The 288,358-nt window shown below is 39.5% G+C and overlaps 2 protein-coding genes and 1 long non-coding RNA gene across 3 annotated transcripts; 2 read left to right on the top strand and 1 right to left on the bottom strand.

The window, feature by feature from the left end:
- Positions 1-17,342: 17,342 nt before the first annotated feature.
- Positions 17,343-47,942, top strand: SPTLC1 (serine palmitoyltransferase long chain base subunit 1). Its single transcript, XM_064642715.1, has 15 exons — positions 17,343-17,443; positions 19,657-19,764; positions 24,915-25,009; positions 28,519-28,612; positions 29,083-29,155; positions 33,585-33,717; positions 35,296-35,425; positions 37,393-37,482; positions 38,193-38,300; positions 39,057-39,152; positions 39,449-39,545; positions 40,937-40,991; positions 42,600-42,717; positions 43,550-43,623; positions 44,117-47,942. The coding sequence occupies exons 1-15, from the start codon at positions 17,384-17,386 to the stop codon at positions 44,208-44,210; spliced, it is 1,425 nt and encodes a 474-aa protein (XP_064498785.1). The 5' UTR covers positions 17,343-17,383; the 3' UTR covers positions 44,211-47,942.
- Positions 47,943-65,823: 17,881 nt separating this feature from the next.
- Positions 65,824-213,306, top strand: ROR2 (receptor tyrosine kinase like orphan receptor 2). Its single transcript, XM_064643213.1, has 9 exons — positions 65,824-66,076; positions 169,174-169,251; positions 179,931-180,218; positions 181,285-181,315; positions 200,978-201,105; positions 204,224-204,538; positions 206,251-206,496; positions 208,109-208,311; positions 209,983-213,306. The coding sequence occupies exons 1-9, from the start codon at positions 65,983-65,985 to the stop codon at positions 211,423-211,425; spliced, it is 2,826 nt and encodes a 941-aa protein (XP_064499283.1). The 5' UTR covers positions 65,824-65,982; the 3' UTR covers positions 211,426-213,306.
- A 39,691-nt stretch (positions 213,307-252,997) lies between these two features.
- LOC135406685 (uncharacterized) lies at positions 252,998-275,418 on the bottom strand. Its single transcript, XR_010426413.1, has 3 exons — positions 275,221-275,418; positions 268,367-268,475; positions 252,998-254,008 (listed from the first exon to the last, which is right to left on the bottom strand). It is a non-coding gene; the product is annotated as an uncharacterized LOC135406685 (long non-coding RNA).
- Positions 275,419-288,358: the final 12,940 nt, after the last annotated feature.

Here is a 288,358-nt window from a genome sequence, read left to right on the forward strand (position 1 = left end):
CACAGCAGACAACAAGTTCTATTTTCCTGGGCAATATGCAAATCTGCCTTCTGTTCCCAGTCGTCTTGTTCTCCAGTAGCAAGTGAATATCCCAAAGGCAAAAATAGTAAGAATATCATTGATAATATGGATGCAGTGCAGCAGCATGTTAAGAATATCTGAGTTACGTAAGCTTTTATGACTGAAGTTTTCTGAGGACATGCATTTGAATTCCTTTTCCCAGTCATGTTTTACACTTCTCGGTTTAATTTGGTTTTCTGTGGTAGCTTCAGCCAAAATGCAGAACAAGCATATGGGTGAGAAAGTGCAAGAACATGTTCATCCATTTTTTGAGTTTAACAAGATTAAGTGAAATAAATGCTTCCCTCAATCCCCTCATAGAAGGGATCTGTCACAGAACTCACAGAGGGGATTAAAATTTAACCTGAAATTTTTGTGGTTCTTCATATTCAAGCCACCCCTCACAAAGAGCTAGACCCTCTGTACTTCTTAGGATCTATCAGGTAGTGCTAACTTAGACCATAGGAGACTTAAAAGATTCTCTGCCTGTAATACAGATATTTTTTCAAATCTTCAGAACTCCAGTGCTGCCTTTTATCAGCAGTACACGTGCTTGAGTTGACAGAACATAACAAAGAAATTTGAGTAGAAAAAAATTCACTGTTGAAGTTCTTCAAGCACCCTGCAGTGTGTGGTCACAGGATATTATATGCTGGGCTCCTAGCCCAACTAGCAAACTGCACATGAAGAATGTGTACTCTATAGAATAATGAAAGAGATACACCACGTTGGCCCATGAAACTTTGCTGTCACACTGGCCATGTTGGTTTATGATTTGTTCAGCAGCACTTTTTCCCCATGCTGTGCTAGTGAAGCAAGAAAAATACCTGGAAGTATTTCAATATATATATTTATATATAAAATATGTATAAAATATGTATCCAAATATATATCAATACAGTATCTCAAAATATATACAAATTATATATCAAAAGAACACAATTTTTAATATCTATTGACTGTCCTCAATTGAGGGATGCAACAGGTGTGAGGATATTTGCTCCACACCAAAATCTGGTCTTACACCTATTTTATCAAAGAACTAACACAACTACTGATTTTAACAGAATTATCCCTCAGATATTACAGTTTTGTGGTGTATTTCGACAACAAACAGGGTTTCTGAGCTTCCCTTTTCTGCTTTTGCAAAGTTTTTTTTTTCCTTTTAGATAGTCAGAAAGCTTAAATACACACTCTGAAAGCCCCCCTGCCCCACCATAGATACTTTGCAATAAGTCAGTAGCTGAGAGGTGTTTCCATGTTGCTTCTAAATACAGCAGCTTAATGGAATGTGAGATTAAAAAAAAGAAGCTGATTTAAGGGAGTGAAACATTTAAGAATTAGACACAAAATGATTTCAGCTGTTCAGTTTCCATCAGTTCATACAACATTTACCGGGATAGTATACTTAAAACAGTATGAATTAATGTTTTGCTCTTTCCTGAATTTCAGGTTAACATGAAGACAACTCCAGTTCTGTTAAAGTCATCAAACACACATAATTTTTAATCATTACAGTTTCTCAAAGACACAATTTAGAATAATCAGAGAGGAATCTAAAGTCCCATTGAGAAGAAGAAATTAATATGTGCCTATTACCAAGTTCTATCTACACAATGCTATTCCCAGCCTTTTGACATCTCTGGTGAGGATACATTACTCTATATAGTGCAAATCTGCTCTCTAGTGGCAAAAATTACCACACTAATTTTATAGAAAAATCCTTAGTTAATACTAACGTAATTAAGTCAATTCATTGTTATTTTGCAAGAGTGGGTAATAAGAAAAAATAATTATTGAAATAAATATTTGAGAAACTGAAATTGAGAGTACGTAATTCTGTTTAGATCTAATAATTCTAGTTAATTTTTTTGTCAGTACCAGATCAATATCTCTTAATATGGCTTAAGATACATTTGAGGTAGGGTGGGTAAGCATAAGAAGAAATTTAACAGAATAAAAAGGCTAATTTACTGCTGGTGTGAATGGTGCATGAGTTTAGCAGGTTTGAATCAGGAAACTTGAAAGCTGGTAAGACTTGAATGTCAACTGTCAATGTACGTGCACGTTATTACTTGTTTAGGAAGATTTCTTCCCCTTCAAGCTAGCAAGTAACCATAGAAATAGGAGATAATCAGACCATTTTAATAATTTCCCAGTTACGTCTTTACTTGCAGAAGTTTTCTGGAGTGACTTCAAGAAAGACTGAGGAGAAATATTGCACAACTGAATTTATGGAGTCTGCTCATTTCACTGTGGAGACTTGTACATTTTATTATTAGCTCCTGAAATCATAATTGTGTTTAGAGTAGGCTGGGTAGCACAAGCCTTTCTAGCTTTTCATCTACTTCATTCTTCAGTTTAGTAATTCACATATAAATGTGTTCTTACTTAGGCACACTGGTAGATTAAACTGCAGAAGAAAAGCTAAATTGGCCATGACTTCCACATGTCAGTACTTGGTTGAAATACACACCTGGCTTGAGGAACAAACTGCCAGTTTCCAGTCCAGGAAGTAAAGTCTGTCCAAAACTGGCAATTTTACTGTGCAGAAGTTCAGCAGCAGCTGGGTGTGTATTTTTGACTAAGGGTGTACAGAAAAGAGGGTGATGACCAGTTCTGCCATAGCCTCCAACATACTTGACACTTGAGAGCATATTGCCAGAACAAAATTGAATTTTATGAGCCATTAAGAAGAAATAGTTGGAGCTCTCCTTATACCAATGTGTTTGTATGATATTTGGTGGGCTTCTTACATGTTCAATAGAGGAAAGGATTAAGAAGAGTAGAAAAAGAGTGGGTCAACACACGAAGTGAGACTACACTTCGTGACAATCAGAGCCTTCTTAGAGTACACTGACTTTCTTAATTGCCATCCTTTAAATGTGGGAAGATAAGGCAAACCAACATCTTTCGGAAACTCTCTTTTTTAGTCACTGCAGCAAAAGGTTTATATCAGCTGAATCCCTGACTCTCAATTTTCAAAAGAAAAACTCATTCAGATGTGTAAAGGCACACAGATGCATAACCCGTGCACCTGTCTGTCAAGAACACCTATAAATAGCTAATCCTTTAGCACTTTCTCCCTGCTCTGTTTCTGCACTGCAGTAGTGCACAATAGTCCTTGGATGTACAGTGCCTCTCCTCACACTGTAGCTCGGCAAGAACCTATCTAAGAGGTTCTTAGACAGGCAAGCCCTGCCCCAAACAGACAGTAATCTAAGGCACCAACGTGACAACAGCTGAACATAATTAACAGAGTGAGGGAGACAGACAGATTGATCTGCATAACAGAAGCCATCCCAGCTCAGCAGCTGCCTAACTAACAAAAACATGCTATGCTGGAAGAGTGCAGAGGATGATTTCCCTGGGGGTTTAGAGGGGACAACAAGGTTGCTTTGTATTTTTTAAAAAAACTTGCATTTTGCAGAGCTTGCAGATTCCTGCTATGACCAGGTTGCTGTACAAAGCCAAACAAAATTCTGTGCAAAGTAGACACGGGTATTTGTGTTCAGAAAAAAAAAGTAGCTATGGCAAACTGGTGCCTGGGGAAGCAAGCTGTTCAACTCTGCAAGAGCAGGACACCTTCTAGTTCTGTTCCAGATGTATCTTAGGTGGGCACTGTACAAGCATCTGTTGGTATTTCTACCCACAGGGTTATTTTATAGCATGAAAAAAATACCTGCAGGACTAAATTCATGGCTCAACATGACTACAATTTGAGTGATGGCTCAACATCACCACAATGACAAGGTATATCACTTCAATCTAAATTGAGAAACACTTACATCAGGACTGATGTTAAATTCAAAGACACAAACTTTTAAGAAAATCTGCGACTTGAGTTTTTAGGAAAATCTGAAGATTATTTCCTATGGAGTCACTACTACAAAACAGTTCAGAAAACTTACGGTTGAGGTGGTAAGGAAACATGCATCTGCTGTTCCCTGGTTGATCTGTGTACATAGACATGGTAAGTGTACCAGGAAACCTCTTGTTGTGCCCTGGTAAGGCGATAACATAGCTCAGTTCTGAGATACACATCACCTTTTTTAATTAACCAAGAATTTCCACCCCTACTCAGTCTCTGACAATAGAAGATTACTCCTTTACATTGTTCCTTTTGCATAATGTTGTTTAAAAGCACTTGCACAACGACAAAAGATTTGTATTAAGCATAAAAGACTGTCCCTTCCTAAACCAGTCCAAAGTCAATATGCTTTTAAATCACAGCCTCACATGTGTACTATCCAATAACTGTAAGATTAATACTGATATAACCTGATGGTTTAGGAAGCATTGGGACTTTAAAGGACTTGAAAAAATAGAGGCAAAGCAGTGCTACTCACAGCATGACTAACCACAGAAATTGCTCAAAACATCCTTGGCTAATGTTTTGCAGGATGTTAAAGAGAAAAGTAATTAGTCAGCTGGAAGACACACATATATGCAAACTAAGCTTTTTATGTTGGGAGCAAGCTGTCATAAGACACTTGTATTAATCATATTTATTGTAATAATTTGTATTATTAGATGAGTGTTGAGCATCAAAAAGTAGAAACACTAAACAGTGGAGAAGGCAGGGAAGGCCTCATGGTTAAGAGAACATGCCTTACAGCAGGACACTCAGGAATTAGTTACTAGCCACAGGAAGAATGTAGGACAGAATGTCAGATACAGGAATGATTTTTTTTTTTCCCCAGTGTCAGCATTTAATTCTTTCTGGCTTGATCTTCCTCCCTCAATTAGTTCTTTTTAATTTTTAAACTTTTATAGAGAAATTGCTCAAGAGCATAATACAATTGGCAGTTTGAGCAAGGACAAAAGATAATGGTTTGGTGGACATTTGTTTCTTTAGGACATTCATGTTTACTGGCTTATAAGAAAATATAAACCATGTTTCATAAGAATAGAAAACTGTCTTGACTGTCTAACCCCAAAACCAGGGCCCAGAATTAAATTAACAGCTTGGTTTTCCTTTTGGACCTCACATATTGCCAAAAATGAAATCTGGCAACTGCAATTTTTTTCCTCACCAAATAAAATTTTTACTAATTCCTTGACTAGAACACTGATCAATAGTTCTAAAAGCGAAGACATTCGATCTCTCCTACTCCTGAAAAAAACACAAAATCCTTCCCCCCAAAAAAATCAGCAATGAAAACCAAGAAAAACCATTAGTTTATACTAAATTTAAGTGTGTTAAACAGCCATCAAATGTTTGTGGGCCAACTGCCATGACTTGAATAATAAGAAGCAGGTAATTAATTATTCTTCACATGTTAAGCTCCCCCTTCAACAGCCTATTTCCCTACAATCTCAGCATAAAGTTTTCTGCAACATCAGTGTGTCTTTCCATTTCAGCACCTTGCAACCCCCCTCAGAAATCACCTAGAGAAGACCACCTTTCTGTTGCCTGTGTGTTCTCACTCAGCACCTATTCACACGGTGTCTGAAATTCTGCTAGAGCTCAAAACAGCGTAGATGTTGTTTGTACTTTCGTCCTTCCCCCAGGGAGGAAATGTGCTGTAAAGAGTTCTGTTTTCAAGAGGATTTGCTTCTGTTGTCGGAGTGCGGGGTTTTTTTTGCGGCACACAAAATGTGAAAATTTAACTTATCAGAGCTTCGGCCCAAAAGAAGGTAAATTCGTTCAGATTCAGCCGGACAAACGTCACCGAGTCAGCAATGTTCCCTTTTGTGGGTGGCAGAGCACACCTCAAGAGTCTCCTGAGTGCAACTGCAGCGTTACCTTGTGCGAGGGAGATGGTCCGATCCCCGCCCACGGGAGTGTCAGAGATGAAACCCCGGTACCTGGAGTTTCATGGGGAAATACAGACACACATTAAACTCAGCATTACAGGTACTTGCTGCAAGGCACCAAGCAGTGACACGTTCAAACTCCGAGCATTATTAAGGTTAAGATCTATGTATAGTGTTTATGGCAGCCTAATTTTGTGGTGTATTCCATCCGAGGTCTCTGCCCCTCCAAACTGCCTCAAACCAAGACAACAGGAAATACTCTTACTAATAAGAAACTCACTTCCTTAGCCCCCTCAAAGAGTAAACACCATAAAAATAGAGAAATGTACGTTTGAAAGAAGCTTTACCATCTTCTAACGATAGACGCTGCGGTACAGATTTTCCAAATGCAAACCTAACATAACTGTGTCTTAGGAAAATTACATAACTACAAATAGACAAGATGTTGGGAATAAATAGTAAATAATTTTTCCAGGGAAATATCACTGTGCCCTCACCTAAAATTCTCCTGACAATCACTGTGACATACTTTCCACACTGAACAGATTTTTTTAAAATTTTGTCGGTATTACCTGTTGCCTTTTACTCGTTGTATTTTTTAGGTACTGGCTCCACTGTTGACCAATACTGCACTTTAAAAACATACTTTATATATACCACATACTTTAAAAACAATATAGTTGCAATAGCCTCTCTTTTATTTTTACTTTCCTACAACATTATTGTATGAACTCTAGGGTCAGGCTCCTTCAGTGCACTTGCCTCTCGCTGGCAGCAGATGTCCCCTTGTGCTCAGCACTTGCATTTGTAAAAAAGGCTGGCAGTTGCAAAACGGCATGAACAGTTTTCATCTGCTGAACAGCACAGTATTTTTATTTCACAACCAAAAAAACCCCAGCAAAACTGACAAAAAACAAACAAACAAACCCGAAAACAAATAAACTTGAAAAAGAGAGGATGGTTATTCTTAGGTAACTTTACCAATTTACCACAAAAATCATGAGTCGTTCCATAAAAGACACTCTGGGATTTCTTGACTGGTGTTTAAACACAGTTCTTCTCTGACACAGAACTTGATCTTTTGTAGTTGCACACTTAAATATCCATCCTCAGATCCTGGTTTTGGCAGGTCAGGGGTCCAAATCAGAAAGCAAGTACAACAACTGAAAAATTTTGGATTTTATACCATTTATTTAACGGCGCATTTTTGAGGGTAGCTAAATCAGTTTCCGAGTGTGCACTTCTTCATAAGATTAAGATCATGGTACTGGATACTAGAACACTACAGCTCTTCTATGTTATTGGGAGCAAGAGTAATCCTCTTGAGTCAGTGACTGCAGACAGTCGGTGTCAGCTGCCACAGCTACCACAGTGGGGTTACAGAAATTTACAGTACTCATGAAGAATTGCTTTGTCGGCAAGATCTCAGGATCTACCCAATAATGATATTCTCTCAAATGTACCTGCAATGTACTTTTGCAGCCTTTTGCAGACAAAAATCTGGTACAGAAGTTTTGCTTAAATTTCTCTGTGAGGCAGTGTGGTTAAGGCAGGGGAAAAGGCCTTGTTTCTGTAGCTAGCCACATATGTCCAATTTTGGTTAAAATATTTAACAGAAAAATGACTCGTAAAATGTACTGTAATTTTCCAAATGTTTTTTACACATTTGTCTCTCCATATGGAATAAAAAAATGTGTCTGAGAATTCGGGTGCCACAATTCCAAATTCTTATTGTCTCGCTCACTTCCTGATGAGATCCATACACATTTATAAAAGCCCTGAAACATGAAATGACTGTAAAAACTCCTGTTGCATAAACCACTCATTTCACGATAAGACTATTGGACAATTAAACAATGCATGATTCTTGTTTCACCAGCTGTGCTTGGGGCAGAAACAAACACAGGTAATGTTACAGCATCACAAAACTGAACACAGAATTTCCAGGCACTACTTAAGGACAAACGCTGCAGAATATACCCAACGGTTTCCTTTTCTTTCTACATAAATACAGACAAAATTCAAAGAAGCACACCAAGACTTTTTACCTTCTAGGTGCAAAAGGAACTTAGATTTGCTTAGAAGTACCTCTAAATGTTCTCAATGGTTTTCTGTTTTTGGCAAAAAGTGAATGTGTTATAATTGGAAAAACACAGCAAACCTACCAGGACAGAAAGTAATTGGATTACTTTATTTCTTGGGTTTGATAGCAAACACCAGAGCTGGTAAATTTCATCAGCTTCTTTGTATGGAAATTTAGCAAAAAGTATCTCTTTTCAGGAATGAAGCATTTATCAGACTTTTCTCCAGATTTCTTTGCCTCCCCCAAAGAATCAAGTACTTGTATTTGCATCAGTCAGTGGTCTCTGTTATTGGTACTAGATTGAGAAAGTAAGCTCTCATCTCACATTTTTCTCTATTTGGTAAATGCCCTGACAGCGAACATATTTGTCCTTTCTTGTTCCCTGGACAAATAATTATCTCTGGGGAGTTGTTCCATTTTGTTACTATGTTTAAGCAAAGACCAATTGCCTATAAGCTGTTTTTTTTGTCCTACACATTAATGCCATCATTTTAAATAATCACTCAGAATATAACTCAGCAGTATAGAAATTAAAGACACAAAGAAGAAATAGCAACTGAAAACTAGCTTGCTTGTTTTTAAAACCAAAAAGGCACAAGCTAGGCAAGTATGTTTTTAAAACCAAAAAGGCACAAGCCCACTGCATTTCTCAGAAGACCATTCTAAGACACCAGATGTCCTATTTTTAATGTGAATTTTTAAGTGAAACAAGAGTATAAATGAGAATTTATATTAAAAATATCCCACTATTATAACTACAGAATTGAAGCAATTGCCACCAAGAGAACAGAAAAAACCTATTAGGGTGTTCAGGAATAGTTAGAATATTCAGATGGATCACAACCTAAGTTGTGCCAGGTTTTGTACTTGAAACTGCGCACTAGCTTCAGCTGCTGACGTAAATAATTGCATACAGCAGACTGTTTTCCAATGCAAATATCTTACAGAAGTGAAGCTTCAAAATAAATGTTTTGCAATGAGTACACTGTGAAATTCTGCAAAGCTTCAAAAAGAAACTTACTCTTTTCTCTGACTTCAGCAGACTTTCACTTAGATTTTCAGAGGTGTCAGAGAGATGAGATTCTGTCTTTCAAAAGGTACCAACATTCACCCATTAACAAGGACTGCATTGTTGCCCCAGTTCACTGTTTATTGTTCAGGTCTCTCTGGAAAGTATATGTCAAAAACTACTTTGTGGGGAAAGTGTGTGAAGGGGTTCTCAGTCACTTTATTCCGTAACATTATCGTTTTATCCAGCTTATTTTATCTTTTAGATGTTAACTTCTTACCACTACGTAATTTTGTGAAACGTGTGGAGAACACAGTTTGTACTCCACTAATTGGCTATGAAACAGCAAAAGAACGGTGTTTTCACTCAGGCCTTACTCGGGTAAAATCATATGGTTTAAAAGCCAGGTAAGAATTTCAGAGCTTGCAAGAGCATTGCTCCGTCAATGCAAAAATGTTTTCAGCAAAAATGTTTTCAGCCACATCTGGTCTGAATTCTTAGCAGTTACGTTGCAACTCTCTGGGTAGCAAATATATGCAAGGTGTTGCCTGTCAGACTTGACTAGCTCTGCCAACACATGCACACACGTTTTACCTATAACCACAAAATATTTCAGCTAGCGTTCTGGTATGCATCACGTGGATCTGCAATCAATACAGTGCCTTTGTGTGCTTCAGTAGATTGGTAACGAATGACGAGCTGGCAAAGGACTACTTTGTATTTTTCTGGATGAAATTTAGTTGCTTCTTTTACATGCAATTTTACATATGTACCTTCAAGGGAGCAAACTCCATGGTGAAAACTGTGCATTAAAAAGCTGGATTTACCATAACTTTTCAAACTTCTCTCTGCTGTTATAAGACCACCTGAAGTCTCCTGTTTCTAAAATCAAATTTGCTAGTAAGAGTTTTACAATCCCACACTTCAGACTGCGCTATTACCATTAAAGTGCAGAGCCACCTAAACAGCAAAGGAAAGAGAAAAAGAGAAAAAGTCCCACCCTCTTAGAAGGTGTCACAGAATCTGTGAATGCATTAGTAATCAATGCTTGCTGCAATCAGCACAACGGTGTCACCAAGAGCACAATATCCCGCAGACCTTAGTGATGAAACCCAACCACTAAGGGGTTGTGTTCTTGTAGACAGCTCAACCTGCTCTCAAAGCTCCTGGAAATGGTTTGTTAAGATTTACAGCTTGATTAAAACTTGAAACAAACATTCAGACCGAGGTGGTTAAGACAGGACTTTAATGCCCCACAGTGTTATGTGGATGTGAGAAGCTACCAGAAATTGAGCCATGTGAACCACAATGAAGGCATGGTCAAAAGATGCTTTTGCTTTCACCAAAATCTGCAACTATCTGGCATCATTCCATTCTTTCTAAAGCCAACAAAAATAGCCACTGCACAGAGCACAGCTTCCTCCCACTTTTGATCTGAGTTCTGCAATGTTGTAGGTCTCAAAAAGTTCAATAGTTCTGTTCTATTTTTCACTACAAAGATTTGTTGTATTAACTGTGAGAGAATAAGAAGGCTAAATCTGCTGCTAATCTTTAAATATGATCTGCTACGGGAAGGGATTTAACATGTATTGAAATTTAGGACTAGGAACTGGGTCTGTGATACCTGATCCAAAGTCACTCATTAAGGCTGGTGCTGGAAGACAGGTATCTATTGCATTTCTTTGTATCAAAAGCACAAAATTGTCACTTGAATCTGTAAAAATGCAGCTTTAAATCCAGTACACACTGTTCCCATAAGATTCACTACATGTGAACCACTCTCTAAGACTGATTTTGGGAAACATTTAGAATCACAGTCCAGTACAGGAGTTTGTCTCTGATATGGATACAGTCTTTCACAGGCTCTGCTTAAGATCTCTTTTAAAACTGAAGCAGGAGGTTATCATGTTTGTGTAGTGGCATATTCATCTGCCTGTTCTTTGCAGGCAAATGAAATCTACAGTCAGAGTGCAGCATTTTCAAAAAAATTAATGATCTTACTTCAAAAGATATCTGTATCTGACTAGAATAACCACGTTCTCAATTCGTCTGACTTTTTTTATAGATCCTTTTTTGAGGCATCTAGTTGCAACTATGTGAAGGCTGCCTACATCACAATTCCATGCTTCTCAGTACTGCGATGTGTAAGGCTCTGTGCCTCAGAAAAACCTGCAAATAATGGCTCCACTGTTTCTTGTCGCAAAAGAATTCATTAGAGATCCCATTTTTATATAAGACAGTCAGTGGATAACAGCACTATAAAAGTGGAGGAGTTTGTACAAACCAGTGTGATCTGCATGTAACCACACAGAGGTTAAAGTTCTATTCAGGTTGCACTAGTGGACAGCCTTTTACCTAGTCAGAGCATCACAAGATGCTCCTTTGAAACTTCTACCTCCAAATAGAGAGTATGGAAAACACTGATGACAAGAGAGCTTCTAAGATGTGAGATTGGAGTCCAAATTTTGAGGTAAATAAATGTAAGTGACCCAGGGTTGATATCCCCTTGCCTCTCTTCTAGTTTCATTCTCAGGAGAGGAGGCCTCCATGGTGATAGCTAAAGGAAATATGGAATGTGAACCTTTGGAGCCAAACCTCATGAGCTTCTGTTGGACACCTTACTGATGGTTAGAATTTGTGCCAATTGCATTTTTCTCATCTTGCAGGTCTCAAGCTCTACCTTGCCTATGGCAAATGTCATGTGTGTTATCTAAAATTCATTTCAGATTAGTCCGTTGAACCATTTTTTTTTTTAAATTTTCACATGAAAGTTACTTTTCAGCCTTGAAAAGTTAGCCTGGTGCAGACACATAATTTTATGATGCATCACTCTGGATATAGACTTGAATCTAGTCAGTTTGGACAATTTCCCCGGGATGAGTTGGTAGCATTTGACAACATACTGCGTTATTTATTTTGACTGAATTACTCTCTTACTGAAGTGATCTTGCTGACCTCATTGTGGTCAAGCTGCTTTAACTCCATCAGAATGACTTTGGGTACAAGTCTGCTCATAGTGTCTGCCGTGTTTCTAATTCAGATATGCTGAGGGAAACAGCAATTAGTCAATCCAGTGTGAGCAAAAAGTGGGACAAGAGGAAGTGAACACAGCTTTGAAACTGTTCTATTTAATACAGTGCTTGTGTTTCTAAAATGAAAGAGATTTAAACTGTCACGATTTGGACTAAATAATGTGCTGTTTGGACTAAGGTTTTGGAATAAAAGGTGGACAGCAGATCAGTTGCATATTGAGGCGGGTGAGTGAAACAGGTGAGCCGCACATCTACATTCTTCTGCAGCACAGACAACCAACCCAGCTAAAAGTTCTAGGTGCAAATCCCCAATCTGAATATGTCTGAATTCGTGAATCAGAGATACGTGGGATACAAAATCTAGCTCTGCAACAGCAATATTGCAACACCACGCATGGGTAACTGGTTCTCTACAAGGCAAATATTCCCATTTAAACAGTGTCTGTTCTGTCAGCAGTCCTCGCATCCTGAGCTGAGCTGAGCAGCTCTTACAAGTTTCTAATACAAGTTTTCTTTAGTCATCACAGAACTGGGCCTATTTGTTGTCAGTTCCATTTTAAGATGCTTAGCTCTGCAACATATTAGAAACTTAAGTGCTTAGTCCAGTGCTGGCAAACAAGCACTGAAAAGAGGTATAGGCAGGAGACAGACTGCTATGCCTATATCCATCCCTCTGACAAGTTAGCTTTTCATTCCAAAAGTCCACCTTTGGCTGAACACTTCTAAAAGAAGAATCTGGCCACTCTTACATAGTTACAGTAGTCATTAACTCCAAACAGGTGAGGTTAAATTTGGTCCCTATTGTATTCCAGGAAAACATCACAGCATTTCTACTTTATGTCACTTTGCCACTTCAGTTGTTCAAGGTGCCATGGCATAGTTTGGGATAGCTAGAATGTACCAGTGCTTTGACCACTAGGTACTCTTACTCTTTCACAAACCTTGTGTCAAAGGTTGAGATCTCCAGATGTTTCCCAGGCAGATCCGAGACAGGTTTCTGCTGGTGAAGTTAATTTAAAGCTAATTCTCTACAGAACTTGGATTAAGCACATTTCCAAGATGCAGTGGTGCGCAGAATGAGATAGTACTAAATTTATCCTTGCTTGCCTTGTGCACAATTACTCCTCCACATATGAGGTAACTTACAGAACTTGACATTCCAGTTCTTCTTGGCATTTACACAGTACTCTTGCAACATCCTTCTGATTCCCACTAGAAGTTAAGACACAATTTCTGAGCTTAATACTCAACTTTCAAATTACTTTTGACATTTTCTCTGCTTGCTGCCAGTATCATCTTAGTGGAGCATCAAGTTTCAAAACCTAAAAAAACCTAACTAGTACTACTCTGCTATTGTCTTTTTGTCCTTGCCATCATAGAATTGCTTTCCCAACTCTTTTTTTCTTTCATAATTTTTTTGAGGGTAGCCACAGAGCCAACATGTTACAACTAGGCACACTAAAACCACAGTAATATAAATTAAGCTTTCACCACCCAGAATGTGTAAGAATGGTTGCAAACATTCTAATTATGCCCCTAATCTCCCAGGCTGTCATCTTCCTTCTGTGTGTGTAGCTGGAGGAGGCAGGGGAGAAGTGAATGACCCCCAGGAACCATTCCCACCAGTTCCCACATTTCTCTTCCTACCATGTGCATACCTCCAACACGGCACCACAACTAGGATGGCAGGATGTGCTGCCATCCCCTCACAGTTATATGGCACTTCCTAATACCATTCTCCCCCCTTTTTAGTCAATACCAGGCCAATAGAAACTCCTGTGATCTGTCTCATACTTGACAAATCAAAAATGAAGAAGTCAGAGAAAGAACTAATAGAGAAAAGAGATCAGAAGATAACTGGCACTGGCTACGTGTGTGATATTTAGGAAAAATATAAAATTCCTGATAGCCACATCAAGTCCCATGTTTCTGCTTCTGGAGTGACCAGAGAACTATGACAGATAACTGTCATGCCACTGTTGACCCAGGGGAACTGAGCTGGGAATTCAAGGCAGGGTGTGGGAAATGAGTGGGTTGGTGAGGAAGGTCCAGAATAAGAGCAGTTACGGAATACTGAGCAAATGGAGGACACGGGGAGAAGACAAAATTTGAAACACACAGACCAGGAATTTCCATAGGGCACTATTTCAAAAGCTTTTGTCAGGACTTTAATTTCACAGAAAGACTCAAGGTGTTTTTCCTCTCCCCTTTCTTCCCAGTCACAAACTGCCATCACAAAGAAATTCTTCTTTCACCTCACTCTCTTATTACTGTCAGAAGTAAAGCACCCTTAAGCAATTAGCAGCAGTTGCACTGTGTTGAAACAATGAAACTGCTGAACAATAGGGATAAGCTCATTATTATGAGAGGGCCAGTCCTATGATGATCCAGGCCAGGAACTCTGAATTCACTGCCAGAAGAATTACTGGTTAGTACGTTATTAACTTCACTGCATTTCACTCTGGAAACAATTCACCCAGTGTTAAACAAAATCAACTTCTCAGTCTCCCAATCATACACATATATGTCCAACATTGAAAGTCAGAATCAGATGGTGAGATGAGATGTAACTCAATCTGCTGCCTACCAACACAACTAGTGTGGCCCACTCTTCTGGGGGCAATTTGGGACTGCATACCAGACACATTCTTTGAGGCTGGTAGTAGCAGCCATCTCCCAAGAGTCCAAGACTGCAGCATGACACAATGGCCATAGAAGTACTTAAGAGTGAACACAACAGTCTTCATGCAGATAAAAACCAAAAGAGACATTTATTGTCTGACTTGACTTTTCAGATAGCCTTAAGCCACATTTTTCTCTTTATTGTGTAGAGCTTGGAATTCAACAAATGTATCATTATGTTCAGAAACTCAGGGAAATTAACTACTATTAATTTCAGCTAGTGTGAAAGTCAAGTTCACTGATTTTAACTATCTGCTACTGTAAAATTGTAACTTGCTGTTTTTCTGCAGTTAGCAACAGCCACAGGGTTTTTGCTATCATCTGTTTGGTCAACTATTGGCTTGGGTTTCTCTCCTCTAATCATGGTGAAGACTAGTGAGTGAAGCCCCAAGGGGTACACCTCCATTGTGCTCTCCCAGAAGACCATGAGAAACCCTCCACAGTTGTTTAGCTTCAGCGAAACAGTTCTCAAGCATCTCCTTCAACAGCTACCTCACTTCCTAAGCAGTCTTTACAGCCCCCACTCCTCTCTACTGCCTTTTTAAGCAGTCGCTCAAGTTCTGCACCGGGGACTCAGTCATTCCCCCACATCCAGGTGCATCCGTGCAAGGTCTTCAACATTAATCTTTTCCTTCATGGCATTTGTCTTTCCCCAACAATCTTTGGCTTTTAAAGGCCATTCACTTTGGCAAGACTCTTAAAGTAGTAATTTGGACTCTTATTTGAATTTATTCATTATTTCCACTGTACTCAGGTTTTTCTTTTGCTGTTCTGTCGTTAGGCAACTATCTGAGCAATTGCTCCTTCCAGCAATGAAGTCACCAGCTACAGGAACAGAGGTGGCAAGTGTATCATGTGTCGATGAGGTACTAAATCACAAGCTCTGCCCCTCACCCCTGTTCCAGCCTAGAACAGCACGGGGCTGTGTGGAGAAAGCAACACCAAGCCAACTCCAGCACGGTCAGCAAACAGGACTGGGTTTGAAATGCTGTGAGGAAGTATACACAAACACATCCACATTTATCTTCTTAAGCAAGTCCAACTCATAGCTAATTTAATTTACTCAGCACTAACGGATGCATCAATGTATGCAAGTATCTAAAGAGGGGGATGCCAAGAGGATGGAGCCAGGCTTTTCTCAGTGGACAAGGGGCAAACAGGCAGAAATGGATGCACTGGAAATTCCACTTGAACATGAGGAAGAACTTCTTTCCTGTGTAGGTGACCAAGCATTGGAATAGATTGCTTGGAGAGGGTGTGGAGTCTCCCTCGCTGGAGATATTCAGGAACAGTCTGTATGCAATCCTGTGCACTGTGGTCTGGGATGACCCTGCTTGGGCACCAAGGTTGGACCAGATGATCCACTGTGGTCCCTTCTAACTTGAAGGGATCCTCCACATTCTGTGATTCCACGATTTTGCTGAGATCATGCCAGTCTGGCCTCACTTCCTGACCACAGGGCCGCCAGAGAAAACAGTGGCTTGGAGTGATGACAGCGCAGGAGGCAGACAATGCCAAAAAAAGGCACCTCTCCCACAGCACACTCCTGGAAAAGCTGGCAGCCCATGCCTTGGACAGGGGCACTCTTGCTGGGTTAGGAACTGGCTGGAGGGCCGGGCCCAGAGAGTGGTGGTGAACGGACCTGCATCCAGTTGGGATCCAGTCACTAGTGGTGTCCCCCAGGGATCAGTGTTGGGCCCAGTCCTGTTTAATACCTTTACTGATGATCTGGATGAGGGGATTGAGTCCATCATCAGCAAATTTGCAGATGACACCAAGCTGGGGGGAGTGTGGATCAGCTGGAAGGCAGGAGGGCTCTGCAGAGAGACCTGGACAGGCTGGAGAGTTGGGCTGATTCCAAGGGGATGAGGTTCAACCAGGCCAAGTGCCGGGTCCAGCACTTTGGCCACAACAACCCCCGGCAGCCCCACGGGCTGGGACAGAGTGGCTGGAGAGCAGCCAGGCAGGAAGGGACCTGGGTGTTTGGATTGACAGGAAGCTGAACAGGAGCCAGAGTGTGCCCAGGGGGACAAGAAGGCCAATGGATCCTGGCCTGGATCAGGAACAGTGTGGCCAACAGGTCCAGGGAAGTGATTCTTCTCCTGGACTCAGCGCTGGTGAGGCCACCCCTGGAGTGCTGTGTCCAGTTCTGGGCCCTCAGTTCAGGAAGGACATTGAGGGGCTGGAACAGGTGCAGAGAAGAGCAACAAGGCTGGGGAAGGGTCTGGAGCACAAGTGTTGTGAGGAGAGGCTGAGGGAGCTGGGGTTGCTCAGCCTGGAGGAGGCTCAGGGGAGACCTCATCACTCTCTGCAACTCCCTGACAGGAGGGGGGAGCCAGGTGGGGGTTGGTCTCTTCTCCCAGGAACCAGCAGTAGGACAAGAGGGCTCGGTCTTAAGCTGTGCCAGGGGAGGTTTAGGTTGGATATTAAGAAGAAATTTTTTCCAGAGAGAGTGCTCAGCCATTGCAATGGGCTGGCCAGGGAGGGGGTGGAGTCACCGCCCCGGGAGGTGTTGAAGGTGAGACTGGATGTGGCATCAGTGCCAGGGTCTGGTAACCGCGGCAGGGTTGGACCAAGGGTTGTACTTGATGGTGTCGGAGGTCTTTTCCAGCCCGGCCGATTCCACGATTCCACGATTCCATGGTTCTACAACTCCAAAACCCGCACTCCCGTGAGGGGCCGCAGGGGGCGCTGCCGCTGCCGCGCCGGGCCCGCCCCTGTCGCGCGGGGGCGGTGGCGGAAGCGGCGGGCGCGGCCATGGCGGCGGCGGCGGGGCAGCAGTGGGTGCTCGTGGAGATGGTGCAGGCCTTCTACGAGGTGCGGGCCCGGCGGGGCGGCCTGAGGGCGGCCTGGGGCTCAGGGGGCGGGCAGGTGTCGCCGGCGCTGGTACGCCGCGCTCGGCGGCGGGGGGGGTGCTGGGTCTGGGGTCGCGGGCGAGGGCGCTGCGCGGGTTGCGAGCGGGCGTGTGGGCACCGCGCTTGTGTGTGGGAAAGACAGACGCGCGTCCCGTTTCTCCGCGTTTATAAATTCATTTCAGATTGGTCCGTTGGACCGGTTTTTCACGTGAAAAATTTCACATGAAAGTTACTTTTCAGCCTCGAAAAAGTCAGCCTGATGCAGACACTTGATTTTATGAAGCATCGCTCTGCGTATAGATTTGGACGTATAGATTTGCATACAGATATAGTTTGGACATTTGCACATAGGTATAGTTCGGACAATTTCCCTGGGACGAGCTGGTAGCATTTGACAACATACTGCGTTATTTATTTTGACTGAATTACTCTCTTGCTGAAGTGATCTTGCTGACCTCATTGTGGTCAAGCTGCTTTAACTCCATCAGAATACTTTGGGTACAAGTCTGCTCATAGTGTCTGCCGTGTTTCTAATTCAAATATGCCGAGGGAAACAGCAATTAGTCAATCCAGTGTGAGCAAAAAGTGGGACAAGAGGAAGTGAACACAGCTTTGAAACTGTTCTATATAATACAGTACTTGTGTTTCTAAAATGAAAGAGATTTAAACTGTCACGATTTGGACTAAATGATGTGCTGTTTGGACTAAGGTTATAAAGTGACATTGAAGGCATATGCCAGAGCATTAAAGTGTTCAGGTTCACAGTGTTTTTTTGAGTATGGGGTCAGGGTTTGTAACGTAACAAGTGAGGTTCACAAAGCAAGAAACAGCGTTTAAGTGCTTAGGCTTGAGTTCCTTCCTGAGGGGGATCAGCAGTGTTTGTTAGTACCCAGGCTTTGTTAGTGATAATAAAAAGGATGTCCTGGTGATAGGCAGTGTTCTTGTATCCCTTCCTTTGGCTAAGGGTGAGAATTTATGCAAGGATTTGCAGTCCAAATATAGAAGTGCTTAGCTAATGAAGCAGGTAGCATGCTCTAGTGCACTGAATTCAGGATAATTGTAGGCACTGAAAAGCACAGGGGCCTCTGTGTTAGTGTACTATCTGTTCTTTAGATATTTAGGTTTACCTATGTATTCTCAATGTTTGGTAAACTGAAAAGTACTGTGCAAAAGATAGATTTGTTATTTTCAGTTTGATATGCCTTAGGACTCCTTAGTGGTTTTAAAAACTTGTGTTAAGTTTCCTTTAATTTCTGGATGGGTGGTATGTTCCACTTATTTTGTTGGCAGGTCAGATCCCACCAGAAAGTGTTGATTTGTGGGATCTCTTCCCCTGACTTGAAGTGAGAGCGTGTTCGTTTGTGTGCACTTTGAGTCTTTTAAAAATAGCAGGCAGGAGCCTTTCTGAAATTGAATAACTAAACTCATCATTAATACTAGGTGTCCAGTGCTGATGCTGTAACTCCACGTCTGATTTAAATTAGCTGTACTGTCAGAGGAAACTGACTTTCCTCCCTCCAAACACCCAAAGAGGCTAAATTTAACTGGGATCAACTCTGTGTTCTGGTTTGCTTTAGGTATTCCCAAACATTATGTCCGCACAAGAGAGTAAATGACACAAGGACGGAACTACTTGTGTACCTGATCAAAGTGCCTGTGAAACTGACAGAAGTTGGCTGTAAGGCTAGGCTTAGCTTTCTTGGTAAATAATAGTAGCTGTCCCTGCTGGTGGACTGTAGGTTAAAAGAATGGAGGGTTGAAGTGACTGTGTATAGATGACACAGACCCTCAGGCTCTTGGGATACTTCTGCTTGTTTTGAAAGCTTTCTGCCTTCACAGGTACTGACTGGTGCAACCTGTATGACTTAACTGCCTTTACCCTCAATATTCAAATTACGTGGATGTGTGGAACTGAAATCCATCGGTTTAGTGTGTGCTTTGTTTATGAACAGCAGACTAAATCCATTCAAACTCAAGTTAACAGCTATGAGTAGTAGCTGCAGCGCAATCCACTTTTATATAGCTACAATTTTTACTGATTTAGAAACACTTATGAGCTGATGATCAGCCTTGGGTTGTTTTCTGAGTGTACTAGGAGAGACAAAACTGTTGCATTGTGTCACACTGCTTCAAATAGAATTCTGTGTAGACTTGTTCTTGTGCTTTTGTTTTCAGGCCCCTGCTTACCATCTCATTTTAGAAGGAATTCTAATTCTATGGATAATCAGACTTCTATTCTCCAAGACATATAAGCTTCAAGAGCGATCCGATCTAACACTTAAGGTATGGTGGGAAAACATTTTTCTTTAGAGAAACTGTTTATAGCTATTGATATATTTGGCTGCATTACAAGTGATGCTGCTTTTTTAGAATTTCAAAGGGTGAGCTTACTTTGGACTCAGAAACTTGCTTAAACGCTTCAGTTTGTGCTTTTAAAGTAGCACTGTGTTTGAGAGTCTGAGAACTAAAAAAAGAGCTGATGTGACAGTGACTGCTAACCTATGGAGAGCTGGCATTAGCTCTAAGCAGTGGATGGCTTTATTTTAAAAATGGAAGCTTTGCAAAATGAACTGTAAGAGCATAGAGGGTAGGAAAATGATCAATCTGTATATGTGGGGTCTGTGAGTAACAACACTGAGAGTTTACAGTGGATTCCACAAAACTTTGTAGTGTAGCAACAACTTTCTTCTTTTGCAGCGTAGTTGCCTCAAAAAAAGAATACAGAGGAGGAATGAACACAAGGGGAACTCCTGTGCAGTGAAACATAGAGTGTTCGGATCATCTAGGAAGATGTGCTGTGGTTTTAAAGTAGCCTCTAACTGTCCATCCAGAAACTAGTGTAGTTCATTTAGTAGAGTTTCCCTCCATCAGATGGTTTTGATCTCTGCTATTTTGAAGGATAACTTTTTTTTCTTTTAAAGATCCGTTCTCTTTCAGTAGATAGTGGGAAAAGGCTCTTTGTGACTCTTGCGTAACTGGTGACCTGGGAAATCTGAAACCTATATTTTCCTTACAAAGTAAGGATTTCACTCAGGTACCTCTCTGTGTATCTTGGATGTTATCATCCAGTTTCATGCTGTCATATTCATTTGTGACCGACCATTTTGCTGAAATTGAGGTATTTAAGAAAGTGCTCAGAGAAATCTCTAATAGTGGTATGTGGGGATGAAGTGGTGTGTGTCATTTTAACGGGGGACAACGAGCAGTTGGGAGATTGCACATGTAGCTGGTCTGCTGCAGCTCAGTGGAAGCAAGGGTTTGGAAGGGGATCAGGAGAGGGAAAAACATTTGGAAATTGTTTTATGCTTAAATAACCCTACTTTTGCAGGATGACAGTATTAAAGTTCACTGAGAGGACAGCAGTTAACAGGCTTTCTGAAAAACAGAAGCATGCAAATACATTATTGCTGTGATCCTTCTGATGAGGTTTATACAAAATTTACTTAGGTTGAAGGGTGAAAAGGAATGTGAATACTAGCAAAAAGCCAAAGTGATTGAAAATTTAATTGTACGCAGGCTAGATATGTTGATTAACATTGGAAGGTACAGAAGAAAGTTGCAGAATGCTGTGAGCTGTGTTGCATCAGAGGGTTTGACTTGAGGTGTTAAAGACACCTCTAACTTTTTGTTACCTTTATTTTGATGGCAAAACAATGTCATGGGTGAATGCTCTTTGATTTGATGGTTTGTTCAGGCTACCTAATGATGAAGGAGATGCAAGTTAGTCTAGCTGGCTTTACCATTGACTTCCAAAGCTGGAAGTAGTTTTTTCCATAGGAAGAACTGTATTTGAAGGGGAATGTCTTGTCTACAGATAAGTTTGTTGAAAGTAAGCATAAAAGCAACAGTGAAGTGAGACTGTGAATATATCTTCTACATATCTACATAGCTGGAGGAGTTAAGCAAGCTGATACATCAGAGGCATGGAGTGGTTCCGTTTCTTTTTCTACCATGTACATAATTGCTGTGAAAAGAGGTAATTTATTTTGTGTGGGGGAATAGCTGTGGAGAACATGCAGAGATATGCCTCCTCCTTAGTCTTCACTAAAAATCCACATATAATTGACACCAGTCTGTGTTGTGGGTTAACCCCAGTTGGCAGCTGAGCACTGCACAGCTGCTCACACGGGAAAGGAAGAGTAAAAGCAAGAAAACTTGTGAGTAAATATAAAATTATTTAATAAACAAAGGAAAAGTGGAAGAAGAGAGAAATAAGACAAGTGACGTGAAGACGATCACGCAACACCTCCCATGGATGCACCAGTACCAGCCAGTTCCCAAGGAAAAGGTGGCTTTCTTCCCTAAAACTCCTCTCTTTTTTTTCTGCATGATGTCATATAGTATGAAATATATGTTTGGTTAGTTCAGGTTGTCTGCCTGATTGTGTCCCCTCCCAGTCTCTTGTGGGCGTCCTCCAGTCTATTCGCTGTGGGGGCAGAGTGAGAAACAGGTGTAGCACTGTGCAAAGACTGTTCAGCAAGTGCTACAACTTTAGTGTGTTACCAGCATTGTTTTGGTCGCAGGTGTAAAACACGTGTGTCTTACAAACATATGAGCTGCTACGAAGAAAATCACCACCATCGCAGCCAGACCCAGTGTGGTCTGTTTCATACAGTGCAGGATCCCACACAGCCAGACTTCTCTGTGTGTGTTGATCTGCATATGCCAGCTGTTCACCAAGGAGACTGCTCATTTGCCTTCTGGCTTGTTCTAGTCTGGGTCATGCTGTGGTGCCCAGACTTCACCACATGAGAAAGCCACTGGAGGAGATAGGCCAGCTCAGCTGGTAGAGCTTATGCTGCCTTTACACCAACTATTCATGTAATGGTACTTGAAGTTTCTCTGTGAATTATTGTTGGGGTTCCTGCCAGAGCAGAGCTGGCTCTGTGTAATAAATATTAATGCAGAAAACCACTATTGCACAGCCATCCTAATGTGATGTGTTATACCAGTCTGTCCTGGGGAACTAGAATGGTATATTGTGCAACGTAGTGCACTTAGAGTCACACTTGTAAAACAGTGAAGAAATCCACCATGAATGTGGCTTCTGGGTTCAGTCGAATGTGTAGCAAGAGTACAATGAAATCCAGTGCAGAAATCAGCTTTCCACTGATTGACTGTCATCCTCTGGTGACAGTGTTTGTAGGTATTCCTACTGGTTCTCTTTCAAAATAAGATGTCTCAAAGCATAGACTAAAAAGGTGGAGTACTTCTCTGATAGTGTAAATTCCTTATAGTTTGGCATTTTGAGAAGCATAAATAAATCTGTGACCAGACAGGGTGCTAGACAGAGATTCTTATGGGCTTTTCACACAAAGTAAAATGTGTAGAAAGTGTCAAGGTGACGGTGAGATGGAGCAGGCTGTGAGAGTTTGCATGGTATCATTTAACCATGCATAAAAGGAAGGTGCCCTACAGATTTACATGTATTTTACTCTGTAGTAGATGATACTGAGCTTTTCTCTCAAAATCTCTGAAATTCTACTGGGAGTCACATCTCGCTATTTGTAAATGGGGTGAAGAGTTGTTTTCTTCAGTTTTAGTATTTCTACTGCAGTAGTAGCATGGAAAGTGTTTTATTTAAGTGGTATTAGTCTGGAGGCTGGAAAGTTCCTGTTAGAGGCAAATGTTTAATGCAAGGCTGAGAAATATGTAGGCCACAAGAGCTCTGTCTTGCAGGAAAAGCATTCACAGACTAACCAGATGTTGTTCTGCAGGGGAGAGCAGATGTTCTTGTAAAGGTTTTTAGTAATTTTGAACCAAGACTCCCTATGTAGGTAAAGTTTCTCTTGTATATGAGCATAGTTTGAAAGTGAGAAATTTCTAACTAGCATGACCATTATTTGTGCCAAGTTATGCCATGATGATACATGGGTCTATAAATACTGTGAAATTGAAGACCTGTTATTTGAGGATCAGTAAATAAAAATATTATTAATCTTTGGATATTAACACAGGTGTGTGGGTGACATTCTTTCAGAACATTAGTGCTAGCTAAGAACTATCTTCATGAACAAAATTGCTACCTCTTCTTAAGAACATGGGTCACAAAGCAACTTTTTTAATAATTTGTGTTGAACCTGTTTATGCCTAAGTATTTCTCTTACCCAGGGTATCTGGCAATTAAAAAGTAAAACCCACAACCAACAAAATACAACTACCCAAAGCCATTTGGTATGTATGTGTGGGCAACCCTGTGTATTTAATAAGTGTATTTAAAGTGTTTTTATGTATATACATAAATGTATGCAAGATTAGGCATGTGTAGGATTAGGCTTTAGAGAGCCAGAAAGTCCAGAGATCAAGAGATAATCGGGCTGGAAAAGTCATACCCAGGGGATCACAGCAGGGCACCAACATTGCTGTGGCCACACTCCTTCTAATCTGAGACACTCATGGGGACTTCAGTCTCAGCACCAATTACAGTTTGGGTTAGGGTTCAGAGAGCCAGAAACTAATTGTATTGTTAAATGTAGTTTTCTTTCCTCCTTTTTTTTTTTTCCTGCATATCTTTATTTGATTTTGTACTGCTTTGAAAAATGTATTTGTGAAAAAAAAAAATGAAAAAGGAAAAAAATTGCTGTGGTGTTTTTAAAAATCGATTGCAGAATTTATGTTTTGATAGTGAAATAAGCAGCTTTAAATAAGCAGCCTTTTTGAAACAGAGAAATACAAATTGATTCTAGTCATGCCCTTCAAAGTTAATGTGTTTACAATATGTTGTCAGGTACTGGTTGCTGTACTAGTAAGTAATCCTCTGTGAAAGTTCTGCTTTTGTCATATTAACGATGATTTTGGTGCTTTGCCTGAGTGGTGGCTGTTTTATGGGGAAGAAGTGCACTAGTTCTGCTGGTTCACTGTATGTCCTTTGGAATCATATAACTGATTTAGCACTTTGAAAACTAATGTGCACTCAGTATTCCTTCATGGCTAGGTGGGGGGATATGTGGTATAGTAGTTGTTGTTATCTTTTCTTGTGCATTTGTCAGTTTTTCTCTGATGTATCCTGCTCACATATTTGTTACTTTGCTAAGTATTTTAATGCCACTGTTGTTGAAACAGCACTGTTGAGGACTTGAGAATGTAAAGTGAGGCAACTTATATTCAATTTTTATGTAATTTGTATTCAATTACATAAACTGTAGAGGAGGATTTTCATAATTAACAGATTGTAATTAATTAAAATTTGGCAGAGACACCAAATTAGTATCTCATCTCTTTGTTATCATGTAAGATCTTTAATGCACAGGCACAACTGATCTGTTTCTTTGCATCTAACATCCTGAGATTATATCAATTCTAAGTGTCTCAGAAAAGTGACATGGACTAACATACGTGATTTCTAATACAATTGTTATCAACTGTTTATTAGTGCATAATGTATTTTTTAGTGGAATATTCTTTTTCAACAGTATTTTTATTCTCCTGATCAGGAAAAAGAAGAATTGATTGAAGAATGGCAGCCAGAGCCTCTTGTACCTCCTGTGCCAAAAGATCACCCAGCTCTCAATTACAACATTGTTTCAGGGTAAATGTAACCAAAATACATTCTGTATTTTTATTTCAACTCAAATACTTGATGTCCATATTTTTAAGTGTATTACTTACTAAGCATCTCCATATCCTTAAAACCTTTCATAAATTAATTGCATTTTTAGAAAGCATGTCACTGAAAAGATGGTCTTGGTTTTGCAACATTGTGGAGATTAAGATATCACTAAGAAAATCTTTCCTACTTTTAAGTTTTATCATTAATTTTTTTTTTCAATATTGGGGGTGGGGGAGGAATATTGTATCTTTGCCTCCTTTGGGGGTCTGTATTGTTTGGTAGTAATTAGTTTCATTTTTTCTGGATATGTGGACTTAGACCTCCAAAAATGTTGCCACCTTCTCATGTCATCGCAAATCACTTCAGAAGAAACTGATTTTGTATCTAGCCACTTGGCACTTCTTGAAAAGTTGCTCCTCTTTGGACAGAATCAGAATTGGATATGCTGCATTGTAAAGCTGTTTTGTGAGGAATTTATGGCTCAGCATTACTTTCTTGTGTGTTACATGGCTTTTAAAATGTGTGCTGACATAGGAGAGAGTCACAGTATTTCAGAAATTGCTCTGACTTTTCCTCTTACAAGTTTCAGATTTGTGTGTTAGTAACTTTTACTGGATAAGCACTCATAATATCCTTCCAGAGATACTAATAATTTGAAATAATTTAGTGACAGAGCACAATTATTTGCTGTCATAGTAAGCTTCATTTTGATGGTTCTGCCACCACAGAGAAGTCTGCCATAGAAAAAGGCTCTCTCATAATCAACTGTGATGTGAACAATCCTTCTGTTATTGTTCAAAATTTTGAAACAAGCAGTTCTGTGGAGCAGTTAAAAGGAGTTGTTGGATGTTTAAAAAAACCTGAACAAATATATCTTCTAGAATGATTCAGAAAATGTTTGATTTCTTTAGAACTTTCCAGTGCTAACAGCTAGGAAATACATTGTGATGGAATATTAATGTCTTCTGGCTGTTAAACTTAATAGTGGCTGTGGGGAAAACTTGACATTTGTTTTATAATATTTTTCACTGCCAACTAACTGCTTTCCCACAAGTTGCTCAACAGCAATAAGACTGTAACTTTGAGTATGAGCTTATCCCATGTTTCAGAATTAATACAGAAAGAAAAGTTGTCTGCATCCTGATTTCAGCTCAAGAGCATTTCCCTTTTTTAACTAGTATTTTAGGGGTTCCTGTTTGTGCTATTGAGGTAGTCTTTCCGTGATGTCCATGTCTTAATGTTTGTTGTGAATAGTGAGCTATAGAGTTCCTAATCATAAACTGGTTGTTTGGGAAGGGACCTTTAAAGATCATGGCATCAGAACCTCCTTGCCACGGGCAGGGACACCTTCCACTAAACCAGGTTGCTCATCCGCTCCAGGAGTGGGGCATCCACAGATTTTCTGGCCAACCCGTTCCAGTTCCTCACCACCCTCACTAATCCCAAGTAATATTACATATTTACAGTAATATGTGGATAGGGCTTATAAAAGCTCATAACCACTCTGGAAAAAACTAAATATTTAAAAAATTTTGACTCTGCTTTTGTGGGGGTGGCATACTTCCTCCCCTCTCAGTATGCAGAGCAGTCTGTGCCCTGTGATAATAATGCTCCTTTCTGCTGAACACTTGCATAATCCCAGTAAGGTTGCCAAATGATGAGCAAAGCCAAAGATGCAGAGACTTGTCCAAACTAAAAAAGTAATCCGTCTGGAATTGAAATAATTTAGATGAAGAAGGTACCCATGACGGGTCGGTCACGGTCCAGAAATTAGTTACTTCTTGTAGGAGACTTTCTGTGAACTAATCTATGCAAGATAGCTTAGTTGTACAAGATCTCATTCAGAAAATGTAAATCTATTTCCTAAGACAGTAAACCTGCAAAATTTTCGTGCTGATTCTTGTTCTGCTTTAAAATAAGACACTTCATTAGTGCCTTCTTAACTTTATTGTTTTCTGCGACTGATTTTTCAATACATGCAACATGTAAGCGAGAGGTCCAAGAACAGTTGGCATGCTTTCAGTCCTTAAAAGACAGTTTCTGAAGGATTTGCTTGCAAGTTCTTTGAATATAGCTTGAAATTATATTTTCATTTACAGTTTCAGCTAGATCACTCCGTATCTCATAACTGTTGTCCCTAACCATAACTAATGAATCGTGTTATAGTAGGAAAAGGGAGTTACATGAAAAGATAAAGAAATTAAGTGTTTTAGTATCTTTATTTCGCAAAGACATTGTTTTTGACATTGCAAAGCAGGTTTTAGGATGCCGTCAGCATCCATGTTTTGGTTATAATTATTCACTGAAATAAACTTTTCCGTTAGTGTTTTCTGCCTAATCATAGGTGTTCCTTTAGAAGTTTGGGTAAAATTCTGATAGCAAAGTGTGGCCCTGTTTTCATGAGGGCTGCAGCTTTGTAAGGGCCAAGTTGTTGGTGAATATTAGTGTTTGTTAGGCTTGAGAGGTGGAGCTATGAGGCAAATTGTTGTAAATTTACCAGATTTGATAGTATGTTGGGAATATATTGAATCTCGTGTTAGTGCCAAAACGCATAGGTATAGGTCTGCTCTTGTGGGTATCTGTGAACCTAAGTAGTTGTTTCACTTGCTAGGACATCCAGACTTTGGTACAGCTCCTTGATTGGCTAGACAGGCAAACAGATCCAGGTGTATTCTCAGTGGCAGTCAGTTCCCCAAGACATTTTGCTGCACATTTCTATGATGCTACTGCTGTGCAGAATATGCACTGCAGTAATGCAGGACAGCTCCTTTGTGGGGACAGGGTCAGCATTCAAAAGACGCTCAGCACGTGCACGGTGTTAGTAGAAAGCTTTCCAAATCTGTTCTATAAGCTTTTGCTATTGCTTAGTTGAAGCAACTGATGTGCTTAATTTTTTTAAAGTCAACAGATATAGACCAAAATCATAGCGGTTCTTTGAAGTTCACACAGTTCAGTGTTTTTCTTAATTTGCAGCTAATAGCTTGAACTCACAAGTTTATTTGCTTTGCATACCAAATGTACCCATTGAAATATTGTGAGCCACCAGATTTGGAGCAGTTATGCATGTGCATTTGACATTTGAGCAGCCCTGTTTAATTTTGATTGAGAAAATTGCTCAGTGCTAGTTTGTAGTATTCCTTCTTGCAAATAGTTATGACTGTGCTTTTAAAGAAGAAGCTTTATTTATCTCCTCGGGATTCATCTTTCTATGAATTAAATTTTCAACAAGGAATTACTAATTATGTCAGGAACATAGTAGCAGTTTATTAAATTACAGGAATAGTGGTTTTGCTGAGTATAGTAGGATATTTGTGACTTGACACTGAACTTAAATATTGATTGGCAGCTGCAAGGGAAGAAGTGGAAAGAGAGCCTTGAAAAACCTGTGTGCCTTCTATTGTTGAAAACCAAAACTCTGTGCTGTTTGACTTTTTATGAAAATGGCAACTGTTCATTCATAACAATAGGCCTGTAATTTTTTTTTTCAGTCCTCCCACCCATATAATCACTGTTAATGGGAAGGAATGTATAAACTTTGCATCATTTAACTTTCTTGGACTTTTGGATAATGAAAAGGTTAAGGTGAGTTCTTTCAGTTATTTTATTTGTGTGATTATTCCTCTTCTACTTTGTCTGTTATCTTGACAATAAGAATAACTTCAGAAAACGTGAACTTTGTCAAGAACATACACTTCTAAAGCAGCAAGGAAGGTTATAAACCTTGTAATTTTGTGCTATTTAAGTTTGTATTTTTTGCTAAAGTTTAATCCTGGTGTACTGCTGCATACTAGCTGATTATCAAGTTAGATTAGTATTTAATGTCGTTATGTAATAGAATAAAATGAATGATGCTTAAACACTTGTCTAAAGTAGCTTTGATGTGAAATTAATTCATAGAAATCAGTACGTTATTATCCTTTATGTAAAGCAGGTCATGTTATGTCATACAAAAACTGGTCTGTGTACAGTGGTGTAAAATTGACAGTGCGAAGCATAAAGGAGAGTTAGAAAGTTAGTGCAGGAATATTTCATGTAATTCTTTCCTGTTAAAGAGTGCAGCCCAGGCATCTCTGAAGAAATACGGTGTTGGCACTTGTGGACCTAGAGGATTCTATGGTACTTTTGGTGAGTAACTTTCTTTGATCTGCCTTTAAGGGTCAGACTAGTTTGGTAAGTCAGCCAAAATAGTCCTGTATATAAGCAAAAAGTTATTTCTGCTGCTTTGAGAAACAGTTATCCTCTAACACACATTTTACTGTAATTGTTGAGAATTGGTAGCATTTATTGTTCCTAGCTTTGTTTCTTATTATTTTATCTTTTTTCCTACTCTTTCTGATGCTGGTCTTGGAGGAGAATTGCAAATGGTATGATCTGTTTTGGTTCTGGTCACTGTAGTAGAAAGAATAAGTAGAAAGAATTAATAATGCATGGTGTATGTAAGTAAAAGTGTAAATTAAAGTTTCTAAGCAGACCACAAGAGGGCAGTCTGATTTCTGTGATAAAGATTGCTAGTTATGTTTATCTAATGCTGTAATTGAAGTTTTTCATTACTGATAACTTTAGTGTTGTAATTGAGAGATTTCATGACATGGCAGGTGTTACTAAGGTAGGGTGTTTTTTCATTCTTTTTAAGAAGTAGGAAGTTGTTAAATATCAGGCTCTGGAAATAATTCTTTACAGGCATTTATATTTTGCATGTAAACCAAAGAGTAATATATGAATAGCTGCAGTTGCAGGCTGAAACCATCAACTCATCTTGTGAACTTTCCAATCTCTTCCCAGAGGCAATGGAATTCAAAGTGTGTCTGAGTACTCAAACTATTTCAGAGTTAGCTTCCTGTAGCCTTGACTCAAGTTCCAGACTAACTTTTCTTGGTTAATCAAGGTAGTCCTTTAGTTGATCAACCGGTGCTGTACTTAATTTGATTTGGAAGAAGTCTGTATTTCAGAACAGGGCTGAGTTTTTGGTATCAATCTTACAGATGAGGTTCATTAACCTAGAACTGTGGTTCATTTCTGAGGAACATGCTGGTAGCCCATTGATTAGTAGAGAGAGAACTTTTAGGAAACCAGATTACCTCACCGATGGTAGTTTAGCAGTGGTCTGTTGAAATTCACACAGGCTTTCCGTCCCTCCCTGCCCCTGAAAAAACCAGACCACTGAAATGCTCAGCAAAACTTGTGGACTAAAGCCTCCCACCTTTTGAGTCCAAGCTGATTTTAAATTTTGTGAAGTCTTTTGCTTTGTTTCTTTCTAGTAATTGTTTGAAACACACTGATTAAAAGTTGACTTTCTCTAGTAAAAGAGATTCTTTGGCTTGTTTCCTGCCCTCTTTGGAAATTTAATCCTCAGATGCAAACTGGATAGCTTTTGCTATTCATTGGCTTATGAAATTTTGGGTAAGTGCTTCATTTCACAAAGCAGGGGCTCTAAGCTGTATGACATCTCTAGAGAAGTGATGTTATACTGACCTCCTTGAGATAACTTTTACAGATAAAGTAATGGAGACTTGATTTTAAACGGAAGACAAACTCCTGATGTACTTGTTCAGTGCCAAATTGTCTTCCCATTTTCACCTGTCATGAAACATTTGAGTATTGCAGGATTATGAATCTCTGAGAAGAAGCACTTGCATCTTGCATCATTAATGTTGTATGCCTTAAACTTTTCACTCAATTTTTTGTTTGTTGTGACTTTGGTAAATAAGTCTTTTTCTGTGCAGAACTACACACAGTTTCCTCTCACTTAACTATGTAGAATTTAATTGATAATTGTCAATTGTTATTGCTCAGGCTTCTCTCCTCTTAGGTGCTGATATGTCCTATCAGTATTAGAGATCTCTTTATTTGAAATGTAGATATCGTGGTATAATTTATTTTGAATGGAGACTTGATTCTTCATATCTATGGCAGTTTGAAGATATAGATTTAGTCCCCATTACGACATTTTTACTTTGTGTTGTATCCCTGAAAAATGGATCCGTGCCTTCATCCCGTAATGATCTTGAAATACTTGTGTATTCACACAATGAAGACTGAATACTTGTGTGTGTTTTCTCCATAATGACAGGTGAAGGGTGTATCACTTGTTTGGTGGTGGGGTTTTTTTTAGGCTATTGTTGGTTGCCTATCAGCCACAAGATTGGTACTACTTAGAAGATTAGGTCTACCTGTTGGATAAAATATATAAAAGATAATGTAGGATTCGGTCTCACTTCTGCTTTTGACTTGCCTGTGAGCACATGGTAGGCACTAAACTGGCACAGTCTTATCTCTGTCCAAATGTAGTTTAGGTGGTGTTTGCAGTTTTCAGTCAAGCTAGGCTAATCCAAGTGATGTAACCAGACTAAAGCAAAACATTGCTATAAAAATAAGAGAGTCAGATAGTATTCTGTTTTTATCATAGTGCCTTAACACCTTCCAATCTCACAGTTACATAAAGCATTCTTTCCCTTATGTAGTGATGCACAAAATGTGTGTCATTTTGAACTTAACTGTTCTTGCCCTTGGCAGAATTCACTTAGGCTTGTAAACCTTCTTTCTGCTACACAAACCTGAATGTATTTGTTAGATGTTATGGCTGACAATATTTCTTTTGCCCACTGTTTCTACCTAGACATTGCTTAGTTAGTGGTGCTTGTTGCCCAGTGAGAAGGATGCAAGTTCTGAATTTGAACTGTGATGGTCTTGTTATCTTTTTCAGTTTTTTAGTTAAATTATGTAAGTAGTCTTTTACACTCCAACAAAACATTTTTTCCCCTTAGGTATCAGTAGCTGACCACTCAAAAGTAGTAGTTGAGTCCTTGTTTCCCTTAATTTGTTATTCTGTACTGACAGAGCTTGAAGAAATATTTTTGGCTGAATGTTATTTATATTGCATGTTTTAAGTGCCATGTGGCCAGTCTGTTTTTTTATTTTTTGGTTATTACTGATCTTTCTTGGGCTTTTTGTTCAATAACTGAATCAAAGGTCATCCCTCATGTTTTGAAACCTCACTGAAGATTCTTTCATTGATCCTGAAGTCCATGTAACAATGAAGAAAAAGACATAAAGATTCTGAAAAAGGACTACTTAAAATCTCAATCAGAAAGAATATGAGCTAAATCCAACCAGCATCCTTCCTTCCAAAAGGCTTTTTAGAAGAAAGGCTATTCTGATTTTCTCTGAGTGCTTGGTATATCTAATGTGGCTGGATCAAAGTGATAGGGTGCAAAAGAAAACTTCCAAATAATGAGTGATTAAGCTGCTTTCATTTAAAACCAGTGGGAAAACCAAATAAAAGAATTCTTTTCCATTCCATTTTTTGATGCTCAGGTGAACATTAGGGAAGGATTGTTGGAGATTTATAGTTTGCAGGCTATGGATAAAATTGCTCTCGACTGTGATTGGGAAGCTGTTGTTTGAAGAAACACCTTTTGCTTTTATTTGTATAAATATATAAATGAGATGGATGTGTCCTCTTCGGGAAAGGTTATGCTAGATATGTTTACTGTGGCAAAGTTGAGATTTTTACGATATCTTTTCTTTCTACACCCTTGCTGTTGGTGTCTGGCTGGAAAGAGCAACATTGACATAACCATGCCCCACAGACTCTTGAAGGAATCTATACATAACTGATGTTGCCTGACTAGATTTTAGTTTCAGTGAACTTTCAGTAATAATTGCAAAAAGGTAACATTGGGCCAGTAGGGATCTTTCAAGTCACACGGTAACTTTTTATTTCCAGTTGATAAAAGGCATAATTGTCTTGACTATTGCTAGCAGAAGCAGGTAATGAATGGCAAGAGAGTTAGACAGCAGAAATAACAGTTCGTCTGATACAGGTTATTTTGCTTAGGCAGAATACTTATTGCTGTGGTTACCTTTCTGCAGCAACAGTTCACTCACCAGGTGGTATTTATATACCACATTTATATACCCTTTTTCATATTTGATTTCTAACATGGGTCACTTTGACCAAATGGGAAATGCTTGTGTGTATAATCGCGTCAATTTATCTTAAGGGTAAGGAATCTCTGGCTTGGAGATGTGACCTTTTCAATTGACTGAAGTGCATTCAGGAGGTGGTTTGTGATTTGCAGTCTGACAAGAGCAGTTTTCTGTTACAGTGATAGCTGTGCTTGTGCAGTGGAAGCATCAGCTTGGAAGAACCGACAGTCTGCCAACAGGACCTCGTTAATTGCTATAAATTACATAATTTCTGTCTGACTGTAGTAACTGTGCTCTCTAGTCACAGCCCAGGAACTCTCCATAATTTGCTTGTGGTCTAATCACAAGTAGATTTTAATTACCATTGCGTGAGAACATCAGAGAAACGTGTTGCATAAATATTTTCAGATCTGTCAAAGCTTGTGATTAATATCAGGTTACTTGTCAGTTTAACTGAGGATGGATTGGTTGCAACTGGGTTTTGGGAAGTTACTTATTTTAATACTCTTCCTGCAAATAAAAGTTGTGTTTCCCTCAGTTAGATAATTGATAAAAGCAATGGTAGTCTTTCTGACGTAAAAACAAGTTAGCTATCTAAGATCTTTTCAATTTTTCTCTCAAATAGATGTGCACTTAGAATTAGAAGAACGGCTTGCAAAATTCATGAGGACTGAGGAAGCTATTATATACTCGTATGGATTTGCAACAATTGCCAGTGCTATTCCTGCATATTCAAAGAGAGGGGACATTGTGTTTGTGTAAGTGTTGTTTTTTACTTGGGAAATCCCAGGTTAAGGAGTTTTCCTTTCAATTTTTCACGATTGCTAATCATATTAAGTTGCACATTTAAAAATATTGCTGGTTTTGATCAAGTATATCAAGCTAAAATATATTTTCTTTGCCAAATACTTGAAATCAGCTACTACTTTGATCATGAACGTGCAGACCTGGGCACTCATCTGAAGAAAAAGCAAAATAGCGTGTGCATTCAAGAACTAACATAATTCTAATACCTAATTTTCTTCTTAATAAACTGTACAGTCATACTGATGTTCTGTTTACTGCTGGCTTTTCACCTTTTTTTCCAGGACAGTTGTTCCCCTCGTGCCTATTTGCAGTGGATTTAGTTGGATAACTGTTGGTACATGTTAAAATAACACAAAGAGAGCTATGCAGGGTCAAATAAAGGATTCAGCAAGCCCAGTATGAATCTGGTCCCTGAGAGCAGCCAGTGATAATTTGTCTGGGGAAGAGTGAAAAGCCAGGAAAAAAAATGTAGCAGTACTCACCTTTCTGGGCAAAAGAAGAGGGCTTAGATTTAGTTAAGAGTTAATGGATTTTCCTTAAGCTTTCTGATTCTTTTAGTACTTAGATCTTTAATATCCACAATGTTTCTATGACATGCAATTTCACAGTTCTAACTTGACCGTTCTATGAAAAATATGAAGGAATACCTATTTTGAATACAATACGTACTAATTTCAATTGATGCATTTGATTTTTAAGCAGGGAATTGATGCATTTTCTCCGTGGGATTAGCGAGTGAGTGGCTTTGTGGGGCTTAGCTGCCTGTTGTGGTTAAGCCACAACACACTGATACTTTTGTATTTGTCTGCCAAAAAATCTTTCTTTGGTGCTCTCTTTTCTAAGTATAAAGTTTGCAGCCTGTCTGACTTCTCTACAGAAGTTCTTTCATTAATTTAATCACGCTTTTTGGCCGTCTTTGGTTAGTGATCGTATATTGGTTATATATTTGATCAGTGATTTTGAGACAAATGACCACGACTGTGACACTACTCAAGGATGCCAGTGTATCCTGGATTTAGTTATCTCATACTGTGAAATTGCATATCCCATCATACTTGGAAGTTTGCTGTTCCAGCTCTTAAAAATGGCAGATTGTTCTCTGAACGTGGAGAAATTATTCCCAAAGGACATTAAAAATGAGGTTTTGAATATTGCTATGAATGTAAAAGGCACATCTTTGAGCTTTTTTTCCTAAGACCCAGGGCAAACAGAGTCAGAAGTTTCTGGAGTGATTACCATGGTATTATTCCCGGTGCATGAAACGTTGTGCTGAAACTGCTGTGACATGCAAACAAAAGGACCAGTGTACACATCAAGAAAAAAACCTGTTGGCTTGCTTTTAGTTGCTGTAGTGCGTAGGGAAATTGAGAAACTTTGGAAATAAATTTTCAAAATGTAAATAAAATATGAGGTGCTTTTAAAAAAAAAATCTTGCTTTTATCTACAAGTATCTGCTCAAAAGCAGGACAGCTTCCTTTGAATAATTGTTAAACCGAGTGCAAACTTAGAGGGGTTTGCTGTATTTACAGAGATGAAGCTGCCTGCTTTGCTATTCAGAAGGGATTACAAGCATCTCGTAGTAACATCAAGTTGTTTAAGCATAATGATATGGCTGACCTTGAACGACTGTTGAAAGAACAAGAGACTGAAGATCAAAAGGTACCATTCCTTTGAAGAAATATTTGTACTCTTCTGTGCCACCTCCCCCACGTTTTTTTACTGGGTCGTGTAATTGAGTGGATGCAGTGCTTATATAGGCAGTTACTCAGTTTTCATAAATCTCTACTGTACAGTTAATGTTGCTTATGTAATTAAGATAATTTTAAAATATATGTGTATTAAGTTGTATTTGTCTGCCTAACGACTAGAAATGAGCTCACGGGAATTAGTAGCAGGGGGATATCTTTATGGACAGGTGACTGAAGTGACATATTGTTCAATTTTTTTTTAAAATCCTATTGCAGAGATTTTTAGGTCTCTGAGAAATTTGTGTAACTGCATTTTTAAACGCAGATTGGACGTGGCACTGAGTGCCATGATCTAGTAAATGGACTGGATTTGGACCAAGGGTTGGACTCGATGATCTCAGAGGTCTTTTGCAACCCAATCGATTCTATGATTCTATGATGTACCTAATAAATTATGCAAGTTAATTATGACTTGAAATGCCACATCATAAAATCAACACAAAAATGGCTAGTCCTAACCCTTTAATTTATAGAATCAACATAGTTGATTTTTTTTCTTGGTTTTCCCCTGTCTTGCATTCGACTCTTGAGATATTCTCTCTCTTGAAAAATTTGAGTCAGTTTGATGTCTTGCTTCTCATTCTGACAGTAGTGCTAAAGGGTGTCCAAAAACTGTTACTAAGATCAGGATCAGCAAGTACAGAGAACTTGGTTAAACGAGTTTTAAAAGAATGAACTGAGTAGCTATCATGATTATATGGTTTGTTCAAGGAATGCTGGCAAGTTACAGGCAATTGGAAGAAAGCTGGTTCTGGGGTAACATGCAGAAAAAGTAAAGTAGATAAAGTGTCAATCAGCTTAACATCTGTGTAAATCAGTAATGGATCTGATTAATAGCAAATTTATAGATAACATACGAGTTAACATACCTTCATGGAAAATACATTCTGTCAGATAATCTTTACATGAGTTTTTAGATGTGGCTGTCAGACTAATTTGTGTAACACATTTGGTTTGTTGGAGCAGAGTGCTTTGAATTAGCTACATGGTTAAAGTTTCTTAATGTAATTAGCTGAATGTGAACATAAAGTTGGTGGGCAAGAGCTTAATACAGACCATGTGTGTATAATTAAGACGTTCTGAGTAGAGAAGGGTAGATCATACCACTGGAGTTGGTACAGCTTGTGGAGTGCACTGTGACTAGTTTATGCCTGTCACTCAGAAAAGTCAAATAGATGTTTGCTGAATCAACTTTTTACAAGAACTGAAAAATATAAGAAGCATGAATTGATATCCTTGATCAGAAAATATCAATAAGGTTTAAAGTAAGTAATAGAGGAACGGCATTTTAAGACTGCGAAGCTCAAGTTATGCCCCTGAAGTTTAAGCAGAAACAAGTGCAAGGTATTTTTATGGCATGCATTGTTCAGAGAGCAGACAAGGACTTTGTAACTTGAGTGTTATGAATACTTTTGCATTGTGTTTTATGAAGTCACTATTTTTAAGAAGTTCGTGCTGCATGATGAATCCTGGTGCTCAAACCACTTGTTGAAAAGTCTTCTAAAGGCTTAGACTAATGCTCAGTATATGAGAGCAAAATTTGTAGTATTTGTTCTCCAGGTGCATTGTTTGTGTTTTATGCATAAAGTTCAAATGGATTGGTTATGATTTCTTGCAAAACAAGGCATCTTAAATCTTGTCTATCAGTCAAAAGCTTTAAAATTATTATAAAATAAATAAAATAAAAATAAAAAGTAGTCCAATGAGGCATTTCAACTATTGTTAGAGATGAAAAATTAAATTTAGTTTAAACTGAAGTAAGAGCTTCTTTGAAAAGGAGACCATTCCCTTAAAAAAAACCCCTTCCCTATCGAAAACTTCAGAGCTTTGCTTGTTGGTAACAATTGATATGAACTGAAACCGTGTCTTTCTCTGAAGAATCCTCGCAAGGCCCGTGTAACCCGAAGGTTTATTGTAGTTGAAGGACTGTATATGAACACAGGAGACATTTGCCCTCTTCCAGAGTTGGTAAGTGGTTTTAATTTGCCTTTTGAACTACATATGAAATGGTAATGAAGTAGTGGTATTGTGTAATTAAGCCTACAGTGAAAAGCTCTGCATGCAGTTTTTTTGTTTACCTTCCTGCTTTCTCATATGTTCATGAAAGGGTGATCTCAAATCTTACCTTGTTTTGAAACTTCTTATTAGGATCTGAAGCTGTTGAGTCTTAGAAATTAATATCTGGTTATAGTCCTAGTTTTTAACCTGTAAAATATAATGTATTTTCAGCTACACTATATGATACTGAATCATAAACTAGGTTATTTAAAAAAAAGTTTCAAAGAAACCTTCACACAACTTCACACACACAGAAACAGTGACTCCAAGGAAAATGTTTACTATTCAGCATAAAACAGCTTTTTATTCAGGCTCTATTCTAGTAGATAATGGAAGAAATGCTATGAAAACGTATCATCTTGAAAGTACCTGATAATCTATTAAAAAAAATCACAGTTTCTTTTTATGTGAACATTCATGAAATTTGTTCTAGCATTACATGGTGGAATAATTTTGAAGGCTTTTAAAATGTACTAATGACAGAACACAGCTCTAAAACTGACATTTGTTCAGTATTCAGAATACTGTCTTTTTCTTTCTTTGCCTTTCCTCCCCCACGCATTTTGTTACCAGATTCTGATGGACTTGTCTTATATTTTGAACAATTTTCTTTGTTTTAGATAAAGTTGAAGTATAAGTACAAAGTTAGAATATTTTTGGAGGAGAGCCTTTCCTTTGGAGTCCTTGGAGAACATGGAAGAGGAATTACTGAACACTTTGGAATAAATGTATGTGCTTTTTTTGTTGTGAACGAGAGATTTGCACAGGAGCAAATTATGCAATTGTTTTCTAATACCTATGGCATTAACAGTGTTTAGGACTGTACTCTCTCTGTCCTGTTATTTTCACTTAAAGTGTCTTACTACCAAATATGGAAAAGAAAAAATTAATTTAGAAAAGGAAACAGCCGGTATTACTGTGATGCTTGCCAACTACCATCTGATTAATTGACTTCTATGTTAAATTAATTTCTGATTAACTGACTTTTTTCTTAACTTCACTTATAGACACAGTCTTTCAGAGCCTGGCAAAAAAAAAGTATTTGCAGCTCTGAAGTGAAAAAAAGCGGTTGTGCCTCTGAGGTTCAAAGTCTGTTTTCAGTATCACATTCTACCTCCTACTGACTTCAGTGGCACTACTTATATTTTTAAAGGACACTGTCACACTGAATGCTTTGTGGAATCGTCACCAGTATCTAAATAATTTGTTTTATCTGTTTGTGTTCTTCACATTGCAACACCTGGGAAAGAGAGAGCCTACGGAAATTATTTACAGATTCAGAAATCTCAGTTTCTAGAGTCCTTTCTGTATTGTTTAAAATTATTATTTCAGTTGTAGCTTAATTTTCTTATGTGATAGTTTGGTGAATCTTCTCTAGTATTCATGATAATATGAAACAAGATATATTTTTAATAGATTTAACTTATAAATAGTCTTCATGTAATCCAAAGTATCTCTAAATAACTTGTTGGTTTAACTGACAGATCGATGATATAGATCTTATTAGTGCAAACATGGAAAATTCACTGGCTTCTATTGGAGGATTTTGCTGTGGAAGATCTTTTATTATTGACCATCAGGTAAGCCAGGTCTCATTTTAATTGGTGTGGCATGATTACTTACTTAGAAATGAGATTTAGTTACTAATATCAATTTGCAAGGAGTATTATGAATAGGTGATTATGCAGTATTTGGTTCCATGCGGAAACTAGCTGGTTCTATGAAATACTGTAGATGAATTGGAGACCTGCTTTTAAGTCCTTCCATGTACTGATAGGTGTGGAGGGGAGAGTTTGTTTATATGTATACGAATGAACTTTTAAAACATTGCCTGTACTGCTACACAAAAATTTGATTATTTTTTTTAACCCCACAGAGACTGTCTGGTCAAGGCTACTGCTTTTCTGCATCCCTACCTCCTTTGTTAGCTGCTGCTGCTATTGAGGCTCTGAATATTATGGAAGATAATCCAGGTACTTAATTCAGGAAGATATGTTACCTCAGTCTTTCTTCACCCAGAACTAATAGCTCGTACTTCTCCCTACTTTGATTCCTCACCTTTTTACTCTGAAACCCTCTCTATTTTTCAGCTAATTAATTTTACATGCATGGTTTTTTCTTCTTGTTATTTCCCACTCTGCTTTTCTCTTCAGTGTTTCTTCCCCTTTCTTTCTTAGAGCTGAAAATGTTAGCCGAGACTGGAGGACAGAGATGTTTTTTACAAAGCAAATAAGAAACTTTTATTCTGCTTTTATTTATGCTTTTTCCTTGAAAACAGTTTCCTTCAAGACAAATGGAGGAAGAGAAGGTTAGACAGAAACAAATGGAAATATATTTCCTCAGGACTGAACAACCATTTCCTTCTCACTTGCACTGCATAATTGGTTTTTTTATCTTTTTCAAGTAATCATTCAGGCAAGAATCTCAGCGATGACCATGGTGCAAGCTGCCTGCAGTTTTGGCAGGACCAAATACAGGGCATTTGGATAAAGTTGTCAGGCAGGAGATTCTGCTGTAGGAGTCGAGAGAATTGCCCTTGTTGGTAGAATCACAGAATGATTTGGGTTGGAAGGAGCCTTAAAGATCATCTAGTTCCAGTGAGAGCGCTGAATCCTGGAATCAGGATCAGATCACTGCTAGACCACCAGAGAAAGACTTTTTTTTTTTGGTGGGGCGTGGAGGGGCTGAGAGGCATATTAGGACAAAATTGGCCAAATTATGTGTATTTGTTTTTAACCTTCATTTGCATCAACAGGTTGGAGAACAGCTGCAGAGGTGAAGTATTTAATTTGTCACAAATAAATCAAAATTATTGGGTAGCCCATGCCCAGTGCTCTGAAGTGAAGTCAAGAAAAAATTAAAGTAAGTTACAGGACTGCTAGTTGTAGTGGAGGGTCAGCCTTCACCAAGGAAAGGAGCCAAGGTTTGCAGATCTAGGAGTCAGTTTTCTCTTTAAGAATCTGCAGTGAGCTGGGGAAAGGATAAAGGATCAATGAGCAGAGTCTGCATGGCAATAGATATTTTACAGGTATTCCTATGTTGGACCTGCTGTTTGAATCCCATTACTGAGTGTTTGTGTTATCCCTTCCATATGACCATGAACCAGTGCAGCTGGAGAAATGAGGTAAAGGGAAGCAGTGCATTTGTCAGGTCTTAAAAGCTTCTTATTTCCTGGCAGAAGTGGAAATCAGAAACATTAAGAAGAGTAGTGAAGACTCTTAGTAGTTCAATAGATATGCATATTTTAGTTTTATTCCAAATGCTATTTTTGAAATCTTAGACTTAGAGAAACATGAGTTAGAAATGGGATATCTAAGTCTTTCCTTTTTCTTCCTTTTTTTTTTTTTTTTTTGTGTGTGTGTAGACATTTTTCAGACTCTCCGGGCTAAATGCGAACACATTCACAAAGCTTTACAGGGGTAAGTGTGGGGTTTGGGGCTTTTTTGGCTTTTATTTGGCTATACCTTTATAATGCCAACTTTAAAGAACTCTTTTTACACAAATCTGTTTCTTAGAGATGCTTAGGGATATGTACACAAAATTATGTATGTATTAGGGGAAGAAAATCATCCTTTCCCAACTGTTTCTCTTATCCTACTAAAAAGAATCCAAGTTTTTAAAATCCCTTACAGGTTTTGAAATAAGATTATACTTTAATGCTAGTGAGGAAGTTTGCAAGCTCTTACACATTTAAATCCTTAGGAAAGTGTAAAAGCACTCAATGATACAAAGTGTTGATAAACGTTTTGAAAATTGTCTAAGGAAAAGCATTTGGGATGAATCTTAGCAGATACTCTTTCAGACATCTCAATGCACCCTTCACTCACCTTTAATATAATATTTTTCTTACATATGAGATTTGAATGTTAAATAGTAATAGAAGTACCCACTGTTCTGGAATTTGGAAATTGCCAGAATTTATCTGAAAAATAAGGTTTAAAATTTCCTAACACTATGCTGTTTTTTTTAAAAGAGGGCTACGCTGAATAATTACCTTTTTTTTCCTGACAGGTGTTGGTACTAAAAACAATACAGCAATTACTGTGACTATTCAAGGCCTGTTTAATGTGCAGTAATTGTGCACTTGTATTTTACAAATCTTTTTTTCAACAATTTTTTGTTACATATTACAGAAATCAATAGCATTTAAAAAAAATCATACAAAATCTCTAATGTGTGATTGATTATATTAGTTTCTTTGGAATGATCCTACCATCAAGTAAGCCCGATCTTCTTAAAATGTGTGTTAGGCAAGCTCATCAAAGACTGGAAATCAGAATTAGAGCCGATGGTTCATATGCATTTATATGACCAGTTTATTTAGGAGACGAGAGGTCTTGCTTGGATATTGGAGGGGAATAACTCAGTCCTGAATGTGTGTAATGTGTCCAGGCAATGACAGTCAAATGTCAGTCATTCAGTCAAATTCTAGGAACCCAATTAACAACTGTCCCTACGTACAGATGAGGGAACAATTCTAGTCATATAACTAGTTTCAGAGGAGCTTCTGGCTAAGTGCCAGATGATGTTGTAAAGATTTTCTACAGGAAATAATTTTAAATCAGAAATCTTACCAAAAAAGTAAACCTTGTTCCTTCTTATCCCTTAAGTGAATAAAAAAGATTTATTATTTATTATTATTTATTTTCTTTATGTAAACTCCAGAGACTTGACCTAGCTAGCTGCGTTTTTTGTCAGCAACATACAGGCCTAACATGAGCATTTCTCCTACATCTTCATAAGGATACTTTAAGAATTTCTGAATTATTAATCCTTTTTGCAAAAGGAGGAGTCACTGTTGTTGCACAAATTTACTGAAACTCCTTAGGAAAGACATTTGCTTGATAAGTTTTGTTGTCTTTATGTATTGCAAGCTAAAACGCACATATGCTTTGTCTACATTAGTATTAGTAAAGTGAAATATCCATCTTTTCTCACTCAACACCTAATAAGGGGAAACACCAGCTAGGACTTCAACACGTGTCTTTTGAGTAGGATGTGCATCAAAGGCTTTTTGTTTGTTTCAGGATTTCTGGCTTAAAAGTGGTGGGAGAATGTTTTTCTCCAGCATTGCACTTACAGTTGGAGGAGAGCTGTGGATCTCGAGAAAATGATGTGAAGTTACTCAAAAGAGTTGTGGATTATGTAAGTGTCCCTGTGACAATTAAAATACATCATTTCCTTTGAATGTTAATAATGAGTGAAGGGTAGAGAGGCTTGTTGGGTAACTTGTTGAAATATGTTGCAGAAATGCTGCAGGAAATTAGGGTCTTTGCTGATTATAGGGCTGTATTATAGATCATCTTCTAACCATTTCTTGCTGTAGATACTTAGTTCTGTAGCACTGGATTAAAAAATATATATTATTAGACCTTTTACTTCAGGAAATAGTTATTTCCCATTATGTACTGGAAAACTTGAATTTGCATATAAAACTGCTTCTTAGACAACTTTTATAATGTTTATAAGAGTTCAGGTGGTGTATTTTAACCATTTGAGGTCAAACTTTGTTTCTTTGAGTCCATGAACTTACTTTCTTTTTTTCTGTGAAGAATCTCATGTTCTTTTTCAATACACATAGGTTCTCTTTCTCCCACATGAAGGAGATAAAGGTTGATGGAGAAGTTTTATATATCAGGTGGTGGGTAAACAAGACTACATAACAGAAGGAAATCCTGAAGATGATTTCCTTGAAAATGTGCTTAAATATGATTTAATTGCCTGCTTAATACGGCATGTTTGCCTGGTTACTTGAAGATGAAAACTAAAGACACTACACCTTTACCTGTTTTATGTGCTAATGCAGTATTGAAATTAGAGATGATTTTGTACAACCTTCCAGACCTCTGTCTGGGAAAGAACTTCCAGTTATCCTGGCACCAGATTAGTAAAAGTTAGTGATAGGTATTTGGTGACCACAGGGATATGCCATCAGAACTTCCCAGGCTGAGAACTGCTGTATTTTCTTTTTCTGTAGTGCATGAACAGTGGTGTTGCATTAACGCAGGCTTGCTATCTGGAGAAGGAAGAAAAATGCCTTCCTCCACCCAGGTTAGTGAAAGTCAATGTGCTACTTCATTTTATTGGGTATGACTCTACCTCTTTTCATACAATGATGGGGTTTTGTTTGGCAGACTGCTTTGAATAGTTGGTCCTCTGAAAAATGGGAAGGGCTCTGTCTTGAGGTGTATTTTCAGTGATGTTCCAGGCTGCTCATACCATGAAGTAACTGTATCAAAACTACCTGAATCTCAGTGGACAGCATGTAGCCTTGTTAGCAGGCACATTTCCCTGAGCTGCACATCTGCAGGCAAAAAGGATAACAGATTTCTGTGGTGTGTATGGTGGGGCCCGGGAGGGGTGGACAAAAAAGGTAGTCTGACCACTTCTGTTTAGTCATATGTCTTGTTTCTGGTTGAATTTGAATTCATAATTATTTCCCTAGAGATGGTGATCTTAATGTGTTGAAATTAGCACAAGATAATTCTAAAGCTGAAGGCTAGGAGTGAAGTTTACTGTGTGTGTTCTGGTTTTCCTTTTCTAGTATTCGAGTTGTGATAACAGTGGAACAAACAGAACAAGAACTGGACAAAGCTGCATCACTTCTTAAGGAAGCGGCACAGTCTGTGTTGAATTAGATTGCTGCTTTGGATTCCTCTTTCCCCAAATTATTGGGATAAGTGTTTCACACTGCATAGGCAACTTCCAGATTCTTCCACTGATGGCATTGAAACACGACTAACAAAATTGTTCCAGAGTAGTACAAATCCAGTGAGGGGAAAAACGCTGAATTTTGGAATTGGTGAATGACACTGTGTTCTTCCAATTCAAACTCTACTGTTTACTGTCATTTCTTAAAAGGGGATATCACTGTTGCATTTATGACTCTTTTGTAACTGTAATCTAAGAAGTTTTAAATTTATTTCTTCAGACTCTTAAACATTTTCAAAAATGTGTATGGACATTTTGTTTCCCCCCAAACCAAATAAAATGTATTGTTTTTTGTGCATTTTCTCAGAACATAGGAACTTCAGATAAGTTGCAAGGAATTATCCCTTCTTGCCTCCCAAATGAAAATAGACTGTTCCTAACACTGCCAAAAGGAAGAAAATAACACATGAGGATATAATTTTGTGCTATATTATATCATTTATTATTGAGTTACAATAATAACTCAATATTGAGTTAAAGACAGAGGAACTTTAATTCTTTTTTGTTTATATATCTTTCTTTAACCATTTTTTGGAAGCCAGGTTTTAAGAATGCCTGGCCAGAGAATTCCATTATCTAAATAGTAAATTCATATTAAATACTATTTGCTTCCTGCATTCCATATGTAATTATATGCGTGTTTGATACTATGGGTTAAGTTTTTCATATTATTAACTTTAAAATGTCTAAACTCAAACCTCTGAATTGTGAAACTGGTGTAATTCCGATGTAGCATGTTCCAGTTAGGGGATCTTTGCACCAGTCTTGAAGAGGGGTCATAGGCAACATGAAAAAGGAACCAAGATTTTGAAACAGCAACTAAATACTAGCTTGTCAAACTACTTTGATATGTGCTAAGTTTTATGTCCAAACAGGTATATCTTAGAAGGGAAGACTCACAGCTACTAAGAGGTTAGATGGTGCAAATGCTACTGAAACACAACTCAATCCATGCACATAAAATTCCCAAGTAATTTGACAGTAATATTTGGAGGCTGTGCTGTCAGGATTTTCAGTAAGTACAGATGGACATTACATATACGAACACATTACATCAATAAGGAAACTGGTAAGGAAGGATGTACCTTTTTATAAAACAAAAAACAGCTTTGTATTTCAGGAACTTGCTCTAAGAATGCTTGTCTAAAAATTTTGTATTCTGCCTAATCTGTGTTGTTTTGTACTTATGTGCCTTTTTGGTTGCTGCTACAAGGACTGCGGGACTGTTTTTGAGAAACACCATTGTTAAATAAAAAGTTAATCATGTTTGATTCAGATTTTTACTTAATTAGATTTTGTAGCATGATTGACCATATATTATTGAATATTCTATATCAGATAAGCATAGACTACATTGCCTCCTTCAGTTCACAGTGACTGTTTCTGTGCTGGCTTTCAAAACTTTCAGCTGTGTACATTCAGATACAACAGCTAAAGTTGTGTTGGGGCACTTTTGTGGTTGTTGCTTGACTATTTTGAAATAGTCAAATCATTATCTGTGCATGTAGAAAAGCCTTCATCCCAATGTGAAAGGGTACTCCTATTTCACTGACATTTATGTTTTTCTCTGTTACTGTGAATAAAAGCCTGTGAGAAGCTGACAATGTAAAAGAGAAAAAAAAATGGGTGGAATGAAGCTGATTCCCATTTTACAGACTGGAACTGAAGTGCAGAACAGTCCAACCTCAAGACCCTCAGAGACTGAGAGAAGTGGAAATTCAAAGTTATCACTATACTTTAAGCTCGTGAGCCATTTTTGATTTGATAGATGAAACCTTCATATTCGAGTAAACTCAAGCCTTTGATGTATAAGCTTGGAACAAGTGAGGTACTTTGATTCCAGTGCAGCATAATAAATGGTTTTGGAGTTAAGGTAAACCTGGAGAGGTAAGCAAATCACCATTTAGCATTGAAATCCTAGGCTGCAGAATCTATATTCACTTTTCACATTTTGTTTTGGATTGTCTGCAAATGGGGTGGACTATTTTGTTGCACTTAGAGAACTAGAATTAACTTTTAGATACATGGATTCATGTTATTATTTTTGTTCTTGGTCTTTGCTTTAAAATGAAGTGATGACAACTGTAGTAGCAGGAAGCAGAGTGAAATTTCTATCAGTTTCAAAGCTGTAACTAAGTGGTTCTGATGAAATAAAAAGTGTTGCTAAGAGATGCCATGATCTGATTCATTTGACAAACACATGCTCACCATTAAAAAACATTGATAAAACTGCCTTTGTCCATTTTTGTTGTTTACCAGTGAAAAGAAAAGTTTAGATCACATTGAAGTGAACACCTCATGGTTGATAATACTTAAAGTACTGTTATGACGTGTGTTTAACTGACAGGTTATATGCATGGTCTGTGTGAGAAATTAAGACACTTACTAGATGTTACTGGTGGGGAGGGATATCCCTGCACAGTTGAAGCATGTCTGGCCCTCTTGGTTTTGACTTTTTTGATAAATGTCTCTGACATGGCAAGCAGATGAAGGAAAGGATGGCTCTGGGGAAAAGAGTTGGTGGGGGTTAGGGAGACAGCAGGTGATTCTGGTTAAACTTCTGACATTTAAAAATCAGAAGGCTGTTAAGGTGCTTAACTTCTCAGTGCTCTAGGCTGATAAATATATGAACAAGCCTTTGTTAGTTGCTTTGTAGTTATGTTTGGATGAAGTGGGATTTTTCCATCCATTTCTTCAGATGTAGGCATGAGAGTGGGGTCAAGTGGAAAGCTATTCCACAAGATGCTGAAAGATGAATCAAACACAAGGGCTGTATCCCAAACTTCAAAGTACCTATTGAAAATAAATATTGGGATGCCAAATTTTATTTCAATTAATTTATGTCTTTTGCTTTGCCAAGTATTTGGAACAGAGTTTCAGCTAAGTGGGTAATAAATCCGGTATTATAAAATAAATAGTGATCAAAAATAAGTGTTGTTAATTTTTTTTATTGACTATTCATATCTGGTAGCTGAGAAAGAATGCATTTTAACTGTACAAAAGTTGACCATTTACTGAAATTTTCCTGATGAAAGCAGTTTTTTGCAATATTTGGAGACTGGGGTGGACTGGAAAGAATTTATACTTTGAAGGTATTTTAGCCAGAAGAAAGATGTCTACGTGATGTGTGTATATTTTCCTACTTTATATATATAATGTATATATATTCTTACTTTAAAGATATCTGTTTTCCTTAAATATTTAAAGTAATTGATTGCTATATGTGTAGGTTCATGATTTTTTATAGGGAAAAATACAGATGCCTTTTCTGTTTGTTATAGTAATCATTGTTTTTGGACAGGAGGTGAAATGCATAAGGAGAGTATTAAGAAAGAAAGAGGCGTATGGCTGAATAACTTTGATTTTATTTTTTTTTCACTTTTGAAATACGATCCCAGTCAATGCACAGAATGGTGTACTGTCTCCCTTCTGTCATTCCATCTGGACTTTATTAATAATTTTAAACAGGGTTGTGGAGTGTTGGCATTCACTGGCCTATGAAGCTGCTACCGCGAAAGTGTCTTGCATCTTAAGATGGCTGGAGAAATGTACATGAGCTGGAAATGCTGCTTAAACAGAGGAAATATTTACAACTAACACAAAGCATTTGTACATTAAACTGTTTCACTGTCCTAATAAAAGGAAGTGTCTGGATAACATTTCTTCTTGTGTTTTTATGTTCTTTGGCAGTTTTTGTGGTAATAAGATAATGGACTTACTCTGTCTTGCTCTTGATGGATTTTCCAGATTTTAGTTTCTTGTCCAGTGTGTACTAGGTCATTGCAAAATATGTGTAGTAGAAGTCACATAAACTAATAAATCTGCTGAAGTGTACCTACAAGGGAAGGACAGTTCTCTACATGACCAGTTTCTAATACTTAGGTTGCACACACTTATTGAAAACTGCTGTTGGAAACTAGACACTGGGCCAGATACAGTTTTGTTGTGACTCAGTGTAGAATTTCTGATGTATCAATGAGCTGGGGTCCAAAGGAAATATGCCCCAGCTTTGAGACAACTTTACAGAAGAAAGTACTGCAGTTTTCTCTACCATATCTTATGGATAAGTTTTCTCTGTTTGCCACTGCTATTAAAGGTGTTACCACCTGACTTTGCATGCTGTTTGGATAACTGAGCTGTGTTTTCCGACAGGGTATTCAGAGTTGGCAAAATCCTGTAAGTACTGGAGTAGAAGGAAAAGCTTAAATAGAATTGGAAATGCATAATCCATTGGTTAGCTTACATTTTATGCAGGCCAGAAATAAGTGGTTGTCTCACTATTCAGCAGTTGTCATACTGCGCTCCTGTTCTGGTTCCCACAATTCAAGGAAGACAAGAACAGATTGGAGAATGTCCAGAGGAGGGTCACAGAGATGACCAAGGTACTGGAGAACCTGCCCTGTGCAGGAAGACTGAAGGATTCACCTGTATTCTGCCTGAGATTTTCAAAATGTGGCTGGACAGGGTGCTGGATCATTTCATTTAGGCTGCCTTTCCCAAAAATGTTGGACCAGATGATCTTTTGAGGTCCCTTCCAACCTGGGCTGTTTGGTGATTTTGTAGTTCTGTGATTATAACTCAGAACGTGGAAATAATTTTCCACACTTGGACTAATCGAAGTTGGGTTTCATTTGGTGCAAGCCCTTTGTTGGTTACCACTGTCACAGTAGGTGTTGAGAGAGTGGAAGAGGAAGAATTTAAACTCCATGCATTACTATAAGAACAAGTTAGGCTGATGATTGGGAAGATAAGAAAGGTGATGAAACACCAGCACTTCATGATAACCTGAGTGGTGGCTTTGAATTCCTGTCGTCATTTTTAGGGTTTGGACTCTTTCTGTTCTTTAACATAAGAAGATAATGAAATGGCTGTTCTCTACAGTTAATTGATGAAAGATCAAATATGGATTTTTTTGTTTTAACTTTGTCCAGGATGATATTTTTTAATAGGCTACCTTCAGTTGTGTTTATTTTGTTTGTACTGAGCAAAGTTTTGCCTTGGTGTCAGTAGTGAATGTGAACTTTAAAGAATCTAAACAGACTATGATACCCTTTACCTTTGTATGCAGCCTTTAAGTTTAAAATATATGAGTATTTAGGGGGCCTTTAAAGTAGCTGATAATATACTCAATGGTAATGAAATTCCTATCTATGTTCAGATGGAATATTTTATTGGTAAAATATTCCTTTTGAAAACAGCTAGGCAAAAAACACCCCCCCACACACAACCTCCTAACAGTTTTGAGCAGGGCTGAGGGGTGGCATCCAATGGTAAGGTTTGGAAAAGTTTTGGCCACTGCAAGCCTTAAAATGAAAAAAAAAAACCAAAAAAAACAACTAGAACTTCAGCATATGTGTACTGCTTTGGCTAAAGAGATTCCTTGTGCAGCCAGCAGGGCAGAAGAAAGGTTTAGTAAGCTAACTCAGGGGTGAAGGGGTTTCTGTTTCTGTTTTGAGGAGACCAGTGGAAGAGAAGGACATAATGTACCCATGAAGGCTACATGAATTCACACAGAAATACTTAAATTAACAAACTTGTTTTCTTGGCTGCTGAATAATAATAATGTTGATGTCTCCCTTTGGGCACACTCAAATGTCTAAGCAATGTGCTCAACAGCTAGTATAGAAATTTTGTTGTGGTCAGCTAAAATGACTCATTTTTATAAATCCTGCCTCTACCTGAAATCTCTCAGCTATACAGAGATGAGTGGAATAGAAATATAGGTTATTACATTGAACTGATATTTGTTATCTTTCCCATAGTATAGGCAAATAGGAAAAGTGCTCTGCAGCAGAGAGAATATGTTTTTGTGTGAAAGGAAAATACTTCAGCACTTCTGGTAGGTAAAAATAAATAGAAATGGATATTTCTGTGAGATGGGAGAGAAAATGCACCTTTTTTCCCCCCCTCTCACTTGTATATCAGGTTTTTCTTATACCAATAAAGACACATAATATGAATGACACCCTATGCAAAAACATCCTTAGCACTGAAGCACATGTAGTTAAACTTCACCTGCAAGTTAAAAAGCAACTGCTTTTTGAAGACATATGCATAGGTGTGTTTTGTTTAGGGATCTGCAAAAAAAAGCACATAATCTTCCATAATATCAACAGCTGAAATTTGTGATTTTGGAGCTTGGCTTCAGGGGTGTAGGTTTGCCAGAGAAATCTTCAGCAAGTGATTACAGTGATCCAGCAGGCTGTCAGTTCAGTCATACAGGGAAAGAGAAACTTTTAACAATAGTAATGAGATCACAGGTTGTTTTCTTTGTATTTGCGATCCCTTAAAAGTGTAGGTATTTTGTTTAAATTTTGAAAATAAACCAGTCTATTTAACATTAGCTTTTAATTTTTGTTAAAGCTACTAATAAATACCAAGTCTTATCATTAGCATGAGAGAATCCCTAGAACAATACAAGGGAGCATTATGATGTTCTGAGAGTTAGACTTTACTGTTCTTTTATGTATGAGCACATGAAATGTGATAATGGAAATCATTTGACTCATACAGATTCTGATCCTGGACCAGTTTCTGTCTAGGATAAAAGTACTGCTATCCAAAGTTTATGAGGAGTAATAGGATGCTTTGTGGCAGAACTGCATGACACTATAGTAATTTGTGAGGTGTTTTTTATTATATGGAAATCTAAAATAATAGCATCACCTCAATTATGAGGTATCCCAGGCAAATTTGGTGCACTATGTAATTATAGTGCTCAGTATGTCAAATCCCTGCTTCATGGAAATGACAGTATTGGTTTCCACTGACGTCACAGTTTCACTGGTTTTGTGCATTTGTTACTGCTAATACTTGCCCTACAAGGGAAGTAAACTGATGGCCTCGTTGTGTGCATAAATTACTGGGTTTGATCTGACTGCGTGCCCTTTTAGCCAGGTAAGTCATACACAAACCTAATACTGTAGGATTTCTTTAATATTCTGATCCTAACCCAGAAACTGTAGCTAAGGCCAGTTGTGCTGCACACTGGTTTTGTTTTTTACCATCAGAGTACAAGCTTGTCTAATTCTGACTGGGAGGTGTGAGCCCTCTTGTCCAGCTGAACAGTGCTGAATCTCTCAAGGTCTACCCACCCTACTTGTTTCCTTTTCCTTGGGTTTTGGCCTGTTGCAGTTATTCATCAGTCCAAGTTAGAATAGGTTTTCACTCACGTAAGGAAGACAAGACTTAACTTTTATAAGATTCGTCAAATGTTCCTGAGAATCTTGAAGGATATGAGCAAATTGGTGTTGAATATTTTGTGCAGTCCTGTTGTTATTAACTGCTGCACTGGTTGGCTTGAAAACTGTAATATGGGAGGCAACTGTAGTATAACAGCTAGATCAAGAAAGCAGTACTTTTACCCTCAGGCAGGTGGTTGTGTTTTTGACCCAATATAGCTTCTTTAATCATTTAGCTACACAGCAGATCTGAGAAGGCTCCAGATGGAGGCTGAACCTACGACCCCCTGACATAAAAACATCTATGATACCAATTACACCATCTGTTGGTCATAAAACCACATTCTCTATCTTTTCTTGGCTCTTGTGTTATACAAAAACTGAAGGGTGATATTTGGAGCACTTCTAGTTTATCCATGCAATTTAATGCAGAACACATTTTTTTCACAGAGAGCGAGAACAAAGCACAATAGCACTAAAGTTCAATTTACATTCTCAGTCAGTGAAAACAAAAATGAAAATAAAAAACAGTTGTCTGAGTCATTATTTATACCCAAACTATGGCTTCAATTGTAGTTTTTTCACAGTTCTTGTGATTTAAAAAATCCAAAGAAGAACTTCCACTACCACCACCCCAGTTTCTGAGGGTCCTGATTTGAAACAAGATCTGTAGTGGTAAATATGAAATCGTGGCAACACTGAGGTATTTACAGATCACTGTAGTAGCCAATATATGTGCCTTATACTATACTAACTTTTACACTTAAGGGTTTGTGTTTGGTGGTGGGGTTTAGGAATGCACAGAATCTGAGTGTGGAGTACTGTTAAGCTGGAGATTCAACCAGTCCACACCATGTACCCTCAGAATCCCTCTGGACACAGGTCTTTCCTGTCTGAACTTGGTGCTCAGACCCATCAAACTGTTGTTCTGAAATACTTAATAGACTTTTGAAACTGGATCTCAATTTTTTTTTTTTTCTCTTATCAGTAGAATAGTTAACCCTAGGTGATTTATTGTGGTCATCAGAAATGGCAAGCAAATACTGAGGGCTGGAACGTTAAGGAATGAGGTACTGAAATACAAGCTGTCATGTATTAGGGATAAAACTGATAGCAAGGTCCATCAAAGCAAGGAAATAAGAGGAAGTGTGTTAGTTATTGGTGCAAAATGGGTAACTGAGTTGAGGTAAGATTTACACCTTTTAGGAATATTGTGTTCATATAATAAAAATTTCAGTTGTCTGCAGTGTTTGACTGGATTTTACTTCTAGATAGTAATGGCTGTTTATGGAAACCACATCATCAAATTCCGAGACTGCTTTTGCACATTGTCTTACAGCAAGAACATCTTTCTTAGCACATGGTGGAGTGTTGATAGGTAGTCAAAAAGGCTAGAAAGCTACTGCCAGAAACACACATGACCTATGCCTATGCACTGTGGTACCACGTCTGATGGATGATTCCGTGCTTTGTGGTCAATAAAGTCCCTACAGCACTGCTTTTTAAGAAGCCCTGTGCTCTGATACCGTCATCTATCTGTCTAATACAAAAATAAATGTTTGCTCTATTACATAAGTGGTCTAGATATACAGTAGGCAGGGGGAAATATTCCTTAAAAGAAGTCCAAAATCCCCACACCTTGCTGGTCTGTTTATGCTTTGGAAGCTGCCTTCCTAAGCTGAGAACAAAGCAGTGAATAAAGCACAGTTGAGTTTACTGCTAATACGTTGTTTTCTTATCGTTGCACCATCGTTACTTTTTAAAAAATAATAAACAGTCCACATAAATGGCAGAGGAAGTGTTGAGAACCGGAACTGAAAAGTTTCTATGGAATCTTTGCCATGGGTTAAAGCGAGGGAAATATTTGAGTTTTCTATTTCAAGGTATTCCTTTTGCGTACATCTCCGTAGGGTCGTACCACAGACTTGGCAAACACAAGTGGCTCTGTTGAAGCCAAAAAGAAGTAGTGAGTAAGTGCATGCCAACTGGTAGGACAGATAAAGTGACAAGAGCACAGTTCGGATACATTTTGCTTCTGCCATCAGAACAAACGGGCATAATGTCACCAGCATCTTTATCCTTCATTAATACTGGCATGTCCCTTAAAAACAAGTTATTTTTGTGATGTGTGATAGCATCTGTCCTTGATGATGACTAGGTAATGATACATAAATAATGACAACTGTCCTCTGTTCAGACTCAGCTTTGCTGTGTTCATCTTCATAAACAAATTTTGTTTCTTCAGTATTTGTTCATGTCAGTGAAAAACACTTGTTTGTGATGATAGGGTTTGGCATTTCAGTGTGGTCACAGAGTTGGTTTTTATTATTTATGTATTAACAATAATACCCCTCTTGCTGGTTTTAAAAAAAAAAAAGGTTATCTTGGAAAGGATCTCAAAAGGCCCTGTAATGTATTTTTAGGCAGAATCAAGTGCATATCCATAGTTGGTGGTAAAGTCTAGTCTTACTGATACTAGAACACCTCTGCTGAACACAGTTAATAAAAGACTAATGGTACTGGATCCAGGTCTATCTGCCCAGGAATTCATTATCAGATTGATATTTACAGCAGACTAGGAAACACGTACAAGAAAGATGACTTTATCCCAGTTAGGATTATCCTTTCTGCTTCTTAAGATCTTGAAAATCTTCAATGTGCAAAAGGACTCAACACCAAGCAGATTTGATAGTCAAATCCTGCAGTGCTGGTCTCATTTCCTTTACTTAATGTCACTATAAGTAATGCAAAATATATTTTACTATCTGAAATATCCCTCTTGTAGTTCTCTCCATGTTTGGAAACACTGTATGTTCTATATTGAGCTGTGCTCTTGTGCTTCCACATTACTTTTTAACTCCCAAGATGTTGGAATTAATGGAACTAAAGCTTGGCAGAGACTTCACTGCTTGAGTAGAAAAGGAGGGATTTCTTTGTGTGTAGATGAAGGCCAGTCTTCTGAAGCACAAACTGAAAGTCAAAGTGCTGTGAGTTTTGATGTCCTGATGCAGGTTTTATTTCTGTTACTGTCACAACTTCTTTAAAATTTTGATCGGTGTCCCCATGTTTTTAGTTTCACCTCTAAAAACTTGTTAACACAGCTTCTTTAATTTTGGCTTGCATATATTAATATTTCCAAAAGACTTTGAAAACCTCTGAACAAATGAGCTATGTAGTACAAAATATTTGTTGAGGCAAATTTCTGTTTTCAAGTCTTGTGTCTTCCACCTTTGTGCTGTGTAATTTATAGTACATCTTTATATCTCTTTTGGAAAGAACTATTTCATCTGAACACCTTTATAACTCCTGACAGACTTGTCTAAATATCAAATTATAGCAAAATTTAAAACTTTAAATAAGTTTAAATATGACAGGTTGTAATAGTTATGGTTATCTGTGTATGTGTTTTGGACAGAAAAGTCTCTCCTAAGGTATAATAAAACACAATAAAGATAGATGGAATAAAACTGTTAGAATTACATAGTGTAAATGTTAATGTAAATATAGACTTCACTGTGGAAAGTAGTGAAATATGACCTGATAACCAGGTACGTACTGGAAATTTTTTGCTAATTGCCTGTGCATTTTTCTCTAAGTTCAGTGCCGTCAGATTGCACCAGGTATTTATATATATGATAGTTCTAAAAAATGTTAGCTGTAATGTTTAATCCCTTTGTTGGGGGGTATGCATGTTTTTGTTTATGCAGAAGTTGGTTGTATTACTTTCATTAGGCATGTCTGATTAAAATTTGCCAAGAAGGTCATAGAATAGTTCCCATGTGGATGCCAAGTTTCTTTTTATGACATTTCAGATTTTATTGTTTCCCTAAGTTTTCAGCTTCGTTCAAACCTTTGTCTCAAGTCTCACCAACAAATTTTAGTTACGATTGTTCGAATCTTCTTTGTAATACATTGCATCAGATTTTAAAGCAAATGCTGACAGCAGCAGTATTTATGCCCTGCATACCAAGCACATGGTTTGAATAATGGGCACCCCTGCTGAGCGTGGATCAGATCAAAATCTTTCATGGTCATGTAAAATGCACTGATAGAAATCTGTCTTTAAATGTGCCCTCTTGTTAAAAGATGAATTCTTTTAAAGTTTATCCTGCCACTGATGCCTGTATGTGATTCCCACTAATGCTAATGAAAACTGAAAATCCTATAACTTCAAGTAGTCCTAGAAGTCTCTCTGGCCTTATAGACCACTGAAAAAACAAAATTAACTCCATGGAGTTTATTGTAGGTAATAGGAAGGGTAACTTTAAAGTCTTGCACATCACAGTTTTTTGGTATAATTATCAGTGCTAAAGACAGGATTTCTTTTGGTTAGGCTTTGGCCCAGAGTTCTTGACAATTGTTCCTTTTCTTCTATTTAAAATGTTGAAGGTATAAACAGAAAAATTTAAATTTCCAAGACTAGCATTAACTAGGTCATATTGTATATGAGGAAAATATTTGTGTTTTGGCTAAATTTTTGTTGGAATTTTGTTGCCTGGTAATACAACAACAGAATTTTATGAAATTCCAAATGTAAACAGAAACTGGTGGTAGAATGAATATAGGCAGAACTCTGTTTTAAGTTAACTTCTCCTTACTGCACTGTTAATTCTGTCTTCTTCCTTTTGGTTTAATGACATTGTTTCCAAAGAATTTAAACAAAAAAAAATAAAAATTGTGGGTTTGAGGCACAGGTGGTTGCTTGCATTAAAAGATCTTGTATGGTTCTTTATTTCAATAAGATACACATCAGTATAAAACCATGTCTGTGGTACATCATTAATAAAATACACATATACCCAGTATACAATCTGCATGTTCTAGGAACTCAAGCTCCTGTCCACAAAGAAACTTCCTCAATGAGGTTAAACATCCAGGGACAGCTGTAGATTTCATACTCATCCCCACTAGCAACAGTTCTGCTAAAAAATACTCCAGCCACACACACACACACACACACACACACACACACACACACACACACACACACACACACATATTTTACAGTGGAAAAAATGATTTCTCATTATTCCTTCCACCCAGATGTATTTATTTAGTTGTTTTTATTTCTATTGCCATGGTGGCTCAGAAGCCCTCTGCTCTGCTGAGGTTTGTTTCAGTATGAGCAGCCCTATACATTGTAAGTCACAGCATAACAGGAGTCTTCCACTTCCTTTCCTACCCTTTCAAAAGTACAATTATATATGCTGTCTTTCCCCACTTCCTGTTAAATTAAAAGCTGTGCAAGGGTAGAGATGCAAAGTTTAAATATATCACTGTCATATGTTTTGTGTTACAGAGAAAACAGCAGCCTTTCTGCCAAATCAGTCTATGCCTTCTTGTCTGACTTAACTGCTATTAAGCACTGAGTACTTCAGAACAAACCACACAGAGAAATAAATTATCCTCCATTGTCTTTGCTTTCCCTATTATCCGCAACTTGCAGGCAAGAGAAAAAGTGCTGTTTTCAGACTCTCCCCATTTATCCCTGACATTCCCAGAGGACTTCGGTTTGGAGTTGGAAATGAGCTGTCCTGTTTCTCCACTTCCTATTTTTCTTAGCTGGGTTGATTCCCGTGCTGCTTGGCCGTTGCTGAGAACCTGGAAGAGGACAGCGGCACACGGGGTCTGATTTTTGCTGGGCCAGCATTGCATAATGTCAGCAGTGACTGGCACATGCTGGGGCCTTTTAGATCATAGAATCAGATGAACTCTTCTCCACAAAAAAAAAAAAAAAAAAAAAAAAAAAAAAAAAAAAAAGACACTGGTGTCTCGGAGATATCATCAAGTCTGTGCAATAGCTCAGAGCATCTGAGTCTAATTTAGCTGCGCAATTTAATGTAATTGCAGATTTGGTTTAAGAAGTTGGCTGCTGCTGCTCCTATGGTTGACGGGGAAAGAAAGATATCAAAAAGTGTTCCTTGGTGAGGCTTCCCAATAGGGCAGATAGACACTGCAGGTGTAGCGCAGTAGCTGCTGTTGGGCAAGTAAGATCCGTCAAAATCTATTGCTCAGGAATTTCTGAACAACACAGAAACCGAAGTAGGTTTTCTCCTGTTTGGACTTGGTCAGATTAGGGCTGTTGGGGACAGCAGTAGTGACTGATCTGATAATCCATCCTTCCGTGTTTGCTCAAAGGGGGGAATGCTGACTGATGCCAGATGAGGCATAACCGGTCCCTGTAAGCAGAGCCTCAGATCAGGCATAGCTGGGACTCAGACCTCAAAGTATATTCTCACAAGTCCTGACGTGAAACAGAACACAGTGTCACCAGAGCAGCTGACCAGCTACAAGAACACTGACTCTCTAATAAAAGGTGAAACAACTTACTCACCTGAAGTCCCTTTTCCTCTCCCTGTGTTGAGTATGGAGATAAGACCTTGCATTCAGGACAGTTATCTAATCTGCCCTTAGGTTGAGGCAATTACCTATCTCCCTGGGTAGATCAGACTGAGCTTTCAATTAAATCTGAGACAAAACATGAATCATTTCTCTAACTATGCTAATATCCAATTTTGTTGTGTCTCTTTTGTGAATGGAAGATATAGAATGTAAAAGGGATGATAATAAGATCATGACGGCAAAATATATTTAGGTAAAGTTTTTCTGCTTTTAGAACTTGGAGAACATAACTATAGAGAAGAGACTGGATAATTAGATATCTAAAAATTCACTTCAAGACAAGCAAAGAAGTTCTAGAAGAGGGCCAAAAAAGGCACAGACTCTTTTTTGTAGTAATAGCTAACTATTTGGATTGCTCCAATTCCAGTAAAAGGAATGAGAAGAGGTAGAGAGCATTTTTACCTGAACAGAAGTAGCTCACTTTTCTGTTTTGTTTTGGTTTGGTTTGTTTTGGTGGGGGTTTTTTTTGCATTTATAGAACTGGTACACAGACAAAAAGAAGGAAAAATACTATACAACAGGCAGTAGCACTGCAAGATCAAACCCACCTGACAGCCAATTCAGACATAATGCAACCTTGTAATTGTATATAATGAAAAAGTGTATTTTAAAATAATTTTACTTGTTAGCACTAAGCTGCTTTTCATAGAAGAGAACCTCAATGATTCATATGGGAATTGGGAACCACAGTTTTTGTTTTTGTTCCAGCTGGTTGGCTTTGCAAATCTCTCTGAGGAGAAAAGTTGTCTTTAAAATGTTTCGAAAGTAGAATCCAATGTAATCACATATTCTTTAGTGTACTTCTCTGTGAAGTCTTTATTATCTATACTGTTGACTAATTGTATGCATGTGAAGCAGTTTTATTCAGACTTGTATACCTATTTGAGCCCACCTCAGGTTCACATTTTTTAGGCACAATGCTCTGTAAGTGCCGTAGAATATGTTATTAGCTTATGGTATCCCAAATATTTTAATACCCATCAATATGCTGAATTTTCTTTCGTAAGTTTTAAAGTTCAGACTGTAAGTAAGAGAAGGCAAAAAATGTGGCAGACTGTCTTCCTCAGGACTGTAGACCAAAGGGAAAACCCTGGGGAATGCACTCATCTGCTCCATGCCACAGAACACAGCAGCACTGAGTGGATTGGAGCCGTGTTCACGTTCCCACTACTTTTTGTGTGTTGTCTTTGAAATTCTTCCCGTGGTTGCTCCTGCTCTCTTATGTGTGTGTGTGTGTGTGTGGGCCATATGTACCCCCAAGTCTGGAGGGAGAAAAGGGAAGGAGAGGAATTTTATTGTACCACATGACTGTTGCCTAGTGCAGGGTTGAGGGGTTTTACCCTGCCTCTGCTAGACTGTTTGTTGTCTATCTGGGGGCTTCTTTGTGACTACAGAGGCAGAGGTGTGCTGAGAAACTTCGTGTCTATAACATAAGAAAAAATTACTTGTGCTGACTGATTCTAATTTTCTCAAGGTAAGTTTTACCTCTTTCTCAAGTTTATCCATCTGTTTGTGGGCCTGAACCTCCACACACCAATGCTGAAGGCTGCCTGTTCTCTAGCTAAGGCTAGCTTTAAATGGCAAAAGAGCAATAACAAAAAAAAGAAAACAAACACCAAAACTGAGTCCAAGAAAAACACAAACTGAAACAAAAAACACAAATCACACCAAATCAAGCAAAAAAAAAAGTCCCCATCCTCTATTCTTTCCCCTCTTCCTGACTTTCCCCACAACTGACAGGCACATCAAGGCTCTCAAAAGAACATTCTTCATAGTCAAGGGTGCTGACTTTTAAATTCTGGGCTCAGTTCAGTGTTTGTCTGACACCTTCACACCCAGATGATCTTTCAGAATGAAACAATATATAATTTCTGGAGTGATTTGCAAAAATCTGATGGTTTTTGAAATTGAACTATATTTTTATTCTCATTGAGAGAGTGTTGTATTTTTGGTCTTGCCTTGTAAACTGCAGTACTTAATATGGTATACCAGTAATGTGAGCTTGGGTAATGCCTTTATAGTTCTGGATGAACTCAGCAAGTAACTTATGGTGTTAAGGATGTATAGACACCTTTTTTTTCTTTTTAACCTTGTAATCTGCCAAAAGTCTGAATGTTGGTGCTCCAGCTTGACAACTAGAACTTGTTTTGGAGTTTATGTAAGTTATATAGTTACAGTTTTAATTGTTCACGTGTTATTTACAAAACTGCAGCATCCTAGTGCCATGGGGATGGCTGATGTGAACAGCTAAAATAAATACACGTAAGCACTTCAGTACAACAGCAGACTATAATGAAAACTGCATGAAAAAAGAACCTTGGTTTTATTTTTTGAAGTATGAGACTAAATGCCAAGATCACTCTTTAGTGTAATCACAACAATTTCAGGGATTAATTGACCTCTAAATTAAATTAGTTCAGACATTCACGTTCTTATTTAATTTATATAGTGGAAACCTAAATCCCGTTCTCTAGCCAGACTTTTATGTTCAGTAAGTCATGCTCTGTTTGACCTGTAGGAATAACAGACAGAAAAGAGAGATGCAGCATTCTCCCTCTTGATTACTGGAGTGGATTGAGAAGGCACCAGTCTGAAGACACTGCAGGTTGGTCAGACCATCAGGTGAGTATGATTTGACCAGTCAGGGCAATCAGCTCTGGTTTTGGGAGTGTCGTCTGCATCCTAACTTAAGAAATAAATGAAACACTTTGTTTATTGTTTCCTGTGGTTCTAGGCATGAGAAGTACCCTTGGTAATCTTCTTTTAATAAGAGTGCTGATGATATGAATGCTTGCAGATTTGTTTATTCTGTGGTTTGTTGGCTTGTTCGCTTGACATGTTTGTATATGTAGAGCTGTAAACAAGCAAGGAGGGAGATGACTCCTGAGCCTATTTAGAGATGGTTTTTACCTTCTGGAGGTAAAATAGTTCCTTCAAAATATTTATTGTGGCTATTTTTAATATACATATATGTATCTTACGTATTAAAAGCATAAGAAACAGTGACCTGAAAGTGTGGATCAAAACTTGATAATAATTTCATTTCAGTAAAGGAGAAGGTTTCTAATGACTGTTTTTAACTTATTTTTTACTTTGATAGTTACAAGATTAATGTAAAACAAAACAAAAAATCACAAGCCACAGAAATTTACAGGTAAACTGTGAACATGCAGTTCTTTATTTGAATGGCTGCTCCAAAACTATTTCTGTTTCTATTGGGTGTTTTGCTAAATGTAACATTTATCAGGTGGCCACCAGTCCCATAGAATTCCCACACTGTGGGAATTGTGCTCAGTGTTTGAGCAACCCAGCTGGGCCTCCCCTTGTGCCTTTTCACTTGCACTTCAGGATTAAACAAGTGTATTTTTGGGTTACAAATTTGGACTTGGGTGTCTGAAGCCTGTCTGAGTCCTATGTTTTATGCCCTAAATCCTTTTTTCAGTTTTGGCCAATATCAGAATTCTGTGGGATGTACTTTAACATTATAGAAGAAAGCCCAAGAGTTGATCCTGCAAATGTGAAGCATGTAGGTAATGTTTGCAATAATGTTTTCTGTCCTGTTTCCATCATAAGAATAAAAAGATCAAGTTTGGAATTAATTTTTTGATTAAGGACAGCGTACCAGTTAAAACTTATCTAAGCTTTTAGGATGATTGTGGGAACACTGAGACCTTTGAGCTGGAACCACATTTAACCTTACATTTTCTTTGAAGTCACTTTTGTTATATTTATTATGAGAGCAGGCACACACGGCAAAGGAAGTCCACCCAAATTCTGCAAGGGACTCCCAAGTAACTTCAGGCTGAACTCCAGCTTTGCCCACTGCTCTTAACTACTCCTATCAGGCACATGCCATATGGTGGTGCAAACAAATACACGCACAGCTTTTTCCTTGTCAAATAGTGACAAAACAGTTTGGGACCATATGCTGGGGAACACAAGTGATCTCTCTAATGGCTTACATGAACAGGGTGAGCCAGCTCAGAAGAAATGTGCTGTTGCCCCGTTCTTCTTTGCCTGCTGTGCGTGTTTTCCTGCAACACAGAGCAAGGATTTGTGAAATGGCAGTTTTTGCAGCCAGTGACAAAATGATTTGGGGGTACGAAGGTGAGTTAAATTCTCAACAGCTAACTTGGCCTGGTCATTCAGCCTTCGTGACATAGCCAGCTTCCCCTGCTAGGTCAGAAAAAATAATTCAAAACTGAAGTTTCTATGAAATGCTAATTTATTCCCAAATGCAAAAAAAACATTTGGATCCGTATCCTAGATATTTTGTGAGGTCTTTGAGAGTGTCAGAGGAAAAAAGCAAAAGACTATTTCTTTGGAGGATTGTGCAAAATGTAAACTAATTTATGCAGACAGCTTTTTCTCCTATTAAGTTTGGAAAGCAAGAAACACAGCTGAACAATCATAAGTTTCAGAGGAAGATAGACTTGGAACTTGTAGCATTTTAGACAGGTAACTGATGCAGTTTTTAAACAGTTTGACTTTGTTTTAAAAGTCATAGCCCTGTCTCTGCTTTAGTTTCTTGGGCACACTTCTTGACTCTGAGTTCATCTATTGCCCTGCATTAGAAAACTAATTCCATCATCTAATAAGAATTGTGCTTATCATCATTACCAAACAGCAGATATTGCAAAAATTGTGGAATAAACTTCAACTGCAGGCCTAATTAGTCCTTAGGTCATTTTTTTTGTTTCCTTTCCCTACCTCTCCTGTGTAATCTACTGAAGGAGGTGCAAATATCGGTAACTGGGACATAATGAACACACTGGCTACTTATAGCCAGTGTCAAATGACAGCTATATTTTGTAGATAAGCTGAAGGGTATGTAGTCTTTTTTCATCCTCAGCTCAGGTGCTACATATGCTTTGTGTACCATGTTATGTGGTGGTGTGATCTTGCCCATTTCCCCCAGAGGCCAAGGGTTTGTTCAGCAGCATTATAGATGATGTTTATGAAGAGTGAGAAAAAGTAATCCTTGTACCTAGAGATCGATCGATCGATCGATCGATCGATCTATCTATCTATCTATCTATCTAATCTATCTAATCTATCTATCTATCTATCTATCTATCTATCTATCTATCTATCTATCTATCTATCTATCTATCTATATCACTATCTATCTATATCTGTATCACTTTGGCCTCAGGACTTTACAAAGCTCTGAAACAGATAACCTCTCTCATGAAGAGAGGCTGAAAGAATTGGGGTTTTTCAGCCTGGAAAAGAGTAGGCTCCAGGGGAATCTCACTGCAGCCTTCCAGCCCTCCCTAAAGGGGTCTTATAAAAAAAGAGGGAAAGTGACTTTTGACACAGATAGTGGCAGGGCAAGGGGCAACAGTTTTAAACTGAAAGGGAGGAGATTTAGATTAGATTTTAGGAAGAAATTATTTACTCATAGTAGTGAAGTACTCGAATAGGTTGCCCAGAGAAGTTGTGGGTGCCCCATCCCTGGAAGTGTTCAAGGCAAAGTTGGATGGGGCTTTGAGCAACCTGGTCTAGTGGAAGGTATCCCTGCCCATGGCAGGGGCTTGGAGCTAGATGACTTTTAAGGTCCCTTCCAACCCAAACCATCCTATGAAGAAAAAAAATAACATCGTGGAAATTAATAGAATATAGCTTATTTACTGAAGGGGTATCCTGTCAGCTGAACTTAATAGCTTCCTTTCAGTGATTTTCAAAACAAAGGACATACTAGACCTCATTCACCTGGACTTGAACATTTAATATGCCTCCATATGGGAAGGCATGGGTTAAGATGGAGCTTACAGGGATTCCTCGATAGGCTCTAAGGTGGATGTAGGTCTGGCAGAAGGGTGGAAAGTGAGAAATTTTGAATTGCAAAGTATTAACTTCAGGCATGCTCTTAACTATTGATCTCTAGTATTTAATGTAGTTTCAGTGATTTCAAAATCCCTTGGAACACATTATCAGTGTGCAACCAACATTTTTTGTTGATGCAGAGCCAAGAGGTGTTCTTGATAAAAGAAGGAGCAGAAAGAACTGATCTTGATGACTTGAGCTACAGAAAGGAGGGACAGGGGGTGTGGGTGTATGAGGCCAGACATGTAGAATTTTGATGCAGGTCTCTGCAGTTAGTTATACACTGGAAACAATAAAGAAAGAGAGAATGTAGATTTTCAAACACATCATAGTATACCAATAACTGGCAAGGTGCTGTACTCACCGGGATTTATCAGTCTTTTCATCACAGAAAGAAGGTATCCCCAGAGAAGGTATCCCCAATACTATGTCTAGCTCAAGCCACTCATCATCAGAAATATTAAATCAGACTCCCAAATATACGGGGAAAGGGGGGGATAGTCAGTGTGGCAGGAAAAAGGATTAGGGTGATCATGGAACACATAACTGATCATTTCAGAGGAAATTAAAAGATTTAGGGGCTTTTTAGGGGTAAAAAAATAAAGGTTGAGATGTGACTGGTCATTTTAAACCATAGAGAGGGGAAATGGGAAGGTATTTATGTGAAAGGAGAATAGTGGCAGAAGAGGTGAGGAATATGAACTGGCCCAAATACATATAGTCTGGAAATTAGAAGTAGGTTCCTAACCATCAAAGAGGCAAAGTTTGGAGCAGCTTTTTATCTAAGGAGTGAAGCTTGTAAAAAAGATCCTCTACTTTTACCTTAGGTTTCATATGTTTATGAAAGGGATTATAAAATGTGTTGTTATGATGGCAAGGGGCTGAAGTCAGTCAGTCCTACATTCTTGCCAAAGAGGGATTGGGGCCTCCCTTTTGTCATTCTTAGGTGTCAGAAGAATTTTCAAGATGGAACTGAAGACCTGAAAGAAACAAGGCGCAAAAGGAGGAAGAAAGAATATGTTGTAGTGTTTGTCTTTGTTTGCAATACGAGGTAAATTTAATGGAAAATTAATTTAACTGAAATTATTGTGAATTTAGAGTTTGATTTGGGGAAGAACTTAAAGGAACTTGTATGTATTCAGCATTACTTAGCATCAAATCTTTAGAAATGAAACCTAAACCAACAAATATTGTATTTGTAGAGATGACATCTGATTAAATGCTGTTAAATTATAACTTTAAAAATAAGGCAAATGATTGGGTGATAAACTGTTCCTGGAGTTTATATGACAAAGTTACCAGAAGCCTGATGACAATTCTGCATTATCTTAGAATACTGATTTCTTTGAACTGCAAAGAAATCTTAAACCAATCCAACGCTTTTCCCCTCCCCCCCCCCCGCCCCAAAAAAGAAAAAAAAAAAGAAAAAAAAAGAGAGAAAAGGATGCCCTGGTTTCTGGTAGTAAATAACCTTGAAATATTTTGAAACTTTACTGGGAGCAGAATAATTTTCAGCCTGGTAAAGAGAGAATGCAAACGTTGCTTTTGACACCCCAGCATGAGAGAACCGGTAGAGAGCGAGGAAGATCCTGGTCATGGTGGTTCTCGCCTCTTGGAGTACGTGCCGCGGGGCTGACGCCACTGGGCGCTTTGGGGACAGGAGAAATTGTGTTCAGTCAGCAGTAACTGTGCCTTTAATGCTGCCCGGGTGCAAAAACACCTCAATTGCGCACCGAGGAGGAAGGAGGCAAAGGAGAAAAGCAGTAGCGTTTTCGGCCGATGTGCCCCTCGCCCGCGTCTTTCTGTTTTACTGGGGTTTTTCTAAGGGAAGCTGAAGCATCCTGAGGCTTCTGAAAGCAGGACTCGCCCTTCAGAGGGGGCTCAAGCCCGGCTGGCTCCTGGTGGTCGTGGAGTGCCGCGGGAAAGGTGGGTGCGGGCTCGGCCCGGAGGCGGGGGCTGCCCCAGCAGAGGGTGCCGGAGCGCTGGGACTGTCCTTGTCCTGTCCGCCCCTCGGCGCCGCTCTCCTCCCCTGTGCCGGGTTTGCCCCGGGTGACGTTCGGATGCTGGGGAAGGAGGAGGAGGAGGCGAAGGAGGAGGAGGAGGTGGGGAAAGGAGCGCAGCTTCCCCCGCCCCCAGTCGGGGACAGTCCGCTAGCGGGAGCGCAGGGCCGGCGCGGCGGAGCTCGGGCGAAGTTTGCGGCAGCGCGGAGCCCCCGCGGCACCGGAGCGCTCTCGGCCCGCGGGCGCTGCTCTCCGCGGGCTCTGGGCTCGGCGGCCCGTCGGGCACCATGGTCCCCACGGCGGCGGAGGGGCGGCGGGGGGCGGCGGGCCGCCTCCTGACCCTGCTGGCCACCGCCTCGCTCCTCCGCCTCCGCGCGGCAGGTAAGGAGCGGGACCCCCGGCCGGAGGGGAGGATGCTGCGGCTGCTGCTCTTCGGGGGGGGGGGGGGGGGGGGGGAAGGGAAGCAGGGAAAAAGCCGCGCCTGTTCGTAGGAGAGTTGCGCGTATCCATTTGGGACCGGCGGAGCCTCCAGCATCCCCAGGTGGTGGTTCATGTTGGTTACTTTTTCTTTCTTGTCTTTTTCATTTTCTTTTTTTCCCCCATTTTTTTTCTTTTTCTTCTTTATTTTTCCTTTTCTCCTCTTTCTTCCTTTCTCTCTCTCTCTCTCTCTTCCCCCCCCCCCCGCCCCCCTCTTTGGTTTATTTTATTTTATTTTTTTTTTCGGTTCTTCTTGGCACAATGGAAACTTGACGTTGTGTTTCTTTACGAGGGGGCGGGAGTTGGCAGGAGGCGAGGGCAGCTAAAACTTTTGCCCCGAGCGCATCCCGGAGCCCCTGTCCTGCTCGGGCGGCAGTCGCTTCGTGCCTCTCCTCAGCCGGTTCAGCGCACCGAGGCTGGTTGGTAGCCACTGAAGGGGGCCGGGGGGGGGGAGGGGGAAAGAAGGAGAAAACAAAGGAAAAGTTCTGGTTTTAGTTGTTGCCGAGGGTGGATAGCGATGAGTGGAGCCTCCTCCTCTGCCCGCCCTCCAGCCCACTCCTCGGAATGGTTATAATAATGTGTTATTATTTGGGACGTTGAGCGTTGCCAGAATCTCAGCAGGAACCAGAAGGGGATTAAAGTTGAGAGGGCGAGGTGGGCAGCCGCCGTGCTTGCAGCTCATGGAGGCTCGGCGGGGTCTCCTTCTGTGTGCTTTTGGGCTTTAGAGGGTCCCATTTTCTCTGTGTACCTGGCCGGCCCTCGGGGACTGAGGAGGTCGGCCTTCGGGCTCGGGAAGCGCTGCACGCGCGGTTCGGCGAGCTCCACGATTGTTTTTAGGGCTGAATAAACTGCCCTTATTAACATCTGACCTTGCGCCGTGGCAGCGGCGGTGCGGCTGCTGAACAGATGCCAGTTTGTCCGGCATCTCCGAGCGTAGTGCCGTGATTTACAGGGACCTTTAGGGAGCGTGTGGAGTTGGAGAGCCGCGATGGTGTAAGACTTACAGTTCCTGTAAAAGAAGCCGCATAAACTTTTTTTTTTTTTTTTAGATTATTCCCCCTCCCCTTCCCCGCACGCTTAAGTTATGTGGTGCTTTCAAAGCAAAAAAAAAAAAAAAAAAGGGAGGCTTAACTTTTTCGTTTCTCTGGGATGTGAAATGCACCCGGCGAGGTAGGAGCTGCCGGATTCAGCTCTTTGATCTTCCATGAAGCCATTCTCTGGAAAATTGCCCTCTCTCCCTCTTGCAGCAGATAAACCTCACTCACAAACGCCTTCCCGGGGCGCCTTGCCCAGGGACTGAGGGAGGAGGTGACAGGCTGCACCATTTCCATGCCAGGTTTGTAACCCTTCCCGTGCTGTCCCCACGGGGCAGTGCTCCGGGGACTGGGCGCTTAGCAGGGCCTTCCTCCCCCGCCTTTCCTGGCTTTAACTTAATTGCACCGAAGTGCTGGAGGAGACCGATGATGTCTTTAAGGAAAAACAGTGATGCTGCAGATTAGAGGGGACTTGTTAATCAATTGCACGTTTGAAAAGGCTTTTCTTCCCTTTGTTGCTTTCGCTAATCCATTTACCTCTCCGCGGGAGGTGACAGATGCCTATATTTCCTGTTATTCAGCTCCGGGGGCCGAGGTCTTGCCATTTGTTGCCTTACCATGAAGGGAGAGGGTCAGCAGAAAGCTAGAGGTCTGGGAGCTTTCCGGGGCGAGAGCAGGAGGCGGGCATGTTACAGCTCGCGGATTTGGGGTCAGTTCCCGTCGCGTTTATTTTTCCTAGTGGCTTTATTGCTCCCTTTGAAGAGGCTGCCCCGCCGCTCTCCCCCTCCCGCGGGGTCCCGGGCTCCGGGGATCTCCCGGTCGGCCGGGCAGGGGGGCTGGGAGGGGGGGTCTGTGGTCGAAGGCAGCGGCTCCCCCGGGGCCGCGGGGAGGATGACGGTCGTGCTCTGAGAGATGCTGTGGGAGGAGATGCCGCATTCTCTGTCCCCGTCCCCACTTTATTCCCGTTACCCCGAGCAGCTCCATCGGTTTTCCGAGCGCGGCGGGACGGAGGTGTGCGCGGTGTCCCGTCAGCTTCTCTCCCCCCTTCCTCCCTTCGCAGCCCGCGTACACCGGCGTTTGTGCATCTGCCGCAGCCAGGCCCTTTCTGGCCCTTCCAGAGCCGCCCCGCGGCTGCCCGGGGTTGGGTGGAGGGGTGCGGGATCCCGGGGAACCTTCTGCCCGAGGGGTGAGAGCGCCTGGCGCCGGCAGAGCGGGCCGGGAGCGCTGCGGGAGCGCGGCAGAGCCACCTCCGTCTGCTGTCGCGGGCGGTGGTACCGCTCCCTCCGCTCGCATGTGCCCTCAAGAGGCGCGTCAAATTTGGCGAGAGCTTTTCAACCTTCTCTCTGAGGCAGTATGAAATCACAAATTACCTTTAAAAGCGCATTTGGGATTTTTTTTTTTTTTTTTAAACGCTGCCCCATAAACGGGCTCGTGATAATCGTCTCGACTACCTGTGGCAAGTGTGGATTCCCTCTACTTCGATAGGCACGGAGTTTGACTCCATTTTCTTCGCTGAATGTGCAGCTCAGTGGTTGAGAGCTCATAATCACGGCAATAAATACTTGTGTACTTCTATTGTTAAGCGGTATTCTTCTGTTTAATTAGATTTGCTTAGTGGTAAATAGAGTACTTGTTAATCTGCATTTCAGTTTAAGGTTTATTTTTGAAAACGCTACTTCGGCCTTTTCAGTGTTCTCTTTTACAATATGGCCAAGGTGAGAGGCAACAGAAACGAGGACGGTCGCTTGTTGAAAATGGTGATGCAAAATGGGCTCGGCTTATACAGAGTTTTGCCCCCTTGCCATTAAATAGAAAAGGACGTTTAATCAACTGGAAGTTAATGCTCACGTGACTTGAGAGGTATGCAGAACGCAGTATTTAAAAAAAAAAAAGTAATAACTCTGTCAACAGATTGTCTGGGAAATAATGGTAACTCTTGCCTATGATTTTGAAAGTCCAGAAACTTGTGAACTTCTACCTAATTTTATAAGAAAAACGCCCTCTAGTTTCTGAGAGTACAGTGTTTGTGGAGAAATTAATACAAGCACGGATTACTTCTGAATGCCTTTGAATGCCCAACTACAAAATGTTGTAATATACACGAATCTTGAAAGTTGCATAAGATTTAGCTATAGCTCCGTCCTGACTTTAATAAAAGAAATTTAGCTCTGGAAATTGTAAAAATTGTGAGAGTCGATGTAGCTTTGAGCACAAGAAGTCTTCTCATAGCTTTTAAACAAATGACACTGGCTACATTCACTATTTTTAGTTCAAACCTCAATCAAACCTTTTCTAGCATTAATTAAGTCGTTAAGAAGTTTAGTGGTGAAGTTTATCCTTGAGTCAAGAGTTGACACTGAATGATTTTTCGCCTTGAGTGTCTCCATTAAATTAAGCATTTGTAATGGAATTGCACTTTTCTCCTTAATCTCTTTTCTGCTGTAAACAGCATAGAAATGCAAGATGCAGAAAGAAAAGGACCAGATGACAGACGAGGCAAATTAATCCTGTTTAGTGAGTTTCCAGTTGTTTGCAGAAAAGATGATCTTTTTTCTAAACTCACTGCACTTTGTCTAAGGTGTGAATAGCTTTCAGAACTGTCATTGGCATGGAAATATGTTTGACCACTAATTAGGAAACTGACAGTCTTAGCCCCCTAGCCAGTGAGAAGAAAATGTAAAAAGAAAAAATGGTAATAAATACTGAGTTTTGTTTGATAACTGCGAGAATCTTCTATGTAGAAGACTTGTGGAGTCCTCTTCATGGCTTATTTTCAAAGTCTTACATTCACATTTTATATTCAATAAAGATGTCAGTTAGAAGCAGTCACCATCTCAAGCTTTGAATCATATTTTTGATTAAGAGAATTTATTTTAAAGAGCCTCTGTATTTTTTCTTTTGAACATTGGAAGCAAACAAAAAAACCTTTTTTTTTAATAATAATTCTTTCTATAGATGTTCTGTGTTGCCTGTGTGGTTGCTCAGAAGGAAGAAATGCTACTTACAGTATTCCATCTAATTTATAGCATCTGTCACTGTGTTCTCTGTGCAGAGAATGGTTTGCTATTTAAGTTTGTTTATTCATTGTGAGGCTGTTGCTTTGTAAAGGAAGTTGTCATTAGGCTCAGCATGTCTGGATAGCATGCAAGTACTCAAGTCTTCTAATCCAGTGACTACAAAGTAGTTAACGCTTCAAAGAAAAGGAACGGCAGGATTTTGTTGCACTGAAAGAAGATGAATTGTTTGTTAATCTTGCTGTTAGTTGTTACTCTCACTGCAGATTGACTACTACAGCACTGCTAGTAACCACTTGGGACAAACCACGATTTTACTTGAATTATTTTCTTTCCTCTTGGTTTTGTCTAAACTGTAAGTAGTGGAATGCATTTTGCGGTTTTTTGCATTTTTCTGGCCATTTGTCGTGTATCAATATGCGTTTGCAAGCGTCCTGCTACACAGTTTTTCTGATGTTCTTCACGAAGTTGACTCACAACCAACCTTTTTCTCTTGACATCTGTTTGTCCTCGGCTAGCTTGGGAAAGGACTTCCACTTTCTCTTCCAAGTAATGCCAGCTGGTGATATTTTTTGATATTAAAACTGGGTGCACATGCATGTCTTTCCAAGTGGTAAAACATCCTTTTAAAAAAGTCAGAAGGGGATCCCTTAGCTGTAAAGTATGACTTCGTCTTTTAAAAATGGCAGTGGACAAAAGCTTTCATTTAAGAGCACAAATCTGCATCGTATATCAGTGAAAACAAGAAATCACAATAGGAACGCATTTCACTGATGGTGCACTCTTACTGTGATGGGTGAAAGTAGATGTACTCGACCTACCTCAGGCTTAGCTGGCTCACAGGGTTGTAGCACTAGTCTTGAGCAGCTTGCAGAGCCTTTTGAAGACCCAGTGTGGTTATCCTGTACATAGCTCCATGCTCCTGGGTTGGTTTTAGATCTGTTTGCGTGTATCTGCCTGAGCTGTTGTGCACATGTGTCAAAAGTGTGAAGCAAAGAGGATATACACCTCTCTGCTGAATGGATTAACCTTCATATACATTGATGCTTTCTGGTCTTGCTAAAATGCATGCCTGTCTGTGGTGGTGAAGAAGTGTGATACAGGGGAGCTGATGGAAGAGGAAGGATGGCACAGTATTGCTGGTTCAGTAGAAGTTATTTGGAGAACGAACGTGGTCTTAATGTTGAGTTGACTGACATCCCCTAAAGGCTGTGTGGTTGTGAGGGTGCAGTTTCATGGACACCTGAATCTCTTTTCTTATTTACTTAAATCTGCAAGGTGGCTCTGCTGGAAAGTAGTCATAGGGAAAAAGGATTCTGTAAAAATCAAAGACTGCATAGGCAGAACTGAACAGAGAATTAGCACAATGAAAAGAGATAATGCATTTTCTTCTTCCAGTGTAATGATTTTGCTGAAGCAACACAAAAATGTTTTGTCTGGTGTGCTGGTTTAAAGGTAAACCGGCAGGGGAAATGAACCCAACTCAAAAGAGAGATTATAAGTCAGAATAACAATTTAATAAAATAATACAATAAGTACAATTATACAGACAAACAATTGGTTTTAACCCACAAAACCCAAATGTATAACCCAGCACCCTGGGGCGTGAACAGAGTGGTGTTCGTTGGGCCCCCTGAGTCCAAAGGAAAAGGAGAGGGGAAAAAAAACCCTGTTGGTGAGTGGTGGTGCAGTCCGGTCAGGAGTGGTGATTGCAGTCTGGTTGAGAGTGCTGTTCTCAGTCTTCCTCTGGACCCCACCAGTGGTTAAAAAAGTTCCAAGACTCCAAGATTATATATTCTCCAGTTCAGGCAGGAATGCCCAGTACCTCCCTCAGGGTAGGAAGTTCCACAAAGAACTTTGTTCCACAAAGCGCCCTCCTATCTCACAGGCCTCTTAACACCCAGTTTGTAGCCTGAGGAGTCAGGGCTGCTCTGGGCAGAGGGTGTAAACGGTCTGTCGACAACAGTTTCTGGGCAATGGCATGGAAGGCTATAGAATACACAGTTTTGGGTTACACCCATCCAGTGATGAACTGGTCCCAGCTGTTCTAACTAGGACATTGGGTACAGCTTGCAGAAACAGCAAAATGAAACTGGTGGGGAACTGTTGGGGATCCCAGTTTGCCAGTTTGGTTTTAAAGTAGAGAGTAGTTCAATTGGGAAATTAGATTGGATCCCCACTGGTATTTTGTTCCTGAGCAATCCATTGATTTCACACGGGAGACATTGCTTAGCTAAGTACCTTTCAGATTCGAAATTTCTGTTCAGATGTGAACTCATTAAGACAACAAACACAAGTTCAATATTCTTTCTTGGACAAAAAAAGTCCCCATGTGCATATTATCATACCTACAAAATCTCTACTGAACTTAGATTTCTATCTTCTAACTGCTTTATTTGGACACTTCCCTTTAAATGAACAACAAAAACGTTTAGTTCTGTAACTCCAGGTTATTGTCACTTGTCCTCATCAGCACTGCTCTAGGGTGTTCATTTAGCAGTTCATCTGGTAAGTATTATTTCAAGGTGAAGTGGTTTCTATAAATGATTTTCCTTGCTTTTGGTAGTTCAGCACTTTAGCATTATTTTTTCCCATGATATTGTGTATATAAGAAGAATGACTTGACTGGTTGTATAAGGAAAGGGTACATTCTGTAAGAGTTCTCCTAAAATTCTGAAGTCTTACTTTTTAAAACAACATACACAGCTATGTTGAATTGTAAGTGAAACTATCAGTGGACTAATTCCTTATCAAAGTAATCATGCAGTCCCATATCCAGTCATGGAGTAGATAGAGGACAGATAAATGTATCACAAAAGACAGGACAAATTTGTTCCTGTTTCTTTAGTTAAAAAAACTCTAAAAATTGTGGTTGCAAATAAAAAATTTGATTTCTGCTAGCCAGAAACACTCTCCTCTTCTAAGTCGTATGAACTGTAAATGAAAAAAGGTTTATCCTACCTAAGGTCTAAAAGAGAAATCACAGAGCTCTGCCAAAGGCAAACTAATGAGACAGGCAGGTTACTGCTGCACAAGTGGAGGAGATTTCTTTCTCCCATGTCTGCAACTGAATAGATAGATATCATATCTCTAACTTGATTGTAAAGGAGACACAAAAGATTTTTTGAAGAACAAAGTTCAGGGCCGGAGATAACCTGCTTCTGGGACTTTTCTGTGCTGGTTAACTCAAAGTACACACACCTACCTCAGGCATTTGAGCTGTGCTTCACAGCAAGACCATAACATTACTCCTTATGTACATTTTTATTTGCAAGACATTAATCTTTCATTTCCAAGGCCCTTAGCAAGCTGTAATTGTTGTACTTCTGCATATGGCAAGGCATCATTAAAAGAAGTTACCTCCTTCCCACTCCCTAGCTCTTCATTCTGCAGATGTTATCACTTTCCAGTTTTCCTGTCAGAGCAGTGGGTGGACATTCAGCAGTCTGTTTCAGGCAGCATCAGCAAAACCCTTGGTCTAAGCTAACCTAGTTGATACTGATTTTGATGGATCAGTGGTCTCACATGGGCAACTCTGCCGCTGGGCCAGAGGAGGCTGCACCTCCTGCAGTGCAGTTACCAAGCTGGGGGTTAGTGGGCAGGCCACCTATTGCACCAGGTCTGGTGGAGCTGAGAGCTTTTGACAAGAGAATTTTGCTGAGCAGGTGGGTGGATGATGGGACTGGTACCAGTAGTGGCATCTTCCAACGAGGAAATTCATGAATCTTCATTTCACTCACAGTGTTGTTCTCTGTTGCATACATTCCCAGGTTATTTCTTCCCTCTTCATAGGAACTTCCCATAAATTCTTACAAAACTAATTGCTATCCTTCCTTGTTTTGATGTCTCTACAAATCTGTTGCTTGAAGTTTAGGCTAATTGTATGCTACCATGCTGGTTGCTATTGTCTGTTTCTCCATACACCCTGTCTTGAACTTGCCTCACGTTGAAAGCTGTTTAACACATTGTTGACTAACTCTGGTCAATGCCTGCGTTTCCAGTAAGGTACAGGTATATAAAGAAATAATAACCTGATGCTGGTACATTAGTCCACGTGAGAGTGGTACAATAAAACTAATTGTCTGTGGGATCAGCAGTGCTGGCAGAAAGGGCTGCACACTGAGAGACAGGAGGTCTGAGTCACAGCAGTGCCGCCTTAGGTCAGGTGAAGGTATTGTGGGATCTCACTCGTTTGTCCTTTTGGAAGCATAAAAAGTTCTGACAGTAAAGAACAAGATGTTTCTGCTCTGCACTGGTGTGGCCTCACCTTAAATACCGTGTGCAGTTTTGGTCACTGCAATATAAGAAAGATATGAAGCTGTTAGAGAGTGTCCAAAGGAGGCAACGAGGATGGTGAAGGGCCTTGATTTGAAGCCGTGTGAGATGTGGCTGAGGGCACTTGGTGTGTTCGATCTGGAGAAGAGACTGAGGAGAGAGCTCATTGCAGTTACAGCTTCCTTGGGAGAGGAAGAGGAGGGGCAGGCACTGATCTCTGCTCTGTGGTGACCAGTGACAGGACCTGAGAGAATGGCCTGAAGCTGTGTCGGGAGGTTTAGGTTGGATGTTACAAAAAGCTCCTTCACCCAGAGGGTGGTTGGGCACTGAACAGGCTCCCCAGGGCAGTGGGCACAACACCAAGCCTGACAGAGTTCAAGAAGCATTTGGATGATACTCCATGGTTTGACTCTTGGGGATGGTCCTGTGCAGGGTCTCGATGGTCCTTGTGGGTCCCTTCTAACTCTGCATCTTCTGTGATTCTGTTTTTCTATGAAAATTAAAAAAGCCAAGAAGAATTGCCGTAGAAACATTCATTCCATTTGTCTGGATTTGCAGGAGAAATTACTCCTAAGAGCATATCAAAAGTTTTGCCAAATAGAGCAAGATCAGAAAATGAGATAAAAAATAAAAGGAAAAAAAAAGGAAGAATGATGTTACTTGAGAATCCAGGACTATAACAGCTGAGTAACTTCAAGATAGATTCTGTAAATCTCTTGTATGAATCAATAATAAATAAAACTGTGTGAAAGCTTAAGAGGCCTCAGCAGTGTATAAAATTTTTCTGCATCATTCATCATACTAAAGTTTTAGCAAGAAGTTATAAAAGGTAAAGAAAATGCCAAGATTTTTTAGTGTTTAAAGTGAGGGAGTGAGTATTCTGGGAGATAAGTTAACAAATGATTTTACTGTAGTTGTTTCTCATTTAGAAAAGTGACACAGCAGAATTGTGTTATAGAAAAAACCCAACAATACTAGAACCAGTAATGTTGCAGTGATGTTTCTGTATGTAGTAAGATTTATCTCTTCTTAAAAAAAACAAAAGCATAAAAGGGCAAGTGAAGGCTATACCAGCAGATTTTAGACATATAACCCAAATATAATATCGTATTCTCTTTTTTTTACCCCCAGGCAATAACAATTCTGTTCTGATTCTAAATGTATGTTGGTTTTCACCTTTTGCTGACATATTAGAGAAGTGTTGTTTGCTTTTGTTTTTGTTTTTCTAAATAAAATATCCCCTTGAGGTGTGCTGCCCTGAGGTATAATTGTCAAGTAATGCAAAAACTACAGAGTCTGTGTATCAGAGAGCTGACTGGACAAAAATTAACCCTGCAGAATCCAACCCAGTGCTGGCTAGGCTACCTGAATTGGCTTACATCCAGTCCCCAGGAGCACCCACACTGGTGTGGGGAAGAGACCAGACTGGATGGCTGGAGGTCTGGGAGGGGGAGCACATGGCAGCCCTAGCAAAGAGTAGCTTGAATTACCGTGGGACTATACTCTTGGGGATAAAAAACTGGATATGCAAAAACACTAACATAATTGTGCAGGCTGGAAATTTTAGATACACCTTCACAATGTTGTTGTGATTGATGGCTGCCCAGGATTTGGATTCTGCAGAGAGGAGCTGAATCTGTGCAGGTTAAATAAGAAAATTCTCACCTGTCTCAAAAGTCTGTTCTGCAAACACGTGTTTGATTAGTTGTCAGGGAGTTATTCACACCAGAAACAGTCTTTGTCATTTGTCTTCATGGTAAAACTGTTTAATCTCCAGCAGTTGTTGCTTAAGCTGCATTCTTGGAGTCCACTCAGTTTTTCTTTGCATTCTAGGTAAGAGCGAATGATCTTTGAAATTAAATGTGTTAGTAAAAGAAGGGAGGGTTTTGGTGTTTTGTTTGGTTTTTTTTTTTTTGGTTTTTTGTTTGGGGTTTTTCTTTTTTGATAAACAATGAAATGGACAAAACAGGGGGTTTGTGAAGTTTCTGAAGATCCATCAAAGCTTATTGAATATTCTGAGTTTAAAATAGAAAGGATCTTGCAGCATCCATCCATAATTACTGTTTTAGATCTTGCAACTTCCTCCTGAGAAATACAAATTATTTTTCTTCAGGGCAGACACGAAACATTTCTTTCACCAAGTTGAAAAGAAAAAAAAAAGGGGACGAGTCTATGACAGGAAAACCAGAGATTTGTGTTCATATAAGAATTTCCTTTTTTGGGGAATGGGAAATAAAAGTTGTTTTTGGTACCCTAGGAACTCAGTAGCTGAAGGATGAGCTTAAACATAAAAAAATATTTAAAAAATTGTAGTTATAGTGGTGGTTAATGATGACTCCTTTCATGGTAGACCAGAATCCCTTACAAAGAGGAAAGTGGTAGTATGTATATAAAATTATAAGCTTGAACAGGATCTGAACCAAACCTACATGAGGAAAATATATCTGCTGTTGTTTTAATTTTAAAAATAACTGTGCCTCGTAGCTCTGCCTGGAAGCAATTTAATACAACAAATTGGTTTTTTTAAAAAATATTTCCAGCCAGACCAGAAGCAGTAGTTAATAAATATCTTGAGAGGTTGAGTCTGTTCTTTATGCTGGGTTTTGCAAGCTCAGTGAATTTGGATATTTATATCTGAAATTACAGATAGTAATTCAACCTGTTTTTCTAAAGCTGGTCTCACATTTGTCTTGTTCTCGCTGTGTCAGTGCAGAAATGCAATTAAAAAATCTGTTCCCTAACAGAGGTAGCAGAGAATCTGTTGCAAAGTTCATGATACTGTGGTTTTCAAAGCAAGAAAAAAAATAACAAAACCCCAAAATATTTCTTTCAAATTTTATGTCTAGAGAGCTATTGGATAATGTTGCTCTTGAGAAAAATATTTTTGCCAGTGTGTTATTGAAGAACATAGCACATGTAGAAAACGCTTTGAAGAGGATCATGCTAGTCAAAGGCAAGAGCATATAGAGTTAGGAAAGGCAGATTTCAGGAGTTATATTGGTTTGTAATCTGCCAGATTTAAAGTTAGGAGCAGCTTTGATTCTGGAACTGGAGGGAGATGCGTTTACACAGGAAAGGACTGCAAAAAGGAAAGGTGTTAATTTCAAAATTACAAAACATGGAAAATTCACCTCACATTTGCTAAACAATTACTATATCCACAGAGGCAGTTATTAGAAAGTATTAGTTGAGTGTGATACCAAAGAATAAACTACATGCAGTGCCTTCTCCCTGCAGGCAAATCCTTAGTAATCTGTGAAATACCTGTAATGTCATCTTTGCTCCCACTAAAACAAATTGGCATGTGATTTATGATTTCTAGAAATAAAGAGAGAAAAATCAAACCTCCCTGCTGTGGTGCTACGCTCCATAGAAATTCTTCAAGTGCCTTTATGCCCGTTACGTTTTCCAAGAAGCTCAAGATCTTCTACAGGCACAGTATGATTGGGGGAAAAAAAAAAGGATCTAAAAGGATCTTGAGAGGTCAGATTATTTGTTCTTCAGGGCATAATCAACTCTAGCTGCTGGCACAGCCTGTTCTCAAGAGGTGATGTGAACAGAGGTTCGGTGACTTCCACAGGCAGGCTTAGCGCTTACTTACTCTTGATGGTAATCCAAGTGCCTTACTTCCTCTTACAGTTTATTCCTCTGCCTCTTGTAGTTGTACTTGATTTTATTTTTGTTGCTTCTGGAACAGCTCTTTAAACTTTGAAACAAATACTTTTCGAAAATCATCTTGTCTCCCTGTAGATGCCTCTCTTCATCCCTACTGTTTTCTCAGCCTTTCCTCTTACATCACATGGTTGTGCTCATTCTTCCCTACTGGACTTGCTCCAAAGCATCTTTCTTGAAGCCTGCTAACCAAAACTGGTGCACTCTAGCTCAGGCTGTACCAGCACCAGCTAAAGGAAGATGATTGTTTCCTATATTTGCCAGATGACGTTTTTATTTCTCAGATTGAAGTCTGGCAGGATGGCATTGCTCAAGTTCTGATCTGCTGCAGATCTTTCATGCAGAATTGTTGCCAAGTCCCTGTTTCGTACCAGTGCAGTGGTTTATGCAGAAAGCTTTCTGCCTGTCTTCACTCAATTGCTCATCTTTATTGCCACTCACTCCAAAGCATTTTTTGCTGGCATTTGATTTCGTTTACCAAAAGCAGAATGTTGGTAGCACCTAACACCTTGGTGTTGCCTGGGGAGTTCAGCAAGGGAGGTGTCCCTATCACTGAAACTTGTGAAACTCCATCATTTCAGTTGACCACTGAGAGTTAACTCTCATGGTTTTCTAATGAGCTGGAATGTTCCTCTATATCACTTTTTCCTGTCTAACTTATGAGAATGTCATGTGGGAGAGTTCCTTCCCAGCTAGTTAGCACCTTCATTTCCTGCTGGCATGGCAACTTCACGCTATCATTTAATATAGAATAGTAGATGTCATACTACGATCCTTAGGAGCTAAACTTCCCCCAGCAGAAACTCTTGTGACATGTCTAAGTCTCTGCTTCTGTGGTTCCTTCATAAATAACTTCCCTTTCTGTTACTTTCATTTCTGTAGCTCTGGTGCATTTTCACACTGTGCCAGAGAATGAGATTCATCAGTTTGAAAAGCAGAGAGTTCAGACTTGTCCTTTCTCAAAGATTAATTTTTTTTTCAAAGTTCAGACAAAGTCCATAGAAAACTTTTTGCAACTGACAGTTTATCTCTCTCTCTTAATATCATGTCTGTGTCAATTTCATGGATTAAAATTGTAGCCTTTAATCTCACACTGGTTAATGTATTCCTACTTCTTTTGCTCTTGAAAGTCCCTTATTGTGTGAGTAGTTGAATGTTGCAAGACCAAGACAATTAACTAAAACCACTGTACATTTGAGACCATATGATATAATTTCATTTTTAAGTATTAATACTCCTCTGAAATAAGATGTGGGCTTAAAATTATAGAAATAACATAAGAATAAATATGTGTAGTGGTCATTGTCTCTACAGGGTTGTTCTCAGTTCCTGTAACTTCATTTTACTTTTCTGTTCCTATGATTTAATCTTTTTCCCTAGAGCATGTTTCCTTCTGATGCTTAGGTGTTTTCTTGTTTGGTTTTGTTTGTTTGTTTGTTTTTTGTTGTTGTTGTTGGTTTGTTTTCTTTCTGACTAATTCTTTGCCCATTAAGTAGCCACCTTAGATCTTAGGAACTCACAGACATGACAGAAAGTACTTCTGTGATGCACAGTGGCTGTTTCTAGCTGCCTGGGGAAAAAAAAAGTCCCTGGACAGCAGGTAGGAGAAATGCCTTGAAACAGGTGGTTTTCTGTGACTAACTGAGCCATTAGCATGCTCCTTTGTAACTGATGTTGCTTGAGAAATGAGCACCTGTACTTTTTTTAATATGGAATGGAAGAGTAAAGCCAGGAAGGGGTGAAATGGGGAGCACAGCTCTGATAAGGTGGGAGCAGACTGGGGTGGATGGATGTGTCTGAGCAGAGAGTCTGGACTGTGATACATTTTATGAGGAGAATAAATGTCTGTGGGGGTGTGAAAATGGGGTTAGGGTTGTGAGAATGTGTTATAGCAAGTACAGGGGAGTTTAATGTGCTCATGAGTGTGGACTGGCAGGGAACTGGAAACTTCTACTGCTGCCCTACCACCATGGCTGGTGGTATGGGAACTGAACATGGCATCATGCTGTGCTTGGGAGAGTTCTGCCTTATACTGTGGTAACCTCTTTTCTTCTTCAGGACATATAATGTGAGCAATGGCCATGTCTTTCACCATGGTTGTATAGCAAGTTTTACTTAGGAAAAAAAGGGAAATCCCTTCCTTCCTTCCTTCCTTCCTTCCTTCCTTCCTTCCTTCCTTCCTTCCTTCCTTCCTTCCTTCCTTCCCTTCCCTTCCCTTCCCTTCCCTTCCCTCCCCTCCCCTCCCCTCCCCTCCCCTCCCCTCCCCTCCCCTCCCCTCCCCTCCCCTCCCCTCCCCTCCCCTCCCCTCCCCTCCCCTCCCCTCCCCTCCCCTCCCCTCCCCTCCCCTCCCCTCCCCTCCCCTCCCCTCCCCTCCCCTCCCCTCCCCTCCCCTCCCCTCCCCTCCCCTCCCCTCCCCTCCCCTCCCCTCCCCTCCCCTCCCCTCCCCTCCCCTCCCCTCCCCTCCCCTCCCCTCCCCTCCCCTCCCCTTCCCTCCCTTTCTTTCCTTCCTTTCTCTCTCTCTCTCTCTCTCTTCCTCCTCCCTTTCTTTCTTTCCCCCATCTGAACTGATGAAACCACTCTCTTTGGTGATTCTGAGTAATTTCAGTAAGTCCTGGGCTTTTCTGTGCAGAGACTGCCAAGTTTTTAGAAAATATATAGTGGCTTAGGGATTTGAATGTATGTCCAAAAGAGACAAGGTTTGAGACCTCCAAATGTCTTTAGTTTAAAACTCTAATTTGGAAATGATCCTTCCTGAGTCCCAAGAGAAAAAAAAAGCCAATACTTCTATACATACTGTTAGTCATCGTTCTCTCCACCGTTACAGTTCCCCTCCCTTCTGAAAAGGCTACAGTTTGTTTTGCTGCTTTAATGAAAATGAGTTTAGTTGATTTAATGTTCTGTTTTGTGATGAAGTGTCTTATCTAGGTCATAGTTTAGCTGTTAACAAGATATTTATGAAGTGGTAAGATTTCTCTGCTCTGTGGTGAATTTAGTCTCTAGAGTGAGGCAAAATGCTATTTAACTAGCAAATAAAGCAATTCAGCTTCAAATTATGTCAAAGTTGACTGCAGCAATTTTAATCTTTTAGAAACCCTTTAAATGCATGGAAGTATCTGGAACTGCTCAAAACTTATGTGACCTCTACTATGGAAAAGGCATTTCAGATAAATTAATATTGTAAGTAGCTATTGGACGAGGGGAATTTTTTGATTTAGAAACCAGGTTAATATTTTTATTCTACATGCAGACTGTAAAATACAGCTAAAGACTAAGAACTATTCCTGAGCTCAGGTTTTTGGTACTCAAGTCTCATTTGACTGGCTTATCAAATACTGTGCTAAGTCCTTGTAAGTATTTGAAGCTGGCATTTGTGATATTTGCTTGGGAGTGTGTTGTCTGTCATGTAACAGTGATATCAGCAGATGTTTCCCTCATTTTTGCGTAGCTTTTGTTGTTGTTTAACATGATTACAGCCACAGTGGTGAAAACACAAGCAGTAGAGGTGTTCATGTTCTAGGTGTTCCCATGCAATGTAAATGTGGTTATTCAAAGGAATTCTGTAGGAACCAATGCTTCACCATAAAAAGTGTTGGAAACAACATTGTTTGGGATTTCAGTTGCGTCTGTTGAACCAGGGGTGGTTTGTCTCTGTGTCTCTCCTGTACTAAAAAAAAATGGTATGTGGGCCCTTTCTTCAGCTGTGTATCAACAGACTTTATATTAGGCATGATTTGTGATGTATTGAATTTTGTGATAACCATAGACCAGCACATGGTAAGTAAATAATTAGTGAACTACATCAGTAATTCATTGGCTGTGTTTAATTAACTCTAGAGTGCCATCTGAGCTCCACAGCTTTGGTTGGATTTTCAGAAGCTTCGTTTTACTTGAACTTCAGCTACATGAACAGCCATTTCTGTGGAGTCCCTATTTCTGGCTTGGTCTAGGCAGGCAAACCTTTGTTTAGTGTAGAATAGTTGCTTTGGTCTCCATTCTTGTTTTCTGTTTTCATTTGTATCATTGTAGCTCTGTCTGAAGATATATCCTCTGTCTGAAAATATATCCTCTGTCTGAAAATATATTTGATTTCCTGACTCGTGTGTTCTTGCATTAAGATGGTTTATAGTTCACTGTAAGGTTCTCTTGATCTGGAAAACAATATGAGTGAACCTGAACTACCTAAAGACAAGCTTGCCTATGTCTCCAGGAGATGGACAGTGAAAGAGGTATGTGAACCATGAGTTGTTCTTATCTAAGATCCCACAAAACCACTTGTGTAAGAATCTATAGACTTATCTGACATTCCCCCCCCCCCCCTCAAGCAGCTGTCTGCTGAGATGAACAGATTCTGCATTTTATTTTACTTCTCAACCAGTTATCTTACCAGGTTACTTGCCTAGGTGCATCTCTCCTAATTAGTGACACAGATTAAAAAAAAAAAGTTTTGTCAGTAGCTGGCAAAGTTCATGCATGCATGGAGTTTGTATGACAAATTAAAGTCCTGTGTCAGTACAAGAGTCTAGCAATTACTAAAACAATGCTGTGTAAGACTGGAGTTGGTGGGGACAGACACTCATTTGTCTCTCATGCAGTGGCATTCTGAATTGCATGAGGAGCAGTGCTGTTCTGGAGGCAGTCTCTACCTTTTGTATAAGACAGACAACTGAAGCTTATTACTTATTAACTTATTAATTAACCTAGCATTTTTACCTCTTTGACGAAGGCACTAATGAGTTTTTAACTCTCTAAGAAACCATATTCTCTCAGTGAACATACAATATTTTTTTTTTGGCCTGAATAAAAGATTTAAAAAATAAAAGGCCACACTTACGTGGTTATAGTACATCTTTTTAAAATTGGAACTGAAAAACATTTAAATTGCCAGATACTCTTTTTTTTTTTCACTTCTGCAACCATTAGAGTTCTACATCTGAAACAGAGAAGGGAGTCTCATTTCACCGACAGTCATAAGGGTTGGTGGTATCCTGTTTTGTTGAGTCAGTAACACCTTCCAAAACCCCTGTTGCAAAAGGCAAGCAAATTAAATTACGTGAAAAAGTGGGATAGTCTTGTTTATCTTAGAAGTGAGGAAACTGAGGCAGAAGGAAGGTGTGTGAAGTGTGCTGAGAGCAGACATGTTTTTCTGTGAGCAAGAGCTTCTGTGTGTTGTGTCCATGAACACCTGGTACCAGGCATTGTTGTGCATACACTTAATATGATGTTTAGTGGAGAACTCAGTAAAAGTCTGTGAAGAAAAAAACAGAGGATCAAAATGCTAAAATAAACCCCCTACATCAGAGAACTCCTGTTGTTGATTTGGTTTCAAGTAATCAAATAACTAGCTTGCTTACATTTTTATCCAAGGAAATAAGAGATTTAAGCTCTTATTGCATTTAGATATCTTGGCATAAATGCACCCTACTGCATTTAAGTAACTTTGGCCAGTTGTTGTGGTTCATTCTTAATGATTATTGGTAAAAAGAAGGGACAGACAACACAGCCTGAATGGCAAAAGCTTAACAGTATTTCTTGAACAGTGTCGTGGAGAGTTAATATCAGCCAGAATTGTAAAGGCACTCATGAAAGTCTGTTTTCAGATTAAAGCAGAAAGTATAGGAGAAAAACAGGCATGCCATAACTAGAAGAAAACCTAACAATTGTTCTAAAATAACTGAGTCTAACATCTTCTCTTGTTCAAAGGGATTTATTAGAAAATAGGAAAATATGCAGTTTGAGAATAACTGAATCGTGGAGTCCTTGTGACTTACAATTGTAGCATGTGTATGGAGAAAATTCGTGTTTTTCAAATTGATATCAGTGAACAGAAAGTTCCTGTGATGGTTGCTTGAAATAATTTGGGGATGGGAAAAAAGCAAATTTGGCAAGGCATTTTTATTTTAATGGCAATTCCAACTTGCACCATCACCAAGATGGAACTGAAGTACTTGACCAGCTAGATTTCCACTGGTCATTATTCCATATGCTGTCGTTCACTCAGCAAGCTTTTAAAGTCTTTTTGTGGAGAACAGGCTTTCAGGCTTGGGAAGACGTCAAAATTTTTGTAGACACAGGAGCAGGTATTTGGTCTGAAGGAGGAGACTGAGCAGTGGAGAGCATCTCTGGGACCAGAAATCCAAAATGTCACCCAGACACTCAACCTGCTGCTGTAGAAAGAATGAAGCACCTGCATGAGGAGTTTGGAGTAGTAGCGTTGAATATGGGTAGGGTGGCTGTGAAGGTACTGGCTTGCCTTGAAGGAAGAGCTTGCTCACAATAATTGTTTGTAGGTTTTGGTTTTTATAATTTTATTTTTACAGGAGGAACTGTACATCTTTAGTGAAAGCAGCAGGACAGTTTCTTTGCTCAAGGTGGGATTTTGCATACTGCTGATGACAGGAATGCCATACACTACCAGGACATCTTATCTGCAATTCCTCCCTCCCCATCCTTTTTTTGTTTTGTTCTTTTTTCTTAATATGGTTGTAGAATGCAGAAGCTGATGCTGACTACGAGGTAATCCTACAAATAGTGTAATGCCCATCTTCAGGTGTTGTAAAATGGCCCAATTCTATTGTAGTCAGTGAGGTGACAGCATTGATCTTATTAAACAAGAGTTAAATTTAGCATCTCTTACACTCATCAGATGATGTTTCTAGTTCCTGAAGATGTTTTAGATTAGAAAGTCTGTGTTTGGGCAAACTGGCCTCCCCTTGAAGCAATGCAGTTGTTGTAAATAACAGCATTCCTCTTGCCACTGATCAAGATAGAGGAAGTTACTTAATCTCAAACTTTTGCATGTGTTTGCAATTGCCTATTACTGGATTTCAAGATACCTGGTTTCTTTTTCCCTTATTAATATTTATTTAAGAGAAGCCTGAGTGCTGTTGTTTTGATTACTTGATTATAGTTTGTAGCAATTCATTATTTGCCTTTTTTTTTTTTTTTTTTTTTTTTAGGGTAAATCAGAAAAGTGGGGTAGCTTAGGTTACTAAAAGGCTATAGGTTCTTTTTGACACTTAAGGCAAACTGATCAAAATGGAAGAAAATTTGAAAATTTTACTTTGTGCCTCTGACCTGTGCTGTCTTGGTAGCTATGTTAGTGGATGTGTATATTTTTACATATATAGAATGAAGCGCAGTCTGCCCTGAAGTCTGATAATTTTCTTTTGCCTAGATATCTTTTTTCCTGGCTTAGTTTAGTAGTGTATTGTTCTATGCCTGTTGCTAGATCTTGATTTTGCTTTTTATCTTACTGGAGTAAGTATCACTGGAAATTTCTGCCTTAAGTCTGCTTTAATTTAGAGCAGTTTGCTTATCTTCAGGTTTATCTCCCTGCTTTTACTGAGGGAGGGCTTTCTGAGAGTGCTGAAGCCATCAGATAAGGAGCCCAGCCAATGGTCATGTGTGAGGCTATTCTTGACAGACTGGATTTGCAGTGGTGGTCAGCCTGAAGAGGCTGACGTTCAGTTGCAAGATGAACTGATGACCAAATCTAAAAGGGAAAGGAATGACAGAAAATTAAAACAATAGAGACCATTAGTTAGTTTACACAACGAACAGGAAAATGAAGTGGAAATAGGCACCATTTGGGGATAATTAGAGTTGGAAGGGACCTCAGTTCCTCATGGAGTCCAGGCCCTGCTCAAAGTGGGGCTGACATTGCTATGATTACTCTGCCTTTTAAGATAAACCCCCAAAGGATAAACAGATTACACCAAAGCATTTTTCATTTCTTTCAGCAGTACTGCTTTATATTTCCTTTTTTTTCTGATCCTGCAAGAATCATATGTTGAATTCAAAAGAGTATGAGTAAAGTTTCTGCCTGTAATGCTTGATTTTATGTGGACTGACCTGATAGCCTGAGGTTGCCATCAGCACTTTAATTTCTCTCTGTGCATAACAGGAGTGATACTGAGTCAGTGGGGAGTTGATCATCCTCATTGTTTAATGCTTTGAAAATGAGGCTATATACTGTAATTACTGATAATACCTGACCTAAGCCCTTTCCTTTAACAGGCAATGCAACATTTTGTGATTTCTTTTATTTGCACTGTATACTTTAACTACATTTGAGAAACAGTTGTTAAAGTGTTGTCCAGCCTCAAGAACATTTGTTCTGTTTAAACCACCACTCCTAATTTCCTGCAGGATCTTCATTACCTGTAGGATCTAAGCTGCCATTTTATTTTCCTAAAATAGTTTAGGTAAATGTCCTCCTAGCCCCTCTATTTCTTTGAAAGGTCGACAAGTTTGAAAATGTTTTCAGGTTTATTACTCCTCAGCCTTTCAGAAGAGTTTTCTTCTCCCCTCTTTCTGTTACCAGCAGACAGTGTGTAAAGTTGTGCACTTCAGAGTGTAAGAGCAAAAGAGAGTAGTGAGTTCTTTGCGTTCCATTAAATATGTGCTGTTGTAATTCGTGTTGCATATGGCAAATTTGGGAAACATTTATGGGTGTAAGCAGTGGATAAATTTGGCCAAAATTTTCTAACTTGGATATTTGAAATTGTTTGTGAAAATTAAGTGACTCCAGAATTACAGAATATCTGCAGCTTTCTTTGGAAAAAGCATATGCTTTTTAAATGTTGGAGTATTTTTTATGGCTTATACTCTCATTGTGACGCACCATGTGCAAGAAGAATATTTTTGGTAGAGGAGTCTACTCTGCATAGAAGTCAGCATTCATATTCTCCCACCAGAAAGATGGCTCTGTTCCAGTACTCTGTTGTACTGTGACAAGCACATAAATTAAACACAAACCAATTTCTTTTTCTTGTGTATTTACAGTATCACTCTTTTGATAATGATTTTGCATCTAGTTTTAGGCCCTGAATTTTAGCCTTGAATATGCAGGCTCAGTTGGAAACCTGTGTTGCTGATTCTTGGCCAGTTAATAGTTCCAAATGGATGCAATTTAATAACCCTTGTCCTGTTTTGATTTGCCTCCCACACCATCTGGTCTATGTCTTTCTCCTGGTCTTTTTTTTTTTTTTTTTTCCTCTGTCCTAAAGGATAGTATTTTTTCAATAATTCAAACTTTTGAATGTGTCATCTGAAAACGTAGCTTGCTCTGAAATTTCCCTGTGCAATGTGTCTTTCCAGAAAGAAGGCTTTCTGTGTATGGAGGGAAAAGAACGTGAACAGGAACCTGTGGACAGGTTGGAATGGCAGGAATGTAGTGCACAGTAAAGATGTCTGTTTCTTCACACTGAAATATTATTTAAACACATTTCAAGAGTAAAATTATTTCGTGGCTCTGAGGTCTCATGGATGCCTCTCTGTATTTCTCTACGGGCCTCCACAACACATTCTATTATTGGAGAGTGGCAAGAGATGTCAGAAATACAAAATTACTCAGCCTTTGCTGAGATGAAAGTTAAGTTCTGTGATGCATCTCGTAGTCTATTAACTGACCTTATTTATGTTTTATTTGATAATAGAGTGCTGCTGCTTGAGCTTTGCTCTGTTTGTCATGATGTTTGGAAAATACTGGGTGAAAAGTTTGTCCATGTTGTGTGGAGGTGCAAATTTTTTAACAGACTTGTTTCAAATTTTGGAGGGTCGTTTGCCTGCATGACCTGCATGCTTGTCCTTTAGCCTTCCTCTGTGTTTTACACAAGTTGTTTTAGCCAGCGTTCAGGTTATTTCTGATTTTTGCCTGGTTTCACCAACCTGTTGGCCTGGTTGCCCCAGCAGATGCCTTCTGAACACCCCTTTAGATCATCTTCAGGTCTGTGTTTCAACACTGTGACACAAACTCTCCAGTTATACTTTCCAGCCTTGCTCCTCTTGTCTCAGAGGAGGAGCTGGCTGTTAAGCAGTGAGATGCCCCCTACCCTTTTTCAGATATCCTGATGTTCATGAGCTAAATTTTCAAGCATGGCTTAGTATTTTCTTCCCTGGTAACAATCCTTGGTGCTGTACGTGTTTCAGAGTTAGATATGAAGATGTATTTCCTTGTTCCAGTGCTGCCCCCGTGATGACAGATAGGTGATCTTGGGGCAGAAAGTCAGTGTGTACGTACAGTCTCCATTTTGCCTGGCAGAATTGGTCTGATAACATTTTGATGCAGTCCTGTCTACTCTCTCTCACCTCCCCCTTATGCAGCAGCCTGGTTTCCCTTATCAAAAGTCAGCTTTTAGGTCTGCCAGACTAATGCTGCTCTCTCTTCAACCGGCTTGTGTGAGATGAAGGCTTGGCTTCCACTTCTGCTTCAGTGAAGTCAGCTTATCCCAAAACATGGATCTGTAGATGCCCAGATCTACACCTGGGCTTGTGGCATTTCAGTAATTTTACTGAGACTTAGCACAGATTGTTTAGCCCTTTGAATAAGTTTTGCTTTTTCATGAATTTTTGGCATGTTACTGATAATAAAAAGATTTAACTATGCAAGTTTTCATGTATGTCTGTCCTGTACTTTTATGAATTCTGTTCTATGTGAAATCTCTAGTAGATACCGTGCTTTTATCCAAAAGAAAAAAACCAAACCCTACATAACCACTGGAATTCTTAAAAGTCTGTTACTCATTGTTTCCTACCATTTTCTGCTGTACCAAGGGTGATAATTTCAGCTTGGTTAGGAAAAGAATCCTGGTATATATTTCTAAAAAGAGGTTTACAAGTTGATTTGTCCTAATAGATTTCAACAACTAGTCCATCTCTAAGAAAAGGAGCGTGTTTGTCTTGTTTTGTTCTGGGTTTGGTTCTTGTTTTTGTTTGGTTTTGTCTTTCTTTTTGTTTTGAAGAGTGAGTTAGGATCTTGCTCTCTTTTTCTTTCAGGTCATTTTTACACATCTGCTTTTCAGAACAGTGATTTGATTGACATTTAGTCCATATATGTGATCTCTGGAAAGAATCTGAGAGATTCTTTTTCCCTAGTTCTGTCAGTGTTTTGTTTCTCTCAAGTGTGTTGTAAATGTTTAACTTGAAGTGTCCTTGCAAAATGGCATTTCAGGAGAATCTCTGTTCCAAAAGGCCTTATAGTCTCATCTTAATTTTGACTTTCCACTTTCCAAAAGTGAAAATGGACCATAGCCTAGTTAAGGTTATCTGAACTTTCAACAGTGCAAATTAACTTTGATGCCTTTTTCTTTTGCATTGCTGTCTTCAGTGGTGATCTGTTTGTTGCACATTGCAGGCAAATGAATTTCAGGACATCCCTGTTCATTCTGGTTTTTCACGTGCATCCCAGCGTGTTTTGATTCTATATCAGGATGTGCACTGGATGTGCACTGGTCCTGTACACTTTGTTTGCCTTTGGAAAGGTTCTTGGACAGGGAAGAAATGAGGATGTTCGTGGAATTCTGTGCTCTGGTTACTCAGGGTGCTCAAAGCCTCAAGGTGTTCTGCAGAGCATTCATCCCCCACGACACAGAGGGGAGATCACGTCTCCCTCCTGTGCATCAGGGGGCTGGGGCATTTATGCTGCTACCATGGGCTGTACAAACATTTTAGGACCCAACTAAGATAGAGACATGCAGGATATCATGTGTGACTGTGGCACTATGTTTATCCCGGTACGTGTGGATGGAGCTCCTGTAGCACTGGCCCGTCTTCAGAGCTGGGAAGGAAAGGGAAGTAAGTGAGCAAAGGAGCCTTTGATGTTATACTTTGATTTTAAAACCAGCTGTTTTTTCTGTTCCATGAACTCCATTAGAAAAGGCTTTATTGACCATTTACGAATGCTCCATTTTCCACCACCTTACCCCACCTTAATTATTACAAAAGAATCAATACCTGAAAGGCACTCAGCAACAGAGTTACTGCCAGATTTTTATCACCTTGATAATCAGATTTCTTCAGTCCTAATGAACTCCCAGTTCTAATTTATAATTTCAGTGCAGTACATTATGTAACAATAGATCGAGTTACCCACCACCTGGATAGTGAGGCATTCTGAAGAGAAGATTCGTTTTGTGACTTCTGAAGAACTTGGTTTACTGGGGTGTGCAGTACTCTGCAGAAAACAGAACGTGTCCCTGTGGTGTTTCTGTGGTGAAGTGCTGATTCTGCTCCTCAGAGACTGTCAGGCTGTCCTGTTAGTAGTATGGGAGATGGAAGAGTGCCCTTCTCTCTTGTTTGACAGGCCATCATTTGAGGCTGGGAGTTTTGCCAGCTAGTGACCTAGTGTATCCAGTTTCTAATCTGGGAGAAATGTTATTGAGAAGGTGGTGGCCTGACAACTCTGGCATTTCCTGGGGTTCTAGGATTACTGTGACACCATGTGATTGGTTTTTCAGCCTGAGTTTTGCTTGGGTTGAACCATTTATGTTGCTTGCTCTGTTGGGAGATCACCTGCAATCTTCAGACTGATTTTTTTTTTTACTTTATTTTATTTTATTTGTTACTTATCAGTTATTAGTTTTGTTCTTGAAATTTTGGGAAACAAGGGAGGGTTTATGTGTAGATGGTTAGTACTCTGTCTTATAAAGAAAGCCTCAGAGGAAAACATTTAGCACTGCTTGCCTTCTGGAAGCTCAGCTACCAGAATTTTATCAGACTTTTCTTTTACTTTTGTCATAAATATTATTTTGGATTGAGTAGTACATACACTGAGCTAGATGTTTTTGAAGAACAAGATTCTTCCATGATTTCTTGGAACACTGCTGATGAGGTTGATATGGTCATGAGGGAGTAAAATGGATCAGTGTTTCTCTAAGATTAGGTCTAAATGTATCTAGTTGGGTTTCTTTCCTGAGGATGACTTGAAGATGGGAAAAGAGAATGTAGGTTGCCATTTGTTAAGTAAACTTAAGGCATGGCTGTGTCATGGGATTCCTCTGGGATCTTCTGAAGGTCTGCCTAAACCTTCAGATAATGAGCATCACCTTGCTTTCAAAACAAGCAAAAAGCTTGCTGTCAAAGTATGGAAGCAAAGTTTTATCTTCAAGACTGATGTTTGGAGTTGATGATGATTCAAGCTGACTGCCAGAGGCTAGACTCTACTCCTGGGATTTAAATATGTTACAGGAAAGTTCATAAGCTGCTTATTGCACTCCTGACTGTATTACAGAAGGTGTTTAACAGAGCAACAAAATATTTTTAAACTTAATGTAGGTAGCTTTCCTCATTTTTGTACCCATGATCACTGTCTACTGTATGTAAACTTTCATTTCTTTTATATTTTACATTTTGATGTATTAAAAATTTTCTTATTCTGCTTTGAAGGTGCTTTAATCAGAATTTTTAGCAAGTTTTGTGTAGTTCAGAGCAAATATAATGGAGCTTTTATTCTTGCTTTTATTGACATTTAGGGTTTCATGTAAACCCTGTAGTGCAAGTGAGCATAAATTAGCTCAAGAAAATTATACATCTAAATCGCTTGGCTGGTCCTGCTGATTAAGGTCAAACATCAAGCTTGGAATTTTGATAATTTATCTGAACAAGAGCCATAAGGTTTATCTTTAACTTGAGTGGAAGAATGTTATCTTTGACAACAAAGCAAACAAAGTATTAAACGTTTTCCTAAACTAAAGAATTGAAATGTGCCTTGATCTGTTTTTGTAATTAAATGAAAAAAAAAAAATTAACCCCTTTTTCTTAGGTTCCTAAGTATTTACAGTTGCTTAACAGTATTGGCAGTCAGATTGTTTTTATTGACAAAGAGCACTTATAATTCCTTTTGCTTTCTTAGGGATAACCCATAACGTGCCAGTTAGTGGTGGAAAGACTGTAATCAAAAGATATTTCCATTGGGCACCAGAATAAAGTTCGGCTTGCCAAGTATCGCAGTTACTTTGTCTTGGAAAACGTTGCAAGTAACGCTGCAGGTGTAAGGAATGGCGAGCCATGTCTTCTGTTCCTGAGCAGACCTTGGATAGAAGGACTGCGGGAGGCAGCGAACGTGTCCTGGTCTGACCACGCTGGCTGACGTGCTGACTCAAAGTTGCTTTGCTTGTTCAGAGAGTGTCCAATGAGTGCAAATGAAGTACCAACTTCACTGGCTTGCCATCCTGTCTCCAGCAGGGTGGAAGACCTGTAGGAAGGATGCGTGCAACCCAAGAACAGGAGATGCTCATTTCAGTCCCCCTGTTGCCTGCAGCAGGTTTCTGCCTCACCTGTCAACAGTGTGTGGTGACAGTTTTATCTGTCTCTTGCATTATTTATAAAATGTACGTGCTTGTTCCTTTGGCTAATGCACTTTATCTTTTGCTGCAGTAGCAACATACAGCCCCAGGCATATTAGCCATGTGCTTTAAGGACTTGAGGCTCTAGAGCCTTGGAAAAAGGATTTCATTTTCTCTTGTGTTTCACATATTTTTTTTGTAGGAAGAACACAGCTCAAAATGCAGTTGTATAAGAGATATTTAATTTATTGATTTGTTCAGATTCTTAGGGGAATTATTAAATTTCTTATCCTGTCTCTGCATTGCAGGGGGAAGATGTTGTATAAGTGTTAGCATGAGTAGATTCTTTAAAGCCACTTTTTTTGTAAACACAAAAGTATTCACAAACACGGCTTCCCAGGTGGGTTAAGACCTTGTCAATAAATCCATATTTTAAAATTACTGTTATGCAGCAATAGAATTATGGATGTGTTGTTTGTAAAAATCAGAACTCTTGTGGAAATTTGATGTCCAGTATAACCGTAAAGGTATTCTGGTGTAGAGAAAAATAGGATTAATATCACAATGTGTATTCATGTTTGGGAGCGCCCGTTGCACTTCGCAGTGCTCTGTAAAATGCCTCATTCCCAAGCAACCCTGCAACCAGCTCCTCTCTTCTTGAGCTGCCAGCCTGTGGCCTGCTGAAGGTATGAGTTTTTTATGTGCTCCAAACTCCAGTTCTTTTGTGGAATAATGCCCAGGATCACAACAAAATATGTTCCTATACAAGTTCATAGAGAACTAATAAACTTAATTCCATTGTCCTTGGTTTGCTGTGTTTTGGCATTTGCTTGTTTGCTTGTTTCCCTCCCCACCCCTTCCCCCCCAGCCTCCAAGTCTTGGGCTGTTCTGACTTTGATCAGGTTATTTTCAAAATCTCTTTCTTAGTCTTCCTCTGAGTCTTCTGGCTGTTGTGATGTATGTTTACCAACGCAACTGTGTCTACACTGAGTATGAAACAGCACAATATGGTTAAATTAGAACTGGTGGCTGCTGTCTCTTCTGCAGTGGAACAGCTTTCCAGAAAGAGAGGAGGAGATGACTGAAAAGGGCATTTCTGTTCCTTAGGAGAGCTCTACATACAAAACAGATGTCAGTATTCTCCTCCAGAAAAGACAGCTGTAACGTGAAGTTAAAGTTTCGTCTTCAGGGTTTCAGCATGGAGGATGAAAAGCAGAATGCAAAAATTTCACATAATTTAATATTTTGCTAAAGCTACTGGGACTTCATCTAAAGTTAGAGGAAGAGTGACTCTTTTTAATGGATTTTGAATCAAACCCATTGGTCTAGGAAACTTATACATAATTCTAAGTACTCTCATTCTCTGAAACGGATTCTTTTTCTTCTCTTTTTTTTTTCTTTTCTTTTTTATTTTTTTTTTTTTGATGGGAGAAGCCTTGCTCTCTGAAGTGGATGTGCCTCTGCATAGTGAGCCACCACCCCTGGAGGTATTTAAAAGACATGTAGATGTAGCACTTAGGGACGTAGTTTAGTGGTGGTCTTGGCAGTGCTGGCTTAACAGCTGGACTCAACAATCTTAAAAGTCTTTTCCTACCTTAGTGATTCAGTGATTCTGTTATTTTTTAGCATTACTAGCAAAATATATGTGTATCTTTTGGTTTGCCAGTTTTTGTGGTACTGGAAAATGATCTCTCTGCCTTCTACCATTGCACTGGTGGCATTGAGCTGAGTTTTCAAATGGTGATACTTATAGCAAAAGTAATATTTAGACTTAGATTTTATCTATTTTTTTTTGTAATAATTTTTGTTACATACCATGTAAGAGTGGATGATCCTGAAAAATAATTGATCCTGGAACATACCCTTAGGCTTAGGTATTTTAAAAACTGTGAAGATTTCAACAGCAAGCTAAAGTAACTGATTAGGCAGAATAAAGCTTGGCTTTTCAGGCAGTTTGGCCAAAATTCAGATTGAATGAGAGCAGTATTTCTGAACTAAACCAGAATTCTGCTTATGCATTAGTTATTCAACCTCTAATTTAACCCTTACAGAAGCCTGGAGTCTTGCTTTGTAGCTAAAGGTATGTTTTGAAAAGAAGTATGTTACCCAAAGGAAAGAGGTTATGGAGAGAAATGATGTGTAGTAGAGAACAACTGTGTTTGCTGGGGCTGGGCCAAGTTAAAAGTAGATGCATGTCAGGACTGATTAAAGAATTCCTTATTGTAGGAGGACGGTATTTTAGGATGATAATGGAAGGATGGGAAACTCATGAAAAGAATGCATTTGGGCAGAGCATTGTTTTGTTTTAATCAATTCTAAATCTTATAGAAAAACAGAATTGCAGAGGGATTAAAATATCATTTTTTTTTCCAAAAAGACATGCTTTCAAGCTAGTATGATTTAAACTCAAACTACCTTAAAATAATATGTAATAGTATTTATTTGCCTCTTCCACGAAAATAGCATGGTAGTGGAGATGATGGGGATGGATGCGGGAAATCTGGGAACCGTCTGAAAGTAGATGTTAAATTGTTTTGTAATAGTCAAGGAAGCATAGCTAAACATCCTAGGAAGAGGATATATTTCTGAGTAAATAAGAATACTACGAAAAACAGCAGAACAAAAAATAAATTGGTATCTCTTAAATGCATTTGGAATATTGTCTTAGTAGCTAAGACAGCCAGTGTATTCAGTTCTGTCAAGTTTAATGCTTTCAGAAATTAGTCAAATGTTCATGTAAGCATAGGTAATTTTTCTTTCTATTTCTGTGTACTTTGAAGACTGGGTGCTCCATGCCTGTGCCTCTGTAGCAGAACAACTTACTGCATTCACTCATTTCCTGCATTCTATTTTTTTTTTCCTTCCAGAAGTGTCTGAGTGAATCCAAGATCTAAGTGCAACTTTCTGCTTGTGATCACTTGGAAAAACGTTTTGCAAATACAGCCCCTTGATGTTTCTTCTCCTTGTAATTTTGCAGGTTTCAGAAGGAAATTATATTTGTCATACAAGGACTTAGACAAGGACTAGGGGAGTAAAATCCCCTAGCTGTATAAATCCACATGTATATTCATTTTATGAGGTAGGGAGTCCCTGGTATTTCGTGGGGTTGCAGTGTCGATAATTTTGAGCTCTGCACCTAGGTTTCCACGTTGAGAGGAAATGCTGGCAGTCTCAGAAGCTGTTGCTGACAGCTGTGCACCAGGCACAGTTACTGCCCACTGGTGATGTGTGGCCAAAAGCTCTTGTTCTTTTTCCACGAGGAGCGATTGTAGCGTTTCCAAGAACGGCAACTGCTCTTGGAGAACGGCTGGCACATTCTCCCTGGGAGTATCTTGAAGGCTGCTCAGATATCTTTTTCAGATAATTCATCAGGTGATGCCAGTGAAATACAGAGCTGCTTGTTTAATGGATCAACAAACAAGGCAGGCTGATGCACTACAACTTGCGAATTAACGGGGCCAGCCAAACGCAGCTCTGTCCAAAGCTTGCAGTGAGCAGTACTGAAAGGAGGTTTCTTCAAAACCTGTTTTACTACAAATATTAGAGGGGGCAAAGTGATGGAGAGAGAAAAATTCCAGGAACACTTGTGCTTTATTTCAATAGCAACCTTTTACGGAAAATAAGAAGCAAGTCTGCAGGGGCTGCAGCACCGTTAGCATTATTTCTCAGACCCATTTGAATGTCGGAGTCCATATTTCTTTAACAAGGAATTTCACATCTTATTTTTAAATTAGTGTGGCTGCTCCTGTGATCTTGGTAACCTCCAGCAAAATTTCCGTCATCCACTTAACATCCTGCGTTCTGCTTTGAAATATTCCTTTTGGCAGAATTTTAAATACAACAGGAAACGGAGTTAGAAGGTGCATTCCTGGAAGGCTCCATTACAGTTTGCAAGCTATTTCAGAAAGTTAACTGGATCTGGGAAAAAAGGATTTATAAATCTCCTGCAGCCTGCGAGCCATCGTTAGTGTCAAGTGAAAAGTGAACAACTCAGTATTCTTGGGGTACAGGAGCTGAAGTCTGATCTGGAAACTTAATACTATACAAATGTCTGTGATGTACTTTTGTTTTAAATGCTGTCAGAGGGAGAAAGAAAAACATATTTATGATCCTCCATGTGTATGATATTTTTAAAATGTGTTGAAATATTTTGTTTTATTGAAACTGAGGTCCTGAAGACTTAGATAAATCATGGCATATTAAGATATGTTCTAAAATAAAGCTACCAGCCTGATTTTGAACTCATTTTTTGAAAACAATGTGTGTTGTTTTTTTCATGCAATCTTCATTTGCAGAATTTTTTTTTTTTTTTTTTTTGGTGGTGCAAGAGTTTGTTTTAAGTACTTGACAAAAATTGTTTGTTTCTATGATGTTGTAACTTTTTTTTTTTTTAAAGTAGAGATTCTCTCACTACAGAAACTTCAGTAAGATTTTGCAGACAGGGAGTATTTGCAGTTTTGAAATATTTTTATTTTCCTTCATTTTGCAGATGTTTTCAAACTGTCAAGCTGCTTCCATCCAACCGTGTCTACCCACCACATTTTTCCACGTACACATGGAAGATCATAAGCACATTTTTACCTCCACAGTGTTCATATTTGGGAGGACATGCCAGCACGATGCAAATATTATATCATGGATCATGTATATAGTAAATCAGTATGTAATAAAATGCTTATAAGCATATTGAACTAACCATTAAAATGTTGATTGGAAGACTAAAAAAAGAATTTTAAAAAATTACCAGACCAAAACATGACGTGGCAAATGGCAGATATTGAAACACTTTCAGGGAAAAGAAAATATGCGGAGTAGTGATAAAAAAAAAGCCCCATCACATGAGAAGTGAGTGTTATAGAAAAATGCCATACCATTCAAAAATAAGAAAAGTTACACTCACTTATTGACACATCTACACACAGAGAAACTCTGAATGTTAGTGAAGATTCTAGCCCTAGCCTTAACTCTGAATATACCTATGCTCATACCGACTGCCTGCCAGTCTGACAGCTGAAATTGGGATGTCAAGCGGAAGGAGCACAGAAGAAACCAGTGGAGCAATGTTTTAGAACAGTTTGAAGTCATTTGAAGGATCAGTGAGGCTCTTGTGATTCTGTCACTTTTAAATAGCACCATGAACACAGGTTTAGATGAATGGTTTGTACAGAACCTTTCTTTTCAGTTTTTTATTTTGTTCACCTGATGTAATTCTGTAATCTATGGTACAGGGGGTCTGCTTTCATAACAGAGGATAAAACTGGAAGTATATTCATGTGTGAAGATGTGTTTGTGATGGTTTTCTTATTGAAGAATTAATACATTTATACCCCACTATGAATTAATGACTTTTCAGACATGACACTAGGTCAGATAAGTTGGCTTTGAGTTCTTACAGCGGGTTGTCTGTTTCTTTCATTCTCCACCCCTCCAGCCCTTCTCCGATGTTTTGTATGAACATTTCTTTCTGAACACCTGTGGACTAAGAACCATAAATACCAAAAGCTTGCTTATCTGATTTGATTGCCACAGAGCTGATCATTCTTGCACCTAGTGAGAATCAAACAAACTTGTGCTAGTTTGTTTGTGGTGTGTGGTTTGTGGGCATTGGCTTTTTTTGTTTTTATTCCCCCCCCCAACCCAGGAGAGCAGCTCAGTCTTGAAGTGCTAAGAGCTCCAAAGAGCTGGAACCTGCAGCGTTTGCTTCAAACCCGTTTTCTTTTCAGGTTGAGAGAAACCTTGACTTGCAGCTGGAAAACACTGAATGGGTTGAGTTTGATCACGAATTAACCACACATGTCTGAAGGTACAGAAAGCACCTTTTTGGAGGCTGGTTGTGAGGGAAGGTTGATTTCCACCTTCTGTCTTCCCACAGCCAAATCCCTTTCTGTTCCATGATGTTGGTTTCCCAGCAAAGCTGTAAACATGACTTTCTGCTGTGAGAGAAACAGAGCATCCAGCTGGCTGAGCAATAAGTTGTACAGCTCAACACACGTAGCTGGCACGTGTGATGATGTCACACAGACAAAAACTTACCTTTGTGTGTTTCTCCTAGGATAATAACTTGAGCTCCCAATTTCACACTTCTTTGTAGCTTTTGTAAGCTATGGGAAGCTGACTTGGTTCATGGTAGCCTGTGGGTTTGCAGGCAGTAGCTGTAAACTTACTAAGGCAATAGTTGATAACTGTTATCACAGTTGTGAATTTGGGAAGAAAGTACTACATTTGTTTTTTTGCAGTATTATCTGTGCAATGATAAGGGTGTGATTTTGCAAGCAGAAGCTGGAAGGAGAAGGAACGGGCAACACGCTTTTTTTAAATGGAAGCACAACATTTTCAGTTAAAAACCCCCCCAAAACAAGCAAACAAACAAGCAAACAAATGGGAGAAAAAAAACATAACAAAAATCTACACAAAACCACAAAACCCCACATTTTCTGGGCCTGGATAAGATATTGGTTAGTCTTCATTTTTTAATTGATACAAAGAATTTCCAGGACAGAAGATATGTGTGATTCACTGTTTTAAGAAAGTGAGGCCTGTTTTTTTCTCCTTTTTTTTTGGTTACTTTTTTGAATGATGGGTTTATATTTTCCATTGTTGCACTAGGAGTGACTTTTTTGACCCAACCACAGATTTCTAAGTGTGTTCCTCACTGCCAAAAATCAAGGCTTCTTTCTTCTCCAAATGAATTATTAAAGCATTAAAAAAAAAGAAAAAAAAGGGTTGCAGCTTTCCTTCCTTCCTTCTAATCCAAAAATTTCTCAACAAATAAGGGTAATAATACCAGATTTAAATGTAATTGTAATATTTCTTCTCCAGTTAACCGAGGAATTGAAAAGGCAGTAGACAGAAATTTATATGAAGAAATAGCAAAACAGACTGTTAATAATGGACAGTTCTTTCAGAAACAGTTACAGTAATATGTAAGAAGTAGGTTGGGATAATTAAAAACATTTCCTTCCTGACTATTCTCAAGAATGAATCCTCAGCAACTGCTAGTTCAGACTTTCCAGTTTCAGCCATTGCTTCTTTTTGCTTTGTGGCAAACACTCCTTTTTGTGCATCTGGCTCTGCTGTGGTGATGTTTCAAGTACAGACACCCCGTTGTTGATTGCTGATAAATCTGTTCATGAGTAAGTCTCAGACAGCAGCTTGATCAACTTGTTGACTGTTGTGCCACTGACTCGGCTGCCTATCTGGTGTTCAGCCTTAAGTCAGGTGGTGAAGTAGTGAAGATCCTGGTCACTCTCACTTGGCAGTTCTTGTTATTTCCGCAGAGTTTCTGCTGAGAGTTTTCTACAGCATTCCCATAAAAGGCGTAATCATACCGCATGTAGGCAATAGCTTCTACTCCATGGGTGGTGGTAAGAGAGGGTGGAATCAGTTTTTCGTGTCTTTGATGTGCTGGTCTGCTAATGCTTTGTTAGCCTAGTGAGTTATGAAAGATTATTCACTGATATCTCCTCACTTCTTCTAGCTGCACTTCTGGGCTCTGTAATACCACTGTTGTGTAAGTAGCCAATATACCATTTTTTTTTTATACTGGCAGACTGAAATTAAATAAGGATTGAAGAGCAGGAGTTGGTGCTTTGCATTTTGGACCAAGCATATCCTAAGTACCGTGTTTTCTGTCACGTAATAAATGAAGAAAATGTCCCAGGGAATTCTGCTCAGCAGGAAAATCTTCATCAGTGATCCCATAATGCAAATTCTCTGAACAGAGGTGTATAAAACTGTTTTATTTTTCCCTGTGATGTCTAGCCCTGCACCTCTCTCTTCTTGAAAAATGTTAACTGGTGAAGTATTGTCACTTTAAAAAATAAACCAAGATTTAGAGTGCTCAGTTGGCTTGTTTTAGGCTTCTATAAACCACTGTGGCTGTGTATAAATTGATAAAAGTGTTTGAGATGGGTTGGTCTGAAAGCATTTTTGGAAATTTGATGGTGCTTAGAGTTTTTTGTAAATCAGAACTAAAATTAGCAAAAAACGTTCTTGTTTAGAATTTTGTATTCTGATTATGCAGCGTTAATTTCTGGGACCAAAGAGGTGTTTCTGTTTCAGTTAAGAGTGTATAAGGTTGTAAAAAGATTTTAGGCAATAAAATTAAAAACTTTTCATTCCTAACATTGCATATTCTGGAAAATTTATTCCCATTAAGATGACCTCAGAATTGACCTGCTGCTGCATCAAGTTTCCTTTTGCATTCGTCCCCTGAAAACTTAGTGTGTTTTTAATGGGCTTTTGTGATAGTTATCACAGCAGAAGTGTTATTAGGCTACCTTTTGTGGGCTAACAGTTGTATCCACTGCAGTTTTCCTCTGCTTTAGCTTGGGTTACCGTGGTTGTAAAATAAATTGCTGGTCAAAAAGTAGGAAAAGATGGCTTTGTACACTGTGTTTGGCACAGTCCAGGCAATGCGGTCACTGGGGGACAAGATATAATGTCTGTAATGTGATTTTAAGTGGCATCTCTGGTCTTATTACTTTAGGAGACAAAATGAAAGTCAATTTGTCAGAGGTGATTTATAGTCTGAGCTCTTTCAAACAGCAATTACTCCAAGGAGCGTGTGGCTGAAGAGCGTGGCAGCGCTGATGATGTGCCGAGGATGCTTTTTGACGTGGCTTGAGGCAGCTGTGCTCTGGTGCATAAATTGTGGTTCCCATCAACAATTCCAACTTTTCCTCTTGTTGAGAAGAAATACTTTTACTCGGTTAGGAAAAAAAAAGACTATGCACGTTGGTGGAAACTTTTGTAGATGCTGTTCAAAATGCAGAGAGCATTTCTTCAGTGAACTGTTTACAGACTTAGTACCTTATTACCTTAGCATATTTTAATTATTTTAGGATTAGGAAGGTAACTAAATGCACTTCTATAACAGAGACTTTCTTCAGTAGAGTTCTTTTACAAAGAGAGCTCTTTTAACGTATTGGGGGAGGGACAACATAAACTGTAATTTAGCTCTGGATGTATTTGAAGTGGTTGTCATATTATATTTTATTCCAGGAAAGGAAAATAGATGGTGATCTATACTTGAAATGATTCAGATTTAGTTGGTATTAACTGAAACTTCCCCAGTGTCTCCAATAATTTAATAGTTAGGGTCAGGAACACATTAATATGAACAGGGAGAAGTTAGGCTGCGTGGCAGCATAGGAATGTATGTTTGTTTATATATTAAGCTTTCCACATAAACAAAGAATGTTGGTATTTTAAAATGTCTGCTTTCCTGATAAGGAAGCATGCTGATTCTGTTCTTGATTCTGTACAGCATCACACCCCCAAAAAGCCTGGCATTTGGATGTTGAATTATTGCAAAGCTGGTATGGTTTATCCTGAATGCTTGTTCTGGAAAAAACACTGGTGTGCTCGAGTAAGTTTGTACAGGAATTTTTAAAAGACTAGATTTACATTAAAGATATTAAACCCCCAAATATATGTTCACACTTTTAAAGTCGCTAAATGCCTAATAGGGGAAAACTAATTACAAGTGTGAAGCATGTAAACCTAAATTGCAATTGTAAAAACCATATTGAAAACATGTACTATGAGAGTAACTATGTAGCAAATTTGATCATGTTGTGTAAATATCCTGGTTGTTAGTTCAGTATGGTATTTCTTTCACTAAGTTTTGTTCATAAATTTCAAAGATAAGAAGCCTTCTTAAATGAAATAAGTGTCTGCTGGTGCGTTCAAAGTTTCCACTGAACAAAATGCAAGTGAGTCCTCAACATGTTTGGTGGCCACAGATCTGGCTGTTGCTTGGATAAATATTTTCCCCAGCTGCACAAAATATTATGCAGACCAACACCAGTTTTCATTTAAAGTCTGCTCTGTAACTATAGCCAGAGGCAGTTCCACACTGCCTGAAATAATGCGCTCCAGACTGGCCAGGAAAAAAACCAAACCAACCAACAAAAGCAAAAAACCCCACCAAAACAAACCCAAAAAACTCCCCAAGCCCCCCAAAACTCTCACTAAACCAAAGTATTTATCTTCCTTTTGACATGTGTAATTTGAACATGCAAATTACATTTTATTCAGAGACATTTTATTTCAAAGACAGTTTGTTCACAAATGTCTTTAACTTAAGCAGCCGAAGATGTGTCTTTAACTAATTAACTAAATCTACTTTTTTCACATGGTGAGATCGAAGTCTCAAAAACTCTCTTGCTGCTAGTTGTGCAAAGAAGCAAACCAGGCACGACCTGAGGGACTCAAAGTGGAAGCTCAGTGTGATGATTGGTGGACCTTGTCATTGGTAGCAGCAGTTACTGCTCCTTCCAGGAGGGATGAAGCACTTGTCTGTGCTGCATAAACTGATGCAACCCACTTATTCTGCCCACCAAGGCCTGTGTGTCTGATCTTCCCATTCCTCCACATTTAGGGAACTCCCTGTGACTCCAATAGGTTTTCTAAAGTGGTGAATTTTTGTCCCTGTCGTCTTTCCCCAACGACAGCCACTTTTGAACTCCAGCAACTTGGACCACATTCCTATTGTAAACAAAAGAGGATCTGGCAGAAGCTTGGATACCAGTCTACAGTTTATTGGGGAGTGTGACTTCTGCCGTGGCTTTAGCCTCTGGGTCTGACTGTGGTGCAGCACTAGTGTTGTGTGGAGTGGGAACATGTGGCAAGGCAGGTTCCCAGGGTTAGCTTTGATATGGCCAGCCTCTTTGGGAGTGAGAAGAGAGGCTGCAGGTGTGTGGGCATGACCATTGTTTCACTTGTCCTAAGGGCCAATAGACTGCCTCTGGCCCTTTCTGCTCAGAAAGATTCACTGTGCTAAGTCAGAATACAGAATACACCCTATTCATGTTTCCAGTGATTTCCAAATTTAAGCTCAGATTTCTTTCCCTTGCTGTCTCTTCCCTGTTTATAACAAAACTTTTTGCCTGCATACCAAGGATATCTTAACTCCCTAGGTTGTCACACTGGGATCTCTTCACGTCTTTCTCACACATCATGCCCACCCTGTCCCTACTTCTAGGCTCCTTGCATGCGAGTCTGCTGGTGCATCCTCTCACTTTGCTCTGCTGAAACCACGTTCTCCCTCGTCTTCCACCGTTCTCAGTTTTCTAAGACATGAGTCATCTGGGTTATTGCACCCTGAGGTTAGCTGAGTTGGCTAGAGCATGGTGGTACTAACACCAGGGTGATGGGTTTGATCTCCTTCCGTTTGCTTAAGAGTTGGACTCGAAGATCCTTGCGGGTCCCTTTCCACCTGGAATGTTCTGTGATAGTCTGTGATAATATTCAGCTCCTTGAGATGATGGGTGGAGGTGAAGTCCTGCTTGAACCTGCTTCGGTGGAGTGAGTTAAAACACAAGCAGTCTATTCACAGCTTGAAAAGAAACTGATGGTTGTTTCTGTGTCAGTAGAGACCAGTTCTGCTGCAGCTTAGCTGTGCAAGCCAGTTTTGCTTCCAACAACTAAACTGAGCTAAAACTTCAGTTTACTGTGACAGTTCTTGGACTTGGCACTGAGTGGGAATACTCTCAGGATGCTGATCCTAGTCTTCACGTACATGTCCTGTAATGCATGTGTCAGTTAGCCAAGTTATGAACACAGTATCTTTCCTTCCTGGTATGAGTCCCAAGCTCTTAATTTTTTCCCAGCTTATTTGGCAAATTGAGGTCCTGGTCTTCAAAGTTTCTGAAATAGCATATTACAAGGAATATGTTTTTCTCTGGGAGAAGCTGTGTATATGTCTATGGTATTGGAGTAAAAGTCAAGATATTTTTAAAACTAAACAGCTATATTGTAGGCAACCTTGTTAAAAAACAAACATGATTGTGGGTTTCTTTAATTAATTTCTCTAGTGATAGTATTGCAAATCTGAGGAAAAACCAATTTTTCACTTGTCAGTGCTTTAATGGTTTATTATCTGGAGTTGTAATTGAGAGGTCACGTGTCTAGCTTCTTGCCTCCAAAGTTAACCCCTTTATTTTCCTATGTTTGCTTGAACAGGATTTATGCCTGATTAAGTTACTGTCTTTTATCATAATTAAAGAAAAATGTTGTGGAGGGAGAACTAAAAACTGTGTTCAATGGAAAACAGATTGTTGTGCCTGCAAGGAAACAAAAGAGACCCTGTCACACAAAGTGCCTTTTTTTTCCCCCCGTCAGAATAATCAGCAGTCAGAAAGATTTATCTGCTGTGAGAATGATTCAACTGTCCAGGGCTAAGGGTGTGAGGGGGGAGGAAACATGTATGAGCTTTTCAGAAGGGAAGCAACACGCTTCAGAGTTTGCCTGAGATCACAGGAATGGCAGCTTTAGCACCAGTGCTTATAACCTGTATTTGTAAACTATCTTGCCTGTTTGCAGTTCATGCCAAAAATGGATTAGTAGATTTTAACAATATCTCTCTTCAGTGCTGTATGTGAATTGCTGTATACAGTGTGCCCTTGATTTATAAAAGGTTTCTTCTTGTGGTGCCTTAGAGTCTCAGCTTAAGCAGCATAGTGTGCTTGCAGAATTTTTTATTTTTGTTTTTTACAGTAATACTCCTGGCAGAGAAAATTCCACTGTTGTTGTCAGCTTTCACCTGTTTGAAGTTACTTTTAGGCAGTAATGCACCGGATAAAAATTTATAAGAGAACCTTAAAAAGTGAAGAGAAACTGTAAGCCAATCACTGTTGGATTATTCAGTGTTTCTAGCAAAAGAAAAAAGCACATTGCCTTGTGTCTTCTGACACACTATAGTAGAACTTTTGTGGTGGATGATATTTTTTTTACATGAACCCAGAAAAATCTTGTGTCCTGCTGTTTTAAAAGTTTGAAATAAGTTTCTAACTTATTTAAAGTTTGAAATAATTTCTATCAAAGAAAAACTGTTTCCAAGTATCAAATCAAGGAAGATTGCAATAGATTACGTATTCTAAAGTCTCTTTGTATGCAGATTTGGCTGCATTCTTTGTACTTACACTATATGGAAATTTAAATACAAATAAATACATCTGTTACACATTTTCTCTCTTTATATATGTTTACATTCAGTGTTTGATAGAGATGCTTTCTGGCCCAGGGTAGTCTATATCAGGGCTTTATCAGCTCTTAATGAGGACAATTATACAGTATTTCTCAGCACAATATGGACTAATTTAACTAATCTAACATCAGAAGTTACAGATTGAGTCCAAGAACATATTGCAAACATTACCTTAAAATTACTATAAGAAACAATAAGATGTGTTTCTACTCGTGATGGATCACGGTGTGGGCTTTCATTTTTGAAACTTTGAAGTACTCATACTACAAGGCTAATTGTGAGAACCTCTGTTGATACTTTCCACTTGGTCATTCCCCTTTGTACTCTGTTATAGGTCTTTGATACACCTCTGACAGCAGAAAATTCCAGTTCATAATTCATTCAGAGACCAGAAAAGTTAATCCAAAAAAGCATGGGTGAGAAACACTATATAATATTTTCTCAATATTTTTGAAACTACATCTCCAGCTTCAGAATAAAGACTCTTGTATATGTGGTCTTTTCTTCCTGTAGCAATAGTAGCAAGTTATTAGTAGTTTATATCCAAATTGTTCCTGAGAGTTTATATGGCTGAGTCTTGTTTTGATGTAAGATGGACTGATATGGTTGTACATGCAAGGATTTAACAGCTGTTGTTCATCTGCCATCTCACCTCTTGAAAATTTTAACATTAGAGGTGATTTTATCTTCTTCAAGCAATACTTGTAATTCTGTCATCCACCTGAGCTGATTTTTCTTCCTTCCTTATGGCTCATCTTTCACCTGGCTTCCTGGCAAGGCAGCAATTAAAATATCTACTATGCTGATGGAGGTGATAGATTTTCTGTCACTATGGCAGCAGGTTGCTCATCTTTATTCTTGATTTTCATACAAGGAGAAAGTACTTCAGCTTGATGATTGGATTCCAAGTCAAATTTATGGAGCAGGAAAATAAACTCAGTAGATTGCTTTGGAAATCATTAAGGCAACAACCCTGAAATGCAGTGATGCCTCTTATAGAGTTGCTCAGAGTGGAACCATAACTAATATAAAAATGAGAAAACGTAAGGAAACGTGTTTAAACTTTTTTTAAAAGTAGGTGAATTGATTTGTTGTTTTTCTTGCTAACTTGCTCTTTAAAGATTTACAGATTTGGAGTGCCACTAGATTTTTGTAAGAGTTCTGTCATTAAAGAATACTTTTTTTACCCCCTTCATATGCACAATTTTAATATCCATACTCAGCTTTCATTAGCGAAGAGAGACAGGTGATAAGTCAACATTAGTTCTCAATTTGACTGAAATATTCAGTGATATCAATAACACTCTTTTAAAGCTCATCTGTTCTGCATTTAACAGAGAGTTTATGTACTATTTATGAGATCTTAGCTAGGGAGTTGCAATATATATATGCTCACTTCTTATGAATTAATTGAAAAGCAGGTTCCCATCAACATCAAAGGAATTCTGACCCATAGAGGGCTATTCTGATAATATTGAGATATAACTGGTAGTAGTTATTCAGCAATGAAAGATAGTATCTTCCTGGTGATGTTTATCTTGATGTCTTGGAATTAAGGGCTCAGGATTTCTTTTTGATTGTGTTTTCTCAGTGACTGTTGTAATCTGATGAAATAAAATAAGTGAGTTTTGGGAGAAGAAACCTCTTCTGGCTTATTTTTGGTTCATCTGTGTAAACACATAAATTGCCTAGGGAAATAAAAAAAGAAAAAGATTGATTCTGTTCTGAGGTGGGTAGGAAGATGACTGGCCTTCTTCTCTTACAGATCAGGATTATTTGACATGGAAATGAGGACAAAATTAGTAATTGGAAATATCATTTGGACTTGTCATAAAATGCATGAAAAAAATTGTGACCCTCTTAAACCTTTTGCCAAGATGTGAATGAGTTTCTAGAAAGAGTTGGATAGAAAAATAAGTCTTATTCCCGCTTTTCTCCGTCCCATACCCTTTGTTCACTGGTTCCCAGCCTGAAGTGCGCTGATTCTCTTGTGAACAAAGGGTATAAAGTTGTCTTCCCGCCCAAGATGTTCTGCTAGTGGCTTTGGGATGTGTCCACTCTCCCGTGGGCTGTGGGATTCCACAGCTCAGCATAACCCAAAGTCTCAGCTGTTCATCGCCGGGGCTGGAAAAACTGTTTGATGTCCTACTCGCTTCACTGGCTCTTTGCTGCAGAGGGGGGAATTGTTTCTGGTGAGACACAGTTGGCTTCAGCCCCTGCCCATCAGAGGGCTGCAGAAGGCAAAGCAAGACAAGCCTGAGTGGTAGAGGTGAGGCACAACTTCAGCACTGATGACCACGTGCAGCAGCATCGCTGCCTGACAACAGCAGTAACGTGGCGGTGCATGGTTTTATAATTAGAGTTTGTCTGAAGAATATGGGGTTTTAAGGTTGGATTTTTTGTTTATGTTCTTATACTGGCATCATTCTTTTATAGTGTAACTACTGCAGAAGTAGTAGCTTTTTGACGTTCTTCATCTTCACCTAAAAATGTTTGGGTAATAAATGTAGAGACGACTTAAAAAACCCGTCAGCTTTGCTTTTTCACAGTGCATAGCCAGTCTGCAGAGTTAATTTCTTGATTAAGAAGTGAATTACACTTACACATTGTCAAGCATGGACTCTGTGGTTTGGAAATAGTACTACACGATGCTATCAGACGTAACCAGACAAAATGATAAGCAATGGATTCATTTTGGGGGAGGAAAAAGAGTGTGTCGTCCTTACAGGGTAACCCACACTGCAGAAAGCAATTATTCTAATGTTTATTAAGTGCTCATGACAGTGAGGTAATTAGCCACTTTGACAAATTAGATGGGGAGAAAATTTTGGCTAAAAGCCAGTAACTTGAAACAAAGCAAAGTATAATGATTATTTTCATGTAACACCCACACCCGCACATTTATGAACACCTCTCCTCTCTGAGTGAGTTTTATAATTTTCCTACTGAACATTTTCTTCATGATGAATGAGATCTGTACTGAAATTCTTCTACTGGCATTAATTTTAAAGTGGATTAAATGTGGCTAGCTCATCATATGAAAATAATAAGGGTTTTTTTGGGGAAAAAAATTTCCTATCCTTAGGTTCATGAAAGGTTTTTATTTCTTAGAAATAGATACATTTCCTTTAAGTGTTTTCAGATTGAGATCCATGCCCTTTTTGAAAATCTCAACGGTTTCCAAAAAAAACTATTGGAAAATATTACAGAAGGTATGTCAGCAGCTGAGAGAAACACATTGTATAAAATACAGTGAATGGTAGGTGTCAGGTCACGTCCCTCCTGTTCTGTCTGTCCTCCAGAAAGTTGTGGAATGTGCTGTCCTGTAGCTGGACCACCCAATGATCAATTAGACATGCAAAAAGCCTGCTCTGGAAGCACAAAGAGTGTATGGATCTCTTTATGTTTGGGTCATTTAAAAGCAGCATCCTAAGCAGCACAGCAGAAATACAGAAATGAACTGATTTACCTTCTGGGTGCTTTGGTTGGTTGGTTGGTTGGGTTTTTTGTTGTTGTTTTTTTTTTTTTTTTTTTTTTTTTTCCCATTGGTGATGGTAAATATCGAAGTATTAACTAGATTATGAAGGAATCTGATGCACAAAACAGGTAGTTTTGATAGACTAGTACTGGCAGAAGAGAACATCAGCTAACAGGATGGTAGGACAGAGTTAACACAGACTCAGGTTTAACTTTTTTCTTTGAGGATAATGCCTGTATAATAACCACAAATTTTTGCTGTGTGGAAGTTTTTTTTTTCAAGTTATTAAACATTTTTGATGCTGGAACCAAAACACCAGAGTGATGCTTATTAATATAAATGCAGGTTTAGTATCTTTAGATATTAATATTTTGCTAATTGATTATGTAACTCGTTAGAAATTTATAACCACTTCCATAGAAGCAAATCATGCTTATTCAGTTTCTGTTGTACTACTGGTAGTTGTGCTATTTTTGGTCTATCATTTGTATTTGTTAGTGGAAAAATTATTCTGCAAAATATTAGAGACATTAATATTTCACCGTTGCATTTTCTGATAAGAAGAGACTCAGTGGTGTTTTCACTTTTCTCCAGTGAGTGCAAGCCTGTAAGACTGAATGCTTTTTCTGAAAACTGACTCATCTTATTAAGCCTATTTTGCAGTATATTCACCCATCTTTTTCCTCCTTCACCTCGTTTCCACTGCAAAGATGAACAGAAAGAACTGAGTTCAGGAATTAACATGCTCATTTACGTCCAGTCTCTTCTCTCAGATTAAATCAGCCTCTGGACTGTGACCAAAATTTACTTTCATGTCCTGCCAGTATGACTTCAGGCCTAATCTGGGCTCAGTGGGTGTCTAGAGGCGACAAATGCATATTAGTTTTGCTCTTTTAGGTAGGGAGAGGGAATGGAAGAGAAAACAGAGTATTGCTTATTGGAAAAGACACCTCCTGACAGCACCTCCTTAACAGCTATTAAAGCCAAATTGAAACATGTTAAATCGGGAAGGTCTGTGAAAGAAGGTTCCTGGCTTCAAACATAGAAAGGTTGTCCTTATTTTTGTTGTTGTTGTTGTTTTAAAGTGCTTCGTTTGTCCCTAGGCTGCACAAAGAAGCTCTTACTCTTTGCTGTGCTTATGTCCTTTGAAAGAAAGCATAATCTGTGTGAGTGCTTGTCTCCTGGGACATGGTAGCTCAGATCTGTGAGTACCACAGGCCCTTCAAATTAGCCACAGCTCAACCTTACCCAGTCCACTATCTTGGTTTTGCCTTTTCCTCTGCCCATGAGGTGACTGCTTTGTGTCCAGCAAGTATTACCTGTGTCTTCTCTCCTTTTGTCTTCCACTGACTTCAGTACAAACATAGGTAGCTATTTCACTTGTATCAATCAAGCCTGTACCTGGGAAGAAGAGGTTGGAATTTTCTGGGAAGGAACTTTTAAAATACTGGGAACTTAAACACCTTTTTTAAAAATAAAATTTAAACTAAAGCATGAAGCTCCTTGCAGATGTTTCAGTTATAGGATAAAAACCACAATGAAGTAATTAAAGGTTTAGGGAAAAATGAAAGTTTAAAACAAACAAGAAGTGATGCTGTCCAAACTCGTGTCCTGAGCAGGCTATGTGTACTTCAAGCAAGCCTTGACAATCTCCAGTGAAGGAACCCTCAGAATAGCATATGCTGTCCTGGTTTCTAACCCAAATCCTCTAGGCTGCAGATTATGTTAATTTCACCTTCTTCTTCCCACAGCAGGAATCAAAACAGATGCTCTCTTGTCTTCATTATAACAACCTTTTATGCACTGGACAAATGCTTACCTATGTCTTTTTTACGCTTAAACCTGGTCATGCAATTTTTCTTTATGACTCATGTTTCCTGCTTTTGGAGCTGTTGGTTGATCACAGTTTTTCAGTGGTGCCTGAAGTTAGACAAGGACTTTGGTACTTAATCAACAGAATAATTATTTCCAGTCCTCATCAACATCTAGTAGAGCAAAATAACCCACTCAGGTATCCCAGTATGATAGCTCAATAAAATTTCATTGGGTTTTAAGTCTTAAGCATCTACAGCTATCTTTTTTTTGTCTGCAGCAGCCAGAATTACTGTGCAGGGAGGAAGTTTTTCAGTTAGCTGTAAGTCCACCTAAGTTATCTTTCTGGTTATGTTCCAGTTGCCTATTGAGGAGAGAAGGTCAGAAGCTGCACTAGTCAAGATATGACCTGCACATGGCATGACTGCCATTCAGACATGCCTTCTCTGTTCATACAGTGGCATAATCGTTAGACATGCAGCTGCTGGTCATCTAACCTTGCAGGCACTCACGTGGTCTTGCCTTGCAATGGCATATCCATTGTATGAGGTGGGAACCTGGGGACACTGCCTATATCTGATGAGTCCTTAAGTAAGACTCAGGTGGAAGAGAGGATGACAGATCAGATAGAGATGATGACTGAAAAGTAACTTCAATTTATATAGCATATGCTCATTCTACTCTATGTACAAACTTTGATAATATCCCTTTGTTGAAAATACAGGTTGCAATCAGTTTTCAAAAACAAATCTAGAAAACTGCTGTTTGGGAAAGCAGCTTCTGCCTCTTTATTCTTATCTTTATTTTCTTTCCCACTTTTTTTAAAAATTGTTTTTATATTTGCTGATTATAAAGAAGCTCTCACACAGCTGCCTTGGCCTGGTACTGTGCTTCCTGTTTCTTCCATGCTGGGATAAATTCTGTCTTCTTTTTGCTCAAGATTTTCATCCCCAGGCATTTACCAGTATCCTTTGTATGTTATTGTATGCCTTCCTGAATACAACATTCCTTATTGTATCAGTTTAGTTTTTGGGTTTGGATTTGGGTTTTTTATATATATTGTTTGTTTGTCTCCACAGAATAAAGAATTTTTCATTTTGTGACCACTACTTTGAGTTCTGTTTATTGACTCATCTCTCCTTTACTTACATCTAAGTCAACCTCACCTAAGAATTCTTCTTAAAACTCGTGTTGGACTATCTGTATGTTCTTTTTTGTCTGTTTTCCTCCTTGCCCATGGATTTCTCAGTGAAGGCCCGTTATTATGAACTAATTTTTTCTGGATGCTGCTACTAGTTGTTTAAGGGATAAGCAGTAATGCACTCCCCTCTTGGATCAAGTGATCTATAGCAGGTCTTCAGGAAGATGTGACTGTCCTTGCTCTTTTCAAGCTTTATATTTGCTCAGAAGTGTTTAAAAGTCTTGCCTCTCAACTTTTCCCAAACTTCAGAGCAGGTGTATGTGTTCCTGATTAACAATATAAGAACTTCTTGGGTTTTTTCCCCACCCTGCACCATTTTCATCAGCGAGTTCATTGCACCCTTCCACACCAATTCCAGCTCTGTGATTTATCCCCAGGCTTTGTGAGGGGGATTCAGTGGCAATTGTTGTTGATTTTTAAAGACTTGAAAGTTCTTCCTGTTTATTCTCCTTGTGATGTTTCTCTATAAACATTTAAAGTGTTCAGCATGTTGCCCTGTTACGCTCCCGAGTTGTCTCTCCTATGACCCTCAGAAAATTTTTTGTTTGAAAAATCTGGTTATTTTTGATACTCAGCAAAGGCTGCCTCAAGGGAACCCAGTTTCATGAAGTTGCTCTGCCAAAACTGAGGCCTCCTTAGAATATGTCCCATTAATTATTCAAAAGCGTGGGTGTGCAACATCATTAGTTTTGCAATTACCAACTACAAATCTGGAGTGAACTCTAGTCAATTTTTTTAGTGTTAGCTTTGTTTTCTGCAAAACAGTTACAGTTTAAGGATCCAACAGCATAGTTTAATGTGAGTCAGCATGGAGGCAGAAGCTAGAGCTTTGATAGTAATTTATTTTGATGATTATTGGCTCTTGAATATCTGCTGTGGTTCAGATTGTATGATTTATGTTCTATGACGAGTTTTCAATTACCACATTATGATTAACAGTTTTCTGGGGTATGATTTTAACTGTTCCCATGAAATGCATATGGTGACTTGCCAACCAAGGAGAATCAGCTAAGCCAGAGCAGCATAGGTAGAACTCCAGTGGGTGTCCTAGCTTCCATTCTGGGCAGAAGACAGAACATTTCCAGGGGATAAACAATAATTTGCCTACTGTTTTCTGCTGACTCAAAGTCCTTTTGTGGCTTGTTTGTTACACAATGTTGGAAAGCAAAACTCAGTTCTTTTTAACCACTTTTTTTCTCTCCCCTGATGGACTCTTCAGAGGGAGGTTGTTTGGCAGTGCAGCTCAAGGGCCCGGTATGCAAGTAGGGATGGGTGGAAGAATGGAAGCCAACAAGGGAAGTGGTAGAAGTCCAAAAGTCTTAACTACATGAAAATAATACTTCTGCCAAAGGGCAGTTTTATCCTTTTCTGTTCATAATAGCAGACTTTAAGTCTTATTCATGCGGGTGGATCTGTATGGAACCTGGAAGTGATTACTTAACTGGGAACATAAAAAGACTGTATTTGTGCCTTTTTTTTCTTTTTTAAGAGAAAGAAATGGAAAATTTGCAATATTTATAGTAGCTCATGCCAAATGATCTTGTCATCAGCCTAAGCTTTTTAGCCCCTTTTCCCTTCCCTTCCCTTCCCTTCCCTTCCCTTCCCTTCCCTTCCCTTCCCTTCCCTTCCCTTCCCTTCCCTTCCCTTCCCTTCCCTTCCCTTCCCTTCCCTTCCCTTCCCTTCCCTTCCCTTCCCTAACCTTCCCAAACCTTCCCAAACCTTCCCAAACCTTCCCTTCCCAAACCTTCCCTTCCCAAACCTTCCCTTCCCAAACCTTCCCAAACCTTCCCAAACCTTCCCTTCCCAAACCTTCCCAAACCTTCCCAAACCTTCCCTTCCCAAACCTTCCCAAACCTTCCCAAACCTTCCCTTCCCATACCTTCCCAAACCTTCCCTTCCCAAACCTTCCCAAACCTTCCCAAACCTTCCCTTCCCAAACCTTCCCAAACCTTCCCTTCCCTCCCCTTCCCCAAAATTTCCTTTTCTGAAATTTCCTTCCCTGCTCTTGTCCTTTTGTTTTGTTTTGTTTTAAACTTGAGAAGATTTAATAAAATAGGGATTTAAAGGACAAATATCTACATGGAATAGCTGTTTGAATACAGTCACCTCTGTGGCCTCTGTATTTATTCCTTGACAACAAACCTAAGTTTTAAGATTTTTCCTTCTGATTTTTTTTGACTGTGGCAGTTATTCTTCAACTTCTTTACACCTCACCTCGTTTCTCGTGGGAGTGATTCTGTCTTAATGTCAGGCTGCATAGGCATACACCTTTACAGCCGTAAAGACAACATCTTTATAGCTGTAAAGACAACTCAGGACACCTGACTTGATTTTTCAAACCTGTGAGACTTACCAAAATTTGGTGGTATATCGTTTTCCTGTTCCTGCTAAACTTCAGTGAGAATCATGCATACCTGTATTTCTATGCTCACAAACACCTTTAAAACGCATGACTATAGTTGTCTTCTCTCAAACACCACCCTGCACCATTCTGGGGCAAATCTTGGGATGGAGGAGTCCAGTTTTATCTGCTGACAGGACTTGTACAGCAATTGGTGATACACTATTTTTCTTTTCTGTTCTTTACATCTCTAATGAAAAATTGCCCCATTTCTCTTCCTTGATCTCCAAGCTGGATCATTTTACTTCTTTTTATGGCAGTATGGCAATTTTATGAGCAGTTTAGGGGATTTTACAAAGAGGAAATTAATGCAGAGTAATATAAACAATATAATGAAAAAAATAAAAATGTGAATGTGAAGCTTTATTAAATGCACATAGCTGCAATGTGAAGTGTGTGTGGTAGATTGAAGCCTCACTTTACAGAAAAGGTTCTTGGCTCTTGAAATGCAATCTGGAAAGCTTGCTGTAAATATGCTGTGCTTGTGGTTCTTTGCTCAACCAGTGGCGCCAGGAATCAGACCAAGGGAGAGGGGGTGTGTGTGGAGATATTTTTTGTTTTGGTTTGGTTTTTTTTTCCCCTCTAAAAATTACTTGATATTTTATTACATTCATGTCTTCAGCACTATTGTTTCATATTTGAGTCATTATTGGCTTTGAGGTATGCCTTGCTCTTGAGAAGTATGGATATCATCAGGATCCTGTACAGTGTGCTTTCTGTATCTGTATTTTAATGTATTTTTTGACTCTCTGCCCAGGATTTAGTTATTAGGTTTTCCTCCTGGCTAAAACATAAGTTAATCTAGTTTTCACTTCAGATCACACAAAGACACCTCACCTCCTCTCTAGTTTTAGTGAAGTGTTGTTGTAGAGGATGTAGCAAAAATGGTGTGGTGTTATTCTTTCTACACATCTCTTTTGTTTGAAAACGTGATATTAGTGAATATTTCATTTGCGAAAGCAACTTACAGGTATGGTTTCTGTAATTATACTATCAAAATGACATTGACTGCATATGCACTTTTTAAATTTTTGTGGGGTTTTTTCTGTCCGAGAGATAATTTTTGGTCCACATATCAGTTTTTAAAAAAAAATAAATTAATTTTTTCATTTCAGGCTTAGAATATCAAATAAAGCTGTTAGGAACCATCTCTTACCAAGCAGAACATGAGTCTTCACACATCTGGCAGTAGAGGTTGGAACCTCTTTTGGAAGCAGTTGCCATTTTGTTTTCCAAAATGTAGTTTCAAGGAGAGCTTTGGTCAAGGTCACGGATGAGAAATCTTTTGAGGGTTACTGAGCATGCGTCCACCTCAGGAAGTTCTTGAGACTGAAAACAGTTTGAAGGTGGAACACTATTGAAGGGAAGTGTCCTATATGAACCTGATTTTTAGGCTATTCTTAGAGACAGAGCACTGGGCTGAATGTTTGTTTGACCTGATGCAGTGTAGCCAGCTGTATGCCTTCATACCTTTGTTATCAGTTTTCTCTCAGAGATGTAAAGTGGAATAAGTTGTACTTTTTTGTTACTCTCCGCTGTAAATAACTCATTTGTTAACACTGATCATAAATGCTCACGCGTGGGCTGATGGAGAAGAGCATTCTGATAGGAAGAAAGAGTGTTTCTTTGTATTCCTAGTGAAGATACTGCATTTCCCCCCTAAATTTGGGGGCCCATCTCACAAAAAAATGTTGGCTAGAGTAATGGCATTTGTAAAAGGGAGAAGTGATATTTCTCTGCCCTTTTCTCCTTTATTACTGATTAGGAAGGTCTGGAATGTTCTTACCTTCTTATTAATCTCTCTCTCTTTCTCTTTTTCCACCCTCCCCTCCCCTCCCCAAAATTGCTTTATGGCTGTTTCATTGCTTCATTTCCTTGTTCATCACCAATCAGACATTTGTGAATGTTGGGTGCCAATTAAGAAAAGCAATATTAAGTCTTTGCTCAAAGTCAGGGTATCAGATCCCTCAATATAAGGCAAAATATAATGAGCGGGCAGTATTTACCTTGCAACACTTAGCACTGCTCAGTAGTGAGAAAACCAGCAACACAGGAAAAGAAGAATGGCTTGTGAGTATCTCTTATTTATGTGTGGAACATGCATAAAACAGTGTCCCATTCCTGTGCTTTGTTAGAGGGCTGTTGGAGTACATGTGGTGTGGAGGTTTCACAGCACTGCACTCCTGGCAGAGTAGATCTTGTTGCACCTGGAGCTCCTTTGGGCAATGTTAGGGTGTAACCCTACTTGAAGTGGCTACATGTGCTCTGTGGTAAACATCCTGTCCCCATCCTTAGTACTTAACAACTGCCTGGCAGCTGAAACTAGGATAGGGTGAATTTTCTGCCTTGTCACTTGGGTCAATAATTCCTTGCAAGTTTTGGTTAAGGTACGTGTGTTTTCTTAGCTCCCAAAGCAATGCAAGTAGAACTTGCTGCTGAACAGCACAGTTCCCATGCCCACATCTCATACAATGATGAGGGGCTTACAGCTGTAATTTTAGAAGTGCATCTCCAGTTTCAGATGCTCTGATTTTCTTCTCCTTGAAAAATATTGGCCTTCAGCAGAGCAGTGCTGCCTTCAGCATTGTCTATGTCTCTTTTTCTTGAGTGCACAGATAACCTCTTCGTTTAAAATCCTACTTTCATACTGTTATTTCCCTTCTGTGCTGAAATACTGTACTTTCTTTCTGAACAAGGGAGGCTTTGGATGGATGATTTTGGTTTTTTTAACATGATACGTTTAAAGCCTAGAAAGGAAGTTTAATTGTAACATCAAATGAATTCAAATCCAGATACTTTTCTTGGAATCATGGAGTGGTTTGGGTTGGAAGGGACATTAAGGATCATGTATTTCCAACCTCCCTGCCATTGGCAGGACACTTTTCACTAGGGCAGGTGTCTTGAGGCCCCATCCAACCTGATCTTAAAGACTTCTAGGAATGAGGCATCCACAACTTCCCTGTGCAACCCTTTCCAGTGCCTCATCATCCTCATAGTAAAGAATTTGTTCTTGATATACAGTCTAAACCTACTCTCCTTCAGTTTAGTGCATATTACAGAGAATACTTATGTAAACTTCAGCTTAGTAAGGTCTCAGTTACATGATAGGTGGTAAACCAAACTAGAAGGCACAAACTTACAGCTTTTCTGAAGACAGTTCTCACTTGAACATGGTAGTACAATATAAAATGCCAAGTTATAAAAATGACATTGGTGCTGAAAACTGTAGAGGATCTCTGTTCTGGATAAATCTAGACACTAGAGTAGTGAATTGTCTCAAAGAAATTGACTGCTCACACTTTCCTTGTGAAATTAAACCAGTGTCATGGGTTAGTCTGTGAACACTCAGCTGTGTCTACTCATTGCTTCCCCAAATGCATATTTAATTATTCAAATTGTGGTAGAGTAAAAGTCTGCAAATACCTATACATGCATATGTTTCCTATGTACTGCACCACACACTCCTAGCTGGACACAGAAACACAGGCCTCTGCACACAACCCCTACACACTCCAAACACATGCAGCTACAGGTGTTTCTGTGCCCACGTGCACGAGTGTACACAAACCCCATCGCACGCTCACACGAGCACATGTATGATTTCACAGTCACACCCCCACCACACACAGGCACCTATCCGTCCCCCCACACGACAGGAGCCTCCACACAAGGTTACAGACACGTACACCCCTGTACCCATGTGTCCCTGCACCCACACATAGTTGTACACTCGTATCTGTGAATACCCACTCACCTGTACCCCTGCCCACATGCCCTCCTGCACACAAACCCAGTCCAGCTGCCTACCTGCACATGTGCACAGACACACAGACTTCTGCCAGACACACAAACATCTACCAGCTCTGTGAGCTGGGCTTGGATTTAGATTTCAGCATAGGCTTTACATTTCCAGTGATGTTGAGGAGAGTGTGCTATGCTACAGCTGTGTCTGTGTAACCCCACTGACTCTATTGTTTGATCCAGCTTTTACTTATTACCAGGTAGTCAGTACATGTTTGGTGGGCATTAAGGAACCAAATCCATCTCCTGGCTTGGCTCTCAGCGATAGCTTGAGCTCAGAACAAGAGGTTTTGTGTTCTTCACCAGTGGGAGAGGATGAGTCTGTGATTACATGCCTGCAAAGCTCTACCTTGTGAGGTACCCTACAGAAACACCTCAGGCAGGGCTGATGGCCATGGGCATTAGAAGCCTTTCAGCTGATTTCTCTGTCCTCCACCAATTGTGAGAGAGGCCGTGCTGGCTTGTGTGATTTTTATGCTGGCCACTGTGCTGTGTTGTTTCATAGGCATGTCTTTGATCACCCAGTGAACTAAAGCATTGAGGTAAAACTTCCTCTGTGCTGTGGGGAAAATCACAACCACTTTTCTGTCAAGGTTTAGAACAGAACCATACTTAAGTCCTAGCTGATGAGAGAATGTAATCAACAGTGTTCATCATCACACAGAAAGAGACAGATAAAAGTTTTACAATTTACATTTAAAAGAAGAGAATACATGAAATTAGCCATGTCAGCCAAGGGATTCCAGTAAAATTTTAACAGTTATAATTGAATAACTTATTTTTTCTTACACTACAGAAATACAGTTCAACTTTCCAGAGGACTGTACAATTTAAAAGTTAAGTATTTATATCCTGAATACAAGTCCAAAAATTTTTCCTGCTCCTTCACAGGTGCAAAAGGAGAGTGGAAAACAGCAATCCTTACCTTTTCCTTCTTTGCAAGCTAAGCAGAATAATAGGTCCACGTATTCTGAAGATCCTGAATGCTGTTGCTTCATTCCCCTAATTCTCTGTAGTGCAGCCATGTGCGTTAGAGGAGAAAGAGGAATCAGAGTGTTTCTTCAGTTCTTAGTGGTGTTTGACAAGTAGTAACTGCCTTTCAGAGGAGAGAAGCCCAGCCTCACTGTAGGCTGTGCATTTAGCTTGGTCTGTTATTCTACCAGAAGTGCCACAACACTTGGCAGGTCTCCTGCTCAATACTGTACAGCTCTGCACCATTGCTGAACCTGTGCAAAATCTTGAGAGTCACCAACTGATGGCAGGGGGATGATAGAAATAAGGTTCTTAGTTTTAGGTGTTGTGTTTGCTAACCTAAGCTAGTGAGAAGATGTAGAATGAGAAGCTGCTCTAAAATAATCCAAGGTGTGCTCATGTAAAGAGCATCTACATAAATGAGGACAAAGGGAACTTTCTATTAAGAATTCTACATTTGCTGTCAAGCAGAGACCTGTTTTTTATAAAAGAGATATAACTCAAAAGGCAACCCTTCTTGAACACTTTCTCCAGAGACACAGTTGCTTCATTCTACATTGCTTATGCTTCTAATTTTCACTGGGATAGAAGGAATTTACCAATATAGAGTTAAATGTAGCATCTATTTTTATGGTATGCATAAAAAACAATTTTGTCTGCATTTATTCTCTTTTACTACTTTTTTTTCTTGCTATAGATTCTGAACATTTTTATAATATAAGGATATAAACATGAATGCAACTAGAAGTACAAAAATTTACTGGAAGAATTCAGGTTCCAACCCTGTAAGCAATTGCTTTTGTTAACTTTGCATTGTGCACAGATATTGCAGGAGAAGGGCCTCATCATGGAGGATGCATTGGAAGTTATAATAAACAATTTATAGTTATAGAGAAGCTATTTAAGTCCAGTTTTAAAAATCATTCTCACCTTCAGTTCCTATCCTGTTCTGTGACCACAATAAAAATGCTTGTAAATATGAGGGTTTTTTTTTTCTTAAGCCCTACTATGACTGAAATTTTTATTGAAGTCCCATGCTTTTCTTTAAAAAAATAATTTTCCTAATCCTAAATTATGATGGTTTTGATGCTTTGCAAAGAAAGAAAAGAAGAATGGGTGAGATTAACAAAGGGTAGTTGTATTCTTTTCACTCTAATTTTTTCAAAGCTATACACATCTACGTAGAGGGATTTCGTGCTAAATTTTTGTGTTTGCTTTTTGGAGACCTGATTATACATGAAATACCTAGCTCAGGAACCAGGAAAGACCACAGAACAGATACTGGAGGAAAGCTAAATAATTCAAATGAAAAAAAAATTATCATATTTCTGTATTATGTTCGTCCTGTGAGACTGTGCATCACAAATAGTTAAAATGCTGTTTAAAGATATAAAAATTCACTGTTGTTCAAATTATTTACTATTGTTAGGAACTAGTCTTGAGCTGGTTCTCGTTTTAAATTTGTGAAATGATATCCTAGACAAACAATCAGTCCCATGGAGAGTTTTACTTTTCCTTATGTAGACATCAGCACCACAGAACTCTGCAGAAAGAATTCAGCTACTGTAGTACAAACAATAGTCTTGTGTAGGAAGATAAACTGCAGAGGGCTTGGTGGGATGAGAATCCATAACTGGTTTTGTCAGAGCTCTTTTGCATGGAGTTGCTTATCTGTTACATTATCCAGGATTAAGGAAACCTGGTTCTGTAAGAAAAGCAGAAGTCATCTTTTCTTTCAGTGCTGCTTTGCAGGGTATTCAGGTGCTTCATTTGTGGTTCCATCTGCTGTGAACTTGTCTTGGACATCTCCTGGTGTCACAGTTCAGCAGTGGGACTGTGACTGGAGAAATTATTGAGGAGGGTCAGGTTGCATGAGTTTGGCATAAGGTCCATGGTCAAGCGTCAGTGTACACTAACCAGAAAATGTGAAATGCATCTTTGTCATGGTTTGAGAGCTCCAAAATCCAATTCCCTAGTCCAAGCCCCCTCCCACATCTCAACCCAATGTGAGATGGGTTTTCCAGACACCACACGAGACTCAAAATGGGGGAAAGGGAATATATATTACAATGACTGTACAAATAAATACTACAACACATTATATACAATCTCAGCTATCTCTACCATGACATAAAAGTATTTACAATGGATCAAATCTCTTCTCCCCTCCAAATAAAAGTCCAGGAGGGAAGAAGGAAAAGATCCCTTTCCACTCTCAGAGCAGCAATGTCTCTAAGGCAGCAGGCATCTATCCTTTTCTCATGCAGCAGCTGTATCTGGATCTCTGCCAGTACACACGAGGGGTATCCAAGCCCCTCGGCCCATTGTCTCCAAGCGAGGGTCTTCTCTTCTGTGGGCTGCATAGCAGGGACAAAACTCGCTTCACCACGTCATATCATGGGGTGTAAGACCCCCATGAAGGTCCCTTCCTCAGGGGATTCACCCCTGAGTCAGAACATCAGCTTTCAGTTGAAGGCCTTTGCCTCAAGAGTTCTGTCAGAGCTCCTGTGCTCTGATCTCAGGCTGCCAGCTTAGCTTGGCAGCAGCGGCGAGGGGGGGGCCAAGGTCACCCCCTCTGCATTCCTTTGGCCACCCTGGTCCAGCTTTCCAGGACGCCTGAGCTTTTCAGCTCCTCTCTGCAGTGCTACTGCACTTCACACCTCCCTTCTAGGAGGGGTCTCCAAGGACTTTGGGGTCTTTTGGTTCAGTTCTTACCCCAAAAACTCTGTCTGTAGAGCTTAGTCTTGTTCTCTCTCTCTGCTGCTGGCTCTCTTTCTCTCTCGAACAACTCTGTGTCTTCCTTGGCTGCATGTTTGTTTCTGCTGCTTCTCCATTATCTCTTGGCTCTCAGCCACAGTCTCTGGACGCTGCTCCTGCTGCTGCTCTGTCTCTGCTCACTCACGGTGGAGAAAACTTCCAGCTTTCTAGCTACAGGTACTTAGCCCAGTTTAACACTGTTCCAAGTCCCTGTAGCCCCCCTGCCAGGGGCTGGGGGGCCCAGAGGCCCCAAGGGGTTCCAAGCCCCTTCCTCATGGCTCTACAGCATGGCTACTTCTTCCAGCAATAACTACAACTACCCTTCTCTTCCGTTCTGCTTGTGATATGTTTATATTTTGCAGAAGCGCTCATTGGGTAAAACCTCAAAACTTCCAGGGTCACCACCCCCTGGGGTTTTACCATTTTATAACTGCAGGGGGAAAACTGTTTCCTCCCACCACAATCTCTGTATCTTATACTTCCCAAATAATTTCAGTGATACAAATGCGCTTCATCCTGCAAAAGAGTCAGCTGTCATTGTTAGGGTATTAGATTCCCATAAGGTGCACAATGTCTTTGTGTCTTGTCATAGTCCTACAGGTGAAATTAATATGAATTGTGTCAAGTGGTGTGTATTGTCTTTCCTTCATATTTCTTTACTGTCTCCTTCCTTCTTACTGTTTTCCCTTAACTTTTCTTCTTTGTGGTTAGATGCCCTTATAAGGGAAGGTTTTATCAAAGAGTATTTAGATCTGAATATGACATAATCACATGATCTCCTGTGACACAGAGTTTTAGTAGTATTTAGCATTTGACAAATGGGCTGATGATTTTTTTTGTTGGTGTGTGTTGAACTCTCTACTGAGAGCAGTGTAAGTCAGAACTTTAAATCATCCTAAAATGAATAAGCAAATGAAGCTTAAGGTGCTTTGGTTTCATGTGTTCAAAGGCATGCTTGCTGGTTCATGAATGTGGTTCATGAGTTTCAGATCCCTGGTGTACCTGCCATGTATCCTCAGCTAAACAGAATTAAATAATGTATAATAAAAATTAAACATATGTGAACTTTAGGGGCGGTTTCTTCATTTCAGAACAAAGGTAATTTTTTTTTTCCTGGCAGAAAAGGAATAGAAAATGTACCTTTGTCCTTTGTGGAGTCTGCGGGTGCTGTATAGCAAGACTTAACAAGAGCTTAATCATGGAGTCACAGAATCATTTAGGTTGGAAAAGCCCCTCAAGATCATTGAGTACAACTGTAAACCTGACATTAATAAATCCACCGTGTCCCTGAGTGCCACATCTACTGCGTGTCTTTTAAATATCTCCAGGGATGGTGACTCCACCACTTCCTTGGACAGCCTGTTCCAGTGCTTGACAACCCTTTCGGTCAAGAAATTTTTCCTGATATCCAATCTAAACCTCCCTGGTGCAACTTGAGTCCGTTTCCTCTTGTCCTGTCACTTCTTACTCTGGAGGACAGCAACCCTCTCCTGTCTACAGCTTCCTTTCAGGTAGTTGTAGAGAGTGATAAAGTCTGCTCTGAGCCTCCTCTTCTTCAAAATAAACACCACCACCTCCCTCAGATGATCCTCACAGGATTTGTGCTTCAGACTCTTCACCGGTTTCGTTGCTCCTTGAACATACTCCAGCACCTCTCAAACGCACAAACAGTACCTTAGCAAATTTACTGGATGTTTTTTTAATTCCAAACAATTTTTTTTTTTCTTCCAGGCAGTATTTTTCTACTTTCCTTCCCGGGCTTTCAGTGTCTTGTAGGATAATGTTTGTGGACTCTGTGACATGGACTGTTTGTTTATAGTGGATACTGGGTTGATGACTGAAATATAGACCTGAGCATCATCAGGATATTCCTTATATTGAGCACAAATTCTCACCCTGGGTATATTTCTACATCAGTTAATCACAGAAATGATAAACTGCATTAATGGAAATGATAAACTGCATTAATAGAGTGATAGGCCTGAGGAAGCTGAGCAGCCTTTGGCTAGGAGGAATATATGAATGTGATGACTCCACTGTGTCATATAGACATTAAAGCAAAATACATATATATATATATATAGTTACAAAACTTCATTTTCTTACGGAAATTATTGTTCCATCCAGTCTCGGAAGTCTTTTAGGTGTAGAGGCAGCAATATCCTTATGCAGTTGCTTGCAGAAATCAGAGCTTTATAGATGGGCATGGAGGTGCTTGACTGTAACAACCAGCAGGCTCTAGTAATATATTAATAAGAAATTGAGATTAAAAATTTATTTTGTCTATAACCACAGCTTTATGTGCTGACTGACTTTACTGAAGTTACCCCTGACCCAAGTGTGAGATCTGGAGACATAATGTCCTCTTTTTCAACAACAAACGTAATCACATAAATGTCAATAGCTTCTAAAAGAAGTTAGACTGAAAAATCCTCAAGTTTCCTAAGACTCTGTTCAAATACTCATGAAACATTTGATTATTTTTCTAGTTAATTTCTAAATATTTCTACTTGCCAGTATTGTTGGTGTGGTCTTCAGATCAGATAGCTACTGTTTCCTGAATGGAGTTTCTGGCATCTCTTATGGCTAACCTGCTGACATGCTCAATGGTCTAAAATAAGGCCTCATTTTTACTCCTCTAATCCTTGTAATTTCTCTTCACAGCCCTCTTTCTCTTCCCTTTCTCTTCAGTTTTGTCTTTAAGCCTTTCCTGATCCTCCTTTGTATCACATTCCAGATATATTGCTACATTATCTCTTTGCAAGGAGTTGAATTTTAAGAATATAGAGATTCAACCTTTTTCTGAGTCTGCCAAATGTCTTTTTTTAAAAAAAGAAATTAGATTGAATATTCTCTTTACCTTAAAACCCTTTCATATGCCAGAGATTTTATTTCCTCTGTCTTTACTGTTGTGTCTCTAAAATGTATTATATTACTACTGTGCTGTTTTTCTTTCCCCCACAAGTATGCTTTTGTTATATTTTTGTCCCTGTGCTTGAAAGAGTCTCATTTCATTTTGCCTAGTCATTCTGTATGTAAAGCCTTCTAGAAAAATACAGTTAATATATTAATTCCCCTGAGAGTTATTCCTCCTTTAAGTCTCTTGATCTTCCTTTCTCTGAAGATATTTGTGTAGCCTGTTTATTGTCTGGTATTAAATCATAAGTTCCTTAGGTTAAGACTGTAATATTTCTTCATCCTACAAATAATTTTTTTACCCAAGGTTACTTTTCTCCCTGTTCTTTATTTGCAATAAAAAGCTTTATGTTGTAAACAATTAAAAAATTCTGGTGACAACTGAGGCAAGATACTGGCAAATTGTGTCCAAGGAGAGTTTGATTTAAAGAACGTCCTTCTCCCATATGAGGGTGGCTTCCCAGGGGTAGTTTGCACTACCAAGTTGAATTATGCAGAAGGGCTTGGAAGTAAACTGTTCAACCTAAATAAAGGCTGCCAAGTATCAATTTAAGAAGGCTAGTGTTCACTTGAATTGCATGTTAGACATTCATCTCCCAAATGTCTGTTGAGTTCTTTGTGTTACTTCAAGAATCTATTTTTTTTCCACTGGTGCTATGTCATTGTAAACACAGTTGTCATAAATCAGGTCAATTTCATAATTTGATACAGATTCAGCATGATGGTATCCTGGTCCTTTTTGATTTATTACAACTCTAGACCACTTCTAATAGTGTTCTCAGTTCTGGATAAATTGTTCATGAGGCATGGTTTCACATGTCTTTCTTCAACTGTATTAAATTGTAGGAAGTATTTTTTTCCAGGGATAGATTTGCACATCTGTTTCAAAAGTATTTGAAAATATTCAAAAGTGGAGACCTGACAAGATGTGGGGATGGAAAGCTCGCTCTGTCCTGGCTCCCCCCCTGAAGCTATTGGAAATTGTTGAAAGGTCTGTAATTACACTTGGGTTTTTCTGCTGTGAAGGTAAGCCTTGCTGCCATGGAATTATTTTAACAATTGGTTCTGGTATATAGTAGACTCAGTGATAAAACTGTTTTTCTGGTAGGGTTGTATGGTTTTCTGGCTGTTTATAGGGACATTTAAATTTATATTTCCATATTTCGTTTTTCTTTGTAGAAGTTCATTTAAGCCATTTCCCACTCCTCTGCTGTTCTTGGTTAGACATACCTGTACATATTTTCCGACCTGCATCGTTGATGGCTATTTCCTTTGTCTTGCAACTGTTCTGGCATTTCCACCTGAGATAATTCTGCTCCAAAAGGTCTCTCATGAAAATAGTCCAGACTGTTGGGATCCTAACTCCTGTACCCTAGGGTTAAAGATGTGCTTGGCAGCGGTGGGGGTGGTAAACTGACCAAAAATCTGTCACGGGCTGTAAGGAGGAGGGTGCAGCAGCTGTGCAGAGTCACTCCTGAGGGTCCATGGTTGGACCACATGGAGCGGGACACCCTCAAAAGACTGCAACCCACAGCCGGACCAGGAATATCCCCTACCGAGGCAGGAGCACTGAGGAAGAGTAGAAACAACCATGGGAAGCTGCAACAGATTGTTCCCCGTGTGGCAGCAGAAATCCTAAGCACAGAGCAGCAGGAAAAAAATCCGTCATGTGCACGCCCTCAACCTCTTATAGTGCCTTTTGCCTCACCAGAGCCATGTGAATGGGATGAAGTTAATCTGTGGTGAAAATCGGGTGAATTGAGACTGGGAAAGGAAGAGGCTATTACATTATGTAAATGTAATAGTTTATACCCTTTCTCTCAGTGTTCAAATCAGTAATCAGAGGTTTGTGTTGCATGGCAGTAAATTAGCTGAAGTACAATTTGCCAACAAGTCTGGACAGTTTTGCTTGCAAGAGAATTTTATTCTTAAAAAAAAAAAAAGTATTTATTTCTTTAAGTGAAGAAGTCAGTGTACAGGTCGAGAAATAAATAGTGTGTAGCACAATTCACTTTCTATTCTAGACTGATGATTACAGAAAGTTTCAAACAGGGAAGTGTAACTTCAACATTCTGTCCTATATTACGTATATAATCCCTCAAGCCTGGGCAATTCATGAATGCATTTAAAGTATGTAGCTAAACATTGAGGTGCTTTGCTCTTAGGTGCAGGACGGGGGGCATAGTCTAATTTTAGCATTCATTCTCTTTGCTAGAGATATAGCCAATACTGGCAGCATGTTCCACCACGAATCTCTGGCAAGAGCACTGTGTCATGTACTGCAGCAGTACTAAGTGACTTTCTTTTCTGGGAGGAACAAACCTTCTTCTCTTCATTAGAATGCCATGGTACATTGCTATGCATTTGCCAGCTACAGTTCTGGTTTTGCACTGCACTGATCAGGAAGGATCTTCTGCAGTGAGGTGCAAAGATTTTGCTTACAAGAAATCTCTGAGGTTACAGTAACTTTGACAGAAGAGTATGTGCTAGTGTTAACACAGTATACGAGAATCAAACCTGCCAGTGGTTTCATCTGTGTTGTCAACCTGATTTTGATTTGTATGGAGGTGTATTGAGTAATTATAATGAGAAGAAAAACCGAAGGATATGAAGGATAGTAAACCATGTAATATGTTATAGTAACTTTCTTGCCTGTCTGCTCATCCTCACAAACCAGCATGTTAGGTTTATCTGAGGCCTAAACTCAGCCTTTGAATCCTCCTTTTTTAGCCCACCCATAAACAGAGAAGTTGTTGCCAGCAGACATAAGGCAGAGCAACATTCTTGGGCTGAACTGGAAAAGCAATCATTTCCTGGCAGAGAACAAACTTGGTCAAGTTATAAAGTGGTTTCACTTGAACAGAGCCCATGCTATCAACTTTTATTAGGGTACTGTTTATCTTGAGCCTTGTGGGAGTAAAAAGAAATGGAAATTTTAGGTAAACCCTTGTGCTGCATCTGAAGGTTTTGCCTTTATGAAGTATGGGACTGGGGAGAAATGTTTCATTTAATTTTGAATCACTTTCTTTTTGGTTCAGAAATTGCCTCTTGCCAAAACAATGTGTTAAAAAAGTAAGAAAAGAAAAAAAAAGAAGAGTAGATCCATTTCAGAAGCCCACTGTTGATTTGATAGATGGGCTTAAGAATTGCATGATGCATTTCTCTGAAAGGTAAGCTGCATGCTTTTAGAAAGAGAAAGGGGCTGTGGACCAATTTTACTGCGACACTAAAACCTGTGATCTGTGTTCTCTAGAGCAGTATTTTATGTTGCTGTAGCCTCCCTGAGAAAAACAGTAGTGCTTGAGATTCACTCTTCACTGCCACGCCCAGGAGTCATCACAGCCAGCCAAGGATTTTTATCCTTGGATGTGTCTTTTCTGCACCAGGAGTGCTGGAATCAGCTAATAAACTCCACCAGACTGAGCTATGACTTTTCAGAGAGGTGTTTGAATGTCTCCAGATAATGTTCCCTAGAGCCCCAGTGCTATGAGCATGGGGCAGAGCCACCCATGCTGGTCTTGCCTTGACTTAGATCCCATGTTACAGTTAAGCTGACATAACACTGCTGCTGCTAGAAGGGGCAGTCACTGTTCCCCGTGTCCCCAGCTGTTTTGCTCTGGTGGTCTGTTTTCAGAGGAGCATTTCTGTAGAGTCTCACATGAAACAGGACCCTGTGGCTGGGGTGACACACCTGTCACCTTTTCAGTCAGGCAGGATCTATCGGGGGAATATTCTGCTTGGGTCACTGCACATCTGCAGGATGAAGTGTGAAGCACATTACTGGCGTTTTATTTCCTCCTCATTCTGGCATTAATCACTGTGGGTCTTGGTGGTCATATTCTGTACTGTCTCAGGGACTCCTTTTTCACAGCCAATAAGTTGTAACAGGGATCAAGCAGAAGGGAAAGAGTGGAAGCCCAAATTCTTTATGAGCTGTTTAACCCAAGGGAAAAAAAGGCAAGTTTCCTAGGACTGTAAGGAACCTTCTGTATCACTGAGCAGTTTTCTTCTGTTGAAGGCAATGTGCCATATAGTCCCTTCCTTAAACTTATCAAAGTCTGTATGAAAAACACCTAGTGTTTTCTTGCCTCTGCTACTCTCATTGGAAAGGTTGTCTCAGGACTTGATTGTTTTAACAGGTAGGAATCTTCATTTTTGAGCATAAATTTACCCACTGCTCATTTATATCTGTCTATTTTTGTGCAAGCAGTTATCTTCCATCCTGGCCTTATTTTCCTTGAACTTTCCATGGAGACCAGACATGAGTTCTCTTTGGTTTTGTTTTGCTATGGGAAACAAGCAAACCTTGTTTCTGTATATTCTGTAAGTACTGTATCTCAGTTCCTTTTCCTGCGTCTCTTCTGGTTTCTGTGTCATCCTTCAATGTATGTGACCAATTCTAGTTCTATAGAGCAGCACTAACTGTTCTGCAGTGTTGAAGTGTCTCACCTGATATGTTTAAGAATTTTATTTTCCTTTTTCATATCTATGTTTTTCTAGGGCATTCAAATCTGACATAAGCTCAATTAAATTATGAGCTCCAGTATACTGTGAAATTTTATGGTATTCCCTAACTCATTAATCTCATGATTTTGATATTGATTCATTCCACTTCTGTGATCCAGGACTCAGTGTCATTCTTCCTGGGCATTTTAGGGTGCCATCACTGTGCATTGTGAATAAGTGATTTCAACATCAAATTTGTGATATTTGTTCCAGCTTTATCACTAAAAATATTGCACAAGGTTGGACCAAGCACCAGTCAGAGTTGGATCTTCCACCTGTCAGTTACTTATCGCCACCTGTTTTTCATCTTGCTCCTCATCATTCATCTGACACTGCATCTAAATTTCCCTATATCAAAGGCTTTACTTCAGCTAAGCTAGAAGACTGCCTGTAAAATACAGTGCTGTCATTAGAAAAGGCTGTCTGGTAAAACTGGTAGAATTATTATAGATCCTGTTATAGTTTGTTTTGTTTGCAATTGATATGCATATTGATTATTCTTTCCTTAAAAATCTGTTCTGAAGACTTGCCTGTTAATGAAGTCCTGTCTCAGAAGTTCCATGATCACATTTTGGTTGCTTCTGATTGTTTGCACTCTAAATCCTAGCTATTAAAGATGCAGTCCTATGAATTATTTCTTATGCATACCTGATTTCTTTCCTAATTCCTATTAGGAATTTCCCCTTGCTTTCCACTCTCTACTTACTATTTATATGTATTTATCATTGCTGTACTCTCATCTTCCTAATTTACCTTTTCTTGTGTATTAGGTGTAGAAATTACAGATATATCTCAGCCTTTTCCCCTCTGCTCACTGTAAGGCTCCTCTTGTCACTCATTCCAGCCTTACTTAGAGAAGACTTTGTCCCCAGATGCTGAGCTGGAGCTGAGCCTCTTGTTCTGCTTAAGTTTACATTGCATTTAGCTTTCCGTGGGTGGCTGCCTGTAAACACAAAGGTAATCATAAAAGATTACCTTTGTAAACACAAATCACAAAAGAAATGCAATACTAACCAAGTCTGTATAGCAAGGCTAATTGCAAGACCTCTCTGCCATTTACGCTGTTCTGAAAAGGAAGGGAAGGATTGCCAAAATAAATTTGATGATAGCAAGGTTTTTGTTGTACTGTAGCACTGTCTTTGTTTTGTCTTTTGAGACAGTGCTTCGAAGACTCAGTCTGCTGTTTCTTGAATTGCCATTTTTTCCCCCCCACTGTCCTTCAGAAAAAAGAAGGAAGGTGGCTGAAATGCAGGTAACCCTGACAAAACTGCAGAGTGGATTTTCACTTACTGTGTTAAGGCAAATATAATGGTAGAGGAGACAGAAGCATAGTTCACAAGTTCACAAGAGCTGCATACGATGAGAACCTTAGGTTTTTCCTAGGAGCATTGTCAAAATGTGGACCAAACAGCACGAAAGAGACTGATGGAGCTACCACTGCAGGACCAACAATGAAGCCTTTGCAGTATTTTTTTATCCAGATTTGTCAGCAGTGTGATATAATAGGTCTTTACTAGATGATTCATCTGCACATCATTAGGTTAATAGTGTTTGCCTTCCACATAATACAGAAAAGGTTTTGCAACAAGCACAGGCATATTTTTATGACACAATCTACTTTGTAGTGAATAAAAATCATGAAGCTCTTCTCATAATATTTTGTTGTCTTTGGGTGGGTGAGGGTATGTTTCATGCCTTTACTACCTGGCAGGTAAGGTATTGCTCTGTGCTGTGCTTGGATCAAAACTGAAGGTTGTTTCAGCTGATGCAAAATCTAGTCCTTTAGTTCATGGATTTCTCATCAATCTTTCATATATATTTAATGAAATTGATGATGTATTTTTTTTTGTACAGGCTGCCAGTTCATGCAGTATTGTCATTTATCTTTGAGCACTTACTCTGTTTCTGCTTTGGGTACCACTGGATTGGGTGTCTGACTAAAACAAGGCTTTTGATCCCACTGCAAGATTTATAATCAATATTTGTTCAAATTTACTTGTAATTGTCTACTTTGGAATTGCTTGAAATTCTCTTCCTGAGTAATATATGTTTTCAAAGATCTTATCAAGGAAGTTAGGTCTTCTTATATGAGCGTGTAATGAAGTTCCCTCAATCACAGTGGAAGGCTGGTAATTCTCATCTACAGAAAGTGAAATGAGCTGACACAGTGATGTAGTGAATATAAATCCTTAGGGTAGCAAAAGCAAAAATCAGTCACTACCTTTGGAGGGTCCGAAGTGGAGAAAGGAAATTGTCCCTGTCTAAGTGGGAGTAAAATTCTCTTACCACTAAAAGTGCTAACTTTCATATTGTGGAGTAAAAAATATTCAGCTTTCTACATAAAGATGATACTTAATATCTCGGTTCTATTTTCTGGTGAGATGTCTGAAGGACAGTCAATGTGTTAAATTACCTTGTGAATTAGGATGTTTGAGCAGCCTCTGAGCATTGACCTTTGTTTGGAAGGCCTTGGAGGAAGGGCCACAGATGGTGAGAAGGAATTCTCGTGAGGGCACTGTAGCTGAGATTTCATGAGAATGCAGAACAATGTTTTGTAAGAGCAAAAGCAAGGCAGAAAGAAACTAAAAAATGATGACACAAATGGAGAATATTGTGGCTAGAGAGCTCTGAAAGGGAGGAGTCCATTGTAAGGGATAAGAGGCCACGGTGGGCAGTGTGAAAGGGGTAGTTGCTTTCCTGTTGGAGGAGGACAGGAGGCAGAAAGGGCAATGAGAACTGGTTACTCCCTAGAGGAGAACGTATGCAAGTGACATTCCCTTCTGACAGTAAATTTGCATTTTGTGTCTCTTACGTTTTTAACCTTAAAGCAATGAGAGAAAAGTGAAGAGCTTTAGGTTCTCAGGTCTTTCTCAACTCAGGCTCTGTTTCGTTTACAAAAGTTAATTAAACCAGTGTGATTTATTATAGTTTTGGTGTCCTGTCACTGCTGCAGGTTTGCTGTATCCAGCATAGACACCTGGATCCCAAATTACATAAATACGTACCTATGTTAATGAATCCATGGGGAACAGTTGTGTGATTTTGGTTTTTTGTTCCCCTCAAGGTTTTTATTTTGTTTTGGAGATCATAGTTGTTAAAAGATGACATTTTAAATTAAGAACCTCTTTTCTCAAAGCTGGGACGTTTCTAAGCCATTGTATCAGTGGTCCTGCTTGCGTGAGTGTAGCTGAAACGATAGGAAAACACTCTGTGGAGGGGAAGGGTAGAAATTCTTACACTAATTTAACTGGTGGTGAAAATATACTGCCTTATTCTACTTTTAAAGATACACATTGCTTTATTTGGAATACAGAATAAAAATAGACCCTTCCACCTGATTTTGCCTCTATCTCACTTGTGCCTGTGAGTGTTTTTTGCACTTCATCACAGCTCAGGGCTCACTGGGCAGGCGATGAAGTCCAGTTCCAGGGCTCCCTGGCAAGATGTTCTTCATGGCAAGACTATATGGTCTGGCTATACCCTTTTCTAGCAGTGCTGTTCTGTGCTGCACCCACTTCTTTCTGCTGCTTGTTCCAATCTCTAGATATCACATCAGTCACCTAGTACAACAGGGTGTGCACCCACCTGGTGAACTGGTCTGTAAAACTGATTTGTGTTAAAAATAATCTTTTTGTCTTTTGCTGTGTTGTTTTTCACCTGGTTAGTTGCTTGACCCAAGTCACAGCATGGCTGGATAAACTGATACACTGGTGCCATAGTCATACTGAGGAAAAGGGCTCAGGACAGGGACGATACAGACTGTTTAGGAAAGCATGGCTTCAGAAGGAAAGGTCTCTGGACTTGCTTGAGAGGGGCTAGGCTGGCAGGCAGGCTGCACAGAAACGCTGTTGTGTGAAATAATCTTTTCTGTGAGGTGGGAAAATACTTTGCTAGGTTGTTGTGGGTGTGAATTTGCCATTAATAAAGAGATATTAATGAATAGAAAGGAGATTTGAGTAAATACACAAAAATAATCAGACCCCGTATATTTGTGTGCAAATGCATGGAGAGGATTGGCCAGATGAGCATTTTGAGGAAGTGATCATGGCATAGGAAGGTGCATGTGCAGAAATACTTACATGGTGTAAGTATACTGATAATAAAGGGGTATGGTAAAATAATGAAGAATAATAGTAAACTTATCCAAGATTGGGTTTGGTTGGGTTTGTTTTTACTGTCAATGTAATGCATTGTAACATCAGAAGGTTTCTGTTGCTGTCAGGAATAGTTTCTCAAGGGAGGTTCAATTTCTTGGAACTCATAAAACTGAGCTGGATAAATACTAGAAATCATACTGTATGCAGTAATTCTCCACTGGCAGAGAGACGAGTGACTGTGATCTGTTACACATTTACATCTCTTAGCAACTGTGAATCATAGGTGGCAAATGCTGTTGGAGACCACAACTGTATCTCCGATGGGAAATTCAAAATGAATGCAGAGTATGCTGTGCAATCATATTATTGGCCATGCCTACTGCCTTTTATCTGCTTTCTTGCTCCTTCATACTGCAAGCATTCCTTTACAACAGTCAGCTATGAATGAGATACTGGGCTGGATTCCAATGAGGCTTGAATTGACTTCAGATGTCAGAGTGCTATAACATAGTTAAGCTACATTATCTGCTTATAAAGCAAACCTCTGTGTGTAAACAGAGATGCTGGTGATTAGAATATTTTGAGACAGGAATTTTCAGCTAGTTTCCTGGATGGTGGTGAAATGATTTGTAGCCTTTCATAAAAGAGTGGACACAGCAAAGTATAATCCTGTACTGAACCAGCAACACAGATTTTCACTCCTCTGTAGAGTACTTTCGTTCTTGGCAGTCTGGGACTGTCAGCATCTGATATATATTGACTAACCTTTTCAACGTGCATGAGGGACTTACTTTGATTTTCTCTTGTTTTCCTTCATTATGTAAACAAAGCATTTATTTGTTTTTCTTTTGCTTTCGGGCTTGCTTTTTTTTTTTTCATTTGCAACAGTAAGTACTGTTAAAAAGTACAGTTCTACTTAGTGACCATGTATTTCTATTCAGGTCTGTTCCTCTCGTGTACTTAATAGTACAAAGATTGGAGATGAACTTGAAGGCCAATTGGAATGAAATGTCACCTATGATCTGGTTATGGTTGTACCTGGCTTTAATGGTGCTGAATTCCTGGAATCTGCTATCAGGCCATTTAATTCCAAAATGGTGAAAGTATCTTGAAATCAGAATGTCTTGTAAGGTTATGTCTGTATCTGACTTGGTACTGGAAAAATCAGATTGCATTTGGTTTCTGGATCAAACTCTTTATTCCTTCCAGGCACTGAAGAAGACTAGATGATAGGCTTGCTTTTTAACACATCTGGATTAAATTTATAATATGGAGATATGGTTTGAATGTAATTGGTTATGGTTTATGTCTAGCTATGGAATTTGAGATTCACCTAATAATTTTCCCTTTAAACAGACTTTTTTAAGTACAGTGTGGTATGCTTGAAGACTGCACCCTTTTAGATTCCTTCCTTTTATCCAGCCTATTTCTCATTCTTGTGTGTTAGCTAATTCTGGCATTTCCTTAATTTGAAATGTAATTCATAACATGAGTTTTACATAGTCATGTGAATAATTCTACTGATGGTAACACATTGTAAAAGGCCTTTTCAGGGTCAACTCTTTTGACTCTGTTCTCTCATGATCTTCTTGTTTAAAGTGCATATGTATCAGTGGTGCTTCACAAGAACAATCTGTTTTATCCTCACTGTGATTACTTGTTTCTGGTCTCGCCTGTTATGTACATGAATGGAAGGTGAAACATGTTGGACTTGTCCTGACTTTGGTAGCTCCACCAGCACAGATTTTCCTAGTCTTGTATTTTAAATTCCCTCTGATTTCCATAACAAATGAAAATGGTGGGGTTTATTGTGCATTTACATGGCTCTTGTAACAAAGAAAATCACATGAGTTAATTGCTGCTACTACTGATTGTGTGTCTGATGCTTGGAATTGACTCAGTTGCCTTTCTCTGTTATGAAGGGAAGAGCAAACCACAATAATAATAAGATAATCTGGACAAGAATCAGTGGTTTATATTAGCAGTTAGATTACATTAAAAGTTATATTTGTTCTTGTTCTCTTTGGATGCTCTTGGCCACTGCAGGACAGTCCTATGAGTATATCAGAGTCACGTAGTTAGGTTAGATTGAGAAACCCACATCTCAATCTCAATAACTTAATCTTGATACATTTCTTTATTCAGTGCTAATCCTGAATCCAAGATATTCCCTCGTGTTCTAGTGGTACATTATGAATACTCCTAAATACTGTGTCTGGTTGAGGGTATTTGCTATGTATGATTATTCCACTGTTGTTCACAGAAGAAGCTATGTATAATTGTGAGATATAGGCAGTTAGATTGATAGGTAAGTTAACATCCAGTGTAAAACAACAGAGTATTTTGATGCATGTGTGGTATGTCACACCACGTGTTCCTGAAGGCTGTGTTGATTTACTCCAGTAAAGTCCAAGTTGCACTTCTATCATGTACAAATGAATGTGTTTTTTGAGATGTAATTTAGAGTGCACCATTAATTGGGCAAATACTTACATATCTTTGAGGGGAATACCTAAGTAACTTAATTTCTTAATTAAACAATCAGTGCATTGAAATTTCAGTTCAGCAGGGCTCGAATCCTTCCCTCTATTTAGTGCCCTATGAACACTGTGGCAGCTAAAACCAGGTTTCAGAAATCTTCTGTGCTGTGCGAGGCTTCTGTTCTTTGTCATAGGTTGCTAAAAGCTACACAGTTGCAATTCTGCAGCCCTTTGGAACTAAAGCACATCCAGTTTTTGCACGGGAAGGCAGATGAACTCTTCCATTTAAGGTGTTTTTTGATATTTATGTATAGGAACCTACTGTTTGGCTGTGTTGTTATTAAACATGCTAAGATTGAGTTTTAGTTGTGCAGAAGGGGGGAAAAAAACCCCCAGCCCACGTCTGGAAAACAGCCTTCAATAACCTTTGCTGCCAGAATAGCCCACAAACTAATTGCAAACACATGGGAATATTTATAAAGAGCAGGGCATGGACTCAAAAAGTGACTGATCTCCTGCTCTGTTTCAGCATATATGAATGACAGCCCTTAGTAACCCTGTTCCCTGTCAAACCAGGTCTGCTTTATCACACTGTGACAAAGTACAGCTGCTCTGCAGGCAGTGGGCACCCCAAAATATTTCAATGAAAATAGCTTAAGCCAGGGGGAAAAAGATCTTGAAAACACAGTTGCCTTGCTGAGAATAAAATAGGACAGTTTACAGTTGCTATCTTCTATCAGTATATTGTCTATGTTTGGAAATTTGAGGACAATTCGAAAATCCTCTGTATTTCTGTTATCTTTCCAATGTTAATTAACTCTTAGCAAGAATAAGTAATGGCTGTAATGCAAATGTTGGCCTCTGCACAGCAGGACTCTGACATCACAGCCTTAAACATAGTTCATTTTCTCTTCCCTCGTGAACTGCTATCCTCCAAGGAGGTCATGTTTGTATAAACAGAAAACTTGGAAAAATAATAATAAGAAAAGACTGTCAAGTTTCTGGTGATTTTCATGTAAATAGCAATTTGTTCACTGTTCAAGGGCTGGGCTTTCTGTTGATAGTTTGTTGTTTTTAGTTTTGGGGTTTTTTTTCATGTGAAATGATGAGAACAATATAGATGTATAGTTACTATTCCTTTGCCACATCACCATCGAAAAGTGAACACTCCTTCTATTTTTAGTGATGTTCAGTATGTTCTGAGGACTATTTTAATTCATATTTTTGAAAATATCATAGATTGTTACTAATGATACTTATAAACCAAGTGCTCAGGATTTGGGGTGCTGTCACGGGCAGCACTCCAGCTCCATAAAGTCTCTTGGTGCCTACAGAACCAGTTCAGAAATCTCGGGAGGATTAGAGACTTTGAAACAACTCTTAATGGTATTTGGCATTTGTTCAGCTACCTCTCTCATCACCAGAAAGTACAAAGTTACTTGCACATGCTTAACAGCAAGAAGGGTTTTGAGCGAGAGATTCAAGCTGTTGTTTTAGTGAGGGCCATTTTATTTCATCCCTGCTGAAAAATCTTGGCTATTTGGGCTGAATTTCCTTACAGTGAAAAGGCAAGTGGTATGTCTCCTGTTTTACTAAAGATGTGAGCATATGCTTTCAATCAGAAATATGAGTGGCCTATGAATTAGATTGTGCTTTGTATTCCTTCTTTTCTTGCTGTTATTTTTCATCGTGTGTGTGATGCACATGAAGCAGCAAAGGCCAAGTTTCCTGCAAGTCTGAGGTACTGACAGAAAAATGTCATGCATAAGCTTGAAAAGAAAAGAACATAACTGTCTTTGTAGTTCTTGTGTTAACGCCCAGAAATTCTGTCTTTGTACTGCCTGCTTTCCTAAGAGCTGGATGTTGGTTTCCCTGTTGTGTGAGTGGTTGAGTTCTGTCTTGGCTTTGGGCTTGGTACTTCCTTTATAGTCAAATGGCTCCTGTTTTCAGAGTATGATCTGAATTACTACTTATGTTTCTAGAAAGTACATAATTTTAATGCATATCAGACATTGAGGACTTAGTTTAATCCCTATATGCCTAACCTGTGGGTTGTAATTATTTTTCTTGTAGTGTTTGAAGTAGCATGATAGTATCAGGAACTTTACTGTCCCATATATGTCCAAATCAGTAGTGGTTATTTTAATTTATTTTATTATTTGTTCTCCAGGATAGATACCTTTCCTGTGTTAGAACCACAAAGTGATGTGGTTTCCTGCTCTTCACCCAGGTGGCGTCTGCATTGGGAGTCCTCACCTATATGAGAATCCTCACCAGTACTGAATGGGAATAATCTAACACTGCTTTAAAACTGGTTGTTTTGAACATCTAAGGCTTTACTTTTCTTCAGAGTAGTTAACTGATTTAGCTGGTTTTCTCCACATTGCAATCCAGTTGACTAGTGTTGATGGTTTACTAAAGGTCGTTTCTACAGGGAACACTCTCAACATGCACATGAATGTGAGGCCCTACCTAGAAAGAATTTTTTATCACATCATCCATAATTTATCAGTGTTGTTCTGTCGTTTTCATCTCCCATCTGCCTTCTGTTATGCCAGTTAAAACTGGCTAATGTTTTTCAAGATTGTTTTTCTTAAACGTAAAAGGCATGAAGCTGGAGGTGAGAAACCAGAGCATGAAAAATGCTGTCAACATGCAAGGTACATACAGCTTTCACATTCATTGTGAACTTATTTTTTTCTTCTAACTTCTGTAGCTCATTTAGTTCTGCACATGTATAACTGTTCCAGTGAATGAGAAATGTCTCCCTTTCTTATAGCAAGGTCTTCTGAGGTACACTGTTAACTTGGGAAGTAACAGTATTATGCTTTTTAAACATTTTTTACATATTTGGGTTTTTAAAAACATTTTTTAACATGTTCTGACTTTTAAAAATATTTTATAGCTCTTCTGGAGTGAAAGAAATATTTCATTTGGGAGTCCTCTTTCCCAAAGCATTTATGCTGCCTTTCAAGACTTCATATAATCTTCATATAATGAAGATTAAACTGTGTTGAACATCTGTGCAGTCAGAAAACTGGATCAGTGTTTGGAAATATGGTCAACTTTAAACTATTAAGAAAAATACACCTGAATGCAGTTTTATAAAGTTTTTCAATGTTACTTTATACTCATTTGAATTTCAGAGTGGGCAATTTTATTATCACTCCTTGATACTATCTTTAGCAAATTAAAAGAACCAAACAAATAAAACAGAACCCAACCCAGTAAAAACTCCAACCAACCAAGAAAACAAACAAAAACAACCATCAAAAGGATAAAACAAGACAAAACCCCTAAATAACAAAGAACACAGAAACACCACTGCAGAAGAAACGAGTATTTTCCTAATTACTGAGTAAAATGGATTTATTTAGATCTGAAAATTTTAAAATCTGTAACACTAAGTTACTCTTGTGGCACACATCTGAACACTTAAGAATAATTCATTGTAGAGAGAGAAATTCATGTACATTTTTGTTGACATTCTTGCAAAAAACTCAGACTTCAAGTATGACATGGAAAAATATTATTTTTTTTTTTAAAAAAAAAGGTTTTCAAAGACTGGATTCATTTAGTTTGGCAAAAGCTAAAAAATTAATATGTATTTAAAAAGCAAAGAGTTAAGTGATCACAGCTTTTGGCTCTTGGGGAGAAGGAAATGCCTTTAAAAATTCCATATTGCGCCAAAGTTCATTATCTGCCTTCCCCCTCTTTCTAGCCCCTGTTTAATGTTGTGTGGAACATCTGTTTGGGAAAAGTAAGGCTAGAAACAAATGTGTTAACCCTTCAGCTCATAGATGTCCAGGTTTGTTGTGAGATGGCTATTTTCTTAGAGGATTACCATGTTTTGGTACCTTTTACTAGGCTTAGTTTCTTCTGCCTTTCTCTCACCACCTTGTTGTTTGTTTGCTCTTTGTTTTTGTTTAATATAGAACACAAGACAAATAAGAGCAGAAAAGCAAACGTTGCACAGTTTTTCACTGCTTGAGGGAAAACAGAACAGATCATAAAGCTAGTGAGAAGTAGGTGCATTAGATAGCAACCCTGCCCCTTACTCTCTTCATTTTTGATGTAAAAGTCTAAAAGAATTTTTCTGCATCTCCAAATGACGTTTTTATGAAGGGGTGCCTCATGCCTTCATTACAGGCATGTTCTGGATTTCAGTAAATGTGTTAGGAAAGAGACACTTAACAGGGAACTGAAAAATGAGGCTGAGACTTTGTACGTAGGCACATTTTAAGAGCAGGTCACATCCAGTGGATAAGCATGAGGCACCTCTGCAACCTTCATGGTTTCACAAATAACTACTGATCCGTAGTCTCTACCTCTTTTATTCCTAAACCAAGTGTCTTCACAGCTCTTGTACATTTCCAGTAACATGATGCTCTTTAACCAGAGTTCTTTGTCCAAGAGCCAGCTCCACTATCTCTTATTTCTGATGCCTGGGACTGGGTTACCCTTTTGCTGGGAGTCCATGCTATGTCTCCTGCTGCTGCTCAGAAGGAGTTAAGCCTGAGCTGGCTATGGCCTTACCTGGTTCATCCACAAGGTTTTCTTTTTGGTCCCTACAAATGCTGGGAACTGAATGCTGCTGTTCTCTCTGCTGCACAAGCTGGGCTCCTCTCATCAAATATCCCCCACCTGAACTCAGGGGAACAGAGGTGTCTCTGAGGTGCTCAAGTCACTCAAAATGTCTCTTTCCAGAAGACTTTTCTGAAAGCACTTTCCCTTTATTCACTTGAAACAGCTGAAATCCTCACCTACTTGCTGTGTAGTGCTCTTAAGTTTTGTTTGCTTTAGGTAATTCTGCTGACAGGGTCATGGAACAGAACCAGAAGTCTTCAATATGAAGATACCTGCTTTCCATTGATTTCTTTTAAACTCAGGGTCTCTTTTCCCCCCCAAAGTCCCTAACTACTGTTTATTGACACTGCAGATTTAATTAAATTACTGTTTCTGAGGCATAACTAATGAGTTGAGGAGAAAGAGCTGGAAAAATGGCATGACTATGCTGCCTTTTCTCATGTTACTCTAGGGACCTGCTTTTGGCTTCTGAAGAACATTTCTAATGTATGTTTGAGAAGGGCTCTACCTGGAAATGTTTGCTTGGGAGCGTAAGCGTTAGCTGATTTGTTTGCTTTCAGCTTACAGAGGTAGAGTAGCACAAGATTTAAAATGTTTTGTTAGGTCCTTAGAAAACAGATGAGTAAAAATGTGCTTAAAACTCTCGTTAAAAATATAAAATAACAGGATAAACCTTTAATAACAATGTTCTTGTTTAGCCAGATTGATACTTAAAAAAATGTATTTATCCAATAAATGATGAGATCTTTTAAAAAAAGATCTCCAATAAATTTTCTAAAATTGTTGACTATCATTTAAAACACATTTCAAATACCAAGACTCTTTTCTTTGCTTATGGAGATTGCTTGAGATTACAAAGCTTGTAACTACCAGATACCTATGCTAAAGAGAGAGTTCAAGAATTTCAACAAAGCTTTGCTCAACATATAGAAGCATAAATAAAAGGTATAAAAGAGAGAGAAAACAGAAGCACTCCAGACTACTAAACCTCTAAGAAATTGGTCTAGCATCAGTTTGAGCCAATTAATCCACATTACACAGCATCATTAGACCCTCCAGCTCTCACCTGTGAATGTAGAAGCAGAATTTTACAACTGGAAAATAAAAACCCTGGGCTAAGATTCCTATATTCTAAATGCTCAGCTGCTGTCACAAGAGTGTTCTGTGAAAAGGAGTTTAGGGGTGCTGACTTCTTTTGAAAATCCAGCATTTACTGAGGGTCAAGTTTTCATTTTTTGTGTCTATATGTATTCTTTTTACATAGAGAAAGAAAAAATAAATCTGCTGAACCAGATACTCTGAAGTACCTATTAAATATGTTGAACTCAGGGTATTTAAAAATAGTTTGAGTGAGGCCTTCTGGATTGCTGTGGCATGTTTTGCCTGAATGACAGAAGATAGATACTGCGTGTTGCTCTCATGTTGCCGAATCCTGTGTTTACCAATTTATTACACAGTGATGTTTCTTTGCCATTCCTTTTCTTCCCCAGAGCTGCCCCTGGTTGGGCATCACAATTATAATTATATTGTTGTTACTGCCTAATTACAGCACAGCAGGATTTATATGCTTAGAATTTAGCATGCTCAGGGAAACACTGGAAACTGGAGTGTGATAGTTCACTGAGTTAGGGCAGTGCGACATCAGTTGTGGACACTGTTCACATGCTAAGCCACGTGTAGAGACAACTGCAAGAAAGTACCACATTTCATAAAGTATATCTGAATAAACACTTTAATTGGTAGAACGTGTCACAGACGCTTTTATTTCAGCTTGAATGTGGCTAGATTTTTTTTTTTATGTGAGGATGGCAGAAGAATGCTTACTGCCTCAAATGTAGGCCAGGCAACCACAACAACCTGGCTTTGGCTGCTATATCTGAGCTACAGAGGTTCTGGAATTAAACAAACACTGCTGTTATTTGCAGTTTAACAAACATTTGTCTGTATTTCTGAGCTGAGTGTGTAGGGCTCATTTCATTTTTACCCAGCTGGAGATGACTTTACCCTTCCCATCTGCTTTCATATGTTGCAGGATCCACGTTCCCAGATACTTCTGCTCCTTGTCTCCCTTTCACAGTCAAATGGAAAACCATTTCTATTGTTCTCTGCTGGATACCAGAGAAAAAGAATATGCTTTTGGGTACCAGGAAAGAAAGCTTCTGTTCTCTTCACTTACACCTGGCAGTACTCCAACCAGTTGTAGCCATCTTCAGTCATACACGGTTTTAGGTTGAATGTCACGTCACCTACCATTAACTTCCCAATGCTGTGACCATTGAGGGGGTCCAAGGAAAGGCTGGACAAACCTCTTCCTTAGCGAGCTGACTAGTTTTTCAACTCATTCCAACACATTCCTGTCAACCTCTGAAACCCCATGATGCAGGTGGCCACCTGGCATGGTCCTGAAGGTGAATGGAAGAGTGAGACTGTTTACCTTGGCTCAAGTTAGTGCTGTATGAACTCTAGTAAGCCAGAGTTTTCTGACTTAGATGTTGCATCTGCTCAGCCTTGAGCCTTTAGAGGGGCAGTGCATAGGGGCCCGGTACAGGAAGATGAAGGGAAAGATGGTTCTGAGTGGAAGGCAAGCTGAGGGGGAGAAGGTGAGCAGGCAGAGTCCTCAGAGAATCAGAAGTTTGCTGTGTTCATCCTATGCCCCAAATGCAAGTTCTGCCCCTGAGCCATCTCCTGCCATAGTGAAGGTTGATGCCCTGATGTTGTGCAGTGTCTGCAAAGTGCCTGATGCTGGGAGCAGTCAGAGCTCCTTCTAATGTGTGCTTAGGCCTAAAGGTAGTGCTAGGGGGAAACGGCTTAGAAAGCTGAAACACTGCTCAAAAGAATGAATTTTTACTGCTGTCATACTCCATTTGTCATCAATGCAGTTTCCTGTGTTCTCAGTTTCCTCTTTTGCTGGTCCTGCGAGCAATTATCTGGAGGACAAGGGTGGCTGCCCACTGACAACCAGAAAATATACGGGGCCACTGGGTGGAGGAGGTGATGGATACAAATGTCTTTATAACAGTAGTCTTACTCATTTTGTAGCATTTTTCCTACCTAATATGGTATCAGAGCTCAGGCAACTGAAGTTAATTATATCAGCATAGCTAAACAGGATCAGCTTCATACCTTTCAGGTCACTCACTATGGTTTGTGAGCAAATTAAGACTTAGAAGTTGTTTGCTTTTCCCTGACAAATAAGACTTGTTAAAATTTATTAATATATACGTTATATATATATATATAATATATATGTAAATAATACATCATATGTAATTATATATGCTTATATCTATATGTATGGCTAAGCAATGTATCTCTATGGTACATCTGCAGTAAAAGCTACAGTGTTTTTTATTCTGCCTTACCAGGTAGCTGTCTGAATGGACTTTCTTCATTTGAATGGAAACAACTACATCTTAAAAAATTACTCAAAATTTTCAGTGGAACTGCTGAAATTTTAAATAAACTGTACAATATCACACACTATTTTCAGTGCTAAGACTAAAAGTATGAGGAGTACCTCTTGTTAAATATATGCCAATAAACAGTACAACAGAAAAACATGTTCAAATTTTATGTCAATCAATATTAACACAGGAGGAAAGCTTGATTAAATTGGCAAAGTAGCAGGGAAAAAATTAATATCTTAGTCTTAATACTGTGCTTTTGCTCCAGAACACCTAAGTGGTATCACAATCTGCCATTTCAGTTCTTAAGCAATTTACATTTTGCTTAGGTGATGTAACTGCCTGATTAAAATACAGACCTTCAGACTGGGATCAGAGGTGCATCAAGAGCCAGTGGTACAACTTTTTAGGTAATTACAAAGCTGACTAAGCTAGTTCTGCTTCTGCTGGTAAACAGAGCTGTAGCAGTTTGTTAGATGTTCAAATGGGAAAAAAACCCAAACAAAACCATATTATTTTATGTCTTTATTTTGCAATAAATGGTCCTCAGCATGTTCCTTAACATTGTTTAATACCAAACTCTTTGAATCCAGTGCCAGCTGAACTAGCACCTGACCCATACTGTCGATTTGAAGTGTTCTGACCTCACCTGGGCAACTTGACTGCTGCAGAAAACACCTCCTTGTAGCCTAAACAGGCCCTTTGAACTCCCTGCTCGTTTCTCTCTGACAGCAAACAAATTACTTAATTGAGAGCAACTTGATGATGTCTTTTCAGTGTACAGTCTGTGTAATTATGGAGTTGTCATTATATATCAAAGCAGTTATTATGCCCCCACACCAGGACTTTAAAGCAGTGGCATCCTGTGGCCTCAGATGGAGTAGGTAGGCTGGTGCCTCCCTTGTCCCTTTTACTGGTGTGTTTTAGTTTTGGGGAAGTTCCCTCTATCATCCCCCTCTAAACACCGTGCCTTGTGTTGAAAGATGAAGGGAAGATATTGCTCCTATGCCATGATAAAGGGAGGAAGTTTGTCTTAAAACAGAAGTTCTTTTCAAGTTCAGGTAGTGGGGAGGGCTGTTGCCAACCAGCAAATTGCACTGTGAGCTCCGTATTTTATTAAAAGAAGAACATGAAACCTTGTGCTCCTCAGAAAAAGTCACCTGAGCTCTGCATCAGGACTTGTTCCTGCTGCTGTGAGAGAAACCTGAAATGCTTTTAGCAGAGGGGCTAAGTTCTTTCCGAGCACTGTAACAGATTCCCTTTTCTTCCAGGTTCTGGGCAAAGAAAGCAGAGTAGAAAAATTTAGTTTAAGTGCTTCTCACTATAATTGAAATTGGAAGATCGGAAAACTGTTACTTTCAGTCTTTCAATTTTGTTTTGTTTTTGTTAGGGAAATGTTGGTCGTCTTTAATAATTAAAACAGTTCAAAAATTTATAAGTATTTTACTAGTACTTCTTTTTTTCTAATGCAGCAATGGAGTTCATTAGTAGTGTATTTTAATATACGTTTATTAAGTTTTCTCATTTTCACAGAATTTAAATAATGTTAAGGTAAGCATTTATTATCCATGGTTGTGCTGTTTGTACAAAAAAACAAGTCTTGAAAAAAACAGTAAAATAAAGTCTTTTCAACATTCATATGGAAGAGAAAATTGCTTTCCAAAAATATGTTTTTAATTTGAAACATATTGACTAACTCAATACAATTTTATCTGTAGTAGTGAATTGAACTGATTGTTTCTCATTACCATGGGCTTTGAGATTTTAAAACTGGATCTCAGCCTCTCACCTCATTTTTATTCATGAATTGTAAGAGGAAAATAAGGTTTCCTGGCTTTTAAAATCCCAGTTGGTTTTTCAGCTTTGAATGAAGTAGTTGAAATTTGGAAAGAAGCAAATACTCACAATGCATCTGTGGAATAGTCTGTTTCTGTCAAAAGCTGGTTTAACATTTTCGCTTATTCTAGCTTGAGTTCCTTTGTCTTTGGTTTCTGCTTCTGCTTCTTCAGAGATTTGATTTTTCTTGGACACATTAAATACTACTGAACATTTTTGTAGCTTAAATTAATTGTGTTTGCTAGGTTACCACTTTGCACAGAATACAATAATTTCATATTTAAATATAAATAGGGTATCTGAAAAGAAAAATATTTTTAAATAAAGAAAGATCTGAAAAGCAGCTATTAAAAAGAAATCATTAATTTTTATCCACCCTGCCTAAATCCCTACAGAGATCTGAGAAACTGGCTTTCTGAAGAAATTAATTTTAATAGGAAGGATTGGTATGTTTTCCCACTTCAGTAGACACAGTTTTGCTCGTCACTTCAAAAGGAGACGGATGACTCGGGGGGATGCAGTTTCATTCTGTTAATCTGCCATTTATACAAGTTAATTGTTTAGTTTGAGAGATAGAATAAATGTTTTAGCCGACATTATTTCATGGATTATTTCTGCCATGGCAAACTTTCACTTTTTTTAAGCAGAGAGCAGCAAACGCGCCACGTTTTTGTTCCACCAGCACCTTTGAAAGGGGCGTTTCATCAAGGGGTGTGTGATCTTGGCCTTGTACACAAACAAACAAGCTTCGCCATGTGCTGCAGGTGGTACTGTTTCCCTGCCAAACACTTAAAGAGCTTACCATTGCAAGGCAGGTCTTGTTCCAAATACCGTGCAGAACTCTTACCTCTCACAGGCCAGAAACTGATTTTCGTGTTAGGCGTCTTTGCAGCCAATTGGAGCGGGATGGCAGGCTTCATTTTCTTTTGCAAAGTAATTCCAGCTCCCTGTAATCCTCCTTCCTTCCTTCACAGCGTATTTTTGAGGTTATTTTTCTCCCTTGATCCGCAGCATAGAACACTCTTTCAAAATCTACGTAGCTAGGTGGGGGCTTTGTGTGTTTATGACTTCTATCACATAATTTTTCTTTTAAACTGTGCGCTTACATAGAGGCAAGCTGGAAAATTGAGTGTTTCTAAAAGGTTGTCTGACAATCATATTTTCCAGAAAGAATACCAGATCTATGTCATGTGTGATTTAACCAGCGGTTCCTGCATGAAGAATAGTGTTCACTTTGTTTATGGAGGATTACTGAAAATCCTATAATTTATCACTAGCCTGTCAGAAACAAGTTTCGGCTGATTTAGTGCCTCATTTGGAACTGAAATGTACATATTTTGTCTTAAATGTTGAGTGTTCTGTTTCAAGTCCTACATCCTAGCTTTGTGTGGAATACAAATAGCCTTAGTATATATTTTTGTAAAATGACAAACTGTATTAATGAAAGAAGCTTCTTTGAGGCATGCTGCTATGAGTTTAAAATGTACTGCTTACTTATTATGAAGTTGTTTTTCAAGAGAAAATAACTAGACTGCAAGGTTATTATAATGAATGATGAAGGTTTATGGTACTTTTTCACGCATAACCTAGCAAATGTAACTTTAGAGATCTGGATATGAGAAGGGAAAATGCCTGTATTTAATATTCTGTTTCTTACATCAGTCACAACTCTTGCCTCTGTGTGATGCCTCAGCATGTTAAGTGGTGAGTACAGGCTGTTAAGAATCAAAGCTTTTTAAAATTTCTGCTTTCTTAAAATCCTTTTGGCACTACTTGCTCTCTGCTGGCACTTTGGTTACATGCTATAAGGAAGACAACAAACAGTCATGGCTACCTGTGTGGCTGTTTTATCCAAACCCATATTTTCATTTTCTGTAGCTGCAGAAGCTCCATTATTCCAACTCTGGAACAACTGCCTTGTGCAGGTCTCATGAACTTGTAGTTTACAGCTAAAATCCTGCTCAAAATTGAGGCAGATACATAAATAACCATTTTGATTAGGGCGTAATTTGTTCTACATGCAGATTACATTTTCTTATGACAAAAGCTAAGGGATCAGATAAAAACTGTGTGCAGTTTTCCCATTCCCTGATTTTGGTTCTTTCAGTCTGTTCTCAGAAACAGTGGGTGAGGAAGTTTTTGCGTTGGCTTATGTTTCCTCACATGTGCTACTAGGAGGTTGAATGACTTTATGGAATTAGCAAACTGTTCTTTCAAAAACAGTAGTTAATGAAATGACTCAGTCTGGAACTTAACGGTACTTTACAGCTGCAACAAATGAGTTTTAGTTAATAGCTTTTCACAGATATTAAGAAATTGAAAAGCTCCAGGAAGAGGATTAGCCATTCAACACTTAATTATTTTTATAGTTAAAAAGTGTTTTACCTGAACATCTATCATTCTTGTCTATAGATTAAGCTATTAGTGTATTCTTCTAGAAACAAAGTCAATGAAGATTCAGTCTTTTCAGCCTGAGATTAAAAATAAGACAGTGTATGCTTCAAATTATTAATATCCTTTTGCAAAGAAGCTGTGCACTTGATGTTCTATGACTTATCTGTCAAGGGTTTCTCTTTGGGACCCCAAATTATATTTCAAATGCCACAGTTTATTTTCTTCTTTAATCCTTTGTTTTCATAGATATTCTAAAAAGCTTTCCAAGACTCGTGTTACTTTTAGCCTTCACTTCCCTGATGTGTGAGAACTGGAGGCTCACATGCTGTGGTTAAAGGCAGTTATGGTTATACTGGGCATGTGAGTAGGTGTTCTGCTGAAGACCTCGTTTACCAGCTGGCTTCCTTTTTCCCCACTGGGACTTCTTTTCCCTCCACCACATATATAACATATACCACTACATCTAACCTTTTCTTCTAAAGTCCTGCAGTCCCTCCATCCTGCCTGTCTTTAATTCATCTCCATATGGAAATTCTCACTTTTGTTGTTTGATTTGCCAGAATGAAGTCACAGTACACGCTGCTGGACAAGGAGTGTGGCTGATCAGCCAGGTTTGGACCCTACAGCTGGCAGATATGCCCTTCCTTGCTCACCAGCCAAGCTCTACTCTCCAGTCAAGAGACATGCCTGCTTTGTGAGCCTTTGGTTAAGCACCACAGCCTGCCTCTCAGTGTGGTAAGGCAGAGTTTTAACTTTGCCCACACGTGTTGTACGTCTGAGCTGTGTCTGTTGACTTCATGAAGAAGGAAGTGAGTAAACAAGATACCTTTAAATACCACATATCAACCACACCTTGGTTTTACTGTCTTTGCCAGTACTGAATATTATGACAGGGAAACTGGGGTAATATGTGTGTCTGATACCTCATCAAACTCAAAATACAAAGAGCTCTGACAAAAACACAGAATCACAGAATATGCTGAGTTGGAAGAGACCCACAAAGATGATCGAGTCTAACTCCTGGCCCCTCTCAGGACCATCCCATGGAGTCACACCATGTGTCTGAGAATATCATCCCAATGCTTGAACTCTGTCAGTCTTGGTGCTGTGCCCACTGCCCTGGGGAGCCTGTTCAGTGCCCAACCACCCTCTGGGGGAAGGACCTTTTTCTGATACCCAGCCTTAACCTCCCCTGACACAGTTTCAGGCCATTCCCTCAGATCCTGTCACTGGTCACCACAAAGAAGAGATCAGTGTCTGCCCTTTTGCTTCCTCTCGCAAGGAAGTTGTAACTGCAGTGAGGTCTCCCCTCAATCTCCTCTTCTCCGGCTGAACAGACCAAGTAACCTCAGCCACTCCTCACACGGCTTCCCCTCAAGGCCCTTCATCATCTTCATTGCTCTCCTTTGGACACTCTCTAGTAGTTTAATGTCTTTCCTATATTGCAATGCCCAAAACTGCACACAGTATTCCACGTGAGGTTGCCCCAGTGCAGAGCAGAGCGGGACAATCCCCTGATGCCCGCAGGACAGGGTTGGCCCTCCTGGCTGCCAGGGCACTGCTGACTCAGATTCAACTTGCCATCGACCAGGACCCCCAGGGCCCTTTCCATGGCACTGCTTTCCAGCGTCTCATTCCCCACTCTGTAGATACTTCTGAATTCTTGCCCCATCCCAGGTGCAGAATCCGGCACTTCCCCTTGTTGAACTTCCTATGGTTGGTGATTGCCCAGTTCTCTCATTTGTCGAAGTCTCTCTGCACTGTGCTTTGTGAACAAGAGCCATTGTTCCAGAGACAGCATTTGGAAATTTTGCAGTGATCATGGCTACTGACAGTGTCAGTCTCTGAAACAAAAATGCATGGAGTGCTACCCAGAGCTGGGGACTAGGGGTGCCACCATCGACTCCTAATGCAAACATTCACTGTTGTGCTTTCTTCCTCTCTCTTCTGGCCCGAAGATCGGCCAAACCACAGAGCCACTGTCTTGGCCTGGTTACTCAGGTCCCCATCCCCACCTTTCCCTCCTTCCTGCCCCCACTTCTCCAACCTACTTTCTTGTGCTTCTGCAGAAACAGACACATTGTCCCAGGGGCAGGTTCTGTGTTTGCGTGAGTTAAGAGTGTGAGTCTGATGTCTTGGCTCATTAAAGGGAATGGAAATCCCATCTCGCCAAGGTCATAAACACTCACCTTTGTGTGGGGTACATGGTCACTGCCAGTGTTTTAGCATGAAACCCTTGATTTGTTTTAAAGTGCCTTTTAAGGTCTGAAATGAGGACTCCAGAATGCTGCTTTATTTACTTTTGGAGCTAGTTTTCGGAATATTACTCAAATTTTTCCATTTTTGATTGTCTCTGAAAAGGTACATGCTTAAAAGATGCTGGGGGAGTGGGACTCCAAAGAGGAAAATCTAAATTAATATTTACTGTGTGCAAATTAATGCACATGCAGCATATTCCTACCCATGTTAATGCTCTCTTTGCAATGTAATTAATAGGGACTATCGTTAATCCATACACTATCCACGTTTCCAATCACCTGCATCTATGATCAATTCTCTTGATGCAGTCAATTCTTAAAGGAAACATGCATTCAAAATGCTGGAGATAAGAGATCCAAGAGTTTCTGCTGCTTCTGTGAACTCCGTGAATGAGCAAGATCAAAAGGCTCCCTATTTGAAAAAGTTCACCCGTTTCTATTTTTGAAGGTCTGCAGAGCACCAGGCTCGTTTTTTAAGTTCAGTTAGGAGATTGTTTAGTGTGTAGGTAATAACTCTTCCATAACATGTCTCCAGACCTGTTTATACATGAGCAGAGTTACACATTTTTAAAAATGAAAGGAGACTTGCAAACATAGCAATGTCTGTTTATAGATCTAACAATCTTAAATCCTAGCAGTCAAACATCACGACTAGTGGATGTGAAAAGTAACTTAATCTGCATTGTTTGCTTGCAAAAACTGTTGCAAAAGATTTTAGGGAAAAATATTTTACTCCTATGATTGTACAGGTTTAATTCAACTTACTTTTGTCGATGAATCTTGATTTCCTTCAGATACATAAAATGCACTGCTCATCTCTGCACAAATGCACAATTCCTAAAACAACCCAGTTACTGTTTAAACAGCTAGTATAAATAATGAACCACTCCATTACCAAGAATATAAATAAATGTAGACAAGTAAGGGTTCTCTAGAGCTGAAAGTTTAGGTTATGCAAAAACTTCGACAGCTGTAATTTGTAGGTCCTTGTAGACTGAAGGGTGTGAGTGATGTAAACTCTAGAAAGCTGACATTTAATGTATGTCTATTTTGTCATTTTGCCAAAAGGCAGGGCTTGACTGTTATGTTTCTTTCCCTCTGTACAAATTTTGAATTGGGCAACATCTGGCAGAAAAAATTCCACAAAATGCCTTAAGCTTTGCAGTGCTGTAAACAAAGCACAATGCTCTACTGCATGATAAGTAATGAGTCAACATTTTAGAGAAGTCTGGTCATAAACATCTTTTTCTTGGATAAAACTTGAAAAGAAGAAGAAGAAAGAAAGAAATATTTATTTAAATTTATTCCTTCATGTTCGTAACATTTGTTCCTTAATGTTAAGATTTAAATTTAATTTTAAAAGCTAATTGAGTCAGAAGTGTGCTTCTAATTAGATCATAAGCCAAAAGGTGTTTATTGTTTCTTATGCTTTGTGAATTGAGGGTTTTAAGACCTTTGGATCTGAGTTTTTAAGACTCCATGTCTAGGGAGATAAATGGGTCCAGGTCAGTTCTCCCCTCTACTCTAAAATAATCATGTACACACCTGTTACTTCAGGGATCTACAGTGGAAAATGGCTTAACCACACCTTAGAAATTTGGTCAGTTTGGATAAGAGTAAAACCTTTTAGGTCAGTAACTTTAAATATTTTTCACTAGGGTTGGTTCAAGTCCTTTGGCTTAAATTGGTGAAGTGAAAACATGAGGAAGGTTAAGAGTTTCTTTGGGTGGGGGAGAAGGGGAGGAAAAGAGGGGAAAGGGAGAGAGGGCTGCCTGACTATGAGCATACCGAGTTGAAATGTGCCCTTACTCCTGGGAATTTTGTGAATAAACCATAGAATCATAGAATCATAGAATAGATTGGGTTGGAAAAGACCTCCAAGATCATCAAGTCCAACCCCTACAGAGAATGGTTTGTATTTTATGGCTCTTGTCTAGAATATTTACAGAAACAGTATTGACTGTGGAATCATTAAGGTTGGAAAAGACTTTAGAGATCATTGAGTCCAACTCTTGACCAACTACCACCAGATCAACTACACCATAGCACCAAGTCATTTCTTGAACCCTTCCAAGGATGGTGACTGCACCACCTCCGTGGACAGTCTGTTCCAATACTTGACAATATTTTCAGTAAAGAAATTCCTCCTGATATCCAACCTGAACCTCCCCTGATGCAGGATGTAACCCCATCTGGCTACAGCCTCCCTTACTGTCAGTTAATCTGAGAATGACTATACAAGCACTTGTAAACCACCAAGATTCTGTGCTATGGTACTGATTAAAGGTACAGAATTAAAGCAGGTTAGTCACATGTGGTTACAATCCTGATCTTCTCTTACAGTGGGAGGCACTTTTGCTCCCCCAGTCCCTGTCTTGTGGACCATGGACTCAAGAGGTGTGGGAAGAGAGGTTCACAGTGAAGACTGAGGCAAAAATCTTGCCGAGTACCTCAGCCTTCTCCTCCTCCATTTTTACCAGTTTGTCAGCCTTGCTTATAGGGAATGGTGGAAGTGCTGGGGGAATGTGTTTTCTCTGACCTTCCTTTTCTGACTCATACACCTGTAGAAGCCCTTCTTGTTATTCTTTGCATACCTTGCCAAATTCAGCTCCAGCTTCACCTTGGTCTTCCTGACCTCATCCCTATGCAACTGGACACGGTCCCTGTACTCTTCCCTGGATACCTGTCCGTGCTTCCACTTCCTACGCATTTGCTTCCTACCCTCTAGTTTGAGCAGCAGTTGCCTCCCTACTCAGCCATTCTGGTCTCTTGCCTTCCTCGCCTGATTTCCAACACAGGGGGATCGAGGACCATCACATCTAGTTTAAAGCTCTGTCAGTAAGTCCTGCTAGCTCCTGGGCAAAGACTGTCTTCCCCTTTTGAGGTGAATCCCACCTGATACCAGCATGCCTGGTTCTGTGTAGGCTGTCCCATTGCCAAAATATTGGTGGTGACACCAGCCACGGAGTCATGTATTAATGGACTGGGACCATCTGCTTCTTCAGTGTTGCTTGTTTCTCTCAATATTGGAACACAAAGGCTTCACCTTACTATCTTTTCTTGTGTTAAGCATTACTGCAGCTAAGCATCTACTTCTGAGTACTTTTGAATGTGGGAAAACTACAGTACTTCAATCATGCTTGAATCCTGTGATAAATGATTTTGCTTAATATACCACATTAGACAAACTAGCAGTGAACTGTCATAACTGGATCTTATATTACCCTAGCTGATAGCATGACTGTAGTTGATACACTAGCACTTTGATGTTGGTGTTGAGTGCTGGATTCATTATTTGAAACACAAAATGCATATGACAGAGTTAATTTATTGGTTTGCTTGCTGATGTTGTACTGGAGTTCTGTTAATAGCATTGTTATAAATCTGTTCTAAAAAGTAAATTAAAAATGTAGGATTCAGAATGCAATAAATCAGAATGTGCTATAGCCTCTTTTAGTAACTAAAGCAAGCAAGGGGCTGTTGCTCATGTCAAATACCATAAATTGTAAGTCCACTAAGAATTACCGTTTTATGACTCAGGCCAATAAGGTCACTTAAAATCTGCTTAAAATCCTTGTTACAGTAACATAATACTGTATGTGTATTACCTCTTTTGTATATGAAGTAATTTCACAAACTCCTGCCAAGCCAAGTACCTGGAAAGCTTGCGGTAGCCTTTGTCTCATGGTAATTAGTGGGTGGGAAGGTGGATTGTGGTAAATGAATTCAGTCTTTCTGTGACTACCAGAAGTTGAGTGGCAGTGCTGTGGCAAGGATATGTGTTCTTCAAAGCTGACTTTTGCAATCTATGAATGCCCTTCTTCATCATTGTAATTTAATCTTACTTTTGCCACTTGGTAAACCTTTTCCAGGAAAGGATTTCACGCCAATTAAGGACTTCATCTGTTATTGTTTTCTCAAACTCCTATGACCAGTTGTAAGCATGCAAGAATTGCAGTGCCAGGTACCCAGTCCTGACTTCTTTTTCAATTTCTGCATGAGGTGTGAAATTTCGATTCTTTCACAGGTTTTGCAGGGAGGGCTTCAATTTTTTTGTATCCTTGTCTTTGTGCAAAAGAGGAGAAAAACAGAGGAAGAAATATATATATGTAATGCAGACTATTTTGTTTCTTCTATATGCACAATAAAAATTCTTTCTGCTCATTTAATATATTTAGATTGACAAGTTATGCTTGTGTGTTCAAGCTTACCATTGCTTCTCTCTGTCATGAAGAGTGGTGGATGTTGTGTTAGTGAGGCAGGAATATGGAGAAAATTGAGTTAGTTTACCTTGTGTTATAAATAAGGTTTCCTGCAGTATGGCTAACTTTTGGTATTATTGGAGATATTTATGTTTATAAATATAGAAGGAATTTTCTTTTTTGATGAATAAAGTAATTGACTGTTCATTTTTTTCCAAGTAGGAGAAAAGGTAAATAATATATAATTTCGCAGAATAAATATACAAAATGAATATTCTCAGAATATGTTTTGGGTATGACTTCCATTATCCTAGGAGGCATCTTATTAGGCTTTTCTAGTGATATTTTTCTTCTGAATTGTCACACTAGCAAAAATGATGTCTCTGCCATATTGCATAGTCAGGAGATACCCATGGACATCCAAGTAACTGAGCAGAGCACTTAATAACTTACTATCTGTACAGTGCTTACTTTATCAAATGAGAGGGGTTAGATATTTCAGATTAATATATACGAGAGACAGAATACAGAGACAGAGCAAAGCAAAACAGACTAGCCAGGAATGACAAGGTCGGGGGCAATATATCAATCGGCTGGCTTTCTGGGTCATAGTAGTTTTAAATATTTGGGAATCCATTCCAAGAGTAATACAGAGTTCTTTGTTTTGTTTTAGATCTTTGACCAGATCTTATCTACATTCATAGAGCTGGACTGTAAATCACCCAGTCTCTTTCATGTTGGCTGCTTTGTAGAAAGCCTGAGAGGCAGTAAGTAAGTAGTGGACGTAGTGGAAGATCCAGAGAAGCTTTTTTGCAGTGTATTCTTAATTTCATACCTGCCAAGAGAAAGTGCAGTGCATGCAAATAAACACTCCAGTCTTTTCAGAGGTGCTTGTCTTCAGTGACAGGGCAGATAGGTAATGGTTAGGTTGTGGTTAGGATCTTGCTTCCTGCTTTGAACAGAATTTCCTAAATGTTTTCCTGAAACATGGGAACACTCATATATACCAGGAAAAATTAACTTTCATACCATTAGTTAACACAGTAACTGCTACCTACTGCAGGTACTCCTCTGAGATTTAAAAATTCGACTGTAATTGAATTTTTTTATAGAAAGTTGCAGATTCTCACATACCCCAAAGAGTGAGGAGGAGAAGCTAGATGCTCACCAAAAAAAAGGAAAAAAAAAATATTTAAATAACCAACATTTTAAACAGAGAAGTGCTGAGAAATTGATGCCTGATAGTACCAGAGAACAAAAAGCTCTGTTTTCATTAAACTGATGCATACGTGCTAAACTTTCTTGGTCTTTCATACCATGACAGATCACTCTGACCACTTTAATGATGGCATCTCAGTAACTGCCAGCAAAGATAGCTAATGGTTGCTAATTTTTGTGGTAGTCTTTTATCATGTAAACGTTATTTACCATAAATGAGGCTGAGATCCCAGGCAACCTTTATATAACTATTTCTATTGCTGTGAAGCTTTTCCAAGTTAAACTCAGCCAGCTGGGTTTATTTCATAACAAGTAGTCTATGCTTTTGATGGGGAACAAACCGTTGGCCTCATATTAATTTTGACTAGTGTGGACAGCAAAGTGGTCAGATGAGTGAGAAGAAATGCACTCTGCTTCCAAGTCACCTTGCCAGGCATCTGTCTTGTACTGTTGTGTTTCCCTCTTCCATCCAGCCCCACCAGGCGTGCTGCTGTCACTCCTGCAGCTTGGCTCCTTTCAATCTTGACTGAACCCCTCAGCTGTCCACGTGAGCTCGGGCTGCTGTCCTCTCCATTTCTGGCAGTTCACTCCCTGAATCAGCTGCGGTGCTGAATACCACAGATCACAGCTGTGTAGTAGTGCAGAACAAGCTCGTAATTATCTGATGGGCTCTGCACCAGTCAGACCTGGGAAATTCACACAGCGCAGGGAAAGTGGTTTGACTACATGTGCTAGGAGGGAAGGAAATATTTGATCCTACTTCTTTTTTTAATACCAGAGGAAACCCAGTTTCAAATATATCCAGTATTGAGAATAAACAAGAGCATTTCCCTTTAAAAAGTTGCCTGTTAGGCTTAGCAGTTTTCAGTCTTTATGCTGTGCAGTAAGTTCCAGCTATGAAATGTTGCTTCTATGTATACCACACAAAAAATGACACTTTCATTGCAGCTTCATTATCAACAAAAGTTTCAGATGCCTGCAGGTACCTAAGATCATTCATTTCTGAATGTTATTCTCTGCTATAGTGACTGCTTTGATTGTTGTGCATACAGATGTATTCTGGTTGAAGCATCCTCTTTTGCTTATTAGAATTAGCATTCTTTTCCTATATTTTGAAGGTAACACAGTTTGAAAGCTGTCCATAGCTAGCACAATGGAAGGCAACTGCTTATGAGCTTGGAACAATTTATTGGCAATTGCTCACACTTGTTGCAAAGAATTGATATGAGGACATTTAGCTTGCCGTGGTTAGCTTTTGCTTGCAAAACTTTTTGGTATAACACAGGTAAGTAATACCTGAGCAAATATTTGCTTAAGCATAATGAAAAACACATCTGTCCACTTTGATTAAGTAAATAGTGTTTGCAAGGGAATGTATCAGTTATAGAAGTAACATTTAGAACTGAGCAGAATATTTGCTATATACATATTTTGAAATGTTGAAACATAATAAAACGTGTGAAAACAGAATATAAGTATAGGCTAATTTAAATTCTCACTGTGAAGAGAATTATTCTTCCTTAAAACACAATGTTTTTCAATCCCAAAGCTGAGGAATCACCATTATGTCTCAGAAGTGTTAGGAGTGAAGACCAGCATATTTGGCAGTTGCATGCAGTCACTGTTGTCTTCTGTGTGCTTTGCACTTCAGGGCTGGAACCAACTAATTTTCCAGCAGTAAATGTGACTGGTTCCACACAGCCTGTTCCACTCCCATCTATGATCATATTTGCAGTAGTTTATTCACAGATGTGAGCTTTCTGTTGGCTTTGTTCAAAATAAGAGGCTGTCACTTCTAGTGAGTGCTGTTCTGAAAACATGTCCATGAAATCTCGGCTGTGGTTGTGTGTGACTCGGACAAGACCTGTTCAATATGTAAGTAAGAACTTGAGGTTGTGACTCAGTGCCACAAGTTAACCTTGCAGTGTAAAATTAGGTTGTGTGTGTTGTTTCCCACTTGCATGTTATGGAAACAGGTGTTTTACAGCCACAGTATTTTTTATGGTTTAGAAGCAAGACTGACTGACCTGTGTGATGTACAAAAAACTGTCTCAGTCCTGCCATCACAGTAGCAAAAAGGTGCCCAAGTTTGTAGTTTGTAAAATAGGAGTTCACACGTGTAAGATTCAGAGCTCTTTGATGGGGAAGATGTAACTTAGAAAGTACTCTGCCCTTTACCCAAGTATTCCTTTAGAACTCATTAACATGGCAGTGTGGCCACCTTGAATGTTGTGGCTGAAACAAAATACCAATACAATGGTTAGGGCTGATCTTGTGATGCACATCAGCTGCAGTTATTAAACTGGAAGCTCAGGAAATTCCTTCCTGGCATGGGGAAATAGGTGAATTCTGTGGAAACTGCCAAGTGCTTTGAGCCTGGTTGCTGATGAGTGCATGCCTGTGCTGTCCTCTGCACTGCTGGGTTACAGAAGCTGGTCACTGCTTTGCCCTCAGGCAGGCACAGCAGAAAGGGGCTCCTGTGCATCATTATGGCCATGCTGGCTGGTGTCAGTGAGACTGTGACCAGGTTTTCATTTGGTTAATTTAGTTTAGTTTCACTGTCCACCCACTGAATACAGTGTGTATCCACATCTGGAAGCACTCTGCACACTCTTGTTTTCCACCTCAGGGCTCTGCTCTTTTTTTAGTATTGTTCTGGAAAAGAACATGAGCAAATAATAATATCCCATCTCTTCTCAAGCAGATAAGTTTTGCTTAGCTCTGTCAGTGAAATATCAAAGAGGAACTGTATCAGAGTCCACTTAAGCATCTGAGCTTTTTTCCCCCTCTGTAGCAGAAAAGGTAGTTTAAACAACAGTAGAAAGAGAGTTTCTTTCAGAGCAGACAAGCATTATGACTCCACTGTACTCATTCAGTTGTAATCCAAGAAGTCAAACAGATTCTGCGGTAGGAAGAAGGTGTTTTCTGTGTAGATTCAACGAGCAGTTTGTCAGCCTAAATAATTTGTGGTTTAGATATTTACTCTCCAATGAAGAGATGTAAATATTACTTAAACTTTATTAGTAGTGTTATTTGAATAATAACCCCATACTGTGAAGTGGAGGAAATCCCACTAAAACAAATGAATAACATACCTTTAAAACTTTCCATTAGAATAGCTGGTTTGCATTTTTTCAATGGCTAAAATATAGATGAGGAGCTATTTTCCTTTACATCCTGGCATCCTTTCCTAACTTTGTCCTCTGTTTTCTACCCACAGAGGCGTGTGTTCACACGTGCCATGCACACACACAGTCACATAGTGATGTTTAGCCACCAACAATATTTGATCAGGTTGAAAGGGCTGGGAGTGCTCAGTGGAGACTTGCCTGGCCACACCACTTGCACACCAACTTGCTCTCTCCCAGCTTGCTCCACAGCCATCAGGACAAGCTGTGCTCATTATCGGGGGAGAGGAATTAATGTTTTTTGTGTATATAGGCCACAGCTATTTACTCATTATAAAGAGAACTTCCAGTTCCAGAACTACCAGAAAATTACAAATTTTAAACTCTTCATCTAGAAACCAAAATACTTTGTGTTAAAGAGAAATTTGCCCTCTCTTACAATATAATTGAGTATACTTAACTTATTTTTGTTACTGGTCATGAGCAAAACCTGTAGTAATTTTTATTAGTGACCAGCTGCTTCTCTTAGAATGCAGTATTTGATGTCAATTTCAGCAGTGTAATTTTGTAAGATCCCATTGAACTCTGACTTAGAGGAGACAAATCCTAGGTGCTTAAGTGAAGCTTCAGAATAGCCAGCATAGTTTTCTATCTAGTTGTGTCTTTAAAAAATGTGATTCTTAGTGATAGGAAGCCATCAGAATCTATTTAAGGATTTTATTTGAGGATTAATACTGCCCTATCATTGGCTCACTTGCCAGCCTTGGTTTCTTAAAGTATTGATTACCCAGGTGTACTGCATGGGTGCTCAGGTTTCTCAAATTAGTATCAGGCACTAGGGTTTGAGAATTAATTATTCTTTGGTCTCCAATGTATCCTTTTGGTCAGGAAGATGTTTATAATACTTACCCATAAGTAATTCAAAAAGTGCTCTGATTGTTATGAACATGCTGTTTACTCTCACTATTTTCCAGAGAGGAGAATGGCTGGCTGCAACCTCCCTACCTTCCAAGACTGCTGCAATTCCTGTTTCTGAAATACAATTAGGGGAGTGAAAACTAAACAACCTGTAGGAATGTCTTTTTTTACACTTCCAGCAGTTTTTCTGCCATAGTTGTTAAACTATGAAAAATCAGAATAATCATTACTATAAGTAATAACTTCTGCTGTATGCTGTTACACCCAGTTGGGATCTGTGCTGTTTTTATTTTACCGCTTAGGCTGAAGAAGATTAATGTTGTCATTCTGTTTCAAAATATAGGAAAGCATTTAAGAGTGTGCTTAAAAATAAGCCAATTTTCAAGTGGTTGTCTGACTAGGGGTGTTTTCCTGGACTGGAGTCTTAAACATTTCAGCCCAAGGCTGCCAACAGGACTGGCATTTTTGGATTCCAATTTTTTTTTCTTTTTCTTTCAGAGAAAAAAAAGAGCACTGTGAAAATCATTGTTTATGCCAATTGATGGAGTGTTATACTCGTAAATCATGATTATTTTCAACCTTTTGGTTGAGATTATTTTGTTTTCACAGCCAGAAGCACTAAAATAATCAATCACGTAATAATGCCATGGATAATTATCATGTTGCTTGGTGTTCTTTGAGCTACTGCAGGTGTGTTCAGAGCTTCTATTGGTTGTGTTTAAACTGTGATTTTACAACTGAGATGGTGAAGAGCTCTGGAATGTACCCACAATTGCTTTACTTTTTTTTTTTTTAAGCATAATGCACTACCAACAAAGACCACTTGTTACAAAATCCAGAATTAGTTGTGGGTTTTTTTTCTATGATTCAATGCTGTTATATGCTCCCTGGTATATTGTCTTGGGCTGTAAAATGTGTAGTTGCACAGAAAAGCTATGCTTGTGATAGCTGGTAGACTTAGTTCCATTGTTGCCAAATTAGAAGTTACATTGAAACGCATTTCTGGTTTAATTCTTAGTTATTAAACATTCAGGACAGTTTTACTGGCATAATTACATCTCAGTTTATTTCCAAATAGTGCTTTACGCTTTGCTTTTGTTGACTAAGAGCAAAACCAGTGCTCTGCTGTGACTGTCGGGCTCCTCTGCCACTGGTTTAAGTCTAGAATTCTGTGATCAGTTGTAGTGGCATAAATCACCACAGTCATCAAAAAACTCTCTCCTGCCTTTTCTCTGTCTTAGCTTCTTGCTTCCATGCTGCTCCTTTCCTCGTGCTGACTCAAACACTCATGCAGCTGCACTGGGAACCACTTCAGGGCACTAACCTTTCCCCCTCTCAGCCCCTGGGCAACTGAGGTACAAAAGATTAAGGGATATTCACTGCAGACATGAGATTCAGGTGCCCACATGCTTTTGAAAGTCCTCGTAGACATCTGTCTGCATCTTTTGGCATCAAATGCTTCTCTAATTTGGCCTAAGGTGACTTGGCTAGGACTTTGCAGGAAGTCCTAAGAACTGAAAATAGGATTTGGATAGTCCTTTGTGCAGGCTGGGTTCCTGTTAAGTGTTCTTCACTCTGCATTGTAAAAAAAGAGGAATTGGCCTTTATTATAACTTCATCAGAGTGTTTTGACTGTAGACTAATAGAATAATTTGTAATCCAAAGTTTATTGTCTTTAGAACTTGTGCTCTGAAAATGGTGACTTAAAATGAGTCTCTTTTTTTTCCATGGGTGCTGTTTGTTTTACTGTAATGTTTTGACAGCTGTTAATGAGGGTTCCTCTATGACTGAAATTCTGAATAAATCTTTATCTTTGGCTTGTCTCACTAGCATTTCTGAACTCTCATTTTAAGTGGCAAATAGGAACTGCAGGAGAAAGAATCTAAGTTATTTAATAGCAAAGCTTTATGATGAGGGTTGTGTAATGAAAAGATTAAGATTGGCAGTGCAATCGAAAATGCAGCTGTGTGGTTAATGTAAAATGTGCTTTAACAGTATGAGACATTAAAATAAATCAAGGTATTCATCGAAGTCTGTCTTTGAATCCCTATTAATAATATTTTAAATGACTTATCTCATTTTGTTCTTTTCACACTGACTTCATAGTACTTGCTGAGGCGCCTGGCTGATGACTAAGAAGATAAACTGCATCTTCAGCATGCTTTTTTTTCTGTTTTGGAGGTTCATTGCAGCTCTGTGTGAAAATCAAGACTCATTCCTTCTCTGCAATTCTGTGCTGATGGTTAGCTGATTTCTTTCACTGTGTTTTAGAGTGGTTTGATGATGGGTTAATAAGGATTGTTTTATTAAATGAAGAAGTTCCTGCAGGAACATTGTGAAATTTATGAAGTGCTTTTTCAATCATGCACTGGACACCTAGTTTTCCAAATCAGGCCGCTTGTCTATCCTGGATGAGTCTGTGAACACAAACATTCACAGAAACAGAGATTAATGCAATATACAGATTCCCTCCTTATGCTTTATCTGACAAAATGCAGAATTTTGCATCTCTGTTAACATGTGTTTGAGAAACAAGTCTTCACCATGCAGAATGAAGGTGGCTTAACGTTTTGTTAGTTTGGAATTTTATTTTAAGTCAATGATAAATTTTCTGTCCAAATAAAGAAGCTCTTTTATTACTACAGATCATAAACCTTTGATCTGCTTTTGTTCTGTAGTGTAGTTCCCACATTTTGCAGCAGACTGTTTTTCCTGATACTTACTGAAATGAAAACTTTTCAATATAGCTATGAGGTATAATAGAAAAAAAATCTAAAAAGGGGAAAATTCTAATGAAACAAGGTGTTTGCTTTAACAAGGAATGCTTATAAATTTGGGGAATTTATTCTGTATAACTCAACACTGGCTTTTGTAAAGGGTTTCTTGTCTGTGTTTTCGGCCAGCTTTCTGTAGTTCTGTGACTTGTAGGCTGGTGTTGTTTGACTTTAAATATATTTATTTAAAGTTATTTTGATGTCGTAACAGAGCAGGCTTAGAAAAGTTTGCTCCCTTTCTAGTGGTCTCATAGCAAGAACTTTTTACCATTATGAATTTAGCTGAAAGTAATTTTAAAGAATTTTTTGATAGCTAAAGAATAAATTTAATTTAACTAGTTAACATGTTGTCCTGTGAACAGTATGCTTTGCAAGCTGGCAGCAAGGCAAGAAGTGACTGTTTTGCAGACTTCACAATTAGCTCGACAGGGCAACTGCAATAGAAAGTGAAGGTTATTTCCCCCACCTTCAGCTATTTTTATGTGAAGCTGCAGCAGTTAAGCAACGTGTGCCATGAAGGTTCTAATCTGCCACCACCATGAAAGGGGCGCACTGATTTTATGCTACAAACTGCATCTTTTGTAGACTATTCACCACCCTTTACAGTTCTGCCAAGCCCACTCTGCAATTGGTTGCCAGGGGCTGCAGATGTTGGAAAAGAGAAATTTCAATGAAAGGCCCTAATTCAGCAACCCAAGCAGCCTGCCTCCCCCAGCCAAAGTAATCAGATTGGCAGCTGAATCAAAGGGTACAGTGGGCCCTTTGTTTGGGAGTTCCAGAGGTTAGTAATTGACAGAAGGTCAACAAAGTTTTACGAAGAAAAGAACAGAATATTAGAGGGTATTAGGCTGAAGAGAGAGAGTTTGGGAGCTTTATGTTATTGGAAGAAAGTTAGAACCCGAGTAAAAGGTTACAGACGCAGGAAGCAAAGGTTGCATATTGCTGCTTAAATCAGAAAATGGTTTCAGCTACAGAAACAGGATTATTGACGAGTGGAAGAAAATTCTGAACAAAAATCTGCAGTTTCCCTAATTGTAGCTCTGTGCAATTGTTAGTGTTGAAGGATTTATTTGTAAGCTTTGGGATTTAAAATACAGCGGTACAAAGATGGTTGTTTAACTCATGGAATCACGAGACTGGAAAAGATCCTGTTTCACCCTGGGATAAGAAGTAGCTATTACCTGTGCAGTGTCATATATAAAATAGATGGTTGCCAAATCTGCCACCCTGGAAAATTTCATTCACTGAGACCTTTGTATTTGAAGAATATTAGCCCTGAATCAATGGTTAATCTTCTTCAGACTAAGCAGGTGTAGTAGTCATTATTTTTTCTTTCTGTTAGCCATGGTTTGTAGAATATCCTCATGGTGCTAGTGACAGCATTTCAGTTTTACTCTTACCCATCTTGCAATGGAGCACAAGAAATTGAAAAAACAGTCCAGGGCTTTACTAGGTTTGAGTAGATGGGGAAGATTACTGTTGTTTAGGTCTCCTGGTATGAAATCTGCCTTGTTTGCAACAGCTTTTGATTGTTGACTTATGTTCAATTCTAATCCATGTAAGCCAAGTCAACGTTGGCTTCTACTTTTGTTATTACTCATCTCTTTGCTTTATCGTAAATGCTTAAAAATAACCTCTTTGTTCCATTATTTTTCCAGGAATTGAAGTTAAGCTGATAGCTCTATAATTCTCTGGCACTCCTTTTTTTACTCTTTTTAATAAATAATAGGAAATGTTTGTGCAATTTCTCATCTTTTAAGATCTCATCTGCGCTCTGCAAGAAATGAAAGGCAGTTATTAACATTGCATGTCATTGCATCAGCCAGCCCTTAACTGTTCTAAATCAGGCCCACTCTCTTTGAAAATACCTGGCTCCTGTTTTCACTCTTCCTGTGTGAGGTTGAGGCCTTGGTTTGTCCCTGGTATCAATTATGGTAACCGCCTCCCTGTGACAGGCTTTTTGATGAAGATTAATGCACTGTGTTGGTGTCTGCTTAGTGGCCATGAGCGTTTTGGAATCTGTTTATTCCAGTTACCTCTCAAGTAATGAATGAGCTGTGAACTAATAACCATTTCAGAGGGAGAAATTCAGCTCTTTTATGATGACTGGAATATGCCCTGTGAGTTGATACTGTGATCAGTTGGGCAACATACTTTTGAAAAGTGTAAAAGAACATCCCTGTCTGCATAACACTGGATATTTGCTTCTGCATTTTGTTGGTCACTGGTGCCTGAAACAGAGCAGTGTGCTGGACCTTGTCAGTAAGCAAATCTTAGTCACATTTTCAGGAGAAGAGAATTGACAAAACAAGAGATAACTATTTATGTACAATCTGGAAAAGGATTTTCTGTATCACGTGTTTTCTTGCTGCAGTTTGCTGCAGTAAGTCAAAGAAACAGAATGTATTTTGTACATCAAAATTGTAGAACATCGGTTTTTAAATATGGTTTTTCCCTTGGAGATGGCAATTTCCTTAGGTTGAAATAGCTTCCTTTATTGCCCTGAAAAGTTTAGAAATCTTTTGTGTGTGGGTGAGAAGTTTAAAAGAGTTACTGTTTACAGCATCTGCATTTTAGTTGACTGTGTGTTCCCTGAAAAGAGTGATATTCCTGGGTATCTACATTTGGCACATACAGTGTCCCATGCTGGCAACTGGCATTCAGGCTGAGTTCTGGTTCTTTTGAAGTCTTATCTGGTCATGCAATGTGCATGGAGGACAAGGCACTCATGATATTTCCTACCTCACTCTCCCACTGCAAATATAAATTGAAGAAGTGGGTTTTCAGAAGTAAGCTGTGATACATTTAATGTCTGAGCAGAGAACATATGCAGGTGAAAAATAAAAGAGCAACCATACTGGAGCAGATGAGAGATCTGTGCAATGCTGTATCTTGGTTCTCATGGCAACAAAAATGAAGTGGTGAAGTAAAAGTGTAAGAAGAGGTCTAGGTACATAGTACTTCTCTGTGCTGGATATTTACCCAACCTCCAGCTCTTCTGAACTCATGGACTTCCTTACCCACGTGGGATTTCTGTGAGATAAGTCTGAATGAATTTGCCCACTCTCACCTGTAGCCCATGTGAACTCTGCCCTCAATCCAACTATATCTTGTCTGAGAAAACTTTACCTTGTTTTAGCTTTGTTTTGAAATTGATTATTGCTATTTTTTTCTAACACTGCCATTTCTTTTGCTGAGAGGTAGGTCCATCCACTCTAATCTCTCCTGACTCCACAGACCCTTACTGTCACTGAACTCAGAGACAAATCCTAGCAGCTGTGCAAAACCTGGCTTATAACTAATTATTGTCACTGTTCTCTGAAACTCTTCCAGCTCTTCTGTACCCCTTTTGAGATGAGAGAGCCTCAACAGCACACACTGTTCAGTGTTCTCAGTGTATGGGAGCATACTTTCTGCCAGTGTGAGTTGGTAATATCACATCTAAGGTTCAAATATTGAGCACTTTTCTTCTTATCAGTTTTTAATAACAATAGTGGTGTTGTTTTGCCAGTTCTGTGTTTTGCAACTCTGCTTTTTTTCCTTAGCATTGTATGACAATGCTGCGTGTGTTATAGATATAAAAAGAGGTGACTATCTGATCTTTGTGGCATCTAAAATCAGTTTAATGAACAGTTATGTCTTTTCTAGCACTGGCTTTTCACTGTTCAAGACTGACAGTGAAAGTCGGACAGCTTAAAGTTACTTCGTGGATGTTTTTCCCTCTCCAGGCAGTGAAACAGCTCATAAATATCCTGCCAGGGAAACATACAGAAAATAGGAAGAAGAAAAGCAAAATGGAATACCCTCATGGAAATATTGGTTAAACAATGTGGGAAAAGGGACGAAAGTTAAAAATCAGGTGTAGGCAGGAGCATAGTTGTGTAGGAGTCTTCAAACAAGAATAAAACTGCAGAAAGCTGGTGGTGGCACTTGATCAGGGATGCATCTGTACTACAGTGAGGAAAATTGAAGAAAAAATGACAAGAATTATTAGGTGTTGAAGTAAACACCATGGATTCACGCATAGCAGGAAAAACATACTAAGTTAGTAATGCAAAATCAGAAAGCACTGAGAATAATATTCAACAGGAATACACAGGTTTTTCCTTTAAGTTCTTGACTTTAGGATTTTTTAATCCTGTTTAATGCAAGAGGAAAAGGTTTTATTTTGTTGTAGTGACTTGTTGGTTATCTTATACAGAAGCATTTATGGTGTGAAAAACTTAATTTTTTCATATTGATAATAACTTTTGGTGGTTTAGTTTGTGGTACAGAAACTTTGGAATTAAAGCTTGGAATTTGTCCTAAATATGGTGGAAGTGGAGTATACATGTTTCTTTCATAAAAGCAAGTTTTAGTGACGGATCTGGTTTGTATTTGTAATTTGCGAAGTACACAAAAGATTTTTAATTTTATTTAAATTTAAATTTTATTTTTAATTTTGCTTGGTTTTGGAGACTTTGATAATAGATGTCACCTATGTTTTGTAATTGTTCTCTGGTAAAGGACATCTAGAGATTAATGTTTTTTTCCAGGCAGAAACATATCAAGTATAAATCACAGAAAACTATTATTGAAACTTTTTCCAAATCAGCAAATGGTTTTGTTTCTTTCCATCCTTGTTTTGAAAAACTTTAAAAAAATTAAGAGATATGAGGCTGGGAAGGAGAGATAAGAGAGGAAAACTTTTCTATGCTCATTTATCTGATCCTCCAGCGTCTTTTCCTGTTGTAAGCCCCACTAAACTACAGAAGGAATGGAACAATTATTTTAAAGTTGAACACATGGTATTAAACCAGAAGTGCCGCTCAGATCTTGGACAGTCTGGAGTCTAGAGATCTGAGTGCTAAGCAACCAAGAGTCCCTAAAAATGTTCTGTCCTGGTGGATTATGATAAGCAAAGTGCAGGTGCCTGTGGACTAAAAAGCCAGTTGGTTTTCCTACTCTTAGTTAATTGTCTTGTCTTGAATTTATCCTCCTTGTGGCCGTTAAATGCTGCTGTCCCGTTCTAAACCTCTTGTGTGACACAGAGGAACCAAGAGCCAGGGAACAGAGGTGAACTTGCCTTGCTGCCCCCTGGTAGGAGCAGGATGTTATGTATCTCTGCTGAAATTTGACAGAATACGCCTATCATGCGTTCACTGTTTCACACTGAATCAAACAAATCAGCAAAACTTCCGCACAGTAAAAAGTCAGGCACTAAGCCTGTACCGTGCCCTCAGGGGAACGAAGACACACTGCAGTGGGATTTACAATGGCAATTTAAGATGTCACCAGCTTGGCCACCCATTTCCACTTCTCCCTCCAGCCTGCAGACGAATACTGTCTCTCATTTCCAGTGGCCAGTGCTGGGGGTGGCAGAAGATGATATCTGTCCAAGCCTTGGCTGTTCCAGTTTGAAAGAGTGTGTTACCAAGGGTACAACACCATCTTCACCATCGCTCTAGTTGGGGTGTCTGGGAATAAGCACACAAATCAAGTGGAATCTGCACCAGTGTCAGGCAAGGAACCTCGAGCAGTGGGAGATGAAGGGAGAGATGAAGTAGTGGTAAGAAGGCAGGACTGTGACAAAATACTTTCAGACCCAGGCTGTTGTAGAGAATGTCTTCAATTTCTGTGTTTCACCTTGTAGACTTTAAGGCAAGTTAGCTAAATCTGTTCTCAAATAATGGGTAAAAGAATAAGGGGGAAACAAAGAAGTGTCAGTTATTTTCTTCTTTCATAATGTGGCGGAAGATAGAGATGGTGTTACTTGTATCTTATCACTGTGACTTGCAGTCAAAGTATTGTTGTAGGATGTAATTTGGAGAAAGGGTAATGTGGACAAAAGGAAGAGAGAGAGACTTTTCTCTAGTTTCATTTTACCCAAAACAATAGAGTGGACACCCCTAACAGATCTACAAACCCCAGATCTTTCATTTTAGATTCTGATGACCTTAGATTTATGTGCTCTCTTGGTGACATCCCAAAGTCATAAAGAATTTTGACAATTAAATGTAAATTAGAAAAGGTCAAAAAAAAAAAAAAAAAGGGGTGTAATTTTAGAAGTTGTTTTAGTTAAGGCACATCTGCAGTTTTATCTGATGTAGAATTTCAGCTCTGTTCCTTACAACATCACATTTTCAAAAGGGAGAGCAGACAGGTCAGCTCCTGATTTATAATGGTCAGGGTTTAGCAAGACCTACAAATGCAAAGGAACATGAAAGTACTGTCTGCTGTCTGCTGACTTGCTGTGATATGTTAGACACAAACAAGGAGGACAGACAGAAGATCTCTATCCCTTTTCTCATGCTTTGAAATGCTTAAGTAACATCGTTATATTTTCATTTGTGGAAGATATCCTTTAGGGATGGGGCTGAGAATAGGATAAGAAAGTCAGCAGCGATGATGAGTCTGACCCCTGGAAATAGAATCTGAGTTACTGTAATGTGACTTCAAAGGTAAACTTACGTCATTTTGCAACTGAGACTGTCAGTAAAGCTGAGGTGCTGCTTAATTTTGCAAGCCAGCACTGCTGACAGGAAATATTTGCATTCTTTGTAAAACTGTTTGAATTTTATTCTGGTAAGAAATTAAAAGTAGTTTTCAATGCTGCCCGTCTTTGCCAAACACAGACCCACAAAGTAAATTATTGTAAAGTTTTCTAATCTGCAGTGGATAAATCCTGACCTTGTTAGGGTATGTTTCCTGTGTGCTACTCTGGGAGCAGAATCTGGACTGAGTGAGTTTGCTGAACTCAATGGTGTAACGCTGTTTAACAGAAAGACTAACTCAGAACCTCAATTCAACCAAATCTTTTTATTCCTTCCTAGGTGAAATGGAAATTCCAGATTCAAATGACCCCTTAGGTCATGTGGATAGACTTGAGAGACCAATTCCAACACCCAAAGGTAAAATGTAGTTTCTTTTTCTTTACCCTGCCTAAACATAAACATACTTTGGAAAGGACCATCAAAATCCTGTTATTGTACATTCCCTTGATTTACCTGTTAATATAAGTCTGTAAGAAAGGTAACCTTGTGTCACTTAACAGTTCTGATTCCAAGCAGGAATAGCAAGATTAAAGGAGTTTATAAAAATTAATTTTTAAGAATGTTGGGTCCTCCCCCCCCAAAAGGGATTAGATCTTTGATCCAAACACAGAGGACTATTATTACCTTCCTAGAATATTTTGATTCACATTGTTGCCATGAAATTGATTTAATTCTGTACAGTGCCACATTTGGCCTCTATAGGTAAATCTTAAGTGTTGGTATCTTTAAATATCTTTGCAATGCAGTAATTAAATCTAGTCCATGACAACAGAAGAATACTTACTTTTTAAGTAGCACTGACCATTAGCGTTTGCTGGTTGGTTTTTTTTTTAAACTGACTGTAATGTCAGAATTCCTAGTAGCTTAATTAGTTAACACAAATTCCATGATACTTTATCACTTAAAACTATGGTTCCAAATGCTACTCTTAATCTGAAAACGCATGTATTTACTGCAAATTGTGATTTCAGCTGAAATACGGTGCAGCTTCCTAAAGCAGGACATTTTTAAGTGTTCTGGCCTGAAGAACCATATTTTCTCACTTGTAGTACCGATTTTTTTTCTTTTTAGGGATGCACTGCCTGGTAATGCCAACTCTTATGCTTAGAAAAAATGTCAGGTAGTCATGTTAATATCATTAGATGAGCACATGTTGAAGTCTGCAAAGCTCTGTGATGCTGGTCAGATGTTATTCTTGTAGTTTCTCCTTCAGAGGAGCATTTCTGTGAGGGTACTTTGGAATTTAGTCTCCTCATAGATATCCAATGTCATGTAATCCTTATTGTGCTTCGCTTGTGTACTAGTGAGATTTCTTACACTGACTGTGCCTATTAAAAGGTTTTTTACAGAGTCTTCCTTTAAATTTTGTCCTTAAGTGGTTAAGAAAAAGATGTGCTTATGTCTGCATATGTCTAACCACCTTGCTACTGATTATGAGCGTAGGACTGTGTCCCTCCTGTTCATGAGGAAGACCTGGCATATTGCTTTTCTCGACTCTTCCCACTTTCTGAAGCTCATGAATTATTTTAGAGGATTAAAATTTGTCATCTGTTATGGGAATAAATCTCAGTAATAGTCGTTCCTGTCACTTAGCACTATATACTACCAAGTGCCTTATTCACACCCCTGTACCCAATTCTTTGGATGGAAAAAGGTCCGTGACTAATCTTTAACTGCATCTGACCAACTTGTTTGCTTGGCAAGTTGGCCTCACTTTTCTCTTCTGTCCTGTCTGAGCTTTTAAGGGTACAGACATAAAAGAAATTTTTTTTTTCATGTGACAGTTTTTGGTTAAGTTCTTACTGAGAAAGAAGTAGCAGTTATTTCCTTTTTTTGCAGAGCCACAGGCAGTACCTGTCTAAGGAAGTAATTAATCACACATAAAACATTTCTACATCATAAGGATTTTGTATTTCCTTCAGAAAAAACAAAACAAAACAAAACAGAGGCCCTTGTTCTTAAATGATTCATTTGTATAGAATCAGTTGTTAGTTTCCAGCATGCCTGGTCTGGAAATGGCCTCATTTTGCTTCCCTTTTATTTCTGTGGCTACAGAATTCTCCAGACAAGCAAAAGTCCCTTGGCTGAAATTTTTTGTTTCTTTAGTTGAAATGTTAACCTATCTGTTTCTGTGTCATAGTAAGGTAGTAGGTTTTGTTTCAAAAAAACATTGGACAGTTCTACTTCAATGTTTGTGCATACTGTAGAGACCATTAGAAAGAGTTCTTCAGCTTCTTCCATCACATCAACCTTCTTTCCTTTCTTGAGAAATCTTTAGTTATTCTGATTTGCTTGTAACCTCTATTTTTTTTTTCTTATTTTAGAATAGACTCAAAACAAATCTGAAAATAACAGGTTTTAATAATACCCAAATTTAAAGTCACTTTAGAAATGCCAAGTGTATTAGTCATCCTCTGCTCTAGAATCCTCCAGAAGTCTTGAAAAATGATTCTGTCTCAAAAGAAATGACCAGCTTAAGCAAGGTATTATTAATAATGTGCACTTAAAAAAAGTAGTTAATATCTTCCTGCAAGTGAAGCTAGCTTTCTGATTAGTTCATGAGAAGGGACCATGACTTGGGCTAGGGCTTTGAGGAGAATTTATCTTCCCCTGCTTCCTTTAGGTGGACACGTGAAGCACCAGAAGAGCATTCTCTTTAAGCAAAGTTTCACTGAAAACCAGAGCAGAGCATTGAACATTTGCTGTAGAAGAACTCAGGTCTTCTTTGGAATGAAAATAAAAGATGTGAACACAATTCTCCTCCTAATCCAGACAGTCTTTGCAAAGATGATATTTTACCTATTTTCCCAAATTTTTCCTGGGTCCTGAAAAATCTCTTTCCCCTGCTCAAGAGGCAGAACAGTGTCTGCTCCATGCTTGGTAAACACCCAGACTCACTGCCTGATGGGTCTTGCACTGCTCTCTGCCCACCTTCCCACACTCAGCCAGTTTTCCTACCAATAATGGTGGGGGAGGAGGTGATGCTGGGGAAGGAGTGACATTCCCTATTTCTCTCACTTCAGCAGAGGGTTAGCCTGGACGAGGCCAATAGGGAGCTTTCCTTTCTGAGTCCTGGGGGGAGAGAAAGGACTTGTCTGTTAATCACAAATAAATGCAAGAGTTGTGGCACAAGCCGAAAAAAAAAAAAAAGGGTTCTTTTGGTGATGAACAGTGTTGGTGCATCCTCATGGAGGGGCCTGCCACTCTCAGTCTTGTAATCTCAAAACAAGCCTGGGGAAGGTATGAAAGGGTAAAATGCAGACTCTTCATCTGTAGATGAGCTGCCAGTAAAATCTTACATCATAAATGATGTGTGTTGGTGAGGACATTTGAGCAACACACTTTAACAATTAAAAAAAATCAATGAGAAAGGGCAACCTGCAATAGCTGAGCCATTTAGTGAGTGGGGTTGCTCCAGAAGACGTGGTGCCTCAAGCCTCTGACCTTAACTGTGGTTTCTGCACAAGTGTGCCTAGGAACTTATTCTGGTTCAAGAGGTACTGACATGATAAATACAGTTTTTTACATGACTATTCCTGCTGCTTTGACTTGACATGAGGTAACCTGTCAGGAACCAGTTGTATGTGTTCTAAAAGTAGTGGCTTTTTATATATGTGACTGGTGACCCAAAAAACAGTCCACATCCTAACTGTGGCCCCGCAAAGACCTGCTCCTGAACGGGCAGTAGCCTAGGATGGGTGGTACCTGTCTATTCACAGCCTCGTCTGTGAGTTCAAGAAAACAAGAAAAGAAAACCATTCCACCTCATAAAATTGGATTCTTGAGCTAGGTGAGATCTTCAGTCCTTCAAGTATGAGAAATTGCTGTTCAAAAATAGTTTTCCTTCTGCTCATAAGAGAGCCTAAGTCCACTGACTTTGGAGGAGGAGATAAGTGCACACTGAGACAATATTTCAGTGCTAATTTTGCTTCATTCCTGGATTGGCAGTTGTTAACTGCTTGTTCCTGAGGACATTTCAAGAGCCTGTGACGCAAATCAATTTATTTTACAGTGTAGTTTCCCTAACTATTCAGATGTATTTTGGGAGACCTGACAACATCCTCTCCATTTCCTAACCTGGCTCCAATATATTGTAAATCGCTCATCCTCATATTGTGGTTAAAGAAAGCAGAGGGGTGAATAGTTGATAGGACTGTTTTTTATTTAGGAAAATGTTCTGTGCAAGAAATCATGAGTCTTTGACTTTAATTTACCTTCCTTATTAGGATGGTATTTCTCAGTGTATTTCCAGTTCTGATTTACTCACAGAAAGAGTCACTCTACTAGACTCTCACTGCCTGGCCAAGGTGTTACGGTGTCATCCACGTCCCCTGAACTCTTGTAATTAGAGCAATGTTGTTATACATGCCTCTAGAATGAAATACTTTGAATTTCAGCAGCTTCCATGTATGTTTTCTCTTATTATAGTCTTCAATTCTTTTATAAGACCAGAACACTCTGCAATTCTTTTATAATCTTTATAGATTACATGTCAATTTTGTGAACACTTTATACTTAGTACTGTATCCATAACACAGTAAATTCTGGAACACTGTTGTCTTCCTCAGGTTAATTATCAGACATGTCATAAGGTAAACTGTATGTCCTAGGTGAGAAATTATGTCTTATTATAGAAAAAGAAATTATTACTTTGCTTCTAATGGAAATATCAGAAGTTTAATTCAAAATAATTTCCCCTAAAATATTTTGTGTTGGATGTAGGTTTATACTAGCCTTAAAATGCCATTGCAGAAGGTTTTCATCTGAAAGAACTGTGGTGAGAAAGCTCCTGTTCTTTTATTTTTATCTAAAAGAAAAAAAGAAAAAAAAAAAAAAAAAAAAAAAAGAATCACAGAATCAGTCGGGTTGGAAAAGAGCTCTGAGTCCAACCTATGACTGAACACCATCATGGCAACCAGACCAGGGCACAGATGCCACATCCAGTCTCTTCTTAAACTCCTCCATGGGTGGTTACTCCACCGCCTCCCTGGGCAGCCCATTCCAGTGCCCAGTAACTCTTTCCATGTTATTATGGGGGTTTTGAAACTAGAAAGTTTTACGCCGTGAATCTGAAGATGCTCTAAGTTTGATTTTAAATTTTGAATATCTAAAGCCAACATTCCTGTAAGCTGTGGTGTGTTCTGTAATAACCAAACTGGTGGCTTTATGGGCTTTTACTGACTGTTGGATAAAGTTATATATTTCTGGTGGAGAAATAAATATTCTAAAAAGTGATAAAAACTTGTATGTAATTGTTACTACCTAGTCTAAAAAAGACTGTTGTGTCTTCAGGTATCCAACAATTTATGGCTCAAATTTTCCTTTCTTTTTCTCAGCAATTGGATAGTCAGTGTTTGTTTCCCTTATGCAATGCAGAAAGAGTGGTGAATCAACTTGGATAGGAGCCAAAATGGATGATTATCTAAGAATCTCAGTATCTCAGGCACACAGAAAGATGTGAAACTCAGTATAATGTCATAGATACTGCCACTTAGCCCATGTGTGAATTTTGGAAGTCACCTAAACTCCCCTTGCTTTAGTTTCCCTGTTGCAAAATAAGGTTGATGATATCATCACATCTCATGAGACTTCAATATTCATAAATGATTTAGAAGTTCTGAAATAGAAGGAGTTGCAAATTTTTACTGAACAGTATTCATGGATGCCATCCCGAAGCTCATTTTAAAATTAGGAGTGCATAATTATTTTTAAAGTCATATAGGCAAAAAGGAATAATAACAATAAAAAATGAACAGAAACTAAAACTGGAAAACAACTAAGGCAGAATTGATTTGATCTAAAGTGACTAAAGAGGTTTAAAGTATTTTTTTTTTAGAATGAACTTCAAAATCATGGCTCAAATCTTAAAATAACAGAAGCAGAGCAATCATTTTATACTGTGTTTATGCCAAGAATAGCACATATGGTTTGAGCCAATAACTTGAACATGTAAGTGCCAGAATAATGTAAATAAAACTAAGAAATATAATACGCACGTGAGGTCTTAGTGATAGTTGCACCCTTTATGTTTTTAGCTTAGTATCTATACTTGTGCATATCTTGACAACGATTTGACATACACTGGGAAAGTTTATTTTTATATTCTTGCCAAAACATGAATAATAGACCTGTCATCTTAATTTTGATTTGCTGTGGGATTCTCTTTGATATATTTATATCAAATTTATTCTATTTAAAAATACAAAGTACTGGCAACCTAACAAAGGTTTCTCAAAATATGAAAGAGTTTTGCTGGGGTTCATGTCAGTCATTTCCATAAGCTACGTTATTCATAGGGTACATAGAATATGATAGCATAGTATAATACATAGATTAATTTGAATTATCCTCTCATAGCTTCTTGAAAGATCAGGTTTTACTCTGTTCAAGCAAAATAAGTACTAGTATTGGTTGTAGACTATGTTAGAAACCATAATAAAAGAGAAATTTAATTTAGAGCATTGTTTTCTACAGCAAATGCAGAAATATCCACCAGATATCTTTTCCTTTTGCAGTAGTTTAAGCCAAGCCAAAGACCACTGAAGGCAAAGGAAGCATTTTCCTTCATTTCAATGACCCTTAGAAACAAGGGTATAAAAAAATAGTACATAATAATAGTATTTATACAACACAGAAGATTTCTGGACATTATATTCATAGCTTTTAAAAAATTCTATTTATTATCCATCTCCCAGATAAGATATAATTCTTTATAATATGACATTTAAAAGTTTAACAGTAGGTAACAGACCCAAAATATTTTATAGAGAGTATTTATTCTTTGTTTCAAAATTGTGTTAGTATTAAAACAGATTAACAGTTCTGTTAAAGTTTTAAAAAATTCTAGTGGACTGATATTTAACACAAAGCAGAGGACACAATTTAAATACAAATTCTAGCACCTTCAGATTTGATTTTCCTCCATACATCTCCAAATTAAGATTTATTATGAGAGAAAGAAAGCTACATGGGAAAAAAAATTGTTTTGCACATTGTTGAGGTCCTGATTTATCCTGGGAAAACTTGTTTTTTTCCCCAAACCATGGCATCAAACTGGCATCTACACTGTGTTTGTGGTGTGACGTACAATCACAAAAAAGTAACCGGTGATTATCACCACAGAAATTAAATAAAGAAAACATTCTTAAGAACATGGTTGGTTAGATTTTCCACTTTGTTTGAAAGAATTGCAATTATGGGTTATCTAAAGTGGACACCAAATAACAGAGCAGCTCAAAAAATGCCCGCTCTGCCGTATGATTGCTTCAGAATCAGCGAGCATATAAACATCAAACTTCAGCATCATTTCTCAGAGAGGAAATGGAACTAGCAAACAGAGAGTGTGCACTTCAGAGTATTGAGAAAGGCAGAGGATGGGCAATGAGTTGCCCTGCTGCTCCTAAGCTGCTCTAGAGAACTCTGGAAAACACAAATGCTTCAAAGTTCAGTAGGTTACAATATTTTTCACTTGGTTTGTAGCAACAAGGTAATATGAAACACTGCGGAAAATACCTGTAAAATTGGCAGGAGAAGTAATGAACTAAAGCCAAATTCTGACCTGCAGGAAATGGATGCAGTTACACTGAATTCAGGGAAAGCCTATTTAATTGCACTGGGTCTGAATTAATTTATAAATCTTTGGCGTTGATTTTGGTAGTAATGGTTTTGTTCTAGTTAATAATAGGATCAGATCCATGGATTCATATGAAATACTTTGGATGGCTTGAAAGGTATGGATCTAATTACTTCCTACAGTACCCACAGTTTAATTAGTAAAGCAGAACAGTCTAACATGGATTTAACCCTTAGTTAAAAAGTCCTAATAAGGAAAATTTACCATCTGTTTTCATCCAGGTTTATTGGAATGTAATATCCATGACTATCCCAAAAAGAAGACTTAACCCAGCTCATTTTAAATCTGAAGTTAAATAGTGGTAAAGTGAGCAAGCTGACCAGTTGCACAACAGCTGACCAGTGGCACGAGAGCAATGTAGACCTTTCATGTACTTGTGTGTGAAGAACAGAAAGTATAACAAAGAGGCAGAAAACCCACAATCCCTGGCTGTGACCTTACAGTGCTTGAATTGGCTCCATATTTTAGACAGCATCTTCTCTGCCTCCTTCATTTCTTAGGAGTCAGAAACATCTCTGAGCCAGATGAATGTACCTCTGTGCTGTCTCCATGCTGGAAGTGGACCAAGTTCTTCCCCGAAAAGCCCTTAAACCATCTGTATTGCCTCCCTTGTATGAGCACATTCAGGCTGTCCCCATGATTGCTAAATCATAGACCCACCAAACTACACAACACCCCAGGTTGGGAGGTGCCTCAGAAGATCATCTGGTCCAACCTTTTGGTTGAAAGAAAACCTAGACAAAATGCTCTAGCACTCTGTCCAGTCACATCTTGGAAACCTCCAGTGATAGGGGCTCCTCCACATCTCTGGGGAGTCTGTTCTCACTGCAAAAAAATGTCTGTGTTCTGTTGAAATGAAACATCTCCTGATGCCACTTGCACTTCTTGCTCTTTGTGTTCTCCATGTAGCTCCTTGTGAAGAGAGTCTCTGTTGTCCTTGTAGATGTCCCTTAAATACTGCAAAACTGTGATGATGCCTCCCCTGACACTTCTCTTCTATGGGTAGAAGAGACTTAACTACTTCAAGTCTTTCCTCATAGGACAGGTTCTACAGATCTTTTATCATATTGAGAGCCCTCCTCTGGACCCTCTCCTGTCTTCCTGTGTCATTCTTGAATTTTGGGGACCCGAACTGGACATAATACTCCAGGTGTGGCCTGACAGGCACTGAGTAGATTGGGATTATTGCATCTCTCTCTCTCTCTCTGCTCGTAATGACCATACGGATACAGCCCAGAATCTCAATGATGCTGATGAGAATAAACTACATACAGATTATGAAAAAGTGACAAAATATGTTGTTGTACTCTCTCAGTAACAAGCTAAGAGTGAAATAGCTGTAGAAAATTATTTTCTAACTTGTGGAAGGATTGATCATGCTGTCTTTCTTGCTGCTAGAAATGGTTATACATAAAATATTGGCTTAAGTAGAAATTTCAATCAACTCCTTCAATTTTCTGTATTAACAAGGCAATTTACTATTTTTCTGTTCCCTGCAAGAATGTTGTCATAGTAATTCTAATTCTTCATTAATGAAATTTACCTGGAAACTACAACAAATGACACTGTTGTGGTATGACATTGGTGAGAGCATTAGTGTACTTTTTCTCCCTTTTATATGACTATTTGAAAAGAAATATTTTTTGTGTTCTGACAAAATGTTTTGAAGCCTGCTAAAGATTTGTAGATTAACAATAGGGAAGCATAAAACAAAATCACAGGAAGAGTGATTATTTTATTATGGGGAAAGGATAACAAATTATTTTCCTGTAAGTTTTCAATGTATCATGGAGAACATATATTTGCGTTTACTTAAATTTCAATTTAAATTCACACTTGCCTACATTATATTATCTATTATTCATTAAAGCAGGATTTGTTTTGAAAGGCCACTGGTAGAGAACAATCCAGTTTTCCAGCAAAATCTGGCTTTGCAAATTCATTATATCCTGATGTTTCTACTGCTCCCTTCTCCAGTGGTATACCTAGCCATTACACAAGAACTGATTTCCTGGTCCTGTCAAACATAAATCAAAGCAGAACATCAATTTTCTGAAGGTATTTCAGCAATTAGACTGCAAATGTTGACCACTGTATTACTGGTGTTAGATTCCTGCACAATAATACACTATTTCTTAATTAAACAATTGCAGAATAGTCTGATAGGAGATGGCACATGCGGACATCCATCAAAGTTGTATGATATTTGGATCCAACTGACACAAAAATGTAATATAATTTGAAGTATTCCTGATGCTTTATGTCTAGCTGGTATAAATTCACCAAAGCAAACATATGAGCATGACAGCTGGATACTTTTCTTACCTGTTTTGACAATCACATTATTGTTCCAGTGGAATTACATGCCTTCAAGCTGTCAGTGTGTGATGTGTGTCAGTTGCAGCACTCCTTTGCAGGACCAAATTAAATTTAAAAATAATAATCTACCAAAGATTCGACTGTCAAGTTTTGACAGTGTTCTTCCCTCAGTTCTTTCTCTTTTTTTATCACTCAGAATTCACCAATACACCCTATGTGCTTCTTGACAAGCCCTTTGTTTTCAATGAACCTCAAATTAGTGCTTGTGTAAGTTTTCACTTAAAAAAAACTAAACCCACTAAACCTTATTACACAATACCCATACAGACCTTTCTTTCTCCAGTTTAATCACTATTTTTGGACTTGCTGTAAAAAAACGACACTCTGTGATCAAATTAAAAATGCCCTCTATTTCACAGGTTACTTCTTCAATTGAGACATCATTTCTTTAAACTGAGTGTAAGACATAGCATTACAATTTAATTATTAGATAGGCCTGCCCAAATCAGACTAATTTTAAGATTTTCTTGAGTAACTGGCAAGTTGAATTAATATCTAAAAGCAACTTTTCCAGTGGTAGTTATTTTTAAGACAAATCCATGATAAGATTTACTACTTCTTACTTCTTCCAAGTAAGAAGATAAAGTGGTAAACTTACAATAATATTCCAGTATGGTTACATTTGGGATTACTCTTTTATGGAATAAGGATGTATTTTGCTGTTAGAACAGAACAGAAAAGCATTAGATGTACGCAAGGATGTTAAGCATGTGAGATGTAGAAAAAGTCATTACTGCTTCAAGATAAGTGTCCACAAAGGGTGTAAGGATTGTAATGGTATCAATTCTTTCTTGACCTTCTAATCTGCATATCTACCTGCACACCAACAGGAAGTCAGCCATGAAAGACAAATAGGAGTGTGATGCTGTGGTCTCCTTAGGACAGTGAATTGTATTTTCTTGAGTATGTGCCTGAAAGAAAACTGAAGCTGTTTCCAAGCTTCTCTGTTAATAGAGTGCCTTTGGGTAGGCTTTTATCACAACACAACTGAAGTCTGATCTTTCATGACCTTTTATCCTCTTAGGTTACTTCCTGACCTTTTTGGAACCAGTAAACAATATCACTGTAGTCCAGGGGCAAACAGCAATCCTCCACTGCAAGGTAGCAGGAAATCCATCTCCAAATGTCAGATGGCTAAAAAACGATGCTCCAGTGGTTCAGGAGCCGAGACGGATCATCATCAGAAAAACAGATTATGGTTCACGACTGAGAATCCAGGATCTGGATACCACAGACACAGGATACTACCAGTGCGTGGCTTCGAATGGCATGAAGACAATAACTGCAACAGGAGTGTTGTTTGTCAGGCTTGGTGAGTTCCTGGCTTTCATAATTACTCAGTCTGCTTTATAGACTAGGTATTAGTTTTCACAATAGCATAAGGAGAAATTAATTTGATGTTTTAAGAAGAATTCTCAACACAAAAGGAAATAAATAAATTGATGGCCTGGTGCCTCTCTCCTAGCACAGAACTTCTTGGTTGAACTTGATGCCCCTTTACTGGTAATAAAAGAAAGTAATTACAGATGTAAAGGTCTGTAATACATAGTGAATAAAAAAAAATTGAAGAAGTGCACATATAAAATACAAAATGGTAACATTTCATTGCCTGGAGTTTTCACTCTACTACTTAACTCAGTCTGTAAAAAAAAAAAGTACTGAAGGGAAGGAAGAGAAGCAGTTTTCTATTTGATGTTCACAGTGCTGGGCCCATCCTTGTGAAATATCACTTCTGTACAGCCTGGCCTCCAGTTCTGTCCTTCAACAGGTGAAGTTAACAACACACCTGTCAAGAAGTACTTCTGTTGCATTTTTGAGACTTAATCATCCAGCCCAAAAGCCAAGCTTTTATTTAGTTTGCCTCTGGAGCAATGGGAAAAAAATTTCCAGATAAATTTTTCTAAAAATTTATTCTAACTTTGTAATGTAAATAGTTAACTCCACGGTTTAGTTTGTAGTGATTCCCTAAATGCTGGGTATTGAACCTTGTTCCTGCTGTGATAAAAATTGTGTATCCCCTTGCCACACCATGAACTCTGAGAGTAAGCCTGAGGTAAGGCTCGTTAAAAGGTAAGTGATGTGTCAAGATAACACTTTGTCTTTTTAACAACCTGTGTTTTTATGGTGAAAGATATTTTCTAAAAATATTAGGTCCACTGAAGTTGCTTCCTGAGCAGACAGTAGATTCATCTGATTTTTATTTGTGGCCCTGAAAATAGCAATATATAATTATGTGCAGGAATGCAGAGGGTTTTGTTTGAATCTTGAGACAAACTTTCCTTAAAGGGACAGTTTCCTTCAGATTGTTATTGACTTTTTTTATGATGTTGTCCTTGGGCTGAACTTGTCAGCAATGCTTGTTTGTTTTATGTTTACAGGTCCAACAAACAGCCCGAATCATAATCTTCAGTAAGTACTCTTTGGAAAATTACTTAATTGATCACTTTTGTTCTGTAAGAGTTTCGTTCATAAACTCTGTAAACACTACCTTCAACGACAGTGTTCTTGCTAAAATTAGCTAATTTGATCAAAAACTCACAGAATGGAAGAACCTTTTTCAGACAGAGGTAGCGTTGTGTTACAGTAGGTTTTGATTTGGTTGAGTTTTCTTGAGAAACTTCTACTTGCTTATTTCGTGTTTTGGACAAGCAAAATACCACAAAGTCACAATGTTTGAACAGTAATTGTTTACAGGGCAAGTATGGGCTAGAAGAGTGGTTAAAAATGAATGGGTAAAATGCTTGGGTTGCTGTGGTTGTAAATTTACCCATGTTTTATACTCTTATAACTTGAAAAGTCTGGTAAAACAAGACTAGAATCCTGTCTCTGAGTAGCTAAGTAAACCCCCTGTTTTTTAGTGTCATTTTGACTTGAGTGATTTGTTTTGGTGATTTCTCTAAGACTCCTGAGCTCACTTGCTGATCCAGTTGTAAGAATGAAAATAGAACCGTAGAATGGTCTGGATTGCAAGGTACCTCAAAGATCATCTAGTTTCAACCCTCCTACCTTGGACAGAGACACCTTCCACTAGATCAGGTTGCTCAAAGCCCCATCCAGTATGGCCTTGAACACTTCCAGGGATGGGGCATCCACAGCTCATCCAGGCAACCTGTTCCAGTGCGGAGTAAAGAATCTCTTCCTAACACCCAAGCTAAACCTGCCCTCTTCTAGCTAAAAGTCATTGCACCTTGTCCTGCACTATCTACCAGTGTAAGAAGTCCCTCTCCTTCCTTTCCATAAGAACCCTTTAAGTACTGGAAGGTCCACAAAGCCTTCTCTGTTCTCTAGGCCAAACAACTCCAGCTGCCTCAGCCCATCTCCATCCCTCTGATCATCTTCATGGCCCTCCTCTGGAACACTGTGACAGACCCACATCATTCTTGTGCTGAGGATTCCAGAGCTGAATGCAGCACTCCGGGAGGGGTCTCATGAGGGCAGATAGAGGGGAAGAATCACTTCCCTTGATCTGCTGGCTATGTTGCTTTTGATGCAGCCCAAGATGTAGTTGGCCTTCCGCGCTGTGTGCACACTATTGACTCGTATCCAACTTCTCATCCACGAAAACCCCAAAGTCCTTCTCCACAGGACTTCTCTCAATGACTTCTTCTCCCAGTCAGTACTCATGTCTAGGATTGTCCCAACCCAGCTGCAGAACCTTGCACTTGGACTTACAGAACTTTATGAAATTTTCATGGGCCCACTTCTCAAGTTTGTCCGAGTCCCTCTGGATGTCATGTCATTGTTCTGTTGTGTCAACTGCTCAACTTTGCATCATCTACAGACTTGCTGAGGCTGCACTCAGTCCCACTGTCTGTGTCACTGATGAAGACATTGAAGAGCAGTGGTTCCAAGACAAAGCCCTGAGGGACTCCACTCATCACTGGCCTCCACCTGGACACAGAGCCATTGACCAGAAATCTATAGCTGCATCCATCCATCAGTTCCTTATCCACTGAATAGTCCATCAAATACATGTCTCTCTAATTTGCAGATAAGGATGTCATGTGGGATGATATCAAGCCTACAGAAGTCTGGATAGATGGCATCTGTTGGTCTTCTCTTGGCGACCATTGCCATTACTCCATCACAGGCCACAGATTGGTCAGGCATAATTTGCCCTCAGTAAAGCAATGCTGGCTGTCTCAGATCACCTCCTTGTCTTTTATGTGCCTTAGCATATCTTCTAGGAGGATCTGCTCCGTGATCTTCCCAGGCACAGAGGTGAGGCTCACCCGTCTGTAGCTCTCCAGATCTTCCTTTCTTCTCTTTCTGAAAATGGGAATGGCGTTTCCTTCTTCCGTTCACCAGTGACTTCACCTGACCACCGTGACTTTTCAAATATGATGAAGAGTAGTTTGGCAACAACATCAGCCAGTTCCCTCAGGGCCTTTGGATGCATGTCATCAGGTCCCATAGGCTTGTGGACATTCAGCTTCATCAAGTGGTCCCAAACCTGCTCTTTGCTTATAGTAGGTGGGACACTTCTCCCACACTCACCGAGATGATCAAGGACTTGAGACAAGCAGGAAGCCTGACTGAGATAAAAAACTCATTGAGTATCTCAGCCTGCTCCTTATCAGTCACCACCAGTTCATCCTTCCTTGCTACTGGAAGAATCGAGGAAATCACTACCTATGCTCCTGATCTCTCTTCCAATTTTCCCAGGGCTCTGAAGTCTCTTGATTGCCCTCGGACTTCTCTTTGTTATTTCATTGCTGCCAGTTTGAACAGCCAATAGTGCAAAGTAATCAGAGGTCCTCGTTAGACTGGGGAGTTTTCCAGTAATGTCCCTCACCCGAGCCCCTGGGAGACAGCAGACTGCCCTGTGAGTTGGGTCCAGTCTGCTTATCAGACCCTCCATTCCCCTTAGAAGGGAGTCTCCTATTACAACTACCCTTCTTTTCCTCTTAGAGGAGGTCTTGATGGGTTGTACAGCTGGTGTTGTTTTAGGAGGCCCCAGTACCTCAGAAGTACCTTCACCCACCTCATCAGTTGTCTGGCTCTCTACTTCCAGAGCCTCATACCTGTTGTAGAAGGTTCCAGTCCTACCTGTCATTTTGAGGAGGAGGAACCTTCCTTCTGGCACATGCAGTGACCCCCTTCCAGCCTTCATCTTTAACAGACCCTTGACTGACAGCCCTTTGACTAATTTCCCTGCAGGGTTCCGAGCCCACCTGCTTCTCCACTACATGCCTCTCTCTCCTACACACTTTTGTTATTAATATTGTTGCTGTTACTCTTGGTTTTCTTATCTCATTGCTGTTTCCAGGAAATTGTTCTCATCTCAGCCTGTGCTCTTTACCCTTTGTGCTTCCAGTTCTCCTCTCCAGCCCCCTGCAGGGGGAGGGGGAGGAGGGACCATCCTTTGCAGTGGTTCCAGTGGGAACACTAGATTGGAGAATACAATTCCTAAAGCATGGTACAATATGATAGAGATTTAACTAGTTTTCATATTTTCTTATAATTGATTGAAATTAGCTGTTCATGACAGAGTACACAAAAAAATATGTAATCACTTTTGTAACACTAAAATACTGCTTCAGATCTTATATCACTTTAGAAAACTGTTATGCACCTGCTCTACAAAAGAAAAAATTAGTGAGATGCCAGGAAGCTGTCTGATCTTTTATGAGATCAGAAAGGAGAGACTGGTACAAGAGGCAGCAAAATGAAATAACTCGTAATGAAGCTCTGAACTGAAGTTCAAAGATCAGTCCTCAAATGTGACTGAAGCATAGTTAGCTTTGAGCATAAGGTGTAAAACTGGGAACCACGTTTTACATTTATTCATTTTTTGTTATAGAGTAAGTAATTAATCTGATTTCTCTTGGTTTCCCTAGTATTTTCCAAATGCTTCACCTGTACTGAGGATGAACTTACTAATATTTTACAAGTATCAACATAAATAAAACATTTCAAGTAGTACAGTGAAAAAAATTAAATTCCTATGTATGTGACATGTAGTTCTTAGTTATATGCTCTCTCTTATTTGGAAGTGAATTAGGGTTCCCAAGCCATCTTTCATCCTGACTTTGCCTAGGTTTTGAATGCTTTGCTATTCAACCTTTACTGGTTTTGAACGTGAAATTAAAACAAAGAAAGAAATAACTCAAAAAGGAAAAAAGATCTGTCATTTGACTTATGAAACTTCACAATGGGTCTTGTACCATTGATATTGGTGCTGGACTTGGAAGCAGTAGTGTGCCATCATTGTTTTGGACCTGCCATTAAAAGGTGAAGTGAGGTAGATTGTAATCTACTGCTGGTAGATTATTTTCTTTTTAATATCCAATAGATTGAAGAGGAAGCTGAAACTTCAGAAGAACAAGGTCAGGTCAAAGGTCTAGTGGGAAGTCATGAGGGACTTATCGTAGGAGGTCCCAGAGCTTTTGGGCATTACAGATCTTTGCTTCATTGCATGACTATTTCGGTTTCAATTTTTTTTTCCGTTTCCTGCTTAATCAGGTTTTACCCACCTTTCCAAAGTTCCTATCTTTCTTCTGATGCTGTCTTTTTTTTTTTTTAATTATCTTTTCACAGTTATTCCAGATGTTCCTCTGTTCCATGCCTCCTGAGTCCTTCAAATAAAATGCCGTGTTTTGGCAGTATAACTGTTTTCTTCTCGAAAACTGTGATTTTTTTATTTTTTTTTTGACTGAATATTTTGCATAAAAACACATGGGTCATTTTGTGAGCCAGAAAAAGGCAAAAGAATATCTAACTGCTTGGAAAGAGCTCTTAGGGAACAAAGGACTCTTTCTGTTTGCTGTGTGCACGGTGCAGTCTTGCGTTGAGTCGCATGAGAGCTGTTACTGCTGGTAGTAATGTTTCAAAAAAGACATGCTTCAGTGGGAACACCGAAACATAAAACCATTGCAACTCGGTTTAAAACTATACCTAGTGAATTTTTAAGGGGTAAGAAGCATTACCTATGTAGATACCATCTAGCAAGGTATTTTTACGCAGTCCGTGCTGTGGATTTCTAGAAATTATCTACAATTAAAGATTGACAGAGATCAAACGTGTGTTATGCAGTCAGACCTGCCAGTGCAAAAAAAGGGTCCTGACCTTCAGGGTACCGAAGTTGAGATGTTTTCACAAAAACCTGAAAGTAATAGTTTTCAACCAAATATTTAGTCTTCAGTTGCTGCGGATTTTTTTGAGAGATCTTTATTTTCTGTTAAGGCCCATATGTGTAAAAATTTCTAGGGATTTTTCTGTAGAAATAGAAAAATAGAATCTATCGAAATTATTTATCAAAAGTATTAAAATTATCAAAAGTACTAGTAGCTGGTACAAATTAACTTACAAAGGAAATCAAATCAAAACACAGTCAAAAAAATAGTCTCTGACTAGAGTTTGCTGTCCAGAGGACTGTGTTATTAGAGGACCCTTTCACTAGAGTATGACCCAGCAATCCTTTCTCTTACTGCATTGTGCTTTTACCTTTTGTATCATTAGCATTATTAGCCTTTTCTATTCAAAAGAGGGACATCCTGTCTGTTCAGAAAGGTGCAAGTGTGCGAAAATAAAATAAATGGTTAGCAAATATCAGAATTTTTTTTTTATATGACATAAAATAAAACAACGGATGTTAATCTCTTGGAGTCTCAAGAGTAGGTGGGCAGAAACAGTTCCCTTCCCTTCTAGAAGTGTTGGTTTTACAGGATAAATTAATTCTAAAAGTTTGTATGTTCTCTAGTCTAACATATTTTCTTTTGAATCAAATGGTTAGACTGAATTTTACCCATCGGGCAAATTCCTGTTTTGAAGCAGTTCAGATTACTTATTAAGGCTGTAGTGGTGCCACCTTGAAGGGAACTTGGGATGGAAGATATCTGGCAGTTTGTTGGCTTTTAGGGCTTCTGGAAAATCTAGTGAGACTTTAGCAGAAGTGAGGAAGGCACAACAGAATACAGGCAGAAGGAAGAACCTATAAGCTCAGCCCTTGCAAAGTGTAGGTGAAACTGGCTCTGTTGCCAGTCCTTCACGTTTCCCTACATGACCTTTCTGCAATCTGCTCAGGATACCAGGAGGCAAACATTTCCATCCAGGGCCCTGTGCAGGGGAACTGGGCTTTTCAAAAAACTTTTGAGAAGTCCTTGTTTTATTGAATGCTGGCTAAGATCAATTCTCGGTTTGCAGCCTTTGATGCCAGTATGGTGGACCCTTAGAAGGAGAAATTGGTGGGAAGAAACACTGTCATCAAATAGAAATTACCCATTACTTTGGGGAGGAATTTTTGATATATTAATCACTCTTAATACATTTGCATGCTCTCATGCCTGATTTTCTTCAAATAGTTTCAGACAACAGTTAAATTTTTAAGGATTCAGTCCATTGAAGAAAAGTGATGAAGCAATTGTGGTTGAGAAGAAAAAGCAGTTCTTTCAAACAGTGGAAAACAGAATGTTTAAAAACTAGTAATGCATGTCTGTTAAAACTCTAATGAGGAATCCTGCGATGGGCAATTTATTTTCCATGGTCAGCATATCCCATGGCTTTTATTACATAGCCAAAGCACACTTTTTCTGTGACCCCTTTGGGGAACTTCTGCATGATGTGAGGGGCACTCATACACCTTTATGATGGGAACAGATATCTTTTCATCATGTGATGAATCTCCATGTAATTATAAGATGGAAAAGAGAATATAGGGTCTTGGTAAAGAAGGTGGAAAGGAGTGAATCATCAGAATGTTTTACCCTCAGACCACCTCCCTGCCCATGACTGGGGTCTTCCAGGTAAAAGACAGTAGCTGAGGGGGCAAATAGTTTTGTATACTGAATCTGTCTGGCAAACCAAAGGTACCTAACATCATACTAAAAAGGAGGAATGCTTTCCTTACCATCAAACAACACCACCACTCGTATCTTCCTCCTCTCCACAGGTGGGGTGGCAAATATTCTTTACTCTCAGTGCAGTTCATTCACTGATGACATTGTTAATCTTCTAAATTATGCAAGATTGTCTTAAAATTCACATAAACAGATGTTTTTATAACCAGTACAGTGTTGTCTCAACTCTGAATTACACTGTTAATTGAGGCCCATGAGAACCAGGTGTTTGATGATGGATCTCCTCCAGAATGACATGCAACGCCTTTTGTTTCATCAAAATATTCACAGGGCAGAGACAACCATATTTGAACTATATATATTTTTCTAAGATGTTTGTGGTAACAAGTTGAATTTACAGAATAAGCGCATACTTTGTGTTCTCGTTTCCTGTTTTAATCAAGGCAGAAGAAGGATTTAGTGATTAAAACACTGGACTGTAATTTTAGAGGTCTGGATTCAATTTCTGACTGTACTCCTGTCTCCATGTGTGATTGCAGCAAGTTGTTTAACCTTTGTCTCTCCATGTTTTGTGTATCAAATGGAGGTGGTGGATCTTGGGAATTTTTTGCCTTCCTCCACTATAGGATTATCTCAAAATGCTTAAGATACACTCTCTCCCTATAAAGCATGGAATGTTATTCCTATTTTACGAGTGATGAACTGAGGCACAGATTATCTCGGGCTGTTGTATATTAAACAGCATGTGTTTGTCTTGGCAGATTTCCTGACTCCCTGACAATCCAATTTGGGGATCTGGCTGGAACATGCTGCAATTCCCTCACAGCCCCCGTGTGTCAGTTTCCTTTTTTCTCTCAAGGTCGGGGGAAGGCTGTATTTCACCCTTCTGTGGGTTTGGGGCTCCTTTCAGGGGATTTGGATTCACAATCTCAGATCTGCATCTGGCTTCATCAGTTTAAATATCCTTCGACAGTCTCTCAGGCCCAGACAGGAAATTTGGAGCAAGGAGGAAACTAAAACCAAGGTTGCACTAAATGATTTTGCATACTCTTTTCTCTCTTAGCTATCTTAGAGCATAATTTTTCAGTTTTTCCTCTTGTTATGTAGGATACAGCCTAGTAGAGCTCATAAGCACACCATGTCACAAATTAGCCCATAACTGAAAATTATACTCTCTTCTGCCCAGAGACGTAGGGTGTACTCAGAGGAAGCTGACCCTCTGTCTTGTAATAAAAACTGAATTTTTTACCCTAATATTACTTAAATGTTTCCAAAAAATAATTTTTTTTCTTACTTAAAACCCCAGAATATGTTTAATATCTTAAAGACGCATAATACGTGAAATTCAGGACAGAGTTTAAAAGCAGTGGAAGTACTGTTTTGGTTTGGTTTGCTTTGCACCACTCCATATCCCAGCTTCCTCCCACACTACATAGTTTCTTCAGCTTTAATCTTCCACTTAAATGTTTTCTAGTCACCAGTAAATAAATGATGAACAATCTAATGCATTTTGTATTATTTAGTGATAGCAGTAAAAATTCAGTGTGCTTACAAAATTGATCAATTTTAGAAGCCAGATGTGTATTTAAACTAATATGCATAACATCCTGGAGCAGACAGAGGTGTCTGTACTCCTGCAGCTTGTTATCTGGGGAAGCTATTTCAAGTGGGAGGTTTTTTTGCCTTCCCATCAGAAGAATGGAAAACAAAAGAAAGAAGCTGACAGGGAATGTATAGGGGGAAAAGGATAATAGGTGTCTTTTATGCTCACTAATCCATATTGTTCAGAAACCCCCCCAAAACAAAAGGAAGCCAAGCATATTCAAAGATAGATCTGCAGGAAAGCTTTACCTTCTTCGTGCTACTGTATAAATCAAGTGTCCTTGTATAAATTAAAGTGTAATGCAATGACTTTGCACTGCCCTACAGAGAGAGACTGGTTGCAAAGACAAGAGAGCAACCCTACGGGACTTGCCTGTAGTTGGGCAAGATTTCCCTTAGAAAGAAGAAGAAATTAGTTACATTTCTTATAGTTGAGCTAGCTTAGGGTTAAATGTAGAAAGCACCTTCCCACCTTGACAGAGGTGCTGTCAAGAAACTTTCAAAAGGATTGGATGAAGCATTATGTAATGAGGGTAATATGTGGGGTTACAAACATGCAATACACCAAAGCACACAAATACTTTCTTTCCTGAGAGTTCTGCTTCTCAAAATTCAGACATTTAGCTTGTAGGTGGATATTAAAGGAAGCTGATGGTTTCCTGCAGGTGGGAATTCACCCACGTGCAGCCTGTGTGCTGGGAGAGCCTGCTTCCTTCTCTGCAGAGCAGTGGCTGGGTTTTTGGTAGCCAACAGGAAAGCTGTAAGGTGCAACACTTAAGATGTGCAACACACAGCAACGAGCCAATTACAGCTCTGACTTTGTAAATACGTGACTCCAATACCCTCTTCCAGCAAATTCCAGATCAGCAGCAGGTGCTTAGGTTTGAGCTGCTCAGAGGAACAAGTTTCATTAAACTACCAAAGAAGTAAGACTTGTTATTCCCTTTAAGGATATATGTAAATTGATATTCAAAGTAGTAATGGCCCTCGGGCTTTTGGCAAGTAGCTACTGCAGCTGTTGGACATCCCTGATATAATCAGCAATCTTTAGTGTGTTTGGATTCTACTTCTCTCTCCCTCCCCTACTCTCATTCGTTCAGTGGCTTAAATGGCTTTCAAAGTATTTATTGTATGTCTTACAAAAGGACAGCTATATGTCCCTGAGACTTCCTGTAGGCATTTGATGCCACATTGAGTTTAATTAGAGTTCCTTAGGATGCTGAATAGCCTCTAAGTGCATACAAGGAAAGGGTAAACGTTGTAGTTAGGCACAAAGATAAAGGAACGCTATTCTAATGAAAAGTAGGTAATTTAACCAAACGAGATAATGCTGGAACACCACACCATAAATCATCCTTTCAATTTTTATGCCTTTATGGTTAGTTTTTCCCTACTTTTGTATTATTGTGTTCTCTATTTCAGTTTGAAAGAGCCAAACAAACTGTAGATGCAATTAATTTAGTGTACTTGAGAAAAGGTCGAATAGATGGTTTAGCTGGTAAAATTTGAACAATTCTACTCAAAACTAAATAACATTAAGAGTGATGGAAGGGATTGCTTTTAAAAAGGAGAAAGAAAGTGTGGTGAGGAAATCCGCTCTTACAAATTGATACTGCTCTGTTAAAGCAGTATCTGAAGTATTTGAGGTAATGCTGCTCTAAATATAAGGTGGCAAGAAGCGTATCATCAACTGTTTCTCACACTCCTCAAAGAGCTTATTCATAGGTCTTCCATTTCTCATTTTGTTCACTCTGATGACATAGGAGAGGAAAAGGATTACTCTAGGTGGGACAAAAAGGGTGATATACCTCATAATCTTTGCTTTTATGAATAAGTGTGCACACACATAGACATACTTCCCTCTTCCCCCAGTTTTTCTAACAGTTCAATTTGCAGGCCAGAAAGGGTGTTTACTCCTGCCTCACCATGCCTTTCCTCATGCTGGGAGGTGTCTCCTTAGTTCCGCAGGCTGACCTGCATACAGAAACCCTTATACTTTAATCTGACTCAGTTTTGCAAAATTATGTGGACAAACCTCCGTTTTTACGACAGCGTAGTAGTTCCAGATTACAAAACAATGATAGAGGGGTAAAGAGAAGGAATAGGAAAGAATGCATTAGAATATAAATACAATACAATACAGTAGCTCCAACTGGCAGGGAACTACAAGAGTCATTTAGTCCGACTTCTTGGTCACTCCATGGTTGGCAAAAGTTAAAGCCTGTTATTAGGGACCTCTCTTTAAGGCACTGATAGGCATGGGACATCAACCACCTCTTTGGGGAGCCCGTTGCAGTTTGACCACCCTGCTGGCAAGGAAATGGTTCCTAACCTTTGGTCTGAACCTACCCTGATGCATCTTTGAACCATTCCCACATGTCCTGTAGCTGGATCCCAGGAAGAACAGACCAGCACTTCCCTCTCCTCCTCCCATCCTGAGAAAGCTGTGGAGAGTGGTCAGGTCACACCCCAGTGTCCTTCTCCCCAAACGTAGCCAAATTCAGAGTCCTCAGCTGCTCCTCTTTGTACATTCCTTCGAGCCCTTCCATCAGCTTTGTTGCCCTCCTCTGGATGCATTGAAGTACCTTCACTTCCCTCCCCCCTCCCCAAAGAGAAATGAAGTATTGAAAAATTCTCTGACCTCATTTTTTGAAACATCTGACCACTTGTTTAGAACTAAAAAAAAAAAAAAAAAAATTAAAAATTATCTTTGGACTGTGGAAAACTGCAGCTCAAATATGTTCTAAGAAGTAAAGAGCAGCTATGAAAATAGTCTCTAACATTGGGAATTATTCACAAACTGTAACTTTCTGCAACATTGCCTAGAATTAGTTCATATTGCACCCATAAAAAGTAACAGAGAAGCTAACAAGTATTTAGTATTGTCGCTTAGATGTTTTTAAAGATTTTTTCAGAAAAATGGAATAGGCTAATTTTTTCTTAAGTCTGGAACACTGACACTTCAGTGTTATATGGTTATAAGTATGAGTGTTTCAGTAGATTTAATAAAAATGCTCTGCAAAAGACTTTGAAGATGAATACTTGGATATAGTTATGTAACCAATTTATAGCTGATGCTGTGATAACTTCTGGCTGTTTTACAAAGCTCTCTGCTACCAGATGTATAATGGCTGTGGTAACTGAAATAGAAAAGCCACATTTGTTTTGTTTAAAAAAAAAAATAGAAGAAAGAAGGGGAGGGAAAAATGCCAGTACAGTTTTTTTCATTTTTTTTTTTTTTTCATTTGCTCAGATTCTTACGTAAGTGGCCACATTTGTAATGGCATGGTTGGTTAAAATATTTTTAATTCTGAAAAAAAAATATTTTTTTTTGGTGCAAAAATATCTTAACTTTTTAACCTCTACTAGAAAAGCCAGGAAGCACTTTGTAGAAAGCTTGTATTCCCCATCATTCAAGAAAAAAAAACCAAAATGGAAACCTTAGGGCACTTACATGAGATTTCATTTTTCTATTTTAAATTATCCCGTTTATCTTTCTTGTAACCTTCTCTTCTCTTTGGATTTATATAACTGGTTATTTTTGACCATGTTTTCATTGTCTTCTTTTCTCTCAAGACTTCCTACCTCCTGCCTGTCTTCTTGGCGTACGTGTGAAATCCCATCAGTGGCTTTAAATCAGCTAAACAATAATGTAAAATTTTTATTCGTGCGTAAAGTCTGTCTCTGTAGGTAAATTACAATGCACTAGCATCTACCTGAAAACTTACACGATTTTTTTTTTTTTAAATGACCATGTCAGGTTAGGCCCAGGTGGCATTTGTAGAGTGGGGTGAGCTTCACACTAGGGAAGGTCGGAGCAGCCTGTTGGGAGGTGAGCTGCCCTTTGCCCACCCACTCCCAGGGGTCAGAAGGGACCCCAGTTCCCAGACCAGTCCCCTTGGTGAGCCCCGACACCCACCCCTCCCTCCTTCCCTGCTTGTTAGAGGCTTTTCAGTGAGGGTCTGCTGGCCCTGCTGACTTCCCTTGTTGGTATCAGAAAAAGACAATTTATTACACAGTCATAACACACTGAGAGGAGTAACGTGCCCTAAAAAAAAAAAAAAAAAACACAACAAAAAATGGGTGGAGAGGGGACCTTATAATGGTTTCTTTGGTGAGTGAGAAGCTGGAATGCTGCATGGCAAGGTTCACGTTCCCATATGTTGAAATTATTTTTTCTGAAGGCTTTTTTCTCAATTTTCCAGTACCCGTGGTTGCAACAGAGATGTTTCTGTTAAAAATATCTGACACTCAGCAAAACAGACCTGCAGCCTTCCTGGGATTGCCAGCTGACTCACTTGATTTCAAGATTTCATCCCAACGTGCTGACACCTATGAAAGCAGAGGGAGAATTTACAAAAATGTCCACTGAAAACTTTTCTAAACTTGGAAAGCAGTAACAAATACGTGAATGCACGTGATACCATCAAACCACAGCAGCAGGGAGTGCTATCTAATGAGCATTCCGAGCAGTTTCATGTGTTCAGTTCTTTCATATACGTTTGCCTGTGAGGGCTGGGTGCTTTTCTTGTTGGAGTGAGGGAGGATTAGTTTTGTGAAAGAAACAAAGGCAAGGCCATTTTCTCTTGGTTTTATCCACTTAAATTATTGAATGGTGGTATCTTTTATCAAGGACACAGCTCAGCTAAGAGTGCTGACACCATCTAAGGCAATGCCTACTGACGAGTACAATTCGGGTCATGATTCAGTGAAGGTACATGGTTAAACCCTACTGATCTTCTCTCCCTTTTTTGTGTTTAAATGTTTTTTAAATACTTTGTATTAAAAGAATCCTCCTTTCACAGTAGCATCAGAATATATGTTTAAAGCATTATTTGGACTATGTTTCAGAGATAGGCTTTGGAGTCTGAGTTTTGTATTTAAAAATACTGATTTTATAACCCTTTGCAGAAATAATTTCAATAGTCTAAAAATTAGGTTGTTGTAAAGTTTCAAGTTGCCATTTGACAAACAAGTTGCTTTTCTTTAGATTGCCACAAACACTAAGTCCATTTGTAGCTGTTTTTTTACGAATGACATTACAATTACTTGCCCTATCTATTACCTGGCTTAAAATGCTGCCTCAAATCCTATGATTAATATGAAAAAAACCCATAATTTAATATAACTAGTGGAATAAAGATCAAGTGGGGTATTTTTACTGATCTTAAACATTGAGTCTGGAGTTTCAGTTCACAGTGTACTTTTTTTAGTAGCTAGTAGATAAATATTCCAGTCAAATGCAACACAATTTCTCTGTTCAGTAATTGTGACTTTCAGTGAATTTTTTTAAGGATTCTGTGATGTATAGTTTTCAGATAAAAAGCAAGAAATATTCAGCTAAGTTGCATGCTTGTATCTTGCTTTTTGGGTCTACTGCTACACTCAATGAGCATCTGGTAGCAAAAGTCACGGGTCATATCCATGGTGAGTGTAAATTGTCATAGGTCCATTGATTTCAACTGAGCTATGACTATTTATACAAATTCCCCTGCTTGTTAGTTTTTTACTTTTTAACACTAGACGCCTTCTTTTCTGATAGTATTTTTTACACTCCCTTAGTGTATAGGAAAAGTTTTATACCCCTCTTGTATTGTACTACTCTAAGTCTCTCTTTGAGGTGTTAACTGCATCGATGTGTGTTTCCTGATATGCCAGGGGCACTGATCTTTAGACACAGGTGAAGATGTGCAAACAGTGATTTTAAGTGCCGGAAAGGTGGGTTATTTGCAGAAACCCATGGCCAGAATTGTTTGTTCAGAGAATGGATACAGGTAGGGCAGGAAGCCTGTGGCTGTGTCCCATGATGTGGGTGCAGGGTAGTCTCCCTGCAGGCGGGGCCCCAGTGAAGCAGCCAAGTTGTCTCTGCCATCCTTTCACATCTTGGCTTCAGCAGGCAGGGCACAGGTGTGCACGTGTGGAGTATTTGGTGATTTATGGTTGGTGGGTTTTGGGATTTTTTGAGGTTTTCCTGTACACCTGGGTTTTGGAAACTATGCTAAAATCTCCAACCTGTTTGTGTGAGTTGCAGAATTTCTGGCCCATATGGGCAGAAATTATGAATGACATCAGAAGCAGCTGGCATTAGCCCAGCCTTTCAGTGGATACTAATAGCTCAAGCCATACTTGTTTTAAAATATTCCATTCTTTTCCTCTGTCAATTATTTATACCCCAGTCCTGCTGCCCTGAATGTCAGCAGTAAAACTTCTGTTGACGTTCTGTGCACTATGGGAGGCCTATGAGAAAGAGCAATTTTATAGCCCATTGTAACTATTACTTTAAAAGGCAACCCTCCTGACGAACTTTACTCCATGGTGAAACAAGGAATTGAGTGTTTTATTTGATATTTTCTCTGAAGACAAACCTGACCAGAAAGTAACAAGTGTTTTTCTACAGTAACATTAATATATATTTACTACGTTTTTGACAGGAGGCAAATTTTATAGATGTGATACAGCATATGAAAAAGCAGCACCTTTCTCCTCTCTCAGATCTTGTCGGTGACCTGTTTCTTTGGGAATATCTGGAGACATAAACTCATTTTAGCCATTGAAAAGTTATCCTCTTTCGAATAGAGTTTGCTCCCCCGCACTATGATATGATCATGTCAAGAGTAAGGGTAACAAATTACAACAGCTGTAGTGCAACATTATAAGAGGTCCTGATTTTGAGATTTGGTATAAACAAACCATGAATACATACGCATATTAAAAAAATGAAGCTCCTGATTTTTTTTGCTGCAGCTCTTTTTAATGCCCTTCCCACAAGTCAGAGTGATTTGCCTTTCTTTGATTAAACATAAACCAGTTACTCCTTTATTCTTTTTGCATTGCAGGTCATTTAACTTGTGTGCTTTCTGTTTATGAAGTAGTTACACACTGGGATAAGTAAACTCATAATGTGAAAAAACGATGCCTGCCCTTTTCCCTCTGATCTTTCCGTCAGTCATAATTATTGTCTTCACAAAGCTTCTGACATCAGTTTTCAAGTTGTAACTATCAGAAATCCTGAGACTTTTCCACAAGATGAGTGACCGTATACCAGACGTTGTATTTCTCTACCCAGAGCAAATAGGATGACATAAATAATTTTTCCTTTCGCTCGTCTATCACAGTCTAATTGTGGGTTTCTGTGCAATTGTCCTTGCTTTGCCATTCCAGTTGTAATGAAATATGAGGGGGAGTCCTAATATTCTCAGTATTTAACAGTTCTTAACTAAAACTGTTTAATCCCTGGACAGCAGGAAAGAGGGTTAAAACTTTAGATTTGTTATTTGTTGTGGGAAAATTTATTGGAAATTTTAATTGCAGTCAACTTGCTTGTGGGAAACTGCTGTAACAAAGTTTCTACTACCTTTTAAAAGTTAAGCTCTGGAATATGCTGTTATGTTCTATGAATTGGTTTAGCGTTGTTTTCTCTGGTAAATTGTAGGCTAAGGATGTGTCCTTCCATATAAATGCTAGGGTAGGTTGGTAGGGTATTATTAAATGAGATTTTTTTTCCAATGTATTCAATCAAAATTCCCTCTGAGTTTTCTGGAGGATTTCTGAGTTTCTTTTTATGGCTGATGCATTGTTGTGTCCCTTCTATTTTCAGGATAGTAGATTTAACTTACAAGTTTCTGCTGTCTTTGTAAGCAAAACTTGTAGTATGCAATCAGAATAAAGATGTCTCACTAGCAAATGAATATGTGGATACCTCTCACTTCTGCTTTCAGAATTCCCTTTGTGAACCCTTGCTAGAAATTGTTAGGTCTTCACGTGTTTTCTCTATTCTTCTGCAAAGCCACAAGGTTTGCACTTACTAGGGGCACTAAATACGTACTTAAAACTCTCATCAGACTTGGGTGTTTCACGAGGTGATTGTAGTTTTGAAGAGTTTCCATGGTGGCCTTTGTTTTACTGAGAAACTTTTTTGTTTGATATGCCCTCTGGTCTGTTCAGCTGTGACAGTTGCAAACAATAGGTGGTGTAACACAGATAGGATATAGTGTATTGTGCCCAGATGTATTCTTTCAGTATTTCAGGCTTTCCGTGAGGAAAAGCCTCTTTGTTTCCTAGATATTTTCTTTTGTAGTATTTTGCTCAGTGTTCTTTCTGTGTCACATGTGAAATTAAAGTAATGCTTAATACGAGGGTGGGGGTGGTGATGTTAACGATGTTTTTTTCTCTGACACCTAGAAATCTCTTTATATACCTCTAGAGCAGATATCTGCCTTATGGGAGTGTTCCACGACCTCCATCTAGAGAGTTTCCTATTCATGTGTGCTTTTATTCCTGTTCAGAGGCACCTGGTTCTTCCAGTTCCTCCTTTACAGAGCCAGACATCCCTGCAAGTTATGATTCCTGTCAGTGGGAGAAGTGGCACTGTACCACTGAACCTGCACCTTTCTTCTACACTGTTTGGTTAATTATCTATTTCATACAGACTTCTTCTGCCCACAAGCCTGAAGGCAGACTGTATTTAATCAGGTGTTGCAGTGCATGTGTGATAAGGAACCTGTAAATGCTTATCAGTACTTCATTCTTCAAGATGTTCCCAGACCTGGTAAACCCAATCAAATTCCATGTTGTACATAAAAGTAGTATCAGTGTTTCAGTTTTACTTTTGTGTAACAGAGATAGAAGATTCCTCTGCTTTAGTTTTATATCAGAAAGCCTAGTTCTCAACTTTATTGTGCTGGCAGATCACCTTCTGGGCCTGGAAAACTAATGGCATTCATGCTAAGCAATGGAAGTTGGCGTTTTTAGGAATAGAGGGTCTGTTAAGTCAGATTCTTTACAATTTTATTTTTAAATCCAAACTCTGGTCAAACATATGACAAGTAATCGGGATGAGAGTTCCTTCAGTTAGAGTATATACCTTCCCTCCACTCTAATTGAATGCTGAGAAAATTCAGTTTCCAGGTGCACTGCCTTTGGGGCCACCTTCCAGCAAAGGTTCAAAAAAAAAAATAAAAATCAACACTTCGGATGGGTCTGACTCTATTTTGAAAAAAAAAACAAAAACAAAACCCTATAAAAAAGGAAGAAAATCACTAGGTAAAAAAAAGTGGTGCTGCCCTGAAACGTTCAGAAGTTAAAGAACAAATGTGAGAAATTACCTGTGGTGGTTAGCTTGTAAGATTTCTGCAAGTGGAACAAATTGAACTCTTCTGGATTCCTTTTGTGGAGTCAGGTTTCTGCTTTCACCAGGGTTCTTGATCAGAGCAGATTTTATAGCTCAAGCAGCAGGAAATTGAAGAGTCGGTATTTCTGCCTATTTTCAGCAGCTTTTAATTATTTCTCTGATCAGCAACTGAATTGCTGGCATATGTTTTGGAGCATGAATCAAAGCTGCACATGGTTCCAAAGGCTCCTGTTTGAACTGAGCATGATGCTGCTCCTGTGCTATTTTATCAGATTCCCCCCCAGTTGCTTTTTGCTGCAGATTTTTTGCTGTGTGCCAAGTGTACATGTAGCTGAGGAACAGAGTACTCTGTAAGGAGACTCTTAGTGCTGCCACTTCTGCAGCTTTGTTGAAATCAAATATTTTATTCAGAAGACTAATGTAATTTTGTCCTCTCGGCAGTAGTACTAGTCAAACGGTGTTCACCGAGTTTCCTGGCCTGAGGAAGATGCATGTAGAGTAACAACCCAGCTTTTGTCAGAGTAACTGACATCAGGTTACTGTTTACTTTTGCTTGTGTCCATGGTAATGGTCATATCCAGTTTAGTTTAATCAGCAGTTGACTATAACATGGGAGCAGGGAACATATGTGTGTATTTATAGTATCGGAGCTGTGTTTAGAAGTTCCTGACAGAAATAAATAAACTGAGTAAGAGATCACACTGTTTTTGTCACCAAACCCATGCTGTTTTGAGTGCTTTTTTTTTTTTTTTTTTTTTTTTTTTTTTTTTTTTTTTAATGCTGGCAAAAGAACCCTGAACTGAGAGTTGAAGTGTGAGATACAGTTTCAGTAAGACATTACTGAATTTGCAGTCTTTCATTGCAGACTTTGTTCTGCAGGACAAGGGTATGAATTTACTTTTGGGAAAGAGGTCAGCTGGAGGTTTCATATTCATTCAGATCCTTGTGGGAATTGCTGACTTCCTATTGAGGTGGTCAAGGATCATAAAACAGACGCAGAAAAAATGTTTTGATGTTTTGATTTTTGTCACTTCTGGCATGATGCAATTGTTGCAAAATTACAGATTTTAAGAATGAAAGAATGTTACTGCAGGGAGTAGTTGATCCTAAGATGACTCCTCTACTTCATCCACTATAATCAAAAACTTACATATCTTTGTGGAAACAGAACTTGTTTCTGGGTTTGTAGACAAAATGTTGCTTTATGAATATTTAACAATCATACTCTGATAGGAAATAAGGCCAGATCTGCATAACAACTGCGTGATGCACTTAGTATCACCACGGTTTATCTAGCAGTTTATGTGGTGGATAGAGTCCTGTTAAATCATTGCCTTTCTTGGGAGTACAGGAAGAGTAAAGGTGGTCAGTGCTTCCACCTTTTGGCTGCGCTGTACAGACAATACTGCTCAACCTTCCCCTGCCAGAGAGTTTACACTTTAAGAAATATTGGTATTTGTAAGAGGAGTGGAAACATGGGTGGCCAGAAGAGATGTTGATACCCAAAGGTAACAAAAGTACAAACTGCAGAGGAGTATTGAAGTCATACTTGAAAAATTGCTGGTCTTGCAGAGGTATCTCAGACTTTCAAACAGTTCAGTTGCAGAAGCTGATTACATTTTTAGATGCCCTGCTCTGGAGTCACGGTTTTCTAGATTATGTTTTATACCTACTTTTCATCCATCATGCAGTAAATGACATGATGTGAATCCATCAGGTTAGTGAATCATAGTACAGAGGAAGCACAGGGAATACTGGATATTGACTCTGAGCATGCTCTCTCTCTGAAGTCTCTTTTTTTATTTCTCTGACACTTATGATCTGCAGATCAGCTCTGTATTATTTACAAGGGCTTTGGGGATGAAGTGTTGAACCACTGAGCCTTTAGGCTAGGGCTTTCGTGCCAAAATATTTGTGTTGATGTAAGGGAGTGAAAGGCCCAAAGCCTCATTGAATTGAAAACTGTATTAAAATATATGTTGAAAGAGAAATTTGGCCCTGACTCTCACTACAGAGAAAAGAGGTTATAACCTTGGTTACTTTTTATTCTCTTTACCTAATTCAAAGTTCAAAATTATTTCATGTTTTAATTCAAGCTTGGCAAGATCTCTTCTGCTATCAACTACAGGAAATGAAGAATGGGTGAAAGAAGTGGGAGAAGAGAACAAACTGCCTAATTTTACAGTGTACAGCTGGATGCCAAAATTGCATAGGGACATATAATAAGATCTATGTTGCTGTTTCAGTCTAAAGGCTTTTTAATAGATTCATCTGTCAAATCCAATTATTAGTAGTATATGATTTTTAAATTAATCTCAGGTTTTGTTTTACTTCTTTCTGTAATGAGCTATTTACAGGGTCCCTCATTAATACTTTAAGGTAGTGTAGAGAGAATTGGAGGAGAAAGCTGCACCTGGGGAATGGAACGACTTCAGATTTACAGTATTTTGAGTTTTCCTACTTTTGTAAGAATATGTTATGTAAAAATACGCTGGGGGCAGCTAGACATTTGCATATAAGATCCTAACATGTCTTTTGCAGGGAAGATTACCACGAAGATGGGTTCTGTCAGCCGTACAGGGGGATTGCATGTGCGCGAATCATCGGAAACAGGACCATTTATGTGGACTCCCTCCAGATGCAAGGGGAAATTGAAAACCGAATTACTGGTAAGCTCACACATTTCTTTAGCCTTAAAAAAAACCCAAAAAAACAAAAAAAACAACCATATTAATGAGAGTATCCAGTTCAGGTAAAAATAACACCATCATCCTCCCAGTTTCGTCAGTCAGTGACTAAGGCATCCTTGTGTTAAGGTTTAGAGGAGGTGAGCCCACTTCTGGCTTGTGCAGTTGGCAAAATTTGGAGCAAGGAAGATGAGTATCTGCTGTAATGTGTAAAAGCAATGTGTAAAAGCTTTTTCTGTGTCATTAGGTAAAATGTCAGACCGCTGACTTTTTAACAGCTTCTGGTTTGTACTGGAGATTTTTACACGATGGATTCAAAATAAGATTTATTTTTTTTTTAACTAATTTGTGATATAGTGAAAAAGTACTGATTTTTTATTGTCTTGAAAAATGTAGGGTGGCTTTTCCCCTGAGTTTCCTTTCTTATTGCATAATTCTGGCAGAGTCTGGATTTCACACTGGTTTATATAAAACAAGAGTTGACCTTCCTGTGCTCTGCCTATGCTTAATCTTTCTCTGAACATATTTTTTGTACAGAGACACAAATGTGCATCCAAAATCTTAATGACTTTTAATGGGCTGTACATCAACATGGGTGTTCTTCATTGGATCTGTTGGCTGACATTAGCAGCTGTGACTCTGATGTACACAAGCAGAGCAAGGAAATGAATCCATGGAGTAGAGCACACTGTTTATCATAATATATAGCAAATTAACTCAGTCCAGCAGGAGCTTATTGCATCTGGCCAGATATAGCTCACTAATTGACTCTGCAACTTTAGCATAACTAAACCAAACGGAGTTTAATGTTGCTTGTCAGCTCTAACTCCTTAAAGATATTGCCTTAAAGATATTGCCTTAAGGTCTCTGGCAAGCCAGAAATTTGAGAGAGTTTTTTTGTCTGTTCTTGAGATGGTGATTGGATTCTGGGACTGGCAAAGTTCAGGTGCTGAGCTTTCCTTGTGCTATTACAGCTCATCTCCCTCCCTCCTTTCTCCTGTACTCTGTTGTCATTCCACCCTCTTTAACCATTATGTCATCAATTAATACATACTATTGATACAACTTTTTCCCAATGACTTAATCTCTGTCCTGTTTGGATGTTTTTCAGCAATATGGAAATGTCCAACTCTTCGAAATTATTAAATCTGTAACTCTGGAATTAGGTTGATAATGTCCTTTCCAAAAAAAAAAACAAACAAACACCCAACCAAACCTAAAAAAATCCAACAACCAAAAAACTCTGACATCATCCAGAAAATATGCATTAATCAAGTTGTGTTGTTTCTGGAATATGTAACCTGGGCATTGATGACCAGGCTTCTGGTTCCCTATTACCACCAATTATTGGTTAGGTTTTGGTGGCTGAGGGCTGGAATTCACTGTTCTGGAGCTGAGGAGAATTTCTGAAGGGACTGTTCTTTTTCAGAAACATGCTATGAACCACCATGTAGAGCTACCCAGTGCCAGCTAGGCCGTAATATTGATCTGTCAATAATGCAGCATTTTCAAACTATCTACATCTGAAGGTCATACCAAATGCTTTATGAAAAAATGATCCTGAGGATTTCATAGCATTATTGGTTCTTATGACTCTTATGTAAAACAAGTAATGCAAGACTGGCTGTTCTCTACCCAAATGAGAGTGTATTTTTGAAATTGCAGTACCTTGTTAGGTAAAGGAAAAAAAAAAAAAGTACTGAATAACTGCTTTGGGATTTTGCTTATAGTTTTGCCTGTACCTCCTAAACACAGTTTTTGATGGAAGTGTTTGTGCTCCAGTGTGCATGGGAAGTGGTGACACCTACTGCCCGACGCCAGGAACATTTAGCAAGGTTACGTCTGTGGGGAATTTTCGTTCTGGATTTCCTGTTCCCTTTGTCGATCGAAATTCTGTAACGCAGTGCCCTCACAAAATTTAGTGTGGAGGTTCAAATAGTCGACACTGGCTACTGCAGTCTTCCAGTTTTATTTTTTCCCTGTTAGTCTTTGGGACAGGTGTGTGTCACAGATACGTTCTGAGGCCTAATGCTGTGCTTGCATGCAGTATTCCCTACACGACTGAAAAATAGTTATATTCCTGTGTTAATATTTCTGAATAATTATAAACAAATGTGTAAACAGTATGAAAGGCTGGATCTGGGGCTGCTTGCTGCATGTTTGGTGTTTAGGAAGAGGCAGGAGACTCTGTGATAGCATGTGCCAGCAGGAAATCAAAAGGTTGAAAGGAGAGAGGGGGACAAGAGGAAAAGAATTTATTTGTAGGTTGTAAATAGGCTTCTGAATGACATTTCCTCTCTTTTTACGGTCTGAATTGGTGGAACATGCAGTCTAGCAAACCTCACTCAAAAATTATGCTTTACTGGGTGAATAAATGTTCCTTCATTTAAAGCTTGACTCAGCACCAGGTACATGATGCACACACATATTTGTCTTTTCTTTGCAACATGCAAGGAAACCTTGAGATAAATTTTAGCTTGTAGGTGCTGAGAGCTAAAGGGGAGAATTATGTTCCTGATTCATTATGACATTCATCTTAATGTGATCAGCATGCTGGGACTCACTGCATTCATTTTCCCCAAACTGTTGCCTATTAGGCTTCTCATGCCTGTTAATAACAATACCAATACCAATAACAATACCAACTAAATACCAATGGCACACTTCCTTTCGCCAGACAAGACTTGAAAAACACTTTGTTTATTGATCAAAATGTTTACAGGAGGAAGAAGTTAGGTGATCCTTGTTCAGATTTTACCTAATTAGGAACTTTGGAACATGTCAGGTGTATCTTGCCTTTGCTCTTTATGCTTTTAAATTAAAATTAGCCAAGGCCAGTAGTTTGAGCAATGGTAGTCACATGGGTAACTTCCTAAGGACTGAAGTCCTACAAGCTCTGTGAAGAAGTCAGAGGGACACTGGGATGCTGGGTTTTCTTTCTGCATTTGTCAGCTCTCCTTTACAGCAGAAATGGCCTCGTTTACCCGTTGCTCAGTGGGCTTTCAGACCCTCAAGGAAAGATGAAAGTTGTTAAAGGCAAATGACGTGGGGGGTTTGTTTTGCTAATCGGTACTTAAGCAGTACTTTTGTCCCTTTGCAGCTGCGTTTACCATGATTGGCACTTCCACGCACTTGTCCGACCAGTGCTCCCAGTTCGCCATCCCATCCTTCTGCCACTTCGTGTTCCCCCTGTGTGACGAGCGCTCCCGGACCCCTAAGCCACGGGAACTGTGCCGGGATGAATGCGAAGTTCTGGAGAACGATCTCTGCAGGCAGGAGTACAACATCGCCAGGTCAAACCCCCTCATCTTGATGCAGCTGCAGTTGCCTAAGTGTGAGGACCTCCCACGACCTGACACCTTGGAAGCTGCCAACTGCATAAGGATTGGGATCCCTGTGGAGAGGCTCAGCCGATGTAAGTCTGGGTGTTTCATCACGGGGAAAAAATAAGAGTTTGTTGCTTCCTTGGCTTGAGTCTGGAAGACTATTTTATCAGCCATTCCTTTTGTAGGGAAAGCATGGCTGTACTGGACAACACTGCTTCTATCTTGTTAGCACTGACCATGATCTTGCACTGTTGTAAGGTACAGTTAGGACAGCAAGGAACCCTAAAGGATGCTGCTTAATACCAAAAAGGATTATGTCAACTGCCCTGGGCTATAAAACTCTGTGTTCACCCAGCCAGTTTGATACAGATTTGCAAGGGGAGAAGCGTGTTTCCTCCACCCAAAGCTCAGACCTTACCTTTTTGGGTGAGCCACCCCATGCATCTGTGAGCTCTGTTTGCCTATCAATAAACATCAAACAGTCTGTTGAAGTGTCACTGAAAGATGTGTTAAGAAGTGAAACAGTATGTTCGTTCTTTCTATATGGAAATCCACAAGAATATTAATCCTGTAAATCGCATGTGGGGTGTAATTGTCTTTATTTACACACATACGATGAGTTAAAACATTTATCCTGCTTTCATGAATTTATATTTACATCCAAGATTAAGAAGGCTGTTCTGTTGTCACTAATTATGTTTGGACGATTTTTCTGACTACTCCATTTCATAGCAATTAGGCCCCTAAAATATTCAACAAGAAAACCCCAAGAGACCAACGCTGTTTAAAGTTCAAAGTGTGATAAGATTATTCTAAATATTCATTGTCTGAGTCCACAGTTAGGAGCAGGAGTCGTGGCATAAAGGTGGCCATGGAAGACTAGCTATGTGCTTATAAGTTAATAATGTAGTGTAGCTGAGAAGTAGAAGCAATAGAGAAAACCATGACAGAGGCAAATCAGCCAAGGAAGAGATATCAAGCAAAAGGAATGAAAACAAAACCAATAAAAAGTCTGGCAAAAGTTGTCCATGATCCTCAGAGCCAATGGTGCTGCTGCTGGTGGAACAGCTGCAGCTTGAATACACGGTGGTTTTGAAAGAGCTGCATTCCTGAGGGCAGGAGAGATCAGAAAAATGGAGAAGGTAATGTTGCAAACATGCAGGAAAATGCATGATTCAGTTCAGATGATTCATGTGGAAGACAAGCATTTAAAGACTACGAAGAGAGGATAACAGCAAAAAAAGAATAAAGATGTGGGGTCAGCAGATATGAAAATGATGCATCTAAAGAGAAGAAAAGACTAAATACGTTTTTTTCCTAAAGAAGAAAATAAGGAAAAGTAGGCAAGAGGCATTAGAAAACACAGTACTAATTTCTATAGAAAGTGAGCAGTGTGAAGAAGACGGGAAGATGAGAAATAAAAGTGGTGGGATGTTTACACTGTTGGCATCTGAGGACTTTTCCTGAAGTGGAACTCATATTTCTGATTCTTTTTAATTTATCATATTCTGTAGCTAAAGGTCCATACATATTCCTTAGTCTCAACTTGCATTTAAAATTAGAAATAGTTGTGTGTGTGTAGCCACAGAGGTGAGACACTCCAAGAGAGAATGCAGAATTAACCGGGTGTAAAATCGCACAGAGCTGAAATTTCAAACCAAACACCTTTTGTTTAAGCCCTGAAGCACCTAAATTTAAGTGCTTTTTTTGCATACATGGTCTGTGGGCCTCAACAGTTTTGGTCTTGCCGTCCCTTGACTGTTTGGGTTTTTGAAACACTTTGCCAAACCCTGTGTTGCAGATCATCAATGCTACAATGGCTCTGGAGCGGACTACAGAGGGACGGTCAGCGTTACCAAGTCTGGCCACACTTGCCAGCTCTGGGACTCACAGAGTCCCCACAACCACGATCTGACAAGCACACAGTTTCCAGAGCTAGGCGGAGGACATGCGTATTGTCGAAATCCTGGAGGTCAGATGGATGGTCCCTGGTGTTTCACAAAGAATAAAAACGTACGCATGGAACTGTGTGACATACCTTCTTGTAGTATGTATTCTCTTTCTTTTATCCCCTACTACTGTTCTGAATCCTGTGTAATTTTGAATGCTCCTGATTGTTGCAATTCACTTAAGGGGGTTATGGTTTTGAATGTTTAACTTGCAGTAGCTTTGTTTTCAGTCGTGGGTTTTGATGTTTTCTGGAGATCAGAGCTTGTAACTGAGATAATGTGACACTTTTTGGTTACATATTAGAGGCTTAGTCTGAGATAATAATTCATGATAATGCTGCAGTTTGTATTTTGACTTGTCAAATGCCAAATTGGACATGGAAAACACCTATATGTGTTTGATTTGCTCATGCTACTCAAGGCTATATTGCTTTTGTTCTATGTGACATCTTGCAGGCAGCAAGGATTTTCAGATCCTATAGAGGGAGATATAACACCATGCCTGGTGGGAAAGACAAACCATTTGAAGTGCAGAAGCAGAGATGGCATAAAAGACATGATCTTATCAGAAAAGTCCTGCATTAGCTGCTAGTGGCTCTGTACTGCACAACTGATTGCAAAAATAAAAACCACAGCTCTCACAGCTTAATACTGTTCCACTCAGCTCCCTATATTAGTACAGACTTCACACATTAACAGTCTTTGGGCATGACAAAGTGACTTATTACCGTGCTTCATTAGGAAGAAAAGCATGTTTCCTGCAGCAAAAGGTATATATCATGGAAGCCATAAAAGTGGATTGCCTGGATCTTTAAAACTGCTCAGAACTAATATGGAATTTCTTAGTTACTTCACTTTTTTACAGTAACATAATTTGACATTTATAATAAATTTCTACGTGGCGTGTAACATGGTGTAAAGATAACACTGGGATGTGGTTGTGGTGAAAGCAGTTGCCACAAATAGCAAAACCACAGGTTACAGAAAACATCCCAGGCAGTTCCAGAGAACATTTTGGACATCTCTGTGCTTTTCTAGAGTCTCTAAATATTAAGACAAAAATCATTTTAGGAAGGTTAAAGAACAGTCTTTCTAAGTGTATTGATGGCTCTTTCATTTCTGTCTCACTCAACATAAAAGCACTTTAATTTTATTAAGTACAGAACAAATAATATCTTTGCTAATGAGAAGTGAGATTTGTTTTATTCTGGGCAGAAGTAGTATCAGTGGAAGTAAAGAATGGGCAAAGTGCTGATAAAATGGCTGAAGCTGTGAGAGAGGGCCAGACTGCAATGTTGTGCTGAGGTTTGTCACATGGAGTTCACTGCTTTATATATTGTCACGGAGACTGCTTGTTCTTTATACCCTGAACAAAATAATGCAGTGATTCTCTGGTCTGTATTCTGTAGTTTCCACAACTGGAAGCCTCAAGAAAAAAGGTGAAATTAACCAAATACTGTTACAGTCAACACATTAAATGTGGGGCTCCTAGTCTACCTTCATACTGCTAGTTGCTATGTCCAGTCAAGCTTCTTTGAAATAATCAATGGAAAGTTATGGAGAAGGGGGAGAGGGTAGCGTGACTTCTGTTTTCGAGATATGGTTTGCTTTTTGTTTAAAATATAGTATTAATAGTCATAATCATTTGCTTAACTATGAAATGTCTTTAAAATACTTATTGTAAGCAATGAGCCTTTCTGTGCTCGGCAGGTCCACATGACAACAGCAAAATGGGAATCCTCTACATCCTTGTTCCCAGCATAGCCATTCCTCTGGTGATAGCCTGCCTTTTCTTCCTGGTGTGTATGTGCAGAAACAAACAGAAGGCGTCTGCTGCTACACCACAGCGTCGCCAGCTGATGGCATCTCCCAGCCAGGACATGGAAATGCCTCTCATTAATCAACACAAACAGGTATTTCTTACAGAATTTGCTCAGGCCCACGTATTTCTGAACTGTTGTGATTTTAACTGTCTCAGGTTGTCTGTGTTCAAACTGAGCCGTGTTGTAGGGGACCTAATTTTCATGCTGTGCAGGCCATCTATTTCAGGGAAAAACAATCCTTACACCTGCTAGCTGTATCTAGAAATCCCAGCCTTGTGTGACAGCTTTCAGTACAGAGCTTTTTATGGCATTTGTCCTTACCTGTCAGTCACCATTTTGCCTGTTGTCGCAGTGACTGGAAATGTTGTTATGTCTGATCCAGCCTGCAGCCTGCAGCTCCTTTTTGCTGCTGATAATGACGTGGCCAGTTTGCTTGGTTTAAGTGTGGTGCACAGTGGGGTTTCTTGTCTAATCCATCAGCTCAAGACAGCTGTTGTTCTGATCCATAACTGAACGGGGAGCTGAGATGGGGTGCAACGTTTTTAAAGGCTGAGTATCGCAAAGGATGGTGAAACAAAAATGGCTTTGAACTCCTGTCTGCAGAAGTCAGCTCCTGCACAGGATTTTCTGGGCCAAATAACTGATCTCTGTGCTGAAATCCTGTTCAGTGCTAATGTTTAATTTTTAATCACAGCATTTACAAAATGCAAGCTCTAAAACGCAATGCTCACTTTGGAACAATTGAACAACATCTCTTCAGGAAACTGTAGAATATTTGATGAGTATGACCAATTGTAGCAAATTGGATTGATTTTTTTGTGTAAAGGGTAGGTTTAATGGCTGCGCAGGACTGTGCTGCAAATTTTCTGGCCCAGTCCACAGTCTGCTGGCCACTAAAATCAGAGATTGTTCCCAGATCACCTGTTAAAGCCTCTTTCCAGCCTGCCCTACTCCCTCATGCTGCAGTGCTGCGTGTGTGAAGCTGTGCCAGCTGCACCTTGCTCTGTCAGGGACTCCTCCATCCCATGCTGGTCAGGATGGATCCATTACAAACTCCCTTTCTTTCCCTCCCAGCTACAGGAGGGAGGCTCTGGGGGTTTCTCACTCTTGGACTTGCAGCCTTTTCCTTCAAGTACCAGGGAGAAATTCCTTCTTCCTTCTGCTCCAGTTGCACCCCCGTCTTCATCGGGGCTGACACGAGGTTTTTCAGCAGGGGTACTGTACACTGCTGCCCATGGTCAGGGGCCATTCCTCTAGTGCAACAGAGGGAAAAGGGCAGATCTGCTACTGCAGAACTGAAAGAGAGAGGTTTTGTTCCTCCTTCTACTGGAATGGATGTTTCAGTTCAATCTGAGGCTTCCACCTCCTCAGCCAGTGCTTTTCTGACAGACCGCCACTGAGCAGCTCTGGGCTGGTCTGTAGGGCAAGTACAGCTGCAGTTAATAGATGTCATCCTTTGCCAGATTTACTCTGAACCCATTATTCATTTAGCTTGCAGGAAATATGGCCACTCCTTTGTAGAAGTAATTATACTCATTATCTTGCAGCACAATTCAATTTACACTTCTGATAATATTATAACTCACTTCAAGGTTAACTGTAAAATCAATGTACTGATGTGAATATACAAAAAAACCCTGAAAAGTCATTTTGGCCCAGTTTGTCTTGCATTTGGACATCTAGCCACTGGGAGATTTGCTTTAATAATGGTTGTTTAGGAAACACTATGATATTTTACTGACTGTCTTTACTTCATTTCAGGCTAAGCTTAAAGAAATTAATCTGTCCACTGTGCGTTTCATGGAGGAACTAGGAGAGGAGAGGTTTGGCAAAGTCTACAAGGGTCATCTTTTTGGTACAGCACCAGGTGAACAGACACAAGCTGTTGCCATCAAGACGCTTAAAGACAAAGCAGAACTAGCTCTTCGTGAGGAATTTAAACATGAGGCAATGATGAGATCACGATTACAGCACCCAAACATCGTTTGTTTGCTGGGAATAGTGACCAAGGAGCAACCTATAAGTATGATATTCAGTTATTGTTCCCACAGTGACCTCCATGAGTTCTTAGTGATGAGATCTCCCCATTCAGATGTTGGCAGCACCGATGATGACAAGACAGTAAAATCCACTCTGGAACCAGCAGACTTTTTCCACATTGTGACTCAGATTGCTGCAGGAATGGAATATCTTTCAAGCCACCATGTTGTCCACAAGGACTTGGCCACTAGAAATATACTGGTGTTCGATAAACTGAATGTGAAAATATCTGATTTAGGCCTTTTCAGGGAAGTTTATGCTGCTGATTACTACAAACTGATGGGAAATTCCCTTCTTCCTATCCGGTGGATGTCCCCTGAGGCTATTATGTATGGCAAGTTTTCTATTGATTCAGATATATGGTCATACGGAGTTGTGTTGTGGGAAGTTTTCAGCTATGGCCTGCAGCCTTACTGTGGTTATTCTAACCAGGATGTCATTGAGATGATCAGGAACCGACAGATTTTGCCGTGTCCCGATGACTGCCCCACGTGGATATACACTTTGATGTTGGAGTGTTGGAATGAATTTCCTAACAGAAGACCAAGGTTTAAAGATATACACAACAGACTAAGAACATGGGGAAATCTTTCTAACTACAACAGCTCAGCGCAAACTTCTGGGGCGAGCAACACCACGCAAACAAGTTCCCTCAGCACAAGCCCTGTTAGCAATGTCAGCAATGCTAGATACATTGGACCAAAGCAGAAAACTCCAGCCTTCCCTCAACCTCAGTTCATACAAATGAAAGGCCAGATGAGACCTATGGTCCCACCTCCGCAGCTCTACATTCCAGTCAATGGTTACCAGCCAATGCCCGCCTATGGTGCTTACTTGCCAAATTTTTATCCTGTCCAAATTCCAATGCAAATGGCTCCTCAGCAGATGCCTCCCCAGATCATTCCCAAACCAGGCTCCCACCACAGCGGGAGCGGATCCACCAGCACAGGCTACGTAACGACGGCGCCTTCCAACGCGTCGGTGGCCGACAGGGCTGCTCTGCTGTCAGAAGGCACAGATGACACACACAATGGAACGGAAGATATTGCCCAGAATCCTGTCCAGGAGGAGGAGGAGGAGGAGAGCTCTGTGCCTGAAACAGAATTGCTGGGTGATAATGACACACTGCAGATGGACGAAGCAGAAATCCAGTCAGAAGCCTAAGGAATTTGGCCTCACTAGTAAGAGCCCCACATCGCTTCCATGCATGGAGACAGTAGATCCTTAGGCTTAATAGAGTGATTTTCATCTGACTGAAACTAAACTAAAAAAGCAACACCAATGTAAAGTGCAGCAGTAATGATATACCGGGTTTACTGACCATTACCACCACTGGATTTTGCAAATATGATGGTATAGAATTGCTGGGTTTAATCTTTTTTACTGTCCTACAGTTCTTGAAAGAAGCTGCTTTTCAGATATGTACTGTTGCTGTGCAACATATTGCAGAGTAGCATTGCACATCGTGTATATCATGATATGTGAGTGTAATGCTAGTGAATTATGCTTAAACCAGTAACACAAAAAGGAATCCAACTATGGTTGCAGAGTTGCTCTAAGCATAAAGAAACACCCTGGCTGTGATGGACAGCTTAGTTTTTAGTATTTATCTCTTTGATGTAATAATGGACATGGGATTGTTGTTTGCTTTTTGAGTCTGAGAAAAAAAAGCTGAGAGTAGTGATCCATGTTTGTATTACCGTAACAACAAAAGTAGGGAAAAGGAACATAAAACTGACTGTGCTGAGTAAGAGCACAGGTCTGTCCAGCCCAGTAGCATGTCTTGAAAGGCCATCGATAATGTCTGCCCAGGGGCAGACTGCAAGGGCAATTTCCCTTGTAGAATTTCCCCAGGGTACCTCCCCAGCCTCCAGCAATTTGTGACTTAGTGACTTCCCAATCCGGAAGTGGATTTTTATTTTTTTTTTTTTTTCCTGCTTAATAGCCCTTGATGGAATTTTGTACCATGAATTTATCCAAATGATTTTGAACTCACATAAACTTAGAGCATCCACAACATCTTGTGGAAAAACGTGAGAGGAGAGAGGATGGATTTCTTTCATCACTTCCAGTGAATGACTGTGAGAGAAGCTTCTGAATGAGATCATCTGACTGCATTTGTGGATGAAAGTATTCCTTCTCTGCTGTGTATTTTCAGCAGCAAACAGCCTTAATACACTGTTAACCAAAAATGGGGATATTGTAGGGGATACTGTAGGTGTGCACTAACTTAATAAATCCAACTTTAATTGCATATTGGTTATCAAGTACAGAAAATGGCTCCACATGTATGTTTCTACATTGTGAAAGTCTTGGGTTTTTTTCGGGGTTATAGACTTACTTGATTTACCACAATTACTGCTGGATTGCATGTGAAACCATGTTTTTTCCTGCCTTTTTTGGTAAAAATGATCTTTGAACTTTAGAAGACCAAAATAAGCAATACTGTACAAGGTGCTGTTTTTGTGCTTCTATTTGCAGGATGAATCATGTACAGACCTTTAAATGTAATTTATGTTTTACTGCATTTTATATATGGTTTTTCATTGAAATATTTGGATTTTTGAATGAATGACTTTATAACTTAACCATTTACAATATTCATACATGATGAAGTTTTATGGTATTGCTGGTTCACTTTGTTAAACATGCAGACAGGTCCATACATTTCATGACCCTTTCTGTACAAATGCAAGCAATACACATTCTCATTGTAGCATTGTAGCCAACACACACTATAGCTGTAAGTTGTACATCCAAACACAGAGTATTCAATAAAGTGATGCAAAAAAGTATGATTAAGTATGTTATCCTACAACCGCTGGGTTTTTTATGGTACTTTGTGGAAATAAAACAGCCAAAATTCCTTAACTTTCAGGTTTCGCACCCAGCTACAGCCTTTTATTTTATTAGATTGGTGTTCACTTGTAAGTTGTATATCATTGTGATCTACACCCTGTGTTCATGGTATGGCAGCATTACTTATTTCCAGCATTTCACCTGGATTTGGAAATGCACTGGTAGGAATAAAATATGAAAGCTTTATTACTTGTGTTAATATAATGCAGCTTTGGGTGCTTTTACTAAATAAAGGATAAATTAAAAAAAAAAAAAGTGAAATTTATTTATGTGAAGTTCTTTGTTTCTCCCAGGTTTCATGTTCTCAGATAAATGCACTTGATTAATCAACTACATTGTCTTCCTTTAGTCCTTTGCTAACTTACTACAGAGTAAATGGAGAGTAACTGGTCCAGTCACACCACAGATTTGTCAGTGAGAGAAGAGATGTAATAAATGAGTAAGTGGAAGTCAGTGGAAGCTTCTGTACAGAACTGTCTGAAGTTCAGCCCATTTCTGATAGTCAAAGTGCATTATGACTTTGTGTGCAAAAAAAACAGGTCAGACTCCCATACTGACTTTCCCATCCCCACTATAACGTGGATTTGCTGTCAAAGTGATGATGAAGGAGTGGTATAAAATTTTCAAGGTCAGCCTTGGTAATACACATGGGACTGGAGAGGGGTTTTCCCCCTCTGTTGATGTGGGTGCCCTTCTCTGAGCTGCCAGGGCCGGAGCTGTGACAGCATGCAAACACCTCCACTGCACTTCAGGTGAGCATCTGCACCAGCACCACTGCCAACCTGTGAATGGCTGCTCTGAGTCATGTGGATTGGAAGTAACTTGCTGTTCTGCAACTTCCCAGGCTGCTCTTCCCCGTGATGTCTGCTGCACAGATCCAGTCAGAGTCGGGATCTGCCTTTCCTCCTCAAGGTTTGGAAGCAGGGCCAAGGGAGAGCAGGGAAGGTATGAGACAGTAAGTGGATGGGTCGAGGTGGTAAGTTGGGAAGGGTTGGGGCTGGGGCCAAGCAAAGCCATCTCAGTGCTGCTCATTAAGGCGTTCAGCATTACTTCTTCCTGCCAGGTCTAGCAAAGCTAGAGTTTTTCTTAGTGGCAGAACAGCTTTTCTAGGCAACAAATACATGTCTGGATGGCCAGGAGAGGGCAACATGTTTTTGAAGACAAGACTGTGGGATGTTTCTAAAGTTTTTTCTTGTTTCTAGGGCCCTACTCTGCTTCAGCTAATATGGTTTTCCTAAGAAGACAGGGTCTGACCATAGGAAAAGTGTTTAGAGCATTGGCACTGTCCACAGCAGCCCACTGACAAGGCAGGAGTATCCGTGTTTGCAAAAGTGTATGAGGCAGATGGAGTTGGGTAGGAAGGGGAATAGATTTGCAATCATAGGGCAGGAAAAATGGGTAAGGGTTCATAGCCTGAGTGGGGAAGCTGACTACAGATGTTTCACTAGGTCAAATCTGAATCCTGTTCTGATATTGTCTGAGAACTGGGTTATTGGAGGGCCTTTTCATGTTTGACTCATTGAGACTACAGGAAGACAAAACTATAAACATTGCAGTATTAACAACTGTATAAGAACAGAGAATTCACCTGCAATACTAACTGATAAGTACAAACAGTCGTTAGTACAAGTTCTGATAGGTGGCTTCATTCTTTCATCTAAATGTCATTACACTTAGTTTCATCTAGTGATTTCCCTGAGACTGATCCAGAGGAACAAGCTCCCAGCTGAGACATGAATCCCTTGCTTCCTGTATCTGCCATGAACATCGTAGTACACCAAAGGGAATTTACTTCATCGTAATAGTACCTTAAACTTTCATTAGATATGTGAATTTAATTTTTTTTCTCACATTTTTTGAGGAGTTCATTAGATGTCACTAGCTTTGTGTTCAGAAAAATCACCTCACTTCAGCCAGGTTGGAATGAAGGGAAAAGGTCTGATGGTCTCTGGGAGAGAGCTCAGGAGCACCTGTTGAGTGGGAGCACTCTCAAAGATGTCAGACCTTGAGGTGTTTGCCAAAACAGATATAAGGATAAAACACTCAGCTGCAAGCACAGTAGTGTCTTCAAATAAAGCCTAAGTCGTAGTTTAACCATGCATAGACAGCAACTCTTCTTCTGGACAGGCAAATACTACTTCAGGCTGTTCTCCAAAACAGCATTTCATTTACCCAAAATATGAAGAAAAAAATCCACTGGCAAGACCATCCTCTTTTTGAGCAAAGGGACTAAGCTCATATTATAAGGAACAACAATGTATCTGTTCCATAGATAAATCTAATAAATGTTAATGGAATGCATGACAGGAGGCAAGTTTTGGAGATTTTCTCAAATACTGGAAAAGTGATATTAGAAAAGTAGTAGCATGCAGCACAAACAGTGACGTGGCTCAGTGAATGAGTTTTTGTTCCATTGTTTTAGAACACTGAATTTTGTTCTTGTTTTCCAAAAGTGACCTTGTACAATCTCTCAGTTCTGCCCAGCTTCCAGATATGACAAGTTGTTGACTCCTTCAATCAGTAATATGAATCTAGGGATTATTAAGCAATACTGAGTGCATTTGCTTGGCAAGACAAAACAAGTCTGTGATAACCTGGTCAGGCAGACCTTTCTCTAGAGCAAAATGTACTGCATCTACTGTGACAAAACATAGGCAAGTTGGTTTGGCAGGATTTCTTCTCCAGAAGAATGCTGTAAAAACATTTTGCACCTACTCTTTCTGTCTTGTGCTATGTTTTATGTTGAAAACTTGTAGTGTCTGGACTCTCTAACCACTGCTTCTTCCTAGATAATACATGGTGGGGTGTCTCCTAACACTGGGTTTCCACTGCACAAGACTGGGCCTCCTGGCTTGCTTTGTGACCTCAGGTAGAGGGCAACGCCTGTGTGTGTATGTGTGCACATGTGCCTGGTTTTGGAGAAAAAAATACGCTGGAATATAAGGCCGTAGCTCTGTGTTTGGGGCCAGATGAAGTGTGTGCACACACAGGTGCTTGCAGACACAAACCAGCAAAGGGCAAATGCACATTGCAGTTCCTTAGGGGATGTTTTCCCCCCTTGCCTTCTGTGATGTGCTGTTGTTCCAGGGCTGTGTGAGATCTTTTGCAGCTCTGAGTCCAAATCCAGTTTGTCCTGGTGTGAAGTCCTTGCCTGGCTTCCAGTTGGCCACAGTACCCTGGGGCTGTGACAGAAGACTCGAGGGATGAGCCTTCCATGAGGAATCTCCCAGCAGCCCCCATGGAACACTGCCCCACCTAGAACTTGCAGGGGGGGTTTTCACAGCCACAGTTAGACTCCTGCTTTCCCTGTGATACCCACGCTGATGGTCCTGGTGCACTCCCTGACCCAGGCCCCATCCCGTTGCTTAAAATGAAAAAGTATTGTTCTAAATCTTAGCTGAACACTGCAATATTGCACAAGCAGGGGGAAGTAGTGTAGCTGAGGTTATGGCAGGAGCTGGAAATAGTATGGGGTTCACAGGGCTGTAAATCTCCAGGAGAGTCAGAATTTAAAATAATACGACACTGAGGGAATGCAGAATCCAGTGTAGCTACTTCTCATTTCCATTGATCTGAAAGAGGAACTTTGTTTTATCTCAATTACAGTGTACCTGATGGTTTAACTGTCCTTTTAAAACCTCTGTCTAAAACTGGAAATAATCCATCTGTTCAATAAGTTCTTTTGTCAACTCTAAAAGTGGTGGAATTAGGGGAGGGAAATTAAATTAAAACTATCATATTCATTTAATTGAAAATTTATTCCGTATACCAAGCAATAAATAATCATCATGGAGATTCACAGAAAGTGCTTTTGTTGCTCCATATGTTATATCTGTTACTGAAGAAGGTTTTTTTTTTGTAGGAGCCACCCTCCACATAGACTTCTTGCAAATTTCTTTTCAAACTAATAAAGTAGTCACTGGAGATGTGGGGAACTGCTGTAGTTTTGATTCATAACAATCAATTTAAAAAATCTTATCAATATGTCCAACTCTAATTCTTAATCTGCTTTAGAGGTAGCTATTTAATATATACCAACAATAACAACCAAAAGGAATTCTTTCCATAACAACAAATTATATTATAATTAACAGATGGGATGGTGGGTAGGAAAATAGGCAGCTAACCAGAGAAGTAATTTACCATATAGCTACTGCCTCTAAGTAATTTAAAACCAGAAACATTTCAGGTGCATTAATTTAATTTAGATATAATATGATTTCAGCTTAGGCTGATTATTCTCAAATGTAGTCTGAGGTTTTACAGTTATGATAAAGATCTTTGTCTTGCTTCGTTGTTAATCCTGTGAATACTTTTTCATAACTTGATGTGGGTTTCCATTTAATTACTTTCATATTAGATTTAAATTAAATATATATATGAGAATTAACCTAAAGCCTTGGGAGAAATATCTTGTAAAAGAACTAATGGTCATGTGCTTTTCTTATCAAGGAAGAGATGTTACGTTCCATTTTTTCCCATTATTTTTTGTCCACACCAAATGCATGTCTCCTCAGTGAATCCTTCTGTTCCCAGCTCAGTTAAGTGATAATTTTGAAACAAATTACTGAGGAAGCATTTCAACTTACACACTGCTAAAACTGAGAGAACTGGGAATAAAGAATTTGTTTCTTTATGAAGGGAATTTATTTCACGTTGTCTTTGCTTCCTCTGTTCCTGGTTCCTTTAAATATTCCTTGCCCTTGTCCTCTGTTAGATATTTCTCAGAGGACAAACACAGGATTCACTAATACATTTCCTCTACTTGAAATACTGTTCCCTAAAGGCAGAGTAAAAGGCGTAGTTTATATATTTATAAATAGATATGTTTAGGAGTGAACTCAGTCTTGACATGTTGAAAAGACAGTGAAAGAGTGAGAATTTTGTTGTTCACTAACTTGCAGACTCAAACATTCCCAAATGAAAGGGTGTGGGAAAGAAATATCTTTCATTTTCAGAAGTTTTGGCTTGCTCTGTGTGGCTGGTGCTAAGCCACTGACTCACTGCTGGAGGAGATCCTGGGGGACTGGGATCCCTTACTGGGCAGAAGCCTCATGCTGAAGCTGGTGCTAAGCTGCTGAAGGCAGCAGTATTCTGAACTGCCCTAACTAGACTCAAAATGCAGACCTAATTAAACTGAGTATTTTTATTAACTAAGTTTGTTTCAGGGAAAGGAGTTACTTCTGGACTGAGTGCCCACGTCTGTCACTTGGCACCATGTAGGACCCCATGTAAGTTGTTTAGGTTTCTGTTGTTGTTTCTCCTGTAAACAACAAACCTGTGGATGCTTCTGCAGGCACTGTGAGGAGAAACGCTTGGGATACAGGGGAGTTCATACTGCAGGCAAGATTAGCAGCCTGATGGTAGATGAGGCTTCCTGCAAGATACGGCAAAAAGGTGTTAACAGAGAGACATCCTCAGCTCCCCAGGAGATCCTTAACAGGCAGTGGGGACTCCTGGGCTTGGTGCAGACTGCCTGTGTGCAGAGGCAGCACTTCTAGGGGGACACTGGTCTGAAATGGGTAGGTACATCTTATAGTAACAAACATTTTTGAGGCCTGAAACCAAAGCTTTCCAGCCTCAAAAGGGTTTGGATTAGGGCCATAAGAAATTTTTGTCTTGTTCTCTGAAACAAACGCTCCCCAAGTTGTAATCAAAACATTGTTATCAAAGCATGGTTTAAAAATCTTTTTTTTTTTCTTTAAAAGTTTCTGTTTCAGACAGTGATGACAGTATTATTTTCTGAATAACTTAAAAAGTCTGTGATTTTTCTATTTATTTTTTAATTCTTTTAAAATGTGGCAATGTGACATTATATCACCCTAATTTGTTCTGTGCATACCAAAGAATATTCATGGTACATACTGTATTTTCATGTAATCATTTTGTTCTCTAGCCTGTGCCCTTGGGAAAAATATCTGCCAAAATAACATTCATGAAAACCTCTTTTTTTTTTTTTTTAAATTATTATTATCATTACTATTTATTTTATTTTATTTTTTGTGGCTTTGCTTGGAAATCTGTGTACTTATTTGCAATAATCTGATTTTACTAAGTGGGGAGTTAATATAGCAACTTTATTCATGCATTTTAAAGTGAGCTAATGTATGAGGGTCTTTTGGAGGAAGGGGGATGGGGAGCTGGAATCTTGCCTCCTTGGAAGAGGTCCATGTCCAGTCCTAGGTGCAGATCTGACAGATGCATTGGTGAATTCTTTATATAAATCAATTTACTTGATTTTTTTCATGGGTTTAATGCACAAGGTTATTGTACGAATATTATCGTGGCACTTTGATAACATAACTTCCACATTTATCTGGATTCTTTGCTTTGACTTGGAGCTTTCCAAGGCACTGTTATCAGTGTGTGTCCTTGTGTGCACACTTTCACCCAGTGTTTCTCCCTGAATGCTTTTGCTATGAGCACTGGCTTCCAAGTCAAGACTATATATTTCTGCCAAACTTTGCATATCAAAATAATAAAGGTGTGATATCTTCCTAAAAAAGGCTCCAGTTTGCACTGTTCTGAGAAAATGCTAGACCTGATTCTTCAACATTTTTTCTCTGAAATTTCACTAAAGCCAAGGTAATTTTAAACTTGACCTAGAAATAAATTCCACATATTTCAAATTCTTATTTATTTAGATTACTTCTGTACACACATGCATGAGAATACCTTTGTACCCTTACAGGGCTGAGCAGACCATTGAATGGTTACATACCTGCAAAACTGGCCAATATTTCCTACTGTTTTAGAAACTGTATTAAATAAACTGAATCTCTTTCTCACATAACACAGTCAATTACAACTCTGTTTTGGCAAAGGGCACATTTTCAGCATTTTTTAAAATGGATTTTAAAACCAATGCTTTTTAGAATTTATATTAAAATAAAGCAATGTCCCTGGAAAAGGTTCAAGGATAAGGGAGTGAGCAGTAAGTTTCAGGAATGGAATCCAGTGAGCTACTGGCAAAGAATTTCTTATGTTTTGAGCAGTGCATTCACATTTCACCCAGCATTATAAATTCTTATAAATGAAGAAAATTGTAAGTGATTAACTTGGCCTTTTGCTTTTATATATCATAGCCAGTCTTTTCGGTGTAGTTTTTCTGCAGAAAGAAGATGCAAGTTCACACAGTGTATTTAGGAACCAGCCTCAAGAGTAATTTTCTTTCTTATTACATCGTTTTGTTTATGCCCTGGTCCCATCCCTGCAAGGAGATCCCACTTGCATTTGACAAAGAGAGAGAGAAGCAACAGTGATGAGCTCTGTCATAACTATTCTGGTTTTGTTGAACTCAGAGAGAGATGCTGAATCACCAGTTCTTTAGAGTGAACCTTGACTGTCACGAGGTTTGGAACTCCTGGTTGATCTAGGTATAATTTAAAAATCACTTTTGAAAGCTGACTTTCCCTATAATAAAACAGCAGAGGGAAACCAGAGAAACCAAGTTCCCTTTATTGTAATTAAATTTCAAGCTGGCAGTGAAAATCAAATAAAAAAACTCAGTTTAAAACTGGTTTAGGTCTTGGTCTCTGACATTGGCCTCTTCTTTGTCTTGACTTTCGTTTAGCATAATTTAAAAAAAACCCATGTGGGATGTGAAAAGCAGCACTGCAAAATACATCTTCCCTAAGGGCCCACAAATTGTTAAAACATCTTTCATTTCAGGCCTACAGATGTCCAGGTTGTACAAAAGTCTGGTTAGGTAACAGAAGTAGGATTTTCAGCTTATGCTAAACAGGAAAAAAGTTGGCATATCCAAAATAAAATAAGGCTAAAAGATGTGATAGAAGACTCTTTAAAGAGTAAACCTTGCTGCACCACCAAACCCATGTGTAGGTCTTGTTTTTCAAGTAAAAGGATATGGAAGAAGGGGATTCCTTTTTATGTTTGACATTTATTCTATGCTATTCTTTTCCGTATAAGCTCAGATTTGGTAAGGCTTGTAAGTATATAATAACATAAGGCACAAAAATCAGTTCTTGGGGCTATTGACACTGAAGCTGAACAAAAACTTCAAAATTGAGAGCAAGAGAATGTGATGTATTTAAAGATGTATTTCAACCATAAGTGTAGCTTTGACCTGTGATTTTTTTAGGTGGAGAGGATAAGCATTTTGCGTATGAAATGAAGTAGGAGTGTTGGGTGTCTCTAAGTAATTACTTCTGGAACATGAAGATGCAGCTGTGGCAACCACAAAAAAGTCTCACTGAAACTGTTTTTCATGGAGATACAGAGATGTTTTGAATATTGTTATGTCTGCAGAGGGCAGATTTTGTTAAGTAACTGTAGAAGCAATGAAGAAAATTTGATTAGAGGAATGGTAAATCACAGAGAGACTTCCAAGAAATATGCCAGCCCTTTTTTGCGAGATGGGATAGGAGAGATAGATCACGAGATGTTTCATGGCTGTACTTTTGAAATTAGGTTTGCACGTGCATTTCCATATAATTGAGAACTTATAAACTTCCTCTGTACTGTGTGCCATAATGGGATGAAACTACTAATATGATTGTGCATCAGCATGCCTTGATTTACCAGCAGACCCTCAACAAATTTTTTAACAGGCTGGAGTTTGTGCATTTTTCTCAGAAGCAGAAGTCTTTTATCAGTAATCCTGAAACTAGGCACTGCTGTCAAAAAAAAAAAAAAAAAGAAAAAGAAAAAAAATATATGTTGTCAATTAATTTCACAATCTTAAAAAAAAAAGCCATTTGAAACCTCTAGGATTTAATAAAATGAAGGGCACTGAATGAGGCAGATGCTTTCTGGAATATCCCAGAGAGCTGTGATAGTGAGACAGATTTGCCCATATGCTTCATTTCACACTTTCTCAAAGGTTTTTATTGATTTGGTTAAAGTGTTGCATGAGCATAGCATTGCCAACAGCAGAGTATTAAGATGTGTTACCCATGATGGCACTGTAGCTGTGAGTTTATTTGGAATCCTTTGTTACGTAACAAAACATCTTGTGTTGACAATTGTATGACAACCTTATGGAAAAGTAGGTAATCGAGTTGATCATTTACTGCTGAGTTTATCTCCTTTAAAATGAAGCTCTTAACTTGGGTAATGCAGTTACTTGGGCAGTAATTTTTATTTACTCCTACACCAGCCTTCCAAACTTCCACCTTTGTACCTTGTCTCTCCTGCCAGTGACAGTGCTCTGTTATTGCAGATGACACTTCGGTAGATGTTCAACTTTTTTCCCACTCCCATTAATCTCATTTTGCAGCTATGCATATATTTTGTGATCCATATATAATCTATTACACTTGATGTTTCTTATGCAGTTTACCTTGTATCTCCAGTAGGCATACTTATTAGGCATTGTTTTTACCATTTACTTCTCTTTAGTTGGATAATTCATTTTTCTATGATACACTTTCTTTAGTGACAAAGGACCATTCTATTAAGCAATTTCAGTACAGAAGACAATTAAAACTAAAAGACAATGAAAACATAAACCAAAAGAATATACAGCCATATGCCTATGTCTGTAGTTTTTATTTTTTATAAATTGTAGTACACTTACAACAGTGTCGTATTCACTTGTAACTCTTGGTTTAGATCTGCCTTGTTGCTGAGATACTTTGAAATAGGTGTAATATGCTGCTCCTGCTTTATGTTCATGTCCTTTTTAGTTTTAGAAAGGATCACTCATAACTCCATGCTACTGAACTACTTTACATCAGCTATAAGTGTGTGATGCTCCATTTTTCCAACATAATAATTAAATTCCACACGATGACCTTGGTGACACTGTTGCACAGAAATGTTCCTGTTCAGCATTATCACGGTCAGAAACAGTAAAAGTGCAGTGTTTGTCAACTTCCACAGACTGAGGTTTTAATTAAAGTATGTATAATTGTATATTATACCAAACCAGTCTTCCAAAAAAGTAGATATGGACTCATCAGTGTTTTCTGCAAGTATAAGAATTTTTCATGCCTACATTCACAAAGCTTTTATTTTCCCCATTTTCCACGAAGGGGTCTTGCATTTAGATGAGGTAATTCTCTGGGGAGGGACAAAGAAACTTAACAAACTTTGTTTTCTTTTATGCTCCATTAAATCACTGTTTTCCTTCCCTCCTCCCTCTCTCCTTTAAAAAGCAAGTAAATGTTTATTTTGGAGCAAAATAAAGGCAGTCCCTCTACAATACTTTTTTTTAATTTTTTTTTTTCTGATGTGTAGGGTCAGGGGCAGCAAAGTTGCCTTTTGGTTTTTGGTCTGGGGTCGTAAAATACTTGCTTTGTAGACCTTTGCCTCATCAAGTAAGCTTAAACCAGCTAAGAAAAACAAGCCTTTTAAGACTGTGCTGTCTGAATTCCATACATTAGTATTTTGCGCTTTCAGCTGTTGTCCATGAAATATCAGCAGAATACACTCCACTCTTCCCCAAAACTTTTTATGATGAGCACACATTACTGAGTTCAATCCAACTGAGGAAGCTTGTTGGCTTTTTTATGGAAAGTCTGCCAATAATTTCAAGAGTTCCCTGAAATTTCAAAATCCATCTGGATGAAAATTCTAAACTCTTTGCCAAAACCTTACTGAAGTACAAGAATTATCTTGTGTATTAATTTTAAATCTAGTTAATGTGGCTCTGGATCATTTTTATTTTGCATTCTCTTTTCTCTTTGTTCAGTAGATTACAGACCACTTGGTTAACCTTAGCAAACCTTTTTACTAATGAAACACTGAAGCTCTATGCAAAAAGATGTTCAAATATTGTATTTGCAGCTACAGATTTAAATCTATGTATTGTGAATCTGTTTCTTTGTAACAATTCTGAAGAGGTGAGTGATATCTAAAATTTTATTTGTGTTGGTTTCCAGAATTTCACTGCTGCGTTTCATTCTCAGCACTTGTTTGTGGTTTTGACAAATTTTTACAAGCTTATCTTTTCAGGCTTATATTTTCTATTCTTATTCAGTGTGGTAAAAAAAACCCAACAAATTAGCAGGTGCTAGAAAAAATGGATGAGTAAAGCAGAGGGAAATTCCTAAATTAATCATAACAGTGGTCTCCACAGCTTAATGTAGGCCACTGGGATAGTACCTCTAGATGGTTGAGCATGCAGCAGAAAGACTTCACACACAAAGCCTCCTACTTGAGTTCAAAGTATTTGTACTTTGTTTAAAAACAATTTAAGATTTTATTTGAAAAAAAAAGAAGAAAAGTTATGTTTTCTTAATTTGTGCTTTCCCGTTTTGGCATAAATGTTCTGCAAGGATGCCTCAGCTGAATATCTTGGATATTCAGCCTGTAAAATTTCACATGTGTTAGAAACTTGTATGCTTTTATTAAATATGGACTTGTTTTTTAAATAACTCTGATAGAGGAGTTCCACACAATTCCACAATTTCAATACTCACCTAGTGTTTTCTCATTTTAACTAATTTTGAAATGCATTTTCTGTTTAAATGAAGCATTGAGAATCTTGCTTTGATGCATTAATTTCTTCCAGTGCATGCTTTTGAGAACCATGTAAGGATGATGATTTATAATGGAGTTCATTTAATGTGATTAATTTCTTAGTAGTCTCAGAGCACTTTATAGTTGGAGAATTATACTTCAAATTAATTTAAAAATTAAACAGTAAAGTAGTGACAATCATCTGCTATTCATCAAGTATAAAAAGCTCTCATCTAAGAAATAATTTATAACTGTCTGAGAAAGGATCACCAAAACACTCCATAAATATGCATTACTGTCCTGTCATTGCATAGACTTATAATAACAAGAATCTTTAACTTTGAAGCTGTAACAGATAAGGGCATTGTGGGCAGTGTCATATCCACGGGACATAGCTGGTCATACCCTCTTCTTTATTCACACAGGTTACACACTAAGGACCAAAGTGAGTTGTGATTCCTCCTGGAAGGACTAGAGAAAGTATGGTCACCTCCATGTCCTCTCTGAGGAGGGTGATGGCACTTTGCATACCCCCACTGCTTTATGTACAAAGAGATTAAATGTTAATGTATAAATCCAAAGTTGTCAAGAAGCAGTGCAGGAATTAATTGAAAAAAAAAAAAAAAAAAGCCTGACAGCAAGTAAGAGCATAGAAAAGAAGAGTTAGGCATTATCTATACCATGAAATGTGAATATAGAAAACTGGCAGGTTTTCCAGTGGCAAAGTCAAATTTGAAGTACTTTTCACTCTGTTAACCTTGCAGAGCCAACACAGCTGGGAGAGCACGATCCAGCTCTCCTGCCTTTCTTCCTTATCAACAAAACAGTTTGGCAACTTCCATTCAGATCCGTGTGCGTGTTCCCTCTGACGTGGCTGTTGCGCAGCTATTACTGATGAATGACGTAATCTGAATGCTGCAGTTCCATTTACGTGTTATTAACCACCTAATTTGTCTGATGGAATTGTTGTTACTGCTGACTGTGTCCTTCGTTTCTTTGAATATGGGTCCACCGACATAGTTACCAAATTGTCCCATGACTCGAGCTGACCTCAGAAATCTTCACTGACCTCTATATGTCAAGGGTGCTTAGATTTAATTGTTAATGGGTTGCAGGAGCTACAGCTTTATGAGGTCTCACACATAATATCTGGCATAATTTTGAAACCCCACACCTGGAGACAAGAAACTCTATCAGTAATTAATCCTTTGAAGACAGCCTGGAAAACAAGATTTGACAACCCAGAAAACAAGATTCAACAGGACTTAGAAGTCTCAAAAAACAAGAAAGTTCCTTCAAATCAACTTCAGTTGTTCAAATCTTATAGTTTTCAGTGGTTGGTGGTTTTGTGTGCTTAGGACTGGCAACACGAGAAACTCCAGATGTCCTGTTGTCTCACCCAGCCCATAAGCTCTCTGAGTATCAACAGGGTCAGGAGGATGTGTGTGGGGTCTGGAAATGATGCTGAAGCAGAAGAGTGTCTTAGGAATGCTCAGCATGTACAGACCTGGGGACCTAGTCAGAGGCAAGGGAGGAAAGTTACTTGAGAAGATACCAGGGGTAACATTTTGACAGCAATTTATGCTATAGCAATTGAAAACTGAGTGGGAGATTTTGACCAGAAAACAATGGTTAGCAGATATACAGTAGCAGCAAAAAAAAAAAACCCAAACAAATGGGAAAAGGGTGCCTATACAAATCCCTGTTACAAAAGGACATACATTACACATTCTGAAAGGAGGAGAGTATGATATTTTGTACTTTGTCAGCACTTAATTTTATAGTCTCATTAATTTTAATGTGACAGTAACATGACTTCGCTTCTGCTCCTATTAAAAAAAAAAAAAGTCAACAATAACCACCTACAGCAGGTCCTACTACAGTTTTGGTAGTGACGTGAAAGGAGGTACTGAAGCAAATCTTTTCATAGGCTTACGGTGTGGAGAACGGTATGTAAGCTGTGTCCCACGTTAAGAAGCAAAATATTTGTGTCAGAGTAAAATTGATTCATGGCAGCTCTCAGATTAGTGTGACTTGGACTGGGCCTGGACGGAAAGATCGTAATTCAACACCTTGCTCTTTGCTAACTCGCTATTGAGATTGCAAAGCCTCTGGAAACAAGGACACACAGTACAGGCGGTGAGAGCATCCAGCTAGGAACTTAAGCCTGTGCACAGTCTCCTACTGTGCCACATGCTTTAGACCAGGGTAACAGGGGCTGGGATTCCACCTCGTTTCTTGTCTGAGTCCACTCACAACCGTGGCTTTGCAGTTGATGCTTCTGTGTTTCTTCGTGCTTTTGATTGACCCTCACGTAATGAGACCTCGGCACAGTCAAAAGAATAACTGCTTTCCTCCAACAGAACTGACGTCCCTCTGACAGGTCCAGTGTGCTTTACAACACAAAGGTATTGCAGCAGTGACAGAGCACTAGGGGCATTTAATAGGTCAGGGGATTTTAAATGGTACAATTCGAAGGAGGTCGGTGCAGCAGTATGGTAGCATGGTAGCTTGCCATGTCAAGAGGCTTTTATTTGAGTAATCACTCAATTTGTTGGTCTTGACATTGTCTGTAGAGAATTCTTGAGCAATTGAAATATAATGCAGCAGTGTAAGAGAGCAATATCTGCCCTAGAAAGAAGCAGAAATATGGCAGAAGGGCCTGTTACTTCTCAGTGTGGGATAGAGCAGTTCCTGAAATGTTTGCTGGATTAGACTGCACCCAGGCATTTCTAGTTCATTTTACAGTGAGTAAATGCTGCTGAGCTCCACTGTCATTTTGCTTGGTAGTGTTCATATGCTGAAGGGTTATCAAGGGATAACCATAAATAAAAGGAAATAGTTCAAACCCTCACTTGTAGTTTCAAAATGGAACGTAGAGATTAAATTTATTGACTCACATTAATGCTAAAAAAAGCTGCATGGTTAAATCTTCGAGTATTACTGTTATTCCACCACACTCTCACTGGGGTTTCCTGGAGCTTATCATCCAATCTGTGATTGTAGTTTAGGAAGTGTCTATAGATTAAAGATACGAGATTTAGACAATTGTTTAGGTTTCTTACAGCTGAAATATCATATGGCTGGAGATCATATGGAGGACAGAAGGAAGATTTAGCTAGTGTTTCAAATTCTGATGGACTGCAAGTGGACTTAGAACACAAAGGTGTCCTAAACCCCCTGCAGAATAGCACTCCATAGTCTTCTTCTGAGCTCTGTGTGAGGTAACTCATTCCTGTCTTAAGTTTCTGTGGTAAAATCTGTTTTCAGACTTTTTTTTGTGCTTGTTCATTTTCCAGTTATACTTAATTGACATTATATTGGATAATGGAATAAGTTAAATCTGATCTTTCATCATTTTGGCAATGTGTTCTTTTTTAATTATTGCCATTGGTTTGGGATTTTAATTTGCATTTTAATAAGTTTAATTAAACAATCAGTGGATGTTTATTGTTAGAACAGTCAGTTTGTGATTTTCAAAAAAATACTGGTAAAAAACCAAATTCCAACCAGCACTCCAGGTGAAAATAGGTGCTTCTGTTGTGCAATGAATTTTTAAAGAAGCGAAGTGTCTTTCTGTATAAACCCGAACATTATAGAAGGAAGATCTAAATATAATTTGTAGCAAAGAAAATAAATCACAGCTTTATAATGTACAGTCCACACATCATGCAGAAAGACAAGCCACTGGCTTTAGGTTGAATAATCGAAGATTGTTGAAACTATAAGGTGTTTACAAACGAGGTTACTACTTTTCAAGCAGCAGAGTTTTTGTGTAGGAAGCCAGGCTGGCTTGAACCACGTTCCAGACACTTCTGCTTATACAGAACCTTGTAAAATAGTTTGAGATTGTCTTGCAGTTAGTAACTTTTCCACGAGATGGCACGAGAAATCAATTGTTCTCTTCCCACAACAGCAGTGTTATTTTCTGCATTTTGATTCTGACAGACAGGTATGCCCTAATAGCCTAGTAAGCAATTACAATATAATGTTCCCAGCTGAGAGCTTGGAATTTGTTATTGTACATTAATAACAGAGAGATAAGCATGTGGCAAGGGGAGCACTTCTTATTTGTTGACTAGGGAACACAGAGTAGTATTACTGTAGCTGAATTGTTTTTAACTAATATACATAAATATTCATGGAACTTACATAATTAAAACACAAAGGCATCTGTTACACCATGAGGGACTTAGTGCTACAATGGGCACTTAATGCTCAATCGGAAAACAACTTCTAAAAATATCCTGCTCAAACCCTGCTCTTCATATGGATAAAATACTAAAATTCGTAATAAATCCCTGGTGGAGTCCACTGAAATATTAAACATAATGAGTTTATGAGAGGAAAAAAGATTAAAAGGATAGGCAGTGGCAGTTTCAATCCTAATTTTTTGCAAGTTCCACTGAGAGGTACTTTCTTAACAGGGTGCCATGGAATGCCACAGTTTTCCTTGTCAAATAGGAATCGCTTGAAGAAATAATAAAGAATATGATAAAAGTACAATTACAACAGATAAATGTGGAAGCATGGCCTAAATGGCATCCATGAGAAATAACAGTGGCTTTTGATCAAGCTTTCTCCAATCCTTCTGAAGCGAAGTAGCCAGTCTGAGGCTTTAGAGATATATCCTCACTGGGCTATTTGCAGACATCAGTACCTGGCATGTTGGTGTCCACCTCTGCATTTTCCAGGTTGCAAAAGGACTCTCTTATCTTACAAAAACCACTGGAACTTGAATATTTTTATAGCAACTATTCTTCCTATTTAAAATGATCACGCTGGCAAGGGAAGAAATCGTCCTCCCTTTAGTCCTGTGCTTAGATAAGATCCAGTAGCAAGTTATTTCCTTCTTTTTCAGTCCTGCTGGTATTGCTGGTCTGACAGCAGAGTCTGAACGGCACACGAGCCCTTGAGGTGTTGTTCAGGGTGGTTTGTTTAGTTCCACTCAGGGCAACTGTAGCAAGGCTGGGCAGTGGCACACAGAGGTTTTTGACAGCTTGCTTTGCGGGGCGAAGTGTTCAGTGCAAGCGTGAGAATGGGGGTGAGTTACAAGGAAGGCAGCTTTTCAGGAGTTGGTTGCTTTTTGTTTTGGTTCCCCCCTCCCCCCCCCCCCCAAAAGCCAGATATTCCTGTTTTAGAAGTGCTTTGCATACTGCGCCATCTGAGTGTCACTGACATCTCTGGTACTGCTAGGACTGGCAGAGGTACTTGCAGAAAATAAGTCAGCTCATACCAAAAGTACATCTGTCTCTCTAGAAATTTACTTTGTCACGGTTTGTGTTTGGCCACCACGATGTCATATTATGAGATGTATGAGTGTGATACAAAAGCTTAGAGTTCTGAAGTGCAATAATTAATTTATTGTCTTTTTTTTTCCTGAAACGAGAAAATTTGGGTTCTACACAGCTGACCTAGTGAGACACGTTAATACATGTGTATTAATACAAATATGCTCAGTTATGCTAGTTTTAGGTAAATTGCTAGTCCAGAGAGAATTTATAAGAAAGTAAAAGCAGGACATGCCTGCACCAGAGCAAATGCAGTGAAGTGCTTCAGTTTATTAAAATCTCTAGATCTTTTGGATTCCTGAATTACATTACATTAATTACCGAGTCATTAGAGAGGTTTGGTTTATTACAAACCCTGAAATTCTTTCAATTCTTTAGGCACAGTCTTTTTGTTATAATAAATATACTGTAAGTAAACATCATCCCTGTACAAAAGCCAAGGCAAAATCATCCTGCCACAAAAATGGCACTCAGTGCTTAATTTTGATTTAAATTATAGTCAAGGTGAACTGCAGTTTTATAGTGTTGTAGTACTTAGGACTTGGGTGCCTTACCTTATGCTACCTCCTGGGATCTCAAAGAACTTTATAACCAGTCCTTGGGATTGGGAATTGAAGTGACGAGGGTCACAATAAATGGATTAATTTGCCTTGCTATAAGTGAAAACAACCCTCTCTGTGTGTCTTCCCATAATATTTATTGTCTCCTCTTGTGAAGGCGATGACTTGAAAAACAAAAATTTATTTTTTTTAGCTGTACTCTACAGAGTCATAGTTAGCCATCTTACTCTGTATTTCAGTATTATTGAGTATTGAAGGTTTCCATTTCTAAAACAAATTTATAACTTTTTTTTTTTAAAATCAGGACTTTTATAACCCATTTAATAGATAAGATCTATTACGTAGTACGACTGACGCAGTTCTTTAGTACTTCAGAGCCTCTAGATATCCAGAGAATACTGTCTTAGTGAACCATAGTTGTCCTCAGAACATATCAGTTGTGCTTAAAATATGGATTCCCTGAGTGCTTGAGTGCAGATCAATCATACTCCAAACCTCATTCTTCCAACAAACTGCTTTTTGCCATGCTTCCTCAGGTCATTTAGATTTTTCAGCCTCTTATCAGCTCTATTCTTGAGTAAGGAAGGCATGTCACTGCCCCTCAGACCCTCCCCACTACATTTATTACACTGAGAGCTGGCTTCCTCCACGTCTGACTTTTTTAGTTTGAAGGCTTGGGGGTTGTTTGCTTTTTTCCCTTCTTTGTTCACTGTAATAGGCAGTTGCTGTGGTGGCTCAGCTTTGGTGCATTCATGCTGAACTCTAGCTAAAAATGGTTTACAAGATGGTGTAGTAAAGACTAGAGATGTGAGATGCTTTAATGGTGAAGACTGGCACAGGTTTGTGGAAGGATTTTACCACATTCTGGATATTTTTCTTTACTGGAACCTGACCAGATTTTGGGCAAATCCTTCCTTCCCCATGGATTTTTTCCTTTTTTTGACAGTGATGAGATACAAAACCTGATACTTTGTTTATTGTGACAGGTCTTTTTTTTTTTTCCTTTGCTGTAGAGAAACAAGATAGAGAGAAGAATGAATTTTGGGGAAATGATGTGAAGTGAAAGCAGCAGGTTTTGCATAGTCAGGGCAGGAGCTGTGATTCTCAGGCAAAAAGCAAAATAGGGGAACTCAAAATGAGACAGAGCAAGCCTGCTGGAGCTGCACTTTCTGAGAACAACAATATCCTCAAATAAACCAGTTCAGCTTACATGGGCAGGGTTTTGTGTGTGTGTGTATGTAAGCCCACATTCATTTCTTCTTCTCTGTATTTGGAATGTGTAATCAAATACACCTTCTCAGTATATTCCAGAGATAAGGAGGTTTTCTGGGAGCTGCTTTCAGGGGCACAATAGAGCATGAGGGTACTTCAGAAGTCTCCAAACATTTCAAGACTTTAACCAAGCTTGAACTAGATTGTCTGGAGTACATCCATCACCAGTTAAAGCTGTAATGAAAGAGATTAGAAAAGATATGGCTGCTTTCTTTGTGTTTTCAAATGAAAATACTCCCTGGCTTTCCTTTGTGCAGGAGTGTTTGGCCAGAATCCTTAGTGGAAAGCTGAGCAGCCAAACCACATGCTAGTTTACTGAGATAGTACTAGGTGAATGAATAAATAATAGGTAGATAAATAATTGAGTCACGGATTTTTTTTTTATTATTTTTTTTTTCCTTTTCTTTCTGAGATGTTGTAAACAAAGATTGAAGGTGGTCATTGGGGAAATCTTATTTGTCTTATCTAGTACTTGGGATTCATCCTATTAGAAGCATTTTCTTCTGAAGTGGCTATATGAATAAGAAATACTAGCTGCATTAATTCTATCTCTGTTTCACACATGTAGATCATACAACCGGTGTGCTTTTTTGGCTGGGTACAGAATGTCCTGGGCTTAAGGCAGTTGTGAACATTAACCTGTCATCCAGTCTCTCTATCTGCCCTTATTAAGGGTCTGTGAAAAGCAAGCAAGCCCATAACATTCTGCTGAGTTCCAATACAGATTAATATGAAATCGGTTACATGTATTATATTCCAAGGTCTGAGGGCAGAGCGGGCAGGGACCTCAGCAGGATGGAAGGAAGCAAGGATTTGCTCTCCGCTGGCCTTTCCCCTCTGCATCGTGACAAAACTGTATTCCTTTGTGCACCCTCACTTTCCACTGTAAAGGACAGCAGTGCTAAGACCTGCTCCACCTGGAATTGAGTTGCCTGTTGTGACCCAGAGACTGATATTTGTCTATCACAGCCCAGTGGAGAGCTCTAACCTAAAGTCTGTTCTGAACTGACTTTTTTCTCCAGATCCTGCAGGAAAGATACCAGTCAATAGTAAAATATTCCTGGGTTCTTTGTGCTAATGCAAGTTTCTTGACAGCTCTTTTAGTTTTATCAGTGGGCAGAATGAAGATTAGATCTTTGGGAACAGCTCTGGTTTGAGTGTTGGCCTGTTCAATGAGAAGGGAACTGTAATTGTAATGGTGGCAAGTTGTGGTCTGACCTGGTTTCTGCCCAGGTGACTCCCTAACACCCTCTGTCTTTAATCTCTGTGTCACATCACAAAGCAGAGGTAAACCTGTAGCCCCGGGCATTGTGTGGGAAGAGATTTTGCAGGCATATTAGCCTGTAATCCCTGGCACCCATGCCACAGCCTTGGCACTCTGAGCATTGCTTGAGTTCTCTGCTGCTCCTGGGCCCTGCAGAGTCGTGTGATGCCCTAGGAGGACCTCCCAGGGCTTGGCTCTTGTCTTCCCTGGGTGAGGCACTGTGCACTTCCATTTCCAACTCGCAGTTCCCCTTTACAGTGAAAGGTTCTAGGGGACAGCGCTTGAAGGTGAGGAAGCAAACTCGTGCCTGGAGTCTGTGTAGACAGTGCCACAATTTCCTACCTCTTTAATTAATGACAGGTCATTTAACGATGGCAACAGGAAACATACTCTTGGGTTTCAGAGTCTGCAGTGGACTCCTGAGTTGCAAAGACGGTGACTTCTGCTTCTTAAATGAAAATGTGGAAGTAAGAGTGAAAATAAAGAAATTTAAAGCAGTAAAACCATAAACTGCATTCAGTGGGAAGCGGATATATATACACTGATATACTGTACACACATATGTGTGTGTGTTGGGGTGTATACATGTTTATATAAATACACACTTGTGTAGTGTGTGTTTCAGCCAGATAATTGCACACTTAGAAGAAATATTGTGTCCTTTTTAGGCAAAACATGCCAAAGCAGAACATTTCTCTTTTTAACCAGAAAGAAAACAAAATTCCATTTTGGAGCAGATTTGACTTCTTTTCTCAATGACTTCAGAGTCTTTGTTGTCTTTTCTCTGTAGTATTTGCTGTTCCTATTTCCATCAAGTATTCCTCATCACTTCACAAGGCAATTTGGAAAAACTTGGAGGAAAGCCACTAAACAGAAATACACTTTAAGGAAAAGAGAACATTAAAAGCGTTGTGGATAGTTTCACCCCCTTTGAATAAAATGCTTATAACTGCAGTTGGAAAAGCTATTGGTCTTACAGCACTCACTTTCAAGAAAGACAGACAATGTCTCTTTTGTTACTCACATTTATCTGCCAAGATACTTTTATGAGAGATCACTGGAGACCTTTTTTTTTTCAAGTCTGTAGATTACACAAATATGCTGTTTTATGTAATCATAGAGGAGGACTAAATGGGAGCTCAAACTGCTGAGTGTCTCTGAAAATCAGGCCAATTTTGCTCAAGTACTTCACTCACATTTTCTCATAGGACTGATACTTTGGTTGGAATCTCTTAAATATCTTGCGAGCATTTCTACGAATCTAAACCAGTCTCAGAATATTTTGGTCTGGAGTTTTTTCAGCTGCATATCTCAGGATATTTCATGGTTGTTTTAGCATTTCGTGGGCACTCAAGCAGTAACAGCAAGTAGCATGTGGATTGCAGGGTGCTGCTGGTTTTACATCTGTCTTCTGAGTGAGTTAGGCTGCACACAGTGGATAAAATGAGACAAGGTGAGTTTCAGCAACTGCAAAAGGCATTCCTTCCTGCTTGTACTCTTCTCCCTCAGTATGTGGGTCGTGTACAATGCATGGTGCAGCGCCCCTGATGTAACTGTAAAGTTTCCAACATCACGTTATGATTCATCTAGAAAAAGTCAGTTATCAGAAAACATTCCAAATGATAGACCTATTTTAGACCAGCCTAAGAGACAGGAGATTCAACATCATTTTGTTGCACCTCCAGAACAACAAGTCTGCATGGTCTTGGCTTCTCTGGAAACTGGAAACTTTACAGAAAGAAAATTATCATCTCACAAGACTTTAAGGTAGTCCAAGCCATATTTTTTTTTCCAGGTGGATTGATTTACATCAACAAGCAAGCAAGCTTGATGTAAGTAGTTTTGGTGGGGTTTTGTTTTGTTTTGTTTTTCTTTTATAATAGTAATGTTAGTTTCTTCAAGAATATTAGATTGTTATTGTTTGGTAAGAACCAAGATATTTTGACTGTCAAGTTAATGAACTCTTAGTCCTGAGATCCATATGTAGGGCTAATAAAAAACTTATTATATGTCAATGAATATTTATTTAAACAGTTTGTAGCTTATTGTGTTAAAAATGGTCAATGGTTCCTTGCTAAGTTACTCTGTGATGTTTCTTTTCTTTATGGTTGATGTCAAATTGCTTTTGAATAGAGCAGGAATTCAATTAAATTGAACAAAAATGGCATTAAAAAAGGTATTTCTGTGAAGCAATAGCACTATCATGAATGTGTTGGCTATGTAATCAATTTTCTAAAGTTAAAATAAGATTTAGACACCAAATGAATGCACCTAGTGAAGCAAGTAAGCAATGTGTGCAGAAATGAAAACAAAAGGATTGTTTCTGATCACCAAGACTTTCTACTGCTGGTAGATCTCAGGTTCTATAGTCTAGTTTCATAGGAACAGAACAAGTCTTAAATTTTGGTGTTGCTTTTTTTCTTAATATCTCGTTCAGGCTATTGGTAGCTTCATGCATTGGACTAAATTAGTTGAATAAACTGAATAAAGTGTTTCCTCTTTACTAGCAGAAGAATTTCTCACCATCCCAGTATGATTGGGGGAGCTGCCTGGTTCCACAGTTTGGTATTTAAAACTTTGGCAGCAAACAGGGATTGTTTCTTCCTTGAAAATGGTAATTCAGTGAGCTTAAAGGCTTTGGGTTTTTAATTTACCTTAATTAAAACCTTTGTAGGTTAAGACCTTTGTAGGGTCTCCACACAATTCTGATATTCTCTTGATATTGTTTTAATTTTACAATGTATAAAAGCTGCCTTTCTGAATATAGAGACTCAAGAAATTAATTGTTTGGTCTGGTGTAGACTTGAAAGCAATCTGTATTAGATAAAGCTTAAAATTATTTTATATGCTCTGAGCTTCGTGCATGTAAGAATCACTAAATTAGATAGACTTGAGGAAATAATGAAATTGCATACAATTTTTGGCAAGTGTGAGTACCTTCTCTAGGCATACATATCTTGTGGGTGCATAAATCAGTGAACCTTAGATAAGATTTAGGCTTTTGCCAAAGTAAATTCTAAGTATTTTTGTATAAGTGTGGACTTAGAAGTTTATCTAGGTAATATTCAGGTTTTAAAGAAGTCAATTCTATGTAATTTTATGCAAATGTCCCCTTTTGACTTTACCTACAAGCAGAGCTCTGCAAATAATGAATGAGTCAATTCTGTGTCTGGACAAGAAAAGAGAATTGATTCTTATTCAACTGAAATATTCTCTTTGACTATAATTTTTATTTAAAACTTAATTGAAGTTATAAAACCTTTTTTTCCCCCACATAAAACAATGAAATATTGCATTCATTTGAAAATGCTTACATTCTCTTGTATTTGGTGTTTCATGTGCTGGAGGTCATTTGGACCCTCATCATCAATCTGAAATGGCATTTTTCAGTACATTAATGTGAAAAATATTCTCCTCTTCTTCCTATGAAGTGCATTGTATTATACTAACTTTATTTGCCTGAACAGAGTTTGCTTTGTGCAAACAAATTATGTGCATAGGATGTTCTCCGTATTTATAGGTGCACCCTTAACTAGCATGCTTCAAAACAAGGACAACCCAAGAGCATTTTATTTAGAAAAGTGTCTCATATTACCTACCCAGGAACAACATGGGAACTTTCTTGAAAATGCAAACATAACTTTTCCTATTAAACAGGCAGCAAGATATAAACAGGAGGCCTCTGTTGTAGAGCAAAGAGGAGGTTGGCCTTTTGCATTTCCCCTTCACCAAGAAAATGTATAACCTACTTGGCATCCATTCGTGATGATTAATTTATAAAGCATTAGTATGAAAGGGCTGTGTGAAGCTGTATTTAAGGAATGATATATGTTCTGATGAAAAGATGCTTTTGGTGCCTCCTGACCGCCGTGTTTTCTGCAGTTGTGAAAGTGTTAATTTTTATAAGGAAAATATACATAACGCCTTGTGATGGACAACTTCTGAACAGATGTCCTAGTTAGAACAGCTGAGACCAGTTCATCACTGGATGGGTGTAACCCAAAACTGTGTATTCTATAGCATTCCATGCCATTGCCCAGAAACTGTTATCAGTGAACCATTTACTCCATCTGCACATAGAGCCTGACTCCTCAGGCTATAAACTGGGTGCTAAGAGGACTGTGAGACAGGAGTTGCTCTTGTCCTCACACCCATTAAGGAACCCCCTGCCCTGAGGGAGGTACTGAGGATATATATCCTCCTGAACTGGAGGATATATAATCTTGGAGTCTTGGGACCTTTTTAACCACTCGTGGGATCCAGAGGAAGACTGAGAACACCACTCTCAACCAGACTGCAACCACCACCCTCAACCAGACTGCAATCACCACTCCTGACCAGACTGCACCACCACTCTCACCAACAGGTTTTTTTTTCCCCTCTCCTTTTCCTTTGGGCTCAGGGGGCCCAACTAACACCACTCTGTTCATGCCCCAGGGTGCTGGGTTATACATTTGGGTTTTGTGGGTTAAAACCAATTGTTTGTCTGTATAATTGTACTTATTGTATTATTTTATTAAATTGTCATTCTGATTTATAATCTCTCTTTTGAGTTGAGTTCATTTCCCCTGCCGGTTTACCTTTAAACCAGCACAACAGAATTATACAAAAGCAATTAGTAGGAAAGTAAATAACAGGATAAAATGCTCCTTTCTTACAAAATAGCTGATTAAAAGGGACTTGACTAAATAAAATCCTATTTCTTCACAAAACAAAGAAACTAAAGAAGTGGAGGTCAGCAGCAGATGCCCAAGAAATAGACCCTTTTCCAGAATACCTTGTGGCTTGGGGATCACTGGTGGTTTTGTGTCCCCTTGTCAGCATCTTCAACCTCCAGAGACAAGAACTTCAACCACTGAACTCGAACTTCTTGTATGAAGAAATATCCTCTCCATTGTGCTATGAAATTGTCACCTACTCCCTTCATATGAAGTTCATCAGTGTTAGAACTGAGAATAATTATTCCATACATTTCCACTGCTTGTGATCACATAAAAATTATTATTATATGCTCATCCGATCATGAGCAGGCAGTACAGTTTTTCCTACCTGGACAAATATAAGACCCTTAAACTGAGAATCTGTGCAGTAATCTGTGTATAACTAACACAGATGTGATATATGTTTGCCATTCAAATATCTTTGTGTGAATTAAGGAGACCAAGACCATACCTGGCTTTTGAAATTTCCAGCAGAATCCTTGGGTGTGTGACAAATATCTAGCGTATAGGTTAAACACCTAAATATAGAAAGCTTGCTAATTTTGGCATTCAAATTTGAAAGCTGGATCTCCATGTTCTATGACTCTTAATTGCCTCAGATTTAATTCTTTTTAAAAGACCAAAAAAAGGGCGTTATCCGCTTTAAATTCCAAAGGTTATCTGTATTCAGTGAGTTAATGCTAATAGAAATGTATATTATGTGGTAATGATGGTAATTATTACATCTAAGGACTCAGGAATCTGTTTTTAACATGGTTTCCTGAGGAAATTATCATTATGCAATCTCTACTTGTCCGTCTGTCTTCCCTTTTGCTTAAGAACTTGGAATCTGTAAGCCAGTTTTTTCCAGCTGTGGAGCAGTGGAAGTCTCAAAGAAGTTTTCCTTTAACCTCTGTTGAAGTCAGTGTCTAAAACAGCAGAGAGGGAAGGTGGGAAGAAAGAGAGGCTCGAGTCACTGCCATGGGTGAGTTTTCCCTGCAAAGATACAGTGTGTTTGTCAGAAGTGATCCAGTCAGTCCGTGTGCATGTGTAGACTGGTTGGTACCTGAAGCATCGAGTTAGCTCCAGGTGAGCAGCTGTGATACACCCTTGTCTCTGCCCTGTTAGGAGAGACTCAGGAGAGCAGTATGGAGGAAGAATCTGTAACAGGCAAAGGTCTGTCTGGCCCTGGCAAACCAGACTTCATTCCTTCTATTGCATAACAACATTAAAGGCCTAATGGCCATGCTCTAAAAATCATTGTGGAGCACAGAAAGAAGAAATGTTATTAAAAACCCAGCAACAAAAACCGGTGATAAAAAGAGCCCACCAAAGCCAAAGACTTTCTGTGTTTACTTAGACGTAGGGTTTCAAATGGTCTCCTTTTACTGCAGTGATATTCACAGAAGATTAATTTCTGCATAGATGAGAAGATATTTTCTTTCTAAATGGACCTCCTTCAATCTATAGCGTGCCTTGTAATGAGTATGAGTACTTTCTGCTTCTTGTATTTGTTTTTAAGGCTTTGGGAGCATTTTTCCACACGGGTATATCTATCTGAAGGGGAACTGGAAGCTCAAGGTCAGAGGCTGGTCATCCAGTAAAGTTTGGTTTGTTCAGACTTTATTTTGAGAGATCAGATATATTATGTAACTTTTTTCCCATGTGGCAAATAAGGTAAATATCCAGGATTTGAAGACATGCCAGATCTTGAAAAGTCTGTTTCCAGCGTGCTCTTGAAGGAGATTCCATATCTAAAGAAACGTAGCAAAAGGTAGTGGAACGTGATAATCCACTGCTAAAGGCACTGAGAGAGTAGGCTTGGGGCACAACAGGCAATCCTACACTACTAGACACAAAAAGGTCACCATACTACTATGCCACTAGCATCAAACAGCTGATCCACCTTTCTTGCTTTAGGGGCATCAGCAGAGAAGCCTGTAGTAGAGTTGTGGTGGAGCATCCCGAGAGAAACATTTGTGTTAGTGAAGATAATGAGAACGTTTTGGACTCCGCATGCTCTTTGTGCCCACACCACAGATTTCAAGAGTATTTTTACAAAATCAAAGGCGGGAGTTTTGTAAGCATCAAACCACATCACCAGGTTTCAACTGCTCAACAAAGTAGGTTCACTAAACTGATACTCAGCAATTCTCTGAATGAAATATGAGATATGAGATCAGATATCTGCCTAGAGGAATAGCCCCAGAAACACATTTTGCTAGGAAAAGATCTGTTTTAATGTAGATAGTCCATCCAAGCACCAATGACTACTTTCCTTGAGGTGTGGAGTGATGCTGTGTGAAAGGTAGGCAGGCTCTAACCCAGAGTGTGGGTGCAGCTCACCTCGACAGTTTACTCAGTAATTCTTTAAGCATAAACATGACCAGGTGACAAGTTTACACTGCTTAGGATCAGGCACTAGTTTTCAGCACAAGAGAAGCTGGAAATACTCAACTTAAATAAAGTTAAACTTAAATAAATCAGGATGACAAGTAAAAGTGTTGAATTGGTCACTGGCTCAGCTGGTGAGAGGTGTGCATACCCTTCCAAGGAAATGATGACCACCTGACAGGCACCTCCTCGGTCTTCTGACTGCTGGTGTCATCTGTGTTGCTCAGAGGAGACCTACTGGAATATGGAGTTATTTCTCATCACATCATAAAAACCATCTTCCTTTAGTGGCTGTGATCCTGGGCTGGCTGACTCTCTCTGTTTTAGTGTAGTCTTTTGGGGGTCTTTACATCCACCTTTTCAATTTGTGAGAAAATGATCTCCGGTCTCCTAAAGGTCTCCTCCTAAAGGAAGGACTTTTGGAGCCTAGCTCAGGCCAGGGCTGCACAGCCTGGTGGTAACTAGAAGTGGCAGAGGGCTCTCTACTGCTGGGAGAAGAGCCACCAAGCCTGGTGCCACCCTGAGCATGGCCCCTGCTGCCGTGGCCAGGTCACATCGTGCACCAGGGCTCACTGTAGGACAAGTTATGCGCTGTGAAATCAAGCCTGTTGCTTTGCTCTTGACCTCAGAGTCTTTTAAGGAAGACATGAGGGACTTGGACAGAAAAGTTTCTTGGGATTACAATTTAGACACCTAATCTCTTGCTAAATTCCATTGTACCCCAGCTCTTTTTGGATATGGCCTATAACCACACTGAGCTCTCTTGGTGCTTCTTTAAATACAGTGAGAAGAAAGATGCTCATATTTTTCTACGTATTTTCCCTCCTTTTCTTAAGATTCTCTTGAAAAGCTTTTCAAGGGCAAATGAAAGGAGACCAAAATTATATTTTGAGTAGAATGGCATGAATCACACACACAACTATTCAGATGGAATTTTAGTTGTATAAGCAATTTTTTCCAGTCATGTCATCTTCAACTCAGGAGCCAAATGAGAAAATATTTGTGCATCCCATGCTCTTGATACATAAATGTCTTGATATACAAATGTAAAATGGGCTTAAAATACACTTTCAATTTATTTGATATGGTCTGTCTTTTTTACAATGTGTTCAGCTTTCCTAGATGTTACTGTGTGCATTATGGAAAGGGAAGGCAAAAACCTACGATATATTTCTTTACAGAAATAACCATTCTACAAAACCTATCCCCTTCAGAAAATGCATCAGCAAACCCTGTGTGCTAAGGGCTTCAGAAGCACAGTCATGTGCAATTGATAGCAACTGAAAATAGTTCCACATATTCTCTAACCATTTTAGAGTTAATGTGTCAATTAAGTGTTATAGATTTGGATTCAAGGGGGCAATTATTATTTCATGATAAAAACATTTCTGGACAGGATTATGGAACATAAAATTCTTCTCAGGATTGCATTGATATGTGGTGCATATAAAAAAGTAAATCCAATCAGGTTAATCATTTCTTTTCAACACAAATTGTATAGAAAGGGGAAGAAATATTTTGCTGGAAAAGGTAAAACAAACTGCATTTTGAAAAGAGGTTTTTCTACCTTTCATTCCTCAAAGTGGAATGTTGAAAAAATAAAATGTGACTTCATAGTGCTATATTCACTACTTTTGGAAATGCTCAGATACTTCATAATATTTGTAACCAATGAAAAACTCCATGCCTGTGCATCCCAGCTGTACTTCAGTACATCCAGCTGCATTTTACAGTGTAAATTAGATTTGAGTCTGTCCCATTTTCATCCATGTGCTAAATTGAAGTCTACAGACCAGAACTCACCCACAAACATTTATTTTGATAATTAAATTCACACACCAAAACCTAAAGGGTGAAAACCTACGCCACAAAATACTTAAACACCTAGGATGCATGTGCTTAGTCAAAGCATCTCTGACAAGAGGCTGGTTTCCAGCTTTGTGCTTACATAGATACAGAGACGTCAGTGTGCAATCCACACTGCACTTTAATATGTATGATCTGCTTTGCCACGTCTTGGTTATGTTTGAATTTTTAAAAACACATTCAGACTTCAATGTGCGTAGGAAATATGAATGTCAGCAGGAATGAAAAACCTTTCTTTATTCACATTTTCTCTGAAAACCAGCAAGGTCACTGATGTAGAATTTAATACAAAAGAAGGGATAATTAACATTGGATTGTGAAATGCTGTTTCTCCATGGAGGTATTCTGATTGAGAAACTTACTGGGTTTCTAGTAAGTGCTGGGGGCTAAGGGTCTGTAAAGATCTTCTTTCTCATTTAGCACCTTCTTTTCCTAGTCTCTCTCCAAGAAGATGCTGTTTGGCTCTCCTGATGCCTGTGTATTAGAGGTGGCCTGGGGATAGCTTTCACTTCTAAGTGCTAACCAAACTCATAGGGTTTTGTTTTATATTAAAATTGTTCTATGCCTCTGCCATGTAACTCCTTGAACAAAACTTTTGGTTATGTGACATTTTATAAACATAGTCTCTATGTCATGTCTTTGCTCAACCAGCCACTGTGGAAGAGCTATGCAAACATCATGCTTAGGGCACTTTATGCAGCATGTAGCATTCCAATATTGGCTTTCATAAGTTCTGTCTCATGGCCCTGTAGTGTCATCAGGTTTAAAAACACTGATTCCAATCAAAAGTTGGAATTTAAAAAAAAAAAAAGTCAGTTCAGAACACTGTGGGTTGGTGCTGCTGTAGCTCTGGGTTCTTTGTTATAATGCAGTAATGCCAATGTGATGGGTCCCAACAGGCTGGGGACATCCACCAGCCAAAACTCACTGCACGGGTGCAGCATAGAGGACATTTTGCAGGGTCTTGCAACATCAAACACCAAGTCTTCCTTGGAAGTCAGCGGCGTCTGGAGAAGAAAGTAGTGATCAGACAATAATGATGAGCGTGGCAGGGACACAACCACCCCGAGTATTTTGCCAAGCATACTCACCATCGACGTGGCTGCTGCCCATTCCCTGGGCACTCCTTCCATGACTCAGAGGAGAGCCTGGAAAAGGTGGATGGTGCTGGCTAGGAAAGCAAAATCTGGCGTGGTTGGCCGTGTGGAGGAAGGAGTCGGACGCAGGAAGGGTCAGCGAGAGAATCAGCTCTAGGTAATCCAGAGAGGTCAGCTTAGGCTGGTGCATGGGAGGAGGAAAAGCTGCAGCAGATGTGAAGCACAGTCAGAGAGAAAAATGGACAGGTCAGAAGGAAAGGCTGTGAATGAATGTGGAAGGTGTGTTGCAGCATTTGTCAAGTGCCAACAGAAAGATCTGTCAGTGGCTGAGCTGTGAATAGTCTGGACGTATTTTTTAATACTGGGTGGGTAGAAGGAGAAAAATATTTCTAGGTAACAATAATATCATGCAGAAAGAATTTGAAGCCAAATTGTAGATGTAGTTGATTGGATCCAGATTTCTTGCAGATCAGCTTATTTGTAATACAGATATTAGGTTTTCTCTACATGAAGCTGGCTGAATTTGGATGTGTTTCAATATGGAAACAAAATGGAATGATTATTATGAAAATGAAAGGTGTCTGTAGAAGGGGTGTTGAAGCTGCTGCTGAAGCTGTGTGGTGTAAAAGATCATGAAAGTCTTAAAAATTTTATTTATTAACAGTTTTCATGTATACTTCGACATGTTATTTGCCATTTGCATCTTGTATGACATGCCCCCATATTTAAAAAAAATTGAGAAATTAGGTCAAAGCATTGATCTTTTGCCATATAGAGTCTGCTCCTCTAGACTCTTTGACTAGCCCTCCATTTAGGAAGTATTTAAGTATGTAACACCTGTACAGAGGGGTGTTACATACTCCTGCACAAGGTTAAGGAGAATTTGTATTTCTGTCTTTCTCTTTTGGAGCAAAAGATGAATAAATTTTTCTGGAACCTCTGTGGAACTGACAACAAAGAATGGCATGGTTCTTTGTTACAGCCAGTATCCTAGCATACAGCAGTAATTCTATTATTTCTCTGTCACTTAGCAGCTTTTGTTTGGATTTGAATCCCAGTGAATTTTTAAAAGGTATAAATTTGTTATGGAGCTTTAATATTGACTTGTACTGTGTAGTTCTAATTAAGTATTCCCAGAAATGCACTAAAATGCCATTGTGTTTGTTGTGTTCCTGGGTTTGCTTGCTGGTTTTTTAAGGTGGGGAAAAAAACCCTGGCTGTTATTTCCCACTCACGTAAAAGCTTCTTTGTGATTATAATTCATATTATTCAGACTCATACTGTCCACACAGTAAATAATGTTCAATTGCCTTTGACTACAAAGAAGAAAAAAATAACTCTACCAATTATGTATTTTATTAGCACTGCTGTAAAACACAAGAAGGGTACTTGCTAATTCCCTAATGACCTGGTATCCCACAAAATGTATGATTCTTCACCATGTTTATCAGATTTAAATTCAGTGTTGGACCGGGGGGAGGAGTGGCTTACTGGGAAAAAGAATGTTTCAGGCAGGAGCAATTGTATTTATTTTTCCAGTAATAGGGAATAAAGAATGTGAAGCAGACTAATACATCAGTTTTTAAGGGTTGGGGAAAGAATGATGACTGAAGTCTGAAATCACAAGTCTGGAGAAATATGAGGAACTTGAAAAAAAACTTTGAGAGCTTGAAAAACGATTTTCATCGTGAAGATATTAACATCTCTCCATAAATTTCAAGATCCCCAGACACCTCTATTCAAATATCCAGAGGAGGTTTTTCTGGACTTTTCTGCGAATATCCAAAGCAGTTTGTAACTTCGGTGACATTTGAAACAAAGCAGGTTATAGAAAGTTCTGTAGGAAAAATCCAACACTTTTCAATCAGCCCTTTTCTTTGGGAGACAAGCCTCAAAAATAATTAATGATGTACTCTGTTTCTAAACACTGTTACACCCTTTCTACAGGTGAAGTTCGGTGTGCAGGTATGGAGAATATCAATCTGTCCATTTTTCTTTTGTGACACATCCTTTTCACTCAGGACTGATCATGATGGAGAAAAGGTGACCAAAGATTCCTTTGATGGGGAGCTCGGCTTTCATAAGTACAGAGTAAAAATCTTCTGGAAAGGGAAATATTTTCCTTGTTCCTCTGTTCTCCTGTAAACATCTGTACCATAAACTACAGTGTCCACGAGGCAGCTGTACAGGCAGCTCCATATGTAATGTGGAGAGGACAATGCTTGTGTGGTCTTTGAATTTCCAATGTCAGGACCAAATTAAGGCTTTTCTATTTGTCTTTGCAAATTAAGAGAAAAAAAAATCTGTAGGGCCAGAACTTCTGAGGCAAAGGACAAAACTTCAACCTAGGACATTATTATCTAGATTATATGCATGTCAGGAAATAATAATCCTTGAAAAAAACTTTCTGCAATGAATATAGCAAAAAGAAATCAGTTGGCAGCAAAAACAGACTTTATAGGCCAATAAAGTGAAGTTTACTGTTTTGATATTATTATCCATTTAAACAAGCTCTCCTAACAAAAATTATTAAGAAAGGCAGGTCTGATGTGGTTAATACTTTCAGATTCCCATAGAATTAAAAAAGGAAGAACGTATGATCACTTGTACTTTATTGTTCCAGTCAAACAGAGAAAAGCATGCTTGTTTATGCTAGTTGATCATTTGAGCCTTAGCTCAAATAGTCCTGTTCCCACTTCAAGGTCCTGAAAGAATCATGTACACCCAAAGCAGGCGTAAAGCTAACTCAAGTTACAGTAAAGGGATTTCTCTCACTGCCAGAGATCAGATGTAAATTATGACAAGTTCCTCTTGCAAGAAGATGCAGTCTTCATTTTCTCATCAGTAAAATGGGATGATGAAAAGAGTACCATTCCCCAGTGCCTAAGGGGATGTATTTAAGATTATGTACTTGCAGTGGCTGGAAATATGTACCACTGTATTTTTATTAAGATATAGATCACTTGACTAAACGCATTATTTTCTCTTAATATACTGTAAGACTGGATTTATGGGGACCTAGTAGTCTGTGAATACATATCCTCTGTAACAAATATTCATGTTTGTTTTCAGATTCAGTACTTAGAGATGCCCTGTTTGTATATATGAAAAACAAACAAATATCATGCAGCTGCCCAGAGACTTGCTTATTCAAAAACATAAAACCTGAGCATTTCACCCAGAGCAGCAGCAGGGTCTCTGGCAGCCTGTGTAGGAAGTCATAATTCTGGGAACAGAAAATTAAACTGCTGCTGAACTTGCCCGGCCAAGCACTTGAGGATGCTCCAGGAGCAGCTTCAACATGCGGAGGCAGTTGCTTCTTGCTCCCATTAAGCATTTCAAACATCTGTCCACGGTGTTGAAAGCTCTGTGCTGGCATCAGTTGAATAGCAGATCATTTGCAGGGTTGCACGTCATGGGCTTAGTTCATCCCGGTTTTGATAATCTCTTTATTCCCTGCGTGCCTGGCATGATTTGAGATCTGCTGACACAGGATTTCTGCGGTTCGTAACTTCTGTCTCCAAGACACAAAATGTGGCTTCAGGGCTTGTACTGCTTTACATTTTCCTGTTTCCATCTGATGGGGCTAAAGCTTGATGGTTGTTCTGATGTTCAAGAACTTTCTGCTTACTCTTTAGTGGATGGACAAAAAATTTCCAAATCTCATCGCAGGACTGAGACCCAGGAATGCCTAACCTACAATCCCAGGTACCATCAATGCTGTTCACGGCTTGGGCGTGAAAGCTCATGTCAATACATAAATCCTACACCCTCTGCTTCCTTCTTAGCAAAATAGGCATCATACCTAATGAGCATTTCAATGATCTAATTTGCCACTTGGGATATAAAACGTTTTTTTCATCCACTGGACAGTAAACATCACTTACATGTTAAGAGAGCATCAGACCTCTGAGCTCCAAATTCACACGTTTGTTAAATATTTTAATTGTTTTCCTTGGATGTGGTGCCCTGAGATGCATAAGAACGCGTCTTTTAATAAATACTACTATCTTTATAACCCTGCTTAAAGTCTTTGTGCATTCTTATGTGATTTTGCAATCTTTACTGCATTCTTAAGCAGCCCTTCTGTCAGGGGATTAGTATTCCTGAGCAAAAGACTCTCATGCAGACAGAAATTCTCTTAATTGTAACCTGGACCAGTTTGCAGCCTTTTCATGTGGCTCAGCTGGGTGATTTCCACAGTATGACCTGTTCAGGAAGAGAATCTTCTGTATGTGTATATACATATATGTACATATATATGTGTGTGTGTATCTATCTATATATCTATCTACACACACACACAGAGACATATATATATACTGTTCTTGGCAGATGAAGCTTAGTATAATGCATTCCTGGATAGTTTTGGGATCAGAACACTTTCTGGAGTCAGTGACTAGTTATCTTGCAGGGTGGTCCCCAAGCCAGCACATGGGGAACCCAAATCCATGACTGTGACTCCCAGGCACCAGGATAATGTAAAAAGTAATGGGAATTAAGAGTGTGAAAGAGCTGTGGCTATCAGCTACAGTCTGAACACCACAAATTCAAGAAATTCAGGCTTGCTATTTGGATGTCCTGAAGCAATGTCCGAGGGTTGTGATATGTCTGAGAAACTGGCACACTACTATTTGTTTGAAGACTCACAGTTCCAAAGCCTAGAGACCTTCACTTTAGCTAGTTACCTTGAGAATATAATTTCTCTACTGCCAGTTTCTCTGGCAGACATAGGTCATGAATCCAAACATAGGTTGTGAAATGCCAATGGTTACAGAAGCAAGTGAGCAGCAGTGAAAAGAGGATAAAATCTACCTTTACTTGATATTGTCTGACCAATTGCTGATTATGATGCCTCACATCTGCATGAATTATTTGTTGTTCTGGGGTCAGTGCTTAATCTATTTTGCATTTGCAAATGTTTGAAGGAATCTGGGAGATGGTTTTTTGGTAATGATCCAAATGTATGCTGTGTGCCTGTAACAAATCCCTAGTCCTTCACCAGGTAAAAGTTTCAGAAATCCAAACTATTCTATGCCCCTTCCAGGAAAATGTTAAGGACTCTTCTGAAGGATAGGTGTGGTTATCACCTGCCCAGACAGCAAACAGAGCCAGCTAACAACTACTCTGGTGTTGGGCTAATGGTTAATGTATTGCAAGGCACAAAACCAGAAAGCATTTTTCTATGGGTGTGGCAGAATGAAGAATTTTATATATTGCATGAATGTACCACTTCCTAAATGTTCTTTTTACCATCAACTGTTCTCATTAACTGACTGTGATGAATATAAAATATCATGTGCTCTTATACAGAAGGATCCAGTGCTGAGCTTAGGAGTGAAACAAATTTTTCCCACCTACTTCCCACCTTTTTTGAAGGATACTATGGCAATACTTAGCTTAAGACTGTGCCATTCCTGGCCATAAAGAATGGATTTTTCCAAATGTGCAGTTGTTTTGCCAGAATGTCTTTGCCATTCAAATACAGTCTCCTTTGTCTTCCTCAACAAACAGAAATATGGGAGAGATGAGGGAAACGCAACAAGATGAAATAGATCAGCTGAGGGGGTGGCACTATGCATAAGTGCAGGGGAATTGATAAGAATTTGAAAGCTGGACCACAGTATAAATAAGCAATTTGAAGGAAGTGGGAGCAGATAGAAAATTAAAGGTAAAAGAAATTGGAAGAATAGACACATTTCTGAAGACCTGCATGAAAAACTGAACAAAGAATATGAGGAAGTGGAATAAGGTTGGAGAAGACAACAATCCAGTAGGTAAGGATGAGAATAAAAGAGGAAGACAGAAGGAAGTGAGAATACTGACACAGAAAAAAAAAAATATGAGAAGAACAGCAGCATTGAGTTTACATGACTTAAATTCGTTTCTATGGAATGGTAAGTGTTTTAAGAAGTTCCTGGCAATAAGGTCAAAGGAGGAACAGAGAGAATTTTGTTTGAACATGTGAAAAATCACATAGATTCCCAACAAGCTTGGGATTTGCATCTGTTTTTGCATTTAAGGGTCTGCTTTCAGAAAGCAAACTGGAGATCTAGAAGATTAGTGCGGCAAGATTTGACTCAGATGAGAAAGCAAAGGAAAGTCTTACCTGAAAGACTTTGAACAACCCCATACTCTGCTCCCTATCATCAATAGAAATTATGTCCTATCATTTCTGCTCACCTGTTTGATCTTATGGAACATCAACAGAAGGGAGGCTGAATGAGGGACCCTCCCACTGCGTGTTTCTCCACAGCAGAGGTGGGAAGATGTCACTTGTTCTGAGAGTTGAGGTGACAGAGCTGGGGGAGTGGAAGAAATCAGTTTGTTCTCCCAACACATGAGGGTCTTAGGCTGCCTTTTTCTTACAAGAACAGGAAAGATACCCTTCCTCCCTCCAGCTCCCCTTCCTCCCTCCAGCTCCTAAGTCTTTGGTAACTCATCAAGTGCTCATCCAGCCACCCAGGAGCTGGCTCTTTCTGCTAAGGATTGATCTCCTGCAGCCGCCACAGCATTCACTTAAAGCAACAAGGTTGTAATGAATTGAGTGTTCGTGACCTTTCTCACTCCACATGACTCACTAGGACGGTTGAAACCTTATGCAGGAGATGGCCTTTTCTGTTTGGCAAATATTGACTCCTCTTATCTATTGCTTTTTCCTAAGCCCACACCAGCAGAGGTTTTCACAGAGCCCTGAAAGCTAGTTTGTTGAAGAAATCAAGGATGCTGCATAAATGAGCCTCATCCTGGTGTTGCAACATTGGGCAGTAACATTTTCCATTTTGCAGATAAGAAAACAATGCATAGGCCTGCCCACAGCTAGGAGATATAGGAAATGTAAGAAACACAGTGAGGAAGGAGGCTGGAATAGTACCCTGGTGCCAGTCAGGGCAGCTTTTCCCTCCACCTGTGGCCATAGCCGGGATGAAGGCGCTGCCAGGCTGCTGTGATAGATAGATGTGCACGTGTCTGGGAACCTTGAAGGCCTTGCTAATGATGGAGTAGGTTCTGCTAAAGATTAATCATGTTCTGGGTTTAAATACCCCCGTGAAATTAATTCAAACAAGCAAACATTTTCTAAAGCCAAAATTAACTTCACTCTGTCCTGTAATTGTCTGAGGGCTGAGAAGCGTCAAATCATCCTCTGTCTGAGACTAAAATATAACAATCAGCCTCTATTTTTTTTACTGTTCATTCCATACCACAAAACTATTTAGCAACGAAAGGTGACAATGACATTGGAAACTGAGATCCAAAGTTGGTAATTTCATCATTTCGGAGGAGAAACAGCGGGGGTGATTTTACATAAGCCGGCTTCCCCTCCCCAACACAGCTTCATCAAAGTGCTTTATTATATTATCGCTCATGCTTTTGTACTGTTTTCTAATATTGTACTGACTTGTCTGAATCACTTTGAAAATTAAGGCTGCCTCCTTCTGAGACAAATCCAGGCCTCATTAAAATTCATAAACAGGCAGCCAAAAGCTTTGAGCGCTTTTCCATTGACGCTGAGAAATGGAAGTGTCCTTATTTATCCTGATAGCATATTATTTCAAAGGGTGTCTACATCCATATGAAACTGGATTTTGATTTATAGATAATATTTAGGACTGGCTGTGAAAGAAACTGACTTTCATTAAGGAGTTCTGTGACATGATCTAGTCAATGGTATCTCAAATCGAGAGCGTTTCAGTGTTTAACTGCACTCTTTTGATTCAGAAAACCTTCACGTTAGCATTAATTGCAAATCTGTGCTGACACATAGTAGTGGTCTGATCTTCTCATGTAGCATGCATATACACCTGGAACTCTGTTATATGTTGTCGCTGATGGTTGAACTGTCCCTCATTTCAGGGAGCAGTGGGGGAAGTGTCTCTGCTCTTGAGTCCAGCTGAGCCCATATCACACAGTTTAATACAAGTTATGAAGTATATTTGAGCACTGCATTGGTTTTGTTTGCCATTCTGCCAAATAGGCACTGGGAATAATGATACTTCTCCAAAACAGTTCTCAAATTTAACTAGAAAAAGAAAAGATCCCTTTGCTTACAAGTTTGTGTATGATATACTCTCCATTAGAAAAAAAAAAAAGACTCCATTAGAAACTTCAGTAATTGATCTATTGGCCTTCATTTTAGTGAGGTCTTTGCTAGTATGACACAAATGTGACACATACTGTAGATATCAGTCCAACCTTCTGCTTAAGAACTGACATTTCTCTAAAGCTTAAGGTTATCCCAGAACTAGTGTCTTTGAACTAAAATAGTTCTTGGGTTTAATCTAAGTTTGTTTATCCAGGGAGCTGGGGTTTTATGTCAAATGGGAGATTTTTTTCTCGTATTCACTCAAGCTAGTGCAGGTTCTAGTGAGAACCATCATACTTGCACTTATCTACAGCAATGGGATATTTTTCCAGACAGATCTGTATTTTAGAGATGGCAAAAATTGTAAGACCAACTGAGATCACCACACTTTCAGGTAATATGATTTACATTATAAAAATGAATTATTTATGTTTACATTTAATTTCAGCAGCTTAATTCAAAAAACACAAGCCTAAATACTTTTTCTACTCCAGTTTCTCAGGTCTCTGGAGTCTACCCTGGCCTTCCGTGGTGTGTCATACGTGCAGAAAATGTTTCTTGGACAGTCTTCTTTTTATGAAATCTAAGAGAAAACAAATCAAAAATGTTAAAGTTGTAGGCAGTTAAAACAGTACTGCTGATGTTCATAGAAACCATGCTGTTTATCACCACTGAGAAAATGAAAAGTGAAAATGGGGAATGTTAGATCTGCTGTTAAGAAACTATATATTAGATGAAGCTTATATTTTGAGTCCTTTCTTTTGTAACAAGGCTCAGAACAATTCCATCATAGCAGTAGATTTGGTGGTGGCTTGCTTTTATAAAAAGCCTAAGTAAGCATGTTCCTGATGACTTCTATCACATGTGTCTTCAAAACAGCTGTAAGTACATGACATGAGCACTTTGTATCTGAAATCTGTGTGCCTTCTAGATTTGATATATAAACTCAAACCCACCCAACTGAGTTTTTGTAAACTTACATTTAGGAAATCAACATAAAGATGGTAACAGTTTTTAGCAAATGGGCTTCCAGCCAGTTAGTCAAACAGGAATGTTTGTACTTACTTATCATATCTGGTAGCCAAATTTGTTCTGGTTCTCAGTCACAAAGTTGTGATTTCCTAAGGAAATCTTGCTACAGTCTACGCATTTCATCAGAAATATGGGATTTTGATTTTCAATACTGCTAAATCCTAAAAGATTCTCAGCATTTACCTGAATTTGTCTAGTCCATTCACTGAAATACTGGAATGGATTCAGAGGGCAAAACAGAGGCACTCAGTTCAGAAGTTCTGGACCTGACTCAGACCCATTACTCTTAAAAATATATAGTCTGGTAAGGAATGCCCTTTGCAGCATTTTTCACTCCGGCTCTGAAAGGCTCAGAGATCTTTTACTTTGATATTTGGGATGAATAATACCCATCTTGGACCAAGTAAGTTGCTCTTTTTCCATGTAATACAGCCTTGTAAACATAAGTTATTTTAAGTCAATTGTGTATTAGCTCTGTGAAGTCAGTGAATACTTGATGAAATGCTTTTTCCATACTGAAATATTCATGAAGCTAATTTTCAACAATCAACAAAATCAAGCCATGTTTTTTAAAAAGAAAACAACATCTTTCCATATCTGCTTGTTGAATACAAATCAAAAAAAAACCCCAACACCCTAAAATAGAAGTGATCAAATTCACTTTTTGTATTTGCTCCTGATTTGATGAGAATTTGGAGTCCCAATCAGACAGCAAGCAATAGCTCCTTTATTATTATTTTTATTTTAGTTATCAGCCATCTTCTTTTGGGAGTCAGTATACAGTACTGAATTTGATAATTTGACACTGAATCTGGACCACAACCCTGGCCATAGTGGGCACTAACATTTCAATGAGGGATTTAATTTAATCTAATTTTCTATTATCTCAAAATGTTTTAATGTTTCCTTTTTCACACACACATGCAAAAAAAAGTTTAGCTGCTTTCCAACGTACTCGTATGGCTAATGTATTTGTAGAGTAAAACCAGAACCAGTATTTACCAGTATTAAGTCTACTGAAGTCTATCAAATCACTGTAATTTGTCCTAATCACTGTTTTAGGGATGGTCTTTTTAATTGCATGCTATATCAAATTCAGTCCCAGGAGAAGTTTAATTTGTAAAGGATTCTTTCCCCATGTCATTTTTGGCTTTGAGCTCAGAAGCGTATTTTGAGCTTCCCTAATAATGAGAACCACTGATGCCTTGAGGACAGGCCTCTTGTTTTAGCTGAGCAGTGCCGAGATTGACAGAGCTGCAGGTCTGATGAGGAAAGATGCACGACGGCAACTGCACGGCTTGGTGTGGAAAAAAGCACAATGGCAGACAGGCAAATGGGTGGAGGCAGAAGAGACGTGGGATGGCGACCTCCTTACCCACCCAGCAGTGCCTGTGGAGAACAACCCAGGGCCTTACAGGATGCACGTAAGCTCTCCACAGGGCTCGCGCTGAGAAGCAGGCGTTTGCAAGAACCACATGGAGAAAATTACAGCCTTCCTGCTGAGCACGTTGTTTCCTAGAACTCTCAGAAATGTTCACAAAAAGCAAGATGCTGGAAATCCTGCCCATGCAGGGAGCCAAGGCATGCTATTTAAAAACCTGCTGCTTCTGTTCCCCTCAGATTCGCAGTGTAGGGCTCTCCTTGGAGTCAAGAGGCAAGTGACTACTTGGAAGGACTTGAAAATGGGATGGAGGAGGAGGAAGATGGTAGCTGAGCTGGCCTTAGGTAAAATAGTCAAGTGGTTGGAGTGTTCTCCTAGGAAACAGGAGAGTGGAGTTACCTTACTCAGCCTGAGGCTGTCAAAAACCTATCTTCTATCTCTCTCCTAGGAAAGTGCTGTCAGCACCAGGCCAGCTCTGAAGCTGGCTGGAGGCAATCCCCATCCTTCCTGTGCAAGCTTTTCTCCTGCAAAACAAGAAATACAAGAAGCTTTAGGAACAAGAGAAACACTGCAAGAGGATACTGTAATGTGACATTGCCAAAGGCTAAGTGAACTCTTAAGAGTGCCCAGTGTAATGTGTATCTCACAGAGAGCTTGGGCAGAAACACAGCTTGTTCTTGAATTCTTGTTACTTTGGTCAACAGCTAAAACGTGTGGTTCTGGCCATCCACAGTGTTAATGCTTTAGGTACCTGGGAATGTGGGAATCAGACAAGGTGCTAGTCAGCTCTAGGCTTTGCTGGCACCTGAGCTAGGGATGTTCAGAGCTGAAGCCCCAAAACCAAACAGTAGTGTCCTGGGTGTACTACCTAAGTCTTGGGGAGTTCTCCAGTGGATCTAGCTTTTTAAAAATTGTGTGATTATAAAACCATTCGAATAAACACATATTTTAAAGAAAAGGCACTTAACCTCCTTTTGATTCAAATCACTCTGCTTGTAGAAAAAAATAAGTTAAAATATGAAACACCTTGGGAAATAAGAATAAAATATGCCCACCACAGAAAGAAATCCCTTTAAAAAAAATGAAATCATCAGGTTACACAAGTCAAGGGTAATGCTTCCCTCTTCAGATATACAGTGCACACATGATAGATCTGAACAGGCTTGTAGCAGGCAGGGACTACTTCACTGCTTGCTTAAGTAGTTGACCTTTTTCTCACTTGGCAGGATTTCCAGGTATCACTTCTTTATGTAGATAAACTGTTCTTTTGGCAAAGTTGGTGTTTCTTTCACAACTGCAGTATTCTTGAACAGGTACTGAGCACAACATAAACCTGAGCATGTCATAAATATAGCTGTAATTTATAAAAAGCACTGCTGGTCAGACTCAGTCAGCTGCATTTTGGTTTGTTGACTGTGTTAGTTCTAGTGAAAACAAGCAGAAAACACTGGCACGCTAACAGAGAGTGATGAGAAGGAATAATCTGCACCTTTCAGAGGCAGTGAACGTAAAGTAAGGCAAGAATCTTTCAACACATTCCTAAAAGGCAAGCATCTTTCTTCCCTGGAGAAGGCCAGGGACTCAGGGGTGTCCTTTGTCTATTATGGATCCACAACTACTCTTTAATTCTTTGATTGCATTTTTCTGAACTCATGTCTGCAGTGCACGATGTAATGTGTGCTCCACAGCCAGACCTGGTTTTGGTCACTAACAGAGCAGTGAATTGCTTCTCTCATTCCTTCATATGAGCATGTTTGGTTTTTTTTTTTTTTTATCCTTTGTTGTCATGCTTTTCTAGTAGTTATTACAAATGTGTACAAATGTCCTTATTTGTAGAATTAATATAGGTACCATGTGGAAGCTAAGAAATATATTAATGTGCTGATTTACAGCCTTACAACAATTCTGTGTATCTCTATATAGACATACTTATCTGTCCTGGTTCCAGTCAGGACAGGGTTAATTTTAGCAGTAGTCAGGAGGGAGCATGGAAGGACCCAGAGTTTATTCTGTATTAACTGTACCACGTCTGTGGGAGGAACAGGGGAGGACAATTTTCTCCAGCTTTTCACCCTCCTTTCCTCCTTCAGGACAGTTACAAGAGCTTTTGAGAATTTTGGATTTCCCTCGGGTGCTAAGGAAAACATGTTCTTGTTGCTAGATCTGCCAGGTCTCCTCAGTGCAGCCCACACCATGTTAGAGTCACGAAAGGTTTTTTTGGGTGAGCTGCAGGATAAGTGAAGACATTTCAGCCACCTGTCAGGTGAGTGCCCCTGGTGACCTGGCTGCTCCAGTGGCCCACAACATGAAACGAGATGGTAGTGAATCCAAGCAACTGGGATCCCTGTCCTGGAATGCAGGCATTGAGAAAGAGATTGGGAAGAGGACAGAAATTCTCAGCACCTGGAGGCATATCCTGTCAAGTACAAGGGAAAGCAGTTCTCTCAAGGATGTTCTAGCAGTGCGCCTGAGCAGGTGGAATGCCATGGAGAAAAGTATCCAGTACCTGAGAGAATTAGGTGTGCTGGAGGTACCTATACAATTAGGGTATTCAAATAACTGGGGATTCAGATAAGGAGAGCAGTCCCCTATAGATCCAGATGAAGTCCAGTGTATGAACTCCATATGGTGGAAGTTTGTATGGAGCAAACTATTGTTGTACACCAGCTCCTTATCACTGATGTCCATGAAAGAAGGAGAACAAACAGTGCTTCAGGTGACCAGCTAACTCTGGCAATATGAAGATCATCTTTTTTTCTCCCTGCCAACCTGTGCCTCTGCTTTGGAAAGACTGTCCAAGACTGCAGACAGATTCAAAAGGCTCGACCAAACTAGAGAGGAAACGTCCCGTGCCCCACCAGTACGGACTAGATCTCTGCTATTGGGAGCAAGTGCCCCCCTGCTTGAGAGAGAGGGCACACACCATGAGGTATCCTGTGGTCTTACCTGCATGACCACAGAGAGGACACGAAGAGGGATGGAAAACTCACCTCTGTCCTAGCAGCACGGTGTCCTGGGTTACACAAAATTCTGGTATCCACCTTTTCTCTTTTCTCCAAATATGCCTTTTTGGGTTTTTTGTTTGTTTGTTTTGGGGTTTTTTTTCGGGGGGTTTGACTTCTTTAAAGAGATTGAACTGCTAGTGATTATTAATTAAACATATGACCACCTCCAGTGACCGCCCAGGCACTGTAGGAGACTGGACTGTTGGTGTTAATGGTTCAATCAGCAAATGTTCTTTGCTAACAATGTGCAGAGTGACCACCTAGGCTAGGTGCTGAAGGTGTGCACAGGTGAGGCACAGGCTACAAGCTGGATGTTGAACAAGATAAGAAAAGAGGCAAACCCTATGAGGTGGGATAGTGTTTCTTTTCCCTTACACAGGTAAGTTGTTATAACTCCCCTGAACATTCACACCAAGGCTGAAAGTATTAATCTCTTGTTGATGAGCCATAATGGGCCATAGTGGACTTAGCTGCCCTGACATAAGAGACAGCTGCTGCAACATCTTGGAAGTGTCAAAGACTCCAGAATTATCCGGTGACTCACAGTATTACATCATCCAGAGGAAACATCCCCGCCCCAGGGGAGGTACTGGAGGCATTCCCACCCAAAACTGTGTGTGTGTAACTGAGTTTTGGAGCCTCCTTTGCCACTTGGGGCTTCCACCACTTCCTTGGCAGATCCAGGCTGCAAACACCACGTCGACAGGACTGCAGCCACCACTTTGACCAACGAACATCGAAATTGCAACAATCAAGTCTCGTTGCTGGATCCAATGGGTGCCTTGTGGGGTCCTTCCAGTCACCTGGGGGGGTCCACAGCCCTGCTCCGATGCCTGTACCAGCACCAGAGCCTCACTCCAGCACCATGGAATTGCCTGCCAGGTTTTCTGGGTGTCTGGGAGGCAAGCCACATGGAAGAGTGACCATCTTGTCTCTGTCCTGTGGCCGCATGTGTCTTTTCTGTGTGGGAGAGGCTGTCTGCCATCTCGATTTGGTCCAGTGGGTGGAGCTTGGGAAGTTTCTCCTCATTGGTTGGTTTAACCCAGTTTTATCAGTATTATTATCAGCATTCTTCTTGGTAAAAAGTTATTTTTCATTTACATCCAGGTGTATTTGGTATCCAGTTTTATCGGTATTGTTATCAGCATTCTTCTTGGTAAAGAGTTGATTTTTCACTTACATCAAGGTGTGTTTGGTATCCCTCCCTGTACTGGAGAAACCAGGGATATTGCATCTGAGGGAGGAGACTTCTGTCCGAGGTCTCCACCCCTCCACATTGTCTCAAACAGAGACACATGGGTACATGAGTTGAGGCAGAAGACCAACCACAGGAAACTCTTAAAGGATAAATGGCACTCCAGTTTCCAGTGGGCAAGTCCTCAGACAGAATAGGAGGGCTGATGTTACTTTCAATCCTCTTGAATGGACCTCCAGTTCATACTTACAAGAAGTGAGCAACAGGTGCTATGACCAAGACTGAAGGGGCCCTGCCTCAATCCACGTGGAGGAAAGGGACAGTCAGATCCATTGGTCTGTGTGTATCCAGTGGCCTGGCACATCAGATGCGCAAGATTATGAGGCTTGAGTTGACACCAGCACACAACATACCCTCATGCCACTGAGATATGTAGGGGCAGAATCCATCTCTTCTCCTCTGTCTGTGGTGACAGAGGGATCCCAACACCTGCCTGTACTGGAAGCTGAAGTGAGCATGACTGGGAACAAATGGCAAAAAACCCCCCTTGTGACTGGCCCAAAGTCCCTGTGCATCCTTGGCACAGATTACTTCAGGAGAGGGTATTTCAAGGACCCAAAAGGCCATCACTGGGCTTTGGGAGAGCTGCTGTGGAGACACAGAAATTAGACAGCTGAATACCCTGTTTGATCTCTCAGAGAACCCTTCTGCTGTGGGACTGCTGAGTGTCGGAGAACAAGAAGTCCCAATCACTATCACAACAGTGCACCATCAGCAGTACCACCCCAACTGGGACTCCACTGAATGATTCCTGAAGGGGAGAGCCAGGGGGTGGTCAGCAAGACTTGCAAGACTTGCTGACCCTTTAATAGTCATATATGGCCAGTGCATAAGTCCAGTGGAGAGCAGAGACAGTAGATTATCATGGCCTGAACAAAGTCACACCACACCCAGTGCTGCTGTGCCAGACACGCTGGAACTTCAGTACAAGCTGGAGTCCAAGGCAGCAGAGTGGTCTCCACTGACATGCCTCCACTGTCAATGCCTTCTTCTCCATTGCTTTGGCAGCAGAGTGCAGGCCACAGGTTGCTTTCACCTGCAGGGATGTCCAGTACACCTGGAACCAACTGTCCCAGGGGTGGAAACACAGCCCCACTATTTGCCATTTACTGATCCAGACTGCACTGGAAAAGGGTGGTGCTCCAGAACAGTTGCAATACGTTGATGACATCACTGTGTGGGGCAACACAGCAGGGGACGCTTTTGGGAAAAGGGAGAATATAATCCAAATCCTCCTGTGTACCAGTCTTGCCATAAAGCCAAGTAAGGTCAAGGGACATGGTCAGGAAATTCAGTTTTTAGGAGTAAAATAACAAGATGGACGTCATCAGATTCCAGTGGGTGAGGTCTACCAAACAGCAGCTATGTCCCCAGAAACCAGCAAAAAGAAAACATATGCTTTTCTAGGCACTGTGGCCTTTTGGAGGATGCATATTCCAGATTATAGTCAGATTGTAAGCCCTCTCTACTTGTGACCCAGAAGAAGAATGATTTTAAGTGGGGTACTGAACAACAACAAGCTTTTGAACAAATTAAACAGGAGATTGTTCATGCAGTTGTCCTTGGGCCAGTCAGGGCAGGAAAGATATAAAAAATAGGCTCTACACTGCACATGGGAAGAATGGTCCTTCCTGGAGTCTCTGGCAAACTGTATCTGAGGAGATTCAACGATGACCCCTGCAGTTCTGGAGTCAGAGATACAAAGGGTCTGAGGCCAGCTATACCTCAACTGAAAAAGGGATTCTGGCAGTTTATGGAGGGGTTTGAGCTGCTTCAGAAGTGATTGGCACTGAAGCACAGCTTCTTCTGGTACCCAAAATTCCCGTGCTGGGTTGGATGTTCAAAGGGAAAGCCCCTTCCACCCATCATGACATTGATACTCTGAGGAGTAAGTGGGTTGCACTGATCACACGGCGAGCTCAAATAGGAAACTCCAGTTGCCCAAGGATCTTGGAAATCATCATGAACTGGCCCAAAGGTGAAAATTTTGGACTATCATCCAGAGAGGAGGAGGAGAAGGTGACACATTCTGGGGAGGAGGCCCCACCATGTAATCAGTTACCTGAAATGAAGTGTGACACACTCTCTTCACTGATGGTTCCTACTGTACCCTAGGGATAAACTGGAAATGTGAAGCTGCTGTATGGAGTCATACATGACAAGTCACAGAAGCTACCAAGGGACAAGATGGATCAAGTCAGGCTACAGAGCTGAAAGCCATCCAGCTGCTTTAGATATGAATGAGAGAAATGACCAGCACTCTACCTCTACCCTGACTCGTGGATGGTAATAAATGCACTGTGGGGGTGGCTGGACCAATGGAAAAAAAACCAAATGGCAGTGCAGAGGTAAATCCATCTGGGCCTCTGGATTGTGGCAAGACATCACTGTCCAGGTAGAGGAGTTGGCTGTAAAAGTATGTCATGCAGAGGCACATGTACCCACAACTTGGGCTATTGAAGAACATCGCAACAACAGGCGGATTAGAGTGTCTCATGTGGATCTGGACTGCCAACATAAAGATGGATTGTTTCTGGCTCAATGGGCCCATGACATCTGAGATCACCAAGGAAGAGATGCAACATACAGATGGGCTCATCTTCCCCATTATCCATAACTGTGAAGCATGCTACAGTCAAGCAGGCCAGGCAGGTAAAGCCTCTGTATTGTGGTGGATGAGGGTTGAAATAAAAATATGGGGAGGCCCGGCAGATTGATTGTATCACACTCCTGCAAACACACCATGGTAAGCACTACATGCTTACAGCAGTAGAAGCAACCCCTGGATGGTTAAAGACATACCCTGTGCCTCAGACCACTGCCCAAAACACCATCTTGGGCCTTGAAAAGCAAGTCCTGTGGCAACGTGGCATCCCAGAAAGAATTGAGTTGGACAATGGGGCTCATTTCAAAAATAGCCTCATAGACACCTGGGCCAGAAAGCAGGGGACTGAGTTGATATTGATGTCATATTGTCCTTGTTTCGGCCAAGGACAGGGTTAATTTTTGCAGTAGCCAAGAGGCGTGGTTGAGGGGGCATGGGCAGAACCCAGATGCTATTTGATACCACATCATGTCATGCATGGAGGTTAGGGACTCTTTGGCTTCTGAGAGCAAAGGCAGGACCTCCAGTTGGGAAAAAGTGTGGTGGACAGAGCAGTCAGGGTAGCATGACACTGGTCACCCAGAACTGAGCCAGAGGGAGCAGTGGGGTGGCGCTGGCCGGGAGTCACGTTGGTTCGGGCTCAGTGAGCATTTGCATGTGAATCACTCTCTCTTTTGTATACTTCTGTTATTAATATTGTTTCTGTTACTGTTCGTTTTCTAGTTTTGTTGCTGTTTCCAGTAAATTGTTCTTATCTCTATGTGTGATCTTTGCCATTTATGCCTCCAATTTGCAACTCCATCCCGCCACAGCGGGAAGGGGGAGGGAAGGAGGAGTGAGAGAGCAGCATCTGGTTTGAGATAGTCTTGATGAGAGCACTGAATTGGGAAGTACCATTCCTAAACCACCTATCATGCACCAGCCTGTGGCAAAATTGAATGATACAATGAACTGTTAAAACCCCTTTGAAGGCAATGGGTGGTGGTATGGGAGCTGAAAGGAATGAGGCTGCACATGCAGAATTCAGTTTTCGGGATTCTCCACAGAGCTCTCTCTGCATTCCACTTTTATCAGCTTCTTCGAGTAAACAGCACCTGGTGTTGCCGTTCAGTTAATTAGAATTCCCAAAATTTTGGTGACCTGATGTTTTGATTTCACGCATTCACACGCTACCCTTCTGTGATTGTTTTCAGTCATGGCATAAACAGTGCACGCTCTCATGCAGACTGTTGTTTTCTGCTTTGGGAACACAGTATTCTCTTTATCAAAACATAGTCAAGGTGGAAATACTCCTTTTTGCTTCTAATTAATTGAATGCAGGTGAATCTGTCTCAGCTCGTTCCCACATCTCCCCATTTTTTGTTTTGACACACGAGGTTCACTGCAAAGGGGGCCAGGACCTGGATTTCTTGTCTTCATGTTTGTCTGATGTGCTTCCAGAGGACTTGAAATATTAAAAACAGACAAATTACTAAAAAATCTGCTATTGTTGCTGACATATTGACGCATGACCTGCACTGAATGGGCCAATGCAGCAGTAGCCATGGCTGCAGTAGCTGCCGGGATTACTGCAGAGATGATAAAAGCAATTAGCCATCCCTTGATGATTTCTTGATTGTGTTAACAGTTTCATTAATCTACTGCACCCCGCATCATCCTCCCAGCTTCTGGTTAGATTCACTGGGAGCCACATTTTGGCTCTTCTCTGCATGGGAATTATTCATCATGGCTAGGCTTCACGAACGAAGATTTGGGAAAGGCTCTATCCACATTTGTTACAAGCATGCTGGTGGCTAATGAGACCAATATGAGATAGACATGTCCGATTGCATGGGAATTATTAATTAATTAATAAATTGAGAGTGGATACATGTCCTGTTCCATCTCAGCCTTTGCTTTCCTGACTCCATCCTTACACATTTGAACTGTATCCCTGTACTCTCCCTAGGTCATGTGTTCCTGCTTACACTGGTTGTGCATTTCTTTCTTAGTCCTCAGACTGAGGAGCAGATCCTTGCCCAGCCATGCCAGTTTCCAGCCTGCTTTGCTTGTTTTCCTGGGATAAAGAGCTCTTGTGCTGTAAGAAATGCGGCCTTGAATTGCTGCCAGCTCTGGTCAGCCTCCCTGTCCTTGAGGACAGTTTCCCAGGGGATGTCATTCACCAACTCCTTAAACAGCTGGAAGTTCACTCCTGCAAAGTTCAGGGCCCTGACTTTGTTCCTCACCAGGCTCATGTTCCTTGAGAGGAATTGGGATTGGTTGCTACAGGGATTGGTTGCTACAGCCCAGGCTGCCTTGAGTCTGAATTCCTTTAATGAGCTGATCTGCACTGGGGAGCACCAGGCCCAGTAACACCTCACCTCTGGCTGCTTTATCCAATAACTGCACCAGGAAGTTGTCCTCCAGGAGTCTCCTGGATTGCTTGCATCCAGCTGTACTGCTTTCCCAGCAGATGTCCAGGTAGCTGAAATCCCCTATTGGGATGAGAGCTTGGGAGTGCAATGACTCCTATATCCAAAGCAAGAGGCCTTGTCAGCAGGCTCCCCCTGGTCAGGCAGCCTGTAGTAGACCCCCACCACAGTGTGTCCCTTTTTTGTCCTGTCCTTCATTTTCACTCACAGGCTTTCAACCTGTTCTTGTCTCTTTCTCAGAGGCACCTCCCTGCAATCTATCCCTTCCTTAATACAGAGTGCAGTGACCCTGCCTCTCCTCCCTAGCCTCTCTCTTCTGAAAGTCTTGTAGCCCTCAACTGCACTGCTCCAGTCCTGTAACTCATCCCACCATGCTTCTGTAATAGCAGTTAGGTCATGATTTTCTAATTGTACCATGGTTTTCTATTCCTCCTGCTTGTGACTGATGCTGTGTGCATTGGTGTAGAGACATTTCATCTGAGGCTCTCAACCTCTTCATCGTTTGGGAAGAGCCCTCTCTAATTCATTTGGGATGATTTACAGGTGTTTCCCTGCTCAGCCCTAAAGTGCTGGTTTTTCCTGGTTTCTTACTGACACCCAGGAGAGCACCTCTGCTGAATCTAGTTTAAAGCCCTGCTAATAAGTCCTGTCAGCTTGCTTCCCAAAACACTGATACCCCCCTTAGTCAGGTGTGTCCCATCTGCTAACATGCCCAGCCTCTCAAAGGCATGTCCCAGATCAAAGAACCCGAAGCCCTGAATAGACACCAGTCTTGTAGGCAGTCATTCACCCTATCCACTTGCCTAACTCTACCTGGGTCCCAGTCCCTTACTGGGGGGATAGAAGACAACACTCTCTGCTCTAGATCCTTTCCACATCTTTCTGGGGGACACCAAGTCCCTGTTGATGTTTTGGGATCTCTTTGTTGCAGTGTCATTCAATCCTACATGAAAGAGTAGGAGTGGATGATAGCCCTCAGCTTTTACCAGGCTTAGTATCCTCTTTGCAACACCCCAAATGTGAGCTCCCAGTAGGCAGCAAACTGCTCTGGAGTGGTTATCTGGATGAAAAACGGCCACTTCCACACCTCTCTGTGAGGTGTCACCAATAATTAGCACCCTTCGTGATTTTTAGGCGGTGCTTGTTCTAACTTCATGTGGGATGATGTTTTAGTGTGGAATAAAATATTCTGGTTCACATATCTTAATCTGGACTGCTCACACAAAAAAGATTTGATTATTTGGCCCGGTCTTGCCCCGTTTGCTTATAAAAATAGCATCAGGAAGCCAAGTGACTGGTGTAATTCTGATAGATGATGTCAACAGTTAATAGACTGGTTTCTACAAGGAATGCCTAATTCTGTCCATATCGTCTTCATTCTGGCAAGATCTCTTGGTATAACCCAGGGTAACTTTACCTGTGTGAGAGGTCACTATCAGGTTCTGCTGCTAACTGCTGTTAACCTCTGAGCTGCCTGCCAGAATCCGGATTGTGTTCTGTTGTTGGCTCGATGCAGCAGCATACAGAACACTATAATGCACAGGATTTCAGACTTCAGTTGATTGTTTTATGAACCTTTGTTAAAAATCAGCCATTTATGTCTTGATTTAGAGTCTAGTCCATATTCTGCATATCTTCTGCATAACTCATGCAGAGGATGTACTGTGGCATTGCAAGAATGACTAATTCTTTCTCTATTATGATGACTCACTATTTGTTGTTCTAAGAAACAGGCTTCTCAAATGATGTCTCTCAAAGTTTTTTTCAATTCCTTTTTTTTTTTCTGCCTTTTCATATTTACTATTTATCAGTCTAGGCAGATAAGAGACTTTTAAAATTTTTATATAAGTTTTCCTCTAATACTTCCCTTAAGTATTGTCTGTAGAATTTTTACCTCCTACATGAACATTTAAGAAAAGATCATTCAAGTATGTAACACGATGAATAATTTAGCATTTGAAAGATATATTCTCTCAATGCTACAATTAAAGCACAGTTGCTCCTTACAATTATATGCAAAGAAATTTTCTATCTAATCCTGTTGATTAATCATGTCTTCCTTTTTTCCACTGACTAGCTGTCTAAATTTACATGCCTTGTGCAATTACCTTAAGCACAGACCTACAAACTTCTGCTGCTATAGCTCTCTGTAGCTAATTAATTGTAGAAACAAACAGCTAGGTGTTGATCCTTTAGTAAAGTTTGGGTAATTTATTTCTATATTTTATTTTTCCTTTAAACTGTTTCATGGCTGAGGCCGGCAGCAGAGATGTTTCAGTGTGCAGATTTTGCTTCTTTTTACAATCCCGAAGTTTTTCCTCCATTTTGTGGTACACAGAGAAGTTTACTGTTTATTAAGACAGCGTAATAAAATTATTGTATCTTTTGGCAATGTCAGCTACTCTGAACAATGGAACTCCTTTGAAAACATCAGCCACCAGAACATTATTGTGGTGCACGCTTCAGTTTTGTGAAATGATTGATTTTATTTGCTTTGGGTTGGATCAGTGATTGTAAGTACATATTTAAAATTGCCTTGTCATAACTTATTTACTTTAAATCATTATATTTTTAATGCCTGTGTGCCTCGTGATGCCCAAATTGGCTGCTTCATTAACTCCTAGTGAAAAGAACCACTGATTTAAAACCTGCTATGTCTTTCTGTTAGATGGATGTTGGCATGCACTTAACTTTGAAAATTTACCCCCTTGGTAGCTATGACAACTTGTGACAGATTCTGGGGTATTACAAGCAGATATGAAAGGTGGTGAATAGCACAGAGGCTTAGAAGAATTTCTCTTCAAGGTTAGTTACTTCCTGTTTCCCCACTGAATTTCTTTACAGCCTGGATACTGAAGGCACTTTACAAGTACCTCAAGTTTAGATCCAAGCTTGTTCACATCTCAGATTCTATGTATTTATGCTTGATGGACTTAAAGGAACAGAAGAAAAAAAAAATTAAAAAAATTGGCATCACATGAAACAATATTTTCTTTCTCACAATTCAGATCTTCCTTCAGATGTTTCTGATCCAGAAAAATAGAGTCCTGTTGCCTGGACCTGCTATCAATACTGATTTCAGCTGCTTGGGAAGAGATAAGAAGAACCCTAGGGAACAGATTGGCTTGGCCTTCAGATCCCTCCAGGGCAAACATCTTTATTTTTGATATTTGTCAGGCAGTGCTTTAAGAGGCAGGAGAAACAACTTAACCATGGAGTACCAAAACACTGTTCTACATGTTTCTGCTGGACATCTCATAGGAAAAAGAAAGGCAGTGCTCACAAAGATGGAATCCACTGCAGAAAGGAGAGGCAGAGGAGATAAGGGGGGGGAAAAGGAGTGGACTGGCTTCTTCAAATAATTTGGTAAAAAAATAACTCTGTGTGCTAGCCTTCTTGATAAGACAGGGCCATTATCAAGTGTGTCTTCATTAGCTGGAGCTTCTTAGACATGCTGGTAGCAAGCCAAAGAAAACAAAATGGGCCAAATAAGTCTCGGTCTGTGGAGTCAGCCACAAGCTGAAGGAGTCATTCTGACCACTGGGAATCACATGCTGAAAAACCAAACCAGAAACATGAAAATATGAAAAGGGCCTGTAGGTGTGTACAGTGGACAGGGCTTAGGGAGATGTGAGGTAGCACTGAACAGCATGTTACAGGGTATTTATTGCTACAGGCTGAGCAGTGTTAACATGGAAAAAGGAAACTTTAAGGAGAGGGTGGATTTAGGATAATGAGAGCGCTTAGTAATAATTCCAGAGCCTCTTCTTGTGCTCCCAAGGGCTACAGTGTCAAAGAATCACAATGCTTATTTAAAAGTTTTAAAGACTAGCTGGTGTGGTTTTTATTGCAGTCTGTAAAGTTCACGAGTGGTCATTAGCATTCCCAGTGCACAGACAGCCAACCTGCATGGCTGAAGTGTTTGCTGCCTGCATGCACCAGTGCCAGTCCTGCTCCTTCTTTCCAATCCACTCTTCCTAATGGAGCATACAAATAAGAAAAAAAAAAAAAAGCTATTAAAAATACCCTGGATATCACTCTCAAGTGTGACCTGTGCAAAAGGGGGTTTGTGCTTCCTGAACTTCCCTTGGTAACATACTAGGCTGCATGGATGACAGAGTGACTTGGGCAGGAAAATTCCTTCTGATCTGCTGCTGCTTTTTATGCTGTCTTCTGCGACATTCTAAAACATTTTTTTTGAGCTGAAGAGGTTGACAACATTGAATAAGGCCAGGGTTATGAGCACTTCAAAATATTTCAGTGAAGAAACTGATGAATGCGCTGGAGATCTTTGAGTGCACTTTAAATTGGCTCCTAGAAGTGAAACAAGCACCAGTAATCTTATTTGGAAGACAGAGGTGTGTATCACAGAGGAAAAAACAGTAACTGTCTTATAAGAACAATAGATTTTTTTGAACAGATGTCTGTTTGGTATTTGACCACTTTAATTCTTTTTCCTGCACCTTTCTTATATATTCAACTTTCATTACTAAAATCATAAGATAGAAGCAAAGAACAAAATATTACTCTTTGTGCCATATAAAAAAAATTATTTTTTTGTAATGTGTACCCATTTTTAAGATTTTTCCTTAGGTGTTTGGTATCTTCCTGGCAGCCAATTTCCAGCCTAGTTTAGCATATTCTAACATAGCCCTGGTTTACTGTCTTTGCTCTCCTCTATTTGAGTCAGGTCAGTCTGCATCTCAATACTTGTTTAGGGTTTACTGTGAATGTCATCATGATATCCCAAGTGTTTATTTGCACTGCAGGATAAATTGCTTCTCTCTGTACAGCACATATTTCTTCTGTTAATCCAAACTAATTCCATGTGCCCACAACAAAATCTCTCTTGTTACCATCTCATCAAAATATTAGATGAAGTCTGTATTGCTGTAATATTTTTCCTTCTCTAGAAGAGACCTTTGAAGTTGTCAACTATGTATCCAGGTTTTAAATATGCATGGTAACTGTCCAGAATTAATAAAATTAGGCTTATTATTCATATTTTGCTGCTAAAGGCATTTTTTTTAATGGCATATACTCATGAGTCTTATTTTAGCACTAAATGCAAGAAGTGATAATTTTACCTTTTATCCAATATTGCATCATTTTAAACATGCAATTAAAGTCCATATGTCCTGTTTCAGCCTCCTATATCTGCATGAAGTTGCCTTTCAGCCCACACTCTCTCTGGTAGCCAGTAATACACATCTTTGTAAATTATATAAAAAGAAGAAAATGTTTTGGTACTTCTGAATTAATAAATTTTAACTATTTTTTTTTTCATTGCTAGGAAAAAAAAAAATCTTAAAGAGAAAGCCATCCTCTTCACTGTAGGGGACCAAAACAAAATTGGAATTTCCTTATCAGAAGTTTTTTCCCCTACTTAGTCAGATGATTAACTTTCATCTCCTGTATCAGGCTTGTTAAATTCACTGCTGTGTTTTGAAATTATGTCCTTGGTCCTTTCACAGAATTAATTATCACCTCTTTGCCTCTGCATGTGATCTGCAAACTCTGCCCTTTTTCAGGGGTTCAAAATAACAACATTTTCAAATTAATTTTACATAAATGTTTTTGTGATATCTCAAAGTCCAATGACTTACCTTCTTTTAGTTAATTCTCTCACGCTTTGGAGTCCTGCTTTTTCTCATTTACAAAGAAAAAGAAGGCTTAGTATTGGGAACTGGAGGTTGTTGAAGAGGTTGCTGGCTCCTGTGGTCAAAATAAAAAGGAAGAATTTGAATTACACTCCTTCTGTGTTTGTGTCATTCATCTTGATGCTCAAAAAATTGTTGGTTTGGTTTGGTTTGGTTTGGTTTTGGTTTATATTGGTGCTGATCTTTTCCTTTAGGAAAGGACTGAACTGTAATGAGTATAATGTTTGTGTTTTAACTTTAAATCTTGTTGAAAATTAAATACTGAAGGAATGACTGCAAAATTGTTAAACTTTGTGGGTAATTTCAACTGAAGGGTTTGAAAAGCAACATAATTTTAAATGAAACTGGAAAAACAAAGTAATTTTCTCTGTACAAATTGATGAAATTTTTAGAGCTTATTGGAGTTAGGTGGAAAATTTGATGGGATCTGGACACTTTATTTCATTGGGCTCCCCTGAAAAAGCCAGTTAATACTGTCTGTCCTATATGAAATATTTAAGGACCTTCTATACCAGAGTAGCAGAGGTGCACTATTTGTATCTAGCCTGGTATGAGTTCAGTTCATATCTCAGCCCACCTGTCTCCTCTTGACAGATTCTGGGGACATCTTGAAAATCTCACAGCTGAGTTCTCTTGTTTGTTAAACCAAGGTAATCAAAACCTCCTTGACATCTTAGCAAATGTTTGGCATTTTCTTTCACTAATTCTGCACTTTTTTTTTTTGTGTCTTAAAAATACTTTGGAACATGAGCAGGCAAAAGATACGGTCATGGAGACAACGCTGGCTGCATCCAACCAAGATGTACTTGCCAAATAACCAGTAAGTTAGTCATTAGTGGGGGTTTGTATCTTGGATAACATTAGCCTAAAACAATTTGGAGCAGTTTAGCCATGTCAGGGGTTAGGGTTAGGGGCATACTTGTGTCCTTTGCTAGTACTCCAAAAAAGGCAGCTTGCTTATTTTTCAGTCAGCTATCAGTAGATATTTTGTCAGCATATTTTTCAGGACTTTATTTTAACACACCTGTAACGCCTGCATTGGTGCAGTTAGCCATTCCTCTGGCTTAGCTAATTATTGCTGTTTCCTTATTTATCTCTCTCTGGATCTGCTGTACTTGTCTTTTTCTAGTAGGTTGAAAATCAGAGGTGGAAGGGAGAGGTCACTGTTCTCTACATATTCCTTCCAAAGTGTAGAATTCTTCCTTCATACAAAATGGTTGGCCTGATCTCACTGCTGTCTAGTGCTCAGATCTGCTTTTCCTCCATTATCTGTCATGCTTATGATAATTATCCCCATAGACTGTAACAAAAACTTTTATGGCACTTGTGTCACTTTCGTTCTTTTAATGACTCAATCCACAAGCTGCCAGATGTTATCCACCTGCCAGAACTTAAACCAACCTGATCTCTGCTAATCAACTGCTTTATGCAGTTTTCCAATCTGTTTGCCGAGTTATTTGTAGGTATTTTTGATATTGAAATGGCTTGGCAAATGGCAACAGACTTACTGGTTTATCTTCATTAAAGGTGACAGTATTTCCATCAGATTCATTCAGTTTTAACTGCCCTTGACTTAAAAAACATCATTAGACATTCTAAACAGCTTACAAGATGCTGCTACTTCCAGAACCTTAAAAATCTCGGTTGGGAATCCATCTGTGCCTGTAGCCTTTTTTCCTGTTGACAAATACTTAATTAACTGGTTAATTTCCTGATGCAGAATTTCTGTCTCCCATCTAAGCTGCTACATCTAACTTTGGAGGGATTCTCCTCATCGGGAGTGATGCAGAGAGGTGGAAAAATATGGTGGAAAAAATATAATCTTTGTACAACGTTTAAGTTTACTGTGATGGCCTCAGCATTAGTCCAGTTGTTTCCTATGCTGTACTTCTGTTGTTGTTGCATTTTAGAGTTCTTAACTGCAACTGCTTCTTGCTAATCTGTCAGTTCTGCTTTATAATTTTTCCAAAGAAATGTTTCTGTGTGAATTGAATGAGAGGCAGCTTTATTTTTTTTAATTGCTGAACACGTTTTTTTTTTTCAGATTCATCAGTCACATCAGATAGCAAAGAGCCGTTTTTAATGACATCTGTGTGGTGATGGAATGCTTGAAACATATTGTTGCTTCATGTCTAAAAATAGCAATATGGACTTTATTCAGTCGTAGAGAGGAACCGAGCATGGATAAACTGAGATGCAGTGATGCCTAGTTTTATAAGTCTAGTTCACAACCTGTGTGTAAGTGGTAATTATCAGGAATAAGTTAGAATTAATCATGGAGAAGCGAGCGTGAGCTATGGTGTCTGGAGCATGGGGTTCTACAGCCATTTTAGGCCATGTTTCTTCACAGACAACATTCCACTCTTCTGGGCTGCAAAATCTGGGCAGACTGCTTGTAACTGTGGTGTCTCATCTTCTTAGTGAGCAAATGAAGGATTAGAAAAGGTAAGAAACTTATTAAGCTCAAAGAGTATTGTGACTCTTGGCTATTTCATATGTGCTTTGCAAAGTGGTTTGAAATCCTTGACTAGAAGGTGGCACTAGAATGAAAACTATTCAGGTTGAGGTTTGGTTCTAATGTTTGCACAGCCCCTACTGAGAGAACAGTTGTATTTAGTCCTAATGGTCCTATTGAAAATAAACCCAAATGCTTTAGTGTTAAAACAAAGGCCAAAGGCAACATTAGAAATGGCCAACATCAGAAATCAGTGGTTCAAATGTAGCCTTCCAGGATTTTTGCAGATTGCACCATTCTTTGGGGATTTTGATTGTGCAAAGCACAATGTAGGAAGGCTGGCACAATCTGATCATTGCTGCTGCAGCCTCTGCCAAAAGGACAGAAACTAGTGAACAGCTTCAAGTATTAATCACATCTTTCTTCATTTCTCCCATATCTAAGAACTGTTCTGTACTAGAAAGGTTAGATGAAGAGATGGCAGCTGACAGCAGCCTGCACACCAGGGGATATGGCATTCTTACATTCTCTTTCTGTGTCCAAAGAAACTGTGGATGCAATTAAGATATTAAATTCAGGGAAACAGTATACTGTGGCTGGGGGACTTCAGCAAATACTTCACAGGTCAGCTAATCCTTCTTTTATTGCTGACTTCAGTTATCTTTTTCCGTACAGGTACAGTGTGCTTTTTCTTTCAAACGAGCACCAGTGCTTTCTACAGTGGATTGAAGTGGCTTTGAACAGTAACTGCAACAATATTTTTGCCTTTTCTAATAGTTCCAGCATTCCTTCCTGGGCTTGTGGCTGGACTATAACATTGCAAAAGAGCCCCATGGCAGGAAGGCTGCAAATTCCAGCCGTGCCAGAAGGAGAACGGAGGTCACTGGGCAACTCTTGCCCACTGGGAAAGTGTGTGCTCATTGCAGCACCAAACCTGCTTCTTCACTTCTCTTGACCTGCACAGGTCAGGGCAGTCCTTGTGTCTCTCTGCCTGAGATGGTGCAGTTGGAACCACACATTTGTTCAACACAGTTTGTGTGTTTGTGTTTGCATGCAGGTGCTCAGAGGCCGTACGGAAACTACATTCCTTCCTCATCCTCGTTTTCTACTCGGGTTCCACTTGAGGAGAGGCTGCCACTGCGTTCCAAACAATTATAAACCAAACAAAACCAAGCTTGGCATAAGACCTCTCTCTTTGACTTTGTTTCAAAACTGTGAACTGGAAAGCTTTTGTCCAGAGCTCTGTGTGAACCTCAGGCTTTTCAAGCTGGTCTGCTGCTGCTGCCCTTGCTTTCCAGAAAATGCCATAAATTGTTTAAAGGACAAAAAGAAAGACATTTCCCAAGAAATTATAAACATTCAGTGCTGCTCAGCAGAAATATGTTGTGGCCTCTTTCCACAGCAAATTTAGAGGAAATTGGGATTTCACTCCTCTGACCTCTTTCAGGGAAAAAATGTGCCCAACCCATATAACCACATTTTGGTGTCAACCTTCAACAAAGTTCAAAAAAAAAGAGAGATGAAGGTTCCCTTCCCCTTTCTCCTGAGCACAAGTCTCAATTCAGAACAGGAAAGAAAAGCTGGTATCATTGCGTCATCATTGTACAAGAGAGAACTATTTTTAATCTTTTGAACTTCCTTCTTGGGGGCATGTAAATATGACAACCTCTTTAAAAAGCCCAGCGGGAAATTTTCTGAGTCCACACACCACAGCTAGCTTGCAGAAAAATATGTATTGCTTCTAGTGTAGCCATAGCCGTATTTTAAAATCTAGGTGCTAAGCAGGTACGCGTGTTCAACCAGGCATCTTGTCCATGCTGCTTGCTCTTAAGGTACAAATGGCACAAGACACAACTCAATGAGACTCCAGTCCCACGTGAGCAACTGGTTTCTGCCAAAATAGAAATATGCTGTTCATTTTCCTCTGTGACAGCACTGCCACACCGTCATCCCACTTGACATCCAATCGTGCCTGGGCAGACAATGCTTTAAAGTACTGGACATCAGTGAAAACAAAGACAGGGGTGGCAGTGAGGGATGCTTGACCACGGGCTGGCAACACTCCCAGCTCTCAAGGCCAGTCTCTGGCAAACAGTGAGCAGTTTTGCTAAAAGATCACTGAGCAGGACAGCCCTGAGGCACCCATTTGTCCCCTGGAGGGGCATTGCAGCAAACTGGGTGCGGGGCTGTTTGGGTCAGGAGGGGATGCTGCCCTCATACAAAGAGGAGACACCAAATTCCCTAAGTTATGGAGGAGCAGGACAGTGCAGAGGCCAGCACTGGGGGGCAAGGAGCAAGCTAGAGAAATAAGAGAGAGAGCAGAATGTCTCTAACGTGAAACAGGTGCCACTGTGACTTGCTATTGTCTCAAAAGGTGCTCAGGGGCAAGAGATGTCCATACCAGAACTAGGAAGCTACTGAGGCAGAGTCCAGAACGCTGGGACCTCCTCCATGGCCTTGGGACTGAGTTGCACTAATGATGTGTAACTGCTGGCGTACAGCAGGGTGTATGCCCAGCCTTTCCCTGAGGTTGTCCTCTATAATTTGAGAGCAGAGCCCATTTCACACTTAGAGGCACCAGGGAGCTGTTTACTAGTGTAAATCTTGAAAGATCAATCAGGCTTTTGTGGCCTAATTTTTCCTTCTGTATTTAATAATATGCAACCATAGGTGCCTTAACAGTACATGAGAATTACAGGTAAGTGTTCTGGAGTCTGCTCTCCGTTAGTAAAGATGTCATTTGTTTCCTGACTTGCCTTTAAACTTCGGAAGGGGTGTAGAAGGGTATAGAAAAGCCACAAAACTCAGGATTTTTTTTCTGAAAATAGAATCCTTATCTCTTTTCCTGATAAGGACATCTTAAAAAAAAAAAAAAAAAAAAAAAACTAAACAAAAAAAGCCAGTGGCAAAGCTTACAACTGAATGTCTGTGTCACAAGCACAGTGGCACCGCAAACCACAAATAATAATCCTAGAGAATAAGGGAGGATAATAATACTTTCTACGCATTTCTTTTTACTTTCCCTTTGTAGGCTGATGTCATCATTATGAATTGTCGCTTCCTGGGATCACATTTAGCACTCTGATGGTTTTGTTAGAAAGATAATTCATGTAGTGGCAGAAGCTAATTGTTCTTTGGATTTATCCTTCATTGTAGAATTTTATGAGTCAGTTTGTAAGTGAATTTGAACCTTATCTGAGTCACTTGGGTTTGTGCCCTGGTGCTTCTAGCTTTATTCCCAGGTTAAAACCATCCATCTAATAAAAGTCCCTGCTTCCAGAATTAGCTTAGGGGCACTAAGAAAAGCATTTGACACTGTAAAACGGAGAAGTAAAAGTACAGTAGAGGCAGCCTTAGGTTTCAAAAATGCTTTCATTGTATTATCATCAGCTTTTCCAAGAGCTGCAGTAGCCTCTGGTGACCTGCCTCAAACAGTTCCATTACAAAGAATAATAGGTGAGGCCATCCTTTGTCAGTTCTCTTTCAACATGTGCTTAGGAAAATAGCAGAATGTCTCATCAGACAAAAGAAAAACAAGGAGAAGTACAAAGGAATGTTACCAACAGACAGTAGCCTAATTATTGGGTGAGGATGGTACTGTTTATAATTCTGATTTTCCTGCAGTTGTCTCCAATCCCAGCAGCCTCATTTTCAGCAGGATCCAAAACTAGTGCTATTCAACAGTTTTCCCTGTAGTATACAAGGTAATTTGCCATTTTAGTTGGCCTTGCAGTGTCTGAAATATTTAGGGGATTTGTGTGGTGACAGAAATAGATAAGATGTTTGAAGCAAATGGCTTAGCTCTGTTTAGGAAAATCTCCATGGGATGTAAAAGGATGCGCTGATGTAATACAATTTGTGGTTTTACTAAAATTCTTTCTGAATAACATCTAGGGGTAAAAGTGTAGCCTTTAAAAAGTCCTCCCATTAAAAAGTCCTCCCCATCTTCTAACCCTCCCCCACAATATCCCTCCTGAATGAATTAGAAACCTACTAGAGATGTAGATAATACAGCAAGAGTGAACAGAGAAATGTTTCGAAAATATATTTATTGTCTGTATATACTTGTTTATAGCTGTGAAAATCACTAATCTTCTGATCCTACAGAGTAAGCTGAAGCTTGAGGCACCTTCATAGAATCATAGAATTTTTTAGGTTGGAAAAGATCTTTAAAATCATTGGGTCCAACTCTTAACCCAGCACTGCCACTACTAAATCATATTCTTAAGTGCCACATCTGCCATTGCTTAAAAAAAAATATCGTAAGCAGCAGATTATCTGCTTGTTTATATGCTATTTCTATTTTGTATAATCACAGTATACAAGTGAAAGTAAGAATACTCACAGTCTGTGCAGCACTGCGTCCAAACCCGTCTATGTCTGTGTGCAATTGTAAATACAAACATGTCTGCATTCACTGATACAAAACTAGATTGCCCACACACACTGGTAAAAGATTTTTATTATGGATGCACTGTAAAGCACTGAAAAAGCTAAGAAATACCAAAGAATGAATGTCACTGGAACAACCTTAATTTGGTTTCTTGGTTATCCTTGATGCCAAGGAAGCAGTTTGGGAATTTTTCCACACAAGGTTTTAGTCACAGAACTCCGGTCTATCAAAACCAAGACATTAGTGTACACATTCCAGTTTTGGCAAAACTTATCTTAAGTCCAGACTTTAGAATCTTTATGATTAGAAATTCAATTTGGGGCTGGTTCAGACCAGTTTTGTAAACCTGGCTTGTTCCAGAAGGAAGCCCTAAATAAGTGACTTCTAGGTGATTTCCCAGGCCTGGCCATTGTTTTGTTTCCCTGTATTTCCTGGTTTTCTGACTTGAGGCTGTAAGACCACGCTGCAGAAATGCAGAATGCTCATGGCTGCAGCTGTAGTTAGTGGAAGATGGGCTTTGAAAATACAATGCTAAATAATCATAAGAAACAGGTTGTACACATTTGAAATTGCTTGCCAGCTCTGAATGTCTCTGCCTTGCTTCTCAACCTGTGCAATGATTCATCAACATTTGTGTATCACATTATCATTTGTTATCACAGCACTGTTATGGTAAGCACTACAGAAAAGCCCTTGAGGAAATTTCATGTGGGTTTTTTTCAGAGTAGGCTTGAACAGTGTTAAATGAATAACACATTAGGCAACAGTGTATTGAACAAGGAAAGAATTAAATATTAAAAACCTACAGGGCACTGTCGTTCTTAAGTAATTGAAAGAGTCAGAGGTCTTGTAAGTAGAAACCTCTGTGTGACTCTGTCACCACACATGATGACGATACATATGTACCACAGAGGTTGAATTAAGGTTGCTTTAAGGGAGCCTTAATGCTGGGATTTCCTAAATCCTGAATGCTTAACATTATTGTCTTTTAGAAGAAGAGTATTAAGGTGGGCTTTTTATGGGTAACACATATATAATCTACAGAGAAAATATATACCAAATGTTTGATAGAAAGATTTTTTTGGGATGAGCTTGGTTGACCTTGTTATTTCTAAATAGTGACTGGAATTACATTTCATTAATATGTTTAAGTACATTAATCTGTGCAGGAGTTGGAGAAACAATAATTTTGTAATTACTATATTTTCAAGGTCTACAATCCAGTTGAGGTAAGATCTTTCTTGTACACAAGCGTAGTCCTTACCTAGCTCCAATGCCTCTCTATTGCCTGCTTGCTGAAAATTTTCACCAGCTGTGACTTTCTTTGAATGCAAAAAACTGCAGTGGAATTCAGGGTTGAGACAGGGACAGATGAGAAAGAGATGAGGGTAGTTAATGCATTGAAGGTGCCTTTTAAATTCAGGAATCAGTGGCTTAGTCTCTAAAGTCTGACACCTGTCTGAGAATGTCACACCACCAGTGAGTTACAGACATATGTATAGTGCTGCAGGGAACTTCTGGATCTACAACCAATTTTTTGATGCCTTGTGACATTGGGCATTCTCTCTTTTTATTCTGATTACAAACAAAAATTTTGCTCCCTGTCAGCAACGAGGAATGATATATCAAATCCTAAATGCAGTTCTTTGGTGCTCTGATGGGGCAGGGGCCAAAAGAAAAGAAATGCATAAATTATCCTCTTCTGAATAGTGAGATCCACTTGGCACTCCAACAAAAATCTTTCCCTTTTTTGAAGTGTACAGCCAGAGATTCATTTGATGTTCTGGTAACGGAGCTCCTGGACAGCCCAGGCAGATAATTCCTCTGCAGCATGTCCAGGCCCCGTCAAACAGTGGATCAAAAAACTGAATGCCAGGATTTTTCTCCAAGAGTACAGGTTTATGCCAGCTGAGCCCAGACTACTATTCCTTCTTCTATTTATTTGGAAGAAACACCTGCCAGAAGATGGGAAACCAGACACTTAAGTGGGAGAGTGAAAACAGAAGAGAAAGCGAAATGGTGTTACAAGCAGCACTACTTCCAGTGCCGCAGGGAAAACTCCTCTGAGCAAATGGATATTTTCATGAAACTGCTATCACGGGCTATGAAATGCCCTGTCATCTCAAATTAAACATGTTTAAGAACGAGTGGTCTTTATTCGGTGGAGATCCATTATAGGAGATGAGCAGGGATTTCTTTGTCTTCTCTGAAGGCGTAGGCTATACATTACCCTCTCTGGAATGTCCATGAGAAAGTTACTTAGTGCTCCGAGCAGTACTTACAGGGGAAGAGAAGGCAATTGTTATCACTTGGGCTGCCCCTTGGGGGGTGCTGTGATGATAACTTTCCTGTTTAAATCTTGGAAATACATAGCGCACAGATGAATGAACTTCATTGTCTTTGAAGTTTCCTGCGTGAGTCATGGTGAAGATTTTACATAATTACATTAACATCACAGGGACAGGAATCAGCATGCAAACTGGCCACAGGCAAACATATAGTTACATGATTCTATCAGCTATACAAATGAAAATTAGCTCCCTTTCCATACTACTTGCCATGCTTTCTGTAAGTGTTACATAAGTTAGTGATAATATCTAAGTGTGTTTTCAGAACTTAGAAAAATCTTACCAGGAGAATAAATCAGTGTAAAAGCTTCACGGAAGAAAGCCAGTGTTAGTAATTCATTTAGTTTCAAGCCTGCCAAGCGTGCCTAATTTGAGGGGGGCAAATACAGAAGCTTAAGCCTAACACTCTGGTAAGAGCACCTTTCTGTCACTGCTCAGACAACTGGCACTGGCTCACAATCTCGTTTTCACGTTTCCAGCTTAGCATGTAGGCACATTAAACAGACAGTGGTGAGAGATTGCAGAGAAACTGGGATGTCAGGAGGTACTTAGAAAGGGCTTGCTCAAGGTACAGAGGTATGAATATCTCCAACAGAGCTTGTCTAACGCACGGCAGCGCTGCGAGTAACCCACGCAAACTCAGATTGCACTCCACACTTTCACTCCTGGCTAACCTGAAAGTCAGATGACTGTTAAATGTTATTGATGGCAAAACAGAGCCTCCTTCAGATTGGCTGGAGTTTGAAGGAGGATGCAAAATCTTTTGTGACTGTCAGAATGTATCTGAAGCCTGTTGCTCCTTGTCACCCTGAGCATTTCTCCTTTTGGAGGGTAAGGACGAGGGGTCAGAGGGAAAGAAGTCTTGCAGAACAACCTGAGAACAAGTTTCAACACTGACCACTGCCTGCTAGTCCTTTTATTTGTTGCTGTTCTCTTTTCTTTTGTTATGAAATGAAGACCAAGTCTTTCCCTGTGGTAAAGTACATGGTGTTTTGTGACGGGCAACTGGAATATACACTAAATTAACAGTTTTTCAAAATCAGTTCCTGATTTTCTGTGACTTCTCTTGAAGTGCAAGCAAAATGGCAAATAGTAAAGTAGGGAAAACGTGTGCAATCTTGTTTTATCTTATAGATGATTGCCAAAAAATAACACAGGAATTTCAATTTCATTTCTTCATGTCAGCAGAAGAGACAGATTGTCGAAGTGCAGTCAGGTTCCTTTTCTAGAATGACTTCTAACTCTACTCAGCTTAATTGAGGTTGCCCCTACTGAAGAAATAGCATGACCAGAATTTGTAAGTTGGAGTGGCTAGAGCCAGCATCCCCAAGCCCATATTTAGGCACCCAAAGAAATGGTCTGATTTCCAAAACTGCAGAGCAGCCAGGAGCCCTAATTGGAGTCCATGGGAACTGTTGGATGTTCAGCACATTTGAAAAATCAGGTCACTTATGTAAGCAACTAATTGTTGCTGTAAGAGCCCAACTTCAGCACCTAGTTTCACAAGGGATCAATGTCGCTTTGCACAGAAACCTTTCAAAACTGGGCATCTGCCTTGCGCTCACTGCTGACCTGAGCTGAGGCCCTGACTGCTGTTTCCTTCCCAGGGAACTCCCTCCAGCAGGCTGGGGTTCATCTCATCTACCTTTTTAAGGTGTCTCGGGGAGGTGTGCAGTCTGAGGCTGTGGGTTTGTGGCTGCTCTCTGTGACTGGAAGGCAGTGGCTCTGCCAGGCTGCATCAACCGTGCTGAGAGCTGCTCTCTCCTGGGCCACCTCCCTGTACCCCGCTGGCTGCCTCTGAGAGACCAGGGACCACCAGACGCCACTCCCAGAGCCCCTCTGAATCTCTGATATGAGAGGGGGATCCCCTTTTAAACAGGACTCCTGGAAATTCTAAGTCTTTATTGCCTTTGTCCTGTTCCCTTTGGAGAGGGAAAAAACCCCCCACCAACAAAAAAATCAACCCTGTGGAAAAACCTTACTGAAAAAGACCCTGCTCTTGACTTGAAGATCATCCTCTTTGTGTCAGCAGGGATCAGCTTCCAGCCCTGCATGGCATGCTGCTTGCTGAAGGGTGTGAAGCAAGCATGGGACAAAGAGTGCCATGAACTATTTCAGTGCTAAAATGAACTTTGTGTAGTAAACATGGGGAGGCTTAAGTTCATCTAGTACCTAAGAGGGTAAGTTTGCAGAAGTTCTTGTAAACCCCTATTGCACAACTGGCTCAGCACGACTGTCATCCTGAAGTAATAGATATTCCTCAACATTGTGAAATATAAATAGGTGTCTTAGTCTGACTTTCCACATCAGCAAGGATCAGTGCAGAGTGTTTTCCTCTTTGTTCTTATGTTTAAAATAGTACACAACAAATGTAAGCAAGTTTCTTAACTCCTGGGTAGGGTCTGGTTTCCCAACTCCTGGTGCCGAGCCAAGCTCTAATCTTGGGCACACAGCATACATGAACGTGTATCTCAGCCAGACATTTCCAGATACATGGTGCTACTTACAATTCACCCGAGATTACAATCTGACCTGTGAAGAATATTCTGGACGTGGAAGATACAGGACAAACGAGTCGTGCAAAGGAGCAGAGGCAGCAGTGCTGTTCCTCGGGCTGTGAGCCCCGAGTGCTGCTCGCAATAACAGGCCCCTAGTGATGATTGGCAATTTTCAGAAATAGTGTCTTTATGAAGATGTGCTGGTATTATGAAATATTTGCATCCCTTTCATTACAGCATCCCCACAACCTTCAGAAAGTAGGGCAAGCTGACAGGCAGCATTCAAAGAAAAGCCGCACTGGGTGTAACGTCAACACCGTCACTTTAAATTACAAAATTAGCTGTCTTTGTTTAACTTAATTTAGCAGGGGCTGGGAATAGCTGCTTGATTGTCAGCCCCACAGATGCAAGTCACAGGATTACAAGGTGCTTCATATGCCAGGTCCCTGAGGAAGAGCCAGAGATGTGTGCAAGCGCTGGTGTAAGAAGCACGTCAGGTCCAGTGATCCTTCTGCCAAAGGGAGCGTTGGATCATCTCACTGAACCAGCACAGGGGCTAATCCACCATCTGTCTGAGCTGCTCACTGGCCAGCCCCGCAACTCCGGAGAGCAAGATGGGGCACGAGCGGGAACAAGTGAAAAATAGAGCAGGGAGGACAAGGAGCAGGAGCTCATTTGAAGTAACCTTCCAGCTGCATTCAGCTGGCTGTGGTGTGAGACCGCACATCAAACAAAGCATGTGTACATGTGGAGCCAAATATGCTCCCTGTTTCTCCTGGAGGAACCCCTTCCCATTGGAGAGGCCCGCTCTTCTCCATAAATGGGAATACTGCACCTTCCTAATTCAGATCTCGTGTTTTGATTAGGATGCTATTTCTAACTGTATTAGAAAATTGTGTTGTTATATCTGTTATTAGACACTCAAGGAGGCATTGTGTTTACAGTGCTGTATTGTAACTCAGTAGACTAATACGTCAGCGTGGAAGAAGGGAGGCAATAAATTACGTAGGGTTTGTACAGTCAGCCCTACAGGTTGAATCACATTTGTTTATGTTTTGATAGAAAATACCTTGCAGTTGACAAGCTGCAGTTAAAGTACAAGTTGGTTCCTGTGGCTTATGGGTAGTTATTGGCAAGAAATTATCCTCCTTTAATGACTTAAAATTTTAAGATGTAGGAGTTAAAATCTGGTATTTCATCACTGTTCACCTTTTTCCTTTCCCATACCAAAACCCAGCCTCATCCAGTTAGTTTTATTGACTGTTTTACAGTGTTACAGTGTGTTCTTTGCAGGAGAGCTGTGGATGTATTTTGTTCACAGGAATGAAGGCAGAAATGTGTGTTTGTGCTTTCTGCTAAATGCAGACATAAGCCTACTCCCCCTTCCTTTTCTCCTTCATGGCACATACTGTCATTGTGAGATGACGCAGAAGTGCATCACCACAGAATTATTGTGACTTGTCAGGACAGGCATTGCCTCTAGCTTTGTTTTAACGTCTGGGCTACAACTGAAATGAAACTTTTTAAAAGCTGCCACACTGATGGTAGCTAGCAAATATTACTGGGAGTCAAAGTTACAGATAGAAAGCTGGCAAGGAAAACCATTCACCTACTCAATATCAAAGACTTCTGTCTGTGCCAGCAGCAGCTATACAGTGCCAGAGAAAATGTGTTGCTGTAACACTATACATTACCTTTCTCTGCAAAAATACTGGACCAAATTCAGCCTTTGGTGTAAGCAAAGGCAGTGCCATGAACACTTCTGGTGCTGTGCCTACCTCTTTACACTCATGTGGCCCACAACTGTATGTTTAAATTACGTTAAGTGATTAAGAGGAATTTGCTTAAACTGTTGCAAAGGAAATACACTTCTAGGGCCGATGGCATAACATCGGCTCACATTGCTGGGGCTTGGGTGTTAAGGGAAAAAACATTGACAGTCTGAACTCCAAAAGAAAAAAAAGGTCAGAGCAACACATACAGGAATGGGGGTCCTTTTCCAGCCAAAGACTCCCTCAAGCGCCAGGTTATGGGGGGAGGTTCCTGGTTCCTTTCAGCTGATGTTTCCTTTCCCAGCAGGACCCAGAAGGGAGATCATATGCAGCTTCTCAAAGCATGCTGCCAACCATGAGTGACCCCTCGCCCCACTCTTCCCCAGACAGCTGCTCTCAGCCTTTCAGCCTGCAGTCTGGTGGGCTACAGGCTCATCCCCTGCAGCTTTGTGCCACTCCACGATGCTGCTGCCCTCAGTGCTGTGTAATTCCAGCCTTATTTTGTACCACGGGGTTTTTTTTTTTCCTCTAAATGTAGTTTACTTAAACCAGATAAAAGCTTTATCATGGAAAATAATGTGGTAAGCCAGCGGGGCTGCAAACAGGTTAAACCTGAATGTAAACTGTTCTGTAAAGAATATTGCTGGTATGCGGGCAATAACCCCGAATAATTTTGTTAATTAGTTATATGCCAGTAGCTGTTTTTAAAGGGCACACTATTTACACTGTAGGCAGTTGAATACGTAATTACACGCTAAGGATGTGTGCTATTTTACTGTCATGAACTCCGTGGATGCAAGACAAAATATACATTATAAAAGCATGTGGTCCAATTTACATCAGAGCTAGGACATTTTTGGAGTCTCTTAGCATTAAAACACAGGGGGTTTGTTCAAAGCTGCTTATATTTCCAATGTAACAACCATTTTTCCTGTATTTTCCACTCTATTTTAGAAGAAGGCCATTCCACAAGCTAAACAAAACTGCATGTATTTGCTGTTCATATATGAGTTCACTATAAAGCATATGAGATAAAAATAATTACTTTAAAACTGTAGAAATATTTCATGCTACTGCAGCTGTTGGTGTTATAAGACTAACATGCTTGCTTATTGCAGGCTGTCACTACTTGTCACAGCTGAGGCTGTTCCAATGACCTTACTGTGAATTTCTATTAGTACAGATTGAACTTTGAATCTTAAGGGGTTTTAATATTTGTTTGGGGGATAATCGCAATATTCTTGCAATATTTACTTTGTCTACATTTTTAATCTATGCTCTCTGTCCTACCTCTTGTAAATACTATCTTGGCCTGGGAATACTGTACCGTAGGTATAATGAAGTAACTGTTTGACAGCTTTGCGTTAAGATTATGTATTGTGGTTTGATGTCTGCACTGAGAGCTAATGGCAGTGCTGGAGCTGGAATTGCTAATACCACACTTAGCACACCTTGGGCATGTATTTGCACAGCAAGTGCCAAAATGCGTTGATATCGGCCTTTCAAAGTAATGAGTAGCCAGAAGAAGGTACACAGTGAAAATTAACACAGCAAAGGAAGAAGTATTAAACAAGACGAAGAGGAAGAACGCTGCCTAAGACCTGGGCTCTGTGGGATGTTTCTAGAGAGTTCCGAAGGGAGAAGCTGAGGCAGCACGCAGCCTCTGCACTACCTGAAGAAAATCTCTGCTGCATTCATCTTATTTTAGTTTGTTATTCCAGATAATGTGTTGTGGGTCATTCAGTTCATGCTGACTGTAATCATTTGTACCGGGATGTTAGCGTCACTCTCGTATCCTCCCAGACAAGCCTCCCATCTAGGTCAGATTGCGATGCTCTTGCTCACTGAGGAATGTATCAAAGCCCGGTCCCTCATCAAACCTGCTAGAGGTTGTAGACCCTGTATGATCTTCACATTTTACTAGTGTGTCCTAGCTCTTCTGCAAGAGGTGCTCAGCCACTCACTTTTTGCTGACAGAGGGCTCTTCTTGTGCTTTCTCTATCCTTAGGAGAAAGTGTAACGAGACACAAGCCAAGAAACTGCAACTTTTAAGTGCAGCTTTTGTTCCTGGGCATTTCATGATCTTGCCAATCAATGGATCCTGCTCCAAACCAGGAAACCAACAACTCTTCACCTGTTTTACAGTTAGATTACAGGGGAACTTAAAAATTATTTCTCGAGCATTCTCGGCTTCATTCTCCCCTGCTTTGCCATGCTGCCTCTCAGAGTAAAGGAGCCAAGCTCATGTTGCAGGATACATCATTATCCTTGATCTGGTTAGGTGACTCATCACAGCTTTTTATACAGCTCCATTTTAATGATCTTTTAATGATCTTTTATCTGAAGCGATGAGATCTGTGGATTGAAGAGAACTATCTCAAATTTAATTTCCTGCTGTCAACCTGAAAGCATCTCTAACTGTGAAGTTCTGTTGGAGTAAGGGAAGAACCCAGGAAATACTGAAATCCAACTTTTGCACTCCCAAAAAATGTTGTACTCAGACGGCTGTTCTCCTCCAGATAGCAGCATGACTTTCTCCACCAATTCCTCTGCAGGCAGAATACAAGAGGATTGTGGAACACCTTCCTAGGTTGCCCTTCCAATGCTTTCCCATGTTGCCATCGAAAGAAAAAGTGTAAATTTCAGGTTCCTGACAGATACTCCACCGATGTAAATATTGCATTAGAGAAGTGAATTTGCACATGTGGTCTGCTGATGTTGATATATGGGTTGATGAGAGCTGACTTTTTAGGAACTGGGTGGGGTAGAGCAAAAGAAATAATGTATGTCTGCGTAGTAGTGGCTCCCAAATCACTTCCACAGAGGTACCTTTCCAAGAACCCCTGTCAGCTTTCTTGTGAAGGTTTCTAATATTCTAGAAGACTAAAGGCCTGGGACCATAATTGATTATAATCTTTTGACTGAAGTTTACCAGCATAAATCTCACCTGGATCTGTAGAGTTAAACCTGCTCACATGTAATTGATGTTTATGGCTGCTATAAGGCACAGGATTTTGGGGCAGGATGGGAGAGGCAAACACTCTCAGTTGCAGCCCCTAGATATAAATTCCTTGACATCATTTTTAGTTACTAGAAGATGCAATATAGGTCTGTCAGTCATAGGGAAGGAACTACAGAACATGAGTCGCTATAAAAACCTCCACCAGTTTTTACGTGCTTAGTTAAGCTGAGGGTTTTGTGCAGCAAGGCTTCTTTCCACCCCCACAGCAGTACCACAGGCTTTCAAAAAAGGAAGTTGGTTATATGCAAATTATATGCAAATACCTAATAAGCTTGTTAAATAATTGGCATAGCATATCACACATGATGCAGCATCAAACTTGGCAGCTACAATCGTCCTTACTGTACTGCTAGTACTTCACTGGTGCTAAACTGGTTTGTACCAGCTGAGAATCTGGCCCACATAGCATATGGAATTTCCTGGATAAGCTACTACTCCCTGTTGTACTTAATCACTGATAAATACAGGCCAGATTTATATTGTATATATATGCTGAATTTATCGGATGATCCTTCTCATTCTGCCATCACTTCAAGCAGGCCATTAAAACACTCATTGCAAACAACTGCATGCTGGAATCAGAGCTGATCACATGCTGGCATTTAGTTTTCCTGATAAAGAATAGAGGAAATAACGTAAACAAGTATGCTTGATTACTTTCCCACCCCCGTTCATCCATTTCTGAATCACGTTGGATTAACAACACAATTGAGACAAAGATGCTGAATTTTATTACCAATGCGTGCTCACTGATGTCATTATTAAATGTTACATTATTAGCTACTCGGGTGTAGCACACATAATTCCTGTACCATTCCTCAAAAAATAAGCAAAAGCCAAATTGTTTTGTGGCATACCAAAACCAGTGCTGACTCTATGCAGCAGATGTTCATCTAGCCACGCATGTAGATGATTTCATAGATGGGGCGAGTGTGCTTACCAATCACGCACACTGCTTTTTTCCCTCCAGCACTGAATCATCATCTCTCCTTAACTGGTTTCTTTTCTTTTTTTTTTTTAAGTGGAGAAAGTAGAGCACTGTGCAAACAGTCATGACCTTTCCCGTCTTTAACCAACATTTTTTTAATGCCCCAATTCCAGGCTGACCTCCTTTTCAGAGCTATCTTTGGAACTCAAATAATACTATGAAAATACATTTGTCAGCTTCACGATTACTGCTTTAATGGTGATGTTCTTTCACTGCTTATTTTACCCTGCTGTTCGTATGATGGCAATTTTATTTTTATGAACACAGAAAATGATAAAAGAAAATCCAATTTATTTCCTTAAATTTACCTCTATCTTGACGTCATTTCTGAGTGTTGCATGTTGCGTGTGCTTAAAACTTGCGAGACTACTTGAAGATTTTGTTTGGTCTAAAGAGGAGAGTGGGATTTGCTTTGTTTTGTTACTTGCAGCTTCAACAGCTCTGTGCATCTATTCTAGCTGCAGCACTAATTTGTGAACACACAGTTCACAAAAGAACCCATCAGCAACATAGCTACATTTGAGAAATACAGACATCTGGAAATACTAAGCAGCTTGTGGCGTGAAGGTCAAAACCACCAGCATGCTCCTTGTTGGAGATGGGAGGACACAATGAGTCTGGCATGCTGTGATATTGTGCTATCACGAAACAAAATTTTATACAATCTGTTTTCAAATTTCAAGCCTCACCTCTGTGATCTCGTGGTGCTTTCCCCTACCACGGTTGAAACAGTGGTGCGTAAGGGTGGCAGTTTGTCATTGCAGGGGGTTCCTGAATCATGCACGCCGTTACATCAGTGTCCTCCCACTGAAACTGGCTCTGGAGTATTGCTCACCAACCAGGTGGTTTGGTTTGCGGAAAGCACACTCGACTTGAGCAGGCTGCACGCATTCAAAGCTCCTCTGTACAGATATCAACTACCCTGCAAGTTTGCTGCAGGCCAACTAGAACCAGTGGAGTTGGTGTATGTATGATGGTCTAAGTAAGGCTTGGTTTGGGCAGGGTGTGTCATCTGTGCACCCAGATGTAAAGATCTCTTTCCACCCTCCCAGCTGTTTCTTGACTTCACCTTCCCTATTTTTCTCTCCATCATGTTACCGATTTCAGTTTTTTCAACAATCTAACTAGACCCTTTATTTAAATTTCTATCAAACCCTGAACTTTTGCAATGCAAAGTAAAGTTTTTTATATAAAACCAATGTAATAATCCTTATTTCTCAAATACCTAGCTGAAGGTCAGGAAGAAAGGTGCCTGGATGAGTGAAGAAGCTGAGCAAGCTGATGAAGCAGGAAAATGGAGAGAGCAACCCTTCAGGGCTTAGTAGGTCCAGCCCAGTGCTAAGGACCACACATTGGCTTTTCCTCACTGAGCATCTCCTTGCAATGCTTGATCCACCTGGGATGTGACTTATTAAAACACAAAGCTGTGCTGAGGCTGCTGCTTGGCAGTGTTCCGTCTTGCTGGGTGCCTGACACACCACATCCCAGCCTCAGTGTGGCACTGGGCAGGAAACCATTCGACCCCAGCCCTGCACACCGCTCAGGCAGTGTATCCACCTCGGGCTTCAGAAAATAAAAATCTTCTGGCTGCCTCTACTTGTACATGTCAAACAGTGTGGGCATCCTCATAAAATCGTGCCCAGCACAACGCTGAGCTTTGTCAGTGCAGTAGCACCTCTGGTTCTGTTCAGTAACAGCAGCAAGATGCTTCGAAAGTGAATCCTGTATGATTTTAGGAAACATATGTCAGTCCTGGACAAAGAGAAACCTTTTTCTTGAACATTTTTGCCAGTAATGTCCATTTGCCTTACTGCAGCTTCAGCAACAAACACAGACGGCTGGTAATGACCTGATTTGTTTAAGCACCTTGCAGCAGGGAATAGAAGCCGTTGGCATCTGTGCATGGGTGATGATCAGATACTTAAATAGAGCCTGGAAAGGGAAATATGCACCTGATACTACTCCAGAGAGCAAATGAAATTTTTAAGATAGTCTTAAACCCATGTTATTTAGAAGTATGCATGTATTGTACAAAGGGACAGGATTTAGAAATATGTCAGATAAAGAGTCTCCCAGGAATGCATGTTGCTGACCCTGGGTTCTATGGAGGTTTTTCTAGCTATAAGTCAGAGGCTAATCTGCTTCACTCCTCAAGTCAAGAACTGACTCACAACTTCCAGACACTGCAAAGTTTGATGTGAACCTGATAGAAAGCTGGATACTAGTGACTCTCTTTGATCTGGAGCAGCATACAGATATTTGTACGATGACTAGACAAGTTTCATGTCTTTTGACAGTCCCTTTCCCCAAAAGCCTTGCTGCTTAGCCATGACAATAACCACAGCGAGACAACCTTCAAATGCATCAAAAAGATGAGTAGGCATTAAATTTGTGGTGAGGGATATCAGATACAGAAAGATGGAAACTTGTTTCCTAAGAAGAAAGTACAAACACCAAGTGGG

The sequence above is a fragment of the Pseudopipra pipra genome, chromosome Z, assembly GCF_036250125.1.
Source record: "Pseudopipra pipra isolate bDixPip1 chromosome Z, bDixPip1.hap1, whole genome shotgun sequence".
Taxonomy (NCBI): domain Eukaryota; kingdom Metazoa; phylum Chordata; class Aves; order Passeriformes; family Pipridae; genus Pseudopipra; species Pseudopipra pipra.

Excerpts from the sequence above, each read along its gene's own strand:
- SPTLC1 (XM_064642715.1), top strand. The coding sequence starts at position 17,384 with ATGGCGGCGGCGGCGGGGCAGCAGTGGGTGCTCGTGGAGATGGTGCAG. Across the intron at positions 17,444-19,656 it reads TGGTGCAGGCCTTCTACGAG|GCCCCTGCTTACCATCTCAT; the intron begins GTGCGGGCCCGG and ends TTTTGTTTTCAG. Across the intron at positions 40,992-42,599 it reads ATTCACAAAGCTTTACAGGG|GATTTCTGGCTTAAAAGTGG; the intron begins GTAAGTGTGGGG and ends TGTTTGTTTCAG.
- ROR2 (XM_064643213.1), top strand. The coding sequence starts at position 65,983 with ATGGTCCCCACGGCGGCGGAGGGGCGGCGGGGGGCGGCGGGCCGCCTC. Across the intron at positions 66,077-169,173 it reads CCTCCGCCTCCGCGCGGCAG|GTGAAATGGAAATTCCAGAT; the intron begins GTAAGGAGCGGG and ends ATTCCTTCCTAG. Across the intron at positions 208,312-209,982 it reads TCATTAATCAACACAAACAG|GCTAAGCTTAAAGAAATTAA; the intron begins GTATTTCTTACA and ends ACTTCATTTCAG.